We start from the raw sequence: 209,310 nt of genomic DNA, 5'->3' as shown, positions 1-209,310 counted from the left end.
CGAGATGAGCCTGGAACATTTTGCAGTGCTAGAAAGTAAAATACTGAAACTCACACATACGCACAAATGGGGAACAGGAGCCCATTGAAAGAGCTCCCAGTGACCAAAGATGAAAACAACTTGAGCAAAAAATAAAGTAGTACCAGCTGTAACCCAAAGTAGACCATAAATATCCATGAGTCCATAATAGTATATGATTGAATAAATAAGTGAATTGTGTAGAATAAACGTGCAAGTTTCCATACAGAAGAATTCTTAAAAATTTTATGTAGATTCTATCCTCTGATGGAGATGATATCTAACTCCCCACCTTTTACTGTGAGCTGTGCATAGCAAATTCCTTCCAAAGGGTACAGCATAGAAAGGGCAAAAGGGCAGAGGCGTAGGAGGAAATAACTTTACAGTGAGAAGCTTGACAAACACTACCTCAGGCAGATGGTCAAACTTAACATCATTGGTGAGAAGCCATGTAGTCAGCACGTACCCTTGACATGTGGTGATGGGAATGGCGCTTTACCTCAGTGGTGATCCTCTCAAAAACCCACAACCCCAGTCAAATCATGAGAAGAATATTAGACAAATCCTAGGAGAGACATTCTACAAAATGCCTTGCCAATACTCCTCAAAACTGCCAAGGCCATCAAAAGCAAGGAAGGTCGAGAAATTGTCACAGACCAGTGGAGGCTAAGGAGTCATGCAACAAAATGTAATATATCCTGGATGAGATCCTGGGGCAGGAAAATCACAGGTAAAAACTAAGGAATTATGAATAAAATATAGACTTCAATTCATAAAAATATATCAACATTGGTTCATTGGTTGTGATAAATGTACTATACTAACGTAAGATGTTAACAATAGAGGAAATGATGCTGGATATACGGGAACCTTCTGTACAATCTTTGCACGTTTTCTGTAAATCTAAAACTCTTCTAAAATTGAAAGTTAATTTAAAAATAAGAAGCACTTAATTCTTAATTCACATCAGTAACTATTTATTTCCCCTTTACTATACATGTAATTTATGTTAATCAGACCACATAAGTTTCTAATGCTTTCTCATTTCACACCTTCTTTTTATACGTTATTTTATACGACAATAAAAACTTCATATTAACTCACTCTCTCCTCTGAAAAATTATTGATCTGTTGCTTTCCGTGTCAGCAGTTGATTAATGTTGAATAACTTTCCAGTGCAGGGTAAAGAATAGGACCCTCAATGCCCTAATACAAAGCAATTTGTTCACACCCAAGAGTCATTCCTCAGGTTTGACATACACTTCCAACAGTTTCTCCTGGCTGTGGGGCTCTTGGCACATCTATAGTAACTGGAGCTCCGCCAACATTGGAGCTGAGCTCTGCTCCAGGTTAGGAGTTTCGCTACGAGAAGGAATTCAAGGATGAGAGAAAATGAAGGCAAACAGCAATGTTTATTAAAGGAAGAGTACACACAAAAGGAATTAGCACAGCCATGCTGAAGAGAGAGAACACCTACCGGCCCTACCTACCCCAGCATGTGAGTCTCTCATGTAAATGTAAATATAAAATGTAATTGAAGACTGATTAAATCAAGACTAAGAGTGTAATTTGCTTTTTAGCATATTTTTTACAGAATAAAAATACTTTATATACATAATAACCTTCTTTTAAATATTACATGTTAGCACTACCGGCTTATACCATTTATCTGTATACAGAATGTATCCATGTGTATTTGCACGTACTAGATTTATATGCGATTACTGATTTAGGCTATACATTTTGATAGGGGTTACACTGGTACAATTATATATATATATCAGTCAAACATTTTTAAATGTGTGTTGATAACATAAATAGACCAACAGATCACTTTGTATTTCACTTTGAAATTAAAGCAAGATACCCTATATGATTCTATTAAAATGCCATCAAACTCTTGGCCTATGCAATGGAGTAAAACTTCGAAAAGTATTTTCAGAATTGATTTCATTTTGCAGATTCTCTAACCCATAGCAGAATTGCTGGGTGCTAAATTTACTAAGGCAGGAGGGTAACATATAATGCATGAAACGGTGGTAAATTGATGTTTAAGGAAAATAAAGCTTCTCATTAAAGGTATGGTTGCACAGAATACATTTTGTTTCTGTTTATTACTCTTTGAGTTCTATGAGAGTTTATCACTCTTTTCCTTTTTTTTATGATCATTTTAATTCATGAAGCACTAATAGCTGAAATTAAGAGAATTCACAAAGATTTAAATCATGAAGACTTGGAAACGGAGCTGGGGTGGGTACGGCCGGTTGGTTTTATAGGGGCTTTAGCCCACAGTAATTTTTTTATTTTTGCCTCATGATCCTATGATTGTCAGGTGCTCGTACTATTTCAAAAGAGTTGATTACACCTGTATTGTGGCTTTCTTGTTAGGTGCTTATCACATTGTTTCAAAGAGTTCTTTCTGTTGGCCTGATAGGAAACTAGTTTGCAACTATCATAGCCAGAGCTAGTGGTGAGATCTTGTCTCCATTCATCCTGGGACTCTGGTAGAGGGCTAATGACCGTAATCCAGATGCCCTATTCTATCCCTCTTCAGTTCCCCTCCTCTGAAAAAGGTAACTACTCTTAATCTTAAAGGGAGGTTGAGGAAGAAGGTCAGCCTTCAGGAATTTCTTCCTGCTGTCTAGGGGCTGTAGTCTCTGCCTGCCAGGGCATAGAATTTTTTCCCTATTTTTGTGGAAGTTGGTATGGGCTGGCCATGGTCTGGGAGAGCTTGATAGTCGTCGGTGAGCATTATTTTGGCATGGAATGCTTGTAGTCTGCTGGAAACAAATTTTACAAGGAGATTAAAAATGCGTGATCCAAATAGGAGGAGGGCAAGGATAGGGATAAGATGCCACAGGAAGGGGAGGATCCATGACAGCAGGTTGGGGAAACGAAGGAAAGGCATTTTCTTTTAACACTGCTGCTTGATTTTGTAAATTCCTAATAGTTTCAACTACCCGGAGGGATTTGTTTACATAAAAAAGCAGCATTGCTCATTTACAAATAGGCAAGTGACCAGTTGGGCAGCAGTTATCATATCTAGTGCTTTGCAATTCTGTAACACTATGGCAGCTAGAGAATCTAGCTAGAATCTAGAATCTGCCTGACTCTGTAGCAGTTGGAGGGAGCAACTAGATGAGGTGAAAGTTTTTTTTTGAAAGTGCTAAGGCTTTTTGAAAGTTCTAAGGATAAATTAGCATATAATTGCTGGGCTCTAACAATGACTCCAATTCCTGTTCCGGCTGCAGTGGCTAATCATAAAATTACAAGGAGGGGTATTAATAATGTGATGGCTCTTTTATTAAGTCTGTGAGATGCAATAAGAGGCAGGGGCATTTCTTGCTATTCATCAGCTTACTGAGATAGCAGGGATAAAGTAAATGAGGGTGTAGAGCCCTGTCCACAGAGGCAGAAGGGTTAGATATGCATTTGACCCAGAAAGGCAGAAGATTCTGTTGTCTGGGTTGAGAGTTAATGAAAATCCTACAGTGAGGACTGAATTGCTGGTTTGAAGGCCAGTTCCTCCATAGGTGTCACTTTGCTGGAGTTGGATTGTTAAGAAGGAAGAGTACAGTTTAGGCCCTGATATGGGAGCCAGGCAGGGTGTGTAGATAAGTTCTATAGAGTTTGTTTTTTCAAGTGGTATAATGCCATTGTTTGGAAACCAGTATAATTTTTCTCATGAGCCATTTAAGCTGGTGAGAGCATAACACTTTCCTAAGTAGGTGGTGTTAAGTACTACGGAGTCACAGGTGGAGGGTGGGCCCATTGTGACAATACTGAGAAGATGAGTTAAAACTTGCTGGATTCCCATCATTTTGTTTAGCAGAATAAACTGTACTAGGGGCAAGCAGAGGTCTGACTGCTGAGATGATGCCTGTCAAGGATGGTGTGATTTTTAGCTCATTTCCTTTCCTGGCTACAATGCCTCCCTTACTGAGGTCTAGGATTTTGCTTCTCCAGGAGAGAGCCAGATGAGGTTGCATTCTTTTGTATCTAGGGATCTTAACTGGGAAGCAGGGGAAGAAGAGTGATTAGATAATACACATATGGGATAGGTATGTGTTACATTCCATAGGGCCCAGTTATATTCCAGTACAGGAATGGTGCAGTAAGGAGGGTGTTTGATGCTGCTCTGAGCTAAGTGTTCAATGTTGCATCAGAGAGTACTGGGTGGTCATTCAGCTTTGGAAAAAGTCTCAGTGTGGGACCGTGTTAATAGACAGAGTTGCCCATTTGGGGGCTGGAATGGAGTATGATGACATGTTGGTCCCTTGATTTACACATATCCAGCAATTTGCTTTGTTTGTGGTTTGTACTGTTTGTCTTGTTACCCCAAGGAGAGGGTGGCTTATGGGTCTAACTAGTGTGTGTGGCTTGAGATGAGAAGAGGAACTAATAAAACAGCTATAAAAACATACTTAGCTTTGTTATTTTTTAAAATAGGTGTTTTAATCCTTCCTATGGTTGGCAGCCACCAAATTCCTTTTAGTCAGGAAGGTCTGTGGATTCCTAGTTGGGGAGTTTGACCCTGGGCAACACACACTAGATTCCACTGACCTTGACTGCTCTAGGAGTGATAAGAATTACTAACAAGATCCTTTCTTGTAGGCTCCAGGTGGGAGCCAGGCTGTCTTTCTAGCCAGGTCTCAGTTAACACAGTCTCCTGGCCTCACTTTGGATAAGGGTATGTGTGGGCCTGGGCCTGGAAAGCTGGACCCTTGGTTTTGTATGAGTTTCTGGTTGACTCCTAGGGAAGTGAGGTATTTGGTTAGATTATGGATTCCCAGATCTAGCACTAAGTACTGAGTTTAAAATGGTCTCCCACACATCATTCATTAGTAAGCAGCTCTCTTTCCTCCCAAATATCCAGCTGAGCATGTAACACAAGAAAGGCATACTTAGAGTCAGTATAGAGATTACTCTTTTTTCCAGTGTTAAACCCCAAGTGAGGGCTATAAATTTGGCTTTCTGGGCCAATGTTCTAGGAGTAGATCAGTGATTTCCTGCAGGGAGACAATAGCACATCGTTTGTTTTCTAACTCCTTCCTTCACACAACTGCTCCCATCCATAAACTATTCCACCTCTGGGTTATCCAGGGGCTGATCCTCCAAGTCTGGCCTACTAGAATAATTCTGAGCTAATGTCTCTGTACACGAGTGTTCAAGGGGTGCATCCTCCTGATCTGGGTTCACAGGCAGCAGAGTGGCCAGGTGCAGGGTGGTATGGACTTGAATTTGAATTTCTGGCATATCTAAGAGCATGACCTGACATTTTAGGAGCTTATAGTTTGAAAGCCACTGATGTCCTCTTGCTTCTAGAATGTCTCTGACTTGGTGAGTTTTGTATACTACTATGGCTTGTCCCCCTGTCAGCCTGGTGGCTTGTTCTGTAAGCAAGGGAATGGCCCCTGTTGCTCAAAGGCAGGATGGACATCCCTGGGCTTTGGCATCTAATGGCTTTGAAAAGTATGCCACAGATCGGGAAACCTCTCCAAGCTTTTGTGCTAAGACTCCTAATTCTATTCCTTCATTTTTAGTTACACATAGGTAAAAGGGTTTATCTGTGTTTGGTAGGCCCAGGGCTTACAAACTGGTAAGAGCGCCCTTGAGGGCAGTGAAGGCAGTGGCCTGCTCTGCTCCCCATTCCAAGGGGCCACTCTCTAGTCCCCTGACAGCTTCATACAGAGACCATGTAATTTCTCCAAATTGGGGTATCCAGATTCTACAATATCCTGCCATCCCGAGGAAGGCTCTGAATTGCTTCTGGGTCTCAGGGAGTGGCCACAAGAGAATAGCCTAGACTCTTTTAGGTGACAAAGAGCTCCCCCCGGGTGAGGAAAAACCCAAGGTAAAAAACTCTTTGCAGGGCAGTTTGAGCTTTAGAAGGTGAAAGTCGGTACCCCCGTTCGGCTAAGAAATTAAGGGTGGCAGTGGTGTCAGTGAGGAGACTTCTTAGGACTGCATATTAACAAATCATCCACATGCTGAAGAAGGAACCAGAATCTAAATGTAAAAGGGCCTGCTCCTGTGCTAGTGCATTTTCAAAGAGATGAGGGCTATTCTTAAACCCTTGAGGTAGGACTGTCCAGATTAGCTAGGTTGGGGTAGCCTCTCCTGGCCCCTGCCACTCAAAGGCAAATAGAAACTGGATTTCCAGGTATAAAAGTACACAGAAGAAAGCACCCTTTAAACCAAGAACTGAGGACCACCTGATGGAGCTCAGGATGTTATTTAGGAGGGCATGAGAGTTAGACACTATAGGGTAGAGGGGAATGATAAATTGGTTTATGGCTCTAAGATCTTGCACTAACTGGTAGGTTTCATTTGGCCTTTTGATGGGCAGAATGGAGGTATTATAAGAGGATTGACAGGAGACGAGAAGCCCTGCTTTTAAGAATTTAAGAATGAGAGGTTGGATACCATTAATATCCTCCTGCTTGAGGGGATACTAGGTCCCTTCTGTACTGGATTACAGTAGGAGGGACATGAACTGCTTTCTCAGGAAATTCTGTTTCCCAGACTTTGGGGTCCACTTGAGTTTTTAACTCTGAAAGGAGGGACTCTAGAGTGCTTTCAGGCCCTGTTATCACCAGACTTAAGGCTACAATATTTCCAGTGGGTCTTTCAGATTCTTGTTTTAACAATAGCCTATTATTTGGATTTGGGCACCTAATGCCTTTAGTAAGTCTCTCCTGAGAAGTGGGTGGGACACTGGTATTATTAAAACTGCCGACTCAGAAGAATACTATCAGTTTGGCAGGGGGAGAGACAAGGTGAAGGATCAAGCATGAGACCCCCCATCTACTTCTACCATTGGGCAGTAGTACTCTCTCCTTGAGGAGGGAGCCAGAATGAGAGATTAAGACAGAGTATGTGGCTCCTATACCACTTCTAAAAATAACAGTCTCACCCAGCACATCAAGAGTCGCCTGGGGCTTACTGAGATCGATATTCTTTGGTGAGGTCCAGGGAGCCACTGGCCCTGGGCCTCCTCAGACTTGAGCAACGGTGGTCAATAGGGTTGTAGTAGAGGCCTAACTCCCTCTTGGGGGCTCAATGTACTCTCAAGGTCCAGTGTCCAGTTTTTCTACATTTAGGGCAGGACCCTTGGGGCTCTCTGCATTCTCCAGGTGCCTTACATCCTTTGAGGCATTCTCCATACCGATGGCAGGTTCTTGGGGGCTTCTGCCCAGGGTAGCCCTTAGATGGCTGCTTACCATTTACAGCTAGAGTTATGAGCCTTGCCTTATTGTGGTCTCTCCTTGTTCTCTCTGCAGTCCTGTCCTGTTATTAAAGACAGAAAAGGCAGTACTCATAAGGTCATTCATTGGCATTGTGGGCCCTGAGAACATCTTTTGTAACTTCCTCTTTATGTCTGGTTCTGATTGACCTAGAAAGTAGGTTTTTAACATAGTTTTTTCCTTTCAGATGGCAAACCTTGCAAGTTCCCCTTAGGGTCTTGTCCATGAAAAGCTGAACAAATGGAATTTCAGACCATTTTATTTCCTTTTTGCAAAACAGATCTAATTAGAGAATGCTGTTGAAGCCAAGAGCACGGTTTTGAGGCCACTGCTCCCACATTCTAATCTATACTGAGGCCAAGCAAGGTTACAATAGAAGATAAGCTTTTTCTTTTTCATCTTGGTGGTTGATAGGTCATTCCAATATTTTAGGAAGCATCCTAGAGGGCTGTCAATCAGGATGCTGGGTACACTGTCCATACTCTGGAAGAAGAGAGACATAGAGATATTTACTCACTGAGTCCTGGCGTCCTGGTTGTCCATCAGCTGAGGGAATCCTCTATCAACACCTTTCACCCTTAAGCATCCCTAGGAGGAAAAAACTTGAGACTCATGAGATAGGTAGCTTGGGAGCAACCCCTAATTCCCAAGCCAGACTCAGAGGGCAGGTGAACCAGGCTTTTCACCCATGGGCTCTGAGCCCAACCTCTGCTCATCTTCCAAACATAAAGAACATTTTCAGACAATATCATCCATGGCCTGATGTAAAAACCACTACAAGCAGAGAACTTGAAGGAACTAAGGCCTTGATTCACCAATCTTAAGTCTTGTCTCTTCTTTTTTAACTGGAAAGAGAATTTTGATGTCTTTGAGAGAATAGGGGTTCTTGGGAGATTCATACAAAGGCCAAATGCAAAAGAGAACAGGACAAAAACAGCAAGAAGCCAAGGAAATAAATGCCTAGACTGTGCAGTTGAAAGCAAAGGGAGGAGAGAGGGGCAGAAAGAAGACGGAATGCACTCCAAGCAGGGAAGGCACAGGAGGGATCTAGAGGAGGAATTCGTAGTGAGCAGCCCACCCAGACGGGAGGAAGACAGAGACCCGTGAGAGTGACAAGAATAAGGACAATAGTGTCCAGGAAAAGGCAGATGAGAAAAGGCCAAGCAGAGTGGCAGGAATCATTGTCAAGGGGCATGACTTACGAAGCACAGTTTCTGTGGGCCGGCGCTTTACATGTAAAGCGATGCTCCTGGCTGGTTCACCAAAATGATCAAACTGGAGCGTCGCTGACACCAGAACTGAGCTTTGCTCCCGGTTCAGACTCGCACTGCAAGAAAAAAATCAGGGACAAGAGAAAGTGAAGGCAAACAGCAAGGTTTATTGAAGAAAGAATACCCACTAAAGGAATTAATGCAGGTGTGCTTAGGTGCTGGGTTGGGGAGGGTCAGTTGGTTTTTATATGAGATTTAGCCCACAGTAATTTTTAAATTTTTGCCCCATGATTCCATAATTGTCAGATGTTCATATTATTTCAAAAGAGTTGATTACCACCTGCACTTGTGGCTTTCTTGTTTAATGCTTATCACATTGTTTCAAAGAGTTCTTTCTCCTAGCCCAATAGGAAACTAGTTTGCAATATTCACAGCCAGAGCTAGCCGTGAGGTCATGTCTCAGTTTGTCTTGGGGTTCTGATGGTGAAACATTTTTCTTTTTCTTTCTTTTTTTTTTGTGTGTGTGTGGGCAGGCACCAGGAATTGAACCCAGGTCTCTGGCAGGTGAGAACTCTGCCTGCTGAGCCATCATGGCCTACCCTGTGATGCTGAAACTTTTAACCCTTTCGTGACCAGGTAGCAGACTAATGACCATAGCCCAGATGTCCTATTCTATTCTGCCTCACTATTACTCCCAGGAAGACTCCCAGAACACCACTAAAATGCCCCAGAAGTGGAAAAGTTATGACTATGACAGTCTGCTGGCTCAGTGCTCCTGAATAGCCTCAGCACAATTGAGTATTCTGATTTTCTCAGGGCAAACCGAACTGGAACACCATACTAACCCAACCTACCCCAAACAGAACAGTCTTGGTCTCAGAACCAGATTACTCTCTAGGAGTGGAGAGTGCCTAGACTACAAACATCTTAAAAATACTTTCCGGGGCATCTTTCCAGACTGATACCAATGTGGCCCTAGAGAACCTTGGACAGGAAGCATGTAGGGATGGGCCCTGCAGCCTAGCAACAGCCATTTGCATTCATGCCCCAACCATATGGCCTTTGCAATATATCTGTGTATCACTATCAGTCCCTCCTCAGGGAAAATCAGTAGGCACTGGATGCTGTCTGGAGTGTTAAGCTTTACAAGTAATGACTGATAACTGCTTCTGATAGTAACATTTGTTTTCTTCTTATTAAGAGATCTTCTGCTTTATGAGAATTTGAAAACATCTCTTCCTGAATATCTCCAGTTATATTATAATCTTCACTTTTTGAAGATTAATTACTCTAACTATCCAGTGGTGATTATAAACATTTAATGAATGACATTTGTACATTTAATGAATGACATAGAGAGAAAAGGAATTATAATTGTATTTGTAGGGTGTTCTTTTTAAAAATATTTTTATTGACAAATCTTCATACACATACAGTCCATACATGGTGTACAATAAATCGCTCATAATATCATCACATAATTGTGTGTTCATCACCATAACCATTTTTGGAATATTTGCATCACTCCAGAAAAAGAAATAAAAAGAAAAAAGAAAAAACTCATACATCCCATACCTCCTTACTGCTCCCTCTCATTGACCACTAGTGTTGCAATCTATCCAATTTATTTTACCCCTTATGCTTGTAGGCTGTTCTTTGATGCCTCCTCTCTTGGAATGCAATTGTGCCTTGGTATCCCTATTTGCCAATTTAATCTAACCCTCAAAGAAATAAAATACACATTTGGGTAATGTTTGTAAAAGCATTTAATTTTGTTTAAATAGCTATATATACATATATTTATATTTATTATATTTGTAAGCTTTTATATACATTTTCCAGAAGACATGGCAAGGTGATCTCTGTACGGTGGATATATGTTTTTATTTCATCATTTTTGCTTATATCAGTATTTTTAAATTTTTTTACAATACAGTACATGTACATAGTATATTATAATATTGAAAAGTTATTGTTTTTACCAATCCAATTTATGCATTCAGTACCTATTGCCTGTGAGGAAGAAAAGTGTGTTTTTAAAAGGATAATATATTTAATGAAATGTAAAAGAGCTTCAAACATACCTACTAATAATGTTAATAGTGTTTCCATTAATAAATAAACCTGTCTCAAAGTTTTCCATGAGGTGCTGTCCTTCAAGATGGAAATTTCCAAACTACTTTCATTTGCTGCTATAAAAACTGCATGAGTGGTTAGGCCTGATCACAGGTGGGGAAAGTTGGTGATGCCTGGATTAAAAAATGGATAATGAAGCCCAGATGTTGAGCTGTTTTCTTTATATTTCACCAGGTCTGTGGGGCCTGAAGTGCTCCATGGTGATGACATAATTGGTTGTTAGGAAAATGAGCTTAATGTTACTGAAAGGGCAGTGGTAACACTGAAAACTATGTGAGGTGAGAATGTCTTATCACTATCAGTAACTTTTAACCTAATTTTATACAGGTATTTGTTCAACTATTTGAATAGCAGAGATCAGTAATAAAAGCTTAAATCTTGGACTCTCTGAAACATTTCATAGAAAATTCTCTACCTCCACTGCTCTTTCATTGCCACTATAACAGAAATGCAGGGATGAGAAAATAATTCCAAACCAATGCCACGATTTCCTTCTGAAGCCCACTTCAGTCATCTACTAGAGCAGTCCTGTTTTTCCCAAGTTGACAATAATGCCTATTTTAATGCAACTGACCAAATACATAGCAAGGCCAAAATTCTTATTTCTTAAATCCTAGTCCTTCCCTGTGTGATGACTCAAAGTGCCTTACAGACCTGCTCAAATGTGCTTTGCCATGTTCTGAATACCCTGGGAGTTGTATATACGTGCTGAAATTAATGATTTGGCCCAGTTCTCAAGTGATTTTCCTAAGTCTAGGAATGACTGTCGAGCCACGAAGCGCCATCAATGCGTCCCTCATTTTCTTTCATGTAAAGTTGCATAGAATTTTTTTAAACATTGAGAAAAGTCTTTTTTTAATCAGTTTTTATTGCCTTTCCAATATTTTCTCAAAGCAATGGTCAAAGGAAAAATTTCCCACCTATTTGATATAGAGTGAAGTGCCTTAAGGCAGAAGTTTGTAACATCACTTGGCATTAGTTTTCTATATTGAGCTTTTTGTTTTCTTTCAATGTTTTGTTGTTGTTGGCAAGATTTGGAGGTTTATTTTTTCTATAGAATTACTCAACCTGCTAACACTTTTTTAATACCTACTATCCACAAAACAATGTAGGCATTGCATGCTGTAAGAAATACGAAGTATAAGGCCTGGTCCTTACTCTTACAGAGTTTATAATCTAACTGAAGAAATCAGAAATAAGCATGTGAAAATTTTAATAGCAACAGCAAGAGATAAAAGTGTGTTATAAATCCCATTTTGTGGTCAAGAATAATGAAGTTAGAATATTACTAGATGTTATGATGATATTTGAGCATCAAGTGGTATAAAATTACATACATAGAGAAGCACTGATTGTAATAGACATATTAATCTATTGTCTTTTAGAAAGAAAGTATAATGCATTCCGAGGGTTCTGTACCTACCCTAACCCTACATGATGGCAGATTGACATCACTCTATGGTGTCCCTCCTTCCTTTCCACCATGATACCATACAGGCTCCCCCTTAGCTCATTTTACTTTTCCTTAGAGCATGAGGAAGAGTTGATCACTTTCCTTAACCTTTCTTGAGCTGCAGGAAAATCAGTGGGAGCCAATTCAGGCCATCTCCATTTCTGTCATTCTCACAGCCATCTCTACTGCTCCAAGTAATTGTGGTAAGTGGTCACCTATAAAGATGGCACTATCAGAGTTCAAGACAAGAAATGTAGTATTCTAGTTTGCTAGCTGCCAGAATGCAATATAACAGAAATGGAATGGCTTTTAAAGAGGGGAATTTAATAAGTTACAGGTCTACAGTTCTAAGGCTGAGAAAATGTCCCAATTAAAACAAATCTATAGAAGTGTCCAATTTAAGGCATCCAGGGAAAGATACCTTGGTTCAAGAAGGCCAATGATATTCAATGTTTCTCTCAGCTGGAAGGGCACATGGCGAACGTGGTGGCATCTTCTGGCTTTCTTGTGGCTCTAAAAAATGGGACTCTCTCCAGAATGTTTCCTCTTTTAAAGGATTCCAGTAACCAACTCCACCTTCAATGGGTGGAGACACACCTCCATGGAAATCATCTCATCAAAAGTTACCACCCACAATTGTGTGGGTCACATCTCCATGGGAAAAATCGAAATGCTCCCACCCAGCAATATTGAATGAGGATTAAAGGGTATGGCTTTTCTGGGGTCCAACATAGATTCAAACAAGCACATTCCACCCTTTGGACTCCAAAAAGATATTCTCTTTCCAAATGCAAAATACATTCATTTCATAACAATATCAGAAAGCTTTAAACCATTTCAGCAACAATAGAAATAAAATACAAAGTTAGAAACACTATAAAATCTCAAGTCAGTTACAGGCATGGTCTGTCCTGAGGCAAAATTCTCCTCTGGCTCTGGACCTGTAAAATTCAGAGCAAGTTATTCACTGCCCACATACAAAAAAGGAGCAGTCATAGGATACATATACCCATTTCCATAGGGAGGAAGGAACACAGAGGTCACTGGACCCATACAGTTTCAAAAACCTGTAGGGCAAAGTCCATTAGGTTTCAAGGTCTGAGAGTCACTTATCTTTGGGGCTTTAGAAAATGGCAGTCCCACCATTTCCAAAGGCCTACACAGAGGCCTGCCTCTCTCTGGACACAAACTTGGGGGACATTAGGGAGACCACCTTTATCTCAGTCCCATCCTCTCAAAGCATTGGGGCTGTACCCCAGCTCTCTGCCATCTCCAGGGCACATGTTCAACCCCTTCATGTGGTGGCAGCCAGGCTCTCTCCAAACCCCAAGAAATGTGCTTCACCCTCTCCAAGGCCTGAGGCGGCATGACTCTTCCACTGCAATGAGGTGGAAGGCCCATCTTCTGTCTTTGGGGCAAACTCACCCCCTCCATGGGCTTGGGTGGATTTGCTCTCCTGGCCCGAGGCTTCTTGACTCCAGGCCCCAGCCTTAATGGTTTTGCCTCTGAAGTTATTTTTCCTCCAATGTATCCCTTCTCTGTCCTTCTCAGTCCCAACTGGCAGTGGTTCTCTTTATACAGATCCTGCAACACTCTTGTTGGCTTTCTATGCAGTAGCCTTGGATCATGCCCATCAGACATAAGGAGTTTCCACAAATCCTTCCAGGATAACTCCATGTCCAATCCTGGCTTTCTCTGAAATGGCTGACTGGTTTCACATTTGGCCAAGTCCTCATGTGGAACACTATTCTCTGGGGTCTCCCTTTCTGAAGGCCCAGAATTTTCCAGAGCTTCAATTTCTGGTTTCTTTGTGCCCAAGAGTTCAGTTCTCAGCTTATCTCTTTCCTGTCACATTTCACTGTAAGCTGTGAGGAGAAACCAGGCTTCACTTTCCACATTTAATTTGTAGATCTCTTCTGCTAAATATCCAAGTTCATGGCTTTTAAAATCTGCCTTCCAGCCAAAGCCACTAGTCAATTTTGTCAGATTATCTGCTATTTTAAAACAAGGATCACCTTCCTTCCAGTTTGCAATAACACGTGCCTCATTTCTGTCTAAGGTCTTGTCAGAGATATCTTTAGAGTACACATTTCTACCAACAGTCTCTTCAAAGAATTTTAGACCTTCTCTCTCAAGTTCCTCACAATTCCTCCAAAACTTTCCCCTTATCCATTTAAAAAGCCATTCCAACATGTTTGGTATTTGCAAACTGCAGCAGCACCACACTCTCCAGTACCAAAATCTGTTCTCGTTTGCTAGCTGCCAGAATGCAACATACCAGAAATGGAATGGCTTTAAAAGGGGAATTTATTTTTTTTTTAGTAATTTTAAATTTTTTTAAAATACCAAATGCAAACATTCTTAAATTTTGATCATTCCATTCTACGTATATAATCAGTAATTCACAATATCATCACATAGTTGCATATTCATCATCATAATCATTTCTTGGAACATTTACATCTATTCAGAAAAAGAAATAAAAAGAAAACAGAAAAAAATTCATACATACCTTACCCCTTACCCCTGCTTTCATTGATCACTAGCATTTCAATCTAAATTTATTTTAACATTTGTTCCCCCTATTATTTATTTTTGTTCCATATGTTCTACTCATCTGGTAATAAGGTAGATAAAAGGAGCATCAGACACAAGGTTTTCACAATCACACAATCACATTGTGAAAGTTATATCATTATACAATCATCTTTAAGAAACATGGCTACTGGAACACAGCTCTATATTTTCAGGCAGTTCCCTCCAGCCTCTCCATTACATCTTGACTAACAAGGTGATATCTATTTAATGCGTAAAAATAACCTCCAGGATAACCTCTCAACTCTGTTTGGAATCTCTTAGTCACAATGCTTTATTTTGTCTCATTTCACTCTTCCCCCTTTTGGTCGAGAACAAATCCCTCGATTTCTCAATCCCTTGATGCTGAGTCTCAGCTCATTCTAGGATTTCTGTCCCACATTGCCAGGAAGGTCCGCACCCCTGGGAGTCATGTCCCATGTAGACAGGGTGAGGGCAGTGAGTTTGCTTGTTGGGTTGGCTTAGAGAGAGAGGCCACATCTGAGCAACAAAAGAGGTTCTCTTGGGGGTGACTCTTAGGCCTAATTTTAAGTAGGCTTGACCTATCTAAAAGGGAAATTTAAAAAGTAGCTGGTTTGCACTTCTAAGACTGAGAAAATGTCCCAATTAAAACAAGTCTATAGAAATGTCTGATCAAAGGCATCCAAGGAAAGATACCTTGGTTCAAAAGACTGATGAAGTTCAGGGTTTCTCTCAGTTGGAAGGGCACATGGTGAACATGGCAGCATCTGCTGGCTTTCTCGTGGCTCTACAGAAAGGGATCCTCTCCAAAATGTTTCCTCTTTTAAAGGATTCCAGTAAGCAACTCCACCTTCAATGGGTGGAGATACATCTCCATGGAAATCATCTAATCAAAAGTTTCCACTCACAATTGGGTGGGTCATATCTCCATGGGAACAATCAAAATGCCCCGACCCAGCAATACTGAATGAGGATTAAAGGACACGACCTTTCTGGGATCCACCACAGATTCAGACCAGCACATGGAGCGTGTCAATTCTTGAGCCTCCACATTTACTTGGAAGAGAAGATGGTCTTAACAAGCTTCCTCTGGAGACTTTGAGAAAGGGCTTAACAGCAGAGACCCATCACTTTCTTCTCCCAAATAAATCATTTACTTCCTATGTCAAACATTTACTTCTGATCTAACTTCCTTTGGGCCCCTGACACTGCTTCCTAGAAAGTGGCAATCAAGTCTGCCCAGAGCTTGCTTCTTCCCGTGGTAGTGGAGGTGGAGCAGGACAGAGATTTAGTCCCTAGACTGTCCAAAGACAAATAAAAGCTCTGGAAACTGGATGAACTCCTGGGGTCCCTCCACCAGGTGTAGCTACTTACTCTACTTGGAGACACTAACCTTAGTTTTGGCTGTTTTCCCACAGAGAACCAAGAACCTGGGGACAGTGGGAGTGGGTTGAATTATTCTCCTCACTTAGACTGGAGATGCAAGAAGCAGGATATCTGCATCTGATTATTATGTGAGTCAAGAAGCATTCACATTCAGAGGGCTGCAAAAATCAGGGCAGAGCACAGGCTCCAGAGAAAAACAGCCCTGGATTTATTTTTTAATCTTTTTATTGAGAAATCTTCACACACTTACAGTCCATCCATAGTATACAATCAATGGCTCAAAATGTCATCACATAGTTGTGTTTTCATCACCATGATCATTTTTAGAACATTTGCATCACGCCAGAAAAAGAAAAAGAAAAAAGAAAAACTCATACACCCATACATCCCATACCCCTTACCCCTCCCTCTCATTGATCACTAGTATTTCAGTCTACCCATTTTTTTTTTACTCTTTATCCTCCCATTATTTATTTATTTCATTTTCCTTATTTTTATACTCATCTGTCCATACCCTGGATAAAAGGAGCATCAGACACAAGGTTTTCACAATCACACAGTGTTCTAGTTTGTAAGCTGCCCAAATGAGATATACCAGAAGCAGAATGGCTTTTAAAAAGGAGAATTTATTAAATTGCAAATTTACAGTTCTAAAGCTGTGTAAATGTTCAAATTAAAGCAAAGCTACACAAATGTCTAATCTAAGACATCCAGGGAATGATACCTTGCCTCAAGAAGGCCAGTGACATTCAGGGTTTCTATCTCAACTGTAAAGGCATATGGTGAACATGGCAATGTCTGCTAGCTGTCTCTCCAGACTTCTTGTTTCATGAAGTTCTCCCAGAGATGTTTTCCTTCTTCATCTCCAAAGGTCTCTGGCTGCATGGGCTATTGGCTCTCATGGATCTCGTGGCTCTGAAGCTTTTTCCAAAATGTTCCCTCTTTTAAAAGATTCCAGTAAACTAATCACGACCTACCTGGAATAGGTGGAGTCACATCTCCCTCTAAGCAGAGTTAATACCCACAATTAGGTGGGCCATATCTCTGTGGAGATAATCTAATCAAGTCTCCAACCTACAGTTTAATAGGGGTGAACCCCTAGATGGATCAGTCTAATGAGTTCATTGTCTATACTGCTTGCAAGAGTATCAGGAATTCACCAGACATGGAAATTTAATATTTCCTCCTTTCTCCCCAGTGCCCCAAGGGGACATTGCAAATACTTTTTTATTCTCTGCCCAAGTTACTTTGAGATAAATCAGGGCATCACACTAACTTGTATAAACCACCAAGATCTCATGCCTTATTCAAGATTCCATGTAATTATGGTGTTCAACTAAACTGACCATACAAGTTAAATTAGATAATGCACTACCCAAAATATAAATTTTGCACCGAATATCTCTTCCTTTGGTCTCACACAGAAGTTGAAGTTTTTAAAAATGGACCATATCATCCTTTACCCTGTATTCTGATTTACCTTAGTCCTGTCCAGATCAGCTTTCTTCATCTCTCTAGTTGAAGTCTTATCACTTTTTCAGCTTTTTTAAACAGTCGCTATATGGGATAAAACTGACTTTCATAGCTTCAGAGCTCTAATTCAGAGTCTCAGGTGTCACATAAATACCTGAAGTTTCAGGGAATGACCAGGTTTTACAAAATTGCTCAGTATCTTAGAATTTAGAAATAACAGTTTCAACTCCTGAATACATGTGTCTGCTGTAAGAGCTTACAATCCAGGACCCTTTACAAAAAGCCCCAACCTGATAACTCATGCTCCTAAACTTCAATTCTCTGAGTTTGTATATTATACTTAGTCCATGTGAGTGAGGCATGATAATATATGTCTTTTATTTCTGCCATTTCATTTCACATGCTGTCCTTGAGATTCATTCACCTAATTGCATGCCTTACAACTTCATTCCTTCTTGCAGCTGCTCAGCAGCCTGTTGTATGTTTACACCACATTTCCCCCTTCGATCCCTCATACATTGTACCCTTAGGGCACCTCCATCCGTTGCAAACAGGGAACACTGCTGCCATAAAAACCAGTGTGCAAATGTTCATTCATGTCCTTATGCTCAGTTCCTCCAGATAAATGTCTATCCATGAGTTTGCAAGATCATATGGCAACCCCACCCTAGCCTCCTGTGAAACCACAATGCTGCCATCTGGAGGAGCTGTATCTCTCAGCTTCCCTCCTAACAGTGAATAGGTACATCTCTGTCTCCACATTTTCTCTAGCACTCGTGTCTCTCTTTTCATTTTTAAATAGTTTTATTTGTACATCACACAATCCAACCTAAGTAAATAGTCATGCCTTAGCCACTGTACTCTATATGAAAACATTTCCTTTTCTTCTGAAAATAATTCATATCCCTACCCTATATCCCCCACTTGTTAACATTTAGTTTTTGGCATAATGCCTTTGTTACATTCAGAGGAAGCATACTATACTACAATGTTACTGTTGACTATAGAACTTAGTCTGCTTTGACTTTACTTTTTCCTTTTTACCAACTCATTTTCAACACCTTGCAATCTTAAAATTCATTTGTTCTCCCTCATGCAAAAACGCTTTTATATTTGTATGTTTAATCACCATCATTGTCCACTCTAGGCATTCCTAAGTCATACCATCTGAGTTCTATCCTCTTTCCTTCCATTGTCATATGTGCCCCCAGCCCTTTGCCCTGAATCATACTCACATTCAACTTCATACAGTGTACTTATATTATTGTGCTATCATCACATAGTTTTGTGCTATCCATTTCTGAGTTTTACAATCTGTCCTGCTGCCCATTCTGTATTTCTTCAGCACCAAATACCCAATCTCTACCTTTTTCTATCTCCTAATAATCTGAGTTCTTAACTTTAACTCTCAGAGTTCATTCATTGATATTAGTTTACATTAGTGAGACTATACATTATTTGTTCTCTTGTTTCTGGCTGATTCCACTCAGCATAATGTCCTCAATTCATCCACATTATTACATGCTTTATGACTTTATTCTATCTTATAGCAGTGTAATATTCCATTGTATGTGTACACCTAAGCTCACTTAGCGGCTCATCCATTGATGAACATTTGGGATGTTTGCATCTCTTGGCAATCTTAAATGATGCTGCTATAATCATTGGTTTGCAAATGTCTATTTGTATCCTTGCCTTCAGTTCCCCCTGAATATATGCCTAGATGATATATATCATCTAGATTGCTGAATCACATCGCAATTCTATACTTAGCTTCCTTAGGAACCACCAAACTGTTTTCCAGAGCAGTTGCACCATTTTAGATTCCCACAAACAGTGAATAATTGTGCCTTTTTCTCCACATCCTCTTCAGCACCTGTCGTTTTCTATACTTTTGTTAATGGCCATTCTGGTAGGTGTGAGATGATATCTCATTGTGGTTTTGATTTGTATTTCTCTAACAGCCAGTGAAGTTGAGCATATTTTATTGTGCCTTTTAGCCATTTGTACTCCCTCTTCTGAAAAGTGTTTGTTCATGTCTTTGGCCCATTTTTAAATTAGGTTGCTTATCTTTTTGTAGTTGAGTTAGAATCTCTTTGTATATTACTGATAGTAAACACTTACCCGATATGTGGCTTCCAAATGTTATCCCCCATTGTGTATGCTACCTTTCTACTTTTCTGACAAAGTTCTTAGAGACACAGAAGTGTTTAATATTGAAGAGATCCTATTTATCTATCTCTTTTTTATTTGTTCATATGTTGGGTATACAGTCTAGGAAACCACCTTTCATGGTCAGGTTCATGTATCAACTTGGTCAATTGGTGGTACCTGTTTTTCTGGTTGGGCAAGTGCTGGCCTATTTGTCACTATGAGGACATTTCGTAGAATTAAGTCATGATCATGTCAGCTGCATCCACATTTGATTCCATTTGTAATCAGCCAAGGAGAGCATCTTCTGCAATGAGTGATGCTTAATCTAATCACTGGAAGCCTTTTAAGGGGGATTCAGAAGAGACAGGCTTTCTTCCTGCTTTGGCTGGTGAGCCTCTCCTGTGGAGTTCGTCCAGACCCTCCATTGGAATCACTGGCTTCACAGCCTGTCCTACAGATTTTGAACTTTATGTTCCCATGGTTACATGAGACACTTATAAATTTTACATCTATGAATATTTCCTGTTGATTTTGTTTCTCTAGAGAACCCTAACTAATACAATGTGGTATCAGGAGCGGTTCTTAAGAAACAGAATCTGAAAAATGGACTTTTATAATTGGCTTTCTACTCTTTGTAGACTCAAAGGCACTAAGGACTCTGATTCCCATAATCAGAATGACACTGCCAATCCATGGAGTGAGTTGGCAAAAGAGATAGTCGAAATATCATCATTTGATTCTTCTAATGCTTTACTTGTATGAAGACAGGCCCTGGGAGATAATGTTTTTTACACCTTTATGGAGTTTTGAGGAAATAGGAGGTATAGAGATGTTGGCTGGTTGTTGTTAGATACACTGTATGCATTAATGAATGAAAGGGATGGGCTTAAGGCTTCAAAAGAGCAGCTCAAGTGCCATCAGACAGATGTAGAAGTTTCTCTGAGTGTCATGAAGGAAAATCTCAATTCCTGTAGCTGTAGACTTGAGATCTCTGAAAATCAGATTCAGAATCTTATTTTTAGAGTAGCAACTTTACAACTTAAACTGAAATCTCAATCTTGCATGGTGTCTGCCATTAAAGTGAGGGCATTGATTGGAAAGGAGTGGGACCCTGAAAAATGGGATGGTGACATATGGATTGATAATGATGTCGGAGGCAAGGTTGAAACCCTAGGTCATGCTGAATCTTTTCTAGATAATCCTGTAATAGTCTTCCCTGAAAACATAGCTGCCCTACTTCCAGCCTGCCCTGAGGAATTGGCCACCCAACCTCCACCTGAAGGGATTAGCCCCAGAGTAAGAAATTATGTTTAACCAGATGAAATAGCAAATGAATGCCCTGAAGCAAATGGCTTGGAAGATATTTCTAATTCTTTTCATGACCCACCACCACCACCCCTCTTTTCTTCCAGACCTAATAACTAGACTAAAGTCCCAACAGGCCCCTAAAGGTGAGATACAAAGTATCATATATGAGGAGGTACATTATACTCCAAAAGAACTGTGCGAGTTTTCCAATTTATATAGACAGAAATCAGGGGAATATGTGTGGCAATGGATTTTAAGGGTGTGGGATAATGGTGGGAGGAATATAAGGCCGGATCAGGCTGAATTTATTGATATGGGCCCACTAAGCAGAGAATCTGCATTCAATGTTATAGCTCAAGGGGATAGAAAAGGCATTAACACTTTGCTTCAATAGTTGGTCGAAACATGGATCAAAAGGTGGCTGACATTACCTGAGGTTGAAATGCCAGAACTGCCCTGGTATAATGTAGATGAGGGGATGCAGAGGCTTAGAGAGATTGGAATCTTAGAGTGGATTTATCATGCAAAGCCTGCTCTTACATCCCAGGAATGTCTGGAGGATGCATCTTTTACCAAAAAAGTGAGAAATAAATTTGTGAGACTAGTGCCATCGTTCCTGAAGAGCTCTGTAGTTGCACTTCTCTGTAGATCAGATATTACTGTGGGAACTGCTGTCACTGAGCTGGAATCCAATGGGGATGACCAGATTCCGAGTTGGCAGAAGCCAGGTGGCAGCACTTAATCACCAAATACAGGGTGGACATGGCTACTATAATAGACAACAAACTCAAAGCAAGAGTCAAAGTAATCTGACTCACAGAGATTTGTGTTGCTGGCTAGTAAATCATGGTATACCTAGAAATATAATTGATGGGCAGTCTACTAAATTCTCATTTAAGCTATATAAACAAAAGAGTTCTAAGTCAAGAGAACAGAAGTCTAACCTGAATTACAAAAACACAGAGTCATGGCCCTTTACTCAATTTCCTGACTTGAGACAGTTTACAGACCCAGAACCCCTTGAATGAAGAGGAGGCCAGGTCCCTTTGGGAGAGAACCCTGTTACACTGCCACAAATTTATACTGTTAATCTTCCTCCAAGCTTTCCCAAGGAGACCAATGGTCTTTTACCAGGGTAACTGTGCACTGGGGAAAAGGAAATGATCAGATATTTCAGGGATTAGTAGACATTGGTTCAGAAGTGACATTAATTCCAGGGGACCTAAAACATCACTCTGGGCCACCGGTCAGAGTGGGGGCTTATGGAGACCAGGTAATCAATGGAGTTTTAGCTCAAATCTATCTCATAGTGAGTCCCGTGGGCCCCTGGACCCATTCTGTAGTTATTTCCCAAGTTCCAGAATGTATAATTGGATTAGACATACTGAGCAACTGGCAGAATCCCCTCATTGGCTCTCTAACTCAGGCAGTGAGAGCTATTATGAGGCGAAAGGCCAAGTGGAAGCCACTAGAACTGCCCCTACCTAGCAAAATAGTAAATCAGAAGCAATATCAGATTCCTGGAGGGATTACAGAGATTACTGCCGCTCATAAAGACTTGAAGGATGCAGGGGTGGTGATTCCCACCACATCCCCATTCAACTCTCCTATTTGGCCTGTGCAGAAAACAGATGGGTCTTGGAGGATGACAGTGGATTATTGTAAGCTCAACCAGGTGGTCACTCCAACTGCAGCTGCTGTTCCAGATGTGGTATCATTGCTTGAACAAATCAATACATCCCCTGGTACTGGTATGCAGCTATTGATCTGGCAAATGCTTTTTTCTCAATAGCTGTTAGTAAGGACCACCAGAAACAGTTTGCTTTCAGCTGGCAAGGTCAGCAATATACTTTCACTGTCCTACTTCAGGGGTATATCAACTCTCCAGTCCTATGTCATAATATTATCCGCAGGGACCTTGATCATTTCTCCCTCCCACAAGACATCACACTGGTCTGTTATGTTGATGATATCATGTTGATTGGACCTAGTGAGCAAGAAGTACCAACTACTCTAGACTTACTGGTAAGGCATTTGCATGTCAGAGGACAGGAGGTAAATCCAACAAAAATACAGGGGCCTTCCACCTCAGTGAAATTTCTAGGTGTCCAGTGGTGTGGGGCATGCCAAGATATCCCTTCTAAGGTGAAGGATAAGTTGCTGCATCTGGCCCCTCCTGTAACCAAAAAAGAGGCAAAATGCCTAGTTGGTCTCTTTGGATTTTGGCAACAACACATTCCTCATTTGGGTGTGCTGCTCAGGCCCATTTATCGAGTGACCAGAAAAACTGCTAATTTTGAGTGGAGACCTGAATAAAAGGAGGCTCTGTGACAGGTCCAGGCTGCTGTACAAGCTTCTCTGCCACTTGGACCATATGATCCAGCAGATCCAATGGTGCTGGAAGTGTCAGTGGCAAATGGAGATGCTGTTTGGAGCCTTTGGCAGGCCCCTATAGGAGAATCACAATGCAGACCCTTAGGATTTTGGAGCAAAGCCTTACCATCTGCTGCAGATAACTACTCTCCTTTTGAGAAACAGCTTTTGGTCTGCTACTGGGTCTTAGTAGAGACTGAACCCTTAACCTTGGGCCACCAAGTTACCATGAGATCTGAGATTCCTATCACGAGCTGGGTGTTGTCTGACCCACCAGGCCACAAAATTGGGCATGTGCAGCAGCACTCTATCATAAAATGGAAATGGTATGTACGAGATAGGGTCAGAATAGGTCCTGAAGGCACAAGTAAGTTACATGAGGAAGTGGCCCAAATGCCCATGGTCTCCACTCCTGCCACATTACCTTCTCTTTCCCAGACCAGAGCTATGGCCTCTTGGAGAGTTTCTTACAGTGAATTGACTGAGGAAGAGAAAACTTGGGTCTGGTTTACAGATGGTTCAACACGATATGCAGGTACCACACGAGAGTGGACAGCGGCAGCACTACAACCCCTTTCTGGGGTGTCCTTGAAGGACAGTGGTGAGGGGAAATCCTCCCAGTGGGCAGAACTTCAAGTAGTGTACCTGGTTATTCATTTTGCTTGGAAGGAGAACTGGCCAGAGGTGCATTTGTATACTGACTCATGGGCTGTTGCTAATGGTTTGGCAGGATGGTCAGGGACTTGGAAAGACCATAATTGGAAAATTGGTGACAAAAGTGTCTGGGGAAGAGGTATGTGGATAGACCTGTCTGAGTGGGCTAAAAACAAGAAGATATTTGTGTCCCATATGAATGTGCACCAGTGGGTGACTTCAGCAGAGAAAGGTTTTAATAATCAAGTGGATAAGATGACCTATTCTCTGAATACCAGTCAGCCTCTTTCCCCAGCAACTCCTGTCATTGCCCAATGGGCTCATAACCAAAGTGGTCATGGTGGTAAGGATGGAAGTTATGCATGGGCTCAGCAATAATGGACTCTCATCAAGGCTGACCTGGCTACAACCACTGCTGAGTGCCCAATCTGCCAGCAGCAGAGACCCACACTCAGCCCCCAATATGGCACCACTCTCCAAGGTGACCAGCCAGCTACATGGTAGCAGGTAGATTATGTTGGACCACTCCCTTCATGGAAGGGGCAGTGATTTGTTCTAACTGGAATAGACACATACTCTGGATATGGGTTTGCTTTTCTTGCATGCAATGCTTCTGCCAACACTACCACCTGTGGGCTTACAAAATGCCTTATCCATCATCATGGTATTCCACACAGCATTGCTTCTGATCAAGGAACACACTTCACAGCAAATGAAGTTCTGGAATGGGCACATGCTCATGGAATTCTCTGGTCTTACCGTGTTCCCCATCATCCAGAGCAGCTGGATTGATAGAATGGTGGAATGGCCTTTTGAAAACTCAACTACAGTGCCAAATAGGTGAAAATACCTTGAAGGGCTGGGGTAATGTTCTCCAGGAAGCTGTATATGCTCTGAATCAACATCCGCTGTGTGGTGCTATTTCTCCCATAGCCAGGATCCAGGAACCAAGGGGTGAAAATGGGAGTGGCACCACTCACTATTATCCCTAGCGATCCACTAGGAAATTTTTTGTTTCCTGTCCCCGTGGTCCTGAGCTCTGCTGGTCTACAGGTTTTAGTTCCAAAAGGGGGAGTGCTTCCACCAGGAGAAACAACAATGATTCCATTGAACTGGAATCTAATACTGCCACCTGGTCACTTTGTGACTACTCATGCCCCTGGATCAACAAACTAAGAAGGGGATTACATTATTGGCTGGGGTGACTGACCCTGACTATCAGGACAAAATAGGACTGCAACTACACAATGGAGGAAAAGAAGAGTTTTCCTGGAATATAGGAGATACCCTAAGGCATCTTTTAGTACTACCTTGCCCTGTGATTAAAATCAATGGAAAGCTGCAACAACCCAATCCAGGCAGGACTACCAATGGCTCTGAAACTTTAGGAATGAAGGTTTGGGTCATCCCACCAGGCAAAGAACCATGGCCACCTGAAGTGCTTGCTGAGGGTAAAGGAAACATGGAATGGGTAGTGGAAGAAGGTAGTTATAAATATGACCTATGACCACATGATCAGTTACAGAAATGAGGACTGTAATGCTGTTTTGTCCATGCTATACTATTTAAATTGTAAGATATCAAGTTTAAGAATTAATATTACACAAGGAATTGTGCCCTATTCTGAAGAGATTTAATGTGTTTCTGGTTATATGCAGGACAGTTAAGTATTGTTAGATGAAAGAAAAAATGTTTCTTTTATTGTTTTTATTTAGAAATTAGGTATAGATTAAGGTGATGTGAATAGCTGCCAATTGACAAGGGGTGGACTGTCATGGTCAGGTTCATGTGTCAACTTGGCCAAGTGGTGGTACCAGTTTGTCTGGTTGGGCAAGTGCTGGTCTGAGAGATTTGTCTGTAATTTTCTTGTCTTGTAGTATCTTTGTCTGGCTTTGGTATTAGGGTGATGTTGGCTTCATAGAATGAGTTAGGTATTTTTCTTTCCTCTTCAATTTTTTTGAAGAGTTTGAACAGGATCGTTACTAATATTTCTTTGAATGCTTGGTAGAATTCACATATGAAGCCATCTGGTCCTGGATTTTTCTTTTTGGGGAGCTTCTTAATGATTGATTCAATCTCTTTACTTGTGATTGGTTTGTTGAGCTTGTCTGTTTCTTCTGGAGTCAATATTCACTGTTCATGCCTTTCTACGAAGTTGTCCATTTCATCTATGTTGTCTAGTTTAATAGCATATAGTTGTTCATCATATCCTCTCATTACCTCCTTTATTTCTGTGGGGTCAGTGGTTATGGCCCTCTTCCATTTCTTATTTTATTTATTTGCATCCTCTCTTTTTTATTTTGGTAGCCTAGCTAAGGGTCCATCGATATTATTGATTTTCTCAAAGAATCAACTTCTGTTTTCATTGATTTCTCTATTGTTTTCATGTTCTCAGTTTATTTCTGCTCTTATCTTCATTATTTCTTTCTTTCTGTTTACTTTGGGGGTAGTTTGCTGTTCTTTCTCTAGTTCTTCTAAGTGAACAGTTGATTTCTCAATTTTTGCTCTTTGTTCTTTTTTGATACAGGCATCTAAGGTAATAAATTTCCCTCTCAGCACTGCCTTTGCTGCATCCCATAAACTTTGATATGTCATGTTTTCTTTTCCATTTGCCTCAAGGGATTTACTGATTTCTCTTGTTATTTCTTCCTTGACCCACTGGTTGTTTAAGAGCATGTTGTTTAGCTTCAGCCTACTACCACAGGCCATGGTGCAATGGGCTAGGTGGCCTCCCCTGGCTCGGGCTGTAAGGGGCTCTGGGCCAGGGATGGGCAGGAGCAGTGAGTGGCTGGCAGATACTCCTTCTTGGCTGTATCCAACCAACATGAGCCTCTACCTGAGTGAGGATGAGGTGCACTGGCTAATCGGTCTTGATGCAGAAATTTTTATGTGAGAAATGACCTTATTAGTCACCATGCTCTGTCCTTTAACCATATTAATACCCAGTGAGACAAATTTCCTGTACTTCACTTGGCATGCAAGGTCCATGGTTGAATATAAGCTGGATTTCAAGTAGACTATTTTGTTGCTATGGACATGTCCCAAGTCAACATTTCTGTTCAGGGGGAAGTTCCACACACTTTTTCAGCATTTCAAGTCAAGCTTTCCTGTACTGGCAAAGTAGATTCTGAGGTTATGATTCTGATGCAACTCAACTTGACAGTAAATTCTTCAAAAATTTTACAGTCTTAAATTTTAAATGAAGGAATATGTGTTATAAAAAACTTGAAGAAGTAAAAACTTCAGCTTTGGACAAAAACAGTATAGCAGGATTATTTATTATCCTGCACATGTAGCCCCAATCACTTCTGCATGTGCATTTTATACCAGTGTAGGATTTGTTGTGCAGTAATATTTCTTGTAGCAATAATATTAGTTGTTTTACACCTTTGTAGTAGGAAAAAAATTGAGCTGGATGACAGCATCAGTGCCAGGAGTAGTTACCAAGGACTGTCTCAGCCATTCACCCAGATGACTCAGTATTTGAGAGCAGATACACTCAACAATGCAACTCCCACTTTCAGTTATCCTACTTTGCAGATAGAGAATGACCTAAGAAATGTCACTCTTTTGGAGGTCAAAGCCAAGGTGAAAAATATGGCAATATCCAGAGAGAGGATAATTCTAAAAGGTGTACTCCAAGAAGGTACTTTTGGGTATATTTTCCTTTCTTTTTTTTTTTTTTCTTTTGGAATATGGCATTTGACTTTATTCTTGACACTGTCCAGGTGGTTTTACAGCAAACTTATGGAAGCACGTGAAATGTCACCTAGATATGACTGGGGAACCTAGTGCTCTCTGCTGGCTAGGCCATAAGTACTTGTGAGGTATTTGCAAAGTGCATAATCATAATGCTCTGAGTTTTTACCATTCTAAATTTCTTTTTAAGCAAGTGTTTTGTACATTTCTTTTCAAAAAGTGTCAAATTTGTCAGTATTGCATTTAAATAATTGTGTTAAATCTTTTACTGTAGCATAGATTCTATTTACAAAATGATTGCTTGTAAAGTTTTATGGATTTTTACAGAAGTGTTTACAGTTGTTTAATAAAGAACTGTATGTGTATTTGTACAGTCTCCTTTTTGTGAATCCTTAAGAATTCAACTCTGAAAAATAAATGCTGGACTATTGTTTATTATATTCAAAGGCAGAAAATCCTCCAGGCCAGACTATTAAAGAATCAGTGCTAAACTTTGGAAGCCCTGAGAATTCTTAAACCTGGATTCTACTTGTTCCATCCAACCAAGGGTAAAACTTTTAAACAATCTCATAACTCTTCTCCCCCAGCATGGTAGAATATTAATAAATCTTTACTTCTTCAAGATGGGAAAATTTACATATTTTGCATTGGATTAGTAAACTAGTAATAATTTTACATATTATTTGCCCATCACCCCAGACCCCTGCAGCTGAAGTTTTATGTCTTTGCCTTTACTGGCCCTTGGGAAACTTCAGTAATGAGGATGATCCAGATTTCCAAATGTATATAAAATATTTTTCTATGCTATTCTACCATAACACTTTTAAAAATGTGGTTTATGATTATGCCAACGAACACTTGGAACTTTTTCCTCAAACACTTCACAACTGAATTGAATTATAAATAGGTAGTCAGATACCGAGCTCTGGAATAAGAATGTCACACCGATAGATTTCCTAAGTTGTGGAAAGGAGTATATGCTCCCTTGGACCCAGTCCCCATGTTTAGGAAAACCATAAAAGCAGCTACAGTCAGACGACTGCAAATAAATCATTATAATGTATCTGCAACAACTTAAAGCACTAAGCCCAAATATATTTAATCAATTCCCTGTTATTGCAAACTAGTTTCACCAAAAAAAAAGTCTGCATGATAGAATTTTCTAGGATAAAATAGACCAAGATTAATATATAAAAATTCCTAATGTTAGCATGTGCTCAGTACACAAAGTATAGGTAGGGAATAAAAATCTCATCCTTAGGAGAAATGCCAGATAGGCTTTGCTGGATGGGAAGAGAGGCTGCGCCACCACGGAAGTCTCACAGGACTCCCTGGTCAATGTCTGTTGTCTTTATTGGTAGTTCTGAATTTTAATGATTACAAAGGATGCTCATGACTATACAAGCAGTAAAAAGCAGCCAGCTATGTTTCACACCATGCTTTCACACAAAGCAGATAAAGAAATATCAGAATGTCTAATTTCCAAAATTCCTAAGGATGTATGGCAAAAGAAGGCTGGAAAAAATCACCACAGGAAGAATATGCATAAATAAAGAAGTATTTCTTACATCAAAAAAGTTCAAGAATCACAAAATCTGCAGAAGCGTGTTTAATCAAATACTGCAGTACTGATTTAATTAGTATAAAATTGAAAGAGCTTTAGGTCTGAAATAAAAATCCAAATTTGGGGAAGGGCAAACTTTAAAACAGCAGCCAGTAGAGAAAGTGGGGAAAAGAGTGGGCAAGGTGAACAGGCACATTGGACTATGGGGACGTGTAATCGACACTGTCAAACCACTCAAAGTTTCTTGGTTTCTCATGGAAAACGTTTATACACCTATTTTTTTTCCATCCATATTTAAGTCCATCAGTGTCCAAATACATCTGTTCCATATTTTTGTCTTGTTTTTATTGGTGATATTACAACATAATATTGCATTTGTTCCATTTCCTTCCTCCACATGGAAAAGTTGGATGATTTCAAATACTTTCTTCAGCTCCGCAATAAGCTGCCAGCCATTCTTCTGCATTTCATCTCTAAACCAGTCTTTGAGGGCATCAATGGACTGCTGGCTGTTCTTACTGACAAGAACGTCTGTAGCTTCAAAATACCTTCCACACATTTTGAGAGATTCACCAGGGTTAGGTTCTATTTTAACACAAACTTCTTGTACCAAGAAGTTCAGAATCATAGGTAAATATGGGGCACATTATGGTGCCTCCTCTGGAAAATGGTGAGGAAAATTGAAATCAGCCAGCACTCCAAGTATGCTTCCTCCTTCTGTGGCAAAACCAAAATAAAAAGAAGAGCTTTGACACTGGTTCCTGCCTGGAAATAGTAGCTGCTGGTGCCTATTTTAATAGATGAAAAAGATCCAAATAAAAGCAAGCATTTGTAAAAACAGTAAAAGATCAAGCTTCTGAAATTCAGGTGACAATGATGCTCACTGAAAGTTGTAAATTACAAGGTCTTCATCACAGAAGCCTTTTTCCTATCATTTATGTATGTATAGAAGGGGAAAAGCCCATGGTTATATTGCCTTATATGGATTGGGGGAATCTTAAGTTGTTCTTAAGACAGTGCAAATTAGTCAAGGCCAATAATCCTCAGGCAATTTCTCAACAAGACCTGCTACACATGGCCATTCAGATTGCCTGTGGAATGAGCTATCTGGCAAGAAGAGAAGTCATCCACAAAGATCTAGCTGCTAGGAATGGTGTCATTGATGATACACTTCAAGTCAAATCACAGATAATGTCCTCTCCAGAGACTTGTTCCCCATGGACCATCACTGGCCAAGGAACAATGAAAATATGCCGGTTCAGTGGATGGGTCTTGAAAGTCTCATTAATAATGAATTTTCCAGTGCTAGTGATGTGTGGGCCTTTGGAGTGATGTTGTGGGAGCTCAAGACTCTGGCCCAAACAGCCTATATGGGCATCGATCCCTTGAGATAGCCACATACTGAAAAGATGGTTACCAAATAACCCATCCAGTCAACTGTTTTGATGAACTATTTGCTGTGATGGCCTATTCCTGGGCCTTAGATCCAGAGGAGAGACCAAAATTCCAGCTGCTGGTACAATGTCTCACAGAGTTCCATGCAGCCCTGGGAGCTAATGTCTGAGTTTCTTCTCACAATCCTAGCAGCCTCAGGAGGAAAATGCCTATTAGAGCTCATTTGGAGATTGTAACTGACACTTCATATATAATGCAATGCCAGCAGGAGCACACTTGTCTTCCAGAACCCAGTGCCTTAGAAATCTGAACTTTTTAAGACAGACTTAATAATATGGAATATTTTCTAGTTATCATTTTTATTAGGTTGAACTGAAAGTGGTTTTTGTAATTTCCTTGGCCAAAAGATTTTTAAAACAGTTACTTTGGACTAGGGTGCATTCTTACAAAATAAACAATGTTTTAAAATTGTTTAAACACAGATATTTGGAATAACTATTTTAGTGTCAACTGCTTTTTATTTCTTTTACTTCATCAGGGTAATTGCAGGTGATCCATCTTTAAAGTTTTTAAAAATATTTTTATCACTAATCTTGGAAATGGTTTATCCTCAAGATACAGTAATTTTCTTAGGAAAGGAAAAGCAACATTAAAAGATGCCTGGTATGTGTTGTACAAGACAAGGCATTATTGGAGGTAGAAAATTTATAGAAAAGCTCAAATTAAATTTTTTGTACTATTTAATAGAAACAAAACTCCTCTAGTATGAAAAATGGCTTATTTTTTAATAAAATGGAGTTTGCTCTTGATTTGGGGAGAAGAAGTAACTAAATTTACTATATCTTAAATTGGGCAGAAATTACCTTTTCCATGAGTCAAAAGTTGGTTTGTGGAGGTTAATAGTGAACAGTGGTAGTTTAATTTATTTTTGCTGCCTGGAAAAGGAGAGAGTATAATTCCAGAAAGTGAAATCATGTTTCTAAGGTTAAGAATCTCTTTTATTGCACCTAGAATAGTGCTATGCAAGAGTGGGTGCTTGAGTTGGTAACAAAATGTAAACTGGTAAATTTTGTGCTTTTCTTCAAGGCTGGCTTAAATATATCTTTGTTTTTAAAAATACTTGAAAAAAGACTACAATGAAATAACACCTCACACCTATAAGAATGGCTGCTATTAAACAAACAGGAAATTATAAATGTTGGAGAGGATGTGGAGAAACTGGGACACTTATGCACTGCTGGTGGGTATGTATAATGGTGCAGCCATAATGGAAGACTGTTTGGTGGTTCCTTAGGAAACTAAATATCGAGTTGCCCTATGACCCAGCCATAGCACTACTTGGTATATACCCAGAAGAGCTGAAAACAATGACACAAACAGACATTTGCACACTGATGTTCATAGCAGCATTATTCACAATCACCAAAAGATGAGAACAAACCAAATGCCCATCGACAGATGAGTAGATCAACAAAATGTGGTATATACATACGATGGAATATTATGCTAGTAAGACAAAATGACATCCTGAAGAACATGACAAGATGCATGAGCCTTGAGGACACAATGCTGAGTGAAATTAGCCAGACACAAAAGGATTGATACTGTATGATTCCACCTTTATGACAACATAAAGGTATAATCAGAGGCTTATAATACAGAATATAGGGGACTTAGAGTTACATAGAAACTAGAAATGGGTGAACCATTAGCTACTGAGGTTGAACTCCAATGTAAGGGAATACATAAGAGTGAAGGTGATTCTTTAGTGGGTCCAGAAGTAATATTATCATATTGAAGATGAACATAAGATTGAAAGGGGTTGTATAGACCTACTTGTCCCATTGATTCACACTAGAAATATGAATGAGTTCTCATAAGAATTACTTCAAAGATATGATTCTTGTATAAAGAGTGTTTAACTTCAGGGTATGGGGGAAACTGCTATTGCATGCTATAGCAACAGCAGAGGTAAATAATGGGGTGAGGGACAAGATTTAAGAGCAGATTTAGATTTCCTATTTGCGAGGGTATGTTTAATGGTTTTTTTTTTTCTTGGGAACAACGAAATTATCTAAAACTGAGCATATTGATGGACTGTGGACTTTGGGCCTTCTACATAATGCCCAATGAATGCAGATGGCTGAAGGATGCACTGATGGGAAGTAGATTGGTGAACGATGGTGTATACTTATGAATGAAGGTTGTGCATGTCGTGAGGCATGCAACGATGTGAATGAACATGTGGGACATTTGGTGAGACAAAACAAGCCAGAAATAAAAGAACAACAATGGTATGGTCACCTTTAGAAAATGCTTATAAGGAAACAGGGACCTAGATTGTAAGCTTTTAGAGTAGACACATTAAATCCAGATTAGTAATTAACATTTCTGGATTTTGAGAAGCTGTTTTATATATATAACCTAATATTTAGAGATAAGAACAAAATTGAACAGGCTGGAGTTAAAGTAATTCAGAACATAGGGGTAAGGAAGACAGTGTCTATATTTTAGAACCACACATACTCTTTGAGACCAATGGAAGAAAGGTTTATTTGATCTGGAACTGAAATTTTTGTAGTGCAAAAATCCAATTCAACCTATCTGTATAGCTCATTTGAACAACTGAAACACAGAGAGCACAGAATGAGAGAGAGGTCCTTTAATATTGTATAGATTATTGTAATGCCTGGAAACATCCTGGAGTATATTAAGCAGATAATCAAAGCACATTGGCAAGTCCCCTGAGGGAGGGGAGAAAGACTATGGAACTATTAAACCTTACCATCAGGGAATTCCCTGATACTGTGTCAAACTTTAGGGACACTCAAACAAACAGGCCATGGCCTCAATCATGAGGCTGACTCTTGTGAAGCTTATGTAGGTAACAGAGAAGCTTAGACTACCTATAGGCATGTCTAAGAGTTACTTCAGGAGGACCTCTTTTGTGGCTCAGATGTGGCCTCAGTCTCTATAAGCCCAACTCTGCAAGTGAAATCATTGCCCTCCCCCCTACATGCGACATGACATCCAGGCGTGAAAGTTCTCCCTGTTGGGAGATGACTCCCAGGGATGAATCCAGCCCTGGCACCATGGGATCAACAATTCCCTCCTGAACAAAAGAAGGGAAAGAAGTGTAACTAATAAAGTATCAGTGGTAGAGAGAGTTCAAATAGAGTCGAGAGACTACTCTGGAGGTTGCTGTTATGCAAGCTTCAGTTAGACCTTGCTACCTATCATAACCTGCCAACCCCCAACCAGGACCATTCCAGCCAATCCTAAAGAACATTTAGGGCAAAATATAAGATTCCACAAGGGTTCCATGCACTAGAGTAACTTTCCAGAAACCTACAACCTCCAGTTGGGTCCCTGGTCCAGATAAGTCCTGAAACCTAGCTCAGCCTCTCTAGAACATCAGATAGTCCCATCTTCCCACCCCATATTAGTGACAGACCCTTTCAATATCAAAAATTTAGAATTCCTACAGCCCAAACAACCCTAAAGACAGGTATGGAAAGACCAAATGTGATGGGGGTGTTATATATAAGATAGGATTTAACAAATGAGTAAGTATGAGCATACTCATTTGTTAAATCAATTGATACCTCTTTAGTCTCCAGTATTTTAGAGCAGCCAGAAGTAAAATCTTAAAATTGTGAAATTGTAATCCATGTCAAAGACTGAAATCTGTTCTATGACTAATTGTGGTGCTGTGCTTTGAAATTTATTGTTTTTTTTCTGTATAGGTGTTATTTTTCACAAAAAAGAAAGAAAAAAGTCAATTATGATGATAAAAAATATTTAAGCCTTCCAGCCTCCTATATTCTGGAGCAGCTAGAAGGAAAAATAGGAGAGGATCATATGGTAGCCCTTGACAAACTCTGGAATCTGTTCTGTAACCACTTGTTGAAGAATGTTTTGAAAACTATTGCTTTTTTATTTATTTTCTTTGTATATATGTTATAGTATACAACAAAAAAGTTACAATAAATAAATTAATTAAATATTTTAAAAATTAAAGGCTTTGTTTTTATGTTAAAAAAAAAAGAGTGTGGTGCTTAGCCTCCATGTATTTGTGAATTTTCTGGCCCTCTGCCTGTTATTGATTCCCTACTTCATTCCATTATAACCAGAAAAAGTGATTTGTATGATTTCAATCTTCTTAAATTTATTGAGACTTGCTTTGTGACCCAGTATATTGTCTATTCTTGAGAATGATCCATAAGCACTTGAGAAAATGTGTATTCTGCTGTTGTGAGGTGTAATGTTCTGTAAATGTCTGTTAAGTCTAATTCATTTATCATATTATTCGAAATCACTTTTTCTTTATTGATCCTCTGTCTAGATGTTCTTCTATGTGTTGATGACAGCAGAGAATTGAAGTCTCCAACTATTATGGTGGAGGTCTCTGTTTCTCCCTTCAGTGTTATCAGTGTTTGCATCATGTATTTTGGAACACTCTGGCTTGGTGCATAAATATTTATGATTCTTATGTCTTCTTGTTTAGTTGTTCTCTTTATTAGCACATGGTGTCCTTCTTTGTCTCACTGAATTGTTTTACATGTGAGGTCTAATTTGTTGGATATTAGTATAGTTACCCCTGTTCTTAGCTGGTTGTTGTTTGCATTAAATATCTTTCCTAGACTTTCATTTTCAACCTATTTTTGTCCTTGGGGCAAAGTGAGTCTCCTGCTTTTTAATCCATATGCTAGACCATGTCTCTTGATTGGGTAATTTAATCCATTACATTTAATGTTATTACTGTAAAAATTGTACTTTCTTACTGTAAAAACTGTACTCTCTTCAACCATTTTGTCTTTCGGATTTTTTATGGCATGTCTATTTTTTTTTCTCTTCTTAGGTTTACTGCTAGTCTTCATTTCTACACTCTTCTCCAGTCCTCTCTCTCCTTTCTTCTTCTATTTGCCTGTAGTGCTGTCTTTAGTATTTCTTACAGATCTCATCACTTAGTCACAAATTCCCTCAGTGACTGTTTATCGGAAAATATTTTAATCTCCCTCTTGTTTTTTGAAGGACAGTTTTCCTGGATATAGAATTCTTAGTTGGCAGTTTTTCTCTTTCAGAATCTTAAATGTATCATACCATTGTCTTCTTGCCTCCATGGTTTCTGCTTGAAATCCACACACAGTCTTATCGAGCTTCCATCATATGTGATGGATTGTTTTCCCCTTGCTACTTTCAAAATTCCTTTTGCCTTTGACATTTGACTATCGGATTAGTAAGTGTCTTGGAGTAGGTTTATGTGAATCTATTCTGGTTGGGGTACACTGCACTTCTTTTTTTTTTGCATGGGCAGGCACTGGGAATCGAACCTGGATCTCTGGCATGGCAGGCAAGAACTCTGTCTACTGAGCCACCATGGCCCACCCTACACTGCACTTTTGGATCTGTAATTTTATGTCTTTCATGAGAGATGGAAAATTTTCAGTGATTATTTCCTCTATTAGTCTTTCTACTCCTTTTCCCTTCTCTTCTCCATCTGGAACACCCACAACGTGTATATTTGTGCACTTCATGTTGTTATTCAATTCCCTGAGACTCTGCTTATATTTTTCCATCCTTTTCCCTATATTTTCTTCAGTGTGTTGGATTTCAGATGTCCAATCCTCTAGTTCACTAATCCTTTATTCTGCCTCTTCAAATTTATTTTTGTAGGTTTCTATTGTTATTGTTGTTTTTGTTTTTATTTCTTCTATTATGCCTTTCAGACCCGTAAGTTCTGATTTGTTTTTTCAAACTTTCAATTCTTAATTATGTTCACACAATGTTTTTATATCCTTCTTTAACTCATTGATTTGATTTTTATGAGTTTTTTTTTTTTACTTTTTAAATTGTATATTATAACATATATACAAAGCACTCTTCAACAAGTAGTTACAGGACAGATCCCAGAGTTTGTCATGGGCCATCATAGCATCATCTCAGATTCTTCCTTCTAGCTGCTCCAGAATATAGGAGGCTGGAAGGAATAAATATTTTTTTATCATCACAATCAACTTTTTTTTTCTTTTTTTGTGAAAAATAACATGTATGCCAAAAAAGCAATAAATTTCGAAGCAGGACACATTAATTGTAGAGAAGAATTCAGAGTTTGGTGTGGGTCACAGTTCCACAATTTTAGTTTTTTACTTCTAGCTGCTCTTAGATACTGGAGACTAAAGTAAGCATCAATTTAATGATTCAGCAATCATTCATTAAACCCTACCTTCTCTGTACAGCCCCACCATGACCTTTTATCTTTCTATCCCACTCATCAAGGGTATTTGGGCTATTGCCATTCTAACTTTTTCATGTTGGAAGGGTCTGTCACTAATGTGGGGTAGGGAGATAGAACTAGTTGATGTCCTGGAGAGGCTGGACCCTCTACATTTCAGGACTTATCTGCTCCAGGGACCCATGACTTTTTATGAGATTTTGTACATCTGTTCAAACATCCTGAATTAGTTATTTCAACTCCTGTATCTCATTTGAAGTGTTGGTTTGTTCTTTTGACTGGGCCATGTCTTTGATTTTCCTAGTATGACTCATTATTTTTTGCTGACATCTAGGCATTTGATTTACTTCATTGGTTTATTCTGGAGGTGTTTTCATTCTTTTGCCTATGGTTTTCTTGTTGGATGGCTTTGTTCTCTATCTGTCCTTTGACATTTGGTTCAACTTACTCTAGACCTCTAGCATAGATTCTCTTTAACTGATCAGAATTTTTCATTTCTTTGTTTTCTGTTTCTTACTCTGCCTATATGGAGCCTTTCTTTTTTGAGGGGGGTCTCCTCAGACATTATCAACCCCAATCAGATTTCCCCAGATCAGACAGGCCCATATCTCAGTAGGAGAGAGTAGCCAGTATCATGTTTCCTGAAGGTGAGATCCAGCAGATTCTCAGACTTTCTTATGTAGCCTCTAGACTCCATGCTTTACCTATCTTGCCCACCATGTGACATTTGTCTGAACATAGCTTCTCACCAGCATAAAGTGATGTGGTGCCTTTAATTTTAGCAGCCTCTCCCTGCCAGTGGTGCGGTTAAGACAGAGGCTGAGGTAGAAAGTGGACTTTGACTGCTTCAAATAGTTTCCAGTCCCTGGGGCCTGAATTATTTGAAGGAGGGCCTCCACTTAAGGTGGGCCTAGCTCCCCTTTTCTTGGAGATGATACATCCATTAGGGAATTAACCCCTTCACCTGTCTAGTTGCTTTGTCTCTCAGACATGCCTTAATTCCACTCTTGCCTGGGGTAGTGCTGGAGCCCGAGACTGATTGCAGTTCTCTCTAATTAGCTGGTAAGAATTTTTTGAACAGCCTTTTCCGAGCCAGACCCCTGCTCCCTGGGTATACTAAACAAGAGCTTGATTTGGTACATGGCTCTATGTCCCCAGGCTCTATGTGCCCCCGGTTCTTGGGGTCCAGCCCTTTTCCAGTATTTTGTGCTGTCCAACTAAAAAAAACCTGTAGGTTTTTTCCCATCAGTCCCACCCCCTCTCTGCTGGGGCAAAAACTTCTTGTACCTTTAGTGGTTACTTCAGGTTTATCTGTGCTCAGGTCCTGTTTTCAGTAGCCAGAATTTGTTAATTCCACAATTTGAGCTTGGTTGAGCTAAGTCCTTGCTAGTAAAGTCTGTTTCATTTCACTCAGGGACAGCATGCCATGCCCATGGGGGAAGGGGCCAGCCTCTGTGGCTTGGGAGACTTACAATTCTGTGTGGGATCTCAGCCATTCCACCCATTCCAGACTGGTGTTTGCTGTGTATTGGGTCATTGATGTCCCTCCCCTCCAGATGTTGTTGAAGGATGAACTAAATTCCACACCTCAATATACTGCCATCTTGCCCCACCTATCTCTTTCTGTTTATTTTTTAAACAGTTTTATTTACACACCATACCATTCAATCATAAGTGTAAAATCAATGGTTCCTGGTGTAATTATATAGCTAGTCTCACCACCACAATCTATATGAGAACATTTGCATTTCTCCTGCAAAGAAAGAAGAGGTAAAGAAGAAGAAAAATAAAAGTGAAACAACTACTCCAAAAATCCCAAACCTTTCCTTTATATCCCCTCTAATTGAAATTTAGTTTTGATGTATTGCTTTTGTTACAAATAATGAAAAATCACTACAATGGTACTGTTAATTATAGGCCCTAGTTTGCATTAATTGTATTTTTTTTGTATACCATCCCATTTTTAACTCCTTGTGATGGTTACATTTATTTTTTCTCCCTCATGTAAAAAATTTCTTGTAATTATACATCTATTCATCATCCTTGTCCACTCTAGGTTTCACTAAGTTATACTGTCCCAGTTTTTTCCCCCTATCTTTCCTTCTGGTGTCATACATGCCCTAGCCTTCCTTTTTCAACCATACTCTACTCAACTCTGATCATTATACTTGCAATACTGTACTCCCATCTCACAATATTGTGTTATGTGTTTCTGAATCTTTACGACCAATTTTGCTGAACATTCTGTACTCCTTCAGCATCAATTGTCCAATCTCTACCCTCTTTCTATCTTCTGATAGCCTGTGTTCTCAACTTTGACTCTCAGAGTTTGCTCATTATAGTTCGTTCATATTAGTGAGACTGTACAGTATCTTTCCTTTTGTTTCTGGCTTACTTCACTCAACATAATGTCTTCAAGATTTATCCACATTGTTACATGTGTTGTGACTTTATTCTACCTTACAGCTGTGTAATATTCCATCATATGTATATACAAGTTTATTTATACACTTGCCTATTGATGGACATTTGGGTTGTTTCCATCTCTTGGTAATTATGACTAATGCCAGTGTAAATATTTGTGTGCAAGTGTCTGTACTTTTAGTTCTTCTGAGTATACTCATCATGAAGGGATCACTGTATCATATAATAATCCCTCTGAAGAGCCACCAAACTGTTTTCTAGAGTGGCTGAACCATTCTACATTTCCACCAACAGTGGGTAAGTATATCTATTTCTCCACATCCTCTCCAGCATTTATTCTCTGCTTATTATTATTATTATTATTGTCATTTTAGTAGTATGAAATGATAGCTCATTGTGATTTTTACTTCCATTTCCCTAATAGCTAGTGAAGTTAAGCATCTTTTCATACACTTTTTAAAAACTTTTTTTGTATAACATGACATATATACAAAACAAAGAAATTTTAAAAAGGAATAGTTTCAAAGCACTCTTCAACTAGTAGTTACAGGACAGATCCAGAGTTTGCCATGGGCTACTGTTCTAGTTTGCTAGCTGCTGGAATGCAATATACCAGAAACAGAATGGCTTTTAACAAGGGGAATTTAATGAGTTGCTAGTTTACGGTTCTAAGGCTGAGAAAATGTCCCAATTAAAACAAGTCTATAGAAATGTCCAGTCACAGGCATCCAGGGAAAGATACCTTGATTCAAGAAGACCGATGAAGTTCAGGGTCTCTCTCTCAAGTGAGAAGACACATGGCGAACACAGTCAGGGTCCCTCTCTCGGCTGGAAGGGCATATGGTGAATACAGCATCATCTGCTAGCTTTCTCTCCTGGCTTCTGGTTTCATGAAGCTCTCCGGGAGGCGTTTTCCTTCTTCGTCTCCAAAGGTCACTGACTGGTGGACTCTCTGCTTCGTGGTGGTGCAGCATTCTCTGCTCTCTCTGAATCTCTCATTCTCCAAAGTATTTCCTCTTTTATAGGACTCCAATAAACCAATCAAGACCCACCTAAATGGGTGGAGACATGTCATCCCCTAATCCAGTTTAACAACTATTCTTGACTAAATCACATCTCCAGGGAGATGATCTCATTATAGTTTAAAACATGCAGTATTGAATAGAGATTATTCTACCTTTATGAAATGGGATTTATATTAAAACATGGCTTTTCTTAGGGGACATGCTTCCTTTCAAACCAGCACAGCTACCATATGATCTTCTTAGAATTTTCCTTCCAGTTTCTCCAGAATATTGGAGGCTAGAAGGCTTAAATATTTTTTTATCCCAGCACAGCTACCATATGATCTTCTTAGAATTTTCCTTCCAGTTTCTCCAGAATATTGGAGGCTAGAAGGCTTAAATATTTTTTTATCACCACAATTGACTTTTCTTCTTTCTTTTTCATGAAAAATACCATATATACAAAAAAGTACCAGAATTAATTTTAGAATGTATTGGAGAGTTTGACATGGGTTACAATTCCACAATTTTAGGTTTTTACTCTAGCTGCACTAAGATACCAGAGACTAAAAGAAATATCAAATGAATGACTCAATAATTAATATTCATTTGTAAAATCCTATCTTCTCTGTATAACTCCACCATCACCTTTAATTTTTCTATCCCTCTCTTTAGGGGTGTCTGGGCTATGGTCATTTTAACATTTTCACATTGGAAGGATCTGTCACTAATATGGGGTAGGGAGATGGAACTGGTTGATGTTCTGGAGAAGCTGGGTCCTCTAGGTTTCAGGGCTTATCTGGCCCAGGGACCTATCTGGAGGTTGTAGTTTTCCAGAAAGTTACCCTAGTGCATGGAACCCTTGTGGAATCTTGTATATTGCCCTAGGTGTTCATTAGGATTGGCTGGAATGGTCCTAGTTGGGGTTTGTCAGGTTATGATAGGTAGCAATGTCTAACTGAAGCTTGTGTAAGAGTAACCTTGAGAGTAGCTTCTCAACTCTATTTAAACCCTCTCTGCCACTGACAATTTATTAGTTACACTTCTTCTCTTCCTTTTGGTCAGGAAAAAATTGTTGATCCCATGGTCACAGGTCTGGGTTTATCCCTGGGAGCCATTTCCTACATCACCAGGGAGACTTTCATCCCTGGATGCCATGTTCCATGTAGTGGGTGAGGGCAATGATTTCACTTGCAGAGTTGGGCTTAGTGAGAGTGAAGCCATATCTGAACAACAAAAGAGATCCTCCAGAAGTAACTTTTAGGCATGTTTATAGGTAGGTTAAGCTTCTCTGCTACCTACATAAGCTTCACAAGAGTAAGCCTCATGATTGAGGGCATGGCCTATTGATTTTGGTGCCCCTAAAGTTTGACACAATATCAAGGGATTTCCTGATGGTAAAGTTTAATAGTTCCATATTTGTTCTCCCATCCCTCAAGGCATTTTGCCAATACTTTTGATTATCTGCTTACTATACTCTAGGATGTATCCAGACATTACATTAGGCTATACAAGATTAAAGGATCTCTTTCTTATTCTGGGCTCCTTGTGTTTCAGTTGTTCAGTAAGATATACAGATAAGTTGAATTTGAATATGTGCTAAGAAAATTTCTATTCTTCCTTTGGTCTCAAAGAGTGGTTCTAAAATATAGACATTGTATTCCTTATCCCTGTGTTCTGAATTACTTTAACCCAACCTGATTGGCTTCATTATCTCTAAATATCAGATTTTATATATATATATATATATATATATATATATATATATATATATCTCAGCCTCTCGAAATCCAGAAATAAGTATTACCACTCTGGACTAAATGGTTTTGAACCATTTGTTTTTCCTCTGAAAAAGTGTCTATCCATGTCTTTTGTCCAATTTTTAAAGTGGGTTGTTTGTCTTTTTGTTGTTGAGTTGTAGGATTTTATATATATATATGTATTTTCTGGATATTAAACCCTTTTCTGATATGTGGTTTCTGACTATTTTCTCCCATTGCTTAGGCTGCCTTTTTACTTTCCTGAGAAAGTCCTTTGACATGCAAAAGTATTCAGTTTTGGGTGGGCCACGGTGGCTCATCAGGCAAGAACGCTTACCTGCCATGCCAGAGGACCCGGGTTCGATTCCCGGTGCCTGCCCATGTTAAAAAAAAAAACTATTCAGTTTTGAGAGGATCTCATTTGTCTATTTCTTCTTTCATTACTCACACTTTTGGTATAAAGTCTAGGAAACCACCTTATACCTCAAGATCTTTAAGATAGAGGACTTCCAGGAAGATGGTTGAGTAGAGCAGCTTGAGATTAGCCCTGCTCCATGGAAAAGTTAGAGAAGGGACAGGAGGGCAACTGAGGCAGCAATTTGAGAATGCAGCTGACCTGGGAGAACCTTCTGCACCACATGCAGAAAACCCGGTTGCAGAGGCTGAGGAACTGAGAGGCAGAGGGCTGGAGCCTGGTGTGGAGGTGCAGAGAGGCAGAGCCCATGGGAGTGCCCAGATGGGTACATGGGACTAGGAAGTAAGCCAGTACACATTGCTTGGGTGTGCTACCCTCACCGGCCCAGCCCTGAGACTGGCAACTAACCCCACACTCCATATACCTGAAACCCCTCACCAGCTCCAATTCCCTGTGTTCTAGGTGCCCCCACTCCAGCAGTCTCCACTGCACATACCTGCCCCCCACCTCACCCCTAGCACAGCCCAATCCATCTCTCCTACACCCCTCCCAAGAACTACCTCCCCCTCCCTGTTCCCTGCAGACTGTTACCAGTGCATAAAGGTTCCAGGCACTAGCCTCCACACCTAGACTACCCCCGCCCCACCCCTCCACCCCCACCCATTGTGTTGCACAGTGTTACCCTGCCCTCCCTGAGGTCAGCACATCCATTTATGGCACTCCCAGGCCCATGTAGGCACAAGGACCCCCAATCACGTCATTGAGCTCTAGGAACTGCACGTTACAGCAGTCCTAGAACTGCACATGAGCACAAACCTCAGCCTCACTTCCCAGTTCTGAGAAAGTGCTGACCTGCACAGCCAGGTCACATCTGCCCCCAATCCACAAAGGCATAACACCGACCTACTGCCACAGCTCTTCATATGCACACAAAGGGCATCATGCCTTAGATCAGGTTACATCCTCCAGACCAGTGCACAGTACACACAGCTGCATCCTCCCTGGCTGCTGGACATGCATATTCACAAGCACCAGCATCACATCCTAAACCTGCACCCATACCTGCTCTGAAACAAATCACTGTACTAGGTGCTCCACCCCATGCCCTGCTCCCTGCTGTACAATCATGTCGCAAACACAAAGCCTTAGACTACTGAAAGAAATCAACTCCCAAAGTAAATCAATCAAGATATCTACATGCGATGAAGACAGCATATCACAAAGCATATCACAATGCAGGCAGATATAGCCCTACCTAATGACCAAATTAAAGGACCTGAGGAGACACAGACATTAGAACAACTAATCAAAGATGTTCATACAACTCTACTTAATAAAATAAGCAGGATACCAAATGACATAAAAGAGATCAGGCAGACAGTAGAAGAGCACAAAGAGGAATTTGAAAGGATAAATAGAAAAATAGCAGAAATTATTGAGATTAAAGACTCTATTGACCAAATAAAAAACATACTAGAGGCACACAACTTCAAATTTAAAGAGAAAGAAGAAAGAATATGTGATATAGAGGACAGGATAATTGACCCTGAAGACTCAAAACAGCAAATGGCAAAAGGATGGAAAAAATTGAATGGAAACTCAGGGAGATGATAGACAAAACAAAGCGCACAAATATAACAATCACTGATGTTCCAAAAGTAGAAGAGAGGAATAAAGGGCTAGGAAGAGTAGTTGAGGATATAATGGGGGAAAACTTCCCAACCCTCATAAAGGACATAAATATACAAATCAAAGAAACTCAAAAAACTCCAAACAGAATAAATTGAAATAGGCCTTCCCCAAGTCACATAATCAGTCTGTCAAATGTTGAAGAGAAGCAGAAAATCCTGAAAACAGCAAGAGAAAAACAATCTACTACATATAAAGGAAATCAAATAAGACTGAGTTCAGACTACTCAACTAGCACCCTAGAGGCTAGAAGGCAGTGGTATGATATATTCAAGATCCTGAAAGAGAATGACTTCTAGCCAAGAATTCTGTACCCAGCCAAACTGTTCTTTGAAATTGAGGGGGAGAGTAAAGCTTTCATAGACGAAGAAGTCCTGAAAGAATTTGTCAACAAGAGACTGGCCCTATGAGAAATACTAAAAGGAGTTCTGCCAGCTGAAAAAAAAAAAGGAAGGGAGTCTGGAGGAGGGCACAAAATTGAAGAGTACCACTAAGGGAAATTTAAAGAATACAAAGAGAAAGAGAGAAAAGAATATATAGAGCTGACAAATAAAATAAAAAAGATAAGATGGCAGAATCAAGAAACACCTTCACAGTAATAACTTTGAATGTTAACAAACTAAACTTACCAATTAAAAGATACATATTGGCAGAATGGATTAAAGAAACATAATCCAGTTCTATGCTGCTTACAAGAGACTCATCTTAGACACAAGGATACAAATAGATTGAAAGTGAAAGGATGGAAAAAGATCTTCCACACAAGTTGTAACCAAAAGAAAACAGGAGTAGCTATATTAATATTGGACAAAATAGACTTTAAATATAAAGACAACATAAGAGACAAAGAAGGACACTATATACTAATTAAAGGTTCAATTCACCAAGAAGATATAACAATCATAAATGTTTATGCTCTCAATCAAGGAGCTCCAAATTACATGAGACAGAATTGGCAAAACCGAAGGGAGTGAAAGATGTTTCAACAATAATAGTAGAAGACTTCAATACACCGCTTTCCTCTATAGCTAGAACAACCAGACAGAAGATCAATGAGGAAACACAGAAATTAAATAACTTGATAAATGAATTAGACTTAACAGACATATATAGGTCATAGCACCCCAAAGCACAAGGTTATACATTCTTCTCTAGTGCTCATGGAACATTCTCCAGGATAGATCATATGCTGAGGCACAAAACAGGTCTTTATAAACTTAAAAATACTGAAATTATTCAAAGCATTTTCTCTGACCACAATGGGATGAAGCTGGATCTCAATAACCACCAAAGAATGAGAACATTCACAAATATATGGAGATTAAATAACACACTTTCAAACAACCAGTGGGTGAAAGAAGAAATTGCTAGAGAAATCAACAGCTATCCGGAGATGAATGAAAATGAGAATACAACTTATCAGAATTTGTGGGATGCAGCTGAGAGGGAAATTTATTGCCTTAAATGCCTATATTAAAAAATGAGAAAGAGCAAAAATCAAGGACTTAACAGCAAACCTGGAGGAACTTGAGAAAGAGCAGCAAATTAACCCCAAAGCAAATAGGAGAGGAGAAATAACAAAGATTGAAATGGAGATAAATGAATGGGAGAACAAAGAACAATAGAAAGAATCGATAAAACCAAAAGTTGGTTCTTTGGGAAAATCAATAAAATTGATGGGCCACTAGCAAGATTGATGAAGAAAGAAAAAAAGAGAGAGAGAGGATGCAAAAAAAAAAAAAAACAAAATGAAAAATGAGAAGGGGTGCATTACCACAGACCTTGAAGAAATTTAAAAAATCTTAAGAGGATACTATAAACAACTATTCAATGACAAACTAGATAACTTGGATGAAATGGAAAAATTCATGGAGACACACAAACAAGCTACACTGACTCAGGAAGAAATATAAGATCTCAACAAACCAATCAGAAGTAAAGAGATTCAATCAGTCATCAAAAATCTTCCTACAAAGAAAAGCTCAGGGCCAGTTGGCTTCATAGGGGAATTTTATCAAACATTCCAGAAAGAACTAACACCAATTCTGCTCAAACTTCTCCAAAAAACTTGAGGAAAAAGGAACTCTGCCTAATTCATTTTATGAAACTAATATCATTTTAATACCAAAACCAGGTAAAGATGCTATAAGAAAGAAAGCTACAGACCAATCTCCCTAATGAACATAGATTCAAAAATTCTCAATAAAATATTAGCGAATTGAATCCAACAACACCTTAAAAGAATTATACACCTGACCAAGTGGGGTTTATACCAGGAATGCAAGGATGGTTCAACACAGTAAAATCAATTAATGTAATACATACAGCACATTAACAAATCAAAAGGGAAAAATCACATGATCATTTCGATTGATGCTGAAAAAGCATTCAACAAAATTCAGCATCCTTTTCTGATAAAAACACTTCAAAAGATAGGAATCAAAGGCAACTGCTTCAATATGATAAAGGGAATATATGAAAAACCAAAAGCCAGCATCATACTCAATGGAGAGAGACTGAAAACCTTTCCCCTAAGATCAGGAACAAGGCAAGGATGCCCACTGTCACCACTATTATTCAACATTGTGCTAGAAGTTCTAACTAGAGCAATCAGGCAGGACAAAGAAATAAAAGGCATCCAAATTGGAAAGAAAGAAGTAAAACTCGCATTATTTGCAGAAGATATGATACTATACTTGGAAGACCCTGAGAAATTTACAGCAAAGTTGCTTGAACTAAAAAATTCAGCAAGATGGTGGGATATAAAATTAGCAAGCAAAAATCAGTAACATTTCTATACAGAAGCAGTGAGCTAACTGAGGAGTCAGATAAGGGAAAAGGGGCATTCAAAATAGCAACTAAAAGAATCATAGAATCATATACTTAGGAATGAACTTAACTAGGGACATAAAGGACTTGTACACAGAAAACTATGTAACATTGCTAAAAGAAATCAAATGAAATCTAAATAGGTGGAAAGACATTCTCAGCACATAGATAGGAAGGCTAAATATAGTTAAGATGTCAATTCTCCCCAAACTGATCTACAGATTCAACACAGTACCAATCAAAATTCCAGCAGCCTACTTTGAAGATTTGGAAAAGCTAATTACCAAATTCATCTGGAAGGGAAAGAGACCTGAATGGTTAAAAGCATCCTTAAAAAGAATAATGAAGTTGGAGGATTAACACTCCCTGACTTTAAAGCCTATTATAAAGTCACAGTGGTCAAAACAGCATGGTACTGGCATAAAGGTGGAAGCATTGACCGATGGAATTGAATTGAGAGTGCAGAAATAGACCACCAAATCTATGGTCAACTGATTTTTGACAAGGCCCCCAAATCCTCTGAACTGAGAAAAGTAGTCTTTTCAATAATTGGGAATGGAAGAACTGGATATCTATAGCCAAGAGAATGAAAGAGGATCCCTATATTACACCCTACACAAAAATTAACTCATAGTGCATCAAACACCTAAACATAAGAACTAGCACCAAAAAGCTCCTAGAAGAAAATGTAGGGAAACATCTTCAAGACTTAGTAATAGGAGGTAGCTTCCTAAACTTTACACCCAAAGCACAAGCAACAAAAGAAAAAATAGATAAATGGAAACCCCTCAAAATCAAGTGCCTCTGCACCTCAAAAGATTTTGTCAAAAAGGTGAAGAGGCAGCCAACTCAATGGGAGAAAAAATTTGGAAATCACATATCAGACAAAGTTTTGATATCCTGCATACATAAAGAAATCATACAACTGAACAGCAAAAGAACAAATAACCCAATTATAAAATGGGCTAAAGATATGAATAGGTATTTTTCTGAAGAGTATATATAGATGGCTCAGAAGCACATGAAGAGATGCTCATTTTCACTGGCTGTAAGGGAAATGCAGATCAAGACTACAATGAGATACCACCTCACACCTATAAGAATGGCTGCTATTAAACAATCAGGAATTATAAATGTTGGAGAGGATGTGGAGAAACTGGGACACTTATGCATTGCTAATGGGAATGTATAATGGTACAGCCATTATGGAAAACTGTTTGGTGGTTCCTTAGGAAACTAAATATCGAGTTGCCTTGTGACCCAGCAATAGCACTACTTGTTATATACACAGAAGAGCTGAAAGCAATGACACAAACAGACATTTGTACACTGATGTTCATAGCAGCATTATTCAGAATCGCCAAAAGGTGGAAACAAACCAAATGCCCATCAACAGGTGAGTGGATCAACAAAATATGGTATACACATATGATGGATTATTGTGCAGCAGCAAGATAAAATGACATCCTGAAGCACATGACAAGATGGGTAAACCTTGAGGACATAATGCTGAGCAAAATTAGCCAGACACATAAGGACAGATACTGTATGATTCCATTTTTATGACCAGCATAAAGGTGTAATCAGAGACTTATAATATTGAATACAGGGGTCTTAGAGATACATAGAAGCTACAGATGGGTGAACTATTAGCTAACAAGGTTGAACTTCAATGTAAAGGAATAGATAGGACCTAAGGTGATTCTCTAGTGGGTCTAGAAGTAATATTACCATATTGAACATGAACAAGATTGAAAGGGGTTTATAGACCTACTTATCCTACTGATTCACACTAGAAATATGAGTTCTCATAAGAATTAATTCAAAGAAATGATTCTTGCATAAACAGTGTTTAAGTCCAGGGTACAGGGAGAAAACTGCTATGACATGCTATAAGCTATGTTCAAAAGGAAACCATCAGCACTACCACAGCATCAGCAGAGGTAAATAATGGGTGAGGGACAAGAGTTAAGAGGAGGTTTAGATCTCCTATTTGGTGAGGGTGTGTTTAATGGTTTTCTTTCTCTTGGGAACAATAAAATTATCTAAAATTGAGAATGTTGATGGACTATGGACTTTGGGCCGTCTACATGATGCCAAATGAATACAGGCAGCTGAAGGATGCATTGATGGAGAAGTAGAATAGTGAACAATGATGTATACTAAGGAATGAAGTCTGTGCTGCTACAAAAAGGAACAATGTCATGAGGGATGCAACAATGTGAATGAAAATGTAAGATATTTGGTGAAACAAAATAAGACAAAAACAAAAAAACAGCAATGGTATAGTCACCTTTAGAAAATGGTTATAAGAAAACAGGAGCCTAGATTGTAAGCTTTTAGAGCAGACATATTAAGTTCAGAGTGGTGATTATTATTTCTGGATTTTGAGAGGTTATATATATATATGTGTGTGTGTGTGTGTGTGTGTGTGTGTGTGTGTGTGTGTGTGTGTAACCTGATATTTAGAGATAAGAATTAAGCCGAACAGGCTGGTGTTAAAGTAATTCAGAACATAGGGGTAAAGAAGACAGTGTCTCTATTTTAGAACCACATAGTCTTGAGACCCATGGAAGAAAGGTACTGGAACTGAAATTTTCTGTAGTGCATTATCTAATTCAACCTATCTGTACAGCTCATTTGAAAACTGAAACACAGAGAGCACAGAATGAGAAAGAGGCCTTTAATCCTGTGTAGATTATTGTAATGCCTAGAAGCATCCTAGAGTATATTAAGCAGATAATCAAAAAGTATTGGCAAAGTCCCCTGAGAGATGGGAGAACGACTATGGAACTATTAAACATTACCATCAGGGAATTCCCTGATACTCTGTCAAATTTTAGGGACACCCAAATCAATAGGCCATGCCCTCAATCATGAGGCTTACTCTTGTGAAACGTATATCGGTAGCATAGAAGCTTAGACTACCTATTGGCATACCTAAGAGTTACTTCTGGAGGACCTCTGTTGCTCATGTGGGCTCAGTCTCTCTAAGCCCAACTCTGCAAGTGAAATCATTGCCCTCCCCTCTATGTGGAATATGACATCTAGGAGTGAGTCTCCCTGGCGACATGGGAGATGACTCCCAGGAATGAACCCAGACCTAGCACCATGGGATCAACAATTACATCCTGACCAAAATTGGGGGAAAGAAGTGTAATTAATAAAGTATCACTGGCAGAGAGAGTTCAGATACAGTCGAGAGGCTACTCTGGAGGTTGCACTTACATTTAAGGCACTAGAGTAACTTACCAGAAACCTACAACCTCCAGATGGGTCCTTGGTCAGGATAAGTCCTGACACTGAGCCCAGCCTCTCCAGAACATCAGATGGTTCCATTTCCCTACCTCACATTAGTGAAAGAGCCTTCCAATATCAATAATTTAGAATTTCCATAGCCCAAACAACCCCCATGAGAGGCATGGAAAAATCAAAGCTGATGGTGGAATTATACATAGAAGATAGGACTTAACAAATGAATATGAATGCTGAATCATTCAATTGATATCTTTTTTAGTCTCTAGTATTTTAAAGCAGCCAGAAGTAAAAACTTAAAATTGTTAAATTGTAACCCATGTCAAGGTCTGAAATATATTCTACAACTAATTGTGGTTCTGTGCTTGGAAATTTATAGCTTTTTTGTATATATGTTATTATTCACAAAAAAAGAAGGAAAAAAAGTTGATTGTGATGATAAAAAAGTATTTAAGCACACTAGCCTCCTATAATCTGGAGCAGCTAGAAGGAAACATATGAAAGGATCGTATGGTAGCCCATGACAAACTCTGGGATCTATCTTGTAACCACTTTTTGAAGAATGCTTTGAAAACTATTGTTTTTTTATTTCTTTGCTTTGTATATATGTTATACTATGCAATTTAAAAAAGTTTAAAAAACTTTTTAGATATTTCCCTACATTTTCTTCTAAAATTTTTATGGTTGTTTTGATTTGCTGAAGCTGCCAGAATGCAATATACCAAAATTGATTGGCTTTTACAAAGAGGACAGTTTAAGTTATAAATTTACAGTTCTAAAGCCATTAAAATGACCAAATTAAGGCATCTAGGGAAAGATACTTTGACTCTGAAGAAAGCCTGATGGCATCTGGGGTTACTCCATCACAGGGAAGGCACATAGGATATCTACTATCCCTTCTCCCCTGCCTTGGTTTAAAATGGCTCTCTCAGCACCTATGAATCCATCTGGCTTCTCCTGGAATGTTTTCTTTCTCTCCTAGCTTCTCTCATATCTCTCAAAAAATGTCTCTCCTTTAAAGGATTCCAGCAAGTGGATTAAAACCCACCTTGGCAGGGTCACATCTCAAGGAAACAATATAAGTAAAGGTCCCACCTAGCAATAGGTCCCACAAGATTGGATTAAAAGAACATAGGTTTTCTGGGGTACATAACAGATTAAAACCAATGGTCTTAGCTGTAATGTTTAGGTCTTTGACCCAGTTTTAGTTAATTTTTGTGTATGGTGTGAAATATGAGTGCTCTTTCATTCTTTTGGATATGGATATCCTGTTCTCCCAGCATCATTTTTTTAAGAGGCTACTCTCTCTCAGTTGAGTTGAGTTGACAACTATATCAAAAATCAATTGTCTACAGATGGGAGGCTCTATTTTTGAATACTTTATTTTATTCCATTGGTCGGTATATCTATTAGTGCCAAAACCATGCTGTTTTGGTCAATGTAGCTCTGTAATATGCTTTAAAATCGGGTAGTATGAGACCTCCCACTTCATTTTTCTTTCTCAAGATATTTTTAGCTATATGGGGCACACTGATTTTCCAAACAAATTTGGTTATTGGCTTTTCTATTTCTGCAAATTAAGTTTTGGGGCTTTTAATTGGTGTATTAGCTAGAATTCTCTAGAGAAACAATCAGCAGGAGATGTCAGTAAACATAAAATTTATAAAATGTCTCATGTAACCATGGGAATGTAGAGCCTAAGGTCTGTAGGGCAGGCTGTGAACTGGTTTCTCCAAAGAAGGTCTTCAACAAACTCTTAGGAGAGGCTTGCTGGGCAATTGTGGCGATGTAAGAGCCCAAGATCTGTAGGGCAGGCCACAAGCTGATAGCTCCAATGAAGGTCCTCAATGAACTCTCAGGAGAGGCTGACTGGGCAACCATGGGGATGTAAGAGCCCAAGATCTGTAGGGCAGGCCACAAGCTGGCAGCTCCAATGAAGGTCCTCAATGAACTCTCAGGAGAGGTTGGCTGGCTGAAGCAGGAAGAGTGTTTGTCTCTTCTGAATCATCCTTAAAAATCTTCCAGTGATTAGATTAAGGGCCACTCATTGCAGAAGATGTTCCCCTTAGCTGATTGCAAAAGCAATTAGCTGTGGATGCTACCAATATAGTCTTGATTTAAGTCCATGAAATGTCCTCATTAGCAACAGACAGGCCAGCACTTGCCTGACCAGACAACTGGACACCACCACTTTGCCAAGTTGACATGTGAACCTGACCATGACAATTGGTGTTGCATGGAATCTATAAATCAGTTTGTATATTATTGACTTCTTAACTATATTTAGTTTTTCAACCCATGATCATGGTATGTCTTTTACTTTACATAGGTCTTTGTTGATTTCTTTTAGCAATATTTTGTAGATTTTTGTGTATTGGTCTTTTATGCCCTTGGTTAAATTTATTGCTAGATTTTTATTCTTTTGGTTGCTACTGTAAATGAATTTTTTCCTTAATTTCCTCAGAATGCTCATTACTAGTGTATAGAAACACTACTGATTTTTGCATGTTAATCTTATATCCTGCTACTTTGCTGTTCTCATTTATTAGCTCTAGTAGCTTTGATACAGATTTTTCAGGATTTTCTACATATAGGACCATGTCATCTGTACCCAATGAAAGTTTTAATTATTCCTTTCCAATTTGGATGTCTTTCATTTCTTTTTCTGCCTAAATTTCTCTAGCTAGACCTTCCAGCACAATGTTGAACAACAGAAGTGACAATGTGCACCCTTGTCTTGTGTCTGATCTTAGATGGAAAACTTTCAGTCTTTCCCCATGGTATATGATGTTACCTTAGGTTTCTCATATATTTCCTTTATCATGTTAAGGAAATTTCCTTCTATTCATATTTTTCAAAATATTTTTACCAAGAAAGGATGCCAAATTTTGTCAAATACCTTTTCTGCATCAGTCAAGATGATCATGTGATTTTTCATGTTTGATTTTTTGATGTATCTGTGTTGAAACACCCTTGTGTACTTGGAATAAAACTCATGTGGTCATGGTATAATATACTTTTAATGTACTGCTGGATTTTATTTGCAAGAATTTTTTTTGAGGATTTTTGTATATATATCCATTAAAGAAATTGGTCTGTAATTTTATTTTCTTGTATCTTTAACTGGCTTTGGTATTAAGGTAACGTTGGCTTCATAGAATGAGTTAAGTAACTTTCCCTTGTCTTTAACTTTTTTTTCAAGTGTTTGAGCAGGATTTATAGTACTTCTTTCTTGATGTTTGGTAGAATTCACATGTGAAACCATCTGGTCCTTCACTTTTTTTGGGGGGGGGCGCGGTTTGATGACTAAGTCAATCTCTTTACTTGTGATTGGTTTTTTGAGTTCGTCTATTTCTTCTTGAGTCAATGTTGGTTCTTCTGCTTTTCTAGGAAGTTGTTCATTTCATACAAGTTGTCTAGTTTGTTAGCATGTGATTGCTCACATTATCCTTTTATTTCTCCTTTATTTTCCCTAGAGTCACTAGCTCTGTCCTCTCTCCCATTTCTGACTTTATCTATTTTCATCCTCTCTCTCTCTCTCTCTTTTTTTTTTCTTTACCAGTCTAGCTAAAGGTCATTTGATTTTATTATTTTTTCAAAGTAACAACTTCTGCTTTTGTTGATTCTCTCTATTGTTTTCATAGTCTCAATTTCATTCATTTCTGCTCTAATCTCTGTTTTTCCTTTCCTTCTGTTTGCTTTGTGGTTAGTTTGCTGTTCCTTCTCTATCTCCTTCAGGTAAGGCATCAATTCTCACTTTTTTTCCTTTCTTCTTTTTTTAATGTAGAGTTTTAGAGCAATAAATTTCTCTCTTACCACTGCTGTTGCTGCATCCCATAAGCTTTGATGTTGTGTTCTCATCTTCATTTGCCTCAAGATAGTTACTGATTTCTCTTGTAATTTTTTCCTTTGCTCACTGGTCTTTTAAGAGTGTGTTCTTTAACCTTCATATATTAGCAAATTTCCCAGCCTTCCACCTGTAATTGGTTTCCAACTTCATTCCATTATAATCTGAGAAGATACTGTGTATAATTTTGATATTTAAATGTAGTGAGACCTGATTTGTGATGGAATTTGTGGTCTATTCTGGAGAATGACCATGAACACTTGCGAAAAATGCATAAGCTGCTCTTGTGTGATGCAATATTCTGTAAATGTCTGTTAAATCTAGTTCACTTATCAAATTATTTAAGATCTCTATTTCCCTATTGATCCTTTCTCTAGATGCTATCCAATGATGAAAATGTTGCATTGAAGTCTCCAACTATTATTGTAGAGATGTCTACTTCTCCCTTCAGTGTTGTCAGTGTTTGCCTCATGTATTTGGGGGCACTCAGCTCAGTGCATAAATATGTATGATTGTTATTTCTTCTTGGTGAATTGTCCCTTTTATTAATACATAGTGTCCTTCTTTGTCTCTTTTAATTGTTTTATATTTGAAGTCAAATTTTTCTGAAGTCAAATTACCTTCACTGTTTTCTGGTTGTTGTTGTTGTTGTTGTTACATAAAACACTTTTCCCAACCTTTCACTTTCAATCTATTTTTGTCCTCAGGTCTAAAGTGAATCTCTTGTAGACAGCATGTAGATGGATCTTGTTGTTGTTTTAACCATTCTACCAGTCTATGTCTTTTAACTGAGCAATTTTATCCATTAACATTTAAAGTTATTACTATAAAGGCAGTACTTTCATCAGCCATTTTGTCTTTTGGGTTTTATAAGCCATATCTTATTTTTCTCTCTCTTTTTACGTTTTAGTTACCCTTACTGATAATCCTCTTTTCTACACCTTTCTCCATACCACTCTCTTCTTTCTTTTCCTATCTTCCTGTAGCACTCCCTTTAAAATTTCTTGTATTCTAATACAAATTCTAGTTCAAACTTCTTGTAGAGGAAGTCTCTTATTCACAAATTCTCAGTGTCTATTTATCTGTAAATATTTTAAACTTCCCCTCATTTTTGATTGACAGCCTTTTGAATATAGAATTCCTTTTTTGGCAGTTTTTCTCTTAAATTTATCATACCACTGCCTTTTCACTTCCATGATTTCTGCTGAAATACGACACCTTGTCTTATTGAGCTTCCTTTGTATTTGATGGATCATTTTTCTCTTGCTGCTTTCAGAATTCTCTCTTTGTCTTTGACATTTGACAATCTGATAGTCTTGGGGTAGATCTATTTGGATTCATTCTGTTTGGGGTATACTGGGTTTCCTGAACCTGTAATTTTTTGTCTTTCATAAGAGATGGGAAATTTTCAGTGATTATTTCCTTTGTTATTCTTTCTGACCCTTTTCCTTCCTCTTCTCCTTCTGGGACATCCATAACCCTTATACTTATGCACTTCTTGTATTCATTCAATTATTTTCCCTATCTGTTGTTTTGTGAGTAGGATTTCAGGTGGCCTATCCTCTAGTTCACTAATCCTTCCTTCTTCCTCTTCAAATCTGCTGTTATTTGTCTCCGTTGTGTTCTTCATCTCTTTTATTGTGCCTTTAATCCCCATAAGTTCTGCCATTTGTTTTTGCAAACTTTTGAGTTCTTGTGTATGGTCACCTTGTGTCTTTATTTCTGTGGCAGTTTGCAGCTGTTGTGTACCCCCAGAAAAGCCATGCCCTTTAATCCTCATTCAATATAGCTAGAATTTTCTTATTATTTCCATGGAGATGTGACCCACCCAATTGTGGGTGGTAATTTTTTGTTACACGGTTTCCATGGAGATGTGTCTCCACCCATTCAAGGAGGAGTTGCTTACTGGAACCCTTTAAGTGGGAACCATTTTGGAAAAAAACTTTAGAAGCAACAGAGCCCATACAGCCAGAAATCTTTGGAGATGAGAAAGGAAGACACCTTTGGGGAAACCTTATGAAATGAGAAGAGAGAGCTAGCAGACATTACTGTGTTCCTTCCCAGTTGAGAGAGGTGTCCAGAACCCAAAGACCCCAGCAGACCAACCATGTGACTTCCTAGTTGACAGAGCTATTCCAAATGGCATTAAACCTTTCTTGATCAGAGGTAATCTCTTGTTGGTGCCTTCATTTGGACATTTTTACCACCTTAGAACTGTAAACCTGCAACTGAAAGTTCCTTTTTAAAAGCCATTCCATTTCTGGTATATTGCATTCTGGCCACTTACAAACTAAAACAATATCCTTCAGCTCTTTTGCCACATATTCCTTCAAATCATTGAATTGATTTAGAAGATTAGTTTGAATATCATTAATTAGTTCTCCAACTCCTGTATCTCATTTGAATTGTTAGTTTGTTCCTTTGGCTGGGCCATATCTTTGTGCTTCCTAGTATGACTCATGATTTTTTTGCTGGTGCCCAAGCATCTGATTTTGTTGATTAGTTTATTTTGGAGGTCATTTTTTCTCTTTTGCCTTGGGTTTTCTTGTTGGTTGGCTTTGTTCTCCATGTGTTGTTTGACATTTGGTTCAACTTATTCTAGACCTCTGGCATAATTTCTGTTTAACTGATTGGAATTTTTTAGCTTTAATTTTTCTAGTTCTTGCCCTGCCTATATGAAAGTTTTTTGAAATTGCCCCTTTCTGTGTGCCAGTGTTTCACCCCCAAGAGAAATCTTTCTCTTTCTTCTTCCCCCTCCAGGACTGTTGCTTTTTCATTTATTTTGCTTTTTGTTTTTTTGCCTCCATGTGTTTTATCACTCCTTTCATTACTTCTAGCAACTTTTGCCTGTAGGTCTGGCTCTGGGAAGAGGGCCACCCTAGGTAGGATTGACTCCAATAAGAGTTTTGCAGGCAAGTCAGGCTCAAGATTCATGTAGAGGATATAATCAGTATCAAGGTTCCCTGGGGATGAGACCCAGCAGGGTGCCAGTCTTTCCTGTGAAATCTCTTAATTCTGTGCTTTTCCTGTCCTACCCAGCAGACGACACTTGTTAGACCACTGTTCCCCACCAATGTAAAGTTTTTCAGTGCATTTAATTCTCAACAGACCCTGTCCCAGTCAGAGGACACTCAGGAGTGTCAGAGGGTGCCACTCAACATGGGCCTAGACTGTTTCTGTTTCTCAATCCTTGGATCTGAATTCCCTAAATAACAGTCATGGCCTGTGCTGCTTTTCATCCCTCTGTTCCCTGCAGCCTGGACAAGTTACAGGTGTCTTAAGCATTCCCCCTTTCCCTGCTGCTGGAAACATGTTCAAGACAGGGTGTCCTACACTTTTTGTAGGTTGAAATTACTGCATGTTTGAGATAAGATGGGCTCTGCTTTTTGTAGGTTGAAACTCCTGTTGATATTTCAACCCCTGGGGTCATGATTCTCTGAATGAGAGCCACAACTTACACTGGGCCCTCCTCCTGCTTTTCTTGAGGAACATATGCCCTTTAGGGAATTATTTTCTTCACCTGGTTAGTTATTTTGTCTCTCAGGCATTCCTTAGGTCCACACTTGCCTCAGGCAGGGTAGAAAACTGAGAATGCCTGCTGCTTTCTTTAATGGGCTGGTAAAAAGTAAAAAACAAAAAGGTCTTTTTCAGAAATGCTCCCTAGCCCCCCAGGTTCACCAATGAATAGCTTGAGTTGGTACCCAGCTCCATTTGCCCATTTTCTTGGGGCACAGCCCTTTTCCAGTATTCAGCCAGCCCCAAAAGCCCCTGTTTGTTTTTGATTAGCCCTGACTCCTATTGTTGGGAAGTGATCTCCTGATTTCTCTCATGTTCACTGTAGAACCTTCTGTGATCAGAACTTGTATTCAGCTATCTGATTTGTTAATCAAATTCACAATTGGAACTTGGTTTAGCTCTCTTTCCCTTGCTTCTAGTAGAGAGCTTCTGTTTCCCACAAAGGGGAGACTCCAAGTTAGGTAGCTGTGCCTATGGGGGAGGGGCACCAGCCTTCACAGTGTGGAAGTTTACTTACAGTTCTGTGCTGTGATCTCAGCTGAGACACTTCCAGGAGTGTACAGTGTGCATTTGATCATGAAAGTCCCCAAAACTGTTGTTCCTGACAGTTTCTGGGTAATTGTTAGCTGTCTTAGAGAACAAACTAAATTTCATACCTGTCTATGAGACCATCTTGCCCCACCTCTTCCCCAGCTGTGTTATTTTAAAGTGAAAAAGCCAACGCTCAGATTACTAAAATAACTTGCCAAGTGAAAACAGCTCCATTGCAGACCCAGAATTAGCACCCAGGTTTCAAGGCTCATGGTCAAGTGCTTCTTCCATAAGGTGTTAGCTAGCATTCTCTAGAGAAACAGAATCAGCAGGAGATATCCATTTATATAAAATTTATAAAAGTGTCTCATATACCTGTGGGAATGTAGAGTCCAAGGTCTGTTGGGCAGGCTGCAAGCTGGTAACTCCAATGAAGGTCCAGAACGAACACCCAAGAGAGGCTGGCTGGGCAACTGTGGGGATGGAAGAGTCCAAAATCCACAGGCAGGCTGTGAAGCTAGCAACTTCTATGAAGGGTCTGGACAAACTCCTCAGGAGTGGCCCACCAGCTGAAGCAGAGTGATTTTCTCTTCTGAATCCTCCTTAAAAGCATTCTGGTGGTTATATTAAGCATTACTCATTGTAGAAGACACTCTCTGTAGATGATTACAAACACAATCAGCTGTGGATGCAGTTGGTATAATCATGATTTAAGTCCATGAAACGTCCTCATAGCAACATACAGGCCAGTTCTTGCCCCATGAACCTGATCATGACACATGGCTTCCTGCTGCCTCCATATAATAACAGAAGTAAAATCACCAAAGACAAATGTCTACAATTCAAACTTTGTGAGTTTCTGTTAATATTTTATTTTTCAATATGTATGATAAAGATTAAAGATACTGTGCTGGTTTGAAAGGAAGCATGCCCCCTAAAAAGCCATGTTTTAATCAAAATCCCATTTTATAAAGGTAGAATAATCCCTATTCAATACTGTATGTTTGAAACTGTAATCAGATCATCTCCCTGGATGATGTGATTTAGTCAAGAGTGGTTGTTAAGCTGGATTAGGTGGCAAAATGTCTCCACCCATTTGGGTGGGTCTTGATTGGTTTATTGGAGTCCTATAAAAGAGGAACCATTTTGGAGAATGGGAGATTCAGAGAGAGCAGAGCAGAACAGCATAGTCATGGGAAGCAGAGTCCACCAGCCAGCAACCTTTGGAGATGAAGAAGGAAAATGCGTCCTGGGAAGCTTCATGCAACAGGAAGCCAGGAGAAGAAGCTAGCAGATGATGCTGTGTTCACCATGTGCCCTTCCAGATGAGAGAGGAACCCTGACTGTGTTTACCATTTGCCCTTCCACTTGAGAGAGAAACTGTGAACTTCATCAGCCTTCTTGAACCAAGGTATCTTTCCCTGGATGCCTGTGATTGGACATTTCTATAGACTTGTTTTAATTGGGGCATTTTCTCAGCCTTAGAACTGTAAATGAGCAATTTATTAAATTCCCCCTTTTAAATGCCATTCTGTTTCTGGTATTTTGCATTCCAGCAGCTAGCAAACTAGAACAGATACATTTAATATGATTGTCTTTTGGCATTTTAATTTAGGGAATACTTTTTTAGTAAAACAGACAACCAACATGAAAATTTATTGGCAATAAATATTTAAATGATCTGGGTTGTGTTTTTTTTTTTTTAATCCAGAGAATGAACACCTCAGTAGTTTTCTTGAAAAATTCCATTTTTTCTGAGATCATCATAGGTGATCAGATATTATGAAACTAAACTACAGGTAAGTGAAACTATTACTACAAGAAGATGACTTTTGTGAATAAAAATCCTTCTCTGTTGAGAGGATTAAAAAATCTATTGCTTTTTAAAATGTTATATAAAATGCTTTATTTCAGGCTCTAACTTTGCTTCAGAAAGATTTCACAAAGTATTGGCAACAAATTCAAGACAGCCAAATTTATTATCAATCCAAAAAAAAAAAAAAAAGACAGAAATGTTCCCAGTTCTTCTGTTTACTTTTGGGATATGTGATAGTGAAAGTGAAATAATTAAACGTTTTGCCCCTAGAAAGTATTACTAGTATTTCATAGTGAGGATAATAATGCCCATATTTCTGCCCATTTTCAACTAAAGCCCAATCAAGAAATTGCTCTTTCAGGGTGAAAAAGAATTTAAAATACCCTCTCCAATCCCTATAGATGCCCCAATAGAGCATTCAAAGACGTTTAAGGGAATCATGAAAGGCAAGACATTCCTTTATGTAAGCACCTTTGGTAGAAGTAAACTTTTTTAGGAATACCATTTATAAAAACTCAACACTTAAAAATGGACTTTGACTATACAGTAATAGACTGATAATTTTGCAAAATATTAGACAAATAATAGAATCAATTAAAGTGAAACAGTAAAAAAAAAGAAAATAAACATATTGGACCAGAAAAGGGATCACTGTCTTAAACCACTAAAATTTTTATCAGTAACTTAGAGGAATTTGAAGTTAATCTTAAAGTGTGTGTTTGTGTTCATATAATATCTCTTGAAAATTATACCAGACACTGCTAATAGAGGTTGCTTCTGGGTAGGAAAACTATGAGACAAGGAAGAGAGAGAGAGCCTTATGTTTCACTGTGCACTCTTCTTCCTTTTGATTTTGTTCTACATGTATGCATTGCTTAGTGCATTAGTCAGGGTTCTCTGGAGAAACAGAACCAACAAGAGAGATCTGTAAATATGAGATTTATAAAGGAGTCTCCCATAACTATGGGAATGGAAGAATCCAAAATCCATATGGCAGGCTGTGAAGCTGGCAGCTCTGATGAAGGGTCTGGATGAACTCCACAGGAGAGGCTCGCTGGCTGAAGAAACAGTGAAAGAATCTTTCTTCTTCCTTAAAAGCCTTCAACTGATTGGATTATCTCATTGTGGGAGGCACGCCTTAGTTGATTACAGATGTAATTAGCCACAGATGCAATCAACTGACTGATGATTTAATATCCCAGCCTCCTGGTTTATCAATCAGCCACAAAATATATTTGCAGCAATTGGCAGACCAGTCCTCACCTGACTAGACGACTGGACATAATCATTTGGCCAAGTTGACATCAGAACCTAACCATCACGCTTAGGTAATAAAACAAAGTAAATAATTAAGGCATGTTTATATACACCTCACCTTAAAGGGTTCATTAAAAATTATAATAGTGGTTATCCCTGGAAGGTAAGAAAATGGTTGTTGTCTTTTATTTTTCAAATTTTTTTACAATAAATATATATTAATTTTACAAATAGAAAACTATTTTTTTAATTTCTGTAGAAAATATGGAAAATAAATAGCCAGTGAACAAAAATAAATAAAACTAGTAAAAACAGTAATTTCACTGCCTATTATTAATAGTTGTTGCATATAATTATATTTAAGTCAACAACATAGAAACCTTAGTATAGTTCTTATTATACAGTATTTGGACATTTTCAACCAGTATCTACTATTGCCCTCATAATTCCACAACTTAAGGTATAGTCACAGATACTTGAACTAAGTTGTCTCAATACCTGCCTACCTGTTGCCTAAGAAGTATATGACTGGATAAGCAGCACTCCTGATGAGTCTAATATTCTATGTATTATATATTCAAGACTGTACAGAAGTAGATGCAGCTAAGAGAGATAAACAAATTATAATTCATACACAAAATATCTTTAAAACTTTTATATATACCTATTAATGTTTTGGATTAATGAGTGACATGGAAAGGTTTTAAAAGTTTCATGCTGACATTTCTTCAAAGATATACTAATGTCCACTAAGCACATGGAAAGATGCTCAACATCATTACTCATTAAGAAAATGCAAATAACCAAGCCACAAAGAGTACCACTTCATACCCACCAGCATGGCTATAGTCAATAACACAGTTAAGACCAAATGTTGGTGAGGGTGTAGAGAAATTGTAGCACTCAAACATTGCCAGTGGGAATGTAAAATGGTACAGCCACTTTGAAAAACAATTTGGCAGTTCCTTAAAAGGTTAAACATAGAGTTACCACATCATCCACTTGTTTCACTTCTACATATGTAACCCAAATAAATGAGAACATGCATCCAAACAAAAACTTGCACACAAATGTTCATAGCAGCATTTTTCATACTAGCCCAAAAGTGGAAACAATCGAAATGTCCATCAACTGATAAATACATGAACAAAGTGTGTTATACCATACCATGGAATATTATTCAACCATGTAAACTAATAAAATATTGATACATGTTACAGTATGGATGAACCTTGGACATGTTATTCTAAGTAAAAGAATCCAAACACAGATGATTACATATTGTATGATTACATTTATAATAAATGTCCAGAATAAACACTTATATGAAGATAGAAAATAGATTAGTGGTTGCAGGGGTTGACAGGAGGGAATAATGGAATTGACTGATAATGACTAAAGAGTTTCTTTTGAATTTGTCTTAGTTTGTTTCCTGTTTTTAATTTTTAAATAATTTATTTATTAGAGAAGTTGCAGGTTTACAGAACTATCAAGTTCCCATATACAATATTTAACACATTGCATTAGTATGTTATCTTTTCTACAACTGATGAAAGCATATTATTACAATTGTACTATTAACTATAGTCCATAGTTGACGTTAATGTTCATGGTTTATGCTCTATAGTTCTATGGTTTAAAAAAGTTATTCTAGTAACACACAAACAATTGAAAATTTCCCCCTTTTAGCCACATTCAATTATTTAATTGAATGTTCAGTGCATTCACAATATTGTGTTACCAAAAACCACAATTTCTTCCCAAAACTTTCCATCACCCCAAACAGGAATTTGGGTCCAGAGCTTCTTTTGAAGGTGATGAAAATGTTCTGGAAATATTCAGAATGTTGCATAACCATATGAATAGTAATTGTACAACCTTATAAATAGTCTAAGAACTACTGAACTGTATATATTAAGTGGATGATATGGCATGTGGATTATATCTCAATAAAACTTCACTCCAAATTTCATCATGAGCTGCATGCCTAAGATCAGAGTATCAACCTACTTAAGTTTATTGATCTGAGGATATGAATCATGTGATCGATTCATCAGGAGGCCATGGTATTTTATTACTAATTAAATAGCTTATTGAATGCAATTCAAACCATATTTGAAATTGATGCAGGAATATATTTAATTCTTACATCTTACTTTAGAATCCTTCTCCAAGGAAAATGTAATATGACACAAACAAAACTAATTTTCTTTTTTTTACATATTTTTATTATAATTGCATGATGCTTTTGTTATTTTTCTTTTTTTATTACAGAAGTTGTGGATTTACAAGACAATCAAGCATAAAATAAGTACAGGTTTCCCACATACCACACCACTTCCAATACCTTGAATTGGTGTAGAATATTTATTACAATTGATGATAGCGTTTTTATAATTGTACTATTTTTTTGAACAGTAGTTACCTACGTTGCCATTGATGAAAGATTATTAAAATCATACTATCAACCATAATTTATATTAAATTTATTTTCCCATATACTACCCTATTTTTAACACCTTGTATTAGTATTGTACATGTTATGATCCATGAAAGAACATTGTTGTACATTGTCCATTATCTACAAGGTTCACTGTATTATAGAGTCCTATGTTTTATCTTTTAATTTTTATCCTAGTAATATATACATCCTAAAGTTTCCCCTTCAAACAACATTCACCCCTATATTTCAGTGCTGTTGATAACAGTCACAATAAAGCACAACCATTATCACTATCCATTTCCATACCTTTACCATCAACTTGAATAGAAATTCTGCTTAACTTAAGCATTAATTTTGCATTCTCTTTCCCCAATCTAATTCCTGGTAACCTGTATTCCAGATTCTAACTCTTTGGACTGCTCATTATGATTAGTTCATAACAGTGAGATCATAAGAAGTTTGTCCTTTTGTGTCTGGCTTATTTAACTCAATATAAAGTCAAGGTTCATTCATGTTGTCTCATGCATTAGGATATCATTCCTTTTTACAACTGAATAATATTTCACTGTATGCACATACCACATTTTGTTTATCCACTCATCAGCTGATGGACACACAGATTGTTTCCAACTTTTGGCAGTTGTGATGATGCCACTGTGAACATCAATGTGAAAATATCCACTTGAGTCCCTGCTTTAGATTTTTCTGGGGATATGCCTAGTAGCCGAGTTGCCAAATCATGTAGTAATGCTATATTAAGCTTCCTGAGAAACTGCCAAACTGTCTTCCAAAGCAGCTGCACCATTTTAAATTTCCACTAGCAGTGAACGGGTGTTCCTATTTCTTCACATCCTCTCCAACACCTGTAGTTTTCTGTTTTTTCAATAGTGGCGATTCTAGTGGGTGTGAAATTATATCTCATTGTGGTTTTGATTGGCATTTTCCTAATAGCTAATAATGTTAAGCATATTTCCATGTGCTTTTTAGCCAATTTGAATGTCCTCTTTGGAGAAGGCCTTTTGCCTATTTTTTAAAGAATTGTTTTTTTTAATTGCTGTTATAGGATTTCTTGATATATTCTGGATATTAAACCTTTATTGGATATGTGATTTCTAGATATTTTCTACCATTGAGTAGGTTGTCTTTTCATTTTCATGACAAAGTCCTTTGAGGCTTAAAAGTTTTCATATGGCATGTGGATTATATCTCAATAAAACTTCACTCCAAATTTCATCATGAGCTGCATGCCTAAGATCATGTATCTATTCTTTCCTTCACTGCTTGTGGTTTGGGTGTAAAGTCTAAGAAGCCATCGTCTAACACAAGATCTTGAAGAAGCTTCCCTACATGATATTCTAGGAGCTTTATAGTACTGGTTCTTATATTTAGGTCTTTGATCCATTTTGAGTTATTTTTATATATGGTGTGAGATAAGGGTTCTCTTTCATTCCTTTGGATGTGAATATCCAGTTCTCCCAATACCACTTGTTGAAGAGAATATTCTTACCCAATTGGGTAAACTTGGCAGCCTTGTCAAAAATTAATTGGCCATAGATGTGAGGGTCTATTTCTAAACTTTCAAATTAATTCCATTGGTCAATATATCTGTCTTTATGCCAGTACTATACTGTTTTGACCACTGTAGCTTTGTAAAAAAGCTTTAAAATCAGAAAGTGTGAGTACTAATTTTATTTCTTTTCTTTTACTTCAGGATGTCTTTGGCTATTTGGGGCCCCTTAACCTTCCAAATAAATTTGATAACTGGCTTTTCCATTTCTGAAAAATATGCTGTTGGAACTTTGATTGGGATTGCAATGAATATGTAAATCAATTTGGGTATAACTGATATCATAACAATATTTAGTCTTTCAATCCATAAACATGGAATGACTTTCCATGTATTTAGGTCTTCTTTGATTTCTTTGAGCAGCATTTTGTAGTTTTCTGTGTCCTCTACATCTTTGGCTAAATTAATTCATAAGTTAGCTTTGTCTTGGTCAGCCATGCACCATCTCTCCCACACTTCCCACCCTTCTGAGGACTTGCGGGTCACTTCTGGCCTGAGGGATCTGCACTGGGCTTCAGGAGGCTGTTAGCGCCATGTTCCTGCATCAGAAGGTCTGGGCAGTTCTGGGCATGACCGCTGGGGAACCAGGGCATGGGGCACAGGGCTATTCATAGTCCAGAGGAGGCCTCCTGCTAGGCTGTGCCACCTGTGCAGCTAGAATGTTGGCTTCTGCCCACTGCAGGCCTTCCATAGGAGGCACTGGGAGGGGAGGGGAAGAGGCAGAGAATGAGCTTCTAACCACATTGCAAAAGGCCTCCCTGTAGACCTCTATAGACTGTGGTACTTTGTCCACCCTGAAGTCAGATTGTCCTCCCGTGGCATCAATGTCTCCACACTGATGTGAAGTCTGTCTCTGGGACAACTTGGACAGTGTACAACTTTGTCTCCAGGACAACTTGGGCAATTGCTGGATGCTTGATGTATGCTGTTGGAATTCCAGAGTTCACCTTGAAAAACTGCAAGTTCCTAATCTGTGGTAAAAAGAATCCTCAGCACAAGAAGCAGAAAATATTCACACTTCTTACAAAGCTCTAGAGAGCTTCTTCAGCTCTCCCAGGGCCCTGTGTCAGGAAATAGTCCTTCTAAGTGTAATTTTTAAAGACACCTGCATTTTAGAGTTTGTTGCTATGCCCTCTGAAAGGCCCTTCAACCCTAATCCTTGGAGTTGTAATGAGCTGTCTCACTTCTCACCCAGTTTTGATAGTGAAATACACACCTGCTTCGCAATATGAAGACTTGTGATTTTCCTTCGGTAAGCCTGAGAGGGGTAGCTGGCCCTTTGAAATGATCTCATGTAATATAAGCTGATGACTCTCAAGATTTTTTAATTTCAATGAGGGATGGGTGTCTGTATCTCATTTAAATTAACACAGAAATTAAAGAACAAAATTGCAACACCCAGGCTATAATACAAACAAGAATTTAATGTGATACTCAGTTCAAGAACATGCTGTTTACAACAAAAATATTGACACTAATCAATTGTTTAATACTTTTTCCCTTTGATACAAAAATTCAATCACCCTCCCAGCTTCCCCCAAATACTACCTTCCATTAAGCCCTGTCTCTTCTGTTCTAAAGACCAGGAAGCAGTGATTGTTGGTATTTTCAGGGGCCTGAGATTAGAATCAACTGGGCACCCCCTCCCTCAATCACAGAAAAGGCCTCTCTCTCCTCTCTCAGAAGAGAGCTTGGATTGGGAGAAGATGAGACTCCCTCATTCTAGGTCTTGACCACTGTAGGAAACAAGTGGTAGAGCTGACTCCAGTGCTGTCTTTAAACCTTGATCTGCCTCCAGTCTGGCAGCTAGATCTGGTGCCAGGGAACTCTAGTTCATGGGCTGGTTGTTGGCCTGGCTCTGGAGCTGGTGCTGGAAGAGAAGAAAAGTTCACCTACATGACTGCCACTCCATTGCCTTTTCAAAGACACAAAATATACTGCTGCCTTTCAGAAGACCAAGTCCAGACACTCTACCTAGGAATCCTCCCAGACTGCAGCCCACCAGATGAGTGGTCTCAGGTTGCTCTTTCTTTGCTCCTGGTCCAACATCAGCCTCTGGAGGCTCTTCCCTTTGTCCTGCCCCCTCACACCCTCCCAAATCTCTCCCATCACCTGCTCAAGACACCAACCGCCAGTCTTGCTCATCCTTTGGTCCTCTCTGAATGGACTTGACCTGCTCGTGCTGGGTAAGGAGAAGCTGGGCAACCTGCTCCAGCTCTGAGCCAGGCTGGTTGAGCCATCTCTATAGGCCACTAGCACATTGAGGCAGGGAAAGTCTGGAAGCTGAAGGAAATCCTCTGAGAATTCGTACAGACTGGAAGAGATGGCCCTGGGGATAGTCAGGGGAAAAAGTTAGAGGCATGACCTTTCCCTCTGATCTGCCTTCCCACAGCACTCCTGCAGGGCTTGAACCCCTCTGTTCAAGCCTAACCTTCAGAAGAGCAGCTCCATACCAGTCCCCGCACCACACTCTGGGTGTCCTGGAAATAGCAGTTTTTGATGACTGCACTGAGAACTAGCAAAGAGTCCTTGATAGTAAGCTTGATAGTGATCTCCCAATCACTAGACTTACTAACTCTGTCTGACAGATTTTCCTCTGTCTTTCTTGGCCCCTTTCCCCCAGGAATGCCAACTCTATGGGAGCAAGGAGGGGCTCTGTCTGCTCTGTTCATTGCACTGTGCTCCACAAATATCTCATGGATATGGGGACAAACAGAGTCTGTCTTGATGCCTGTCTTTTGTGGATTTTGGACTCTGCATTCCCATGGTCATGTAAGGCACTTTCATAAATTTTATATTTGCGAGTGTTCCCTGTTGATTCTGTTTCTCTAGAGAACCCTAACTAATACAAGTCCAAAATCCACAGGGCAGGCTGTGAAGCTGACAACTCTGATGAAGGGTCTGGACAAACTCCACAGGAGAGGCTCACTGACCAAAGCAGAAAGAGAATCTCTTCTGAATCCTCCTTAAAAGCCTTCCAGTAATTAGATTAAGCATCACTCATTGCAGAAGACACTCCCCTTGGCTGATTACAAATGCATTCAGCTGTGGATGCAGCCAATGTGATTATGATTTAATTCTATGAAATCTCCTCATAGCAACAGACAGGCCAGCACTTGCCCAACCAGACAAACGGACACCACCACCTGACCAAGTTGACATATTAACCTGACCATGACACATGGCAAGGTGGTGTATGTGATTCTGTCATCCAGGTCTTCACCAGCCTCCTCAGTAGAGCTCTGCAAAGACAGTCCCCAGCAGCCAGGCCAAGAAACATCAGTACCCTGCCTGGCCATTGCCAAAAGTGGATGACCCCATGTGATGTTCTCATCCCCAGATTATGACAGAACCCTGTCTGCACAGACCTCCACCCTGTGAGGAAAGAAGAACATGGCTGTGTATTAACATTTGGGCAGATCATCACTGTCCCAGCAGTCCCTTTTTTGGCCAGCCAGCCATGATCTGAGTGTCAATGCTATAGACCCAAGCAGGAGACCATCCACTCAAAAACCTGCTCCTGCCCAGAGCCTGTCAACCCCTCACACTCATCCAAACCCACACATACTGGGAATGGGAATTTATGTGAAGCAACACAGACAGGATCACAAGATTCCCATGCTTTTTATTCCCCTGCCCTGTGCCATCCTGTTACCTTTGGGTGTCTCCTGCTAAATGGCCAGAATCTTCTGGGGTGAAGTTTTAGCCAGCGCCTGAAGGATTGAAAAAGGCTCTCACTTTTGGTTTTCCTTAGCTGAATGTCTTGGGAAATAGGCAAACAAGAAGACATTTTGTTCTCTTGAACATCTCTGCTCAAGTGAGCTGGGTAGGGGGCTGTCTCTAGAATATGGGTGCTTGGTTACAAAGGTTCCAAGTTAGGTCACTTCCTGGGGTCTCTTTACCTGGGGTCTCCCTCTCCTTGGGTAAAACCTAACCTAAAGTCCCTAATTTGGGGCTGCTGATTCTTTACCCTCCTCTCTCAAGTAATGTATTTAACTCTACATTTACACCAACTTAGTCCTTTGTGCAGGCTGTGGGAAGGCCAGGGAAATGCAAAGACCCCAATGTGGGTAGATAGAGCTGGGCTCACACCAGGCTCTTCTACCAGTTCTGTGACCCTGGAAAAGTCATTGTGTCTCTTGGGCCTCCCCAATCTCCCCACATGAACCACGATGATCATTCTAGCATGCACTTCCTAGGGACTTAAGCACATGTATATGCAAGAGTCTCTAAAACTTGTGGGATGGTGACACCATTACCTAATACATGAACTTAGAGATAGAAGATATTAAAAGAAGGAATGGGAAGCAGCAGGGAGTTCAACTCAAAGCAGAGCTGGTGTCTGGTGATGTGATCTTGGGAAAGTAACTTCCCTTCTTGGCTTCATTTCCCCATCTACAACATGATGGCCTGGAAATTAGATGTTAATCAGATACTGTCACCCTCTGGTTTAAAACCCTTCAATGGCTGCCCATTATATTTAGAGTCAGATTAACTGTTAATCAGATACTGTCACCCTCTGGTTTAAAACCCTTCAATGGCTGCCCATTATATTTAGAGTCAGATTAAGTACCTCATTTTTTTGTGTGTGGTAGATAACTTCTAAGTGACTTCCAAGGGTCTCTGCCTCCTGATATACCCATCCTTGTGAAATCTCCTTCACTTGGGTATGAACTAGAATTAGTGACTGCCCTCTAATCAATAGAATATGGTCAAAGAGATGACATATCACTTCCAAGATTTATAAATATAACATCTGTAAAAAAGTTATTCCTAGATATTTGAATCTTTCAGTTGCTACTATAAATGCAACTTTTTTCTTGATTTCCTCCTGAACTGGCTCTTACTAGTATATAGAAACTACTGATTTTCACATATTGATCTTGTATCCCACCACTTTGCTAATCTTGTTTGCTGGTTTAAGATATTCATGGTTGATTTTTTAGGACTTTACATATATATATAGGATCATGTCATATGCAAACAGTGAGAGCTTTTCATCTTCCTTTCCAATGTGGATACCTGCTATTTCTTTTGCTGCGTAATTGCTCTCGCTAGAACTTCCATCACAAAGTTAAATAATAGTGGTGACAGTGAGCATCCTTCTCTTGTTCCAGATCTTAGTGGCATGCTTTCAGTCTTTGACCATTGAGTATGATTTAAGCTGTGGGTTATTCATATATGCCCTTTATTATGATGAAGAAGTTTTCTTCTATTCATATTTTTCAAAATGTTTTCATCAAGAAAGAATGCTAGATTTGGTCAAATGCCTTTTCTGCATCAAATGAGATGATCATGTGGATTTCCCCCTTCTATTTGTTAATGTGTCATATTACGGTAATTTATTTTCTTGTGTTGAATCACCCTTACATACCTGGGATAAAACCCACTTGATCATGGAATGTAATTATTTTAATAAGCTATTGGATTCTATTTGCAAGTATTTGGCTGAGGAGTTTTGCATTTATATTCATAATTGAAATTACTCTGTAATTTTCTTTGCTAGTATTATCTTTATCTGGCTTTGGTATTCAGGCGGCATTGGCCTGAATGAGTTAGGTAGTGTTCCCTCCTGTTCAATTGATTGGAAGAGTGTGAACAGAATAGGTATTAATTCTTCTTGGAATGTTTGGTAGAATTCATCAGTGAAGTCATCTGGACCTGGGCTTTTTTTTTTTTTTTTTTTCTTTGCTGGGAGGCTTTTGATGTCTGGTTCAATCTCTTTACTTGTATTAGTTTATTGAAATCTTACATTTCTTCTGGAATCAGTGTAGGTTATTTGTGTATTTCTAGGAATTTGTCCATTTCATCTAAGTTGTCTAATTTGTTGGCATACAGTTGTTCATAGTATCCTCTTATGATTGTTTTTATTTTTATGGGGTTAGCAATAATGTCCCTCCTCTCATTTCTGATTTTATTTATTTGCATATTCTCTATTTCCCTTTGTCAGTCTAGCTAAGGTTTTTCAATTTTATTGATCTTCTGAAGAACCAACTTTTAGTTTTGTTAATTCTCTGTATTTTCAGTTCTCAATTTCATGTATTTATGTGCTCTAATCTTTGTTTGTTCTTTCCTTCTGCTTGCTTTGGGATTAGTTTGCTGGGTTTTTTGTTTTTCTAGCTTTTTCCAGTTCTTTGATTTTAGCTCTTCTCTTTAATGTGGGCATTTTGGCCTATAAACTTGCCTCTCAGCACTACCATCACTGCATCCCAAGTTTTTGTATGTTGTGGCCTCACTTTCATTTGTCTCGAGATATTTACTGATTTCCCTTATAATTCCTCTTTGACCCACTGACTGGATATTTTTATTAAATTCCATATATTTGTGGATTTTCCAGTTCTCTGCCTATTATTGAAATCCATCTTCATTCCATTATGGTCAGAGAAAGTGCTTTGTGTAATTTCAATCTTTTAAATTTACCGAGACTTGTTTTGTAACCACAATGTGGCTTATCCTGGAGAATGATCCATAAACACTTGAGAAGAATGTATATCCTGCCGTTTTGGGGTGCAATGTTCTGCATATGTCTGTTAGGTCTAGTTCATTTATCATATTATTTATGTTCTCTGTTTCTTTATTGATTTTCTGTCTAGATGTTCTGTCTATTAATGAAAGTGATATATTGAAAACTTCAACTATTATTATAGAGGCATCTATTTCTTCCTTTAATTTCACCAGTGTTTTCCCAGTGTATTTTAGGGCACCCTGGTTAGGGGCATAAATATTTATGTTTGTTACTTCTTCTTGGTAGATTGCCCCCTTTTATTCGTATATAGTGTTCTTCTTTGTCTTTTTTTGCATTTAAAGTCCATTTTGTCTGATACTAGTTTGGGTACCACAATTCTTTTTTTTGGTTACTGTTTGGGTGGAATATCTTTTTCCAGCTTTTCACTCTCAACCTATTCATGTCTTGGTCTAAGGCATGTATCTTGTGAAGAGCAGATAGTTGGATCATGCTTTTTAATCCAGTCTGCCAATCTGTGTCTTTTGATTGGGGAGTTTAATTCATTAACATTCAATTTTATTACTGTAAAGGGAGTGCTTGCTTCAGCCATTTTATCTTTTAGTTTTTATATGTCATATCTTTTTTGTGCCACTCATTTTATCCTTTTTACATACTCTTACTGATAGTAATAATTTGTTCAACCTAATCCAAGGCACTATTTCCCAACTTTTATTTCAACCTGCAGGACTCCCTGCAAGTATCTGCAAGAATTTCTTGTAAGGCAGATCTCTTGCTGACAAACTTTGCCAGCTTCTATCTGTGAATATTTTAAGCTCTCCTTCATTTTGAAGGATAATTTTTTCTGGACAAGGAATTTTGACTGGCAGTTTTCTCTTTCAGTACTTTAAATATGTCATGCCACTTCCTTCTTGCCTCCATGGTTTCTGGTGAGAAATCAGCATTAGTCTTATTGTGGATCCATTGTATGTGATGAATCATTTTTCTCTTGCTGCTTCCTGAATTCTCTATCTTTGCATTTCACATGCTGATTAGTATGTGTCTCAGAGTAGGTCTGTTAGGATTTATTTTGTTTGAAGGATGTTGGAATTTTTGGACATGTGTATTTATGTCTTTCATAAAGGTTGGGAAATCTTCAGCCATTATTGCCTCAAATATTCTTTGTGCCCCTTTCCCTTCATTTCTCCTTCTAGGAGACCCATGACAATTAAACTTTTGTGCTTCTGCTGCCACTTAAATCCTTGAGATATTGCTAAATTTTTAAAAATTATTTTCTCTATCTTTTCTTCTCTTGTAAGATTTTTTTTTGTATGCTGTATAGTGGGGTCACATTTCATTGTTTTTCAATGTGAGTATCCCATTATTGCAGAACAATTTGTTGAATTTTGTTTGTTGGTTTTTGTTGGTTTCTTTGTTTCAGAAGTGTATGGGCTGGGAATCAATGCTTGTAAGATTTTGATAGTCCTGCTTTCCAGTTTGTTTTTCTTTCTTCTGCCTGTTCAAATATTCTGTGCATGCCTCTAATATATTTTAAATGTCTTCTATTCTGCCTCTCATACTCAAAATTTCTTTTACATTTCTTTTTAAACTTTCAACATCTTCTTTATGATCACCTACTGTCCTCTTAATATCGTTTGTCTCTTTTGCCATATTTTCCTTCATCTCCTTGCATTTACTTAGGAGATTTATTTGAACATCTTTGATTCATTGTTCCAAATCCCGTGTCTCCTCTGAAGTTTTAATTTTTCCCTTGACTGAGCCATATATTTTAATTTCTTAGCATGGAATTTTTTTTTATGATGTCTAGGCATCTGATTATCTTGATGAGTTTATTCTGAGGGTCAATTTCTCTCTAATGCCTGGGGTCTTATTTTTTATTGGCTCTTTTTTAAAAATTATAGATGTTTAGAGTAGTCCATTGTTAAATGATCAGGTTTTTTCAGTTTTTCTTTATCAGATTCCTGCCCTGGATATGTGGTACAATATAATTTTTTGTTTGTTTTTGGCATGGGCAGGCTCCAGGAATTGAACCTGGGTCTCCAGTATGGCAGGCAATAATTCTGCCACTGAGCCGCCATTGCACCACCTTAATATAATTTTTAAAATTGCATTTTCATGCAGTTGTTTCACCTCCAGGAGAATGCTTCATTTCCTTTGTTTTCTCTGTGGGAGTAGTGATCTGTTCTATTTGTTCTGTATTGTCTCTATTGTTTTTTACACTCCTTTCATTGTCTCTAGCTATTTTTTAAAAACTTTTTTAATAATTAAAAAAATTAACAAACAAAACATTTAGATATCATTCCATTCTACATATACAATCAGTAATTCTTAATATCATCACATAGTTGCATATTTAGTACATTTGCATCGATTTAGAAAAAGAAATAAAAGGACAACAGAAAAAGAAATAAAATCATAATAGAGAAAAAAAAAAGACTATACATACCATACCCCTTACCCCTCACTTTCATTTACCACTATTTCAAACTGAATTTATTTTAACATTTGTTCCCCCTATTATTTATTTTTATTCCATATGTTCTACTCTTCTGTTGATATAGTAGCTAAAAGGAGCATCAGACATAAGGTTTTCACATTCACAGAGTCTCATTGTGAAAGTTATATCATTGTTCAATCATCATCAAGAAACATGGCTACTGGAACACAGCTCTACATTTTCAGGCAATTCCCTCCAGCCTCTCCACTACATCTTGAACGACAAGGCGATATCTACTTAATGCGTAAGAATAACCTCCAGGATAACCTCTCGACTCCGTTTGGAATCTCTCAGCCATTGACACTTTGTCTCATTTTACTCTTCCCCCTTTTGGTCGAGAAGGTTCTCTCAATCCCTTGATGTTAATTCTCAGTTCATTCTAGGGTTTTTCTCAGTCCCTTGATGCTGAGTCTCAGCTCATTCCAGGATCTCTGTCCCACGTTGCCAGGAAGGTCCACACCCTTGGGAGTCATGTCCCACGCAGAGAAGGGAAGGGTGGTGTCTCCATGTGGATGGAGACACATTTCCCCCAATCCAGCTTAACAACCACTGTTGATTCGGTTACATCTCCAGGGAGATGATCTAATTACAGATTCAAACATACAATATTGAATAGGGATTATTCTACCTTTACGAAATGGGATTTAAAATATGACTTTTCTAGGGAACATGCATCCTTTCAAACCAGCACAATCTTTCATGACCTAGTCTTAGAAATTATAATTACTTCTACTATATTCCATTCATTAAAAGTGATTATGGTACTTTGAAAATTATTGCCTTTTTATTTCTTTGCTTTGTATATATATATATATATTATACTATATAATAAAAAAAGTTTTAAAAAAAGTGGTTATGGATAGTGTTCATGGTAGCACAGCATTGTGATGGCAACACCACTGAATTGTATTGTTCAAAAAGAAGAATTGTCTCAAGGACAAAGAAACCTTGAGGAGGAGTTAATGATGGCAATCTAACCTCAGGAAAAAAAACAGAGATTAAGAGAAATGATAAAAAGAACTTTTATGGTTTTATGTTTAACTCACTCTAAGCTGATATTCCTTGCAGCTGAATCTAAAACCTAAAACATAATTTGTGGAAGAGTCTTTTAAAAAAAAATCATTAAAATAAGCACATTCCCAATCTTTGGAATCCAAAATCTAAGATAAATCAGGTTATACATGTGACAAGACCTAAAACTATATATATATACTAAATAATCTAAAATTAAATACCGAAATCCAATCGCTGTCTTTTAGATATGTGGTCACTTGTGTCTTTTGGTGTAGTAAAGATAGATTGAATGAGGGAGGTGAAGAGAGTGGTATTATTCAGAAGAACAGGTGAAAGAATTTGGGCATTAAGAAAGCTAAGAACAAAAGAAAAGCAGGAAAATCTACAAAATCGGTGGAAGAAGGAAGGAGCAAGATTATTTTTAAAAAGTGATAATTCAATCCATTCAAAAAGAAAAAAGGCCCAATAAATGTGCTATTTTGCATTATGCCTGTAGGTGGCACTCCTGCTAAATACACAATGGGAATGTTGCTGGGTATCTGCTATGCTCATCTAGGTGATCCTCAAAACTGAACTCAGGCTCTCACTTGAAAAAAAAAGGCAAACTTGTACTTCAGCCACTTCTCACTAAAATATGAAGAAATGAATTTTTCAAAATGACTTTTATTCCAAGAAAAAAGTAAAACAAATATCTTCCAGGGGTTATAACATAAACAAAATAACAAAAATGTAGGTATGTTTCCAATATAACAATTCTTGGCTACTTATTGGAGTTATGTTTTATTTTGCTTTGTTTTGTTGGGTTTTTAAAAGTTTTTAATTGTCAAACTTATTGGTGTACTGTAGGCCAGATCATGAAAGGCGAGCACTGGATGAATGGGACACAGCATTATACTAATTATAGAAACAATTTTAAACATACATGAAGACTGCTGTATATTTTTTTCACGGATATGTATATCTCTCAAGTATCAGAAGGTTGTTTTGGGAGGCAAATTTTAAACTCAGTGTTTAAAACTCATATACAGAACTCTGTGTTTATACAGAGGGGGTATGAATTTGGGGAAAGAAGATGATAGGAGAAAAATAATAAAGAAAAACACAAAAGGGAGCCTTGTATAAATCAGTGCTGTTAGTGAGTCATTAACTCAAGAGAATTAACTCAGTTCTATGCATCTGTCCTGGTACTTAAAGACTATTAGTATCTATGACAGGCTTGTTATGACAGGGAAAAATTCAAAGTAAATGTTCAACAATGGGGAAATAAATTATGAATTAACAACTAAATGGGATATTATGCTATGCAATCATTATAAACAATTGTAACTGATATGCCTCAGGCTTCACTGAATTTTAACTTCAAAATGAGAAATTTTATGTTGTATATATGTTACCACAATGGAATTAAAAAAAAAAACTTAGACCAGTACAATGCAGAAAATTACCTAAAAGTAAACTGTGGGCTTTAATAATCATAATAATATTGGCTCATCAATTGTAACAAATGTACCACACTAATGCAAAATGTTAATAATAAGGAAAACTGTGGGGAGGTGAGTACATGGGAATTCTTTACTTTCTGCATGAAGATCATGCATCCCTTTATACATCTAACTACTATGGGATTTGTCCCCGATGTCTTCAATATCAGACGGTAGCCTCAATCATAACTACATCAAAGTTTTGAAGTGTCCCTTAGCTGAATTGTATCCCATTTCTCTGGATATCATAATTTGTTTATCAGCTGATGGACATTTGGGGTATTTATAGTTTCTACTTGTTATGAAGAAAACGACTCTAAAAATTTGTGCACATGTCTGTGTGAAACATATGTTTTCATTTCTCTTGAGTGAAAACCTATAAGTGGGTTACCAGATCATGTGGTTAATATATGCTTAACTTTACAAGAAACTACCGATTTTTTCCAAAGTGACTGTATCGTTTTACAGTACCATGGGCAACGTGTGGGAGTTCCTGCTGCCCTGCACCTCTATCAGCTCTTACTAGTAAAGTCATTTTAATTTCAGCTATCGTAGTAGATAGCACTGTGAAATTAACTTCCATTTCTCTAATGATTAATCAAGCTGATAATCTTTCTGTGTACACTTTTACCACCATATATCTTCTTTGATGAAGTGTGCTTGAATTTTCGCCCATTTTTTAAAGATTGGTGAAATAAGTTATTTTTCTTTGTATTTTTGAGTCATAAGTAAGTGTTCTTTATGTTTTGTATACAAGTCCTTTATCTAACATGCATTTTTCAAATATTTTCTTCCATCCTGAGACTTTTCATTTTCTTAATCTTTTCTTTTGAAGAGCAGAAGTCCTTAATTTTTATAAAGTGAATATATCAATCTTTTTATTTTGTGGTACAAACTTCTGTGTCCTATTTAAGAAATCTTGCCCTAACCCAGAGTCGCAAAGATGTTTTCCTTTCATGGTTGCAGAATAGACTTGCATTTAAGCCTATGGTTCAGGGTGCACATGTTGTAAGTTAATGGTCAATATTCTTTTTTTTTTAACTTTGACATGTAGCTGTACAATTGTTCCAGCAATATTTGTTGAAAAAATGATCCATTGATTTACATTTTTCATTGGTCCAAATGTATTTCTATGTTTCTGGAACATCTATTCTGTTCCATCATCTATCATTATGCCACTAAATACTGTCATAGATACTGTACTTTTATAGCAAATCTTTTATAGTAAATAGATGAGTGCTAGAACTTTGTTGTTCTTTTTCAAGAGTGCTTTGGCTATTCTAGATCCCTCGTATTTCCATAAAAACTTTAGAATCAACTTTTCCATTTCTACTAAAATCTTGCGGTGAATTTGATTGGATTAGTATTGGGTCTGTAGATCAGTTTTGGAAAGGACACTATCGCAACAATAGGTCTTCCAATCCAAAAGCAAAGTACATCTCTCCACATATTTAATTCTTCAATTTTTCTCAGCAATGTTTTATAGTTTTCATTGTACAGGTTTTATATCCATTTTGTCAGACTTATCACTAGTTATTTATCTTTTCTGATACTATTAGTAAAGAATATTTTTATATCAATTTCCATTTGTTTGTTGTATATACAAATACAACTGATTTTTATATATTGGCCTTATATCCTATAATTCCACAATCTAGCAATAGTAGATATTTTGTAGATTCATTGGGGTTTTCTGTTTAGATGATCATGTCATCTTTGAACAAAAACATGGAGTGTCTATTGCTGATCTGCATACCTATTATTTCTTGTTCTTGTCTTATCGTGCTGGCTAGGACTTCCCATTTTATAGAAGTGGTGACAGCAAATATCCTTACCTGGTTCTTGATCTTATGTAGAAAGTATCCAGTCATTCATTATTAAGTATGACAATTGCTGTATTTCATAGACTCCCTTTATCAGGTTGATAAAGTTCCCTTCTATTCCTAGTTTGCTGAGAATCTTTATCATGTGTGGATGTTAAATTTTGTCAAATGATTTTTCTGCATCTATCAAAAGGATTAAATGGACTTTCCTTTTTAGTCTGTTGATCCAGGAAATTAAACTGATTGACTATTGAATGATAAACAAAGCTTGGATTCCTAGATAATCTAGCTTGGTTATGGGGTATTATCATTTTTACATAGTACTGTGTTTGATTAATTAATATTTTGCTGAGAATGTTTGCATCTATGTTTATGAGGTATATTGGTCTTAAATTGTCTTTTCTTAAAATGAATGCTAGTCTCAAAAAATGAGTTGGGAAGGATTCCCTTTTCTTCTATTTTCCAAAAAAAAAAGTTTAAGAATTGGTATTCTATCCTACTTAATGTTGAGAGAATTCACCAATGAAGTCATCTGAGCCTGGAGTTTTCTTTGTAAGAAGGTTTTTAACTACAACTTCAATTCATTTAATAGATATAGAATTATTGGGGTTATTTAATTGAACTTTGGCTGTTTGTGTGTTTTTAGGAATCTGTTCACTTCATTTAAGTTATCAAATTTATTGGAACAAAATTGTTCACAATATTCACTTATTTTTCTCTTAATGTCTATAAGATCTGTAGTGATACCCTTTACTCCATTTCAGGTATTTATAATTCGTTTGTCTTTTCTATTTTTTTAACTTCTTTTATTGTATAATATAACATATATACATAGCAAAGAAAGAAAAAAGCAATGGTTTTCAAAGCACTCTTCAACAAGTAGTTACAGGACAGATCCCAGAGTTTGCTGTGGGCTACCATACGATCCTCTCATATTTTTCCTTCTTAGCTGCTCCAAAATATAGGAGGTTAGAGGTTTTAAATATTTTTTATCATCACAATTGAATTTTTTCCTTCTTTTATTGTGAACAATGACATATATACAAAAAAGCTATAAATTTCCAAGCACAGCACCACAGTTAGTTGTAGAACAGATTTCAGAATTTGGCATGGGTTACAATTCCACAATTTTAGGGTTTTACTTCTAGCTACTCTAACATACTGGCAAGTAAAATAAATGTCAATTTAATGATTTAGCAAGCATATTCTCTTGTTAAACCCTACCTGCTCTGTATAACTCCACCATCACCTTTGATCTTTCTATCCCACTCTTTAGGAGAGTTCTAGTTTGCTAGCTGCTGGGATGCAATATATCAGTAGTGGGATGGCTTTTAAAAAGATGAACTTAATTGGTTGCTAATTTACAGTTCTAAGGTTAAGAAAAAGTCCCAATTAAAGCAAGTCTATTAAAGTTTCCAAATTAAGGCACCAACAAGAGGTTACTTTCACTCAAGAAAGACCAATGAAGTTCAGGGTTTCTCTCTCAACTGGAAAGGTACCTGACAAACATGGAAATGTCTTCTAGGTTCCTTTCCAGGCCTCTTGCTCCATGAAGCTCCCACAAGGAGGATTCTCCTTCATCTCCAAAGGTTGCTGGCTGGTAGACTCTGTAGTTCGCATGTCTCTGCTGCCCTCATCATTTTTATGACTCTGCTCTGTTGCTTTCCTGCCATTTTGAAGCTTTCTACAAAATGCTGCTCTTTTAAAGGATTCCAGTAAAGTAATAATAACCCACCCAGAATGGGTGGAGTCATAGCTCCCTCTACTCAAAAGTTCATACCCACAACTGGGTGAGTCACATCTCCATGGAGATAAACTAATCAAGTTTCCAATGTACATTATTGAATAGGGATTAAAAGAAACCATTGTTTCAACAAGATTGATTCGACTTAAAATATGGCTTTTCTAGGGTACATAAATCCTTTCAAACCAGCACAAGGGGTATTTGGGCTATGGTCATTCTAACTTTTTCATGTTGGAAGGGGCTGCCAATAATATGGGGCAGGGAAATGGAACTAGCTGATGTTCTGGAGAGGCTGGGCTCTCTAGGTTTCAGGACTTATCTGGCCCAGGGACCCATCTGGAGCTTACAAGTTTCTGGAAAGTTAACCTGGTGCATGGAACCTTTATAGAATCTTATATATTGCCTTAGGTGTTCTTTAGGATTGGCTGGAATGGTTTTGGTTGGGGTTTGGCCAAGTCATGATAGGTAGCAATGTCTAACTGAAGCTTGCATAAGACTGACCTTCAGTGTAGCCTCTCTACTCTATTTGAACTCTCTCAGCCACTGACAGCTTGTTTGTATACTTCTTTTCCTCCTTTTGGTCAGGAAGGCACTGTTGATCCTCTGATGCCAGGGACAGGCTCATCCTTGGGGGTCATCTCCCATGCTGCCAGGGAGAGTTTTATCCTTGGACTTAATGTCGTACATGTAGGCAGGAGGGCAATGGGTTCACTTGCAGAGTAGATTTAGAGAAAGAAAGGCCATATCTGTGTTCTCTGGAGATGATTCTTAGGTATACCTATAGGTATACTAGACTTCTCCACTACATGCACAATCATCGCAAGAGCAAGCCTCAAGATCAAGGGCTTGGATTTTGATGTGGGTGTCCCTAATATTTGGGGTAGTAACCAGGGTTTCCCCAGTGATAAAGTTTAATAGTTCCGTATTTTTTCTCCCATCCCTCAAAGGACTTTGCCATTAGTTTTTATTATCTGCTTAATATACTCTAGGATGTATCCAGGAATTACATTAAGCTATACAGGATGAAGGCTCCCATTCTTATTTTAGGCCCCTGTGCTTGGATTGTTCAAATGATCTATCCAGAGAGATTGAGTTAGATTATGTGCTACAGAAAAGCTAGGTTCTGGACATTATAAAACTTTCTTCCTTTGGTCTCAAAGAGTAGGTGAAATTCTAAAACATAGGTAATGTCTTCCTTACCCCTGTATTCTGAATTACCTTAATCCTGACCAGGTAATCAGCTTCATTCTTATCTCTAAATACCAGGTTGTACATATATAAAACAGCTCCTCAAAAAAACTGAAGGTGACTGGAAAAGGTGATCTTTGCTCTCTGCAGCTATGTACTCAGCTAAAGTTTGGGAGTTCTGTTAATAAGAAGGGAAAACAGATCTGGGGACAAGTATCAGTCTTTATCACCAAAGGTACATGTAATTATTACTACAATTTTACACAGCAGGAAAGTGAAACTTATACATGATAACTAACTTGTCCATGGTCTTAAAAAAAAGGATGATTTTTACACGAAAGTTTAATTAGTTGACATTTTAAAAACATTAAACTACAAAGAAAAATTAGTGGCAACAACAACAAAAAAGCATATATAGTATGGTATAGTACTCGAGCGTCTTCTAAAGCTGTCTTGGGATTTTTTACTCTGCTAAACCACTTACCACTCAAAATTTCCCTTCTAGCTCCCCAAATTTTGTTGCAACTTCATTTCTCCTATTCTTTTTGCCCTTGGAAGTTTCTGCCATTAAGAAAAAAATCTGGGGTCTTTCCCACACTGCTGGCCCTGCAGCTCCAGGAGGGGAGGAGTGGTTGAGACACAACCTCCCAGTCACCTGGTAGCATCTGTTGGATCAGCTGTGTGAGCCACCGGGCCTGCTGTGCACCTGGCACACCGGCCAAGCTCCCTTCCATGCCCTCCAGTTAGCCCCAGAGGGTCTGGCCCTGCCTAGACGGTGACCCTGCCTGACGCACAGACTGGACCAGACCCCACACCTCTGCCATGGCCCAGAGATATGGGCCCAATCAGTTGGGCATCCCCACTGCTAACTTTCCTGAAAAAGTGGTCAATAATCTTCCAGATGATATATCCACTGGCATTTATTGTGGTTGGGCCAGTGTTTGTAACTGAGAAATCAGGATTTAAAGAATGATTTTAATTATCGAATCATTATATAAATGTTCCTTTTGCTTTTTGAAATTTTGTAATGGACGAGGGAGAGCCCCTGGGAGCCCTGAACTGTAATTAAGCTGTTTGGACATCTGGAAGGATTGTAAAAGGCCTTATCTTTCGTCTGGTGCCTGTGTGGCTGTGAGAACTGGAATGCCCTTTATCCGGTTATTTTCCTATAGGTCTCAAGGCTAAGGAAAACAGTAACTGACTAGCTTCAGTCCCTTAGATTTGTATATCATACCCACTGAGCTCTGCCACTGAAAGATAGATAGCTCTGTCCTCTTATGTGAAACTATGCTAACAAGGTTGTCTTTTTAGCTCTGCTAGGCTCTGCCATCGAAGGATAGAGAGCTCCTTTCAACTTATGTTAACCTTAACAATGTTTTCTTTTCTGCTTTGAACTTACTATTTTTTTTTTAACATAGGCAGGCATGCTCATGGGAGGTGATAATTCTACCACTGAGCCACCATCATACCAACCTGAATTTACTATTAACACTATTTTCTTGTCTGCTTTCAATTTACTGTCCAAAATGACCTTATCTCCCCTTGCTAGAATCCTCTAAGCTCAGAGAGACAGATTATTGGGCCATTAGGCTGTCTGTCCTCCTGCTACATGTGTACTAATAAACTCTTTTTCTCTTTGAAACCCCAGTGTCTCAGAGATTGGTTACTGAGTGCATCAGGCAGAAGAATCCACAGCCTTTGTCTGGTAACATGTTGGAAGTGTAGATGTGCATATGATGGAGGTGAGTACAGTATGGAACCCATGGAAACTCACATCATGCATACTTCAGAGGACTTCTATGCGGAAATGCTCAATGTAAACCATTGTTGACTACCTCTTGACTAGAAAAGAACTTTGATACTTTAGAATCACTTATTTCAGCAATTCAAGGTGATACTGAGATAGCTAAGAAATGACTAAATTTATCTGAACATTTGAAACTTAAAAAAGACTACTTCTTCCAGGTTCCTAAAAGCAAAATAATGAATGGCCACTGCTGAAAAATCTTTTTATTTATTCACTGTTTTCTAGTATTTCACTGCTCATAACTAGTCTCATGTTGGCTATATTTAAAAAAATCAATCATTTTCCCATGGCTGTGAATTAAACAGTACAATGTAATTATTATATTTATGCTTCAGCTGTTAAATTAAACCCATCATGCCATAGTAATAAAAAGATTTCATTTAAACATCACGATTCTTTTTTATGTAGTATGTTGATTAATAGCTCTTTCAAAGCTTTCTAAACTGTACCACATAGAAAGGTTCTAAGTTTCTTATAATGGAAACAAAATGGATATTTTGCAGGTGAAAGGCATATAATTAGTTTGAGATGAGGTATGCTTCTTAAAACACCAGTACCTTTGTAGTGTTTGTATAGGTACTTGTGTAGCTAAACAGAGCAAGCTTATAAAATGCATTAAACAGAAGTTTGGTAGTCTATCATAAACCTCAGAGGAAAAATCCAGGCTTTGTATTTTTGATAATTGTGCATTGATGTTTTTTATATTAATTTAGTTTATTATAAACATGAAGACATGAAATTTCATTTCAATAATTCTTCATGAGGTGAAATCATTGTACTCTGTTTCATTTTTACATAGATCTGCTTCAATTCTAAATGATCTTGACTTCCTCCTTCCACCATTTTTTTGTTTGTATTTTAAGTGAAAGAAAGATGAGTATTTTTCAAATTTATAGTTCTTATTTTTGTGGTTAGAGCAAAGGAACTTTTCTCCTTTTTCAGAAGAGATGTTCTACATTTGTCTTGATTGGTTCTTGTTTCCTTTAAAATGATCATCTGTGTTGAGTTTTTCACATTTATTTAGCTTACAACTATACACTTATAGGAGATTGAATCTACCTTTACTAATCCATCCTTTCACTATATGAACAGTGATGGCTACAGATATCTGCATTGCACTTTTAGAAAAAAAAATGTCTTTAGGTTTCTTCAAGATATAATTGAACATATTGCAGTTCATTCACATGTACCAGTTTCTTAAAGAACATAAAATTCTTGGGACTTCCCTCCCTGAAAATATTTGAGCACCAATTCAATTATGAAAGAGCTTGAAAGTTTTTATTTTTCATGTAATTATGTGCCTAAAAAGATCTAAACTCTGTAGTTGTATATGTTCAATGTTAGAATAAAGAATGCCTTAGCTTGGGGGAAAAGAAACAAATAAAAGTTAAATAATCGTCATCTCATACAACTTCCTTCTAGCTAACTATGTGACTTTTGGCTATTTGAGTCTTTTTGTTTATGTAGGTAGAAATTTGAAATTGATATTTGGGAAATTAAGGTTACAGACTGTGTTGGGCCTTTTTCACTTTAGGACTGGATTTGCTGGAAAGGAGGGGGCAGTATATAGAAGGTAATTTTAAAGATGAAAAACAACTCATTATAAATCAGTTTCCCATAATCTGCATAAATGAATTCAAATAAAGTATATAGAAAAAACATCCAAAAATCACATTACTGGGAAACATGGATAAATTCAACTGGTTGTATTTTACTTTATGGTGTATAACTTTGTGGGAAATAGCAGTATGGACATTTTTCATTTCTTTTTTTTTTTTTTTTTACATTTTTAATGGTGAAATACAACATATAAAAATCAAAGCACATTTTAACAAGTAGTTATAGAACAGATTTCAAAATTTGGTATGGGTTACAGTTCTATAATTTCAGGTTCATTTTTCTTTTCTTATAAAAAATACTTAGAAAATGTATTTAATGTTAGAAATAAAATATTTAAACAAAAACAAAGAAAATATCCATAGACATTTTTCAGACATGCAAGATCTCAAAAAAACTTGCTTCCTATGAACCCTTTCTCAAGAAGATGCTGTAGGATATTCTCTGTCCAAACAGGGAATAAACCAAGAAAACAAAGATACTGGAAACAAGGGATCCAACATAATTGAGAGAAAAGATCATCAAGATGATAGCAAAGTATAATAACAGGATAATAACTGCAGCACAGACCTAGAGGGAAAGTTGTCCAAACTGTAGCAGGGCTCTAAGACAGCTCAAAGAGAAAGGTGAATTTGAGAGTTACATTAAGTATTGGAATATAAGAAGAGATTTATAATTCTGGTAGAGAATTTCATTCCTTCATTCACAAATATTTATTAAGCACTGTTTTAGTTTTTTAGGCCACACCAAGCAGGTTTCATGAAATGAATTGGCCTTAAACATGGGAATTTATTAGCTTTATAGTTGTGAGGCTGTGAAAACATCCAAATCAAGGCACCATCAAGGCAATGCTATCTTCCCAAAGACTGGTTGCTGGTGATTCTTGGCTCCTCTGCCACATGGCAAGGCACATGGCAGCATCTCCTGGTCTCCTCCTTCCGTTCTGGGTTCAACTGCCTGCTTGCTGTGGCTTTCTCTCTCTCATTCCGGAATTCATCCTGTTTATAAAGGACTCCAGTAATGGATGAAGACCCAACCTGATGGAGGTGGGCACACCTTAACTGAAGTAACTTCATCAAAAGGTCTTACTTAACAATGAATTCACATCCACAAGAATGGATTAAATTTAAGAACACGTTTTTCTGAGAAACATACAGCTTCAAACCACTACAAACACTTATGTAGCTGGGTGGGGTTTGAGATAGGCTAGGGAGACAGCAGGGAATCAGTGATAGGCACATGGAAAACTTACCTCCAAAAATTAGCCATTACTAGCCCCAGCGTAAATAAAACATATGTAAGAGAGAAAAAAAAAAATCATGGCTTAGTTGGGAATAGCAGTTATATGGTCATAATCATGTAAACATTAAACTTTGATCTATCAAAATTTATGAAATACTTAAATTAAGAAGAAGGAGTAGGGAACACATGTTGGGGGGAAGGATAGAAATCAAATACTCATCTTCAATAAGAGGGCAATAAATAAAATGAGAAGAAAAATAAATAGCAGTACAGCATATTATTTAAAAATATGAGGTCAAAAAAAAAAGAAAAAAGAAGGAATTGAAAGCAGTTTCCTCTTGAGGTCAAATTGGTAATGGGGAGAGGAAGAACAGGAGATTGCTGCTTTGAAATAATAATGCTCATAGAATTATTTTAACTTTTTAAACCATATTCAAATGTAACTGTTAAATTTTAAACTTAATTATCAACCATTATCTTAGTTTGTCAGACTAGCAATCTTTGCTACAATCTTTGGGGTCTATGGCTTGCATTCTTGCTGCATATCGCTTGGCAATTTTTCTCCCCACTTGTATCTGCTCTTCCAGTTTTCTCCTGACTTCTGGCTTCTTCCCATGGCATCTTTCTGACTTCCGGATCCCTGTTTCCTCTGGCTGCCTGGGTCCAAACTCAAGGCCTCCAGGAACATAGATTGATTCAATTTGGCCACACCTTAACTAAAATAATTAACTAATAATAACAACTTGAAAGTCCCTATTTACAAATGGGCTAATAGCCACAATTTGTGATACAGATTAAGAACATGCCTCTTGTGGTGGTATGTGATTCAATCTACTACAAGCACCAAACAAAAAGACGTTGGGTACTATCTCTAGGAGATGAAAAACAAGGCTTGTGTCACCCCAGAGAACCTCTTTTGTTGCTCAGATGTGGTGTCTCTCTCTAAGCCAACTCAGCAGGTGAACTCACTGCCCTCCTCCCTACATGGGACATGACTCCCAAGACTCTAAATCTCACTGGGTAACATGGGACCTGACTCCCAAGGATGAACATGGTCCTGGCATCATGGGATCAAGAAGGGCTTTTTGATCAAAAGGGGGAAGAGAAATGAAATAAGCTTCAGTGGCTGACAGATTTCAAATAGAGTCAAGATGTCATTCTGGATGTTATTCTTATGCAGTACATAGATATCCCTTTTCAGTTTTTGGTGTATTCGAATAGCAAGAGGAAATACCTGATACTGTTGAACTGTAATCCAGTAGCCTTGATTCTTGAAGATTGTATAACTATATAGCTTATAAGGTGTAACTGTTCAATTGTGAAAACTTTGTGGCTGACACTCCTTTTATCCAGTGTAAGGACAGACAGTAAGCAAATAAAGTCAAAAAATAAATAGCAGGTGGTATGGGAAGTTTTGGGCGTTCATTTTTACTTTTTATTTCTAATCTTATTTTTACTTTTTAAAGGAATGAGAATGTTCAAAAGTCAATTGTGAGAATGAATGCACAGCTATATGATGATATTGTAAATCACTGATTATACAGTTTGGATGAGTATATGGTATGTGAATACATAATATATCTCAAGAAAATTGCATTTAAAAACGCGGAAAGAAAACAAGGCTCAGAGGATAGATAAAATCACACTGCAAATCTAGTAAAGGAAACACGGCCCTACTGGTGGTGCTGGGAGCTGAGCTGACAAACATGCACCGCCACAACCAACAAGGGACACTGGACCACATCTCTGAAATGGTTACTACTACTACCTTGGGAGAAAAGGAAGTGCCTGCATGATCTCAGCTTCTTTGCATTGTAGCTTCCAATCTAAGGCTGGGGTAGATGTGTTTGATTAACAGAGCCTGAGCCATGTGCCCACACTTTAGCCATTGAGGAGATTTGTCAACCATGTATTTGGCATTTTCAGCTTCCAAAGCGAGAGACAGATTCTTCCTTACAAATTAGATGCTTCTCCAAACATACAAAGGAGCCTTGAATAGAACATGGAGTAGACAAAAAAAACAGAATGGCAAATGTCCACCTCTATCAGTCATAGTTCAGAGAAGCAGAACCATCGGGATATATACACACACACAGTTACACATACAATTGTGGCAACTGCTTAAGCAGTTGCTGTAAAGCTGCTGCCTTTGCCTCTGATGCTAGAGTTTTAGATCCACAAGACAGGCAGGGAAGATGGATATACAGGGAAGAAAAAGAACAAACTGGAACCCATAAGGGAGAGCAGGAGCCCAGAAGGACGCACTGAAACCCATGTTAGTTCCTGATACCTTTCACCTTAGTAAGTGGGTTCTGGGTTTTTTTAGTAGGTGGGTTCTTGAAGAGACTGGGGCCCTTCTTCATGAATCTAAATACATACAGTTAGCCCAGGAATCAATGAAGTTGAAGGAGGATCCAGATCAGTGCCATACCAAGCCATATTATAGCCTGAGTCAAAAGAAGGAATCAGTAATATTGTTTTAATTTCCTGGCTCTTAAAACAAAACCTTATAATGGGTTGGCTTAAATAACACTTTTAACGGCTCGTGATTTTGAGGCTAAAAGAAATCCAAAATCAAGGCATCAGCAAAGTGATGCTTTCTCCCAGAAGACTGTGGCATTCTGGGTCTGGCTGCTGACAAGCTTTGGTCCTTGGCTTTGCCATCACATGGCAATGCACATGGCAGCATCTTCTCCTTTCTCTTCCATGAACTTCCAGCTTCTGGCTGCTCTCCCTGGCTTTTCTCTCCGTAGCATTCTGTATAAGGTCCCTAATAATAGGCTTAAGACCTATTCTGTTTAGTTAGAACTAAGGCAAATCAGAATACAGGGGTAAAAATGATATTGTCTGTATTTTAAAACTTCAACTTCTGTGTGAGACCAAAGGAAGAGATGTTTATTTTGTCCAAAATTTAAATTTTCTGTAGCACATTAGCTAATTTAACCTTTCTTGTCAGTTTATTTTTAAAACCTAAATACCTGGAACCTAGAATAGGAAATTAGATCTTGTTACCCTGTAAATGTTAATGTAATACCTTGATACATCCCAGAATATTTTGAGCAGAAAATTAGAAAGTATTTGCAAAGTCCTCTTGAGGGACTAGAGAAAAAAAAAAAATATGGAACTATCAAACTTTCCCAGCAGGGGAACTCCTGATATTCTCTCAAGCATTACAGACTCTTAATTTAATAAGCTAAATTCTTGATCTTGAGGATTACTCATATGAAACTTATTTCTGCAATGGTGAAGCTAAGCCTACTTTATAACTATACCAAAGAGTCACCACCAGAGAACCTGTTTTGTTGCTCAGACGTGGCTTTTCTCTAAGCCAACTCTGTAAACAAACTCACTATCCTCCCTGCCATGTGGGACATGACTCCCAGGAGTGTAAGTCTACCTGGCAACATGGGATATGACTCCCAGGGATAAGCCTGGCTTGGCATTGTGGGATTGAGAATGCCTTCTTGACCAAAAGGGGGAAAATAAGTGAAAAATAAATAAATTGCAGAGGCTAAGAGATTTCAAATAGAATCAATAAATCATTCTGGAGGTTACTCTTATGCAAGTTTCTGCAAGATATCACAAATTGCCACAGTATGCCAAGTCCCAATCAACCATGTTCCTGAAAACCCTAAAGAATATCCTGGGCTTTGTCTAAGATTCTGTGAATGTTTCACCTAGTAAGTTTGGTTTTTGCAGTAATTTAAGACCTCTTGATTGTTCCTCTGTCAGGTAAGCCCTGAAACCCGGAGGCACCAGGCTCTCCAAGGACATCTAGCCTATAGGGTCAACACCCCTTTCCAGGATGACGAGGTTAAAATGTTCATTGCCCAGTGTGCTGGTTTGAAACTATTATGTACCCCGGAAAAGCAATGTTTCAATCCTGATCCAATCTTGCGGAGACAACAGCTTCTTTCAATGCATGAAAAAAAATAATAAGTTAGGAATGTGAGAGAAAATACCTCTATATAAACTATGGACAGTAGTTGTAGTACTACTTTAATCATCATTCATCAATTATAACTAATGCAATTACTATTTAAAAAATAGAATTACCAAAAAAAAGTATTATATATTGTAACAAACTTTCTGCACCAATGCCAGTGTTGATGGTGGGTATATGAGAATCCTGTATTTTATACATGATCATTCTGTAAACCCACAACTTCCCTAATAAAATATTTTTTAATAAAAATTTTTTAAAAAGACCTATCCTACCTCAACTGGGTCTCACTTTAACTAAAGTAACTTCCTTAAAAGGTCTTACGTACAACAGCTTCACACCCACAGAAATGGATTAGGATTAAGAACATGATTTTCTGAGATCCATAGCTCCAAGTCACCATAAAAATTGATCATGTCTTTATTTAAAATGTTGATATTTTGTTCATCACAGAATTTTTTGTACTAATTTTTTATCTTTTAAATATTGCATTGAAATATATTTATCTTGATTATTGAGGTTGTGGCACCCCTTAAACTTTGCTCTCAAGGCAGATGTCTCACTCACCGCACCCTACTCCCAGGACTGATGTAGGGGAAAGTGGAGCAGTTACAGGCCTGGCCACTGGTTTGACCACTAGGTGAGCCAGCTAATAAATTACAGCATGTGTGAGGCACAGAACAGCTGCTGTACTACTTCTACAAATCTCCCATAAAAATCTCTCTTGTGGTTCACGCTAACCAGAAACATATTGGAAATGGAATTATGGGAAACGTAGTTCAGCCTAGCTGACTGACATTGTAAAGCAACTACATTGCCTCAATTAAATATTATCAAAATGAATGAGGTACATACATGAAGAAAGATTTGAAATGCATTCAAAAGTTGAGTCACTAAAATATAAAAATTGTCAAATTAAGTACGGGCAAGATAATTGTAAAATTTTAGGGAAAAATATTGATGAGTTTAATCCTTAACGAAAACACAGTCATATAATCTTTCAGCATCTCTCTTTATCACTTATCTCTTCTTTTCCTCACATCCCCAATCCCTCCATCCTATGATTCTATACTTTCACCAGCTAGAACACGATTGGTTCTCCCATTTTCTATGAAGTCCCTCTCCTAAAACTGCATTCCTTCCCCCACCCTAAAAGTTCTCACCAGTGGTTCTCAGACCTGATTGTACATTGGAATTACCTGGGGAACTTTTCAAACTATGGATGTCAGAACGTTGCCTCAAAAAATTCTGATCTGTCTATGGTAAGGGGAGTAATTTTTACACGCTGTTCAGGAGACCAAATTAAAGCCACCGGTCTACATCAATAACTTCTATTCATTCACATTTTAATGATGTAATTTCTTGTTTTGACCCACATACTTCTGAAATTGTTTTCTCAAAGGCCACCTATCTTAGTTTGCCAGGCTGCTTATGACAAACAACAAGCAATAGGTTGGCATAAAGAACAAGCACTTTTTGTCTTATTACAAAACTAAGCCATGCTCTTACTTTTTCAGGGCTGCCATAACAAAATACAACAGACTGGTTGAGATAATTTATTGTCTCATGATTTTGGAGACTAGAAGTCCAACATCAAGGTATCTACAGGCCATGCTTTCCCCAAAGTCTGTAGCATTCTGGGTGTGGCTTGCTGGTAATCGGTCTCTGCCTTTGTCACATGGAAACCTGTTTCCTTCTAGTGCCTCCTGTTCCTTTTACTTCTCTGTCTAAATTTCCTTTGCTTATAAAGACCCCAATCACTTTGGATTAAGGCTCACCCTGATTCAATTTGGTCTCATCTTAACAGGATCTTAAAAGACCTTATTTACAAATTAGTTCACACCCACAGGACCAGGGGTTAGATTTTGAACATATCCTTTGAGGTACATGATTCAGTCCACAACGATGTCCATGTCCTAATCACTGGAACCTGTGAACATGTTATATTAACATGGAAAATGAAACTTTTCGGATGTGATTAAATTAAGGTTCTTGACAAGGTGAAATCATCCCAGATTATCCAGTTCTGGAGAATACAACCTCTTTAATAATCTTCTGTGTGTAAATTATTTGAGCTTTGGAACAACTTTTCACCCAACCTTTCACCTACATAGCACCTCATTCATAATTGACATTCAATAATTATTTGTTGAGCGAAATACTAAATGATTTTACCATATTAAATTCTGTTTCTAGAGTAAAGGACAGTACTTTGAAAGAAAGAGATAAACCTAATATTTCAAAAGAATTCTCAACAAGAATTAGTGACCAAGATATGGGTGGTCAAGGCTAACACTGTTAACCTGGACTTTTCAATTTAGTCCTACCTTTATTTCTTAACTTCATTGAGGCTTAGTTTCCTTAACTATGAAATGAGGTAATTGGCTGGTTATTTCTAATTTAACTAGTTCTAAATTTACTTTAATTTAGAAATACTACTTATGCCAATTAGAAGACTTGAAAAATGAAAACAGAAGTAAGCCAAGCACTAAAGAAACTAGGAGTTTTTGCCCCAGCAGAAAGGGTGCAGGGCTGATAGAAAAAGCAAAAAATAGAGACTTTTTGAGTTGGACAACACAAAATACTGGAAAAGGGCTGTACTCAAAGAAAAGGGGGCACATACATCCTGGAAATTCATGGAGCCACGTATCAACTCTTTATTGACAAACCCAAGGAGAAGGGGTCAAGCTCTGAAAAGGCTTTTTTTTTCTATTCCTTAACAGCTCATTAGATAGAACTGGGAGCACTCACAGGCTCCAGCACCACTCCAGACAAGGGTGGAATTAAGCTTGTCTGAGAGAGAAAATAACTAGTCAAGTGAAAGGAGTTAATTCCCTAAAGGGTGTATCTTTCCCAAGAGAAAGGTGTGGCCCGGCTAAAGTGAAATCCTTCCTTCAAGGTATTCAGGTCCCAGGGACTAGAAAACTGAAGCAAGTAAAGCCATCATACTACCTCACCTCTGTCTCAAGCATGCTCCTGACAGGGAAAGTCTGCTGAAATTCAAGGCACCACATCACTGTAAGCTGATGGGAATCCACAGGCAGACAAGTGGCACATGCTAGGCAGGATAGTAAAAGCACAGAATCTAGAGTCTTCATAGGAAAGTCTGAAAACCTGCTGGGTCTCATCCTCAGGGAAAACTGATGCTAGCCACAATTTCCTCCTGAGACATGGCCTATCTGGTCTGAGAAAATCTGACTGGGGTCTATAATATTTGGGGAGACCCTCCTGAAAAAAAAAAAGGCTCCATATAGGCAGGGCAAGAAACAGAAAAACAATTGAAAAAATTCAAATTACGTAAACAGAACCTATGCTAGAGGTCTAGAATAAGTTGAACTGAATGTCAAAAAAAAAGATAGAGAAAAAAGCCAATCAGCAAGAAAATCCTACTAAGTAAAAAAGTAAAGACAACCTCCAGAATAAACTAATGAAGGAAATCAAATGCCTAGACACCAGCCAAATCAAAAATCAAACCAATGAGTTGTGGGAGGATATACAGAAGACATTTGATGAGCAAAAAAGAAGAACTCAAAAGTTTGGAAAAACAAATAACAGAACTTATGGGAATGAAAAGCACAATGGGAGAGATGAAAAACACAATGGAAACCTAAAATAATAGACTTGAAGAGGTAGAAGAAAGGATCAGTGAACTAGAGGATAGGCCATCTGAAACCCTACTCACAAAACAACAGATAGGGAAAAGAATGGAAAAATATGAGCATGGTCTCAGGCAACTGAATGACAACATGAAGCACATGAATATATGTGTTGTGGGTATCCCAGAAAGAGAAGAGAAGGGAAAAGGAGAAGAAAGACTAATGGGGAAATAATCACTGAAAATTTTCCATCTTTTATGAAAGACAAAAAATTACAGCTCCAAGAAGTGCAGCATATCCCACAAGAATAGATCCAAATAGACATACTCCAAAGACACTTACTAATCAGATTGGCAGATGTCAAAGAAAAAGAATTTTGAAAGCAGCAACAGAAAAGCAAACCATCGCATACAAGGGAAGCTCAGTAAGACAGATTTCTCAGCAGAAACCATGGAGATGAGAAGGCAGTGGTATGATATATTTAAGGTTCTGAAAGAGAAAAACTTCCAACCAAAAATTCTATATCCAGCAAATTGTCCTTTAAAAATGAGGAGGAGGGCGGGCCGCGGTGGCTCAGCGGGCAAGGTGCTTGCCTGCTATGCCGGAGGACCTCGGTTCGATTCCCGGCCCCAGCCCATGTAACGAAAACGGAGAAACAAAATACAATAAAACAAGAAAATGTTTGAAGGATGTTTCCCTTTCTTCCTCTCTTCCTTCCTTCTATCCTTCCTTCCTTCTCTCTGTCTTTCCTTTAAAAAAAAAAAAAATATTAAAAATGAGGAGGAGATTAAAATATTTTCAGACAAACAATTACTGAGAGAATTTGTGACTAAGAAACTGGCTGTACAAGAAATACTAAAGGGAGCACTAGAGGCAGATAAGAAAAGGGAGGAGAGAGAGATCTGCAGAAGAGTGCTGAAATGAAGACTATCAATAAAAGTAAAAAGAGAAAAAAATAGATATGACATATAAAATCCAAAAGACAAAATGGAAGATGAAAGTACTGCCTTTACAGTAATAGCATTAAATATTAATGGGTTAAACTTCCCAATCAAAAGACAAACTGGAAGAATGGATTTACAAACACGACCCATCCATATTCTCCAGGAGACTCATTTTAGACCCAACGACGAAAATAGATTGAAAGTGAAAGGTTGGGAAGAGACATTTCATGCAAACAATCACAAAAGAGCAGTTGTAGCTATACTAATATCTGACAAATTAGACCTCAAATGTAAAACAATTCAAAGAGACAAGGAAAGACACTATGTATTAATAAAAGGAAAAATTCAACCGGAAAATATAACAATCATAAATATTTATGCACCAAGCCAAAGTGCTGCAAAGTACATTAGGCAAACTACTGTCAACACTGAAGGGAAAAATGGACACCTCTACCATAATAGTTGGAGACTTCAATTCCCTGCTCTCATCAATGGACAGAACATCTAGACAGAGTATCAATAAAGAAACAGAATTTGAATAATATGATAAATGAACTAGACTTAACAGAATTTACAGGCCATTACACCCCATAACAGCAGGATACACATTTTTCTCAAATGCTCATGGATCATTCTCAAAGATAGACATATGCTGAGTCACAAAACAAGTTTCAATAAATTTTAAAAAATTGAAATCATACAAAACAGCTTCTCAGATCATAATAGAATGAACATGGAAATCAATTACAGGAGGGCCAGAAAATTCACAAATATATGGAGGCTACAAAATACACTCTTAAATCCCAACCAGTAGGTCAAGGAAGAAATTGCAAAAGAAATCAGTAAATATCTTGAGGCAAATAGAAATGAAAACACAACAAATCAAAATTTATGGGATGTAGCAAAGGCAATGCTGAGTGAAATTTATTGCCTTAAATGCCAATATTATAAAGTAGAAAGAGCAGATATCAAGGAATTAACTGTTCACTTAGAAGAACTAGAGAAAGAACAGCAAACTAACCCCAAAGCAAACAAAAGGAAAGAAATAACAAAGATTAGAGCAGAAATAAATGTAATTGAGAGCATGAAAATAATAGAGAAAATCAACAAAACCAAAAGTTGGTTCTTTGAGAAAATCAATAAAGTTGATTGACCCTTAGCTATGCTGATAAAGAAAATACATTAGATGGAACTGTCAAACTTAGGCAGATGATCCCTGCAATCACTGAGCCATTTGGTTTAAAGCCAACATAGACCTAAACCACCATGGGCCCAGGGATTGGAAAGAAATCCATTGTAGAGTACATAAGCACTCATTCACAGCATGTGCATGTAGTACAGGATATGTAATAGACATTGTACTCATGTCTAGAAAGTCAGCCTTGGTCTAAAGCCCCAACATGATTTTGGAAATCACTAAGTACTCAAATAAAAATAACAAACCCAAAGCTTAAAAACCAACCCAAAGTAAATCAAACCAAACAACCTCCCAAGATCAAGAAATGCAGTGTTTCAAACTCGCTCTTTAGTTTTCCATATCCAACTACATATGCTAGCCCTCTAGATACAGACAAGAATCTAATCAATCATGAATTTGCCACAAGGCTTCTGGTGTCCCAAGTTTATATGGGGTTCTATTACATAGACATGATTGACAAAATCAATGTCCCCAAGGTTGAACTCAATCTGCAGCCACCCTCACCTTCCAAAGGTGGAGTAGAAAGGTTGATATGACATGGCTCCAAGACCCAACTCCTAATCAATTTGTTGTCTTTCTGATGTGGCCAGTTCAACCCTAAGGCTGCACATGTGGCTGGCACCATCAGGTGTGGTCCCCCACTATGAAGAACAAAAGATATTTATATCACACACACCAAAAAAACCCAAAGATTCAGAGGTTGCTTCCCCAGAAATGGGGACAAAGACCAGCCAAGCTTTTCATTATGCCACACAGCCAGATGGGCATTGGGATGTGTCCTCCAGGGTGTCAGTTCTGCTACTCTTGGATACAGGTCTATTTGGCTAGGCAAACATTGTGTGATGGGAGAGAGCACATGGGAGACAGAGTAACCTACCTGCAGGCTGGCAGCGCTAACAAAATCATGGGCCTCCCCAAAGCCAAGTGACAGGCTCAGACAAGGCATAGACTAATCTTTTGGTGTACTTTGGAATTCCCAGTTGCAGCTGCAGTTGCAGTACCCAGGAGGCAGGATTTTTGTGAGGTGGGTTGTTTGTGTATGTGGCGGGGGGAAGAGGGGTGATTGATAGACAGGCCCAACCAATTAAAGTTGACACCAATCACAGGGTTGGAATAATAATAATTTTGTTTAGATATTTCTTGTTACCATATGTCTCCATGTCCTTCTACACCCTACCTGGAAGCAGAAATCTATCCATTAATATTAATTTCAATGTTGTGCTGGTTTGAATTTGTGGACCCCAGAAAAGCCATGTCCTTTAATCGTCATTCAATATTGCTGGCTGCGAGCTTTTTGATTGTTCCCATGGAGATGTGACTCAACTGATTGTGGATATTAATGTTTTTTAAAATTTGATTTATTTTGTATTATGAAACCAAAACAACATACAAACATGAATGTTCTTAACACGCAAACATTCCGTGTATGGTGTATGACCAAGGGTTCACAATATCATCACATAGTAGTATATTCATCACCATGATCATTTTTTAGAGCATTTGCATCATTCCAGAAAAAGAAATAGAAAGAAAAAACTCACATATACTATACCCCTTACCCCTCCCTCTCATCGACTGCTATATTTCCATCTACTCAATAGATTTTAACCTTTGTTCCCCCTATTTTTTTCTATACCACTTACCACTCCCTTTCATACTTCATTAGTATTTCAATCTACTCAATTTACTTTAACATTTGATCCCCCTATTATTTATTTTTGATCCATATTTTTTACTCATCTGTCAATATCATAGACAAAAGGAGCATCAGACACAAGGTTTTCACAAGCACATAGTCACACTGCAAAAGCTGTATCATTATACATTCATCTTCAAGAAACATGGCTACTGGAACACAGCTCTACAGTTTCAGGCACTTCCTTCTAGCATCTCTAATACACCTTAAACTAAAAGGGGATATCTATAAAATGTGTAAGAATAATCTCCAGGATAACCTCTCAACTCTGTTTGAAATCTCTCAGCCAATGACACTTTATTTCATCTCATTTCTCTCTTCCCTCTTTTGGTTGAGAAGATTTTCTCATTCCCTTGATGCTGAGTCCCAGCTCATTCTAAGATTTCTGACCCACATTGCTAGGGAAGTTTACACTCCTGGGAGTCATGTCCCACATAGAGAGGGGAATGGCAGTGAGTTTGCTTGCCATGTTGGCTGAGGGAGAGAGAGGCACCGTTTGAGCAACAAAAGAGGTTCTCTGGGTGTGACTCTTGGGCCTAATTTTAAGTAGGCTGTCTATCCTTTGTGGGGATAAGTTTCATATGAACAACCCCAAGATTGAGGGATCAGCCTATTGATTTGGTTGTCCCCACTGCTTGTGAGAATATCAAGAATTCTCCAAGTGGGGAAGTTGAATTTTCCTCCTTTCTCACCAATCCCCCAAGGGGATTTAGTAAATACTTTTTTATTCACTGTTCAAATCACTCTGGGATTTATCAGGGCATCACACTAGACAAACCTACAAAATCTCATGCCCTATTCAAGTTTCTATGTACTTACGGTGTTCAATTAAACTGTCCATATAAGTTATATTAGGAAATGCACTAGTCAAATAATAAACATTTCTTTCTTTAGCCTCACAATAAAGTTAAGGTTTTAAAATATGAATTACCATCTAGTTTCAACACCCTGCAATACTGACATTCCTTTGTTTTTCCTCATACAAAAACATTTTTAATTTGTATATTTTGTCACTATCATTGTGTACTCTAGGCATTCCTAGATTATACCATCTCAGTCTTTATTAACTATCTTTCCTTCTGGTTTCATTTTTGCCCCCAGGCCTCCTCCCTCTATCATTCTCACATTCTGCTTCATTCAGTGTACTATCATTATTGTGCTGCAATTAGGTAGTATTGTGCTATCCATTTCTAAATTGTTACAATCAGTCCTGTTGCACAATCTGTATCCCTTCAGCAACAATTACCCAAGAGATACATATTTCTATCTCTTGATGGCCTCTGTTCTTAACTGAAATTCTCCAAGTTCATTCATTAATGTTAGTTTATATCAGTAAGACCATAAGGTATTTGTCCTTTTGTTTCTGGCTAATCTCACTCAGTATAATGTCCTCAAGGTCCATCCATATTGTTATATGCTTTATGACTTTATTCTGTCTTACAGCTGTGTAATATTCCATCATATGTATATACCACAGCTAGTTTAACCACTAATCTGTTGATGGATATTTGGGACAGTAGTGATTGAGCCAAGAGTTAAGTAATTTTCCTTTTACTTTCCGTTTTTTTTTTAATTTATTATTATTATTATTTTCTTATGGGCAGGCACCAGGAATCTAACCCCGATCTCTGACATGGCAGACAAACACTCTGCCTGCTGAGCCACCAAGGCCTGCCCTTTAGTTTCCCTTTTTTTTTTTTTTTTTTTTTTTTATTTTTTTTTTTTTAAAGAGAGAGGGAGGAAGGGAAGGAAAGACAGAGAAGGAAGGAAGGATGGAAGGAAGGAAGGGAGGAAGAAAGGGAAACATCTTTACACGTTTTCTTATTTTTTATTATATTTTGTTTGTTTGTTTGTTTTTTACATGGGCTGGGGCCGGGAATCGAACCGAGGTCCTCCGGCATGGCAGGCAAGCACTCTTGCCCGCTGAGCCACCGCGGCCCGCCCTAGTTTCCCTTTTTAAGCACACCTTTGAGTGCCTTTGTTCTCAGAAAAATCACTGGAATGGTCCATTTAGCTATTTAGTTATGCAAATGTAAAGTAAAAGACTAGCATGTCTTTTTATAATAATAAATAAATAAATAAACTGAGAAGCAGTGATTTTAAGGACCTAAACCATTCTAGGATAACATGAAAAATTGTATGTGGGCAGAGTGCTTCTTTTGGATTTCTTTTGGAGAATACTTATTTAAGTATGGATTTAAACTGTGGTGTGCCTGAAATGTGTTACTTATTCATGTGGAAATGTACTCTCATTCAAGCCAAATGTACTCTTGTTGAGAAAGAAGGAGCTGAATCTGGGGTCAGAAGCACCTAAAACTTTACTTAATCATGGAGGTATGTACAAAAAAAAAAACTAGATAATAATGGGTGAAGTTAAATCTGGAATGGACTGTTGGCTTTCACATGGCATTATTTAAGACTGATTAAATATGAGTTTAGGAACCATACTGATACTGGATTATTAAGTTATGAATTTGTTCTCTTTGGTTTCCAGGACAAAACATTCCTAGTCAGGAGGAAGGGAGGTCTCCCCTTAAGTCAGTGGATATTCTTGTTCTTAGACATCCTGGAAAGAAGAAGATCCTGGGATAGTAAAGGCCTAAGAACTGGGGAACTTCTTTCTTTATCTAGGCCATACTTACGTGGAATCTGACTTCAAGCAGTATAGTGGAGTGTGCCTGAGGGCATGCCGAAGACGTGGGATTTTGAAAATGCTAGACTTTTTCACAGAATGCCACAAAGTCTGTAGCTACAAAGGAAAGAACAACTTGATGAAATTTTCTCTCAGTCCATGAATTATAATGATAACTATCATGATAAGCTAACGTTTATATATTTACAGTAATATGGCATAACTATAGTATAGCATTTAGAGTGTACTCTAAATGCTATACTATATAGCATTTAGGAATTGTAATATAATTATCAAAGTACTTGATACGTGCTTATTCATTTATCTTCAAATTCATAAGGTAAATTCTATTATTACTCATTATCTCCATTTAATGGTGGCCAATCTAGTTCCCTATGTAAATTTTGGTAATGTCATCTACACTCCAGTGAATTAAAGGATGAGTTTGTGTCAATGTTTGGACCAGTATAATAATGGACAGCATGGAATTCTTCCCCTTCCAGGGGCTGCAATACCCAGAACAACATTGTGTTAGTTTGCTAGTGGCCAGAATGCGATACACCAGAACTGGAATGGCTTTTATAAAGGGGAATTTAATAAGTTACAAGTTTACAGTTCTAAGGAAGTGAAAGTGTTCAAATTAAGGCTCCAACAAGAGGCTACTTTCACTCAAGAAAAGCCAATGGGTCAAGAACACCTCTGTCAGCTGGGAAGTCATGTGGCTGGCATCTGCTGGTCCCTTGCTCCTGAGCTCCGTGTTTCCAGCCTCCATTCCTGCAGGGGTTCCTCACTTGCTCCTCTGGGGCTGGCTTTCATTTCTTGGCTTCCCTTTGGCTCTCTCCAGGCTCTGGCTTGCTTAACATATCATGGTGATGTCAGCTGGGAGCCAAGCATCTCCAAACACCCATGTCTCTGTTCTCCAAGAGTTGGCATCTGTATCAGTTCTGCTCTGAAGTTTCTGTTGGCTCTGAGGCTTCTGCCATTTCTGACTCTCTCCAAAATGTTTCCTCTTTTAAAGGATTTCAGTAGTCTACTCAAGACTGGAATAGTTGGTGTCACATCTTCATCTAATCATAGGTCACATCCACAAGTGGGTGGGTCACATCTCCATGGAGATATTCTAATAAAAAATTTCCAACCTACAGTATTGAATCAGTATTAAAAGATATGGCTGCCCTCAAAAGATTGGATTGGGATTAAAACAAAGCTTTTCTGGGGTACATAATAGATTCAAACTGGCACAAAGTGTAAGGGACCCCTAATAGCCAAAGACATCTTGAAAAAAAAGAATGAAGTTGGTGGACTCACATTTCCTGACTTTTCTTATTACAAAGCTACAGTGATAAAACAGCATGGTATTGGCACATACAGACATAATGACCAATTGAATCAAGTTGAGAGTTCAGATAGAACCTCACATCTATGGCCAATTGGTTTTTGGCAAGGCTGCTAAGTCTGTCCAACTGAGACAGCACAGTCTCTTGCACAAATGTTGTTAGAACTGGATATCCATATCCAAAAGAACAAAAGAGGAGCCTTATTTTACACTTTATATGAAAATTAACTCAAAATGGATCAAAGACCTAAATGTAAAAGCAGGGCCATAAAATTCCCAGAAGAAAATGCAAGGAAGCATCTTGAAGATCTTGTGGTAGATTTCTTAGACTTTACACCCAAAGCACAAGCAATGAAAGAAAAAGGGAGATAAATTGGACCTCCTCAAAAATCAATAATTTTGTACTTCAAAGGACTTTGTCAAGAGGGTAAAAATACAGCCTATTCAATGAGAAAGAAATATTTGGAAACTACATATCTCATAAGGGTTTAATATCCAGGATATATAGAGAGACTATGTCTCAATGAAAATAGACAAACATCCAATTAAATACTTGACAAAAGACATGAGTAGACATTTTTCCAAAGAGAATATACAAATGGCTAAAAAGCATATGAAATGATGTTCAACATTATTACTATTACAGAAATGCAAGGTAAAACTACAATGAGATTCATTTCACACTTCCTAGAATGGCCATTAATTTAAAAAGAAGAAAAAAACAAAATTTGCAATATGAACACTTATTCATAGTTGGTGGGAATGTAGAATGATACAGCCACTGTGGAAGATAATTTGGCAGTTCTTCAAGAAGCTAAGTATAGAATTGCTATCTGATCCAGCAAACCTGTCACTACATATATACTCAGAAGAACTGAAAGCAGGTATATGAACATACATTTACACAATGTTTGTAGCAGTAATATTTACAACTGCCAAAAGATGGAAGCAACCCAGTTGTCCATCAACTGATGAATGGATAAACAAAATGTGGTGTACAGTATGATGGAATATTATATAGCCATAAGGTGAAATGAAGTCATGATGCATGTGACTAAATGAGTAAACCTTAAGGATTATGTTGAGGGAAATAAGTCAGAGACAAAAGGACAAATATTCTATGAACTACATATAATTAGCCAACTCATGGTATTAATATCTAGTACACAAGGTCACCAGAAAATAGAATGAAGACAGAGAATATGGACCTGATGCTTAATTTGTGCAGAATATATAATAATGTTGATTGTACATATTTGGAAACAGATGGAGGTGATGGGAGTGTATTATGAGTATAATTAACTGTAATGAATTTGGGTCTGCTTATGGTTGAAAGTTTAGGGTTGCATGTGCCACTAGAAGGAAACATGGGACTATATTATACAGTGAACCACCTTCAGTGTGAAAATATCCTAGAATTAATTGTGGTGATAAATGCACAACTCTGTGAATATACTAGATGACAATAATTGTAAACTTTGGATGGGTTGTATTGTATGTGAATTTATCTCAATAAAACTTATTTTTAAAAAACATTTCTGATGGCTATGTAATATTTTAGGCTTACCACAGTTTATGTAAACATCCTCATATTTTTGAGCATTTAGTTTATTTTTTATTCTTTTTTTTAAATTTTTTTATTAATCAAAAAAAAGAAAAGAAATTAACACAACATTTAGAAATCATTCCATTCTACAAATGCACTCAGTAATTCTTAGTATCATCACATAGATGTATGATCATCATTTCTTAGTACATTTGCATCGATTTAGGAAAAGAACTAGCAAAACAGCAGAAAAAGATATAGAATGTTAATATAGAGAAGAGAATTAAAATAATAATACTAATAATATATATATATATATATAAAGGAAAAAGAAAAAAACAAAAACAAAAGATACAAACACACAAACAAACAAACAAAAAAACATATTTCAGGTGCAGCTTCATTCAGTGTTCCAACCTAGTTACATTACACTTAGGTATTATTGTGCTGTCCATTTTTGAGTTTTTGTATCTAGTCCTGTTGCACAGTCTGTATCCCTTCAGCTCCAATTACCCATTATCTTACCCTGTTTCTAACTCCTGCTGGTCTCTGTTACCAATGATATATTCCAAGCTGATTCTCGAATGTCGGTTCACATCAGTGGGACCTTACAGTATTTGTCCTTTAGTTTTGGGCTAGACTCACTCAGCATAATGTTCTCTAGGTCCATCCATGTTATTACATGCTTCATAAGTTTAGTCTGTCTTAAAGCTGCATAATATTCCATCGTAGGTATACGCCACAGTTTGTTTAGCCACTCGTCTGTTGATGAACATTTTGGCTGTTTCCATCTCTTTGCAATTGTAGATAATGCTGCTATAAACACTGGTGTGCAAATGTCCGTCTGTGTCTTTGCCCTTAAGTCCCTTGAGTAGATACCTAGCAGTGGTATTGCTGGGTCGTAATCCATTCTGCCATTCTATGTCTTTTGATTGGGAAATTCAGTCCATTAACTTTTAGTATTATTACTGTTTGGATAATATTTTCCTCTACCATTTTGGCTTTTGTATTATATATATCATATCTGATTTTCCTTCTTTCTACGCTTTACCCCATACCTCTCTCTTCTGTCTTTTCGTATCTGACTCTAGTGCTCCCTTTAGTATTTCTTGCAGAGCTGGTCTCTTGGTCACAAATTCTCTCAGTGACTTTTTGTCTATAAATGTTTTAATTTCTCCTTCATTTTTGAAGGACAATTTTGCTGGATATAGGAGTCTTGGTTGGCAGTTTTTCTCTTTTAGTAATTTAAATATATCATCCCACTGTCTTCTAGCTTCCATGGTTTCTGCTGAGAAATCTACACATAGTCTTATTGGGTTTCCCTTGTATGTGACAGATTGTTTTTCTCTTGCTGCTTTCAAGATCCTCTCTTTCTCTTTGACCTCTGACATTCTAACTAGTAAATGTCTTGGAGAACGCCTATTTGGGTCTATTCTCTTTGAGGTGCGCTGTACTCTTTGGATCTGTAATTTTAGGTCTTTCATAAGAGTTGGGAAATTTTCAGTGATAATTTCTTCCATTAGTTTTTCTCCTCCTTTTCCCTTCTCTTCTCCTTCTGGGACACCCACAACACGTATATTTGTGCGCTTCATATTGTCATTCAGTTCCCTGATCCCCTGCTCAAGTTTTTCCATTCTTTTCCCTATAGTTTCTGTTTCTTTTTGGAATTCAGATGTTCCATCCTCCAGTTCACTAATTGTAGCTTCTGTCTCTTTAGATCTACCATTGTAGGTATCCATTGTTTTTTCCATTTTTTCTTCTTTGTCCTTCACTCCCATAAGTTCTGTGATTTGTTTTTTCAGATTTTCTATTTCTTCTTTTTGTTCAGCCCATGTCTTCTTCATGTCCTCCCTCAATTTATTGATTTGGTTTTTGAACAGTTTTTCCATTTCTGTTCGTATATTCAGCATTAGTTGTCTCAGCTCCTGTATCTCATTTGAACTATTGGTTTGTTCCTTTGACTGGGCCATATTTTCAATTTTCCGAGCGTCATCCATTATTTTCTGCTGGTGTCTGGGCATTTGATCAGATTGCCCTGGGTGTGGGACCCAGCTGGTTGAAAGGTTTTTCTGTGAAATCTCTGGGCTCTGTTTTTCTTTTCCTGCCCAGTAGGTGGCGCTCGTGGCGCTCGTCTGTCTGCACGGCAGTCGGCCCGGGAAACCGCGCGTGGAGGCGGGGGTCGCTGGCTGCCGCGGCTTGGGAGAGTGCCGGTCCTAATTGCCCAGCTGGCCCGAAACGCCAAGCGTGATGGGAGGGCCCCGCTATCCAACGTTCCCAGTCAGACCGGGGAGCCACGTGCGTGGAGGGGACCGCAGTCGCCAGCCGCCCCGGCCGGGAAAACGCGCGCCCCTCGGGTATCTCACCGCAGTGGATTCTCCCTGCCCGTTCAGCCGTTCCAGAATGGGGTACGCTGTCTTTTTGGTCTCTATCGTCACTCCGGGAGCTGTTTCGTATTGTTTCTGTTTCTTTAGTTGCTTTTCTGGAGGAGGAACTAAGACCCGCGCGTCTTACTAAGCCGCCATCTTCTCCCAGTCTATTTTTGATTCTTGATACATATTTACAAATCATTTTTCAGAATGAGTTTTACTTTTCCCAGCAGTTTAGGAGAGAATCATTTCCCTGTAATCTTGTAAACACTGAATGTTTTTATTTGTAAATCTTTGCTAACCAGAAAATTGAAAAATGACTTCTCACTGTGTTTTAATTTGCAATGTTTTGATCAGTAAAATTTAAGTTTTTCATATTATTAATTAATCATTTGTATTAATTCTGGAACTCATTCATGTCCTTTTCCTGATATACCAGATTTATTTTTAACAAAGGTTTAGAAGAATGCCTAGAGAAAGAGATGTTCAAGCAAGCCTGTAGAGTTGATTTTTCCTCATAAATGTCTTTATTTTATTACTCATTTACCCATATACTGGACAAAGGGAGTCACAGTCCCATGGTTTTTACAATCACATGGTCACATGATGAAAGCTATACAGTTATACAATCATTATCAAAGATCAAGGCTACTGGATTACAGTTCAACAATTTCAGTTATCTCCTTCTGGCTTTTCTAATCCACTAGAAACCAAAAAGAAGTATCTTTATAATAAGTCAGTAGTCATCCTATTTGTTAAATCCTGATTTCTCAGTTATATTTCCTTCCTCTCATTTGATCATTCTCTAAGTCTTCAAGGATATCTGGGCAATGACCATTTTAGCTTTTTCTTGCTGAAAAGGGGTGCTAATCTTATGGGTTACAGAGGAATGAAACTGGTTAATGTTCTTGGAGAGACTGATAGCTCTGTATTTTATTGCTTATCTGGCATAGGAACAATCTGGAGGCCTTAAGTTTCTGAAAAAAATAACCTTAATAAGGAAAACATTCATATAGTCTTAGATAGAGCCCAGAGTATTCTTTAGGGTTTTCAGAAGTACTGTTGGTTGGAGCTTGGCATACTGTGGCAATCTGCAATATCCGGCAGAAGCTTGCATAAGAGTGACCTCCAGAATGACTTATTGATTCTATTTGAAACCTCTTACCCACTGAAACTTAATTTTGTTGTATTTCTTTTCCCCCTTTTGGCCAAGAAGACATTCTCAATCCCAGAATTCCAAAGCCAGCTCGTTGCTGGGAGTCAAGTTCTACATTGCCAGGGAGACATAGAGTCTTGGAAGTCATATTCTACATAAGGGATAGAGCAATGAGTTTATTTGCAGAGTTGGCTTAAAGAGAGAGGCCACATCTGAGCAACAAAAGAGGTTCTTTGGGGGTGACTCTTAGGCATAGCTATAAATAAGCTTAGCTTCACTACTGCAGAAATTAAGTTTTATATGGGAAAGTCTCAAGATAGAAGGTTTGGCTTATTAAATTGGAGTCCTAATGCTTGAGAGAATATCGGGAATTCCCTTAGTAAGAAAGTCGGTTTCAGATTTTTTTTCTCTTGTCCCTCAAAGGGACTTTGCAAGTTCTTTTTTAATTTTCTGCCCAAATACTCAGGAATATTATCAGGATTCGACATTAACCTGTACAGAACAACAAGATCTCATTCCCTATTCTAGGTTCCATATAATTAGATTGTTTAAATACACTGACCAACAAGGTTAAATTAGATAGTGTACTACAGAAAATTTAAATTTTGGACAAAATAAACATCTCTTCCTTTGGTCTCACACAGAAGGCAGAGTTTTAAAATACAGACAATATCATCCTTTACCCTGTATTCTGATTTACCATATTCCTATGCATAGCTGAATTTTTAACCAAACATTTTATTTTGAGTAATGTAGTTTCACAATCAATTATAAGGAATAGTACAGAGAGATCCTGTGGACCCCCAGGATGCTAACCTCTTGCAAAATTAAGGTACGTTACCATAATCAGGATATTGACATTGATACTAAGAAGATAAGGAACATTTCCCTCTCCACAAGGATCCATACCCATCCAACCCCCTTCAGACTTCTGGTAAAACCATTAATCTGTTTTCATTTTCTATAATTTTATTATATCAATAATGTTATATAAGTAGAATAATACAGTATGTAAGCTTAGGGGATGGCGTCTTCAATCATGCCAATTCCCTGCAGATTCATTCAAGCGTTTGCATGTATCAATAGGTCACACTTCTTATTGCCAAATAGCATTCCATAAAATGTATGTACTAGTTGTTTTAAACATTTAATTAATTTAAAAAAAAATAAAATAGTTGAATTTTAAAGACTATTTCATGAAAGTCTGCTTGATGTCAAGCGCTGAAAAGGGTAAAGAAAACACAGTCACTGTTCAGAAAGTCATTCAATCATTCCATCAACATTCACTGAGAACAGACAACAAGCCAAACATTCCCCTATGCATTTTATTACTAAGAGGACTAAGACCCAAATAAAGTCAAAATTAGTTAAGTAGCATAGCTAAAAACCGGAATCCAGGTCGGTCTCGGTTTCAGGAAGCAAGAAAATGAGTACTTGCCACGCCTTATATCAGGCTTTAACGGAATTACAGTCAGATTTTGTATCTGATTTTAATGGAACTCTGCAGACAAAGTTTAAAAGAAGTAGCGCTCGGGCAGCCTGCCATAGCCCAACACGCATCAAAGTAGCTTTCTCTTCCTATTTGTAACAGCTTCTGCGCAGTCTGCTAGGTGGACTGGCAAAACTACCGTCCATGAAAAAACAAAACAAAACACAGCCCTCATACCGATTTCTTCTGGACTCCAAATGACTACCCGAAATTATTTGAAGATTAGATTTTAAACAAAGTAAAATAAGGCCAGTGGGACATCACCTAGCTTCTCTGCACAACGTCAACTGTATGGAGAATGCGACGCAAACCAGAAGCCGGAAGAAAATAATTTCTGATGCGTTCAAAACAATTTTCATCAGTGCCCTATTTCCCAGTTACGGTGCAACATAACATAAACTAAGTACATACACACACACACACACACACACACACTGCACATAGAACTACCCCTTCACACCCCATGACTCCGGACCTGGGGCTATAAGGAAGCCACTCACAAGCTGTTGGTACAAAGTTTGAACGCTGAACTTGCACGTGCGCCAGCCGGCGAGCTAAGGACCGAGATTTCCTAGTCAGGTCAAAGGCCAGCAAAACAAACACCCACACCTACGAATTGGGAGGATTCCTCTGCGAATATTTCTTAACCAACTTGCGGAAGTGACGTAAGGGCCGGTCGCCGGAGGAGGCGGGGCAGGTAAGGGAGCGCGCCCTATTGGGGCCCGGGAGAGGCCGGGGGTGTGGCAGCGTCGGCCACGGAGCGCGCAGGGGCGGGGCCTGGGCGCGCGACGAACGAGGACTGCTCGGCACCTGGAGGCGGTCCCTCTACCCAGCTGGGGCCTGCGAGGTGCGAGGGGCCATGAGGACGGCGAGGGAGTCCAGACCCCGCAGTCCGGCTCTCCTCCCTCCCACGACGGCGGCATCTCGACGACCGCTGGAGTAACCGCAGCCTTTGTTCCCCGCGCCTCGTCCTTCCTGTCGCCTCAGCCCCTGTCGCCGCCGCGCTCCGGCCGGCTCGCCCTCGGCCCGGGTATCCCTCTCAGGCTTGTGCCGCGCGAATGCGGCTGCCGGGCCTGGGTTTGGGCTTTGCGCGGGAGTTGGAGGAGGAGCGGCGGCGTCTGGGCGGCATGCGATGGGGAACTGCTGCTGGACGCAGTGCTTTGGGCTCCTCCGCAAAGAAGCCGGGCGACTGCAGCGAGTAGGAGGCGGCGGAGGGTAAGCCCGCGGGGGAGGGGCCCGGCGTCCTTAACTCCTCCTATTAGACCCTTGGCGGGGAACCTTTTCACTACGGTGACAGCTTGGAGGGGGCCGGATCCCCGCTGTCCACCCACGTACGGTGGGTGGTCGTGGTGAAGGCCCTGGTCGCCAGAGACCGACTCTTATCCTCCCTGGGAAAGAGCTGGTGGAGGGCCAGAGTGTCATTCCTTCCTCCTCGCAGCGTGATTCGCGCTGCCACTGGGGGACCAGGTCTTGGGAGGCATGTCCAGGAAGCATGGGGCTCCCTCGCGCGGGTGGGCAGCAGCACGGGCCCTACAGTAACCCGTCCACACCCTCTGTTGAGATTAAGTTTAACGCCGAAGGACATCTCTGCGTTTGATTCTCACCTTGCTCCTGACGGGGTAGGTGAGGCCCTGGCGCCGAAGTTGATACCTGAGGGATTTTTAGTAAGTCATTCGTATGCTAGATGAAATATGGTTCCAGACCCTGATATTCTTTGACAGACGTGCCGAATTAATGGGCTTCCAATGGGCATTCCTGCTTAGTGCCAATAACGAGAGGGGCAGTGTGGTGTTGTTTTCATGTTCATTTATTTGGATTCCCGAGAGGAATGCCATATCCTGATTATTTCCCACAAGCGTATAAGATAACTGGAGGTCAGTCACAGTCCTTCTAAACCTCACATCTCATGAGTAAAACTGGGGCACGTTTAAGGTGTTTCTACTCTCACCATCCGCAGAATTAGAACTTCAAAACTATTACTTTTTTTTTAATTTCATGAGATATTGAAAAATTAGAATAAATTCCTTTGGCTTTAATTTTGTTGTTAAATATTTTCCAGGAATTCAAACTATAATCACACCAAGCCAACTTTGTGTAAGAAATAGGGCTATTTTGTACTTTCTGGAACACATCGCCAAGCTTTCAAGATGTGTCCCAATTAACCAACATTATTAGGTAAAAAGGTGTTCAGCCTAAGTAAAATGAAGCTAAATGATGTATAATTTGTACTTTTTGGTAATGCAGACCTTATAAAATTTAATATGATTCTCTCATTTATTCATTCACCAAGCATTGAGTATTGAATATGAGTATAAGTTCAAAGTAGTTAAGGTTTTGTGCTAAATGTCCCTAGAATGGAAGTCAAGACTTAACACCTTTTGGGCTTAGTTTAGTATTTTGGTTTGCTGGACTTTGGGACTATTCATACTGTTACAGGGAGACATGGCAGCTGTTTTATCTTGTCATCAGCATCATCTAATTTATAGTTTATAATTTTTTTGTGTGAGGATGCCTTCATATAATCAAGATGCCACAAACTCTTTGGTATTATTTTATTTGTGGCTGTGTGGTAGGGTGTTAAAATTGCAAGAAGTTCTAACTCTGTAAAAATCGGGTTTTATACTCTAAGTGCAAAACCATTTGTATTTAATTTCAGACGACCTTATGTGGAGTCTATGGAGTTTTTGTTTTGTTCTTTCATGATGATTTCAAAAACTAATTAAGTTTTCCTTAGAGTATGGCATTAAAATTAGATTCTCCCTGAACACATGACCTTGGCAGCATATGGAAGTGACGGGAAATCACTGAATCAGTGTGAGTGTTAATTGTCTATAGATAGGTCTTAAAAATGTAATTGTTGAATCTCTGCTCTCAGCTTTTGAGTGAAACTTGAACAAGTTCTACTGAGGCAATGAGAGTCTCTGGGTTGTAAACACTGTTATCTAATACCATACAATGGTGATCTCTATTCTGTCTTGTTAAATCAATACATGTAGCTTTGAAAAGTTTGCTTACTTGACGATTCATGTGTTATTTTACTTTAATTTTTTTATTGTGAAAAATAATATGCATACAAAAAAGCAATAAATTTCAAAGCACATCACAACACTTATTTATAGAATAGATTTCAGTTTGGTATGGGTTATAGTGCCACAATTTTAGGTTTTTCGTTCTGGCTGCTCCAAGACACTAGAGACTAAAAGAAATATCAATATAATGATGCAGAAAACTGATTTGTTAAATCCTATGTTCTCTGTTATAACTCCATCTTCTCCCTTTGATCTTTCTCCCAATCTTTACGGATATTTGGGCTCGGCCCATTCTAACTTTTTCATGTTGGAAGGGGCTGTTGATAATATGGGATAGGGGGATGGAACTAGCTGATGTTCTGGAGAGGCTGGCCCCTCTGAGTTTCAGGACTTATTTGACCTAGGAAGCCATCTGGAAATTGTAGGTTTCTGTAAAGTAATCACAGTGCATGGAACCCTTGTAGAATCTCAGAGGAAGCCTTAAGTGTTCTTTAGGGTTGGCAGGAATGGTTTCGATTGGGGTTTGGCAAACCATGGTAAATAGCAATATCTAGCTGAAGCTTGCGAAAGACGAGCCTCCAGAATAGCTTCTTGATTACATTTGAACTCTCTCAGCCACTGATACCTTATTTGTTACAATTCTTTTCCCTCTTTTGGTAGCAAGGCTTTCCTTACTTTCAGTATTTTTTTTTTAACATAATTATATTACAGTTAGGTAGTATTGTGCTGTCCATTTCTGAGTTTTTGTATCCAGTCCTGTTGCACAGTCTGTATCCCTTCAGCTCCAATTACCCAATATCTTACCCTATTTCTATCTCCTGATGGTCTCTGTTATGAACAAAATATTCCAAGTTTATTCACTATTGTCAGTTCATATCAATGAGACCATACAGTATTTGTCCTTTAGTTTTTGACTAGTCTCACTCAGCATAATGTTCTCAAGGACTTTCAGTATTATTTTAGAAGCTTCTAGTAAACGTGCAGAGATAGGGCAAGGTCAGTTTTTACTTACAGAATATGGTTGAACTTTACCTCTTATTTTAGTTGATATTTTTTAACCCCTGGTTTAATTTAGTTAGGATTTTCTTTCAGGTATAGGTTTGGCTAATAAACTAGCAGTTCATCTAAGGATGAAAAAATTTGAGTAATCATACAAACTTGAAAAAATTTTTTATTTGTCACCATGGTGACCATAGGTAGGAGAAGAGGGTACATTGACTTTCTTACGCTGATTTACCTTGGATATCACAGGGGTGGTTTATGATCCAGAGTCTGGCCTTTTAGCCTTGTGCGTTTCCCAGTGGTATCTCAAAGTCAGATCATTCAACACAGCTGTCCAATCCTAAAACCAGAATTACCAACTTTTTCATTTATAAAGTACTAAAGAATTCTTTACCTTAAAGACCAGAATAATCTGTTGACTAGTTCAGAATATCAATCTCAGTGTTGAGATGTGTCAGAAACCTTACTACCAATAAAGTATTTGGTAATTAAAGCAAAGGAAGTTGAGTATCCTTAAGGAATAAAATTTAGACATCCTAACAAGTTACCCTACACTATGGAGTTTTGTCTGCTAGCACGTTCTAGAGAACTCCATCTGCTGGTCAGTTCTCCTGTTTTTTTTCTGAGCAGTATTAGAAATTTTTCATAATGACCAGTACTCGTCTGCTTGCCATTGCTGTAATGTAACTCTATATTCGTTATACTTTCTGATATGTTAATATACCAAGTTTAAAGCTTTACATTGAGTTTTGCAGTGTTCTGATGAAATGAAAAGAACTTTGATCAATCAACCATAATTATTTATTGAGTACCTACAGGCAGGCCAGAGCTGTCTTGAGCTTGACAGGGGAATATAGAAAAGATGTGATACAGTTCCAGATCTCAAATTATTTGTAGGAGGAGTAAAAAAAACTATGTTTATGTAAATAAAGTTTTATATGACTCAGGTACATTCATTTATGTATTAAGGCTGCTTCTGTGCTACAGTGGCACAGTTTGGTAGTTTTGACAGAGACTGTATGGCTCACAAGCCAACAGTATTACTAGCTGGACCATTAAAGAAGTCTTGACTCCTGGTTTATAGTATAGCTGAGGAGATGGAATTAATATGCATGAAACAGAAATTGTCATAATTTTTCTATCCTGCCCAGTACTCCTTTGCCTTGAGTGGCCCTTGAGAAAATTTAATGGTTTTTCCCCTATTTTACAGGTTAGATGTAGAGTAACTTCTATTAGTAATTATTTATAGTTTTTACTGCTAAATTTATCTAAGCCTTTTTTCAACTTCATTTATATTTCTCTTGGTATCATCACACAAGAGTACAAATTACCCCGATGTTCTAGTTTGCCAGCTGCTGGAATGTGAGACACCAGAAACAGAATGGCTTTTAAAAAGGGAATTTATTAAGTTGCAAATTTGCAGTTCTAAGGCTGTGAAAATGTCTAAATTAAGGCAAGGCTATGAAAATGTCCAAATTAAAGCACCAACAAGAGGTTACCTTAACTCAAGAAGGGTGGATGAAGTTCACCTTTAGGAATTTCAAAATTTTTTGGAATTAGAATTTTTCTCTCAGCTGGAAGGACACATGGCAAAGTCTGCTAGCTTTCTTTCCTAGATTCTTATTTCATGAAGTTCCCTGGGGACTATCTTCCTTCTTCATCTCCAAAGGTCTCTGGCTGCATGGGCTCTAAAGATTTTTCCAAAATGGCTCCCTCTTAAAGGGCTCTGGTAAGCAACCCCACCTTCAATGGGTGGAGACACATCTCCATGGGAACCATCTAATCAAAGGTTACCACCCACAATTGGGTGGGTCACATCTCCATGGAAACAATCAGGTCCCACTGAGCAATACTGAATGAGGATTAAAGGACTTTTCTGGAATATACAATAGATTCAAACCGGCACCCTGCCCCCCTTCTTTTTTTCTTTTTTCTTTCTTTTTTATCATGAAATACAATGTATATACAGAAAAGTAGTAAATTTCCATGTACATTTTCACAGGTAGTTATGGAACAGATTTTTAAGTTTGGTATTGGTTACAGTTCTGTGATTTTTTTGTTTTTTCTTCTAGCTGCTCCAAGACACTGGAGATCAAAAGAAATATCAATATAATGATTCAGCAGTCATACTCATTTCTTGAATCCTTTCTTCTCTGTTATAATCATCCTCTCTTTTTCTTTTTTTTGTGAAAAATAACATATACAAAAAAGCTATAAATTTCAAAGTACATCAGAACAATTAGTTGTAGAACAAATTTCAGAGTTTGGTATGGGTTACAGTTCTACAGTTGTTCTTTTTATCTTCCATTTACTTTGTCAAAGTTTGTAGTTGTCACCTTGTCCGCCTAGTATCAGATTTCATAGCTAAATCTTTGTCTAATTCAGAATTATAATTTAGAGCTGACATGTAAAGCTTGTACAGATGAGGAACCCTGATTTCCAAAGAGATGTTGTGATTTATCTTAGGGTCATTTGGAAGCTTCATAGTTCAGACTGAAATTAGGATTAGTTTTCTTACATTGTGCAGTTTTTTCTGCCTTCATTATATTATGGGTATTTCTTATTTCATTGTGTCTCACTGTCTCTCACCTGCGTTTTGGCTTTTTCCATACCTTTAAAAATTATTTAGACTTCTCTCTAAATGTCTCTTTCTTGTTTTTTTCTCTCTTAATCTGAAGCCCCATTGTGTTGTTTTAATTCCCTTCTTTTTCTTACCGTATATTTCAATACAGCATTCCAATTGAGAGATATGCAGTTTTATATAAAGGTATGAGCTTGTTTGTTTCAGTCTTGATGTTTGTTGGTCTTTTTTTGTTCCAGCAGCAAAGTTACCTTCAGGCCATAGTTTACAATGATTTTAATAATAACTGCCAACATTTGATTACCTTCTATATGCTGAGCACTGTTCTGAGCATTTTACATTATCTCATTTATTCCTCACCACAATTCAATGCAGAAGGTAAGCAACCACACCTTACATACATTATAGGTTGAAAACTGCAGCTTAGAATGTTTAACTTGCCCAACATAGCAGAGAGTTAAGATTTCTGTCCTTACCCTTAACCACTAATAACTTGTACCCTTTATTTTTTAGGCAGTCATGTGATATCTCTCAGCACATTGTCTTGTACTTTTGTCACTGGGAGATTTATGAATATATATCTACTACTTTTCTTTTATTTTGTGTGATAAGTTATTTTACTTTTCTTTGGAAGTTTGCACTTGACCTCTACAGCATCACTTTTTTTTTTTTTTTTTGTAGAATAAGCAAGCAGAAAGTTTATTGCGCACATATATAAGTACACTTATTTGTCCTTTATATCAGAAGTTGACAAGCATTTTGGGGGGGTAAGGGTCAGATAGTACATTTTTTAGACTTTGCAGGCTATTCTGTCTCTATTGCAACTACTTAGCTCTGTTATTGTAGCACAAAAGCAGTCTGTACATTATGTAAACAAATGAGGGGGGCTGTGTTCCAATAAAACATTATTTACAGAAACAGGCAGCATACCATATTTGGCCCATGTACAGGAGTTTGCTGGCCCGTGGTATATATAATGATATGGGCTGACAACTTCTCAAGGTCAGGGGCTTTGTTTTATCTTTATTTCTCTTCACTCTTAGCATCTCATGTTTGTTGAATGAATAACTGTGAAGAGAATTATTTATGAACCGGTAACCTCTACAAACCAGTTTTATCCCCATTCTTCATTTTGTTACAGCTTAAGATAATCTCCTAATGGCAGAAACACCATGCTCACATACACACACACATCCAACCAATTTTATGTTGGTGTACTCTTTTTAAAAAAATACCATATACAGTATCAGTGAGAGTTTTAAAAATACTTTTTCATTATGTATATTGCTAAAATACAGTAATCATCACTGTAAGTATTGAGGGATTTAGTTTTATTTTATACATGTTTGTCAACACAAATATATAAATATGTAAGATACTTCCTTGAAATTTCAGACATTAAGAAAGAAAACAGTAGTGGACTTAAATAGATATGGATTTCTTGAACATTCTGTTATGCTTTAAAGACTCCCAAAAGCTCTGTCCTGAAACTTGCTCTGTTCTTACATATTTTTCTTCTTCCTAATTTCTTTTTTTCCTTCTTTCCTTTCCCTGAGTGATGTCATGAAAACACGTTGCTTTACCTACTGCTGCATACTAATGAGCCCAGAATATCTGTAGCCCTTCTATGGGACGGAAATGGTTTATAAAGCTGCAATTTATCAGGGCATCGTACTAACCTGGACAAAGTCAGCAAATTCAAGATTCCGTATACTTATGATGTTCAACTAAACTGACCATACAAGTTAAATTAGGAGATGCATTATTCCAAAATATGAATTTTGCACCAAATAAACATCTCTCCCTTTGCTCGCACACAGAAGTTGAAGTTTTAAGATATGAAGGATATCATCCTTTACCCTGTATTCTTATTTGCTTTAGTCCTATTCAGATTGGTTTCATTATATCTCTACTCGAAGTCAAATCCCTTTTTCGACTTTTTCAACAGTTCCTGTACGGGATACTGCTGACCTTCATAGCTTCACAGCTATAATTCTGAGTCTCAGGTGTCACGTAAATACCCGAAGTTTCTGGAAATGACCAGGTTATAAACAAACAGCTGAGTATCTCAGAATTTAGAAATAGCAGTCACTACTTGTGAATATATGTGAATGCTGTCAGATCAAGCTGATATTTGATGCCCTTCATTTGAACATATCTCTGTCAGAGCACAGTAGTGATTAATTTACCTGTCTATATACCTGTTAGGCCATATACTCTTGCATACATGCGTCAATTTTTATTCACCTTTGCATTTCAAATTCCCAGCTGCACCTATCATAGGATATGCCTGTGTGCCGGTTTGAAAATATTATGTACCCCAGAAAAGCCATATTTTAATCCTGATTCAGTCTTGTGGAGGCAGCTGTTTCTTTGGATCCTAATTCAAAACTGTAGGGCAGAAATTTTTAATCAGATTATCTCCACAGAGATGTGATGCACCCAATTGTGGGTGACTCCACCCATTCCAGGTGGGTCTTGATCAGTTTACTGGAGTCCTTTAAAAGAGGAAATGCTTTAAAGAGAGAAGGAAACAGAAATGACAGAGCTGACAGAGAGCTGACACTGATGCCAACACTTAGAGAACGAGACACAAATGTTAGGAGATGCTTGGAGCCCAGCAGACGCCGCCATGAGATGTTAAGCAAGCCAGAATGTGGAGAGAGCCAAGGGAGGCCAGAAGATGAAAGCCAGCCCTAGAGAAGCAAAGTGAGGGATTCCCACAGGAACAGAGGCTGAAAGCAGTGGAGCCCAGGGGCAGGGGACCAGCAGATGCCAGCCATGTAACTACCCAGCTGACAGAGGTGTTCCTGACCCATTGACCTTCTGTGAATTAAGGTATCTTTCCCTGGATGCCTTAGTTTGGACATTTTTATAGGCTTAGAACTGTAAATTTTCAACTTATTAAATTCCTCTTTTTAAAAGCCATTCCAGCTGTGGTGTATTGCATTCTGGCAGCTTGCAAACTAATAGTCTGTCATTCAGTAAGTCAGGGAAGTAAGAACAATTAGAAGGTTCAGTGTCATAGAAGTATAAGCAACAAAAGCTTCCAAAAGAAGAGGTTGGTCAACAATTTCAGATGCTGCACACAGAGATTGTAAAGGATTATTGAGAAAGAACTAAGAGACCTCCAAGTTTCCATCCTAAATCAGGCTGCTCTTAAAGAGCAAAGATGTTTTTCTAATCTTTGTTTTCTGTGTTCAATACATTTAATAGAAAGATTTATTGTTTTTCTTCCAAGGCATAAAATTAATTATCTGAACAGCCATTCTTTCTAAATTTGCCTGATTTAAGGAGGAACTTAATGAGTAGTAAATATTATTGCTTTACTGTTACCACCTATGTAAATACTGGTATTATTCATTAATGTTATCCTTAACTAGAAAATCTATTGATGGGTCATCCCTTGAGATTCAGTTGGTTGGCTCTACATTGAAAGATTTGATACTACTTGAAAACTATGTATCTGTCATCTTCATTCTAATAGCTTTTGCTAGGCATCTGATTTGTAACCTTTCCAATCTTTTGTTCAGAAAAAAAGAGTCTTGAGAAGCTTTTAAATTTTAATAGACTTTGGAACAATTTACCATAGTTCTTCATCATTTATTTATAGTATCAAACAGAAGATTCAGGCAAGTATTCTCTTATTTTGTATTAGCATAGCTTATGAGGGATAATGCAAAGAAACTAAATGTAGAATTTGTGAAAATTTTTTGGTTATCTTTTTTGTGAAAATTGTTTGTTTATCTTTTTAACGTCATTTTATAATGAGTATTTACCTGGTATGAAAAATTTTTTATGTAGAGAAACATAAATAGTTGCATTTTCAGTCTATTCTTGATGAGACTGATTTTATTCTTAATGAAAGATGATATCTTGTTATCTACTTAATAACATTGATAAATATGTATCATGAAAAAAGTATCTCCACATTCATATTACCCTGAAATTCTTCCACATTCCTTTATGTGCCATCATCATTCATCATTCAGAGAGTAATCCTTCAGGAACCAACCAAAGCCTCCATTTCCTGCCTCTCTGATATCCTTTTCACGCTTGAGTCCACTTTTATATCTGTGGTAAGGGTCGAATGGATTTACAAAAGCCTAGTTACTTCATTTAAAGACAGCTCTCAAGGACATAAGGATTATGTATCTATAAATGAGTGCTTCATCAAGCAAAACAAGTACCAGTGTGAGTCCACAAATGACTTTGGGAAACTCTAAATTGTTAAGAAAAAGAAAATTCACTTCTGGCTTTTTTTAAGCACTATATTTGGAGCCTCTTTGTTTCAGCAACTCAGCGTTCACCCTAGTAAAACACCTAAATGTGCATGCTATTGAATAGTATGCTAGGGTTTTGCCCACATTATTTTTTCCTGCCCTGTTCCCTCCTCTTCATGGCATGTGGATGAATTCATGAAAGTCATATGCACATATGATATGGCAAGGCTAACTATTTTCTTCAAAACTCAGCATTGTGGTGCTGCTGTGTTCCTTGAGAACCCTACCAACTTCTCATATCACTTTGTCACTTACCCTTTTCACCTCTGAACATCAGTCTTATGTCTTGGATTTGTCACATTTATTTTTCTCTTGTACCTCCACTCTTGATTCTGCTTCTTTAATATTATATCCCCATTGGAATCCTGGCACTCTCCCCGCCTCCTCTACCCTTCATCATCTCTCATTTTCCATCCCCAGAATCAGATGCTTTTTTGTCTTCCAAATATTTCCTTAATCTTTTCCATTTCTCTCAGCAACACCACGCTAGTCCAAGCTGTCATCATTTCTTGCCTAGCTTCATATTTAATCACATACATTATTTATGTATTCACTCAGTCTTTGTGCATTTATCCCCACTGATTTCTCTGAGACACATAGTTCCTGGTACTTGCAGGAGCAGCTTCTTTTGAGAATCCGAGATTTCCTTTTCTAGTTTAAAGTTAAGAATGGTGTTTTCATTCCCATCATTCCCCTGTGGATGTTCTAAATCCATTAAATATTGATTATATTTGTTGTATAGGTTGATCTTTGATTTAGGGTAGTGATTTTTACCTGGAAAATTTCAAAATTCCCATGTTCATACATGCAGTTCTAGTTCATTCATTCATTTCTACTTCTATATAGTACACATTTTCTGTGTAGTGTCCCACAGCTACCGTGGTCTCCATTGTATGAATAGGGCACCCTTTATCCATTCTCCTGTTGATGGACATTTAGATTATTTTGAGTGTTTTTGCTACTACAAACTGCTTCAGTTAACATTCTTAGAGTAAATATCTCTTTGTACACATGTTCAAGATATTCTTTAGGTATATACCTCGAAATGGAGTTGCTGGGTCATAGCGTATGCACATCTTCAATTTTATTAGCAATTATCAGACTAATAACAAAATGTTGTCAGTGTTCTATTTACTAACACTTGACATTGTCAGTTTTTTCCCAATCTGAGTAATGTAAGATGCTAATATTTATATTAAAAATTTGTTTCTGAATACCAGATGCAAATCAATAATGCATAAACTTTAAACTTCTATGAGAACATTGAAAAATATCAGAAACTATGAATTCATGAATAATAGGTGTTAAAGCCAGAACAACATTAAAAAAAAATTACAAATTAAATTGGTAATAACAAGTTCCTGGATAGAAAGACTAACTGTGCTTAAGATGTTAATTCTCTTATTGATCTGGAAATCCAGTGCAATTCCAACTAAAATCCCAAGAGAATTTTTATGGAAGAGCAAAGGGCCAAAAATGGCCTACAAATTTTGAAAACATTAACTTGTCCTATCAGATTACAAACTCTGATAATTAAAACCCTATTATATTGTCACAAGGATAGACAAATAGGTGAGCAGAACAGAGTACTGTACCCAGTCTGTATATTAGAAAATGAAGATGAAGTCCTTCATGGTTAACAATGTGATTGTTATATGCCAAAGTATGGAAATGACTGCTGTACTAAAATAGAATTTATTATTGGAGGTATTTTTGTGGATTGTGTCTAGTAAAGGGATTCATAACCTTTTTCCCCCTACCTCAACTACCTGCAGTCTCCTTTCAGTAATAACTTACTGTTTTGTTTTGTTTTTTAATCTTACTGTTATACTGATAATAAGTGAGAGGTGGATGCCTTCCTAGATCTTCTGTTGCCATTTTCTCATTCTGTATTTTCTGTGACATCTCCACATTCATCCCTCTATGAGTCTTTGGTCTATATGAACTTGGGAGTTTTCTCATGGAATTATTATTTTTTTTCATCACGGAGTTGTGTATTCATCACCATGATCTTTTTTTTTTTCAGAATATCTGCATCACTCCAGGAAAAAAAAAAAAAGAAAAAGAAAGAACTCATACATACCATACCCCTTACCCCTCCCTCTCATTGACCACTAGTATTTCCATCTACCCAATTTATTTTATTCTTTGTCCCCTCTATTGTTTATTTATTTTTTATCTATATTTTTTTACTCATCTGTCCATACCCTGGATAAAAGGAGCAACAAACACAAGGTTTTCACAATCCCACAGTTACATTGTAAAAGCTATGTCATTATACAGTCACTTCAAGAATGAAGGCTACTGGAACACAACTCAACAGTTTCAGGTACTTCCCTTTAGCCACTTCAATATACCATAAACTACAAAGAGCTGTCTATATTATGCATGTGAATAACCTTCAGAATAATCTCTTAACTCTGTTTAAAATCTCTCAGCCACTGAAACTTTATTTTGTCTCATTTCTCTCTTCCCCCTTTTGGTCAAGAAGGCTTTCTCAGTCCCTTGATGCTGGGTCCTGCCTCATCCTGGGATTTCTGTCTCATGTTGCTATGGGGATTTACACTCCTGGGAGTCATGTCTCATGTAGGCAAGATCGATGGCTTGGCCTATTAATTTGGTTGTCCCCACTGCTTGTGAGAATGTTAGAAATTCTCCAAATGGAGAAGGTGAATATTTCCTCATTTTTCCCCAGTCCCCCAAGGGGACTTCGCAAATACTTCTTTATTCACTGCCCAAATTACTCTGTAATATATTGGGGCATCAACCCAACAAAGTCTTATGCCCTGTTCAAGATTTCATATACTTATGGTATTCAACTAAACTGACCGTACAAGTTAAATTAGGAAATGCACTACCCGAAATATAAATTTTGCACCAAATAAACATCGTTCCCTTTGGTCTCACACAGAAGTTGAAGTTTTAAAATTTGGAGGATATCATCTGTTACCACCCTATATTCTGATTTACCTTAGTCCTATTCAGATCAGCTTCGTTACATTTCTTTTCGAAGTCTGATCACTTTTTCAGCTTTTTAAACAGTTCCTGTAAGGTGTAGTGCTGGCTTTCGTGGCTTTAGAGCTCTAACTCAGGGTCTCAGATGTCATATAAATACCCAAAGTTTCTGGGAATGATCAGGTTATAAACAAACAGCTGAGTATCTCAGAATTTAAAAATAACAGTTACAACTCGTGAATATATGAGACTGCTCTAAGAGCTTACAATCTAGGACATTTATGATAGGTTCCAACCTGATAACCCATGTTCTCAATTTCAGTTCACTGAGTTTCTATATTACATTCAGTCCGTATGATTGAGGCATGATGATATTTGTCTTTTTGTTCCTGACATTTCATTCACCATACAGTCTTTGTATGCCTCACAACTTCGTTCCGTCTTGTAGCTGCTCAGTAGTCCATTGTATGTATACACCATAGGTCCCCCTTCCATTCCTCTGGAGATGTTTTATTATAAATGAAATTAATTTTAGATTCAGTAGCTTCAGTTAATGTTGCAAATATGAAAGCAGAGAATACAGGTTTTTACCTATTTTTATTTTTAAGCAATTGTATTTGCATAATAGAAAATTTTTAAAGTGTGCTATGCTGATTTACTTTATAACTAGTAATTTTAGGGTGCTTTGTACAGTATGACCCATTTATATGCTAACAGTAGGTCTACAAAAGTAAGGTGGTTATCTTGTTCCCTTTATTTTTAGGTTCTTAAGCAATTATAATTAAAGTTTTAGACTGCATTTTCTTTTAATTTTAAATGTTGCTAGATTTATTCATTCTTAGTGTTTAGGGAATTTTTTTATGAATGATACAATTTGTGAATAAAACAAACATTTTATGAATAACAACTTTATTTTTTCTTATGAGTATACAAAGAGTTTGTACTATTAATAACTTACTATTATATTGATAATAAGTGAGGGGTAGATGCCTCCCTAGATCTGTTATGAACATAATAACATTATAAAAATTAGCGCGCTTTTATATTCCAGGCTCCACACATAATATTGGAATATGCACAACAGGGTTTTCAACTGCAGAGCTCTGATAGATTAAACTTTGGAAGAAGGAAGAAAAAGAACTAAAGGATACTTACCTCTGTTTGACCATGGGTGTATGTTGAAAAGTGACTGATTATTGGATTTACATATTTTACATTCTTTTTTTGATACTGAATTTTCAAAATTTAGTGTGTATTTGACAATTACAGCTTTCTCAATTCAGAGTAGCCACATTTCAAGTGCCCAATAACCATACTTGGTTAATGGCTATTGTATTGATAGTGCAGCTCTCTGCAGTACCTCAGTTATAGGTATATGTAAAATATGTACAAAAACTAAGCTCAGTTGCTTGTCCATTGTAGTTACTCAGTACATGTAGGTCTCTGTTTGCTTTCTGTTATAACAATATCTTTTTATACTTTGGCTTTTGTAGCATCATAGGTAGGTGGAAACTTCAAGTCAGTAAGATACTGCTTTATTTTTCTAATTGAAAACAGTAAGATTTTTCTTGTTAATTCTTTAAGTAACATAATCAAGTCAGTCCTCTGCCAAAGATATTGCTGTTTTTACTTATTTCGTTTTTTATCTTTACTTCTAAGACTTATAACCCTTCACTGAAGATTGTCAGAAATGTGCTATAGTTAGTACCAAACCTCTGCTGTTAGATTATGATCCTACTTCCTTTGTTCTTTTTAATGGTGCCACCCTTTACACAACTAAAGTGTCATTCTTTTTGTTTATTTATTATTATTATGGTAAATATATGTAACATTAAATTTACCATTTTAACTATTTTTAAGACTACAATTCAATGACATTATTACATTTACCATCACTTCATCCATTTCCAGAAGTTTTCCAGCATCCAGAACAGAAACTTTGCATCCATAAAGCAGCCCCTTAAAGCTTGTAACCTCTAATCCACTGCAAAAAGATACAGAAATATTGAATATTTTAAAAAATAATGAATTTGCTTATTCTAGATATTTTATACAAGTTGGAATCATATAACAGTTGGCCTTTTGCATCTGGATTACTTTGCTTAGCATGATGTTTTCAAGGTTCAACTATGTTATACTATATATCAGAACCTCATTCCATTTTAAGGCTGAATAATATTCCGTTGTATGTATATACCACTTTTTGTTTGTCCGTTCATCTCTTAATGGAAACGTGGGTTGTTTTCACCTTTTGGGCATTGTGAATAATGTTGTTATGAACATTGGTATACAAGGATCTGTTTGAATCCCTGCTCAGTTCTTTTGGGCATATACCTAGGAATTGAATTTCTGGGTCATAGGATAATTCTATGTTTAACTTTTTGAGGAACCACCAAACTATTTTCCACAAGAGCTACATCATTTTACATTCATACTAGCAATGAACAAGAATTCCAATTTCTCCACATTGCCAACAATTATTTTCCATTAAAAGCCTCCTAGTGGATATGAAGTGATATTTTATTGTGACTTTGATTTACATTTTTCCAATGGCAAAAAATGTTGAGCATCTTATGTTCTTATTGGAGAAATGTCTATTCAAGTTCTTTGCCAATTTTTAAAATTGGGTTATCTTTTCATTGTTGAGTTGTAGGAATTCTCATCCATGTTGTCATATGAACCAGAATTTCATTCCTTTTTAGTGCTGAATAATATTCCATTGTGTATATATATGAAATTTTGTTTATCCATTTATCACTTGATGGATACTTGCTTCCATCTTTTCGCAATTGTGAATAATGCCACTGTGAACATCAGTGTGCAAAGATCTGTTCAAGTACCAGCTTTCAGTTCTCTTGGGTATATACTTAGTGAAATGATGCAGAGTCATATGGTAATTCATACTTATGGCCTAATTCGCTGTGAGTTAGGCCTAAGATGCATCTGAACAATGAAAGGAAACCAGGTTCCCTGAGGCGGAGTGAGGCGAGGTAATGTAGAGAACTGTTTGTAAGGAAGGTGGCTGCATTGAATAAGTGTTCCTCCATCTCTACATCCTTTCCAACACTTGTAAAATTGTGGGGTGTTTTTTAATAGTACTCATTCTAGTGGGTGTAAAGTGGTGTCTCATTGTAGTTTTGATTTGCATTTCCCTAATAGCTAATGGTGTTGAGCATCTTTTCATGAGCCTTTTTTTTTTAGCCATTTGTATTGCATCTTTGAAAAAATGTCTCTTCCACTCTATGGCACATTTTTGGGGGGGCTTTTTATAAGAGGGAATTTGTTAAGTTGCAAATTTACAGTTCTCAGGCTGTGAAATGGTCCAAATCTAAACTGAATTGTTTGTCTTTTTATTATTGAGTTGTAGAGTTTTTTTTTTCATTTATTGTATGAGGTTGCCTGAGGCAGGGGCCTGGTATGAGGGATGGGAGATGGAGGAAGCAGAACAAGGACAGTGGGTGTATGTTTTCTAAATGTTCTATAATGAGCATATATTACTGTAATGAACACAAAGGAATGTTATTTATTCAAAAGAGAAAAAATGCTATATTTTAAAAAAAGAAAATGAGGAAATTTCTTGTGCAGATGTGGTATTAACAAGTGGCTCCATCACAAGCAGCCACCCTCTCCACAAACAGTTCTCAACCTTACCCCACCTCACTCTGACTCAGGGAACTTGGTTTCCTTCCATTGTCCACATGCATCTTAGGCCTAACACACAGCAAAGCTATTACTTGGAGAAACGGTGGCTCTGAAGTAGTGCACCATTTGACTCTGCCCCAGTGGAACTGCCAGCTGGAAGGATGGCCCCATTTTACAGACTGAGAAAACAGGAAGGTGAAGTGACTTGACCCCACATCCGACGATAGACTTCTTTTTATGTTCTGGATAGTAAACCCTTATTGGATTTGTGGTTTCCAAATATTTCCTGCCATTGAGTAGGTTGTCTTTTCACTTTCATGATAAAGTCCTTTTATGCATAGAAGTTTTTCACTTGTTGAGGTTCTATTTATCTATTTTTTTCTATCGTGCTTTGTGTATAAAGTATAAGAAGCCATTTTCTAACACAAGATCCTGAAGATACTTCCCTACATTTTCTTTTAGGAGTTTTTTAGTCCTAATTCTTATATTTCAATCTTTGACTGATTTTGGGTTAATTTTTGTAGAAGCTAGGGGAGCTCTTTCATTGTTTTGCATGTGGATATCTGGTTCTCCTAGCACCATTTATTAAAGAAACTGTTATTTCCCAATTGAGTAGACTTGGTAGCCTTGTCAAAAATCACTTGGCCATAGAGATGAAGGTTTATTTTTTTTATTTTTTATTTTTTTATTATAATTATTTTGCATGGGCAGGCACCAGGTATCGAACCTGGGTCTCTGGCATGGCAGGTGAGAACTCTGCATGCTGAGCCACTGTAGCCTGTCCCAATGAAGGTTTATTTTTGAACTCTCAGTTTGATCCCATTGGGCAGTATATCTATCTTTATGCCATGCTGTTTTGGCCACTGTAGCTTTGTAATAAGTTTTAAAGTCAGGAAGTGTGAGTTGTTAACTTCTTTTTAGAGATGTTTTTGGCTATTCAAGGTCTGTTACTCATTCAAGTAAGTTTGAACTGGCTTTTCCATTTCTGCAAAATAGGCTGTTGGAATCTTGATTGTAATTTCATTGAATATGTAAATCATTTTGGGTAGAATTAATATCTTTTTTTATTAATTAAAAAAATTAACTAACACAACATTTAGAAATCATTCCATTCTACATATACAATCAGTAATTCTTAATATCATCACATAGATGCATATTCATCATTTCTTAGTACATTTGCATCGATTCAGCAAAAGAAATAGAAAGACAACAGAAAAAGAAATAAAACGATAATAGAGAGAAAAAAATAACAGTAAAAAAATAAAATAAAATAAAAACTGTACTTCAGATGCAGCTTCATTCAGTGTTTCAACATAATTACATTACAATTAGGCATTATTGTGCTGTCCATTTCTGAGTTTTTGTATCCAGTCCTGTTGCACAGTCTGTATCCCTTCAGCTCCAATTACCCATTATCTTACCCTATTTCTATCTCCTGATGGTGTCTGTTACCAGTGACATATTCCAAGATTACTCTCTAATGTCGGTTCACATCAGTGGGACCATACAGTATTTGTCCTTTAGTTTTTGGCTAGTCTCACTCAGCATAATGTTCTCTAGGTCCATCCATGTTATTACATGCTTCATAAGTTTATCCTGTCTTAAAGCTGCATAATATTCCATCGTATGTATATACCACAGTTTGTTTAGCCATTCGTCTGTTGATGGACATTTTGGCTGTTTCCGTCTCTCTGCAATTGTAAATAATGCTGCTATAAACATTGGTGTGCAAATGTCCGTTTGTGTCTTTGCCCTTAAGTCCTCTGAGTAGATACCTAGCAATGGTATTGCTGGGTCATATGGCAATTCTATACTCAGCTTTTTGAGGAACCGCCAAACTGCCTTCCACAGTGGTTGCACCATTTGACATTCCCACCAACAGTGAATAAGTGTGCCTCTTTCTCCACATCCTCTCCAGCACTTGTCGTTTTCTGTTTTGTTGATAATGGCCATTCTGGTGGGTGTGAGATGATATCTCATTGTGGTTTTGATTTGCATTTCTCTAATGGCCAGGGACATTGAGCATCTCTTCATGTGCCTTTTGGCCATTTGTATTTCCTCTTCTGAGAGGTGTCTGTTCAAGTCTTTTTCCCATTTTGTAATTGGGTTGGCTGTCTTTTTGTTGTTGAGTTGAACAATCTCTTTATAAATTCTGGATACTAGACCTTTATCTGATATGTCGTTTCCAAATATTGTCTCCCATTGTGTAGGCTGTCTTTCTACTTTCTTGATGAAGTTCTTTGATGCACAAAAGTGTTTAATTTTGAGGAGCTCCCATTTATTTATTTCTTTCTTCAGTGCTCTTGCTTTAGGTTTAAGGTCCATAAAACCGCCTCCAATTGTAAGATTCATAAGATATCTCCCTACATTTTCCTCTAACTGTTTTATGGTCTTAGACCTAATGTTTAGATCTTTGATCCATTTTGAGTTAACTTTTGTATAGGGTGTGAGATACGGGTCCTCTTGAATTTTTTGCATATGGATATCCAGTTCTCTAGGCACCATTTATTGAAGAGACTGTTCTGTCCCAGGTGAGTTGGCTTGACTGCCTTATCAAAGATCAAATGCCCATAGATGAGAGGGTCTATATCTGAGCACTCTATTCGATTCCATTGGTCGATATATCTATCTTTATGCCAGTACCATGCTGTTTTGACCACTGTGGCTTCATAATATGCTTTAAAGTCAGGCAGCGTGAGACCTCCAGCTTCGTTTTTTTTCCACAAGATACTTTTAGCAATTTGGGGCACCCTGCCCTTCCAGATAAATTTGCTTATTGGTTTTTCTATTTCTGAAAAATAAGTTGTTGGGATTTTGATTGGTATTGCATTGAATCTGTAAATCAATTTAGGTAGGATTGACATCTTAACTATATTTAGTCTTCCAATCCATGAACACGGTATGCCCTTCCATCTATTTAGGTCTTCTGTGATTTCTTTTAACAGTTTTTTGTAGTTTTCTTTGTATAGGTTTTTTGTATTTTATTCTTTTAGTTGCAATTGTAAATGGAATTCGTTTCTTGATTTCCCCCTCAGCTTGTTCATTGCTAGTGTATAGAAACACTACAGAATTTTGAATGTTGATCTTGTAACCTGCTACTTTGCTGTACTCATTTATTAGCTCTAGTAGTTTTGCTGTGGATTTTTCAGGGTTTTCGACGCATAGTATCATATCATCTGCAAACAGTGATAGTTTTATTTCTTCCTTTCCAATTTTGATTCCTTGTATTTCTTTTTCTTGTCTAATTGCTCTGGCTAGAACCTCCAACACGATGTTGAATAACAGTGGTGATAATGGACATCCTTGTCTTGTTCCTGATCTTAGGGGGAAAGTTTTCAATTTTTCCCCATTGAGAATGATATTAGCTGTGGGTTTTTCATATATTCCCTCTATCATTTTAAGGAGGTTCCCTTGTATTCCTATCCTTTGAAGTGTTTTCAACAGGAAAGGATGTGAATCTTGTCAAATGCCTTCTCTGCATCAATTGAGATGATCATGTGATTTTTCTGCTTTGATTTGTTGATATGGTGTATTACATTAATTGATTTTCTTATGTTGAACCATCCTTGCATACCTGGGTTAAATCCTACTTGGTCATGATGTATAATTCTTTTAATGTGTTGTTGGATTCAATTTGCTAGAATTTTGTTGAGGATTTTTGCATCTCTATTCATTAGAGAGATTGGTCTGTAGTTTTCTTTTTTTGTAATATCTTTGCCTGGTTTTGGTATGAGGGTGATGTTGGCTTCATAGAATGAATTGGGTAGCTTTCCGTCCACTTCAATTTTTTGAAGAGTTTGAGCAAGGTTGGTACTAATTCTTTCTGGAATGTTTGGTAGAATTCACATGTGAAGCCGTCTGATCCTGGACTTTTCTTTTTGGGAAGCTTTTGAATGACTGATTCAATTTCTTTACTTGTGATTGGTTTGTTGAGGTCATCTATTTCTTCTTGAGTCAAAGTTGGTTGTTCATGCCTTTCTAGGAACTTGTCCATTTCATCTACATTGTTGTATTTATTAGCATAAAGTTGTTCATAGTATCCTGTTATTACCTCCTTTATTTCTATGAGGTCAGTGGTTATGTCTCCTCTTCCATTTCTGATCTTATTTATTTGCATCCTCTCTCTTCTTCTTTTTGTCAGTCTTGCTAAGGACCCATCAAGCTTGTTGATTTTCTCATAGAACCAACTTCTGGACTTATTGATTTTCTGTTGTTTTCATGTTCTCAATTTCATTTATTTCTGCTCTAATCTTTGTTATTTCTTTCCTTTTGCTTGCTTTGGGGTTAGTTTGCTGTTCTTTCTCCAGTTCTTCCAAGTGGATAGTTAATTCCCAAATTTTTGCCCTTTCTTCTTTTTTGATATAGGCATTTAGGGCAATAAATTTCCCTCTTAGCACTGCCTTTGCTGCGTCCCATAGGTTTTGATATGTTGTGTTTTCATTTTCATTCGCCTCAAGATATTTATTAATTTCTCCTGTAATTTCTTCCTTGACCCACTGGTTGTTTAAGAGTGTGTTGTTGAGCCTCCACGTATTTGTGAATTTTCCGGCACTCTACCTATTATTGATTTCCAACTTCATTCCTTTATGATCTGAGAAAGTGTTGTGTATGATTTCAATCTTTTTAAATTTGTTGAGACTTGCTTTGTGACCCAGCATATGGTCTATCTTTGAGAATGATCCATGAGCACTTGAGAAAAAGGTGTATCCTGCTGTTGTGGGGTGTAATGTCCTATAAATGTCTGTTAAGCCTAGCTCATTTATTGTAATATTCAAATTCTCTGTTTCTTTATTGATCCTCTGTCTAGATGTTCTGTCCATTGATGAGAGTGGTGAATTGAAGTCTCCAACTATTATGGTAGATGTGTCTATTTCCCTCTTCAATATTTGCAGTGTATTCCTCATGTATTTTGGGGCATTCTGATTCGGTGCGTAAATATTTATGATTGTTATGTCTTCTTGTTTAATTGTTCCTTTTATTAGTAGATAGTATCCTTCTTTGTCTCTTTTAACTGTTTTACATTTGAAGTCTAATTTGTTGAATATTAGTATAGCTACTCCTGCTCTTTTCTGGTTGTTATTTGCATGAAATATCTTTTCCCAACCTTTCACCTTCAACCTATGTTTATCTTTGGGTCTAAGATGTGTTTCCTGTGGACAGCATGTAGAAGGATCCTGTTTTTTAATCCATTCTGCCAGTCTGTGTCTTTTGATTGGGGAATTCAGTCCATTAACATTTAGTGTTATTACTGTTTGGGTAATACTTTCCTCTACCATTTTGCCTTTTGTATTATATATATCATATCTAATTTTCCTTCTTTCTACACTCTTCTCCACACCTCTCTCTTCTGTCTTTTCGTATCTGACTCTAGTGCTCCCTTTAGTATTTCTTGCAGAGCTGGTCTCTTGGTCACAAATTCTCTCAGTGACTTTTTGTCTGAAAATGTTTTAATTTCCCCCTCATTTTTGAAGGACAATTTGGCTGGATATAGAATTCTTGGTTGGCAGTTTTTCTTTTTTAGTAATTTAAATATATCAGCCCACTGTCTTCTTGCCTCCATGGTTTCTGCTGAGAAATCTACACATAGTCTTATTGGGTTTCCCTTGTATGTGATGGAGTGTTTTTCTCTTGCTGCTTTCAAGATCCTCTCTTTCTCTTTGACCTCTGTCATTCTAAATAGTAAGTGTCTTGGAGAACATCTATTTGGATCTGTTCTCTTTGGGGTGCACTGCACTTCTTGGATCTGTAATTTTAGGTCTTTCATAAGAGTTGGGAAATTTTCAATGATAATTTCTTCCATTAGTTTTTCTCCTCCTTTTCCCTTCTCTTCTCCTTCTGGGACACCCACAACACGTATATTTGTGCACTTCATATTATCATTCAATTCCCTTAGCCCCTGCTCAAATTTTTCCATTCTTCCCCCTATAGTTTCTGTTTCTTTTTGGATTTCAGATGTTCCATCCTCCAGTTCACTAATTCAAACCTCTGTCTCTTGAAATCTACCATTGTGGGTTTCCATTTTTTTTTTCATCTCTTCTACTGTATCTTTCATTCCCATAAGTTCTGTGATTTGTTTTTTCAGACTTTCCATTTCTTCTTTTTGTTCATCCCTTGCCTTCTTCATGTCCTCCCTCAATTTATTGATTTGGTTTTTGAAGAGGTTTTCCATTTCTGTTTGTATATTCAGAATTAGTTGTCTCAGTTCCTGTATCTCATTTGAGCTATTGGTTTGTTCCTTTGACTGGGCCATATCTTCAATTTTCCTGGTGTGATTTGTTATTTTTTGCTGGCATCTGGACATTTAATCAGATTTCCCTGAGTGTGAGACCCAGCAGGTTGAAAGACTTTTCTGTGAAGTCTCTGGGCTCTGTTTTTTTTTTATCCTGCCCAGTATGTGGCGCTTGTCTGTCTGCGGGTCCCACCAGCAAAAGATGTTGTGGCTCCTTTACTTTGAAAGGCTCTCCCTGCTGTGTGTGTGGTGGAGACAGAGGAAAAGTTGTAGGCTGGTTTTAATGGCTTCAAATTGCGAAGTCCTGGAATCTGAATTCCTTGAGAGAGGGATTCCACCTGAGATTCGTTTCACTCCTCCTGTGGGGAAGGTTCAAGTGGTAGAGAGCCCAGAAAGCAGCCTGTTTCTGCATTTGGGGCTGTTGCAACCTGTGTAATCCCAGCGCTGAGCCCAGAGGCACTAAGCCTCTGTAGAAACAGCTGCAGAAGGCTTTGTTTCGCCCCCTTTTCTTTTTTTCAGTTAGCCCAATAGGCGACTTCCGCCTTGATCAGTTTTGTCTGAGCTGGGGGACTATTTTTAGTAGTCAGAAGTTGTTTATTAATGCCACTATTGGTGTTTGGTTGGACTCAGTCCCTGCTACTGTTGGAAACTCTTTCCTTTCCCTCCGGGTAGCCGCCTGTGGGGGAGGAGCGCCGACCACTGGCTGCAGCGGCTTGGGAAACTCGCTGATCCAAGACTTGTAGCTGGTCCGGGAAGCCACCCACAAGGGAGGGGTGCCGGCCGCCGCGGCTTGGGGATCTTGCTTCTCTGAGACTCTCAGCCAGCCCGGGAAGAATTGACGGAGGGGCGCCGGCCGCCAGCCGCCACGGCCAGGGGAACCGCGCGCCACTTGGGGATCTCACCGCAGCGAAGTCTCGCAGTTGGTCCAGCCAGTCCAGACTGGGGTACACTGTTTGTCTGGTCTCTGTTGTGGCTCTGGGAGCTGTTCTGTACTGTTTCTGGTTATTTAGTAGTTGTTCTGGAGGAGGAACTAAGACGCGTGCACCTTACTAAGCCGCCATCTTGGCCCCCCTCCCAGAATTAATATCTTAACAATATTTAATCATCAGCTTCCATGAGCATGGAAGGTCCTTCCATTTATTTAGATCTTCTCACAGTTCTTTTAGCAAAGTTTTGTATTTTTCTGTGTACACATCCTTTACATCTTTGGTTAAATTTATTCCTAGATATTTGATTCTTTTAGTTGCTATTGTAAATGGATTTTTTTTTCTTAATTTCCACCTCAGATTGCTCCTTACTAAGATATAGAAACACCACTGATTTTTGCGTGTTGATCTTGTACTCTACTACTTTGCTAAATGTATTTATTAGCACCAATAGCTTTGTTTTAGGTTTTTTGGGACAGCCTACATATAGGATCATGTCATTTGCAAATAGTGAATGTCTTCCTTCTTTCTTCCCAATTTAAATACCTTTTACTTCTTTTTCTTGCCTAGCTGTTCTGGCTAGACTCCCAGCACAATGTTGATTAACAAGTGGTGACAGTGGGCATCCTTATCTTGTTCCAGATCTTGGAGGGAACACTTTCAGTCTTTCACCATGGAGTATAATGTTAGTAGTGGGTTTTTCATTTATTTCTTTTATTGTATTGGGGAAGTTTTCTTTTATTATTAATTTTCTAAATGTTTTTATTAAGAAAGGATGCTCGATTTTGTCATGCCTTTTCTGCATCTAATGAGATGATCATGTATATTTTCCCCTTTGATTTGTTAACATGGCATATTAAGTAATTTATTTTCTTGTCTTGAATCACCTTTACATACCTGGGATAAAACCCACTTGATCATGGTTTTGCTGGTTTGAAAGGATATATGCCCCCTAAGAAAGCCATGTTTGAAACTGTAATGAGATCATCTCCCTGGTTGATGTGATTTAGTTAAGAATGGTTGTTAAACTGGATTAGGGGTTCTCCACCCATTTGAGTGGGTCTTGATTAGTTTCTGAAGTCCTATAAAAGAGGAAACATTTTGAAGAATGAGAGATTCAGAGAGAGCAGAGAATGCTGCAGTACCACGAAGCAGAGAGTTCCACCAGCCAGCCACCTTTGGAAATGAAAAAGGAAAATGCCTCCCGGGGAGCTTTGTGAAACCAGAAGCCAGGAGAGAAAGCTAGCAGATGATGCTGTGTTCACCATGTGCCCTTCCAGCTGAGAGAAGCCCTGACTGTGTTCACCATGTGCCTTCTCACTTGAGAGAGAAACCCTGAACTTCATCGGCCTTCCTGAACCAAGGTGTCTTTCCCTGGATGCCTTTGATTGGACAGTTCTTTAGACTTGTTTTAATTGGGACATTTTCTCAGCCTTCGAACTGTAAACTAGCAACTCATTAAATTCCCCTTTTAAAAAGCCATTCTGTTTCTGGTATATTGCATTCCAACAGCTAGCAAACCAGAACAATGGTGTATAATTCTTTTAATATACTTTTGGATTATATTTGCAAGTATTTTGTTGAGAAGTTTTACATCTGTGTTCATAAGAGAAATTGATCTGTAATTTTCTCTTCTGGTAATATCTTTATCTGGCTTTGGTATGCAGGTGATGTTGGCCCATAGAATGAGTTAGAGAGTGTTCCCTCCTGTTCAGTTTATTGGAAGAGTGTGAGCAGGATACGTATTCTTGTTGGAATGTTTGGTAGAATTCAGCAGTGAAGCCATTTAGGCCTTGGCCTTTTTTATTGGGAGGCGTTTGATGACTGATTCAGTCTATTTATAATTGATTGTTGAGGTCTTCTGTTTCTTCTAGAATCAGTATAGCCTTCACGTGTGTTTCTTGGAATTTGTCCATTTCTTGTAAATTGTCTGACTTGTTGGCATACAGTTGTTCATAGTATCTTCTTGTGATCTTTTTTATTTCTGTGGGGTAAATAGCAATGTCCCCCCTCTAATTTCTGATTTTAGTTATTTGCTACTTCTCTCTTTATTTCTTTGACAATCTAGCTAAAGGTTTGTCAATTTTATTGATCTTTTCAAAGAAGCAACTTTTTGTTTGGTCAGTGTTCTCTTTTGTTTTTCTTTTTCTGTATTTCATGCATTTGTGCTCTAATCTTTGTTATTTATTTCCTTCTGCTTGCAGTGGGTTTAGTTTGCTGTGCTTTTTCCAATTCCTCCAGGTGTGCAGTTAGACCTTTGATTTTAGCTCTTTTTTAATGTTCACTTTCTGAGCTATAAATTTCTCTCTCAGCACTGCCTTCACTGCATCCCATTAGTTTTGACATGTTGTGTTCTCGTTTTCATTAATCTCAATATATTAACTGATTTCTCTTGTAATTTCTTTTTTGGCCCACTGATTAAGAATGTTATTTAACTTCTATACATTTGTGGATTTTCCAGGTCTCTGTCTGTTGTTGATTTCTAGCTTTATTCCATTATGGTCAGAGAAGATGCTTTATGTAATTTCAATATTTTTACATTTATTGAAATTTGTTTTGTGGTTCAACATGTGGTCTGTCCTGGACCACAAGGACCACATTCCTGGAGAATGGTCCTTGTGCACTAGAGCAGCATGGCTATCCTGCTGTTTTGAGGTACAGTGTTCTGTATATGAATGTTAAGTCTAGTTCATTTATCATATTACTCAAGTTCTCTGTTTCCTTATTTCTCTCTCTAAATGCTTTCTGTCTATTGATAAAAGTGATATATTGGCATCTCCAACTATCATTGTAGAGGTATCTGTTTGTCCCTTCAGTTTTGCCAGTGTTTGCCTCTTGTATTTTGGGGTACTATTGTTAGGTGCATAAATATTTATCATTGTTACTTCTTGGTGGATTCACCCTCTTACTAATATACAGTGTCCTATACTTCTTGAAACAGCTGTTGACTTAAAACAGCTGTCATCTTAAAGTCTATTTTGTCCATTACTAGTTTAGTAACCTCAGCACTTTTTTGGTTATTGTTTGCATGGAATATCTTTTTCTGTCCTTTTTCTTCCAACCCATTTGTGTCCTTTTGTTTCCAACACATTCTAGCATTTGTGTCTTTTGATTAGGGATTTTCATCCATTAACATTCAGTGTTACTTGTCCTTTGGTCATATCTTGTTTTGTCTCTGTTTTCCTTTCTTGAAACTTCCTTTTATTTTGTATACTTTATCTTTTGTGATGTATCTGACTGAGTCCTTTTTTATATTTGTTTCTGTATATATTTTAAATGCTTTCTTTGTGGTTACCCTGCAGTTTGTATTATACAGTCTACATTTATAAGCTACTAATTTGAAACGATACCACTTTAGCTACAATAGCCTGCGTGTTCCTTGCTCCCGTGTTCCTGTTTCCCTTCTCTGTGTTGTTTTTGTTCCACATTACCTCTTTATATCTGCATACCCCTTATCAGGAAATAAGCCTTTTCCCTGTTCAATTGTACTCTGACTTTTTTAGAAATTAAAGAGTACAGTTGTATTTTGAGGACAGTACTATAGGGTTTACATTTAAAGTTATCTTTACTGAAGACCTTCATTTCTTCAAACTTCTCAAAGCCATTCTCTCCCATCTTTTCCTTTCCACCTGCATATCTCCCTTTATTAATTCTTGTAGGGCAGGTCTTTTATAGATAAACTCTCTCAGTTTCTGTTATCTGTGAGTATTTAAACTCTCCCTCATTTTTGAAGGGTATTTTTACCGGATAAAGAATTCTTGACTGGCAGTGTTTCTCTTTCAATACTTTAAGTATAGTACACCACTGCCTTCTCACCTCCATGGTTTTTGATGAGGAATCAGCACTTAGTCTTATTAGGCCATGCATGTGATGAAGACCTTTTCTCTTGCTGCTTTCAGAATTCTCTCTTTATCTTTGGCATTTCTCATTTTGATTAGTCTGTGTCTAGGAGTAGTTTGATTAGTTTATTCTGTTTGGAGTATGTTGTTTCTTGAAATGTATATTTATGTCTTTTCATAAAGAGTTGGGAAATTTGGGACCATTATTTCCTCAAATATTCTCCTTCCCTTTTTCCCTTCTCTTCTTCTGGAGAAATATATTTGTATGCTTCGTGCTGCCACTCAAATCCCTTAGACACTGCTCAATTCTTTTCTCTTCTTTTCTCTTGTTTCTTCTGACTGTATGATTTGGATAGCCCTGTCTCTTAATCCACTGATTCGTTTTTGTGCCTATTCAGATCTGCTGTGTATGTCTCTAGTGTCTTTTTTTTTTTTTACATTTTTTATTGTGAGATATACCATATATACACAAAAGCCATAAATTTTAAAGTACATTTTACAGGTAGTTATAGAACAGATTTCAAAGTTTTATATAGGTTAGTTGTACAATTTCAGGTTTTTCCTTCTAGCTGCTCCAAGACATGGAGACTAAACAGAAATATCAATATAATAATTGAGTAGTCGCAGTTATTTGTTAAATCCTAACTTCTCTGTTATAACTCCTCCTTCTCCCATTCTTTAAGAATATTTGAGCTATGCACATTCTAATTTTTTCATGTTGAAAAGGGGTGTCTACAATATGTGAAAAGGGGATGGAACTGATTAATGTTCTTGGAGAGACTGGCACCTCTGGGTGTCAGGACTTATCTGACCTAGGAATCATCTAAAGGTTTTAGGTTTCTGAAAAATAAACAGCATGTGAAACTGTCATAGAATCTCAAATAGAGCTCTGGCCTTTAGTGTATATATAACCTCCCTTATTGTACCATTCTTCCTCATAATTTCTGTTAATTTTTTTTTAACTTTCAAATTCTTCTTTATGCTACACTTTATCTTCTTAATGTCCTTTAGTTCTATATCAATATTTTCCTTCATTTCCTTGAATTGAATTAAGAGATTTGTTTGAATTTGTTTGATTTGTTGTTTCAAATTCTGTGTCTCCTCAGAAGTTTAAATGGTTCCCTTGACTGAGCCATATATTCCTGTTTCTTGGTATCTCTTGCAATTTTTTGTTGTCATCTGGGCATCTGATTATTTTGATGTGTTAATTCTAAAGTTTTCTTCAAATTGTCTAGGATTTTATTGTCGATTGTCTTTCTGTTAGGGTTCTTCTTTGACACTTGGTCAAACTTACTCTGGATCTTGAGAGTGCTCCAAGTTTAACTGTTCAGATTTTCACAGCTCTTCATCTGTTTCTTGCCTGGGATGTGCAGTCCAATTTTTAAGATTGTATTTTTTGTGCAATTGTTTCACCTCCAGGAGAATTCTCTCTTTCCTCTGTTCCTTTTCTGGAAGTTATGATCTTTTCTGTTTGTTTTAGTGCAGAATTTTCCCCCCAGCTCATATGATTTGTTTAAATAATCTCCCTCACTCAGTACCCCCTTTTTCTTACACTTTTCAGTTCTGGGACATGTCCTGTCTTACGGCAGCTCAGTTCTCCCATCCTATCTCCCTCCCCCACCTCTTTTTTTTTAGCCATGAGGCTTTTCTTCTTCCAGTTTCTTTTCTGTTTGGGTATCCCAACACAGGAATCCAGATGGGTTCAATTCAGAAGGTGGGTCAATCCAGAAAGGGCTTTTTTGTGTTTAGGTGATTGGGTGAACAGAGACTAGATTGAGTATGTACAACTCTCACTAACAGTTTCTGCTGTAGTCTCTCTTTTTTTTTCCCTAGGGTCCGTTCCGTTTGTGGCACTCCTCACCGACTTGTTTTTCACTCTTGGTGCCTGTGCCTGGATATACCTGCCGTTCTCCCTCACTGCTGTGAGTGGTTCTATGGTCTGCAGTCACAGCAGGAGGGACCCAGGCCATGCTGCATCTTTACAACTCCCAAGCTCCATGGGACTGTGTAAGAGGGAGGGGTCTTACCTATCTGATCTTGAAGATTGTTTTTCTTTTTCTTCAGTTAAGCCTTTATGGAATTCTTCTCCAGTTTCTGTTATCCTCCAGAGTTCTGATCAAGTGGAAATTGTCCTTTTATTTGTTGATTCTGAGGGGAGACTTTTCCAGGTCATGTCTTATGTCACCATGCTGAGGATATCTAGTTGTTAGTTGTTGATCCATTTTGAGTTGATTTTTGTATATTGAATGAGGTTGGGGTCCCATTTTACTCTTTTGCATATGGGTTCTAGTTTTCCTAGCACCATTCATTGAGAATGCTGTCCTTTCCCCATCAAGTAGATTTGGTGAACATCAGTTGACCATAGATTTATGGATTTATTTCTAAACTGTTCAGGATCCTCCAATGAAATTCTTATAAAGCTAATAAATTATAAGGAATAATAGAATAAGAAAATCATGATTTTGCACCCTCTAATGAAATAATAGAGCTAAGAAGTACTTATCACTGCTAAAACCATTAGATAAAAGGTCTGTGGGGAACTTTATAATGGATAGATTAGGCTGACAGTAACCACAACTACAAATCCATCTTAGCAGCTGTAAAAGTGAGGCAAACGAACCTTATGATTTGATGGAATAGCAAATACACAGTACCACATGAGAAGGATTTTTGCCTAAAAATTTGGACTCAATATAGTCAAGCTTTTTGGTCAAATTAGCAATTTACAGGAAATATTGGAGATAGAGGGAAAATGTTAACCACTAAGAAGATAAAATAAGCCAAATTCAGAATGTAAGAACTTCTATAGGACAATTGACACGATTTCTCCAACAAATCAATGGTATGAGAAAGGAGGTGGTAAAGAGAAGAGGGCTGTTACAGACTAACAGAAGTTTAAAAGGCCTAACAAGCAAATGCAGTGTGTAGACTTTGTTTGAATTCTGATTTGAGCAAATTAAATACAAAAAGATAATAAGGGAAATTGAAACATGGGCAGGATACGAGATGATATAAGAAATAATTTTTTTTATTGTGAACAACAGACAAACATACCAAACATTCTTGATATACAAAGATTCTTGACATGGTTACAATCAATGGCTCACAATATCACCACATAGTTGTGTATTCATCACCATGATCATTTTTTTTTAACATTTTCATCTCTTCAGCAAAAGAAAGAAAAAACAAAAAAACTCATGCCTTTTCCATTTGTAGGGTAATAATAACATGGTGGTTAGGTTTTCTTTTAAAGGTTCTTAACAAGTAGAGACGAAATTTAATATAAGGGTAAGATAACATGACTAAGATTTGCTGTAACATGCTCTATCAAAATAAAACAGGGGTTAAGGGGCAGTGATATAAAGAAAACATGGGGAAAATGCCAGAATTTTAAGCTGGGTGATGGGTGAAAGGAAGTTAATGTTACTCTTTTCTCTATTTGAAATTTTTCATGATAAAAGTTAAAAAAAAAAAAAGTGAATGCAAAAACAAAATCTCTTCTATAAGTTCTCATCTAATTGAGAACAAAATCCAGAATCCTTCCCATGGCCTACAAAGCCTAGCTACCTTTCAAACCTCATCTCACCTTCTTTCTCCACTCCCCTGCCATTCTCACCCACTTGCTTTTCTTAGTTGTTTTTTCTCTGATTTCTGTCTGGCTTACTTCCTCATATCCTTGGGGTCTTTGTTTCAATTTTACTTTAACAGAAAGAACTTCCCTGACCACCTTAATAAAATGACTTCCCTTCCCCAGTAACTGTCCTCACTCACTTAATGAAAAATATTTTTCTTCATGGCAGTTCCCACCACCTGATGCATTTATCTGTGTTTATTGTCATTCATCCCCAAGAGTGTTTGCTCCAATGTGGGAGGCCCTTTATCTGTTTTAAGCACAGTTGTACTGCCAGCACCTAAAACAGTGTCCCACATTAATAGACACTTGATATTTATGAAATAAATGTGTAAAAACTTGAGGCACTTTTAATAGTTAAGTGTGTCTCCTTTCCTCTCCCCAGTTGCTCTGCTTATTCTTGACTTGTTAGTTTCCTGTTTACCTAGGAATAAATAGTACCGTGATTGCCAAGAGTCTTACTCTAGGACAGAAATAGAGGTTAAGTAGAAAATGTCAAACATCAGGACAGTTTGTAATAATAAACACTGAAAAAGTTATATTCCAAAAATTTTAGGCTTTTAAACATTCAGTGATATGGAAAGGTTTGAGTTTTCATTATTGTCCACACTGCTTAAGTAATAGAGAATTTTCTGTAATCTGAGATGGAACTTTCAAACAGTTAGCTTTCTGATTATTTTAAAAATATGTATCACAATATTTCTTGACTATTTTTTTCAGATAAATCCCAGGATAAAGCTACTCTAATAAAAATGTTGTCCCTGAGTTTGCCAAATTCAATATTTACTTTAATCTATCAATTATAGTCTTAGTTTTAATGGTTATAGGAGTCAATATATGCCTTTGGTGAATAACAAGGTCTCAATTTAAATCTGTCTTAAAAGAAAAGGATGAATTTCTTCCAAGTTTATTTTGCTTTTCTGTTTACTTTCCATTTTAATTCTTGATTTTTAATTGTTTATTAGTGTTTTTTTAATTTAGAAATTTATTGTTTAATCCATAAGCTTTATATAGCTTTAGTTTAAAAAAAAACAAAGCAAGGTACTATTTCAAAGTCTAGGCCCTTCCAACCTTCCAAATACAAGAGCTCTGAAAGTTGTGTGAATCAAATGGAAGAATAAGACAAAATTATGAATGAAGCTGTGACATTTCATAAAGCAAAATTTTATATAACTGAAGGATCCTTCCTGGGACTAGATAATTGTCTTTACAAAAGAAAAGGAGGGAAAAAAACAGAACACCAAAACCAGAATAGAATGAAATTCCAGTGTTCCAAATCAACTTGTTACATATCTATATAAATCCAGTGTCCTGGCAAAGAATATGCTCTCATTTTCTGTCTTACCCCTAGAGTTCAGTTCTTGATTTCATTTCAGCAGAGACTCCACGGGTAACAGGAAAGATTGTAGCATTAAAATATTTATTTATACTTTTGTGGTGGTTCAACAGTGGTCTTACTTCTGGGCAAGCTTACAAACCATACTGGGTTGGAAGAATCATAACTTAAATGGGTGCTAAGACTCAAATGAGAGAGGAAAAAATACAATAAAATAAAACCTCTGGGAATAACCAGAGGCATTAAAGGAACTATAAGAATGCCAACCATATTTAAACCCTTTTTATTTTTAATTAAAAAAAATTTTTTATTCAACATAGCAACATACAAACACAAACATTCTTACCATATGATCATTCTATTCTTGTTATATAATCAATAACTTACAAAATCATCGCATAGTTGTATGTTCATCATCATGATCATTTCTTAGAACATTTGCATCAATTCAGAAAAAGATGTAAAAAGAAAAGTGATATCTATTTAATATGTAAGAATAGCCTCCAGGATAACATCTCAACTCTGTTTGGGATCCCTCAGCTGTTGACACTTAATTTTGTCTCATTTTGTTCTTCCCCCTTTTGGTTGAGAAGGTTTTCTCAATCCCTTGATGCTGAGTCCAAGCTCATTCTAGGATTTCTATCCCACATTGCCAGGAAGGTCCACACTCCTGACAGTCATGTCCCACATAGAGAGGGGAGGGCAGTGAGTTTGTCATGTTTGCTGAGAGAGAGAGGCCACATCTGAGCAAAAAAAGAGGTTCTCTGGGAGTGACTCTTAGGCTTAATTTTGAGTAGGCTTAGCTTATCCTTTGCGGGGTTAAGTTTCATATGAACAGATCCCCAGATTGAGGGCTCAGCCTATCGCTTTGTAAACCCCCTTATTACAAAAAGGATTTTTTTTTTTTTGGCTTAGAATATTTCATGCTAAATGAATTTATGTCAGCTGTCAATGGAAGTTCACTAATACACTATGGACACCTTTTGCAATGTAAATCCATGCTCCTGTTTTTACATGATGAATTTCAACCTAGCAGTTGTTAACAACAAATGTTATAGTCTAAAGCTCAAACACTTTTTAGCAACTTTGAAATTTAATTGCATTCAAATCAAATAAAATTTATACCATAACAAATATTTCCATCAGACAGTGGGGACACTTGAGCCTTCCACATTGATCTCAGGGCCTTTTCATGCAGGTGGTTTTCTAAGTCATCAAGTTATCTTCAGCTTCACTTTCATTCTCCTTTTTAGGCTCTAGCTCTGGCTCTGCCTCTGTCTTCCTCTGCTGATGTAGTTGTGGGAGCAGCGATGGCTGTAGGGATTACAGTAGCTGCAGGCACAGCCTTTTCCTTCTGGTATTTTTTGTGCTTCTCCTTTTTGTGTTTCGTGTCCTTCTTTTTCTTCCTGGTCTGAATTCCTTGCCAGAAATGGGCTTGGTGTTTGGCTATTAGCCTTTTTGACTGGTACCAGTGGTGACCAGTTTGTAGAGGGTAACTGAGACTGAACAGGCGATGGAGGTGCTTGGGGTTTTTTAGCTGCTGCCTCAGGAGATCCTGAGACAGATTGAGAGGATGAAACCCTCCTTACAGATTAAGGACTTGGTGAGGCAGCCTTTTTTATCTTTTTGTGTTCCGGAGTTCTGGAGACTCTCCTAATGAGCTTAATACTTGGAGATGGGGACTGCCAACTTTGGGGTGATGATGATGCTCCTCTTCAAATCCAGGAAGAATGTCGTCTTCTGGTAGGTGGTGGGGAGGAACTTCACCGCCCACAGTGAGGAGAAGTCTCTTTCTGGTGCTTTCGTGGTGATAGAGAGGCACTCTGGGAAGGGGAATGTCTCCGCCACCTGTCTCCCTCACCATTCTTCACATCGTCTGAGGAGTTGGAGCTGGAGTCAGATGAAGACAGCTGGTTTCGTTGTCTGCACTGGCACCTGTGCTGCACAGAGCCTGCTGCTGACGTTTTGCCACCTTTATCTTCTTCAGTTTCAGATAATTTTCTAAGCCTGGGTGCTGGTGAAGGAGACTCTCTTTTCTCTCATAAACATACCTTTATGTTTTGTCACTTTACCTGAAGTTCTTCCTGGAGAGACAGAAACAGGACTACCCAGATCAGCTTCATTCATATCTCTAATGAAGGCTAATCATTTTTTCAGTATTTTAAACAGTTGCTGTATGGGGTAATCCTGACTTTCATAACTACAGAACTCTAGCTCTGAGTCTCAGGTGTCATGCAAGTACTTGAAGTTCCAGGGAAGCACCAGATTGTACACAAAGAGCTCAGCATCTCAGAATTTAGAAATAACAGTTACAATTCCAGAATAGATGTGACTGCTGTAAGAGTTTACAAATTAAGAGTTTAATAGGCCTTCACCTGATAACCTGTGCTCACGAATTCAATTCTCAGTTTGCACATTATAGTTAGTCCATGTTAGTGAGTCATTATAATATTTATCTTTTTGTTTTTGATATTGCTATTTCTTTCTTTCTTTTTTTCCTTCTAATGTAGTAACTGCTCTGCATAAGCGACTTTAGGTGGTTATCCACCTTGTTAAAAGGCCCTTCAAAATCTGCCCCTTCTTCCTCGCCGCACTGATGATCTTAATTTTTCTTTCCTATCATTCAGGTATAACGAGCTTCAGGGTTCCTCTAACTGGTCACATTCTCTCAAACCTGAGCTTCCTGTACTTGCTGCTCCTTCTGCATGGAAATACCAGCACCTTCCCAATGGGCTGCCATCTCCCAAGTCTCATGGGGTTGGGTGCTGCTCCTCTTATCACCTCTTACATGAGCCCTCTCCTGATGCTTCCCTCCCCACTGTACCCTGTACTCATTCTTAGTATGCTTTGCCACACTCCATCATCATCATCTATAAAGTTGTCAGTGTCCCTCTAGATTGGGAGCTTCTTGAGATCAGGAGCCAGGATTTCAGTGTCTTTGCATGCCTTGCCAGGCACGCAGTGGTATTGCTATTTCTTATTTTGCTGTTTTCCCATTATATCATGTAGACTCATGTTTATTTATTAGTTAGGACTTCAGTTAAAGCAACAGAAATCCAGATCAAACTATCGTATGCAAAATGGAAAATTTATTATAAGGATATTAGATATGAAGTAATAACCAAACCATGAACAGGCCCCTCTGCTCAGTTCTTTATAACTTCGAACCAGTCAGATGTGGTCTGGAGGATGGCTGTTGTCTAGCTTGGTCAGATATTCAAAAAGTTAGTCACACAAGAACATGACTGTGCTCACTGTGGTTGGATGTGGATAGAGGAGTCAGTTCCCTGGAAAAGGGAGACATTTGAAACAGACATTACTGTCGGAGTTCTACTAAAGTTATCTATATATCTATGTATAATTAGAATAGAACACAGTGTTCTGTGGTCTGATATAAGTATAGTACAACAATCACATCCCTTGATTTGGACATTGTACTTAGCTTTAGGCTTTGCTTCAGCAGTGAAGTCATATTGATGGCTCATATTCAGGCACTTTACTTTCTATTACTGAATTTTATTTCATAATTCAGTTATACCATTAGTAAGCCAGGGAGGGGAAATGAATTAATCAGAGGCAGATTCTTCATTTGGGAAGAGAATGATGCTTACAGGGAGAGAAGCACATAGTTCTTAAAGCAGGAGTCATAAGGCTAGACTGCTACTGGAAGTCTCAATTCACTTTTGGTTTTGTTTGAGAAATGGGGAAGAGATAAGAGAGTGGGGGCACTAGATGATTAGAGATTAAGGGTGTGATGTTTACTGGAAATGTTCCATGAATTATTAAATCTCTAGAATGACAATACCAAATCCTCTACTTTTCACTAGCGATCTCTTAATGAGCAGTAAAACTCATTTGTATATGTCAGTAAATACACCAGGGTGGCAAAAAATGCACTCATAATTTAATTGTTCTTTTTATTCTTTAGTCATATGGTAATGTGACATTCCCTTTCACTAAGTCTGCTCCCTTCCCCCTGTGTGCGCGCGCACACGCACACACACATATTACTCACAAAGCATTCTGACCTGTCCTAATCCTGGGATTCTTCCTGTTCCTAAAGGGGATGTTGTCTCTCCATGAATTCTGACATATTAGGAACTATAGTGTGATTTTGGAGGGAGAGGAGTCCTCCTCCATCCGTTTTGGCAGCTGTAACTTAGGGGCCATATTGTGGGTGAAAGTATTATAATCTCCTGACACTTCCTATAAGAGTTTTAGTGGCTCTGTCCTATACCAACTTTCATATTGCAGTAGTTAAAGTGTGGGCACATTTTGGAGCAGATATAATAAAGGAGGGTGCTTATTTGACTATGTAAGTTTCACTAGTAGGAGCAGAAGCAAATGGATATTAAAGTCAATATTTGGCCTTGGTTAGAAAAGATCATGTAATGAATCATCTGGTTGACTTATATATGCATTGTTTTTCTTTTTTCTTTTTTCTTTTTCACTTAAGTATATGGGAAGAGAATAAAAAGCACCAAACTTTGTTTAAGGGTATGTGATCCCACCATCCAGAAATAATCACTCTTAACATATTGGCATATATTTTTTCAGGTTTTTATTATTTTGTATGTTTAACAAAATTGGGAGCATACTCTTGTATACATTATTTAACACAGTATTTTAACAAGATACTTTTCTTGATGCAGTAAAAGTAGTGAGATAAATTGAAAATTTAATTATATTCTATTCTATGTAATGAAATTAGTAAATTAATTATTACAGGTTAAGTATGTATTAATACCAATATAAAGAAATATTGTTTGAGTAAACTCTATTTTAAACTCATAAGTTTACAAATCAGGATTATTTATATTCACAGTTAAATGTGGTGGTTCCTTTTTATAAATATACGATGTTGGGAGTTCTGGGAATATGGCAGAATAGGATAGGTTGAATCCTTCCCTGCCCCAAAGAACAGCTAGAGAAGGGATGGGAAGGTGACTGGGATGTGATTCCGGGGTGTAAATGATCTAGAAGGGTCCTTTACACCACATAGTGGTTGCAAAAGCTGAAGAATTGAGACGCTGAGAAACGGAGACCATCCAGCTAATGCAAACAGCCTAACGCACCCCTTTTGAAACCCAAGACCAGAGGCCCTAGGAATGCACAGAAGAGGAGACAGAAACTAGGAAATAAGCCACGCTGCATTCCTTGAATGCACTACCCTTACGTGTGCCGCGCCCACTCTGCCCAGCAGTTCGCCCCACATTGCACATACCTGAGCCCTGTCAGTCGGCCACCCACACCAAGCTCCAAGCACCCCCACCCCAACCACCCCTGAGCCTGTGCATGCCTGCTGCAGTCCAACCCACCTCTCCCGCGCAAGCACACAGTCTCTCCCCGCCCCTCCCAAGACCCTCCCACCTGGGCCCAGCCCCTGGACCTCCCCTTCCCTCTCCCTGATCCCTGCATGCAGTTGCTGCTGCTGCATCAAGACTGCGAGTGTTTCACCTTCATATCCAGACTACAGCTGCCCCTAGCCCATACAATTGGCAACCATGCCTTATCCCCTAGAGCTTTGTACATGTGTACATCAATCTGTGGCCCTCCCAGATTCACGCATGGGCACACAGATAACCTCAGCATGCCCCCGCCCCAACTCTGGGCAAGCGCTGACCTGCTCATCCAGGACATACCTGCTCCCAGCCCATGCAGGTGCAGTCCTGGGCACTGCCCCTGAACTCTACGCACACACACACACCAGGGTCCCGCCCCCTACACCACTACACACCAGAGCCCTGTCCTCCCAGAACTGCACATGCACACAGCTACATCCTCCCCACTGCCGGGAGGATGTATACTGACCTCTTGACCCCTGCATCCCAACCCCCTACCCCACACACATGCACCCTTGTGCCAACTCCCAGCACAAGCACCTGCTCCCACATCTGGCAGGTGCTCACATATGCATCTATGCTGCATAACCCCCGCCCTACACTCATGTGCTCCTGTGCTCCAACCCCACCCCACACCTGCACACCCACACCAGGGCCTGGCCCACCTGACTTCACCTGTCTCTGACCATGTACTGCAACCCCGGTGACTTGAGCCCCTCCTCTACACACTCCCACATCTGCAACCTGGGACCCCTGGACCCCTTCCTCTGTGCAACAACACACCTGTATCCTGCCCTCCCTGTGCCCCAACCACTTTGACACCTACCCTACACTGTGATACCCACAACCCCCACACTCCGCCTGCCCATCCATATACTGGTGCCTGTGCACCAGCCCCCATCGATTTGCAGTCCCCCCATCTGCCTCTTGCCGCACACTACCACTGTATCCCCCATGCTGCACCCTGCTACTGCACTCCAGGGCCTGCCTCAGCTGCACCCCATGCCCACAGCCCCTGCACCGCACCAATGCAACCCCACACCCTGCACTGCTTGTTCACAGGCACCAGTGTAGCACCCCCAACCTGTGCCTGTACCTATGCTGCAACCTATTACTGCATTGTTGTGCCCTGCCCCATACTCTACATCCTGCTCCTCATCCATCCTGCAAGTACAAAGCTTTAGATTACTGAAGGAAATCAACTTCCAAAATAACCCTTTCAAGATATTTACATGCCTCAACGGCAACAGAAGATCAATAAACATATCAAGATACAGGCAGATATATAACCCAGCATAATGACCAAATTAAAACACTGGAGAAGATACACACTTCGGAACAACTAATCTAAGATGTTCATATAACTCTATTAAATAAAATCAATGGAATGGCTAATGACCTAAAGGAGATAAGAAGACACTAGAAGAGCACAAAGAGGAATTTGAAATAGTAAATTAAAAAATAGCAGATATTACAAAGATTAAAGATACTGTAGACCAAAGAAAAAATATACTAGAGACACACAACAGCAGATTTGAAGAGGCAGAAGAGCGAATAAGCAAACTGAAGGACAGTGTAACTGATTTTGAACACTCAAAACAGCAAATGTCAAAAAAAGATGGAAAATTTTGAATTGGATCACAGAGAAATGGACAAAACAAACCATACAAATATAAGAATCATCAGTGTCCCAGAAGGAGAAGAGCAGAGCAAAGGACTAGGAAGATTAGTTGAGGATATAATGCAGAAAACTTCCCAACCCTTAAGAGAACATAAATATGCAAGTCAAAGCAGCCCAACAAACTCAAAATAGAATAAATCCCAATAGGCCTTCTCCAAGACAATACTAATTAGTATGTCAGATGTTGAAGAGAAACAAAATCTTGAAATGAGCAAGAGAAAAACAATCTATTACATATAAGGAAAACCATATCATACTGAGTTTGGATTACTCAACTGGCACTATGGGGGCGAGAAGGCAGTGGTATGATACATTTAACATCCTGAAAGAGAAAGACTTCCAAACAAGAATTCGGTACCTGACCAAATTGTCCTTCAAAATTGAGGGACAGATTAAAATTTTCACAGGCAAAAATGCTGAAAGAATTTGTCAACAAGAGACCAGCCCTACAATAATACTAAAAGGAGTTCTTCCAGCTGAAAAAAAAAAAAAAAAAACCCAGGAGAAGGAGGTCTGGAGGAGGGCACAGAACTGAAGAGTACCATTGAGGGTAACTTAAAAGAAGAGAGAAAGGGGAAAAGAATACATAGAGCGGACAAATAAAATTCAAAGGATAAGACGGTGGATTCGAGAAATGCCTTTACATTAATAACTTTGAATGTTAATTGACTAAACTTACCAGTTAAAAGATATAGATTGGCAGAGTGGATTAAGAAATACAGTCCAGCTATATGCTGCTTACAAGAGACTCATCATAGACACAAGGATACAAATAGATTGAAAGTGAAAGGATGGAAAAAGATGTTCCATGCAAGGTGTAGTAAAAAAAAAAAAACAGGAGTAGCTATACCAATATCAGACAAAATAGACTTTAAATATAAACACATTATAAGAGACAAAGAGGGACACTATGTAGTAATAAAAGCGACAATTCTCTAAGAAGAAATAACAATGATAAATGCTTATGTTCCCTATCAAGGAGCTCCAAAGTACATGAGACAAACATTGCCAAAACTGAAGGGAGCAATAGACGTTTCAATAATAATAGCAGGAGACTTCAATACACTACTCTCCCCTATAGATAAAATAATCAGATAGGATCAGCAAGGAAATAGAGAAGTTAAACAATTTGACGAATGAATTAGACAACAGATCATTACACCCCAGAGCACCAGGATATACATTCTTCTCTAATGCTCATGGAACATTCTCCAGGATAGAAAATATGCTGGGGCACAAAATAGGTCTTTATAAGCTTAAAACCACTGAAATTATTCAAAGCACATTCTCCGATCACAATGGAATGATGCTGGATCTCAGTAACCACCAAACAGCAAGAATATTCACAAATATATGGAGATTAAATACATATTCTTAAATAACCAGTGGGTCAAAGGAGAAATTGCTAGAGAAATCAGTTGCTATCTGGAGACGAGTCAAAATGAGCATGTAACATATAAGAACTTATGGGATGTGGCAGAGGCTGTGCTGAGAGGAAAATTTATTGCCCTAAATACCTATATTAAAAAAGCAGGAAAGAGCAAAAATCGAGGACTTACCTGATCACCTGGAGGAACTTGAGAAAGAACAGCAAACTAACCCCAGAGCAAATAGAAGAAGAGAAATAATAAAGATTAAGCAGAGTTAAATGAGTGGGAGAACAAAAGAACAATAGGAAGAATCAATAAAACCAAAAGTTGATTCTTTGAGAAAATCAATAAAATTGATGGGCCTCTAACAAGACTGACTAAAAAATAGAGGATGCAAATAAAATCAGAAATGAGAAGGGGTGCATTGCTACGGACCCTGAAGAAATGAAAGAAATAATAAGAGGATATTATGAACAACTATATGCCAACAAACTAGAAAACTTAGATGAAATGGACAAATTCCTAGAAACACACAACCAAGCTACACTCACTCAGGAAGAAATGGAAGATCTCAACAAACCAATCACAAGTAAAGTGATTCAATCTGTCATCAGAAATCTCCCTACAAAGAAAAGTCCAGGGCCAGATGGCTTCACAGGGGAATTTTTGTCAAACATTGCAAAAAGAACTGACACCAATCCTGCTCAAACTTTTCCAAAAAAAATTGAGGAAAAATGAATACTACCTAACTCATTTTATGAAGCTAATATCATTTCAGTACCAAAACCAGGTAAAGATGGTATAAGAAAGGAAAACTGAAGGTTAATCTCCCCAATGAATATAGATGCAAAAATTCTCCACAAAATATTGGCAAATTGAATCCAACAACACATTAAAAGACTTATATACCACGACCAAGTGGGGTTTATACCAGGAATGCAAGGATGGTTATAATGCAAGAAAAAAATCAATTAATGTAATATAGCACATTAACAAATCGAAATGGAAAAATCACATGATCATTTTGACTGATGCTGAAAAAGCATTTGAAATTCAGCTTCCTTTTCTGATAAAAACACTCCAAAAGATAGGAATCAAAGGTAACTACCTCAATATGATAAAAGGAATGTAAGAAAAACCAATAGTCTGCATTGTACTCAATGGAGAGAGACTGAAAACTTTCCCCCTAAGATCAGGAACAAGACAAGGATGTCCATTGTCACCACTATTATTCAACATTGTGCTAGAAGTTCTAGCTAGAGCATTCAGGCAGGACAAAGAAATCACAGGCATACAAATTGGAAAGGAAGAAGTGAAACTTCATTATTTGCAGATGACATGATACCATGCTTGGAAAATTCTGAGAAATCTATAGCAGTTACTTGAGCTAATAGACAAGTTCAGCAATGTGGTGGGATACAAAATTAATGTGCAAAAATCTGTAACATTTCTATACACCTGCAATGACCCAACTGAGGAGTCAGTTAAGAAAAAAATTCCATTCAGTATAGCAACTGAGAGAGTCAAGTACTTAGGAATGAACTTCACCAGGGATGTAAAGGACTTGTACACAGAAAACTACATAACATTCCTAAAAGAAATCAAAGAAGATCTAAATAGGTGGAAAGACATTCCCTGCTCATGCATAGGAAGGCTGAATATACCGAAGATGTCAATTCTCCCCAAATTTATTAACAGATTGAGCACAATACCAATCAAAATTCCAACAACCTAATTTGAAGACTTGTAAAGCTAGTTACCAAATTCATCTGGAAGGGAAAGAGACCCTGAATAGCTAAAAATATCCTAAAAAAGAAGAATGAAGTGGGAAGATTAATACTCCCTGACTTTAAAACTTATTATAAAACCACAGTGGTCAAAACAGCATGGTACTGGCGCAAAGACAGAAGTATTGATGAATGGAATCTAATTCAGAGTACAGGAATAGATCACCAAATCTATGGTCACCTGATCTTCAACAAGGCCCCCAAATCTTCTGAACTGGGACAAAATAGTCTTTTCAGTAAATGAGCATGGAAGAACTGGTTATCAGTAGCCAAAAAAATGAAAGAAGACTCTTACCTTACACCCAGTACAAAAGTCACTCAAAATGGATCAAGCACCTAAGTATAAGAACTAGCACTGTAAAGCTTCTAGAAGAAAATGTAGGAAAACATCTTCAAGACCTAGTAATAGGAGGTAGCTTCCTAAACTTTACACTCAAAGCACAAGCAACAAAATGAAAAATAGACAAATGGAAACTCCTCAAAATCAAATACTTCTGCACCTCAAAAGACGTTGTCAAGAAGGTGAAGAGGCAGCCAACTCAATGGGAGAAAATATTTGGAAATCACATATCAGACAAAGGTTTGATATTCTATATACACAAGGAAATCATACAACTAAACAGCAAAAGAACAAAGAATCCAATTGTAAAACAGGCCATAGATATGAATAGGCATTTTTCTGAGGAGCAAATACATATGGCTCAAAAACACGTAAAGAAATGTTCATTTTCACTGGCTATAAGGGAAATGCAGATCAAAGCTACAATGAGATACTACCACACACCTATAAGAATGGCTGCTATTAAACAATCAGGAAACTGTAAATGTTGGAGAGGATGTGGAGAAATTGGGACCTTATGCACTGCTGATGGGAATATATAATGGTGCAGCCACTATGGTGGACAGTTTGGTGGTTCCTTAGGAAACTAAATATTGAGTTGCCCTATGACCCAGCAATAGCACTACTCGGTATATACCCAGAAGAGCTGAAAGCAGTGACACAAACAGACGTATGAACACAGAAGTTCATGGCAGCATTATTCACAATTGCCAAAAGATGGAAACAATCCAGGTGCCCATCAACAGATGAGTGGATTAACAAAATGTGGTATATACATATGATGGAATATTATGCCGCAGTAAAATGAAGTGACATCCTGATGTACATGACAAGATGGATGAGCCTTGAAGACATAATGCTGAGTGAAATAAGTCAGACACAAATGGATAGATACTGTATTATTCCACTTTTATGACCATGGTAGGGGTAAAAGCAAAGGCTTACAATACAGAGTATAGGGGACCTAGAGATAGATACACAGAAGCCTGAGATGGGTGAATGGTTAGCTAATGAGGTTGAACTCAAATGTAAGGGAAGATAGAAGTGAAGGCAGTTCATTAGTGTCTATAAGTAATATTACTAGATTGAAGGTGAACATAATTGAAAGGGATTGTATATACCCATGTGTCCCACTTATTAGCACTAGAAATATAAATAAGTTCTTACATGAACTACTTTAAAGGTATGAATTTTGTACAAAGAATGTATAAGTTCAGGGTATAGGGGGTGTATTAGTTAGGGTTCTCTAGAGAAACAGAATCAACAGGGAACACTTGCAAATATAAAATTTATGAAAGTGTCTCACGTGACTGTAGGAACAGAGTCCAAAATCCACAGGGCAGGCTGCGAAGCCGATGACTCTGATGGATGGCCTGGATGAACTCCACAGGAGAGGCTCACCAGCCAAAGCAGGAATGGAACCTGTCTCTTCTGGGTCCTCCTTAAAAGGCTTCCCATGATTGCATTTAGCATCACTAATTGCAGAAGACACTCCCCTTTGGCTGATTACAAATGGAATCAGCTGTGGATGTAGCTGACGTGATCATGACCTAATCCTATGAAATGTCCTCATTGCAACAGACAGGCCAGCACTTGCCCAATCGGATGAACAGGTACCACAACTTGGCCAAGTTGACACCTGTCCCTAACCATGACAGGGGGAAACTTATCTTGCATACTATGGGCTAAGTTTAAGAGGATAACATCAACAGCATCACAGCAACAGCAGGGGTAAATAATGGGGGGAGGAACAAGAGTTCAGGGGAGGCTTAGACTTTTTGTTTGGTGAGGGTGTGTTTATTGTATCTTTTTCTTGGGAAGAATGAAATTATCTAAAATTGAGAGTGTTGATGGACTGTTGACTTTGAACATTACACATGATGCCTAATGAATGGAGTTGGCTAAAGGATGCACTGACTTGGAAGTAGATTCCTGAAGGATGGTGTCTACATATCATTCAATATTGTGCTGCTACAAAAAGAAACAAAGTTATGAGGCATGCAACATTGTGAAAGAACTTGTGGGACATTTGGTGAGGCAAAATAAGCCAGGAACAAAAGCAATTATTGTATCTTCTCATTTAGAAAATGCTTATAAGAAAACAGGGGCTTAGATTGTAAACTTTTAAAACAGTCATATTTAGTCCAGAGTGGTAATTGTTACTTCTGGGTTTTGCAAGGCTGTTTTATAAATGTATAACCTGGTACTTAGAGATAAGAACAGAGCCGATCGGGTCGGGATTGAGGTAATTCAGAACACAGGGGTAAGGAAGACATTGTCCATACTTTAGAACCACACATACTCTTTGAGACCCAAGGAAGAAAGGTTTATTTTGTCCAGAACCTAAATTTTCTAACTCACACTGTCTGGGTAGGTCATTTAAACAATCAAAACACAGAGAGCTCAGAATAAGAATGAGGAGGGCCTTTAATCCTATATAGTTTAATATAATGCCTGGATACATCCCAGAGTATATTAAGCAGATAAGCAAAAAGTATTGGCAAAGTCCCTTGAGGGATGGGAGAAAAAAATATGAAACTATTAAACTTTACCACCAGGGAAACCCCTGATACTGTGTCAAATATTAGGGACACCCAAATCAATAGACCAAGCCCTTGATCTTGAGCCTTACTCTTGTGAAGCTTATGTTTATAGCAGAGAAGCTTAGCCTACCTATACATATGCCTACAAGTTACTTCTGGAGGACCTCTTTTGTTGCTCAAATGTGGCCTTACCCTCTCTAAGCCCAATTCCATAAGTGAAATCATTGTCCTCCCCACTACATAGGACATTACATCCAGGGGTGAGTCTCCCTGGCTGCATGGGGATGACTCCCAGGAGTTAGCCCTGGGACCTTGGAATCAACAATGCCATCCTGACCAAAAGGGGGAAGGAAGTTAAAACAAATATAGTATCAGTGGTTGAGAAAGTAAATAGAGTCGAGTGGCGACTCTGGAGATCACTCTTATACAAGCTTCAGTTAGATATAATACCTACCATAACTTGCCAAACCCTAACCAAAACTATTCTAGCCAATCCCAAAGAACACCTAGGGTGGTACATAAGATTCTACAAAGGTTTCATGCACTAGGGTAACTTTCCAGAATCCTACAACTTCCCGATGGGTCCCTGGACCAGGTAAGTCCATTTGAAATGCAGAGAGGCTAGCCTCTCTAGAATATCAACTAGTTCCATACCCCTACCCCATATTGTCAATAGCCCCTTCCAACATGAAAAAGTTACGATGGGCATAATCCAAATACCCCTAAAGAATAAGAGAAGATAAAGTTGTTGGTGAGTTATACAGAGAAAGAAGGTTTAACAAATAAGTATGGTTACTGAATCATTATATTGATATTTCTTTTAATCTCCAGTATCTTAGAGCAGCTATAAGTAAAAGCCTAAACTTGTGGAATTTAAACCTATACCAAACTCTGAAATCTCTTCTACAACTAATTGTTTGCGATGTGCTTTTAAATTTATTGCTTTTTTGTATATATGTGTTATTTCTCACAAAATAGAAAAAAAAGTTGATTGTGCTGATTAAAATATGTATGTATACATTTTTCTTTTTTTTCCTTGCCTACCCTCTGGTGTTCTGGATCAGGTAGAAAGAAAAATCTGAGGTGATTGTAGCCCATGCAAACTGTGGAATCTGTTTTGTAGCTATGCGCTTAAGAGTGCTTTGAAAATTATTGCTTTTTTCTTTCTTTGCTTTGGATGTATGTTATATTATACAATAAAAAGACATTAGATCATACATTAGAGAATTTAAAGTTGCTGTTAAGTAAATATGTTTTTGCTTATGTTAATTCTGCTTTAGGGCTAATTTTGATTTTTAAAGTTGGTGTTTTTCTCTGTTTTTCTTTCTAGGTCCAAGTATTTTAGAACATGCTCAAGAGGTGAGCACTTAACAATAGAGGTAAGTAGAGCCATTAATTTGATTGGATTAAAAGTACCTTCAGGAGAGTAGAAGGATTTTTTTTTTTTTTCACAAAGTGGAAGGGATCTAAGCCTATATTAGGTATGGACTGTTGTATTTCAGTATTCTTGATGCTTGTGAAAGGGAAAGCATTAGGGCAATGGAGGTGGAGAATGGGTAGGGAGAAGAAACTTGCAGAAGATTACGGCCCTGTTTTTCTAAGAGAATTGGTTCTTTGGGTTTTGTTTTTTTGCTTACACAGCTGAGAGATAGGGTACTCTCCTAATAGTAATAGTGGTTCACTAAGGCAGCAATTCTAGATTCTACTGATTTAAATTCAGTAGAATCCCTTGCAGAGAGGTGTAGTAGAATCAAAACAGCAAGTTGATTTTAAGCAACTCCCAGTAGAATCAGAGTAACTTTTTCTTCATATAAAAAACATAATAATAGCAGTTACCATTTTACTCATGGCTCTATCCCAGACATTCCACCATAAGAACGAAATACATTCCCCATTATATGGATGAGAAATCAGAATTTAGAAATGTGGCTATGTCACAACAATGTGTTTAAGTAGCAGAATCTAAGTTCTAGTTCCAGGCTGCCTGGCCCCAAAGAATGAACACTGTATTACATTGCCTTTATATTAAATAAGGAAACATGCAAACACTCTTTTTTAAAAAAAATTCACAAATCAACCCCACAAAAAATATCTTATTTTGAATAGTTTTAAGTCATTTCTTTAGAATCTTGTATTTTTTTTTTTTTTTTTTTTTTTAAAGGAAAGACAGAGAGAAGGAAGGAAGGATAGAAGGAAGGAAGGAAGGAAGAAAGGGAAACATCTTTAAACATTTTCTTGTTTTATTGTATTTTGTTTTTCCGTTTTTTGTTACATGGGCTGGGGCCGGGAATCGAACCGAGGTCCTCCGGCATAGCAGGCAAGCACTTTGCCCGCTGAGCCACCGCGGCCCGCCCAAGAATCTTGTATTTTTTAAATCTTTTGAATTAATTGCTTTTCTCTGGATCTTGAAAGAAATCAATTACAATAAAACACTTTTTCCTTTCCTTCAAATGGATAGTTACTAAATTATTTATTTTAAATACTAAAATATTTGAAATAGAGATATTTTAATAATGTAATTTATTAGTACTGAGTAAATGGCACCTATTATATTATGATTAAATTATTTATTTACATTTCTGCCTCTAGCATGACTTTTTTTTGCATTGCAGCTACTGTTTAATAGATTTTCTATTAAATAGATGAATTAATACATGAATAAATATAAATTCTTACCGAAATTCTTATTTGGCTGTCTTTCTAGCCCCTGTTTTTCACTTAGCCTTAGCTGACTAATTTCAAGGTGGGATGAAAAGTATAATCCCATCCTGTGTCAAGGCAAAGAACTTAAAATATTTGCTGAACAGCACAAATGACTGCTGCATGTTTAATTTCTACTTTACTCTGCAATATATATAAGACCTACCAAATTAGTATTCACATCTAGTTCTTTATTATGGCGGTATAACATAAGAAACATTAATTTTCTAAATTTTATCAATTTGTCTTATTTAGAAGTGATATATAACAGAAACCCAGGTACCTGTCACTTCTCAGGAAGACTGTAGTTTTTTTGAGAGGGTGCATGGTCTGGGAACTGAGCCCAGGTCTCCCATGTGGAAGGTGGACATTCTAACCACTGAACTACCCATGCACCCTAGGAAGACTGTATATTAACTCCACTAGTGTTTGTTATGAAAACAAAAATGTGTTTTCTAGTATCAGAAATAGAATATTAGGAATAGAATTTAGTTTTAGCTGCTCTATCTATCTATGATTTTCATATCAACTACAATTATTAACCACCATTCTAGGTCAAAGATGGTAAATATATATGAAATGACCTTGCTATTCAAGGGATAAAGGCATTCTTTCTTGCAGCCTACATACTGCCTCAGAATCTGTCCTAAAACAGTAATCCAGGTAGCCTCTTAATAAATCAGACTTGGCTTTCAAGATTGAATTTTTTTTTTAATCTTGCTATTTCTACTTTAGATTGTATAATTTGTTCTGAACCCAAGAGAAGTGGAGATATTCTGGCACTGTGAATTTAAAACTCTGTATGAAAATTCAATTCATGTGGAAGTTTTATTAGTTCATAAGTTTCTGCTCATGGTTACTGTAATTCTTTTCATATTTCATATAAAGTCATAAATAGAAATGATGTCTGGTAGGATTGTTGATATACTGAACGAGCTGATGTATAAAAGGGCATTTGACTTTTAGTATCTTACAAATATAAAGGCAAATTATTTTTGTGGTGAAAGTGACTTATAATTTCTTGAGAGATTTACTTAGTAGCATCTTAGTAGATACTAGTAAGATGTATACCTTAGGCAACTATCCCTCCTAACACTTACTTTCTTGTTCTTTCAGTTTGAGAATCTAGTAGAAAGTGATGAAGTAAGTATTTGCATAGTAGTGCAAAATCCAAATTTGTTGTTCTCTTTAGTCATCTCAGTAGTTCTAATCTTAATTATACTTTCTAAATTTTAATTAAATTTTTTTTAATTTTTATTTTTTTGGGTGTATACTTTTACTTTTACTTTTCAGTCCTTTTTATATCATTTCCTTTTTTTTTTTTACCAATTTATATTAACAAACCCAGAATTTTCTTGTATAGTATATATAATAATGCATTATAAAAATAATATATAACAGGTCTGTAGAACTGGAGAAACTTCAAAAAGGAATCATTTCTAACCTTTTGCTATTATATAGACAGAATAACAACAATCCAGAGTAAATCCATTATCTTACCATAGTTTTCATGGATTTCTGAGGGTCGAATTTATACATCAATTTCCACTTGAACCATTATCTCTTTTAGCAGTTATTTATGTTGATTGTCTGCATTTCATCTCATCTGAAATTTAATTTTTAAGATACACTCCAAGTACAGAAGTCATAAAATATGAGCAGAAAAAGTGTGTCTTTGATTCAGTGAAATGTGGTATATTCTTATTAGAAGATCTTTAGTTTGTGTGCTAATTTCCAACTTCATTACTAAACTAATTGTATGAGTTTGAGCAAATTAACCTCCCTAAGACCTATATTCAACATCTCTAAACGGACAATCATTGCAAACACTGACCTTTCTTCATTTGGTTTTCTAGGGAAACAGGAAATGAACTGAGCCTTTCCTGTAAAAATTTAAGTCATTCTTTGGCCCAGCATTTCACATAGTGTGTACAGAATACTAGACTCACAATATGTACTAGCATTTTAAAAGGTCTCAGAAAAACTACTGTTAAAGAAAATTATTTAAACTTGTTTAGCTCAGCATTTCCCAAATTAATTTGGGTATTTGCCTTTCTAAAAAAATAATAATATGTAATTTTATTATCCTTTGGTAGAACACATTTAGGAAATAATCCTATTCTTTGCTTTTCCCAGCTAAATTTCTCCCAGATATTCTAAAGTTTTCTTCATAGAATCTAGTTTTCTTCCCTTCCCAAAAGTTAGTTTAATCTCCAAAGCTTCTGATGAATACTAATTGTCAAATAATTGTTCCAGCCTCCAGTAAAGTTGGTCCCAGCATCATATTGCTTTTTAAAGGAACTTGTGATTCCATTTATTTTCCTAAAGTGACTTTTGTTTGTTTGGCCAAGGCCTTTTTGTTTTTGTTTTGGCTAGCTAGTATTTTGCTTTCTTGTGCCACATTTGACATTTATTTTTGTTGAAAGTCATCATATTTTGTAGTGCTATTTCCTACATTCATTTAGACCATTTGGATTTCATTGCTAGTGTAACTTAGTCATATATTTTAGCTCTGTTTAAGATAAAAGCAGTTTCATTGCACAAGAGATGTGTAAACCTGAATCAATCTTGAAAATAATTATGGTTTGCTTTTGGAGAAAAAAATATAGGCAATTTCATAACTCTGTACGGAAAAATATAAGTGGTGAGGGCATGGAGAATATGCTATCTAGTACCACTCCAATTCTAGAAGTTCATTTGTTATATAACATTTATTTTTTAGACAAAATTTAAGAAAATATCCAGCAAATGATTGCTGTATAAATAAGCTAGATAATAAATGAAACTTTACCCTTGAGAAACAGTGAAATTTTAAAGCTTTTTGTTTAAAATGCTTTTAATACTGGGAAAAATATTTTATTATGATAGCCATAGGTAAATAGAAAGCATTTTTTATTAAATGAAAATTTTATTGGCTTGCTTAAATAGAATTCAGGTAGTGAAATTTCTTTGTTTAATTAATTTTGTACAGGGGGAAAGCCCAGGAAGCAGTCATCGGTAAGGCTTTTCTTTTTCTTTTTTCTTTTTTTTTTTAAAAACTTCCTTTGAACAGTGAGAAACTAAGACTCCAGGCTGGGTTGTTTACTGCTTTGAGACATTGAACTGTTTACATTTTAAACCTTAGTTTCATCTTTCCAAATGATTGAGGCAAATAATAAATATTTCAAAATATTGTTTGGGGCATTAAATAATTGAATGTATATAGTGCCTTTGTTTTTCCTATTGGACCCAAGTTGTTATAGGACCCAAGTTGTTATATGTTTTTGTATTTTCTAAAAATCATTTAATATTAATAAATACATTTCCCTTAAGATTTTTATCCTTATCCCCTTTACCTTCCTTCTAAACAATCAAAAACTCATTTTACTTATCATAAGCTTTTTATACCTTTCAATAGTAACTAGAACTTTGATAACTTATTTAAGCAGCCTCTTTACATTCTATTAAAATCACATCTACTTGAAAAAAGAAGCCCCCATTTAACTTTTTTTATCATCCAGAAATTACATTTTTTTACACAATATCCAGCATCCAATAAAAACTTGAGTCTTTCTAAAAAATATAGCAAGACTAAATTACTTAACACCATGAGCAAACAACAATAGAAATAGACTTGCATTTGGTCAGAAGTTGGAATTATCAGATAAGGACCTATAATAATTCAGATTACTATATTAAATTAAATAGAGGAAAATATGAACAAAAAAAGCATTCAACAAAAAATTAAACTATTTTTTAAAGCATACAATACCTGAAATTAAGAATAAAAGTAGACTGGATACAGCACAAGTCATGATGGTCAGTAGAAAAATACACATACTGTTATATAGCAAAAAGAATGGGCTGGATGAGATAGATAAAAATGTAGGAAATGTGAGATGTAGTTAAAATGTCTTAACTTATGAATAGTGGAGTTTCAAAGGGAGAAGAAAGAGAATGGAGCAAAAAATATTTGAAGAGATAGAGGCTGAGAATTTTCCAAACTGGGAAAAACCATCAATCTCTAGGGTTCAGAGGCTCTGCAAGACCCAAGTAGAATAAATACAAAGAAAATTATATCTAGGCACATCATCATTAAACTGAAGAAAACCAAAGACAAAATTAAATTCTTAAAAGTAGTCAGAGAAAAAAAAAATGTTACCTTCAAAAGTTAGGACTAACTTTTCAGCAGAAAGTATGGAATCCAGAAGGCAATGGAGTTACATCTTTCAAGTTTCAAGATTATCAATAACTCCTATGTTGTTAAATCCACTCTTTTTCAACCCTATCTGGCTCTACTTTTTTAAAAAAATATTTTTATTGAGATATCATGCAGATATAGTGTATCCAAAGTATGCAATCACTTGTTCACAATATCATCGCATGGTTGTGTATTCATCAGCAAGATCATTTTTAGAACATTTGCGTCACTCCAGAAAAATAAATAGAAAGAAAAAACTCCTACATCCCATACCCCTTACCCCTCCTTCTCACTAGTATTTAAATCTACCTAATTTTTTTACCCCTATCCCCCCCCCCCCATTATTTATTTATTTTTTGTCCTTATTTTTTTACTCATCTGTCCATGCTCCGGATAAAGGGAGCATCACCACAAGGTTTTCACAATCACATGGTCACGTTGTAAAAGCTATATAGTTATACAATTGTCTTCAAGAATCAAGGCTACTAGAATACAGTTCAACAGTTTTAAGCACTTCTCTCTAGCCATCCAATATACCATAAACTAAAAAGGGATATGTATATAATACATATAATACATTCCTATGTATATAATATAGGAATATGTATATATACATAATATATAGTAGCAATATATAATACATAGGAATAACCTCCAGGATAATCTCAACTCTGTTTAAAATCTCAGCCACTGAAACTTTTTTTTGTCTCATTGCTGTCTTCCCCCTTTTGGTTAAGAAGGCTTTCTCAATCTCATTATGATACCCGGTCCCAGCTTATCCCTAGGAGTCATGTCCCATTATGTCAGAGGGATTGAAACCCCTGGGAGTCATGTCCCGTGTTGGGAGCAAGGCAGTGAGTTCACTTGCCAAGTTGGCTTAGAGAAAGAGACCACATCTGATCAACAACAGGTTCTCTGGAGGTGACTTAGATATAATTATAAGTAGGCTTAGCTTCTCTTTTGCAGGAATAAATTTCATAGGGGCAAGCTCCAAGATTGAGGGCTCAGCCTGTTGTATTGGTTGTCCCCACTGCTTGTAAGAATATCAGGAATTCCCCAGATGGGTAAGTTTAATATTCCCTCCTTTCTCCCCAGTCCCCTAAGGGGACTTTGCAAATACTTTTTTATTTTCTGCCAAAATTACTCTGTGATGTGTCCGGGCATCACACTAACCTGTAAAAACCCGCAAGATCTCATGCCCTATTCAAGATTCCATGTAATTACCCCATTTAACTTGAACAAAAAAGAGTTGCTTAATATCAAGAAAATATTTGCATAATACTTGATATTTTTAATCCATGTTTCCTACCTTTTTTAGTTTAGCAAACATTTATTAAGCAACTACCATGTCCCAGCCCCTGTGCTAGGCACTGAGAACTAAAACATCAGTCATGCTCTCTACATTAGAAGAATATCCTGGTCTGGGAGATCAATCCCAGAGATGACTAATTTCAATATCAGGTAGGAAAAGCAACCAAATAATGATTATAGAGCATGTTAGGAAAACCTAGAACAGGGGCCCTAGGTCCAAAATTTATAAGGGGAGATATCTCCAAGGAGACCCCTTTAAGGAGGTGACAACCTGGATTGATCCTTGAAGGGCTGGTTAGTGGTAACTATTCAGGTAGAGGAGAAAGGCATCCCAAACAGAAGAAATTGCATGAACAAAAGAATGGAGATATAAGAGAGCATGGTCTTTTAGGAGGTAGAAGAGAATAGCAAGCAACATTTATATACATCATGGCGTATAAAGTTTAGACTTACAGTGATAGATGAGAAGTCAGATCATAAAGAACCTTGTATGCTATATTTATTAGCCCAGACTTTATCTTGAAGGTAATTGAAATTTGCTATCTCTAATACATCCAGGTGGAACTGACTAGCATTTGAAAACTAAGCTTCAAACACTCTGAGAGTATTCATCTTGCATCAGAGAAACGCAAATTAAACCACATTTTCACAGCCACTATAATGGCTAATATAAAAAGAGAATGACAAATCCAGATGTTAATGATAATATGGATCAACTGTAATTCTCACATCCCTGATGGGAGTATTAAAATATTACAACCACTTTGGCAAATTGTTTAGAGTTTTTTTTATAACATTACATCTACTCTGTGACTCAGCAGTTCTACTTGTTTTTACCTACTAGAAATGAAAACATAATACCCTCAAAAGACTGTACAAGAATGTTTATGGCAGCCTTATTCATAATAACCAAAAATTAGAAATGTCTATCAGTAGGTGAATGGATAAACAAATTATAATGCATTCATATAGTGGAATACAAAAGAAAGAGATGTACATATATGCAAATATGGGTGAATCCCATGGGCATTATATTGAAAGAAGTCCAACATATGCACAAAAATACATATTACGTAATTCATTTATATGAAGTGCAAAACCAGCAAAAAACCAAGTTACGATGATAGAAACCAGAAAGTGGTTGGGGGAGGGGGATGAGGGATGAAGATTGGCTGGAAAAGTTCACAAGAAAACTTTATAGGGTAATAGAAATGGTGGTGGTTACAATGATATATAAAATCATCAAAACTTAATGAATTGGACCCTTAATCTCTGTGTATTACATTTTATGTAAATTATACCTCAATTAAAAAAATTTAAAAAGCCCTAGTATATTAGTCAGGGTTTTCTAGAGAAACAGAACCAATGGGAGAGATCAGTAAATCTGAGATTTGTAAAGGTGTCTCACTCAACTATGGGAATCAAAGAGTCCAAAATCTGTAGGGCAGGCTGTTCCGATGAATGGTCCAGATGAACTCCACAAGAGAGTCTCACTGGCTGAAGAAGCAGTGAAAGAGTCTCTCTTATGTGTTAAAAGCGTTCCGCTGATTGGATTATCACATGGAGGGAAACACCTTAGTTGATCACAGATGTAATCAACCACAGATGCAATCAATTGACTCATGGCTTAATATCCCAGCCTTCTGGTTTATCAGCCAGCGACGATATGTCCTTGCAGCAATATTCAGGCCAGTGATTTCCTGAACAGACTACTGGGTATAATAATTTGACCAAGTTGACACCAGAACCTGACCATCATAGTCCACCCCTTGTCAACTTTACATCTGTACCCATCACCTTGTAGCATGCTTAATTTCCAAATAGAACACAATAACAGACATGTGTGTCACCCAGCAATACTCAGCTGTCCTGCATACAACTGGAAACACACTACATCTCTCCAGAATAAGGTGCAAGTCCTTAGGTAATAGTCACTCTTAAACTTCATATCCTATGACATAAATACTATAAGATCAACAATAAACTTATGTCATATGATGAGAGGAAAACAAGATATTTGCTTATGTACAAATGCAAACAGACTCATAAAACAGGGAGGAAATACTCATACAGTCACAGCCTTCATTTCTGTAACTGGTCGCATGTTACTTCATATTATCACAACCATTCCTTGTTCCCTCTGCCCTCAACAAGCACTTCAGGTGGACATGGTTCTTTGCCAGGTCCTGCCTGATCAGGTTTTAATTTTCCATTGACTTAATCACAGGGCCTGGTAGTACTAAGAAATGCCCTAGGGGATTTCTTGTATTCCAGGAAAACGATTCTTTACCTCCATTCTGTAGTTGCAGTCCTATTTCCCCTCGATAGTTAGAATCAATCACCCCAGACAGAACAGCAGTCCACTTTCATGCCTGTTGATTCAGTTGCATGAGAAGCCCGAAGTGGCCAGCTGGCAGTCTTAATTTCCAGTTCAGTGAAATCATTGTTTTGTCTCCTGGAAGAAGCACTCCTTATTTTGGAACTAAGACCAGTAGACCAGCAGAGCTTAAGGTTTCAGGGTCAGGAAGCAGAAATTTTCTTAGTGGATCCCTAGGGGTTATAGTGAGTGGTGCCAGTCCATTTTCGCCCCTTAATTCCTGGACCCATGAATCCTGGCTATGGGAGAAACAGCACCATAGAGTGGACAGTGATTCAGAGCATACACAGCCTCCTGGAGAACATTGCCCCAGCCCTGCAAGGTATTGCTACCTAGTTGGCACTGTAATTGAGTCTTCAAAAGCTATTCCACCATTCTATCAACCGAGCTGCCTCTGTATGATGGGGAACATAGTAAGACCAGAGAATTCCGTGAGCATGTACCCATGCCCGCACTTCATTACTGTAAGGTGGGTTCTTTGATCAGAGCAATGCTGTGTGGAATACCATGATGGTGGATAAGGCATTCCATAAGTCTACAGATGATGGCTTTTGCAGAAGCACTGCATGCAAGGAATACAAACCCATATCTAGAGTATGTATCTATTCCGGTTAGAACAAATCACTGCCCCTTCCATGATGTAAGTGGTCCAATGTAATCAACCTGCCACCTGGTAGCAGGCTGATCAGCTTGGGGAATGTTGCCATATTGGGGACTAAGTATGGGTCTCTGCTGCTGGCAGATTGGGCACTCAGCAGTGGCTGTAGCCAGGTCAGCTTTGGTTTGAGCATGGGATCAGCTGATCCCATGCTCAAACCTCCCTACTACCATGCCCACTTTGTTCATAAGCCCATTGGGCAATGGTGTGAATGCCTGAAGAAAAAGGATGACTTTTATCCACAGGATGGGTCATATTAACCACTTGATTATTAAAACTTTCCTCTGCTGATGTCACCTGCTGGTGAGCATTCACATGGGACACAAATATCTTCAAGTTCTTTGCGCACTCAGAAAGGTCTATCCATATACCTCTTCCCCAAACTTTCTTTGTCACCAGTTGTCCAGTCATGCTCCTTCCAAGACCCTGACTATCTAGCCAAATCATGGCAACAGCCTATGAGCCAGTATACAAATGCATCTCTGGCCAATTCTTCTAAGCCAAATGAACAACCAGGTGTACTGCTCAAAGTTCCACCCACTGGGAGGAGATTTCCCCTCAGGGTTGTACTACTGCAGCTGTCCACTCCCAGGTGGTACCTGCATATCGTGCAGAGCCATCTGTAAAGCAGGCCCAAGGTTTCTCTTCCTCAGTCAACTGACTGTAAGGAACTCCCCAAGAGGGCATAGCTCTGGTCTGGGAAAGAGAAGATAATGTGGCAGAAGTGAGGGCCATGGGCATTTGGATCACTTCCTCATGTAACTTGTGCCTTCAGGACATGCTCAAACCCTATCTCTAATATACCATTTCCATGTTGTGATAGAGTGCTGTAGTGCATGCCCAACTTTATGGCTTGGTGGGTCAGACAAACGCCAGCTCATGATAGTCAGCTCAGGTCTCATGGTAACTTGGTGGCCCATGGTTAAGTTTTCAGTCTCTGCTAAGGCCCAGTAGCAGGCAAAAAGCTTTTTCTCAAAATGATAGTAATTACCTGCAGCAGATGGTAAGACTTTGCTCCAAAATCCTAAGGGTATGCGTTGTCATTCTCCTATAGGGGCCTGCCAAAGGCTCCAGACAGCATCCCTGTTCTCCACTGACACTTTCAGTACCATTGGATCTGCTGGTTTTAAGGCCCAAGTGGCAGAGCAGCTTCCACAGCAGCCTGGATCTGTTGCAGAGCCTTCTTTTGTTCTGGTCCCCACTCAAAGTTAGCTGCTTTTTGGTCACTCGGTAAATTGGCCAGAGTGGCACACCCAAAAGAGGAATATGTTGATTACAATATCCAAAGAGGCCAACTGGGCATTGTGCCTCTTTTTTGATCATAAGAGAGACCAGATGCAGGACCTTATCCTTTACCTTAGAAGAAATATCTCAATATGCCCCACTCCACTGGACCCCTAGGAATTTCACTGAAGTGGAAGGCCCCTGTATTTTTGTTGGATTTATCTCCCATCCCCTGACCTGCAAATGCCTTATCAATAAGTCTAGAGTAGGTGCTACTTCTTGCTTCACTAGGTCCAAACAACATTGGACATTATATCATTGATATAATGGACCAGTGTGAGGTCTTGTGGGAGGGAGAAATGGTTACGGTTCCTTCAGACAGGATTTTGACATAAGGCTGGAGAATTGATATATCCTTGAGACAGAACAGTGAAGGTTCACTGCTGGTCTTGCCAACTGAGTGCAAACTGTTTCTGGAGGTCCTTACTGAACGTTGTTGAAAAAAAGCATTTGCTAGATCAGTAGCTGCATACCAGGTACCAGGCAATGTGTTGCTTTGCTCAAGCAATGATATCACACCTGGGACTGCAGCTGCATTTGGAGTCACCACCTGGTTAAGTTTATGATAATCCACCATCATCCTCCAAGATCTATCTGTGTTCTGCACAGGCCATATAAGAGAATTGAATAGTGAAGTGGTAGGATCCACCCCTGCGTCCTTCAAGTCCTTATGAGTGACACTAATCTCTACAATCTCTTCAGGAATCTAGTATTGCTTATGATTCACTCTTTGCTAGGTAGGGCCAGTTCTAGTGGCTTCCGCTTGGCCTTTCCTACCATAATACCTCTCACTCCATGGACTGTCAGTGCCATCTTGATTATTGGAAACAAAGTCATTAGTGCCTCTGAGTCTAGTCAGAGTAGAAAAACAGTTGTAGAATTCCATTTTTAAGACTCCTGAAGACCCACTCCTGGTACCAAGCTGTGTTAGTCAGTGTTCTCTAGAGAAACAGAACCAACAGGAGAGATCTGTAAATATGAGATTTTAAAGGTGTCTCACATAACTGTGGGAATGAATGAGTCCAAAATCCACAGGGCAGGCTGTGAAGCTGGTAGCTCTGATGAAGGGTCTGGACAAATTCCACAGGAGAGGCTCACTGGCTGAAGAAGCAGTGAAAGAGTCACAAAGGTAATCACCCACAGATGCAGTCAACTGACTGATGACTTAATACACTAGCCTTCTGGTTTATCAACCAGCCATGAAATATCTTTACAACAGTCAGGCCAGTGCTTGCCTGACCAGACAGCTGGGGATAAACATTTGACCAAGTTGGCACCAGAACCTAACCATCACACCTAGCTAGAAGATAGGTCTAGAGACACAGACAAAGGAGACATTATACCTAGATAATTAAAATCATGGTAGTTGTCAAGATCACCTAGGTGGGGTAGAGGAGGAGGGATGGAGGGTAAGTGGTGGAGAATTGAGAGAAGGCAGTAGAGGATTGAGTAGGCAGGCACTGGAAGACGACTCTGAAGGTGACCTAGAAGCAGTGGACAAAAAGCACCAGGAGACCATGAGATGTGAAGAGGAAGCTAGAGATAGATAGTCTGACAGATAGATGGGATAAGAGGGTGTTCTGAATTGTTTCTGCTGCTAGAAATGTAATATGCCAGAAATGGGTTGGCTTTTATAAAGAGAATTAATTAAGTTAGAAGTTTTACTGTTCTAATGCCTAAAGATGTCCAAACCAAGGCATGCAGAGAAATGACTTAATAAAGGGCTGGTGACATTCAGGGTTTCTCTCTCAGCTGGGAAGGCACATGGCACAAGTCTCTCCCAACTTCTTGGTTCAAATGGCTTCCTTGGGCGTGTTTTCTTTCTGCATCTCCAAACTTCTCTGTGTCAGCTCTGAAGGCTTTTCCAAAATGGTTCCCTCTTAAAAGACTACAGTAAGCCACCACTATGAGTGGGTGGAGACACATCTCCATGGAAACCACCTAATCAAAGTTTGATCTCACCAACAATTGAGTGGGTCACATCTCCATGGATATCACTTAATCAAAAAGATCCCACCCAACAATATTGAATGAGGATTAAAGAACATGGCTTTTCTGGGTTACACAAGTTTCAAACTGGCACAGAAAATGGTCACCACTGTGTCACATGACATTGAGATAATAAGATAAGGATTTAAAAGTGTTTATTGTAACTGGCACATAGAAGCCATTGATTACCTTTGCTAAAGTTATTTGAGAGACAGGAGTGATGAGATTAGTGACAGACGACAATGGGTTGGTGAGTGAATGGGAGGTAAGAACATGAAGATAAGAGAACTGTAGTAGTTAAGAGCAAGGAGCTAGTCTCCCTGGGTTCAAATTCTAGCTTTGCCACATACTATGTATCTTAGTTCTGCCTTGACTATTATGACAAATACCACACACCAGTTGATTTAAGCAATGGGAATTTGTTGTCTCATGGTTTTGGAGGCCAGAAGTCCTTCAACAGGCCATGCTTTCTCCTTGAATCTGTAGTGTTCTGGTGCTGGTTTGCTGCAATCCTTGACTTGCGTCTCTTGCCTCTGTCACATGGCAATCTGCTTCATTCTCTGGCTTCTTGCTTCTGCTTTCTAATTCCATGTCCAATTTCTTTTGCTTATAAGGATTCAGCCATATTGGATTAAGACCCACCCTTATTCAGTTTGACCTAGTCTTAACTAATAACATCTTGAAATGTCCTATTTATAATGGGTTCACACTCACAGGAATGAAGATTAAAAAGTAAAGATGTGGGGGGGCCGCGGTGGCTCAGCGGGCAAGAGTGCTTGCCTGCCGTGCCGGAGGACCCCGGTTCGATTCCCGGCCCCAGCCCATGTAAAAAACAAACAAACAAACAAAATATAATAAAAACAAGAAAATGTTTAAAAATGTTTCCCTTTCTTCCTCCCTTCCATCCTTCCTTCCTTCTCTGTCTTTCCTTCCTTTCCTCCCTCTCTCTTTAAAAAAAAAAAAAAAAAAAAAAAAAAAGTAAAGATGTTTCTTGGGGAGATGTGATTGATTCCCCAACACTGTATGTAGCTTGCTTGGACATATTCTTAATCCCTTTTAGTCTTATTTCCCTCCTATGGGTAATTGCTATATCTAACTTAAAGAATTGTTGTCAGAATTAAAATTAGTTGGTATATGTAAAGCACTTAGAAGAGAGCCTGTCATATCGAACATGCTGGATGTGCCAACTCTTGATGTTATACATTTAATTTCAGGAATTTGAACTGAAATAAGAAGGAGAAGAAACAGATCAAATGAAGGGTTTCCCCTCCTTTCTTCTTTCTTGACTTCATTCCTTCACATAGGAGAGAGGTGAAAAAACAGTCTAAAAGACTAGGTAGAAGATGAAAAGAGGTGCTAATTGATGGAGCAGGGTTTCAAAGAATTTTCTGGAGTGCAGGAATGTGGACTGGAGGTGGGGGCGGAAGGAGAGTGAAAATGGTGAATGCCTCAAGGGTGGAGGTGAAGCAAGTGACCTTGAACACATAAAGGAACACCTCTTTAGAGGGTCAAGGGAAGACTAATTTGGATATACTTAAGTGAGAGGGCTGTGAAAAGAAGTTGAGGAAGTTCATGTTTGATGCTCCAAAGTGAAGTGAAATTGTCTTCTCAGAGGAAGGAGTTTGAATAAGGAACTTAAGGAGTTTGTAAAGATTTTGTTAGTGTAGAATGTGAGAGGGAATTGACTATGTCTAAGAGAGAATTATTATTTGGGCTGAGGGCTAAATTGATGTAGGACTTCTCAGTAGCAGCCCTCAGCAGAAAGAAGTAATTAGGGAAATGATATGGGGTCAGAGTGTGAGTGAAGTGGGTGAACGTGGCATAATGACAGGAGTACTAGAAAGTTAAATGTGTTAGTAACAAAGTAGATCCATCGAGGGGTTCACATTAGTTGTAAGTGAAGTAAAGCCCGATGATCGGGGTAGATGACTGGGACAAAAGGTAGGAACAAGGGCTTGGTGAGCCCAGAGTTATTGAGCAGGATGAATAGTAGGGTAGTGGGAAAGAGGGCATAAGAGCCCCAGAGTGGTATGAAGACTGAGATCAGAGTGTAGAGTGCTAAAGTTTATATTTTATGAGAAACATTCTAGGTTAAGGTCTGTAGTATATGTCCGTAGTAAGATGGCTGAAGTAACGCCAGAGTAAATGTAAATGGAATCTACATTTCTTAAAAAGTGGTTGCGGTTCTAAAAAATACTCTGATAATAAATTTGACTTATACACTAGAATAAGGCAAATGTACACTTTTTTACTCAACAATTGAAATCATAGCATCAAACTACTTTACATTTTTTTCTTAAGCTTTCTACCTTGAAATAACTTGACACTTATAGCACTTATTGCACAAATAATACAAAACCCATGGCGAGAACTCCAGCATAGACCCCAGATTCATGAACTTCAACATTTTGCCACATTTGTTGTACCATTATATCCATCCATCCATCCATCCATCATCATCTCACTCTCTCCCCACTTTGTCTGTTTTCTGAACATTTGAGAGTATACTTCCTTGAGCACATAATACTTCCATGTACATTTCCGACAAACAAGGATAGTTACTTATGTAACCACTTTAAGTACAGTTATCAAGTTCAAGAACTTAAACATTGTTATAAAGCTTTCAGTTTGTATTCCAATTTTTTCATATGTCCATTAATGCCCTTTTGGACATTTTCTCCTCCATTATTGGATCCAGTCCAGGATCACATATTGCATTTAGTTATCACTGTCTCTTTAATTTTTTTTTTTTTTTTTTAATTTTGGAAACTTATATACAACATAAATTTTCCCATCTCAGCCATTCTCAAGTATACCATTCAGTGGGATTAATCACATTCACAATGTTTTGCTACCCTCACCATCCATTACCAGAACTTTCCAATCACCCCAAACAGAAACCTTGGGCCCATTTTGCATTAACTCCCCCATGCCCCTGGTTTCCTGTCCTTTCTGTTTCAGTGTGTTTACTTATTCTAGTTATTGCATGTAAGTGGAGCCATACAATATCTGTTCCTTTGTGTTTGATTTATTTTTCTCAACATGATCCATGTAGAGGCACATATCAGAACATCATTCCTTTTTAAGGCTAATAGACTATTGTATAAATATTCCACGTTTTGTTTATCCATTCATCTGCTCACGGACATTTGGGTTGTTTCTACTTTTTGGCTATTGTGCATAATGCTGCTGTGAGCATTGGGGTATAAATATCTGTCCAAATTGCTGCTTTTAAATTCATTTGAGTATATTCTTAAGTATGGAATTGGCTGGTCATGTGTAGTTGTTTTTAAATTTTTGGGGAACCACCAAACGGTTTTTCAGAGCAATTGCATCATTGTGCATGCCCACCAACAATATATGAGGGCTCCTATTTTTCTGCATCCTCTCCAGCCCTTATTATTTTCTGTTTTTGTAGTAATAGCTCCTCTAGTGGGCGTGAAGTGTTATTTTAATACACTTTTGACAGTAAGATGTCAGAATTTCACTAGTTTTATTAATTAGTTAATTGAAGGTTAATTGAAGTAAGGTTAATTAAAGTAAGACTCATCAGAAGTCTTTCCTCTCTTTTTTCCCATCTTTTTCTCTCTAGGCCCCTTACTGAGGAAGAAATTGTTGACCTAAGAGAGAGGCATTATGATTCTATTGCCGAAAAACAGAAAAATCTTGATATGAAAATTCAAAAAGAGGTAAAGAGTCTTTTATGTTGCTTAAATATATATTATAAAACCTATGTTTATAGGGAAGACTTGTCATTAAGTAATATATATAGTCATTGAACCTATATTTAGATATATGCAGATGAAATGATTTAAAAGTAGTAAAACAATATTCCAGCCAATTACATTGTTTTAGTTTATCATAGACCATATTCTGTCAAAAAAATGAAGATGAAACATTCTTTAAAAAATAATTTCTTAATTCACAAGTAGGAACTCTGGTAAGAACATTGCATTTTAGTGTTTAAAATTAACTTTTAAAGTAATTACTCTGTTTCACAGTAAGTGCTTTTTTGAAGTGTTTTTGTCTTCAACATCTTCATTCTCTATAAATTAACCAAGTACTTTTAGAAATCACAAATGTCATATTTATGTTAATGCATTTTCAGAAATGGCCTATACTTAAAAGTTTTTCTGTTCTCTAAATGGAATTAGTCTTATTCCATGATACATTTAAATAGTGTTTAGTACCACTTAGTGATTTCAAAAGATTTAAACTACACACTGGTTGTTAATATTAGTTTAAAGGGAAAAAATGTGTTAAAATTTGATTTTTAATTTTGATTTGACATACAGTAGAGTGTCACTAAAGCAATTTGTATGCTATTATATATGGTGAGAACCTAAATTTGAAGGTAATTTTTGAATAGCTTGATGGTGATAATATCAAGGAGGCATGTATCACTGTTTGTGAACACTTGTTATCAGTTTGGTAGATGGTAATATGATTGGCCTTAGTTTTGGAGACCTTGGACTTGTGAGGCCCAAAACCGTTAAACTTATCAGGGATGTATGTGTTGATACAATTTTTAAGAATAAAAATAATCGCATATTCTGAAGAAAGAAAGGATTTTGTATTTATACAAATTAGATGCAACTGTTTCATAATTCAATTTTTAAAGAATTCTGTAATATGTTTGATATCATGATTTATTTTGTAAAAGGCGAAATCAAAACATGAGCAATCACTAAAAATTCAATTATGTTATGCTTTGTAGAAATCAATTACTTTTTAATAATTTATTTTTTGTTTTATAGATAGAAACATTTTATTTTTAGAGCAGTTAGACAGGTTCTGATTTTTGTTAATCCTTATTGTTTTGTTCATGTACAGTTAGCCTTACAAGAAGAGAAGTTAAGACTAGAAGAAGAAGCTTTATACGCTGCACAGCGTGAAGCAGCCAGGGCAGCAAAGCAGCGAAAGCTCTTGGAGGTGAGGGGAAAAGACCCCAACATATATTAGGGCTGCTTTTCTCCTTATTTTCTCTGACAAATCTTAGTTGGGACTTCTTCTTTCTAGACTTAAGGGCCTCTTTTTAAGATTTGTGTATATATCTCAGGGATTTAAAAGGCAAATAGTCAATCTTTTACAGCTAGAAACAACATCAAATTACACACTAGATATTGAATGCTGTTTAGCTTTAGGTTAGCAGAAGCTTATTCCTGTTTACTTAAAGATGAATTTTAATTTTCCAAAATCATTATTCTTTTGCAGAAATAAATATACTTTTAGAAAACATTGCAAAAATGGACTTCTTATATAACTTCCAAGCATTTTAAATGTAATTTTTCATTTTTTTTAATCCTTTGTACTTTATATAATTCAGAAACTGGGCTATTTTGCCCCATAGAGATATGTTTCATTTCTCAACTTTATTCTTGTATCCTTGAGAGTTTGAGTCTTGAGAAATCTTAGGCATATTATCAGGGAAGGCAGCAGATTTTCCATATTTTACCATGCCATGTGCTAATGTGACATTATCATAATGCCAGACAGCTGTTAATAACAGGCATTCATTGTACCTGAGTGACAGGAGGTCTAAGTAGTTTACAAGTTTTACGTTGTTTATTCCTCACAACAGTCCTAGGAGGTAGGTACTATTTTTAATCCCAATTTTATAGATGAGGAAACTGAGGGACAGAGATTTTAAGTAACTTGCTTTTGAGATCCTGTGCTAATAAACGGCAGAGTCCGAGTTCAAATCTGGAATAGTATTAACTGCAGTAGTACAAAGATCATGTACATGATTATTGTAACTATAAGAGAAACTGAAAAATCGTGTCTATCATATTATGTGATCTCTATGTGACCTGTGTCTTTTATATCTCTCATTTTTCTGTTTCAGTAGATTAATTAATGTGGGAGAATATCTTTTTAAAAAGAACTAAGTTCAAAATAATGAAAAAGTTTAAAAATTAACTCTCACTTTCTATTAAGAAATTATTTTTCCTGGTTATAACATAGGTCATTATCTTTACATAATAAATTCATCTATCGCCCACCTTTTAAAACATAAAAGCATCCCATATGCAATATCCATTTGGGTGATTTCCAGGGTTCTCTGAACTTCCCTGACTTTTATTTGATATAGGAATACATAACAGTCCAGTGTTCACAGACACACACCAATTTGTTTGATTTTCACTATATTTGATATTCACTATAACTCTGAGTTTACTAAGGCGGTATTGTGCTATCTGTAATTTATAGATGAAGAAGCAGAGAGTAAAGGACATACCTGAGACACAGGTCTAGTAACTATCAGAGCTCCGACTCTGACAGTTCTTCTTATCTTTACTTTTACTATTTCTGAGCCAACTTAGCCAGGTTTTCTGAATCCATTGTTTGCTGCTGCTCATTTCACTTAGTTTAGAACATCATATACCGTTTTAACTATTCTTTTTTTGCCCCTCTGCCTTCCCTTCCAGTTATTAGGAAGTTCTTAGTTATAGTAAGGATTTTGTGGATCCTTATTGTATATATAATATATATAATGTCCATTTAAAGAATTGTCTTTGTTTTATAACATTATGAATATTCTGGTCATTTATAGTTTTTACATTGATAAACTGAGAGAAATTCTACCCATAAGTAAGAGAATGTGAAAATGAGCAGTGATGAGTTTCAGGAAAATGACTTCAATAGGAAAATATTTGTTATTTATTTTTTTCTTAGAGATTAGAAAAAATATTTAAGATTACATGTGTAGTTTTAAAAATAATTGTATAGCAGAGTCATTTGTGTGTTGTATTATGTTTCCAAAGCAAGAAAAGCAGAGGGCTATGCAGCGGTACCATCCTTCCAGCAATGGAGAAGAATATCAGAGGTAAATTGTAAAACGTATTTCTTTTCCCCATTGTGGTAGAAAATGTTTTTTCCAAAAAGAACAAGTTCATCTCCGAGTGATTGTATACACATCTGTGTTTAATCATACTTGTATTCCCTAAAAATTGTTGCTTCTCAAAGACACTATCTTAAAAAAATCAGTGAAAGCGTTTGCTTTCTTAAAATTAGAAACTGGTCATCATTTATTTAAATTGACTGTATTGCATTTTTTTTAAAAGAGTGGTCCTATTTTCCATCTAGAAAGTAAATGCCTTCAGCTTTTTTGTTGTTTGCGTTTCCCTTAACTCCTTTTTTATGGTTAAGTTAAGGTTTTTGGTCATTTTTTTGAAATGACATTTCAGTGTCTATCATGTTTCCACTAGTGTCTCTTACTCATTCAAAGAAGTGTTTTCATGCTTCATTAATGTAAATTGTAAAGTTGGACTTGTGGCTGAGCTTTGGATATTAATCAAAATCTTATTTTCACTTTCATGCCAGCATTTAGAAAAGGAAGACCTGTTTTTCCTAGGTTCTTTTAATTATACAGTAACTTGTTTTTCTTAGGTTCTTCTAATTGTACTGTAATTATGAATTTGTGTGAGATATGTCTTCAAACCAAAAAATCTTCATTAACTTAAGCATGCATTTATATTGTTTTTACTATGAATATATAAAAAATTTATTTTACTTTTATCACAGTTCTGGCCCAGAAGATGACTTTGAATCTTGTTTGAGAAATGTAAAGTCACAGTATGAAGTTTATCGAAGTAGTAGTAAGTCTGTGTATATTCTGTGTACGTTTTAACTTTACTTTAGATCACATTAGACAAATAATTGGAATTTCTTGCTCTTTTTCCTGTAGAAAAGTTTGTTCCCTTTAGCTTGTATTGTAAGTTAAACTAGTCCTTAGTTACATAATATTAGTTTTCCCTTTTAAAAATAAATTGGAGCAAAGAAAAATAACAAGCTATTCTTGTAGACCCATATATGAAGTCAAGTACTCCTTTTTTCCATTTCTATTCTTAGCTTCTTCTCCCTTACCATGCCCGTCCCACCCCCCAACTAAAAAGAAAGGGAAGGAGGGAGTTTTATACAAGTATAATCTTTTTATACTAAAGAATTTTACTTACTTCAAATTAGTTTATAAAATTAAACCTTTTATCCTCCGTGTTTCAAAAGTTAAAACTCTTGCTTTCCAGTGGTTCCTTTTGAAAATACAGGCTGCTCTTGATTTCTTTGACCATTTTTATTTATTCATTTGTTTTTCATCTCCTTTTCTTAGAGGTCTATCAAAAATATCTCAAGTTGATCATATTTGAAAAATTTATAATTCATTTAAATTTGCACTTTTACTGTGCTAAGATGTAGAATAAAAAGTACAACTCTTTTATACTGCATGTCACAGAAACTTACAAGTGTATTTGATCATAACAATAATTGTTTCTAATGAAATATTTAGAGAGAGACAAGTTGTTGCAAAATAAATGACTGTTGTGGTAAGAGTACAAATGACAACAATTAATTGTATTTGGTGTATGTTCTAGGACTCTCATCAGATGCTACAGTTCTGACCCCAAATACAGAAAGCAGTTGTGACTTAATGACCAAAACTAAATCAACTAGTGGAAATGATGACAGCACATCCTTAGACCTAGAGTGGGAAGATGAAGAAGGTATTTTGTAATTCACAATTTTATCTAAAAAGTTTAATGTATTAATTTATATTATATAATTCTTCTATTTTTGGTATTTTACTTTATTTGAACTGAAATGAATGCAAGACTGAAAAATCAGAATTAAACATTATCGTTTTAGTGATTATCATCTTGTGATAAGTTCAGAGAGTTGCATACTTTATAATATTTCTGGAGAGTTAAAAAGTAAATGTTAGTTTCTTATTTTGAGGATTATATAATTCAGCCCTTGATATTACTCTGCGTGAAGAATTACTGCCCTCTTGTGGGCAACATAAAGCCAAAAATCAATTTTTTGGTTCATTATAAATAAGTATTTGTTACTTTTATTTGTAGAATATAAGCTATGACAGAGCTGTGAGTTTGAATTTTAGCTCCTATGTCTTCCTAGCTGCTATACTTTAGATTACTTAATCCTTGCAAGCTGCAGTCTCTTCATTTATAAAAAAGAAATAATAAACTCATTTTAATGGTTGATTATAAACTTAGCTCATTCCTGGGTGTCAGGTTTCATGTTGCCAGGGAGATTTACACCCCTGAAAATCATGTCCCACATGGTGGGGAGGGCAGTGAGTTGAGCTGCAAAGTTGGCTTAGAGAGAGAGGCCACATCTGAGCAACAAAAGAGGTTCTCTGGGGGTGACCCTTAGGCCTAATTTTAAGTAGGCTTAGCTTATCCTTTGCGGGGTTAAGTTTCATCTGAATAGACCCCCAGATTGAGGGCTCAGCTTATTGCTTTGTAAACCCCCTTTTTTAAAAAGAGGATTTGGGGGGGGGGCTTAGAATATTTCACTCAACATGAATTTCTGTCTGCTGTCAATGGACTCTTAGGCATAATTATCAGTAGGCTTAGCTTCTCCTTTGCAAGAATAAGTTTCATAAGGGTGAGCCCAAAGATTGAGGACTCAGCCCTTGCCTTGGTTGTCCCTACTGCTTGTGAGAATATCAGGAGTTCTCCACATAGGGAAGTTTAATATTTCCTTATTTCTTCCCTGTTCCCCTGGAGGACTTCACAAATACTTTTTTATTCTCTGCCCAAATTACCAGGGATATATTGGAATATCACACTAACCTCTACAAACTAACAAGATCTCATGCCCTATTCAAGATTCCACGTAATTATGGTGTTCAGGTAAACTAACCATACAAGTTAAATTAAATAATGTGCTACCCAAAATATAAATTTTGCACCAAATAAACATTTCTCCCTTTGGTCTCACACAGAGATTGAAGTTTGAAAATATGGGCCATATCATCCTTTACTCAGTATCCTGATTTACCTTAGTCCTACCAAGATCAGCTTCATTCATATATTTAGACAAAGGCTGGTCATTTTTTCAGCTTTTTTAACACTTGCTGAATGGGTAATGCTGACTTTCATAGCTTCAGTGCCCTAACTCTGAGTCTCAGGTGTCACATATACATCCAGAGTTTCAGGGAACAACTAGGTTATATACAAGTAGCTCAGTATCTCAGAATGTAGGAATATCAGTTACAACTCCTAAATATATGTGACTGCTGTAAGAGTTTATAATCTAGGAACTTTACAGTAGGCCCCAGCCTGATAACCTATGCTTGACTTCAGTTCTCTAAGTTTGTATTATAGTTACTCCATATGAGTGAGACATACTAATATTTGTCTTTTTGTTTCTGACATTTTATTCAGAAACATAAAGGTTCATTCACCTAGTTGCATGCCTCACAACTTCATTCCTCCTTCCCATTCAGCAGTCCGTTGTATGTATACACCACAGTTCCCCCTTCTATTCCTCAATCCTTGTACCCTTAGGCCACCTCCAAAATTACAAAATGAGAACACTGTTGCCATAAACACCAGTGTGCAAATGTCCATTCATGTTCACTCGAGAACTCTTAGTTCCTACAGGTATATACCTAGCAGCAGGGTTGCAAGATCATATGACAGTCCCAACCCTAGCCTCCTATGGAATGACCATGCTGCCCTCCGGAGGGGCTATGCCTCTCATTCCCTTACCAACAGTGAATAGGTATATCTCTTTCTCTACATTTTCTCCAGCACTTGTTTCTTTCTGTTTATTTTTAAACAATTTTGTTTTTGCACATCATACAGCCCACCTCAGTAAATAGACATGCCTTTGTCACTATAATCTATATGAAGACGTTTTCTTTTCTTCTGCATAGAATGCATACCCCCACCCTCAAGCCCCCTGCTTGTTGACATTTAATTCTGGCATAATACCTTTGGTAGATTCAGTGGAAGCATATTACAATGTTGCTGTTGACTATAGACCCTAGCTTGCATTGATTGTACTTTTTCCTGTATTGCATCCATTTTCAACACCTTGCAATGTTGATATTTATTTGTTCTCCCTCATCCTCTTTATCCTCTGTCTTTCCTTCTGGTATCATATGTGCCCCCAGCTCTTCTCCATCAACCATAGTCACATTCAGCTTTATTCAGTGTACTTATATTATTATGCTACAATCAGGTAGTATTGTGCTATTCATTTCTGAATTTTTACAATCAGTCCTGTTGTACAATCTGTATTCCTTCAGCACCAAATGCCCAATCTCTACCCTATTTCTATCTCCTGATAACCTGTGTTCTTAACTTCAGCTATCAAAGTTCACTCATTAATTTTTGTTCATATTAGTGAGACCATACAATATTTGTCTTGTTGTTTCTGGCTAATTTCATTCAGCATAATGTCCTCAAGCTTCATCCATGTTGTTACATGCTTCATGACTTTATTCTGAATTCTGTAATATTCCTTCATATGTATATACCACAGCTTGTTTACCCATTCATCCTTTGTTGGACATTTGGGCTGTTTCCATCTCTTAGCAATTGTAAATAATGCTGCTATAAACATTGGTATGCAAATATCTGTTTATGTCCTTGCCTTCAGTTCCTCTGAATATATATCTAGTAATGGAATTGCTGGATCATATGGTAATTCTATACTTAGCTTCCTGAAGAACCACCAAACTGCCTTCCAGAGCGGTTGTACCATTTACATTCCCACCAACAGTGAATCAGTGTGCCTCTTTCTCCACATCCTCTCCATTGCTTGTTGTTTTCTGTTTTTTGCTAATGGCGATTCTGGTGGGTGTGAGATGATATCTCATTGTGGTTTTGATTTGCATGTCCCTAATAGCCAGTGATGTTGAGCATCTTTTCATGTGCCTTTTAGCCATTTGTGTTTCCTCTCCTGAGAAGTGTCTGTTCATGTCTTTTGCCCATTTTTTAATTGGGTTGTTTGTCTTTTTGTTATTGAGTTGAAAAATCTCCTTATATATTCTGTATACTAAATCCTTATCTGATATATGACATCCAAATGTTGTCTCCATTGTGTAGGCTGCCTTTTTATTTTTAACAAAATTCTCAGATGCACAGTCTTTAATTTTGAGGAGATCCCATCTATCTATTTCTTTTTTCAATGCTTGTGCTTTGGGTGTAAGGTCTAGGAAACCACCTCCTAGTGCAAGATTTATGAGATATTTCCCTATGTTTTCTTCTAAAAGTTTTATGGTCTTAATGCTGATGTCTAGGTCTCTGATCCATTGTGAGTGCATTTTTATATAGGGTATGAGATATGGATCCTGTTTCATTCTTTTGCATATGGATATCCAGTTCTCCAAATACCATTTATTGAAATACCACCTGCTCTGTCCCAGGTGGGTTGGCTTGACTGCCTTATCGAAGGGCAGAGATCAGTTGTCCGCAAATGAGAGGGTCTATTTCTGAACACTCAATTCAGTTCCATTGGTCAGTATATCTATCTTGATGCCAGTACCATGCTGTTTTGACCATTGTAGCTTCATAATATGCTTTAAGGTCAGGCAGTGCAAGATGTCCCACTTCATTTTTTTTCTCAAGATATTTTTAGCTATTCGAGGCACCCTTCCCTTCCAAATAAATTTGGCTGCTGGCTTTTCTGTTTCTGGAAACTCAGTTGTTGGGGATTTTAATTGGTATTGCATTGAATCTATAAATCAATTTGTGTGGAATTGACATCTTAACTATATTTTTAGTCTTCCAGTCCATGAACACGGTATGCCTTTCCATTTATTTACATTTTCCATGATTTCTTTTAGCAATTTCTTATAGTTTTCTGTGTTTAGCTCTTTTGTATCCTTAGTTGAATTTATTCCTAAATATTTGATTCTTTTGGTTGCTACTGTAAATTGAATTTTTTTCTTGATTTTCTCCTCAGATCACTCATCACTAGTGTATAGAAATAGTACTGATTTGGGGGCATTGATTTTATACCCTGTAAAATTCTTTCAGTGTGCTGCTGAATTTGATTTGCAAGTATTTTGTTGAGGATTTTTCATCTATATTTGAGATTGGTATGTAATTTTCTTTTCTTGTAGTATCTTTGGCTTTGGGATTAGGGTGATGCTGGCTTCATAGGACGAGTTAGGTAGGTTTCTCTCTTCTTCCATTCTTTTTTAAGAGTTTGAGCAGGGTTTGTACTAATTCTTTCATGAATGCTTGATAGAACTCACTTGTGAAGCCATCTGGTCCTGGACTTTTCTTTTTGGGGAGCTTCTTTGGTGACTGATTCAATCTCTTTACTTGTGATTGGTTTGTTGAGGTCGTCTGTTTCTTCTCGAGTCAATGTTGGTTGGTTCTAGAAAGTTGTCCATTTCATCTGTGTTGTCTAGTTTTATTACCGTATATTCTCTCGTAGTATTCTCTCATTATGTCCTTTATTTCTGCAGGATCAGTGTTGCTTCCTATTGAAACAGAGCTCGAAGGATATTAAGGAATGATGAGAAAGAAAGAAAGGAAGAAGGAGAGAAAGAAAGACACAGACGGGCTCAGGGGGTCTGAAGCTTGAGTTTACTTCAGACAGACTTCAGACAACTTTATTCTCAACCAGATCCTAGTTATATACCACAGGATGTCAATAGATATGCAGGCATTTCCTGAGGGAGCAAGATTCTTATCTCACAGTGTTCTTCATACTTAACATAACTGTTTTGGGTAAACATTCTCTTCCTCCCAGACTGCTCTACATAACAATCTCCACAGTTTACCGCTGCCATCCCGAGGCCAGCAACTTGCAACAAATTCTGTAGGTCTTGCTTTAAACTCTTGGCTTCTGCATTTCCCCCTTTTTATTTTATTAGCCGAGGAAAACAAGAATCACCTTTTTAGGGTGACTATAAGCAAAGGTGACCGTGCCTGTCTTAGGTTGCCCTTAGGCTCTGAAGGGTCTTACCCGTCATTGGCTGCCAGTCAAGCTCTCTGACTTTGATTCAGGAGGGAGCCAATGAGTTTCTGCAAGAATCACCTTTTTCTTTGTTGTTAAACACAGCTGAGGAGGAAGCGAGGTATAAACAGCCCCAAACCTAAGATTTTTTAGCTCTTGGGTAAGTGATTGTGTAACATTACCTCCATAGGCTACATGTAGGTTATTCTAATTTACATTCTAATACCCCTTTTTTGTAATTCTAAGATATCAGGACTTAAACTATCTGAAAGCCTTAAAAGATGCCTTTTCCCTTTTCCCATTCTATTTCAGACAGGCCATATGTTAAAAGAAGGTAATACAAAAACTGCTCTCATTCCTTTTACACTTTAAACTTTGTAAAAAATTTAAATTATACATTTGATCTCCAATATGAACCAATGTCATTTCTATATCATTTAGTCTATTATTAGTTTGCTCATCAATGAGATTGTCTATGCCACAGTTCATTGGTGTTTTTCTAACAATGCTGCATCTGTATAGTTTGTTGCAATGCTGTTCCAGCGACTGCAGCCACTGTGATGCTTCCAATGATTCCAATGACAGATGCAGTAATGAATCCAATTAGTCTATTAGTCCTTTTTAGATATTCTTTTGCCAAATGGATCAGTATATGTGTTTCTGGAGAGGATTGCAAAGATCTTGACATCTGCACCGGCAGCCAAATACCTCTTCTCCTTGCTGCTATAATCGTCTCATTTTCCTGCAACATAAATGCTTGGGGACAAGTGAATAGAGAATAATTTTCACAATTAGAAGTTTGATTTCTTATATACATATGAACTTTAACAAGTATATATGGATCTCTAATACATATTTGTATATAGTGTTTATGGCTGCTAAAGAGAAGTTATAGTTACTAGAATTCACTATGAAAATTGGTCCCAGTCCTAGGAAAATTCCCTATAAATTTCTCTGAATAATGTATTTATCATCCCAAATCATGGCACAAATCATCCTCTATGTAATAACTCTGGTTTAGCTTGCCTATCCATATAGTCTGTTATCTTCAACCCTACAGGGGAATCTTACAATTCCATAGGAATCATTAATTATGATAACTGCTAGATCCATATGACATGACTGCCTGCCATCCGTTCCAATTTTCTTTCCCACCTAACAGGGAAGTATCCTTTGTATCCATAGAGTTAAGCATATAGGTCTTTCTAAAAATGGAATTAAATTTGACACCAGTTTTCTTCTTACTGGACCTGGGAATCCTAAACTTGTATTTAGGTTATTTTGGTAAAGTTGGATTGGCCCATGTTAGGGCTCACAGATAATCCCAGTAAGTATAAATATGTCCCTGTCCTTCAGCAATCAAAATTTATGTCCTATAGTATACATTACCCATTTAGTTATTTTTTGTCCAGGTCGATATGTCTGGGTTTTATTCTCTTCGAGGGAATCCAAACTGAAGTTCCGTCATCTGCAATGACAAGAGCAAATCCCCTACCCCACACCTTTACCATTCCTGGTTTCCATAAATCATCTTGAACATCTTTCCAGTAGATTGACTGCAGCTGCAGTTCTGTTTGGGATATATCATTTTTCTTTTCCAAATTGCTAAAATGTTGTTCTGCTGGAGTCTGTGATGAATTATCATAAATGTTTAAAAAATTTAGAGTAAACAATGCCTTTGCTAATTGATCTTTAGGAGTACTTATTTTCATAACATCATCCTCCTGATCATCGTCTCCCCCTTTTTGTTTTAAAAGCATAGACTTTAGCGTCCGGTTTGCTCATTCAATAATTCCTTGCCCTGAGGGATTGTGTGGAATTCCTGTAATATGAGTAATATTAAAAGTAGTACAAAATTTATGAAATTGTTTTCCTGTATAAGCAGGACCATTGTCCGTTTTCCTGAACTTGCTGTTTAGATAAAGATGGAAATTTCTTTCGCAGCCCTTTGCTATTGATATGGGTTAATTTGTGAAGTGTTGTGGGATCTTGCAGTACCCCCACAAGAGTATCTGCTTGCTGATTTTGTAATGACAAAGGACCTGGAAGATTGGTATGAGCTCTTTATATCCACGATAAAGAGGATTAATTTGACTTCTGATTAATGTTTGTAAATGTAAAAACATTCAGGAGAGTTCATCTCTTTCAAACAAAGAAGCCATCTCAATGTGAGTAACTGTTTGGTAAACATATTCAAAATCAGAAACAATAGCAAGAGATTGTGGAAAACTTTGCAATACTTGAATTACAGCTGCTAATTCAGTAAGCTGGGCTGAGGTATAAGGCATTTTCTAACTTGTTTTCCACTGGGGTGACATATGCAGCCTTCCCATTAATATTATCATTGGTAAAGACAGTAATAGCTAGCAGGGAAGCTGGAACTATTTTAGGCAAAATCCATTGCGTTCATTTTTAAAAATTGTAAAAGTTTTGACATAGCAAATGATTATTCATTTGTCCTTTAAAGTCACTTAATGCTATTTGCCAAGAGGTATTGAAAATATATAGACTTTGAACCTCTTCCTTTGTGAGATCACACACTATGCAATTAGGATTATGACCTCTTAATTGATAATATCTTTGGTGATCTTTGACTATTAAAGAAATAATCTTTTGCAAATATGTATTTAAACATTTTTGTCAATTGTTTGGTAAAAAAATCCATTTTAAAACACCATCTTGCTAAAATAGGCCTGTGGGAGATTGTAAGGTAAAGAAAATAATAAAATCAACAGGCTTTTTAGATCTATTTGAACAAGCTGTCCTTTTTGAATGCATTGTTCAATTAATTGTAACTCTCATTCAGCTGCAGCTGTTAACTGCCTTTTGCTTAATAAATCAGAATCTCCTTGTAAAATATCAAACAAGTTTTATAATATATAATTAGGAATCCCTAAAGTGGACGGTAGCAAAAATGAAAGCAGAGTGTCAATAGTGACATGTACCCATAGTAAATGACCAGATTTTTAAAATTGAATTCATTGGATTGATTGAAAAGGAATGCAAGAATGTGGATTCTTTATAATTGGTTGTGCATTTTTGCTAATTTTAAATTTATTTCATGCAGTTTTTATGATATTTTCTCACAATAGTGGCCAAATTCAGATTTGCTTACATGACCGGGCCCAGTTGGGTCCTCTGGGAACTGGCTAGGGACCAAGAGGAGCTTCCTGGGACCTAGATATCTTTATTAAAGTACACCTCCTTCTGGGGGGATAGCCGGTCTTCCCAGCTAGAGTGTACATTTTAACTATTTCTTACCAAGGTCATGTGATAGCAGTATCAGTTGCATGTAATGGCAATATCAGGTGAACAAAAAAGACTCCACAAGTATATTTTTTCCTTGCATTCAACCGTCAAATCTGATCTGCTTCCAATATAAGCCATGGTTATCTTGGGATAAATTTAGTTTATACATATATAGTTTATATAAACACTGGACAAAGCATTTAAGTATTTTGGCTTAAAGGAATTTAGGTATTTAAATGATTTGAATATTATTTAGTCAGTAATAGATTCATTTATAGTAATAGTACTTAGATTAATAGATTAAGCCACCTGGTTTAGGGCAAGAAGCAGTTTTTGCCAGTATGATGATACCCAGGAGAAAATCAGTATTTTTTATACAGATAACAACATGATAAAAGTTAATATAAGTTATTTTGATAAAACACAGACTCTCTGCTTTTTAACTAATTATTTAGAAAAAAAATTTTTTTTATATCTTTTCATTAGAACAGCCTAAGAGTCCAAGAAAACGTTGTCATTTTAGACTCATTAAATCTTTCTTGATTTTAACCAGAATTTCCATTTTTACAAACCCTCAGTACTTATTATATTAGTTTAGGCTTTGTCCCATATTTTTCTCATTTAGTAACAGTTATTCATTTTAGGATAAAACTATCCTGTTTTCCTATTAATAAAAATACATCTTTCATATTTTTCATACTTAAATCATTACTTTGAACAAATATTTTACCACATATGTAATTACCATCAAAATTAAATTTGTTAGAATGTTAAATACTTAAAATACTTTAATGTTTCAAATGTGCATTAACTATCAATATATAGTTTTTAACAAGAATTTTTAGTTTTAAAGTTCTTAAAATATATTTCATTTAAAAATATGAATAGGAGCCAGTTTCCAAACCACTGCCTGTCGAGAATTTAAGCCAACAAAAGAAGATGGGGCTACCATTCCCACTCTCTGTCACAAGACTTTACCTGTAGCATTGGTATAAATCTCATACAATAATCATTCAGACTAAACAAAGGTAACCTAACAGAATACCTTGAGTCAGAACTACAATCTCGAACTGCACACCCCGTTGGGGACCAACCTGCCGCAGGAACCATCAATGAGCACTGACCCCCGTTTGGTATGGCACCTTTCTCACTGAATACTTTCTGACTCAGGTGTACATGAATCCCTATATAAAGGCAGCCCATCAAGAACAAGCCCAGAAACCAATCTTTCTTTATCCTGCTCTGCCAAAGGCATGGCAAAGAAGCAATTTTTAAAATCTATCATAATAAATCAGTTCTTAGAAATTACAACTGGTGTGGACAAGCCAGGCTGCAATGACTCCATAGGCTGAACCAGAGTATCAACTTTTATCAAATCAGTCAACATTCTCCATTTTCCTGACCTCCCTCCTGCAAAAAATATTGGAGAATTCCAAGAACCACCAGATTCCTCTAAACGTCCTGCTCCAAACTGTTCCCAAATCAACCGAGTCAGAGCCTCAAACCTCTCTACAGATAAGGGCCACTGCTCAACCCAAAAAGGCCCGCCTGTAGTATTTGTAGTGGATGTTCCTGGAGCATCTCCTCACTTTATGCTTTAAGAGTTCCCTTATTAGATCCTTGTTCGGGCGCCAGTTGCCGAGTCTGGCTCAAGCAACTGTCGAAACAGGGTAAGAAGTGGTAGTGGGAGATTGAGAAGAAACACAACTTAGAGTTTAAGACAAAGCATGAGCCAGGTAGTTCATTGCCTAACTGAACACAATAACCAAATAGAAACAGGAATATTTTCCCTGTTTTGTTATGTTCACTGCAAAGCCTTCATAACCAATTTCCATTACTTAAGATTTAAAACATTATGGCCTTAAGGCTGAAACCAACAACAATGTTTTTGAATGAGATCAAATAAGCTTACTAATTCAGATGTTTTAACAGGCACCCCAGTAGCTTTAACACACACACATACTCCTCCAGCTGCCTATTATGATTACCTGTTACCCTGATGATCCAAGGAAAATGCTTACTTTACCAATATGACTCGAGTCCTCTTCTATCGGCTGGACACACGTGCCTCTAATGAGACTTTTCCTTGGTTCCTTAATATTGATTTGGAGTCTTCTTCTTCGAGCCCCACGTTGGGTGCCAAATGTTGCTTCCTATTGAAACGGAGCTCGAAGGATATTAAGGAATGATGAGAAAGAAAGAAAGGAAGAAGTAGAGAAAGAAAGACACAGATGGGCTCAGGGGGTCTGAAGCTTGAGTTTACTTCAGACAGACTTCAGACAACTTTATTCTCAACCAGATCCTAGTTATATACCACAGGATGTCAATAGATATGCAGGCATTTCCTGAGGGAGCAAGATTCTTATCTCACAGTGTTCTTCATACTTAACATAACTGTTTTAGGTAAATATTCTCTTCCTCCCAGACTGCTCTACATAACAATCTCCACAGTTTACCACCACCATCCTGAGGCCAGCAGCTTGCAACAAATTCTGTAGGTCTTGCTTTAAACTCTTGGCTTCTGCAGATCAGTGATCATGTCCCCTTTTCCATTTCTGTTTTTATTTGCGTCCTCTCTCTTTTTATTTTTTGGTCAGCCTAGCTAAGGGTCCATCAATTTTATATATTTTCTCAAAGAACTGACTTCTGACTTTGTTTATTTTCTCTGTTGTTTTCATATTCTCCTTTTGTTCATTTATTTCTCTTCTGATCTTTGTAATTTCTTTCCTTCTGTTTGCTTTGGGGTTACTTTGCTATTCTTTCTCTAGTTCTTCCAAGTAAACAGTTAATTACTCGATTTTTGCTCTTTATTTTTTAATATTGGCATTTAAGGCAATAAATTTCCCTCTTAACACTGCCTTTGCTGCATCCCATAAATTTTGGTATATTGTGTTTTCATTTTCACTTGCCTCAAGATATTTACTGATTTCTCTTGTAATTTCTTCCTTGACCCACTGGTTGTTTAAGAGTATATTGTTTAGCTTCTATGTATTTGTGAACTTTCTGGCCTTCTGCCTGTAATTGATTTCCAACTTCATTCCATTATGATCTGAGAAAGTGTTTTGTACAATTTCAGTCTTTTTAAATTTATCAAGACTTGTTTTGTGACCCAGCATATGATCTATCCTTGAGAATGATCCATGAGAACTTGAGAAAAATGTGTATCCTGCTGTTGTGGGGTATAATATTCTGTAAATGTCTGTTAAGTCTAGTTCATTTATCTTATTACTCAAAAATTTGTTTCCTTATTCTACCTGCATCTTGAGGTTCTGTCCATTGATGACGTGGGAATTAAAGTCTCCAACTATTATGGTAGAGGTGTCTACTTCTCCCTTTGGTGTTATCAGTGTTTGCCTCATGTATTTTGGAGCACTCTGGCTCAGTGCCTAAATATTTCTGATTGTTATTTCTTCTCATTGAATTGTTCTTTCACTAATACATAGTGTCCTTCTTTGTCTCTTTTAATTGTTTTACATTTGACGTCTAATTTGCTGAATATTATCTGTAGCTACCCCTGCACTTTTCTGGTTTTTGTTTGAATGAAATATCTTTTCCCAGTCTTTCACTTTCAATCTACTTTTGTCCTTGGGTGTAAAATGAGTCTCTTGTAGAAATTATATAGATGGGTCTTGCTTTTTAATCCACTCTGCCAGTCTGTGTCTTTTGAATGGGGAGTTTAATCCATTAAATTTAATGTTTTTACTGCAAAGGCAGTACTTTCTTCTACCATTTTGTCTTTTGAATTTCATGTGATATTTAATTTTTTTTCTGTTTTTACCTTTACTGATAGTCTTCATTTCTACACTCTTCTCCAGACCTCGCTGTCCTGCTTTATCCTGTATATATGCCTGTAGTGCTCCCTTAAGTATTTCTTGCAGAGCTGGTTTCTTAGTCACAAATTCTCTCAGTAATTGTTTGTCTAGAATTATTTTAACCTCCTCTCAATGTTTTTTTTTTTTTTGTATGCTATATGATGGGGGTCACATTTTTCCAGGTGACTATCCCCTTATTGTGGCAGCATTTGCAGATTTTTTCTGGGGGGGGGGGGGATATATGGGCTGTAAATCAAACCTGGTTCTCCTACATGGTCCCCTCATTTTTGAAGGATAATTTTACTGGGTATAGGATTCTTGGTTGGCAGTTTTTCTCTGTCAGAATCTTAAATATATCATACCATTGCCTTCTCACCTCTTTGGTTTCTGCTAAGAAATCCACACATATTCTTATCGAGCTTTCCTTGTATATGATGGAGTGTTTTTCTCTTGCTACTTTCAAAGTTCTGTCTTTGTCTTTGACATTTGACGATCTGATTAGTAAGTGTCTTGGAATATGTATGTTTGGATCTATTCTGTTTCGGATATGCTGCACTTATTGATTGTAATTTTATGTCTTTCATGAAAGATGGGAAATTTTCAGTGTTTATTTCCTCCATTAGTCTTTTTCCTCCTTTTCCCTTCTTTTCTTCTTCCAGAACACCCACAACACGTATATTCATGTGCTTCATGTTGTCAATCCATTCTCTGAGACCCTGGTCATATTTTTCCATTCTTTTCCCTATATTTGCTTTTCTTTGTTGGATTTCTGATGTCCAGTCCTCTAGTTCAGGAATCCTCTCTTCCTCTGCCTCTTCAAATCTATTGTTGTAGGTTTCCATTGTTTTTTTTTTCATCTTTTATTATGCCTTTCATTCCCATAAGTTCTGTGATTTGTTTTTTCAAATTTTTTAGTTCTTCTCTATGTTTGTCCAATGTCTTCTTTATATCCTCCCTCAATTCATTGATTTGATTTTTTATGAGATTTTTCATGTCTGTTCAAACAACCTGAATTAGTTGTTTCTACTCCTGTATCTCATTTGAAGTGTTTGTTTGTCTCTTTGACTGGGTCGTATCTTCAATTTTCCTAGTATGACTTATTTTTTTGCTAGCATCTGGGCATTTGATTTCCTTAATTAGTTTCTTCTGGAAGTGTTTTCACTTTTTTACCTTGGATATTCTTGCTGGATGGCTTTGTTCTCTATTTGTTCTTTGACGTTCATTTCAACTTATTCTAGATCTCTAGCATAGGTTCTCTTTCAGAATTTTTCAGTTCCTGTTTTTCTGTTTCTTGTCCTGCCTATATGGAGCCTTTTTTTTTTTTTTTTTTGTGAGGAGAGTCTCCTCAGATAATATAAACTATAGTCAGATTTTCCCAGACCAGACAGGCCTACTTCTCAGAAGGAGAAAGTAGCCAGCATCAGTTTTCCCCGGGGGTGAGACAGCTGGTTGTCAGACTTTCCTGTAAAGCCTCTAGACTCTCTGCTTTTCCTGTTCTGCCTAGCATGTGGCACTTGTCTGCCCATTGCTTCCTACCAGCTTAAAGTGTTGCGGTGCCTTTAATTTCAGCACCTCTCCCTGCCAGGAACATGGTTGAGACAGAGGTTAGGCAGTAGTGGGCTTTAATTGCTTCAGTTTCTAACCCCTGGGGCCTGAATTCCTTGAAGGAAGGACTCCACTTGAACTGGGCCCCACCCCCCCCCTTTGCCTGGGGCAGTACTTGAGCCTCTAAATACTTGCAGTTCTATCTAATGAGCTGTTAAGAAGTAAAAAAAAAAAAAAAGCAAAAAAAGCCTTTTCAGAGCCTGGCCCCTCCTCCTCAGGTTTGTCAGTGAAGAGCTTGAGTTCCTTGGGTTTGTCAATCAAGAGCTTGAATTGGTGTGTGGCTCTATGTATCTCCAGGCTCTCTGTGACCCCTATTTTTATGGTCCACCCCTTTTCCAATATTTTGTGCTTGTCCAACTCAAAAAGCTTCTGTTTTTTATTTTTGTTGTTGTTGTTATTGTTTTTTGTCAGCCCCGCCCCCTCTCTGCTGGGGCAAAAACTCCTAATTACTTTAGTACTTATGCCAGGTTTATCTGTGCTAGGGGTCTGTTTCCAGTAGTAAGAATTTGTTAGTTAATTCCACAGTTGGAGCTTGGTTGAGCTAAGCTGTTGCTACCTGTAAATTCTGTTTCCTTTCCCCTTGGGGAACCAGCCTGATGTGTCCATGGCAGAGGCATGCCCGCTTCCGTGTCTTGGGACACTTATAGTTCTATGTGGAATCTCAGCCGTTCCACCTGGTCCTCACTGGTGTACGCCGTGTGTCGGATCACTGATGTTTACCCAGCAGTTTTTCTGTGTCATTTCTGGCTACTTGGCTAACTGCTCTGGAGGATGAACCAAATTCCACACATCACTATGCTGCTATCTTGCTTCCCAGAATCTGAATTAGCTTTCTTAAGTCTTCTCAACTAAACACCATTTCTCCATGTGTTGTAACATATCTGAATCCTAGTCATCAGACTTTAAATTTATTATTATTAACAGCGCGATCAATGTAATCTGTAGCCTTTTTCAGGTCTTTTAGATTCTTGATTCTCTCATCTACATTATATGCTAATAACATTTGCAGGTACTGTGAGTTTCTAAGTCATTATTCAGATCATTAACAGAATTGTTAAACTAGGCAAGGAGGGGATAAAGCTCATTAGAAATATTTCCAATTGCTGTTCAGCCCATCTTCCTTTAGACAGTGTTATTCTATGAGATACAAATCCACAAAATTATATTAGCATCCAGCCCATATTTTTATCTTGTCTGTAGAGATAATTTGCTTTGCTGGGTTAAGTCTTTGTGATTTTTTTTTTTAACATTTGTTCCCCCTATTATTTATTTTTATTCCATATATTTTACTCATCTGTTGATAAGGTAGATAAAAGGAGCATCAGACACAAGGTTTTCACAATCAGACAATCACATTGTGAAAGCTATATCATTATACAATCATCTTCAAGAAACATGGCTACTGGAACACAGCTCTACATTTCACGCAGTTTCCTCCAGCCTCTCCATTACATCTTGACTAACAAGGTGATATCTGTTTAATGCATAAGAATAACCTCCAGGATAACCTCTCGACTCTGTTTGGAATCTCTCAGCCACTGACACTTTATTTTCTCTCATTTCAGTCTTCCCCCTTTTGGTCGAGAAGGTTTTCTCAATCCCTTGATGCTAAGTCTCAGCTCATTCTAGGATTTCTGTCCCATGTTGCCAAGAAGGTCCATACCCCTAGGAATCAGGTCACACGTAGACAGGGGGAAGGTGATGAGTTTGCTTGTTGTGTTGGCTGGAGAGAGAGGCCACATCTGAGCAACAAAAGAGGTTCTCTTGGGTGTGCCTCTTAGGCCTAATTTTAAGAAGGCTTGACCTATCCTTTGTGGACTTAAGTTTCATATGAACAACCCCCAAGATTGGGGGCTCAGCCTATAGCTTTAGTTGTCCTCACTGCTTATGAGAGTATCAAGAGTTCAACTTGGGGAAGCTGAATTTTCCCCCTTTCTCACCATTCCCCAAAGGGGAGTTTGCAAATACTTTGTTATTCACTGTTCAAATCACTCCGGGATTTATCAGGGCATCACTGTGGACAAACCAACAAAATCTCATGTCCTACTCAAGGTTCCGTGTACTTATGGTGTTTAATTAAGCTGTCTACATAAGTTATATTAGGAAATGCACTAGTCAACATATAAATTTTGTACCAAATAAACATTTTTTGCTTTAGTCTCACACCTACATTAAAATTTTTAAATATTAATTACCATCTATTTTCAGCATCCTTCAGTAATAACATTCCTTTGTTCTTCCTCATGCAAAAACATTTTTAAAATTTGTACATTTTGTCACTATCATTATACACTCTAGGCATTCCTAGATTATACCATCTCAGTCTTTATCATCTATCTTTCTTTCTGATTTCATTTGTGCCCCCAGCCCTCCTCCCTCTATCATTCTCACATGCAGCTTCATTCAGTGTTTTAACATAATTGAATTATGGTTAGGTAGTATTGTGCTGTCCATTTCTGAGTTTTTACATTTAGTCCTGTTGCACAATCTGTATCCCTTCAGCTCCAATTACCCAATATCTTACCCTATTTCTATCTCCTGATGGTCTCTGTTACCAATGAAATTCTCCAAGTTTATTCACTAATGTCAGTTCATATCAGTGAGACCATACAGTATTTGTCCTTTTGTTTCTGGCTTATCTTACTCAGCATAATGTCCTTAAGGTCCATCCGTGTTGTTACATACTTCATGACTTTATTCTGTCTTACAGCTGCATAATATTCCATCATATGTATATACCAGTTTGTTTAGCCACTCGTCTGTTGATGGACATTTTGGCTATTTCCATCTCTTTGCAATTGTAAATAATGCTGCTATAAACATTAGTGTGCAAATGTCTGTTTGTGTCCTTGCTCTCATGTCTTCTGAGTAGATACCTAGCAATGGTATTGCCGGGTCATATGGCAATTCTATATTTAGCTTTTTGAGGAACCGCCACACTGCCTTCCACAGCGGTTGTACCATTTGACATTCTCACCAACAGTGAATAAGTGTGCCTCTTTCTCCACATCCTCTCCAGCACTTGTCATTTTCTGTTTTATTGATAATGGCGATTCTGGTAGATGTGAGCTGATATCTCATTGTGGTTTTGATTTGCATTTCTCTAATAGCCAGGGAAGTTGAGCATCTCTTCATGTGCCTTTTGTCCATTTGTATTTCCTCTTCTGAGAAGTGTCTGTTCAAGTCTTTTGCCCATTTTGTAATTGGGTTGGCTGTCTTTTTGTTGTTGAGTTGAACAATCTCTTTATATATTCTGGATACTAGACCTTTATCAGACATATCATTTCCAAATGATGTCTCCTATAGTGTAGGCTGTCTTTTTTACTTTCTTGACGAAGTTCTTTGATGAACTAAAGTGTTTAATTTTGAGGAGGTCCCATTTATTTATTTATTTCTTCAATGCTCTTGCTTTGAGTGTAAGGTCTAGGAAACTGCCTTCTAGTATAAGATTTATAAGATATTTCTTTACATTTTCTTCTAACTGTTTTATGGTCTTAGACCTAATGTTTAGGTCTTTGATCCATTTTGAGTTAACTTTTGTATAGGGTGTGAGATATGGATCGTCTTTCATTCTTTTGCACATGGATATCCAGTTCTCTAGGCACCATTTATTGAAAAGACTGTTCTGTCCCAGGTGATTGGCTTGACTGCCTTATCAAAGATCAATTGTCCATAAATGAGAGGGTCTATATCTTAACACTCTATTCTATTCCATTGGTCAGTTTATCTATCATTATGCCAGTACCATGCTGTTTTGACCACTGTAACTTCATAATACGACTTAAAGTCAGGTAGCATGAGACCTCCAACTTCACTTTTATTTCTCAGGATACTTTTAGCTATTTGGGGCACCCTGCCCTTCCAAAAAAAATTGTTTATTGGTTTTTCTATTTCTGAAGAGTAAGCTTTTGAGATTTTAATTGGTATTACATTAAATCTGTAGATCAATTTAGGTGGAATTGACATCTTAACTATATTTAGTCTTCCAATACATGTACATGGTATGCCCTTCCATCTATTTAGGTCTTCTGTGATTTCTTTTAACAATTTCTTGTAGTTTTTTTATATAGGTCTTTTGTCTCTTTAGTTAAATTTATTCCTAAATGTTTTTTTCTTTTGGTTGCAATTGTAAATGGAATTCTTTTCTCGATATCCCCCTCAGGTTGTTCATTACTAGTGTATAGAAACACTACAAATTTTTGAGTGTTGATTTTGTAACCTGCCACTTTGCTGTACTCATTTATTAGCTCTTGTGGTTTTGCTGTGGATTTTTCGGGGTTTTCGACATATAGTATCATATCATCTGCAAACAGAGTTTTAATTCTTCCTTTCCAATTCTGATGCCTTAATTCTTTTTCTTGTCTAATTGCTCTGGCTAGAACTTCCAACACAGTGTTGATTAACAGTGGTAATAGTGGACATCCTTGTCTTGTTCCTGATCTTAGGGAGAAAGTTTTCAGTTTTTCCCCATTGAGGATGATGTTAGCTGTGGGTTTTTCATATACTCCTTTTATCATTTTTAAGAAGTTCCCTTCTATTCCTTTCCTTTGAAGTGTTTTCAACAGGAAAGGATGTTGAATTTTGTCAAATACCTTTTTGGCATCAATCAAGATGATTGTGTGGTTTTTCTACTTTGATTTGTTGATATGCTGTATTACATTAATTGATTTTCTTATGTTGAACCATCCTTGCATACCTGGGGTGAATCCTACTTGGTCATGATGTATAATTCTTTTATGTGTTGCTGGATTTGATTTGCTAGAATTTTGTTGAGGATTTTTGCATCTATATTCGTTAGAGAGATTGGTGTGTAGTTTTCTTGTAAAATCTTTGTCTGGCTTTGGTATGAGGGTGATGTTGGCTTCGTAGAATGAGTTAGGTAGCTTTCCCTCCTCTTTTTTTGAAGAGTTTGAGCAGGATTCGTACTAATTCTGTCTTGAATGTTTGGTAGAGTTCACATGTGAAGCCATCTGGTCCTGGACTTTTCTTCTGGGGGAGCTTCTCAATCACTGATTCGTTTTCTTTACTTGTGATTGGTTTGTTGAGGTCATCTATTTCATCTTGCATCAAAGTTGGTTGTTCATGCCTTTCTAGAAAGTTGTTCATTTCATCTACATTGTTGTATTTATTAGCATAAAGTTGTTCATAGTATCCTGTCATTACTTCCTTTATTTCTGTGATGTTAGTGGTTATGTCTCCTCTTCCATTTCTGATCTTATTTATTTGCATCCTCTCTCTTCTTCTTTTTGTCAGTCTTGCTAAGGGTCCATCAATCTTATTGATTTTCTCATAGAAGCAGCTTCTGGTTTTGTTGATTTTCTCAATTATTTTCATGTTCTCTATTACATTTATTTCTGCTCTAATCTTCATTATTCCTTTCCTTTTGCTTGCTTTGGGGTTCGTTTGCTGTTCTTTCTCTACTTCTTCCAAGTGGACAGTTAATCCCTATAGAGGAATTTTGCCCTTTCTTCTTTTTTGATATAGGCATTTAGGGCAATAAATTTCCCTCTTAGCACTGCCTTTGCTGCATCCCATAAGTTTTGATATGTTCTGTTTTCATTTTCATTTGCCTCGAGATATTTACTGATCTCTCTTGTAATTTCTTCCTTGACCCACTGGTTGTTTAAGAGTGTGTTGTTGAGCCTCCACATATTTGTGAATTTTCTGGCACTCTGCCTATTATTGATTTCCAACTTCATTTCTTTATGATCTGAGAAAGTGTTGTGTATGATTTCAATCTTTTTAAATTTGTTGAGACTTGCTTTGTGACCCAGCATATGGTCTATCTTTGAGAATGATCCATGAGCACTTGAGAAGAAAGTGTATCCTGCTGTTGTGGGGTGTAATGTCCTATAAATGTCTGTTAAGTCTAGCTTATTTATTGTATTATTCAAATTCTCTGTTTCTTTATTGATCCTCTGTCTAGATGTCCTGTCCATTGATGAGAGTGGTGAATTGAAGTCTCCAACTATTATGGTAGATGTTTCTAGTTCTCTTTTCAGCGTTTTCAGTGTTTGCCTCGTGTATTTTGGAGCATTCTGGCTCAGTGCATAAATATAAATGATTGTTACATCTTCTTGTTGAAGTTTCCTTTTATTAATACATAGTGTCCTTCTTTGTCTCTTTTAACTATTTTACATTTGAAGTCTAATTTGTTGGATATTAGTATTGCTATTCCTGCTCTTTTCTGATTGTTATTTGCATGAAATGTCTTTTCCCAACCTTTCACTTGCAACCTATGTTTATCCTTGGATCTAAGATGTGTTTCCTGTAGACAGAATATATATGGATCCTGTTTTTTATCCATTCTGCCACTCTATGTCTTTTGTTTGGGGAGTTTAATCCATTAACATTTAGTGTTATTACTATACAGGTAGTACTTTCTTCTACCATTTTGCCTTTTGGATTTTATATGTCATATCTAATTTTTCTTCTTTTTACCTTTACTGATAGTCTTCCTTTCTATACTCTTTTCAACACCTCTCTCTCCTGTCTTTTCATATCTCCCTCTAGTGCTCCCTTTAGTATTTCTTGCAGAGCTGGTCTCTTGGTCACAAATTCTCTCAGTGATTTTTTGTCTGAAAATGTTTTAATTTCCCCCTCATTTTTGAAGGACAGTTTTGCTGGATATAAAATTCTTGGTTGGCAGTTTTTCTCTTTTAGTAATTTAAATGTATCATCCCACTGTCTTCTTGCATCCATGGTTTCTGCTGAGAAATCTACGCATAGTCTTATCAGGCTCCCCTTGTATGTGATGGATTGTTTTTCTCTTTCTGCTTTCAAGATTCTTTCTTTCTCTTTGGCTGCTGACATTCTGATTAGTAAGTGTCTTGCAGTAACATCTGTTTGGATCTATTCTCTTTGGGGTACGCTGCACTTTTTGGATCTGTAATTTTAAGCCTTCGTAAGAGTTGGGAAATTCTCAGTGATAATTTCCTCCATTAGTTTTTCTCCTCCTTTTCCCTTCTCTTCCCTTCTGACACACCTGCAAACGTATATTCATGTGCTTCATATTGTCATTGAACTCCCTGAGTCTTTGCTCATATTCTTCCATTTTTTCCCTATATTTTCTTTTGCTTGTCAGATTTCTGATGTTCCATCCTCCAGTTCACTAATCCTATCTTCTGCCTCTCGAAATCTAACATTGTAGGTTTCCATTGTTTTTTTCATCTCTTCTACTGTGCCTTTCATTCCCATAAGTTCTATGATTTGTTTTTTCAGACTTTCAATTTCTTCTTTTTATTCATTCCTTGCCTTCTTTATATCCTCCCTCAATTCATTGATTTGATTTTTGATGAGGTTTTACATGTCTGTTCGTACATTCTGAATTAATTGTTTCAACTCCTGTATCTCATTTGAATTGTTGGTTTGTTCCTTTGACTGGGCCATATCTTCAATTTTCCTAGTGTGATTTGTTTTTTTTGCTGGTGTCTAGGCATTTAATTACCTTAATTAGTTTATTCTGGAGATTGTTTTCACTTCTTTTACCTAGGGTTTTCTTGCTGGATGAATTTGTTGTCTGTCTGTTCTTTGACATTCAGTTCAGCTTTTTGTGGACCACTAGCTTAGGTTTTGTTTAACAGAGGAGAATTTTTCAGTTCTTGTCTTCTTGTTTCTTGCCCTGCCTGTATGGTACCTTTTTCCTCCCACCTTTCAGAGGGTCTACTCAGGTATTATAGACCCCAGCCAGATTTTCCCAGACCAAACTGGCCTCCTGTCAGGAGGAAAGAGTCACCTGTGTCAGTTTTCTCTGAGGGTAAGACTCAGCAGGTTGAAAGACTTTCCTGTGAAGTCTCTGGACTCTGTTTTTCTTATCCTGCTCAGTATGTGGTGCTTGTCTGCCTGCAGGTCCCACCATCACAAGATGATGCATTACCTTTAACTTTGGCAGACTCTCCCTGCTGGGGGTGTGGTGGAGACAGAGGAGAGGTTGTAAGCTGGTTTTAATGGTTTCAAATTACCAAGCGCTGTGGTCTGAATTCCTTGAGGTAGGGATTCCACCTGAGTTGGGCCTCACCCCTCCCCTGGGGATGGCACAAGCTCCAGACAAGCTCTCAAACAAGCTTGTTTCTGCCTATGCCTGGGGTATTTGCAGCCTGAGAAGTCCTGCCACTGTATCCAAAGGCAGTCAAGCCTTTGTAGAAACACAGCCACAAAAACCTCTGTTTCTTTTTTTTTCTTTTTCTGTCAGCCCTGCCCCCTTGGCACCAGGGTGAAAATCACTTTGACTGGGTTCACCTGAGCTGGGGACCTATTTTTAATAGTCAGAATTTGTGAATTAATTCCATACTTGAAGCTTAGTTTTGCTCAGCCCCTGCTGCTGGTGAAGTCCCTTTCCTTTACCCTCTGGGAAGCAGCCTGTGGGGGAGAGACAGTGGCCACTGTGGCTTGGGGAACTCACGGTTCTGGGGTGGCTCGCAACCAGTCCAGCTGGTCCAGACTGGGGTACGCTGTGTGTCTGGTCACTGACGTGGCCCCAGGAGTTGTTCTGTACTGTTTCTGGTTATTTCGTAGCTGTTCTGGAGGACAAATTAAATCCCACACCTTGCTAAGCTGCCATCTTGGCTGTTTGTGATTTGTTAAGGGTGACAGGCAACAGTCATATGGATTTAAATGTTCTTTTATTATTGTAGGATCTATTATTTTTAAGGTCAGAGAACAAAATTAAATAGTTAATGTGTCTTGGTATTCTCTTATTATCTTTTGCTAATTCTCGATTTCATTTCTACTACTGGTGTTCATTCTACACTTATAAATTCAGATTTCTCTTCTGTTCTTCCTACCTTCCATCTGTCAGTAAAGTGACATTATTTTTCTTCCAAGATTGTTATACTTTCACTTTACCAACCAATTTATTTCTGTTCAGTATTAGATCTAGATCAGCTTTTCTCTAGAAATTTCTCCTTCTGTTGTGGTATGAAGTCAGAATAGTATGAGAGCACAGACTTTGGAGCCAGATTACATGTTTCATATTTTTGTTCCACTACTTTCGAGCCACATAACAGGCAGATCACATTGCTCTTTCTGTTCCAATCTCTCCATTTATATAATGGGGATAATGCTAGTGCTTTCTTCATAGGGTTGTTTGGATTAATCATTAATATATGTGGAATGCTTGCAACATGAACTGGAATCTAATAAGTGCTGGAAAGGTGTATGTGTTTTTATTGTCATTATAGTTGTTATTATTCTCTGGGAAATGAAATGATCATCTGAATAGGAAAGGGCCTTGGAAGATAAACTGATTTGGCCATATAAAATTTATAGCAATTGAAGTCCTCCATCCATTCTGTTTTATTTATGGCTCTTTAGAAATGTCATCTTTATCAGATGATCAAGTTATATCAAACTGTGTCTTGGTGAGTATTAATATTTTTATTTAAGGCATGCTTCAGGATTAGACCCTTAGAAAAGCCTCTATAAGACTAAGATAATTCACAAATCAAGTCTGATAGTTAAATGAAAATATATGGTTAACTGGGGAGCTTTAAATTTAGCTTTTTATCTTCACTGAGATTTCTAAAAACTCTGTGTTCACATCATAGGAATGAATAGAATGCTTCCAATGAGAGAACGTTCCAAAACAGAGGAAGATATTCTCCGGGCAGCACTTAAGTACAGCAGCAAGAAGACTGGAAGTAATCCTACCTCAGCCTCTGATGATTCCAATGGGCTGGAGTGGGAGAATGATTTTGTTAGTGCTGAAATGGATGATAATGGCAATTCTGAGTATTCCGGATTTGTAAATCCTGTATTAGAACTGTCTGATTCTGTCATAAAGCATTCTGCTACAGATCAACAGAATCGATAGGGTAAAATTGTGTGATCTCGTTTATTACCAAATGTTAAAAATCAACCAGAATGTATAAATGGTTGTGCCAAGCCTTTTTGTAAAGGGGAGGTAAGAAACCATTTTGTAAATGTTTATTAGAAGGGAATAGGAATAATAGGATATATCTGAATTGCTTCAGAATTAAGTGCAATTTCATCATCTGCCTTCTGCATTTCAAGAAAAAAGAAATCATTGCCATGCTGCTGAATAAGTTTATTTTAATTACCTGTTTTCTTCATAGCATTCTTTAGATTTTCACTCTTTAAAATAATTTTATTAATGTCACTGGGAATGCTTTATTAAGTCTATTTCAGGATCTAAATGTGAAAATATTAAAGCATTTTTTTTTTTTTACTTCTCATTGGATATGAAGGGAGCATGAAGAGGGATTGCCAGATTCAGATATAGAATATTGTTCCCTTTTTCAGAATTATTTATTTCTATGACTTATTAGAAATTTATTGCTTAGTAGTAAGCATAATTAATTTGAGTAGATGTCCCCAAAGGAATGCTAAAGTATTCAGTTTCTTTCAACACTTATTGTATATCCTAGTTTGATAATATTGTTTGAATGTGAACAAAGGGTAATATGATAAAAATAGTCCTTCAGGGTTTGGACATTTAAAGTTGGTAATAATCAAAAGTAATATTTAAGAAAATATATATTTGATTTTCACTTCATTTTACATTGTCACTGTAAATGAATATTGGCTTAAGTTAATTGACATTAAATTTCTTGATGTCATTTTAAAAAATTCTGCATTTCCAATCTTAAATGAGAAAGATTTTACCCAGAACATATTCTCTGTGCATGATTTATTAGGGAAGCAAAACTAAAAAGACATAATACGGGTACGGGTATTTCAAAGTAAATAAAATGATTTCTGTTATGAAAGGATCAATTGATATTAAGCTTTTCTTTGCCTTATAGTACACAGTTCTTTAACAGGATGGAACTAATTATGTCAATATACGTAGCTACATTTTATGATATACAATAGCTAGCTCTTCTTTTCCCTAAAATTTATGTATCAATTTAAAAGGCAAAACACTCCCTGACGTAATTGCTTTACTTGATTTTGTTGAGGATTGAGTAAAATTATAGTAAACAAACGGTTTTTCACTTTTTTCCATAGTGTTTTTTTATTTTATTTTTCTTGCAACAATGACAGTGCATGTTCTTAAAAACATAGGAAGGTCCAGATATAAATAGTAAAATAAAAGTTCTTGCTGTACTTAAAAAAAAATCATGTGGCCCTTTCAATATTTGAACTGCAAGGCAAGGACATCTGTAGTTTCATTTCTTTTTTTTAATGTCATAGAAATAAATGACACTTTGACTAAATATGTAAACATAATACATCAGATAATGCTATTATTTATGTCTGTTTTGACATAATTTAAGTTGTAACTATGTCATTGGAAATATTTTAAAGGTAATTTACATTCACATTGCCTGTGTATGCTTTTTAAAGTTTGTATACGTCAAATGTATATTTTTGGTTGGCATAAGCTTACTATTGAAATTTTTCTTGGCATTTTGTTCATAAAGAATTTTTTGAAGGAATGGTAACTTCTCAAGGATTGTGAATAAACACATTTTTACATTTAAAAATAATAAATGATTTGATTATTGTTGGTTTAACTCCATAAACATGCAAGGATGTGTAAGTCATGACTCCTGGCTTATGTAGTAGTTATTTTATTAAATCTGACATGAAGATCGAAGGGAGTAAACTAGAAAAGCAAAATGAAATTAACCTTGAAAATGTTTGCTGTGTTTAACTGATAGGAAAAAACATAGAGTATTGATATTTTTACCCTAGTTTATTTTATTTAAAATGCACTAGAAATAACTTATTTTTTTATTCAACAAATATTGGAGAATCTATTGTGTCTGACAGGGTGTTAGGGACATAGCAGTAAAAAGACATACAAGTTCCTGCTTTTTTTGAAGCTTACCTTCTTTTAAGAGGGAAACCAACAATACATGTAGACATTTGAATAAGAAAATTACAGATCCCTGTTAGAATCTATACAAGATAATAGGACAGAGGGTAACTGGGGGCCAAATGACTGCTTTTAATAGATTAGGAGGCCCCCCTACAAAGATAACATTTGAGCTGAGATCTCATTGTTTAGCAGGAACCAGCCAGGTTAAAAAAGACTGGTGCCACATGTTCCTGATGTGGGAAAGAATATTTGGTATCTTCTGAGACTAAAATCACCATCATGACTGAAACATCATTATTGAGAGGCATAATATGAGACGACATTGAAAGGGTCATTAGAGGCCAGATGATGGTTAAGAGTGAATTTTATTTGATGTTTAATTGGAAGCCACTGACATTTTTGTAAGCCAAGGTACACTGTGATCCGATTTGCGTTTTCAAAATATTACTCTGCTGTGTAGAGAATGAGTTATAAGAGGGCACAAGTGATGACTGTATAGTAGTTCGAATAGGATGTGATGAGGCTTGAATTTATAATGGTTGTAGGGATGCAAAGCAGATATATTCTGGAAGTAGAGCCAACAGCTTAATGGGCTGAACATGGGGGTAGAAGAAGGGATTGAGTCAGAGGTAACTACAGGGTAATAGCTCTGACATGGGCACCCTGGTGACCTTGCTCATTGCATATAGATCATGTAGGCAAACTTCAACCACATTCTGACCCAAGTCTTAGCAGAATGCCTTGTGATCCTCTCCTGAAACCTTCCATGGAGTCCTTCATGGCAAGATAGGCCGCCTTCAAGGAGCTGTCACAAGGCCACTCTCATCCATCTCCCTATTACAAAAGGCTGCCATGAGACAGTTTCTCATTCCCATGGGAAGACATGGACTTTCTGCTTTGTCCCCTTCAGGTATAAATGCAGGCCATAAAACTGCTTGGCTCCCCAGTGACACAGCTTGTATCATCTGTTATCTGGCCCCTTGGGTTCAGGGTCATCCTAGGGACAAGGAGTGATTTCATGCTGATCTTGCATTTGCTATTTGTGTACGTAAAAAATTGCCCAAGTAGGTCTGGCCTCATTTTCTTCCTATGGCCAAATCTATGCAAGTGTGGCAAGCCAGCCCAACAGCTATAATTGCACTGCTGCTTGGAATTACTTGATAGTAATTGTAGATTTCTGACTTGTCTTAATAAATGTAGAGGGAGAAATAGGTTTGGGAAAGTAGAGAAAATTAAGAGTTCCATTTTAGAAAGTTAAACTTGAGATGTCTTTGAGAAATTTGAATGAATGTGTCAAGTAGGTGATGTCTACAGCTCAAGGAGGACTAGGTACAAGTTTGGGAGTCATGAGTAGGTAAATGTTATTTAACGTCATTTTACTAGCTAAGATTACCTCAGAGGAGCATGTAAGTAGAGAAGGGAGCCCAGCTAAGTGTTGACATTTAAGGGTGGTAGTAAAGAAACAGCCAAGAGGAGCAGACACAGGAGGAATGCAAGGAATAACAGAACGTGTGTGCAGAGGCCAGGAAAAGAGGATCAGCGCCATCAAATGCTGCTGAGGCATCAAGATGAAGAGGACAGATGTGTCAGTGTGTTTCATGAAGGCTGTTGATGATAATGTGGAGGGAAAGAGTGAGATGTGAGGTAAGAAGTAGAGAAGAGCAAGGGTAGAAAATTTATTTGAAAAGTTCTGGCAGAGAGCAGAGAAATGGGGTCATAGCTAGAGTGAAATGTGGGGTGAGGGGTTTTATTTATGATGCTAAAACTTCTAAAATGGTAAATTCTGGATTTTTTTTCAATAATTGGAGAAATGTATTTTTCTAATAGAAGCCAGAGTTTTCATTTTATTTTCACTACTTAAAGGTGTTCTAACCATAATTTCTTAAGAACACTGATATCTGAAAATAAATTTGTATCAAATATATTTATAGTATTTGCCCCTCTTCCTTTAGTTGGTGCCTCTGGTTAATTATCTGACCATAAAGGAGATCACAGAATAACCCAGTGAAAACACTGATATCTTGCATCTGATTATTGTATTAGTAGGAAACATTAAAACTGCAAATTAACTTACCTAAGAGAATGATATTAAAATAACTTAATTGTATCAGTAACTTAATATTACAAATTATTTGAAGAATATTTTTTATGATACCCAAGTCTAGTAATGTCACCTGTTGTTCAGAAGTCTTCTATATATGAACGTCAAATATAAGGACCTGCTATGTGCTCCATGCTATTCAAAATAACATGTTCTCTGTCTAACACTGTGGGGAAGCACTCCACATACATTATCTCAACTGACCTTCACAGAAACCCTTTGAGGGAGGCACTGTTCTAATTCCTGTTTTTCTAAAGAGGAAACAAACTCACAGCTAGTGAAAGATCACTCAGGATATGGTAAATAAACCCCAGTGTGACTCAGAACCACACTCAACATATATATTACTTCCTTTCTGTAGGAATTAGGTCAGTAGTTTTGCTTTGTTTTGAGGCATTTTTTCCCCTTAGCTGTTAAATAAAAATTGATCTAACCTAATTTTGAGGGTTTGAGAAATTGTTTTAAGATGGCAAAAGTGGATTTCTCATTCAAAGGCACTTTGACCTACACTGAAGTTCCCTTGTCACATTGTGTCACACCTCTTCTCACAGGAGGTTTCTGTTTGAAAGCGTCAGTGTCTTTGATTTTGGCTTCTGAGCAATGACTCCTCTAACAGTATTAAGAAAGCAATTGTTTTCCCCGGCATCTCATGATTATCTTCTCTGTGAACTGGAAGAAAATTTTGAAACCAGCAACAGCACTGAAACCACAGCTTTCACATTTTAATCACCAGTGTCCATGGCCCTAAATCCATTGGTTAAGAAATACAAAGGCCAAATAGACATTTTCATGTACGTTGAATAGCAGGATGAGTGAATGGGGGTTCGGGAACAAAAGAAGTTAACCACCAATAAAGCAACTATAACATTTTGGTTCAATATGCTTTACATTAATACCTACATGAGGGAAAAAATAAAACACATTTTTAAGTGCAGTATCTTTAATGCATAATTCATCAACATCTATAAATTTTCATTTGCATTTAAAATACTATTTTAAAACTATGGTAAACATGTACAGCTCTTTTTTTTTGGGGGGGGGGGGGGAGTAGTGCATGGCCCAGGAAGCATGTACAGCTCTTAATGTCACTGACTCTGACCTAGAAAGACATTCAATTCATACCAACTGGAAGCGCGTAAGTCCAGCCCGCTTACAGCTCTCATCCTTGGTTACCACCAGAAATGGAGGCCCTGGTTGTTTCATTCAGGGTCTAGTTGGGGAAATAGTAGCCCACACATGCTATTTTTTTTAATATAAAGACTTAATTAAACAAGTGTTGGAGAGCTGAAAAAGTATAAAGGGCCATGAGGTAACCTGGAAGCAACTATCACCCCTAGAGAAGATATTGGGGTTATTAAAATCTAGAAGCTTGGAGGAAGGCTTCTGAAGAGGGGCTACTGCCCCGCTGATGCTGGTACTTTTGAGGGGTCCCAGTGGGGCTTATTCTAGGAGGGCCGAAAAAAAATAGCTGAAGACTGGAACCACCTGCTTCTGCCAAGGTGACAGATTGTTGCTGAGGTGATGCTGACAAACTGGCTGACAGGAAAGACAAATCATTTTTCCTAAACTAGCCTTCCAGGCTTGCATTTTAGTGCTCAAAGGTGCAATGTAAGGAGCCAGCTGACAAAGAACTGGTTTGCCTCACAAACCCAAGAGTCCAGAAGAGTGAGTTAGGGGCTGAGTGACAATGGCTGGTGACAGTAGACATCACGTGTATCTTTTTCATATAACTGCAAACCCATGTGGCTCCACACATCTTCCTCACACTTCCATGAGGAAATTTCCCCCTCACCCTTTTGTCTTAACTGCCCTGCCTCCTTCTCTTTACAGCCAGGCTTTTCTTAGACAATATTCTTTTGTCACTGCTTCCTCACTTCGCATTTTACTCTTCATCTTAATACAATGTACATTCACTCCTACTAAGCTAGCCAAAAAAATTGGGCAAGAACTGCCACATAATTGACATTGGAATGCTTTTCAGTTCCTATTTTACTTGGCCTCTGAAATGTTCTTTAAGTTGGTCCATTCGTTCTTAAACTAGCTTCTCCTTACTTTTATGTCTCAAACTCTATTTCTTCTACATCTTTCACAGTTCTTTCTTATTTCATTTGTTGGTATCTTCTGTTTGTCCCTTATATGTTAGTGATCCCCAAAGTTCTGTCCTCAGCCCTCCACCGTTCTCACTGGGCATTTACTCCCTTTAACTACCGACCTATTTGCTGACAGTTCTGAAATCTGTGTCCCTAGCTCAGATCTCTCCTGTACACTGAGATCCAAAGATGAGATAATGAAAAGAGTGAAACGTAAGATGTTATCATCAGAAGAGGAAATTTCAGAGTTTGAGATCTTGAAGCTGGGACAATTTCAAAGGATTTCTATGTTTAAGGTGGACTGGAAGTAGTTATTACTAGAATGGCCCATACTTCCAAGCTGAAGAATCTGATTTGTCATCTTGGTGCCTTCAATGGCCTCTGATGCAACACCAAAATATGTTTGTGTCAATTAGTGGTTGCAATTAAAATCCATTGGATCAGGGGTTGTATAAGCAATGAATGAAATGTATAGTGGATGTACTATTCAGTCCGTTGTTGCTATTTGTACTTGCAAGTGCAATTACTGATAGATATTTTGATTTTTTCAGAAGGCAGAAATCTGATATTTTTGAGAAATTATTTTTAAATGTTGCCTCAGTCTTAAAAAAAAGTCTTTAAGACAAGTCTCCCTTCTGCCCCCTTCCAATCACATTGCTACCTCTCTTTTCCTCTCGTATAGAAATTCTGTAGCTTTTCACTGAGTTTGTGGGCTACTGGTTTGTAACCTAGAAACTGATTCACATTCATATAAATTGAGGTTGTTTCCTTCCTAACAGCTAAGATCATTGACTGTTAAGCCTTAGAATTTTGATGACTGGAAGATAGTCAGTACTTTGAAAGCATGGAGCAGGGCTATGTCAAAGGGCACCCTGAAAAGTTGAAATGGCCAAGGCCATCTTCATTTGTTTCAAAATGTCCTCCTGAGAGTCGACCCTGGACCCAAGACAAGGGATGGAAACTCTCCTCTCCTTCCGGGTGAACTTCCAATTTCCTGAACTGAGAACTCAACCAGTTCATGGACAAGAAAGGTCAAAAAGAGTAGTGTGTTAGCTGGCCTGTTTCTAAGGAAAAATGTTTTCCAACTTCCAATTAAACTAACACTTGAAGTTCTAGCACACAGCCCAATGGAAGAGGAAGATTTTCCACTCTATAAATAGCCTATTCTACAAATGTTTGCAGATGACAGTCAAGTTCAGGTGAAGAATTAAAGAGGAGCACCTTGTAAGAAAATGGTACAGAGGACTGAATATGAGAATTGCAATCTACTCTCGTCCAGGCTATGATTTAATGGATGAAGGAAAAGACATTGAACAAGCAGTTGTACTTACATATGCATATGTTTTAGTCTTGTATTTTTTTAGTAGATCTGCTAGAAGATATTTATCAGCTTTTTATGTTTTATTTCTATAGAACAAATATAAAAATATAAATATAAAAATATTTCTATATATTTTTATTTATAATTTATATTTTATTTATAAAAATATAAATATAAAATATTTCTGAATAAAATATTAAAATATTTCTATATTTTATTTTATGTTTTATTTCTATGTGAAATATAGTATATAAATATGGAAAATAATACATATACAAAATTAATATGCATAATTTGAAGAACAATTAAAAAGTCAACATAGATGGATCTACCACTTAAGCTAAGAAATAGAACACTATCACAACAGAGCCTCCCTAGATGCCCCTCCCCAAATTCCTTCCCCTTTTGTGTTCTTCATTCTTTGTTCATCATTTTTGTGACTTTTTTCAGTTTTGTTCCTACCTACGATAACTCCATAAATAAACCATTATTTGTTTGAACATTGCATAAATGGGATCATGAAATATGAACTCTTCTGTGATTTGCTTCTTTCACCCAACAGTATAGTTGTGATATTCACCCATGTTCATTCATTTTCACTGCTATGTAGTATT

General features: G+C 37.5%; 1 protein-coding gene, 1 long non-coding RNA gene and 1 pseudogene across 8 annotated transcripts; 2 read left to right on the top strand and 1 right to left on the bottom strand.

Moving 5' to 3' along the window:
- Nucleotides 1-26,736: 26,736 nt before the first annotated feature.
- Nucleotides 26,737-30,796, top strand: LOC143668571 (tyrosine-protein kinase RYK pseudogene; annotated as a pseudogene).
- A 35,823-nt stretch (nt 30,797-66,619) lies between these two features.
- On the bottom strand, nt 66,620-108,670 carry LOC143668031 (uncharacterized). 5 transcript variants are annotated; one of them, XR_013168252.1, is made up of 6 exons: nt 108,494-108,670; nt 100,111-100,217; nt 68,871-68,928; nt 68,443-68,590; nt 67,328-67,544; nt 66,620-67,085 (listed from the first exon to the last, which is right to left on the bottom strand). It is a non-coding gene; the product is annotated as an uncharacterized LOC143668031 (long non-coding RNA). The 5 variants fall into 5 exon arrangements; XR_013168249.1 differs by having other exon boundaries at nt 67,345-67,544; XR_013168250.1 differs by lacking the exon at nt 68,443-68,590 and having other exon boundaries at nt 67,345-67,544.
- Nucleotides 108,671-108,765: 95 nt separating this feature from the next.
- AP1AR (adaptor related protein complex 1 associated regulatory protein) lies at nt 108,766-202,861 on the top strand. 3 transcript variants are annotated; one of them, XM_077142538.1, is made up of 10 exons: nt 108,766-109,208; nt 155,846-155,894; nt 158,332-158,358; nt 160,187-160,212; nt 172,607-172,703; nt 173,848-173,946; nt 175,779-175,840; nt 176,539-176,612; nt 177,384-177,512; nt 200,945-202,861. In XM_077142538.1, exons 1-10 carry the CDS (start codon nt 109,126-109,128, stop codon nt 201,208-201,210), a joined length of 912 nt encoding a protein of 303 aa, XP_076998653.1. In that variant the 5' UTR covers nt 108,766-109,125; the 3' UTR covers nt 201,211-202,861. The 3 variants fall into 3 exon arrangements, with proteins under 3 accessions (XP_076998653.1, XP_076998654.1, XP_076998655.1); XM_077142539.1 differs by lacking the exon at nt 108,766-109,208 and adding an exon at nt 121,168-121,217; XM_077142540.1 differs by lacking the exons at nt 108,766-109,208; nt 155,846-155,894; nt 160,187-160,212 and having other exon boundaries at nt 158,339-158,358.
- The last annotated feature ends 6,449 nt before the right edge of the window (nt 202,862-209,310 follow it).

This window comes from Tamandua tetradactyla, chromosome 24 (genome assembly GCF_023851605.1).
Source record: "Tamandua tetradactyla isolate mTamTet1 chromosome 24, mTamTet1.pri, whole genome shotgun sequence".
NCBI classification, from domain to species: Eukaryota; Metazoa; Chordata; class Mammalia; order Pilosa; family Myrmecophagidae; genus Tamandua; species Tamandua tetradactyla.
This window is presented reverse-complemented; position numbering and strand designations above follow the sequence as displayed.

Excerpts from the sequence above, each read along its gene's own strand:
- AP1AR (XM_077142538.1), top strand. The coding sequence starts at position 109,126 with ATGGGGAACTGCTGCTGGACGCAGTGCTTTGGGCTCCTCCGCAAAGAA. Across the intron at positions 155,895-158,331 it reads GTGAGCACTTAACAATAGAG|TTTGAGAATCTAGTAGAAAG; the intron begins GTAAGTAGAGCC and ends TTGTTCTTTCAG. Across the intron at positions 176,613-177,383 it reads TGAAGTTTATCGAAGTAGTA|GACTCTCATCAGATGCTACA; the intron begins GTAAGTCTGTGT and ends TGTATGTTCTAG.